The sequence below is a fragment of the Liolophura sinensis genome, chromosome 6, assembly GCF_032854445.1.
Source record: "Liolophura sinensis isolate JHLJ2023 chromosome 6, CUHK_Ljap_v2, whole genome shotgun sequence".
Taxonomy (NCBI): Eukaryota; Metazoa; Mollusca; class Polyplacophora; order Chitonida; family Chitonidae; genus Liolophura; species Liolophura sinensis.
In genome coordinates, this window is record NC_088300.1 from 25,581,139 (window position 1) to 25,799,745 (window position 218,607).

At 37.7% G+C, this 218,607-nt stretch overlaps 10 protein-coding genes across 11 annotated transcripts in view; 4 read left to right on the top strand and 6 right to left on the bottom strand.

Annotated features, from left to right (window-relative positions):
- LOC135467984 (uncharacterized) overlaps positions 1 to 1,785 on the top strand; it is an 8,931-nt gene extending 7,146 nt beyond the window's left edge. Inside the window, 2 exon segments of the mRNA XM_064745958.1 lie at positions 527 to 705; positions 1,172 to 1,785. Coding sequence (XP_064602028.1) covers positions 527 to 705; positions 1,172 to 1,308 — 316 coding nt within the window. The 3' untranslated portion in view covers positions 1,309 to 1,785.
- A 14,335-nt stretch (positions 1,786 to 16,120) lies between these two features.
- LOC135467040 (uncharacterized) lies at positions 16,121 to 50,899 on the top strand. The gene is made up of 32 exons (XM_064744801.1): positions 16,121 to 16,156; positions 18,367 to 18,561; positions 18,938 to 18,985; positions 20,900 to 20,966; positions 22,014 to 22,050; positions 22,454 to 22,512; positions 23,320 to 23,649; positions 24,641 to 24,721; positions 25,280 to 25,294; positions 26,810 to 26,988; positions 27,376 to 27,487; positions 28,103 to 28,255; positions 28,687 to 28,792; positions 28,988 to 29,088; positions 30,829 to 30,921; positions 31,301 to 31,374; positions 32,273 to 32,366; positions 32,870 to 32,958; positions 33,935 to 34,040; positions 35,186 to 35,347; positions 35,900 to 37,063; positions 37,630 to 37,728; positions 41,205 to 41,351; positions 41,906 to 42,068; positions 42,952 to 43,154; positions 43,921 to 44,106; positions 44,475 to 44,558; positions 45,159 to 45,224; positions 46,086 to 46,192; positions 46,875 to 47,074; positions 47,529 to 47,666; positions 48,815 to 50,899. Exons 2-32 carry the CDS (start codon positions 18,401 to 18,403, stop codon positions 49,855 to 49,857), a joined length of 5,667 nt encoding a protein of 1,888 aa, XP_064600871.1. The 5' UTR covers positions 16,121 to 16,156; positions 18,367 to 18,400; the 3' UTR covers positions 49,858 to 50,899.
- Positions 50,900 to 53,728: 2,829 nt separating this feature from the next.
- LOC135469399 (gamma-aminobutyric acid receptor subunit beta-like) lies at positions 53,729 to 61,201 on the bottom strand. The gene is made up of 9 exons (XM_064748035.1): positions 61,065 to 61,201; positions 60,032 to 60,315; positions 59,446 to 59,574; positions 58,766 to 58,972; positions 57,706 to 57,960; positions 56,881 to 57,033; positions 56,273 to 56,461; positions 55,615 to 55,662; positions 53,729 to 54,796 (listed from the first exon to the last, which is right to left on the bottom strand). Exons 2-9 carry the CDS (start codon positions 60,275 to 60,277, stop codon positions 54,707 to 54,709), a joined length of 1,317 nt encoding a protein of 438 aa, XP_064604105.1. The 5' UTR covers positions 60,278 to 60,315; positions 61,065 to 61,201; the 3' UTR covers positions 53,729 to 54,706.
- Positions 61,202 to 62,216: 1,015 nt separating this feature from the next.
- LOC135467041 (DNA nucleotidylexotransferase-like) lies at positions 62,217 to 71,598 on the top strand. Its single transcript, XM_064744802.1, has 9 exons — positions 62,217 to 62,371; positions 63,349 to 63,544; positions 64,369 to 64,470; positions 65,404 to 65,583; positions 65,806 to 65,877; positions 67,191 to 67,314; positions 68,518 to 68,650; positions 69,565 to 70,162; positions 70,543 to 71,598. Exons 1-9 carry the CDS (start codon positions 62,217 to 62,219, stop codon positions 70,627 to 70,629), a joined length of 1,647 nt encoding a protein of 548 aa, XP_064600872.1. The 3' UTR covers positions 70,630 to 71,598.
- Positions 71,599 to 73,065: 1,467 nt separating this feature from the next.
- Positions 73,066 to 104,563, bottom strand: LOC135466537 (C-terminal-binding protein-like). 2 transcript variants are annotated; one of them, XM_064744078.1, is made up of 11 exons: positions 104,355 to 104,563; positions 89,837 to 89,908; positions 85,034 to 85,179; positions 83,999 to 84,156; positions 83,596 to 83,740; positions 82,869 to 83,075; positions 81,885 to 81,983; positions 81,097 to 81,222; positions 80,579 to 80,686; positions 79,681 to 79,863; positions 73,066 to 78,891 (listed from the first exon to the last, which is right to left on the bottom strand). In XM_064744078.1, exons 3-11 carry the CDS (start codon positions 85,089 to 85,091, stop codon positions 78,650 to 78,652), a joined length of 1,326 nt encoding a protein of 441 aa, XP_064600148.1. In that variant the 5' UTR covers positions 85,092 to 85,179; positions 89,837 to 89,908; positions 104,355 to 104,563; the 3' UTR covers positions 73,066 to 78,649. The 2 variants fall into 2 exon arrangements, with proteins under 2 accessions (XP_064600148.1, XP_064600147.1); XM_064744077.1 differs by having other exon boundaries at positions 80,555 to 80,686.
- A 123-nt stretch (positions 104,564 to 104,686) lies between these two features.
- On the top strand, positions 104,687 to 120,555 carry LOC135466633 (E3 ubiquitin-protein transferase MAEA-like). The gene is made up of 9 exons (XM_064744225.1): positions 104,687 to 104,834; positions 106,237 to 106,422; positions 107,985 to 108,188; positions 109,040 to 109,162; positions 109,456 to 109,532; positions 109,811 to 109,919; positions 114,254 to 114,387; positions 115,282 to 115,477; positions 115,985 to 120,555. The coding sequence occupies exons 1-9, from the start codon at positions 104,796 to 104,798 to the stop codon at positions 116,084 to 116,086; spliced, it is 1,170 nt and encodes a 389-aa protein (XP_064600295.1). The 5' UTR covers positions 104,687 to 104,795; the 3' UTR covers positions 116,087 to 120,555.
- A 1,266-nt stretch (positions 120,556 to 121,821) lies between these two features.
- LOC135468780 (attractin-like protein 1) lies at positions 121,822 to 187,237 on the bottom strand. Its single transcript, XM_064747201.1, is given in 29 exon segments — positions 121,822 to 127,755; positions 128,376 to 128,529; positions 129,192 to 129,338; positions 130,195 to 130,273; positions 136,312 to 136,370; positions 138,372 to 138,523; positions 139,632 to 139,701; positions 140,419 to 140,513; positions 141,222 to 141,274; positions 141,599 to 141,692; positions 141,995 to 142,060; positions 143,333 to 143,407; positions 144,358 to 144,528; positions 145,123 to 145,329; positions 145,709 to 145,820; positions 146,317 to 146,420; positions 147,308 to 147,433; positions 147,908 to 147,972; positions 148,787 to 148,883; positions 149,619 to 149,770; positions 150,555 to 150,735; positions 151,926 to 152,175; positions 152,918 to 153,011; positions 153,594 to 153,756; positions 154,469 to 154,526; positions 154,528 to 154,642; positions 157,729 to 157,866; positions 164,509 to 164,709; positions 187,000 to 187,237. Coding segments are annotated over 29 exon segments (3,603 nt in total). The 5' UTR covers positions 187,236 to 187,237; the 3' UTR covers positions 121,822 to 127,666.
- A 7,939-nt stretch (positions 187,238 to 195,176) lies between these two features.
- LOC135467043 (ubiquinol-cytochrome-c reductase complex assembly factor 2-like) lies at positions 195,177 to 195,554 on the bottom strand. The gene has a single exon (XM_064744803.1). The coding sequence runs from the start codon at positions 195,552 to 195,554 to the stop codon at positions 195,177 to 195,179; it is 378 nt and encodes a 125-aa protein (XP_064600873.1).
- LOC135466320 (vesicular integral-membrane protein VIP36-like) lies at positions 195,551 to 210,069 on the bottom strand. Its single transcript, XM_064743744.1, has 9 exons — positions 209,941 to 210,069; positions 208,199 to 208,314; positions 207,743 to 207,857; positions 206,591 to 206,673; positions 205,791 to 205,952; positions 202,482 to 202,596; positions 200,206 to 200,261; positions 199,834 to 199,897; positions 195,551 to 198,727 (listed from the first exon to the last, which is right to left on the bottom strand). Exons 2-9 carry the CDS (start codon positions 208,304 to 208,306, stop codon positions 198,576 to 198,578), a joined length of 855 nt encoding a protein of 284 aa, XP_064599814.1. The 5' UTR covers positions 208,307 to 208,314; positions 209,941 to 210,069; the 3' UTR covers positions 195,551 to 198,575.
- A 7,826-nt stretch (positions 210,070 to 217,895) lies between these two features.
- Positions 217,896 to 218,607, bottom strand: part of LOC135467044 (transmembrane protein 230-like) — a 4,599-nt gene continuing 3,887 nt past the window's right edge. Inside the window, exon 5 of the mRNA XM_064744804.1 lies at positions 217,896 to 218,314. Within this exon, the coding sequence (XP_064600874.1) occupies positions 218,177 to 218,314 (138 nt within the window). The 3' untranslated portion in view covers positions 217,896 to 218,176. The remainder of the gene's footprint in view (positions 218,315 to 218,607) is intronic.

The window sequence follows — 218,607 nt, forward strand, 5'->3', positions numbered from 1 at the left end:
GCACTTTTTCAGAGAAATTTATGCATACAATGCTTATGAAAATAATTCAAAGATGATTTCTTTGTGTCACTAAAAATTCAATAAAACTATGCAAGCCATTTCGTTATACCCCATAGTCCGAATGTCTACAATAATTGGTCGCAGTGATAGTTGAAAAGGTTGAAGAATTAGGGTATGTGGTAGTCAAGGTCAAGGGTAGTTTATAAACATTAGTCAGTGTTTAATTAAAAGAATGAAGGCAACAAAAGAACGGAAAAACATGTTTGAAGGACAGCTTGTGTGTTGATACATCGGCACAGTTGAACATTATATCATATGACTTGATTGCTTTGTGTTAGCGTAAACCGTTTGAGGTAAATTATTAAAAAATACCTAACTCCATAAAATAACTTAAGAGCTAGGTTAGCGGACCGTCGATTGTTATGGAAATGCCTGCGACCCACAGGATGTACACGGTGGCTAAACAGTAGGACGTAAAACACAGGTCCGATACAAATAAGTAAATAAATTTAACTTTTATCTGTAGAAACGAACTGGAGAGTTACATGGAGCTCTTGGTGCGCAATTTTAACGTGGACACCGTTGATAAAGTGATGTGTTTGGATTACTTGTCTGTTAGTTGGGATGGCGTAATATATGACTGTGATTTTAACCAACAACTTGACATGCCCATCCTTCATGGCCGACCATTACAGAGTCAATCAGGTACATATATACACTCGCTAGAATACCCTTGTTAAATACTGCGTTCATTATTATTAAAAGTGAGACATTTGGGAAAAAAGCAACGGATTGTAACCGTTGTGTTTTGTGTGTGTTTTCCATGTGTTATATGTGTGAAAAAAACCTGCATACAACATTAAGTATGACATTAAGTACTCTATATTATAATGAAGAACAAAATGTTTTATTGTGTTTTGTGCTTTCCTCCACTCTTTTTCCACATTTTTGTTTTAGCATTTCAGTCGATTCATATGTATACGTTAACGTTTAACTGTTGGCTGAGTAGACGTTTTCAAAATATATGTCATCTGTCGTGATTCTTGACCTCATTCCTCCCATGGACTCACTGTGGATGAATATTGGGATACCACTTCCATATAGCTGAATTATTAGCAACTGTCTAAGTTCAAGCTTTTATATTATGTCTTTCGCTAATTTCACTTATCAGGTGAACCCGTTGATTCAGTCAGACAGAAGAAAGCGATGACGGTTTGGGACATCGAGTCGGCCGACGATCTCGTTACCTCGAGGATTGTAGTGGACAATCACTGTTTCGGTTGTACCGCTGGCATGGGGTCAAGCTGACAGGGAACAACCGTCTAAGGGTGAGAGTGTTACCTTCTTCGCCTGAACACACAGGTAGACAATCAGCAATTGCGATTCCGGAAAGAGAATCATTGCAATTTAAGATGGTATATATCTTTTGTGTTCACAAAAGGTTTCCTCTCCCTTTGGGCGTTTCCATATGTATATGGTGCGTTATATGATGGTCATATTGTGTAAAGTGCTCTGCTGTGTAACGATCTTAAACCTATCCATTTGATTTTTGCTGTGGGTGTCGTTCTTTATAGTTTTGTGCAACGTCCATTGGTTCGGTTGTGCAGGGGGTTGACAATTATGGCTGTGAAGAAAGTATAACTGGATATGTGATCTTGATCCCAGTGTTTTCAGATCTAGAATCTGTGCTCAGGTGAAATCCAGGACGAAGAAATTACTAACTTTGTCGTATTCAAACTTTATTGATGGAGACGGCAATGTATTTAACCCACTACTGTCTTCTACGTGCACCTGTAATCACGTAGAAATATATATAATATATATATATATATATATTAGCGTTTTGCAGGGTATTTTCTTAGCTTTTCAAATCGAACGAACTGACACTGATTCCGGTAACATAGGTTCAATATATACACTTAGAACAAGAATAAATGTATAAAGCTATATAAATGTAGTTTCTTATAACAAATAGCAGAGCAGCAGAGGTCTTCCTACAGTATGAATTCCCATTGTCTATGTTGCCTATACATTTACGTAAACACATGTCGTTTTGTAAGTCTAGTTACTAAGCCTATGACACCTTAACTCGCAAACTTGATGGTTGAGATCAGGTCGATATTTCTCTTAGTGACCAGCTCTGTATTTATACGAACGAGGAAAATTAAAGTGTTTGAATTGCTTCATGGATTGCTGTGTCTCATTTGGCATTTATTATATTGCTTTATTTATTTTTTATCTTTATATGACCGCGTCAGGGGCCTATTATGGTTAGAGCGTCCGCCCCAAAGTCGGAAGACTCGGGATGGCGCTCAGCATTGAGAGGTTTCAGCGAGGAAACAGGACTGGTTGATCCGGTGTCAGTATAATATGACTGGGTGAGGTGTCTTGCCGGCTTCATTGCGGCAACACTTTGACGGCATGGACTCACCCTGCCACAAGAGGTTATAATATATGTACACACACCTATAACGACTCCCCGTTGTCATAGGACTGAAAGGGGCCTCCGTGGCTCAGTTTAGTTAGCGTTCTAGCCTAGCGTAATGACTCAGGAGCCTCTCACCAATGCGGTGGCTGTGAGTTCAAGTCCAGGTGATGCTTGCTTCCTCTCTGGCCGCACGTGGGAAGGTCTACTTCTAAGCGGCTACTTGCTGATGGTTGTGGCTTTCTCCCGGGCTCTGCCCGGTTTCCTCCCATCATACGAACACTGAACATATGGTTTAAGAAAGCAATAAAGGTTCTTTGATGAACCTGTTTCAAAGAGATTTATAGGAATGGTTCTTCAAAGGTCCTTTAAAAGTTCTTCCTGACAGATTGATAACTGTTCTTCAAAGAATGTTCTTTCGCTTAATGTACCAGTCACAGTTATTTGTAGCACTTTAAATGATTACTTTTAAATATAAAAAAAATAGCAGTTAAATGAACTCCACCGTCTTACAAGGTGTTAAATCACTGCAAATATCTGTTGTAGTCAGTTTTGTTGGTAGAGGAAACCGGAGGTTCCGGATAAACAATAGACTCCATCTAAAACATTCCCCATGTGACACTATTTTAATCTGTTAAGCGAGATGAAGCGGTCACAAATTTTAGGAAGACAAATTGCTCTAATATCATTGAAGGCTACTTAAATGCTAAAACTAACATTATACATGACGTAATATTTTACGAGCACAAATTTTTCTTGCAGAATTTTTGTTTTTTATTATGTACATAATTGCATGTTCAGGATGTCGCCATAGAAGCAAATTTAACCACTGTACCCTAGGTTCGCTCTTGTAGGCAATAACAGCATTTCCTTTGACACAGGCCAGAATAGATCAGATGTAACAGATACTGAAATTTAAAAAAAAAAAAAAAAAAGACAAAAATTAAACCCCAATAAAGTACCATCTGCAACAATATAACTAGATGTATATATATAACCCCCAAATACACAGGGATACGTGTAAGTATACCCACTCCAAGAATATGTGTATGTATTTGTCACAACACACTGAGCTAATAGTATTCAAAGGACAAAAATCAGACTGAGAACAATACTGAATTAAAAATATGCCCAAGCTGGAGTGACTGCACCAGAATTTTGTCCACACTATGTTTAAATCACTGTAACAATTTTTATTACTGAAAAATCCTTTTTCTGAATTGTTGCCAAATTGCAGATAGTGAATGGCTATGGCTAAAGAGTGCATGCAGAAATAAAGGTTGTCGTTTAGACCATAACTAAGAATGCAACTGCTTTATACAGGATTCAGTTTTGATTTAAGTAATGTACTTATTTTAAGAAACAGCATTTGAGTTGTGATTCAAAAACACAAATGCAGGGGGACTTTGCAACATGCATATGCTGGAAATCAAGGTATGCAGATTTATTTGTAACTCATGGAAGATAGGGAAAATGTTTCACCTATTTCCATTTCAGGTTTTGAAACTTGTGCAATAGTTACAAATTATACAAGGCCTTGTGCTGTCAGGTACCTGAAAATATAGATTTAGGAATTAATATTGAAATACATTTATGTGACAAAATGCATTACCAGAATAATGTGTTTCTTTCAAATGTAATTTTAAAAATTTTGTGCCAGTTTTTAGTATTAAAAGAAGAGGCAATTTTTTTTCTTGGGTCAGGTGTTTATGGCAGATACAGGAAATTTTCCTGAAATGTTTACCTATTTCCGATTTGGTTTATTATATGGAACTCCTGACATTGTCATAAATTATATCAGTAAGGCCTCATCCTGCCTGTTCTGGTCGGTACCTGAATAAAAACCCAATAGATTAAGGAATGTGTGTTGAAATATATATACTTAAAATTACAGCTCCAAACCAAAGGCATTGTAATTCAATACCAACGCAACTGCTCAAAAACGAAAACTGGCCACTTGATGAGTCTTTGTTTACATGTTCAAACTCAAAAACTGAACATTCCCTCGACAAATCTGACCATATTTGTTGTGCTACTGTTCGTTTTGTTCAACGGCTGGCTCTGCATTAACTGCGTGAGCAATTTCCACACAACGGAGACAGTAAAGATACGATATAAGATATGTTGTGTTTCCCACACTATTGGCAAAGAGACTTGCCTGATATGTTGCTCAGGTAACTGTCTTAGTCCACACGAAATACGTAGTCCGTCAGGTAGCTTTGCAGTCTGGTCTAGAAGTGGCGCCACTGCTTGGTCAGCTGACCTGGGGTCGGGAGACTCCGGGCACTTTCGGAGCTCCCCAAAGATGTACCCTATAAATCACTACACTCTTCAACGTATTCTTAAAATGGGGGTTCCCCAGGGATGACAGATTCCAAAAATTTGCTGTGCCGATACACCACTCCCTCTCTCAATGAAAAAGGAGGCAGGTGAGTATGTGTGTGTGTGTGGCAGAGGGGGGGGGGGGGGGGGTAAGGAAGCAAGTGGGGAAGTAGAGGGGGGAAGGCGGGGAAATCGGGACCAATCTAAGGGGACACAAACCATATTGGAATAGAGTTATTACAAGCATTTAATATAGTTTGGCCAATATTACAAGAGTGATTAGAGATAGATTAGAGGTATGACCTATTTACAGGTTGTAAGTAACCCAATTCCGTGTTGGAATCCAGTTTTACCTGGTACAGGTATGGTGTAATCACCTGTATGACAATGCCCGGGCCTTTCCATGGGGTGCTTAATATGCGGCGCTTAATATGCGGCTTTGGCCCCTCACCACAGCTTCACCACGACGTCCTCCTCTTCATATTGACATGTGCGGGTCGTAAGATTGGGCGTTGGCGTGCAATTTCGTGGGCTAACTGCGAGTCTGTGGTTAGGTCCGGAACATAGCCATCTATAGGAGTAGAGATTTGCAATGGTACTCGAATCTGCTGATAAATTCGTTGACAATGGCCCTGGCTGTGACCTCGGCGGTTTGCGAAGAAAGGGCGATACACTCGACCCCTTTAGTGAACTGGTCTACCATCATAAGGACGTACAACCTGGAGAGTTTTGGGGAGGGGACCTAAAAGTCCAAGTGAACTCGTTCCATGGACGCTCCTGCTTAGTACGACACCAAGCTGTGAAGGGAATGGCGGTTTGCCTTTTTGTTTCTGCTGCATTCCTCGCACGAGGCTACATACGCCTTCGCATCCCTGGACAACACATGCAAAAAGTATCGCTCTCGCTCTCGTATTTCTGGCCTTCATCCTACATATACCCTGGTGACCTGTCAAGGGTATGCTATGGGATAACTGCAGCACCTGTTCTCGCTTGGAATGTGGGATAATCAGCAGCTGACGTTTATATTCTGTGGGTCCAGTTTTCCACAGTCTCCCGTCGTCGTCTAAAAGGAAGCGCGCACGGCTGATCCAATAGAACTTGGAGACGGGATTACCGAGAAACTATCAGTGGAGGACTTGCCTTCTCTTAAGTCATAAGAAGAGCGGCTGCAGGTCCGGGTCATGGTTCTGGGCTTGAGCCATGTCTTGAGACTTGAAATCAGACAAATCAATACCCTGGGGTGGGAGATCTGGTGGGTTGAGGTTTGGGATGAGTCCCGAAGTCATTGGTTTTGAGGGGGAAATGGTACTTGGGTGAGAACAGATGTCTGGCCATCAGTTACAGTGGGGTTTTGGCGACGGACTTTCTTTTTGGCCGTCACAATGTCGACTCGCACTGGCTGTGAATCTTGCTATGAGACTCCACGGAATGGATAGTTTGGTTAGGGGTACAGCGTCATCGACCTACGGGTGAAATGCGAGCCAATCTTTATGAGCTCGAGTACTGTAATGGCAGCCACCAATTGGTAGATCTTGGAGTCCATTCTGCATGAGTAAAGGTCGACATGAACTTGTGTCAGAGATAATCGACAAACAGTCTGCACTGACGCCCAAGCAAGTAATGGCGAAACTGTCGAGTGAATCTGACGACCGCCAGTAATTCCTTACTGTTAGTGCAATATCGTCATTACTCTGGGGTACGGGAATAACTCCCGTAGGTTATCACCCGTTCGTGTCCGTCTTGCACTTGGATAATCTCGGCACCAATCGCCAGGTTCGACACATCTATATCCAAGATGTAACGGTCAGTGTGAAAGCTGTTTGCTGACGAGAAAGACTTTTTACCTGTGACTTTCTACAGAGGGGCGGCAAACTTGGCGTAGATTTTGATCAATGCTCTGTGGTAAATCGCAAAGCCGAGGAATCGTGCGACATTTCGGGTCTTTCTTTTCCTGGGCGACGTCTTAGTACTCTGTAAGTAGGTTAGCCACGTCTTGGGATTCCTCTGTCCTCAAATTGACGGAAGAGCGCTTCCACAGACCCTATAGATAAGGGTGAATTGTTACACTCGATGGTATATTTATTTATTTATTTATTTGATTAGTGTTTTACGCCGTACTCAAGAATATTTCACTTATACGACGGCGGCCAGCATTATGGTGGGAGGAAAGCGGGCTGAACCCGGGGGAAACCCACGACCATCAGCAGGTTGCTGGCAGACCTTCCCATTTACGGCAGGAGAGGAAGCCAGCATGAGCTGGACTTGAACTCACAGCGACCGCATTGGTGAGAGGCTCCTGGATCATTAGGCTGCGCTAGCGTGCTAACCAACTGAGCCACGGAGCCCCCCTTGATGGTATCAAGTCTTTGGTTGGGAAGTGGGGTGGGGAGCAGAGATGGATTCTTCTGCCAAATGAGGACCAGGGATGGCATTTCTCACTAACTTGGAATCAGGGGAATACGGATGTAGGATCCAGGGAAGAGGCGGTGGGTGTAATCTCGTCCACGGTGCGTGCGTCGCCAATCACCGCCCGTCGTTTCAGGATGATTTCTTGGTCAGTGACGTTTACTAAGCATAACTTTTGGTTTGATTCCCCTACGGTGAACTGTACGAGGGATGATGACTCGTACACCCGATGTAGGCTCTACCACGTAGTCCGAGTCTTCGTGTACTTCACAGATCACGCGGACGACAGAGTTTGGAGGACCATAACCCGTGAGGTAAATGTAGCCCGGGATACCCTAGCGGGTGCTGACGAATTTTCCAGTAACAATGCCCTGTTTCAGGTCAAGCTGTGCCTCGTGTCTATTCAGGAAATCCAGGCCCAGTAAAATCTGATCTTTTACCGAGGCAACATACCAATTTTCCTATTGTCCTAAGGTCATACGTACTGGGTCAACTACGAAACCCTTGACGGTTATTTCACGACCAGCTGTATGCATTATCATTTCCTTGAGTGGGGGGGGGGGGGGGGGGGGGTAGGTTGTGCCAGTTTATGGTAAAAAGTGTCTGAGATGATACTGACCTCTGCTGCTGTATTTACAACGGCCTGTGCTCGTGTACTATCAATGAATACTGCTACTTGTAATGTCGATCCTGACCGTAGATGTCGGATGGTGATTTCGGAAGGGTTCTCTTCTGGGATCGCCTCTTTGTTGGAAATTGAATCTGCATTTGAGGACAAGTCCATGATAGTAATGGCCTGTGCCCGATGTGGGAGGCGGGGGGGGGGGGGGGAGTCGTACACGAACCAGGATTATATTTGGTTGTCCGGACGCGATTTGGTGTCTCGCTTCTCGCCGAGAGGGCATTCCCGCTTAAAATGGGAAGTAGAGCTATATGTGAAGCACTGAACTCTAGAGGAGGAGGGGGAGGGACTGTGTCGTCGGCGTTCCATGCGTGAAGACTGTCGCTCTCTGGACACTCTTATTCCCCGAGTGAGGTCGCCCAGCCTGTTATGAAGTCCCGTTTATTCACTTTCAAGGCTTGTCGATCGACTTTCCATGCTATAGGAATTGCCTCTGGAATCCCTATCTTTATCCCTGTTGTTATGGGTTCTTTTTGGTTTACCAGGTACTGGAGTTATGTCCCCTTCGGTATTCGCTGCGCGGGTTTCACGTCTCGATGTACTTTCATATAAGACTGTGTGCTGATGCCAGCGGATTTCATCTATAGCCTCTTCAATGGTGTTCAGGCGAAGATTAGAGGCTGTTTGTCCAGCTTCCTTGATAGAACCGCATCGCTGCCTGGCGGTATACGTGCGAGTCGGGCAAGTCTGTGTGCATCCGTCCGTCCATCTGGAGGCCTCTGCGTAGCGGGAGAATTTTCCATAAATGGCTTGCAGCTGGTTTTGCCGTTGTAGTTAAAGACCTTGGGTAGGGTAGGTGGTTTAGGTACACGCATATCGTGTTCCTCTGTGTGTGTGCTCCTGACTGGCCCCATGGGTGGGACTGAGTACAGCTACATGTACGCTGGCCTGAGTGGAGGTACTGAGTTCTATCATCACTAGTATGTGGTGGGGCTATCGTCAAAGCGTATTAACTCTGCAGGGTTGCTATACTCGTCTCTTGTGTGGTGGAATCCAGCTTGGCTGAATTGTACTAAAGGCTAAGTTACCTGGTGTATTGTGTGTGGGTGGATTGGGCTTAGGCGGTAATTATCACCCATATCTCCTGATGCTAAGGGAGGAGTCTGAGGTTTGGCATTGTCAAGCAAGTCCATGTGTTGTAGTATGGCTTGCTACTGTTGTTGTCGTTGCCTAATTACATTTAATAAGACCTGGGCTGAGTTGTCACTCTGGGTGGGGAACAAGGGGTTGCTAGTGTGTCCGGAGCGATCTTTGACATTGCGTGACATTGCGGTGTGACATTGCGTTGCAGTGTAGGTGTGCGTAATTCCCCGGATTGAACGGCCCTAATGTCAGTGACGTCATTGTGAATAGTGAGTGTTTCCATATTACGGCTGGCTAGATCGGGGCGTCTCGTGACTGAGCAGGTATAGGTGGGGTAAAATCTATCTGGTCCAGTAATTCTTGGGTGACCTTTAAATGAGGTATCGTGGCTAAAGTCTCCGAGGTTATGGGGCGAGAGTCACAGCGTATCAGTATGATGCGTCGGCAAGCTTAGGACCAATGCCGGGGAGGCTTAGCCTTATCGCCAGTGCTGTGTTTGCTACACTATTGGCAACAAGACTTACTTGATATGTTGCTCAGGTAATTGTATTAGTCCATACGAAACTCCGTAGCCCGTCTGGTAGCTTTGGAGTCTGGCCTAGAAATGTTGGCACTGCTTGGGCAACTCACCTGAGATCAGACACTTCCGAAGCTCCCCGAAGATGTACTTCATAAATCACTATAGATATCCAACCTCATTTGCTGTCATTCGGGCATTTATGACCGAAAATCCCATTTTATTTTTTAAGTAAGATAATCACGTCATCAACTCAGGATAAAAATTAGAATGCCACAACAAATGTTGTGGAATGATCCACTAAGGGCAAAGTTACAGGAAAACATGTACCTTTTGGTCCGAGGAAACGGTCGAAAAAAATATGTCAGCAAATGCGTGAAAAGTGTTTCATCCCATAAGGCATAGAGGGAGATAATAGCTCAGGGGAAGTAACTGAATTAAAGCATAAATTTTCAAAGTTACATGTACGTCCACACTGTGAAATAATTTTCTTCGCAGAATTATTTTTACACAATCAGTGCAAAATGCATCTGTTTATACGATGTGAACGCATCAAATTTAAGCAGGTCCGCTTCGGAAGCAGTAGATCCAGGGTCAATCCTGGGTCGAGTCTCACCTAAGACCTAAGGTTTAACTTCCTCGCTTGGCGTTCAGCATGAAGGGAATAGTGCAACGACTGGTTGATCCAGTCAGCGGGCACCTTACTTGCCTTCGGTAAGTCGTCTCAGTGAAGCAACACTAGATAAAAGAGCGATGGACAAAAGGAGGCACATTACATGCACTCTAAGGATTCCTTGGTCGTCAAATGACTGAAAAATTGTTAAGTACGACGTTAAACCCCAAGCACTCTCTCACTCAAATTTAAGCAAAATCACAGTATTTAATTCGCAAATTACTGCAATACACTACAGACAACCGGAAATGAGTATTTAGCAATAAAATTATCTTACCACATTTACTGAAGCAGTTAAAACAAAGATCAGCATGAGTTGTGTACAGATGTAATACAAATATATTACACCTACCGATCAGAAAGTAATCAGTGGCCACCGATGTATTCTAAAAAAGATCAGTCAGGCAAAAGCTACGTGGCGTTTCACATGTTTCGTTCGATAATGGCTGTTTTCAACAGAAATGGTAGGCTATGATGCAAACGATCATGCACAGTCACAAGACCAAATAAGACTCGTTTTCATTCATTCTGCAGAACCTTTTGCTACTACAGAGAATCTTTAGCTACGAGGAAGAACCTTTGAACTGGCCAACTGCGTTATTTCTTAAGAAAGTTCTTTGAAGAACCATACCTATCACAAAGAGCCTTGAAACACCCTCTTTTGTAAGCGTGTAGTGTAAAATAGTCAACGTGTGCTGTTGGAGGTTTATTGACTCCAGAGATCAAGGAACAGTGAAAGACAGGGTATGTAGAAATTCCATGTTGTCCACGCTCTTGACTGTACCTTTAACACGACAAACATAATATGGTCTGATCTATAGCCTGCTGGGCCAATCCAATTCTCCTCAGTATCCTGTCATCAGGTATGAATCGTCTAAGTATCGCCTGGGTATTGTATCATACACTGTATATATATGTGTACTCGTAAATCTCTTGAGTTGGCAAGAATGAACGCGCGGTACATTAACGGCATTAAACTGACGGACTATCACCTTGTGCCTTTAATTACCATAAAAGTCGAATCTTGTAGAAATTTACGTTGAAATAATCAAACATCACTGTGTACATACATTGTTGTGTACATAACATTTGCCATTCATTGTACAAGATGTACTAATTGTTCAGAAGAAAAACCCCCACAAAAAACATTACTTTGTTCTCCACATTCAGGACGACAATGCATGACTCAGTCTTTACCTTTTAGCGTACTATGTGAAGATTCTTTACAGTTATTCAGGCATGCATGGATTACACAAGTTCGCTTACAGGCCTATGTCCGGTTACATATATGTATATATAGCTGGACAAGCGAGTATATAATACTCATATATACTGAATATTGTGTCAAGTGGGCTGTTTTTTGACCACTATATATGGATGAGGTTGCATATATAAACAAAAGGAACAGGCCATAACCTCCGATGTCATTATCTGTTAAATATGCCCTGCCTGCATGTTTGTTCTATTCGATGGGAAACATTCCTTAGTTATATACTTTCATTTTTCTGACAGTAATTAATCCAGAGGTCTTAAATGTTGGCTCAGATGGCTAATGTCCTGCTTTTCTTGTCCGAAAAAAGATAATAGCACCACTGCATATTGAATCACTCAAATCTAACACTCGGCAGTTTGGATTGTCAACCGTTTATTCTGGGTGGGAAGCGGTAAAGGCTGAAAGCATCGAAAACAAACAATGAGGACGAAGTTCACAGCGGAATATAAACAAAGAGTCATACAAAGTGCATCACTTTACAAGCAAGGGACCATACTTTGAACAGAATAAAGCGTAGTTATCAAGAGTTAACTCCCTTGTATTGATTTATCGGGCGTGACCTCTGGACTATAAGTGTACTGGTGCTGTACAAAACCTGTGATCTGTATGCTAAAAGTCAGGGATTTGCCGTATATGTTGTTGTAAAGTTCGAATGTTTTCTCCTCAGCATTCTCTGATATCAAACACACACAATTCACAATCTCAATACGTAAACAAGAGATTGTCATGAAAGTTTCTATATACAATGGGGTTGTCCAGTGCATTAATCCGCTAGGGGGCGCAAGTGTCTATGAGTTGTTGACATCAACAATGGCGGACGCATTAGGCAGTAAACACGATGAGTGATAGCGAGTGAACTCGGTGATAATGCCACAGTATTGCTGTGTGCCTCAGTGTAAAAATGCATCTGCAGGCCATACTTTTCCGAGAAACAAGCTGTTAAGACAAAGGTGGAATGTGGCGATAAGAAGGGTCGATCCTGTTACTAAAAAGGTGTGGGAGCCAGGTCCGTGTGATCGTGTGTGCGGGGACCACTTCACTGATGACGACTACTTCGAGAGCTCATATCTAGATTTGTTTATTTGAAATATACAGCTTGTCCATAATCGAATCATATCCTGAAATATTGTTTTTACACTCCACAGCTGAATTCCGTTTTCTCATGGACAATAAAACAAATCTAATCTTGTCACAAGGCCAGTAATGTTGTTGTTGTTGTTTTAGTATACAAACTCTCGATCCATACGTCATACTGACAGCTTGTGAAATGCGATTTCCTTCCTCATTACTGTATTCTTTTTTACTGACAGTTGTAGATTGATTTTGTGCATGTGACTTTGTTATTTAGGTTCTGTGTGACTAAATGCAACATACAATTTCAACATGTGCATGTACATGTATACAACCAATCCACAATTCTTTATTACTGTTTGGTATTCTGTTTTATTTCAGGAAAAAGAAAGAAGTTAAAGCCAGATGCTGTGCCCTCCATCTTCAAATTTTCTGGTGCTCTGTCTGCATCGGCCTTGCGAAGGAAGTTAAGGCATGAGAAGAAGACAATTTCTCTTGACTGTGTTGGAAGGAGTGTCATAGCAGACATTGGAAATGAAGTTGAGCTTGAAACAGAATCTCCAGATCCAGACATTACAGCTGAAGAACCGATTGAACTCACACCAAAATCCTGTGATGCTGCAGTAGAATGTAGTCTTCTGTCAGATTTTGACTAAAGTCTGTTGTTCAACAAACTATGCCAAAAAGTTTTGCTAAACAGTTCGGTTCAACAAGAGTTGTGTTAGACGCTACAGAGGTACCTATTGCCAAACCAGCTCATGTGAATACTCAGAGTGTGACATTCTCCACTTACAAAAACAGGAACACTTTGAAGACCATGATTGGATGTACCCCTCGCGGGCTAGTTAGTTTTGTAAGTGAAAGCTAGGGAGGTTCTGCCAGTGATAGACAGATCATAGAAAGATCAGCTTTACTTAACGGAGATATGTTTAGTCCGAACGATAGCATCATGGCAGATAGAGGGATTTTAGTTCAAGATCTTTTTGCCAATCAGGATGTGTTTGTAAATACCCCAACAATGTTAAAGGGAAAATCACAGTTGGAGCCAACTGATGTCATACATGACCGACGTATTGCCTCAAAACGAATACACGTTGAGAGGGTTATAGGCTTGGGCAAAACCTTCAAAATTCTTCCAGCAAGCCTTTTCTTCCCTTTTTTTATAAAATAAAACTTAAAATTTAAATAATTTATTGAATTCTTTGGGGGTATTTTGGGTGTGTGTGGACAGTATCAAGATAATTTCAAGGTATTCACCCATACCACGATTTGTTTGATACTGCGGGATAAGGCCTGGCTGGAATGCAGCGAACTGGAACTTGTCTACAGAAAAGACTGGACCTCAAATTATCACAGATGTCAAAAATATAAAATTAACTCACGTTTTTCTTCATAGCAGCCTTAACAATGCCTGTGAAATACACGTCACATTTTGTAATGTGTGTGCTGCAGGCTGTAATACGCTGGCTTTCGACTAGTCTCTTTCCCTTCTCAAGAGCTTTCAAATCCTGCGTCATGTTGTTGTCCACTGCAATCCTATATTTGAAGTAACCTTCGACTTGTGTGGCAGTAACTTTTGGAAGCAAGACCTTATGTTCTGGAACAAGTTGCTTGAAACCTTCCTTAGGCCAGTTAGGCACGCACTGGTCGGGAAGAATAATGGTGTTTTCACTTTGAAAATTTCTGTTTCTGTCATACGCTTCCAGCCTATAATTAACAAGGGCAGAAAAAAAAGAATTATCTGAAAACTGGGGATAGGAACACAAGCAGAAGTGCTGATCAACAACCATGACTTTTATGGTTATATCCATTTTTTTTAAAACCATATTTTCTTTTACCACGTGTAAAACGTAGGCCTAGCTACATGTAAATTACAACAACAACACCGACGCTGACACGTATCTTTCATGCCAAAACAGTGTGATATTTGAAAAACAATTGCATAAAACATCAAACTAAAAGACTACAAACCTTTCAATCAGTGCTTCCTTCCGACCTGACAATGCTGCCCCTCTCTGCGATAACTCAACTTTTAATTTAGTCACTGTCCAGCCAGCATACGTGGAAGTAGCCATGTTGAACCACTACCACTCATGGACAGCGGCTCCCCCTGGCGGGAGAGTTTTGGCTGGCTAGCCTCATTGTCACTCACACTGTGGTGAGCTCCACCCTTACAGAATCTGTCAGAATACATCGCTTCGTGCGAAGAAGCCTCATGGAGTTCTCGCGGGGTTAATACAACTGCCCTCCGTCGACGGGCTAAGGCATGATGTGAATATTAAACAGTTACGTCAATGATTGACAGCACAGTTAAAGCGTTGTGATTATATAACAGGCTCTTAACCAATGACGTTTGAATATAGCTCCCGCTGTTTCGGCTGCGGCGGCAACAGGTCTGAGGCTTGCCAAATTAAATACCTGGCCAAAGTCGCTGGTTTACTCGATGCACTCGTGTTTCCTCCACCCTTGAAATACCTTACTGCTGTCATTATCAGCGAAACTTTCTTGAGCAACAAATTTAGTACATTTATAAAACATTAGAAAAATTTTTGTTGTAGGCTACATATGTAAAGTTTTTTACCCATATGCATACGCAAAATCTCTAAACTTATTTTATATGCGTACATGCTTATACACACGATTTTCCGCAGACAAAGACATAGTGATAAAAGCTTCGGAAATACATATAGGCCTATGACTTGTCAAGTCAAAACTACAAAACAGTCGTATTGTATATAGGCAATGGCAGCCATCTTTGAGGTAAGGGCATACAAAGGGCAATACAGGCCTACACAAACTTACCTCAAAGATGGCTGCCATTGCAAACCATCTATAGGACTTCAGATATGACTATATGTATATGCCTATTGCCTGTTGTACATACATCTCTACAGGCCTATATAAATAAAGAATATAGGCTTGTCATTCATATATTTATGTATCTGATTGGTGTTAAGATGTACTTAAGAGTAGTTTCTGCTTTCACTTTGGCCTATAATACACGACGGCGGTCAACATTATAGTTGTTGGAGGGAAACCGGGTAGAGCCCAGTGAAAACCCACGACCATTCGCGGTTCAAGTTATTGGCCAAAAGCCAGCACTCGACGCACAGATCGACTGTATGGGTGAATGCTAGAACGCTGTAGGCTCCCCACCTCTATTTAAACCCCATGATTTATCATCAACCCTGGTCCAGGAGAGGGCAACATAAGTACCGGGTAGCCTAGGTACACCTGGAGTGAGGCTACCATGCAAGCTTGAGCTCACATAGTCTGTAAGCATGAATTGTATGCGATTGGTGGCAACTGTTAGAGCTTCGGACTGGGATAAAATATTGGCAGACATCCCCGTTAACAGAGATGTGCTATCAGTGCATATTTGTGCACTTCTGCCGGCAGGTAGGGCTGTATGTATTGATCTGCAGTACACAAAAATTTAAATTACCCGCCTTTTCCGGAAATTCCCGAATGTATTGATATTTTATAATCAGTTCAGAATTGCATGGGGAAGTTATGCTGATGTCTCATTAATCACTGCAATGTGGTCAAAAAATTCTGCTCTTGAAAAAAGATACGTTTCCGTAATTTGCGCCTTCTTGCAAAAAAAAAGTAAAAAAATAAAAATCTTATGACTGATCATGTGACTTTTAAAGCGACCAAAATGGCGGCAAAACACTGACCATTCTGTTTGACATGTGACCATGGTAATTATGAATTGATGGACAATTTACCGTTTTGCCAATGTTGTTTGAGTTGTATTTCAGCGAGGCTGGAACTAAACTCGAGTGTAGTGGATAGAATTGTATGTGGAAGTTCGGCATACGTAGCTTTCTGAAAAACTAACACGAACAGGAGCGTATCTCAAAGCTCCTACCATAAGCTCAGCTTCGGTCACATTGACTTCCACTCGAATCCTACCTTGTTTCTGCTATCCCCCGATTCGCTAAAACGCCCGAAATGTAATATGTTAAAGCCAGCATTGGTAAGCCATCTTTCAACAGTAATTTAGCCATTTAAACATTCAAATCGGACAACGCAAATCAACGCCTGCCATGTTTGGTTTTTTTTTCCATCTTCGGGCAAGGTGAGGGCCGCGAAAATTTTATCCCACCCAGCATTCTGTTTACTGGGTATGCAATTCATAAAGAGAATATTGGTAGGATAAAATTTTAATGGCCCATCACCTTGCCTAAAGTTGAAAAAAAAGTGCTTTGTGGACAAACAGTTCAACCGACATCTGCTTTCTCAGCACTGCTAACCTCTGGCTGTACTTTAATTAATTTCCTTTACGTCTCTGTTATACAGTGTTATACTGCTATTGTATATAATTGTAGGCCTAACTATGATAATCGTGGGTTGCACCATTGGGGTAAGGTGTTGAGTAATTATAATACTGCAGCTGTCCTGTTTTATATGCTGATGGATGGAGAGATACAGAGGGAAAGCTCACGAAATTGGGTGGGTAATTTATTTGCTCAGACACGTATTCTTGGATAAACATTACAGGATTAAAGAAAGTCAGCCTGCCCGTAATTCAACAACATTACATGTGCTACCTCCAAATAAGGAGGGAGATCCTTCAGCTTGCATGATTAGCCTGCCCGCTACCATATAAAGGGCCTGAATTAACAGTTCAGTAAAAACACCTGCTTTCAATTAAGCTATGTCGCGTGTTGCTTTTCAGTGTATGGCTACTTACCACAGCTAACATAATGACATGCTACTAATATATATGCATCACGCAAGGTACCCTGTCTCATACTGAAACCTGTTGCCATATAGCCTTGTTTTGGATTGGTCTTGATCAGCCCAATGTCTGCAACTTTCACACTGTAGGCTACCTTCATTGATCTATCAGTGTATAGAGCAGGAGAGCTGCCATAACTGTTGAGAAGTGACTACTTGCTAAACACTAACAGTTGCCATTACGCATACCCTGAATGACCTAAAATTCATCCACAAAAGGGCATTTTCCAATAGAATATCATCCCATGTTCCAAGCAAACCTCAAAACACCTTTCTAAAACCAATAGAACACTCAGAATCAGAAAAAATGTGCAAGTTAGTCATGAGCGAAATTTATGGTAATTTAGAGTGATCCAAGGTCAGTAGACTTCTAGTTAACTATATTTACTCGGTGAGCTATTTTACAAATTTGATAATTATCATAATGATGTTTTTCTAGGTGGACTAAGCCCAATTTGTGCCACTTATGTAGTAATGATATATCCTTTTGGTCCAAATTTCTGTAGTCACCTATTATGAACTGATATGGGAAGATAAACCATCCTCTTTCCTTCCTTGTGTGCTTACATAAGTACCTGGTGAATGCTTATGCCAGCATGAGTTGGTATATAAGCATCAAAATAAATGATGATCAAGTATACAAAGGTCTGTACAATGTCCATCCCACTCCGATGCCTACCTGTCCGTGAAACTGTTACCCCGATCTTGCAGAATGTTTAGGACCATGCTAGGACTGCTTAGACTACATCACTTTCACAAAAGATTACTGGATAACTAGTCTTAATTTATGAAAACATAGCTCTGATCTTGTGCAGTAGAGTAGACTGGCTGGCTAACTGACTGGCTTTGGATCCTTATTTGGCCACAAGAAAGAGTTCATTGTTAACATGTCAGATAAAAATTGTACTTAGGCTTAATGATTTTTCCTCTTTATTGAAGAAGTCTTCATTTTGTTACACAAATTTGTTGGAAAACTTTTCTGAATTTAGCTTTGAAGTGCTTGGAATGACAAAATTATGAGGCAAATGAGGTCATCTTCTCTTCCTCCCACTATTCACCTTCTCTTTCTTCGTGAGCCTTTGAGCATATGGATGTTCACAGGATTTCCTCGAAGTATCATTTAAAATACTAATGAAATAAGTAAATAAAGCTGTTGTGTGTGTTTCAGGTGTAATATGACCAGCTTGAGGTATTAGGCTGAGATGTTTAAGACCGAGCCCAGCTCGCTGCATGTCAAGCCTCTGACAGTTTGCCAATACCTGGTGGCAGCTGAAGAGAAAGTGTGGGGCTATGGCATGGTGGAGACGGAAAACAGTTATTCCCAGGAATCACAAACCAGTGATGTCGGCAACCAAATACTCAGGTAACGTAGATTTGGGTGTATTATGGTGTACTGCATTAGACTCAGAACCGTGCGTGGGTTCAGTGATAATAATGAAGTCAAGACATTGTTTTGTAAACGTTAAAGGGTTTCTAAAGCTTTCAACCCACATGCCAGCATCTTTGTCAAGTATTATTACATTATGTCCGAAAGAATCACAGTATTTATGTTGACTTTACGAATTGATTTCTGTGGAGGGAAAAAATGTTATTCTGTATCTGTTTCTGACTTATAGTATTGCAATAATATTGAAAGGGAATTAAATTTCATTTGTAATTTTTACACTCAGTGATGACAGATTAAAGTTTCCAAATGCTGGTTTGTTTTTTAAGGTCTCTCTATGTTTAATATGTTACAGGCATGGGACAGCTGGAAGGAAAATTCACGACTACTTCAGTAACCTAGAGTAAGTGTCTTCTGTGGTGTTAAAAGTGCTTTTGTACCATTTCCTCCTGTGTAAAGTCTTGCGTGTATATAAGAAGGGAAGAAGTGCTGTAGCATAATGCTCAATCCGAGATGATGTAGTTTAGTTTCCCAAAGTATTAGTTTGAGTAAATAGGTTTTATTTAGTGCATAGAGATTATCAGTACACTGTGCAACGGCAGTGCAACCGCAGAGGTTAAGAGCAATACAATGGTGCAGATCAGCATTAGGTACTGATAATCTGTTTATCATATACTTCCTAGTAAAGCTATTTTGGAACATAAATATCCAGGTATGTACCTTGTACTTTGTTGATTTGCATAGAATCTGATAACACAATGGCCTGCAAGACTCTTCACAGCCATTATGTGCACGTGGAGTTCGTGCTAAATATAGCATATTTCAATAGTTCACAAACGCAGTTTTTAAGAAGAAAAAAAAGGAGAAAAAAAAACAACAACACAAAGTCGTGTAAAATATTAAAAATGTAATTTGTTAAACATTTTGTTTAACAGAGCTTTTAAAAACATTTTTCTATCAATATACTGTCAGTTTTAGAAAAACCAAAAATCTTAACTTCATCAGGACTTTGACTGGTCAGTGGCATCAAGTGGTATAATCCACATTTGTAGGTGCCAAAAACAAAAATAACCCTGAAGTGAACATGCAACTTCAATAATTTACAAGATTAGTGAGTTGCATGCCAGTGTGGATGATAGAATCTTTCAAAACTTCTGAAGTTTCTGCACAGGAAAGTTCGTTATCAAAGTTAGTGGCTATCAGTACTTTGGCAAAAATTCAAGTGGAATGTTCAGTTTGAGAAGGCTGCTCCCTAGAAATCTCTGCAACTGTACTTGTGCGAGTGTTATCGTTCACATTGTGTGTGAGATTTTGTGAAAAAAAAATGCATCCTTCTGCAATGGAGAAGTACTGGATGGGACACGAGTCCATTTCTTTCGATGTACTGGGTTGGTAGCAGGGCTATGCTTGAGGTAGAAGGATACGTGCAAGTGGTGCATTTGAAATGATGTGGCTCATTGTTTTCCTGCATATCAACACGATGAGAAGCTACAGCGTAGTTGTTGATGCTTGCATACAACATTTTTGTGACCAGTTGCCATACCAGCATGAGGAAGTCGTGTACACGCAGTTTTACTAGCATTAGGCTAAGTTTCGTTAAACGGCCAGGTAAGTTAGATTTTTTGGCCATAGTCTTCATTATGGATTTCAGAGTTATGGATTTTCTCATTGGCTGACATTTATTCCATACACTACTGGAATCTTTCCTCCTGTAGTTGATGCTGAGGTAAAATGGCGATAATCGCTATTGTGCAGATGGTTTACACGGTAAATCTGGACTGAAATGATAGCTGAATGCACCACGGAATGGAATCTGGTCCAAAAAAATCATCAAGCAGATGACACAAGAGGACGATGCCAATAATTATTATAAACAGTTTGCCTTTGATAATGGCCTGCAGACACTGTAGAAAAATTAACCTTTTTCCGTGGTTTTAAGGACAGTAAATTGCCTGTTCATGTAAGTAGGTCCACACTGTATGGAAATTTCCGTTTAGAAAGACAGGGTTTTCCCAGCCAGAGGTCACCCAGTGCAAAAGTTGTTCGTCATGTGCGAATCTTAAGAGGATGGTGATACGGAAAGATATCGCACGGCACTGTATCAGGCTGGTAACACACATAGGTATATGATAAATATAAATAGCATCCGAGAAGAGTAACCCACCTTTAATGCCATTTGCTCCTTGCACAATATACACTGTATTGAGAGAAAATGGCACAGAGGAGTTGAATTGCCAGATCTGAAGATGGTTATTATTTCAAGAGAACTACTTCTGTAGGTCTGTTTTATGGGGGAATATTCTTCTTATTTTTACAGAGCCAGAAAATGTTGTCTGAAGTTGAGACTGGAAGCAAGGAAGACCACCTTCACTAACATACGACTGGTAGGATGTCATATCTGTCTGTGTGGCTAAGCTTTATAATGTGGCAATTTCTAGTTGACTTGTGAAAAATGTTAGGCAACCATTGCTGACATTATTGTACTAATCACATGTCTCACCGTGTTCCAGAGGCACAAATGACCTTTAGAAAACTCTCAAGTTCACAAATGTTCAGCTCCTCAATTTTCTCAAGCTTTTGTCTACTCTGTCTAACTTTTGGTGAAACTTTATTCAGACACCCATGTTATAGTAAATAAGATCAGTATTAGTTGTCTAACAGTTTTGACAGATTACATGATATCGTAGGACTTTTTTTATTACCTTTAGCGATAAAAAAAGTTTTAACTCAAAACTTTGCAATTGATGAGATGTCTTAATATAAAAAAGACTTGAATGTATTATTCTTACATAAATGGCTGTTTTGGAAAATGTCATTCCAAGCTCCGAAGAATACATTGTAACAGACAACACAGCAATCTCGCTGTCATATCAAAGAAACTTCATCGCGCACTATTCTGTGGATTGTATTGACCTTTATGCTGGTTATCATCTCCAGTTGGAAAGTTGCTCTTCACAGTGTTATGACATGCATGGAGAATAATATTGTGAGCGTGACGTGAATCTTTACTACACTATACTAGAATTTGATATACATTGGTAAGATTAAGTATTAAAAATCATGTTCGCCGTCATCTAAGTGAAATATTCTTGAGTATGGCGTAAAACACCAATCGAATAAATAAATAAATAAAAATCATGTATAGTAATGTTAAATATCAGACTTTTGACAACTGTTACATTTGCTGTGTTGTTATAATTTTGTTTCGACTGCAGTCGCCGATTAGCTCTTTTCAAGAAGGTTGAGGAGTTCCTTTCATTATTATTGTCTTTAAAGTTAGTACATCGCCTGAATTTGCAAGTATTTCACTTCAAGTTTACATTTTATAGCCAGTAATTTAAAGTTCTGATAAGATTAACAATTAGAGATGGAGCATTAATTTTTTATTCGTGCTAATTTATCATGTATCACAATTCTGTGCTCATTTCCAGGTAAGACACGATGGCAGAGATTCAGGTATAGAGGAAGGTATGGCCAACATTTACATCTCATTTAAAAAACAGTATTTAGATACTGGTGTACAAATCTGTTACAATATAAATAATATTCTGATCAATTTCATGAAATGTTAATGTTAGTCCTGTATCAGCCATAATCATTGGTTTGCCATGGTAACCAATTTTGTTTTCTTCGCGTAAAAGCTTGTGTGCCATCATATTCATGTATGTTAATATTTTTAATTTGCAACTTTAAGGCTCATTCAAGTGAATAAATACAGCAGACCTGAAAAACTTGATGTTAAACTTCAAGTACAAGTTTTCTCCTGAAATGTGAGTCATTTTAAGCCAATATATGAGTCAACAACAAACTGTTTATTTATTTAAAATAAAATAAAAGGATTTTGTTTTTAGTGTTGTTTTACTGTTTTCAGGTGCTATGATGAAGACACCTGTTGAATATCGCGCCAATGTTTCCCAGCTGGATTCAAGTGTCAGTTATATCCCTTATATTTATACTTTTTACTATTATGCCATAATTACTGAATCCAAGGGGCAATTTTTTAAAAAAATATAATGTACCAAAAAAAAAAAAAAACTGAAATTGCCACATCTCAACTCCAAAGTCCAAAATGAGTGATAAAGGCATAGTTCAAATCTCCACCAGGCCCTGCTCGCTTTCCTCCCACCATAATGCTGGTCGCCGTTGTATGAGTGAAATCTTCTTGAGCACGGAGTAAAGCACCAATCAAATAAATAAATAAATAAAATGTTTCAAATCTTGACTTAAGTTTTTAAAAACCAGCTTTTTGGAATGGGCCTATGAGATGTGTTTTCAAAATCAGAAAGAGTGGTACAAAATTGTCCATGTATTTAATAGGTAAAGATTACACAGTTTTCTCTTTTTTTTTTCCTTGTATGGAATTTTATGCTGTTGTTTTTTTCATGGAGAACTCTAACTTCATACATTTTGTCTTTGTTTGATGCTTTGAACTGCCTTTGCATTTTGATGAAGCGTTGTTTTTTAACCAAACGATATCAAGTCCATAAACAACAAGAATTTAAAATTCATAAATACGAGGAAAATTAGCAATTTGCCATTCCATGGAAATAATCAGAGCTTTGCTCGGTACAGACTTGCTAGATTGATTTAAAACTGTCATGTGTTATCCACATTTCCACCCTTGTTGCCACCACAACATTTCTATTCCTAAATTCTTCCTTCTCACCCATTGTTATTAGTGTTGATTTAGTAAATTTGTCAAGAAATTCAGAATTATCTTTCTGGTCTCCTTTATAGAATTTCCGTGTGTTCAAGAGAGCGTATATGTGTGCAGCCTTCCCTGTCCTGGGTGCTCCTGACCCACCTTCAGCTTTTACCCCCTCTCCTGTCCAGACGCCCACCACTCAGCGCTTCAACTACAGTGGCATCCTGAGCATCAGCCGACCCATGACCCCGCACTCCATTCCTGACAGCGGATTGGAGGAGTTCGAAGAAGACACAACATCGCTGATCCCGTCTGAGACGTTATGCGAGCTACTGAAGCGTGCGTTCAGATTATCAGATGAGAAATTCACACACTACGAGCGGTCCATCAGTGAAAGTTATGGGAAGCTGACACAGCAAAAGGTATGACGTGAATTAGTATTAAACAACAGGGCCCAGTTGTTCAGAACTGTCTTAAGACTTAATACCAGATTTGACTACAAGCCAAACCGTCAGTATTGTACTTGCCTCAAAGTAATTATGTAACTGTAAAGTATATGAACTGTAAAGCATATGAACTGTAAAGTATATGAACTGTAAAGTATATGAACTATATATACTGCTGTTCCATTTGGTCTCTGCACAATTATATTGGCTTGTGGGTTTTGTTAAAATCATGAATATATAATGCGACTTAATACAGTATTAGCTAATACACTTTTAAACAACCGGTCCCTGAGAGATAGGAGATTCCTTTATACGATTTTATATCGTTTAGGATCAGTCTTTCAGTGTTAACTTGTGAAATGGAGAGCTAAACACAAAATGCAGAAAAATTCCAATAGATCAAAGTAAACTCATAATTTTCTGAAAAATCATTTGTACGATATTTTATGAATTTTTTTCATAAACTGAATGCCTTCTGTATGAACTACAGTATAGAAGAGTAATTAATAGGCATAAAATCCCATTATAGTTATGTGAAGTTATATGTGATTTTAATTAATAAGTCGATGAAAAATTCTGTAAAATTATACATGTAGTTTATTTCTTGTACCTTTCCTTTTTCTTTTTCTATCATTTTGATGTTTTTGAAAGATTTTTTTTCACCTGGTACTGTCAAAATTCTTAACAAATTGATTGTTGTTGTAACTCTGCTTGTGTTTTGTGATTTATATTCTTTACCCAACTAACTAAGATACCACTCTTAGCAGCTTTTGCCTCTTTGAGGTTGTAATTTATGACATTGACATGCAATTCAGAACTGACTGTGAGTGTTACATTTATGACATGTAATTGACAGTGTTAGATGTTTGGTCGTACTAAACATGTACTAAACGTTTGGTGTTGTATCATGTGGCTAATTTACCAAACCGGTTTCAGAAAGTTAATTCTGTAATGGTGTGTTTTCCAGGTGTTGGCTGAAGAGTTAGTCAACCAGCTTGCAGCTCTGGAGAACAACAGTAATCCATTCTATAATCCTCACAGTTTCAAGGTCAGTGTTCAAGGTTAAGTGGAAAGCCTGAATTTGAAATGGATTTTTTGTTTGTCAACAAATCCTGGTCCATTAAAAAAAAAATGTCAAATCCATTTGTTCTCTATTTGTGGAGAAATTTATTTATTTTATTTATTTGATTGGTGTTTTATGCCGTACGCAAGAATACTTCACTTATATGATGGCGGCCAGCATTATGGTGGGAGGAAAGCGAACAGAGCTCAGCGGAAACCCACGACCATCTGCAGGTTGCTGGCAGACCTTCCCACTTATGGCCGGAGAGGAAGCCAGTTCATGGAGAAAGTGTGGCATGTTGTATAAATGTAAAAATGTGTATCTACTCAATCAAATCAAAGGGAACAGTGAGCTACAGACATATCATTTGTGCAAAGGAATATTCAAATATCTTATGAACTGTTTGCTGGTAATTTTTAATTTTAAACTTTATTACAGCCTGTTTAAACTTAATAATTGCTTGTACACTAATCATATATTTGAACAAATTTGAAACAATAGATGAATTATCTTGCTTTTTCTTAAAAATTTTCTGCCACTCAGGATGAAGACTGGGAGGTTTGTATGAAGTTGGGATGTTTTGTCATGATTTTACTGGCCACTAATACTCTTAACTAACCCTCTTCTGTGGAAGTATTTTTGTAGCTGTATGTTTCTGTATGTGATACATGCTCATGAAGAAACATAGTCACAAATATAGGTCCTAGTCATGAATTGTCTGTTAAAAAAGATATAAATTTTAAAAATTTCAATTAATAAATATTTGCATAAAAAAACATTTTTTTCCTCTGAACAACCAAGAGTATATGTACAAATGTTCATATGAATGGGTGTTGGAATTTCAGTTTTTTACTTCATTCCGAAGGTGAAACATCTGAGCTACAACCTTTAATGGGGCAAAGGGTTTTTCATTTTCTGCAGTAGAACTCTTGAAATATTGTCTTTTCATTTTGAAATATTTATGGCAAGTCTGATAGTGAAGTATGAGACTAAAAGTGTTACATGAGAAAGGTTCAACAGAATAAGGGTTTTTCTTGGGCTGATTTTTTTGGTTAAAATTTCCTGTTCCCTCAAGAATGGATTTGTGGTGAAAAAGCATGTACATTTTGTGTGGAAATATGGTTTTATTGGAATGTGCATTTTGATTGAATCCTTGGGTGTTTGGACATTTTTTGACATGCTGAAAAGAATTTGAATAAAAGGTAGAATAAAAAAAGTCATTAAGTTATAGGTTTGAAACAGTTTTGTGATTTTTTGTGAATGTGTTCTGCCATGGGTAGCGTAAGTCTTGCTCAGAATTCACTACATCTGGTGGCAGGAGAATACTTCTCTCTGTCTCTGGATATTGTGAATTCTTGAGGAGAAACTTGAACTCTGTATTGGTTTAACTTTTTAACTTGCTCAGCAGACATGTTCACAAATGTTGAATTGTAGTTTCACGTTGTGAAAAAAAACACACCTCAAAACCCATTAGTATTATGATTTGAAATCACTTTACATTGATGTTTTGTTCTAAATAATTAATTTAATAATATCTGTGCACTCTCAGTGTGAAAACCGTTCATTTTTAACATATAATCCACTACATATTTAAAGTTGCATATGAGCTTTATTTGCAGCAGCCATGGATGATATTTCATTGCATAGGTGTAATCAAGGCTGTACAATATCTTGGTTTTGTCAACAGATTCATGTCACTTTGGCTTGTTTGTTGCTGTATGCTGTAGGCCTACGTGGATAAATTGTAGAAATTAAGATTACATCCATGTGTTACGTACGCTTTGTTTTTAATGTCACATCACAGCTGTGCACATCTGGTTGAATTCCATCAAATTTATCCTGAAACGGTGCCTTTTAACTATTGACTGACAGAGGAAAATAAAACGACGAGATCATTATTCAGAAAGCCTGTATCAAACTTAATCTCAACCCACGGCCCCCACTAAAACACCAGGCTCTTTTTCTATTTATTTGAATCATTGTACATGCATGAAATGTGATACTTGCAGCCATTTACTGGTTCTTTTATTTATGCATGAAATTATCTGAAAACTTGGTGGTGTTGGTTTTCAGTCACGTATGGAGTCCATTCGTAAAGGTTATGACCTCTGGCAGCACCAGGAACGTGCACATCTGACGCAGCTGATAAACAAGTTTTGGCACTTTTCGCTCCCCTCCCCTGGGGCAAACTTCAATGCGGAGCTCTTCGGGGTTCATGAAGACTACAGGAAACTTCTAGCAAAACTGATCAGGTAACAAGGACTTCAGTGGCTCTAACATTATTCACAGAAGGTGAAGAATCTAGAAAGGAAGGAATCTCTTATGTCCATGGATTGTCTCTAAACTGTTCAGCTGATCGACTTCACTTTCACGGGTCGTATTGCTGAGGACCTGAAGATGACCACCAGTGGGCAATGCACCGAATAATTTCAACATCTTTCAAAGTTTTGTAAGCTACACTGCTTTTTTTTTTTCCTTTTTTGAGGAAAGAAGTAAGGATTAAGAATGGACTTGGAAGTTAATATCCAGACTGTTTTCTATATTTCTTGGAAATTTTTTGGTGTGTGGACTGTATTCTCACTGTTTTGTCTGGCATGCATAGGGGATTGTGATAAGTTTTCTTTTATCGTCGTGTTTAGGTACGAGAACCCTTACAAGTCTGAGCGTGAGGAGTTAGGACCTACACCGGCCAGTTCACTGTCGTCAGCATCTGTCAGATTGCTCAGGGAGTTCGGCTTAAGATATGGTGTGGTATGTACTAATAATTTCACTTGGTAATCCACATATCGTCATCATTTCCCACTATCCTGCACTGAAATTTAAATTAATGTCATAGCAATGGATTGTTGTTGGAATTTATAATCAATCCGTGCATTGTTATTCTTAACCTTTTCCCATGGTGGCAAGATGTTTTGCAGAATTTTCATGTAGCATATTCAGAAGGCATTATTCTCTCTAGACTGGTAAAATCCTGAAACTGGCCAATCCAAAATTTTGTCTCCAAAATCAAATTAAAGATGTGCATAAATTGTGCTTAAAGTTTCTCTTTCATATGCAAAAGCGTTGAGGAATTAGGGTATATACATAATGGGAAGGTGGCATATTTTTTAATGTTGTGAGTTGACGTAGTGGGAAGCAGGACATTGAGTCGTTACATGGAAAGCCAATCGTGGCGATTGACAGGTATGATATGTGACAGGGAGGTTTTAATAATATCTCTTTACCAAGCTAATTTTTGTTTCCAATACAATTACAGAAAAGAAAAAAGTGAGTGTGAACTTGCAAGGGAAAGCAGTGTAGACTTCAAACAGTGGTGATCTACATTGTAATCAGCATGATATCATAGGGTTTCAATTGTGTCCTCAGGGGGAACAGTACAGGAAGTTTATCTATCTTCATTACCTGGCTCAGCATTTTGATGCCACAGTCTGGTACATACAACACGTCACCATGACACTCAAAAACATCATGGACTGGTTGCCTAGCAACAGAAATCATCTCTCTATTACACAACAAGAGGTCAGTATCATGATTTAAATTTGACTTTTATTTCATATTTCCTGCTCATAAATGAACTTCTGATATTTTCTGAATTGAGGGTTGTACTTATCCTGATGAAACTTCCATTTGCTAATACTTGGTTACAAATACTTTGTTAGGCGTCTTTCTCAGTTCCACAGTTCATCCTCTCTCTACCTTTATTGGAAAAAAATTAAGTTCCTAGCTATGAAAGAGACAAGAAAACCATATTTTGAAGAAGTTAACTGTACAGAAACCTTTGAATCATCATTTTTCATGTACTCAAACTTCAGGTAAATAATCATTCAAAATACAAAAGAATTCAGTATGATGTCTACTGTGCAAATTCTTACGTTCAAATCAGTTGTTCATGTGTAACATGTAGGTAATTATAATTGTATTATTGAAACATATTCTGAATGTTGTTACAGTTTGGAATCATCGAATCAAGCCTTCATCTGTTACTGGGTCAGGCTGGTAATGCCATTTCTAAAATGAAGAGACTATTTCCACATAACAGACCTACAGATGGTGTTGGTAAGAATGGCTGGAAGGCAATGTTTCTCTGCAGGTTCTGTGAGCATTTTTTCTGTTGGTTGTTATATGATGTAAAACCCCAATAGCTTGAGATATTCTTGCTAGAAAATTTAATTTCATGAGCGAAATAAGGCTTTTTGGCCAAAAATCTCTGGTATAACTTCTTTAAAGTGTATTTGGGTTTATGACTTTCAGCCAGCCTGATTGACCTTCTGGGTATGAGTTTATCTCTGAAGAGTTATCTGTCCATGAAACCCACTAAACCCCTGCAGGAGTGCCTGAGGAAGTATGTGCAGGTGAGATGAGTCGGATTTTACTCTCATCCCTAGTGGAGATAATGACAAAAGGGCTACAGCTGGCTGCATGTTGTGGAAACTGAGGGTCTTGCTGAAGACAACAAGCTCTTTATAGCCACAGGGGACGTTGTTCAAATCAAGCTACTGTAAATCTTCAACCACAAAACTTTTTTCAGTGAAATTTATGCAACAATTTATTATTATGAAAATGATCCCAAAAATTATTTGCTTGCGTCATTAAAGATACAAGCTTCATAAAACTGCGATTACTTTCTTGTACACCCCATAGTTCTCTCTGAATGTTTTAACATACTGGTTCAAAAGGTTGAAAATTTAGGGTTTTACTGGTTGGATCATGGCCTTGTGACATTATATTAAATTACAGAAGTTTTCTCGCAAAAAAGTGCATTTATAGAAGCAAATAAATATTATAAATATTATACATATTACTTTTTGTGCCAAATGCTATATTTTTGCAGTAAGATATCATCCTACCTTCCAAACAAGCCTTAAAACTCTTTTTGAAGATCAACAAAAATCTCTTAATCAGACAAAATGAGTAACTTAATCATGAACTATATTTCAGGTATAGGTGTATGTGTTTCAGGTACTGTAGGTGTACCAGGGATCGAGCTTCTACCACCCATAATCTTAATCGCTTTTGTATTAGTGCAATGTTTTCAAGTGTTAAACTCAGTTGGTTAGCGTGCTAGCGCAGCGTAATGACGCAGGAGCCTCTCACCAATGCGAGTTCAAGTCCAGTTCATGCTAGCTTCCTCTCGGGTTGTAAGTGGAATGGTCTTCCAGCAAGCTGCGGATGGTCGTGGGTTTCGCCCGGACTCTGCCCCGTTTCCTCCCACTATAATGCTGGCCGCCATCGTATAAGTGAAATATTCTTGAGTACGACATAAAACACCAATCAGATCAATAAACACCAAGTCTTAAGCCCATACATATTGTTATTAAGTAATAATGTCAACAGCATCTTCTGTCAAGTTGTCTTTATCTTTATTTATTTAATTCGGGTTTCATGCCATACTCCACATTATTCATTATACGATGGCGTAAAGTATTATAGTGGGAGGAAACCATTTTCTTTATGAACTGAAGTTTTACTCTTTCACTCTGTAGAGAAAATCTGTACAAACTGAAGTTTTCACTCTTTCACTGTGTTGAGAAAAGTCGCAGGTTATTACGTTCATTCTGTCATTTTTCACTCTGTAATTTATAATCTGTATAGGAAGTATTATCCCTCTATATCTATACTTCAAAAATATATCAGAGCATTTACCAGTTCATGTAGAAATTGAAAAGACAATTTCATATGTGGATGATTAAGCAATGCAGTTAGGCTCTTCAGGGTGTTCCCTGGTAATCATCAAAACACACCTGTACCATGCAGGTGTTTTGCATGAGAAGCATATGAATGTGGTTGTGGTGCATTGAAAAATTTCCATTGTTTACTTTATCAGATGTCTCGAATGCTGCAGTGTCATTGATACACTGTTTACGTACCTAAACACATTATTAATAGCAGTGGGTTTCCGCGAGGCACTGCCTGCCATAATGCTGGCCGCCCTCCTATAAGTGAAATATTCTTGAGTACGGCCTAAAACACCAATCAAATAAATAAATCAACCAATGAAATAGCAGTGGTTCAGTCATATAGAATATCCTGAATTTTTTTTTTCGATGGTATCTTTCAGTGTGTTAACTGTCTTGCGTGTTTTTTTCTCTCAGGAGTCTCTGGTGACAGCGTACGAGAGACACAAACTGTTAGCTATGGCGGAGCTCCAGCAGAGCAGCAGATTCATCCAGCTCTGCCCCAAGTTGGTAAGCTCTTTTTTTATGGAGCCTTTCAGGTAGTAAATTGACAGATATGGCCATAATTGACGTGCATTATTGTTTTGACGAAGAGCGAGCAGTTCATTCTGGGCAATGCAGTTTTCTCTACCCATAAAGAAGACCAGTTTCCTATATGCGAAAACATGTCACGTACATCCTGTGAGGCAGCTTTGAAAATATGTTGCCTAGTACTGGAGCCAACCCGTTGCAAGTGGATATTCTTAGGATAGGACTGAAGGACTGAAGTAATGCTGAAAACCACCTACAGCCCCTAGCAAAGATAAAAATACTGTACTAGTGAGGTGTGTCGTATAGATGCAAAACCCCTGAGCAGTTACAGGACAAAGATATTTTCTACTATTTGCAGCTGAATATTCTGATTGTGAACATAAGGGACGAAGTCAGCGACTACCGAACAAACTACCAGTCAACGTTTGAAAGGTAAGTTAATTCAGTATGGACAATTGTCCTTAATTTACATATTTAATTTAAGTACTGTCCTGTTGCATGTTTTTATGGCACTCACAGTTTCTTGGCAATACCTGAAAGTGTAAGATTTTGTGCAGAAAATAAATTGTTTGACGACCTCTTTAAAAATGAATGTGATCCCAGATGCAGTCCACTAATGCTGCTGCATGTTCAACAATAATATTCGCTCTTTACATCGTCGCTTTTTATGCTCTTGTGCTCAAAGTGTTAATACCACGAAAACCCATGACATTATGATACTGGCTCTTCCACTGTGAGAACATTGGAAATTGATATGGCAGTATATTTGCTTCTGTGTTGTTGAATCAGTCTTGAAATTGACATCGTGTTGATACGAATTCCCAGATTATTTAGGCCTGCTGGACTTAGGTTATCCATTTATGACGTCACCCACTGACTGGAGATCGCCTAGGGCAGTAAATGTATTGTTTTTGTTGAATTTAAAGTCATTACAAGGTTTCTCAGAAACCCTCCCGGTAACATACTGCTTGAACAGGTTATAATCTTTATAAATAGGACCAGTAGCTAAATCTGGACACTAATCCTTTAACATAGATCTACATGAGTCTTATTATACACAATACCGTTGGTGTATCTTGTATTTGCAAGGAATGAAGAAATCATATTAGTGTTATAATTTTGTATTAATTGTTTGGTCCTTCATAAGTGTAACATTTTTCCCCAAAATTTGATTATTGGCTTTTTCATATGTTTGAACATACCTAAATCATCTAGCCTAGTGTGGTTTTCTCCATGCATAATCCTGGCTGTCATCATATTAGTGGCATGTTTTGGGGCTTTGCATGAAACAGCAGCCATATAGATTCATGTAAATAAATGAAATTTTCAGATATTTCAACATCACAGAGTCTGCTGCTCAGGCATTCTACAGTTTTTTGATGGAGGATGTTCTTCATCTGTGTCGGTCTGTGATGGAGAGCATGGTGAGTGTTGGATCATTGTGCTGACGAGCATATGTTAATGAAAATATTTAGAAGATGTAATAGTGCTATGATTTATGTGAGATAAAGAGATTTACATGTGTAATTTAGAATAGATATCTTAATTTTGTAATTTTGGGGTGTAATTTTTCTTTGTAAAGTTTTAATCTTGTCTAAGCATCAGTCACTGAGATAAGCAGTCAGCAAGATGTAAGCTAAATGACCTAGAGATTTCACTGAAAAAGGTGCATTTTTATGCATAAAATGCCATAAAATATTACTTTTGGTGCTGAAACTTACATTTTTTCTTACCGTCCAAGCAAACATCAAATCACCTTTCTAGTATTAATAAAACTCGCAGAATTAGATAAAACATGCAACTTTATTTTTATAACTCCCAGAAGGAAATTCAGAAGTTTTTTTGTTCAGGCCACATCATATATTCCGTATTAAGAAACCAAGCTTGTCATTTACCTTTTTATTTTCTTCTTCTTTTTGTGCTTCAGATAACACCAGAGATTGATCTACTGATGCTGAGTTTGGGGTACCGACTGAACAGTTTAGATCATGACTGGGCTCGCTACATTCCGCCAGAGTAAGGGTTGTATTACTTGTACACGTAGTTTATTACTATGAAGGCTACTCTTGGGAAATTTCAGGCAAAACATTGTGGAATATCCTATTCCACACTCAACTTGATAAGCTAGAGCATATGAAAATGAATGAATGAATGAATGATTGAACGAATGCTTGGGATTTTACATCGTACTTAGCAATTTTTAAGTCATATGATGATGAAGAGTCATTAGGTGTGTGTACATATAATGTGTCTTGTGGCAGGGCAAGTCAGTGCCACCAAAGTGCTGCTGCCACTGAAGTATTATGTCAAAGACACCATACATGACACCCCACCCAGTTCTGTTTCCTTGGTCTAACTCTCAGTGCTGAGTGCCAAGTGAGGCAGCAACTGGTACCATTTTTTAAGTCTTTGGAATGACCCGACACCGGAAGATGAAAATGTGTCAAGCCATGGTATTCCTGCGTTCAGATGAAAATGAATCCAGACGGATGGGCCCTAGATAATAGGAAAATACAGAAAAATGAGGACATTAACACAAATGTTTGTTCTTATATCTTGATCCTGAAAAGTTTGTTTGTGCAGCATGTTACGTTGAGATTGTTATTATTAGGGTAAATGACCCAAAATTTCGTCCCCAACAGTTTCCTATGAGAGGCAAATAAATGTTATGAAATATTACTTTTGGTGCTGATTTCCAGCAGGATATCATCCTACCTGACAAACTACCCTCAAAAACATATCTAAGATCAGCAGAACTCTCAGAATCAGACAAAGTGAGCAATACTGTTATGGGCAAAATGTTAAGTGAGTTATGTGTGTATTACATACATGTGTGTGTGTGTTATATTCTAGGTTTTATATTATAGCTGATTGTAAATGTGAAAGGTTTTAATTAGTGGCTACATATACCCACTGATACGTACATTTGTACGTGAAGTGTTTGGATATAAATTGTAATATACACGACTTACAGCAATTGCTTTGTTTGTAGATCGCAAAGATGGAGAGAGTCTTTTGTGACTCTCGCTGTTCAGTGGACAATTGCCTTGCAGAGTCATGTCCCTTTGTTGGTGCTTGAGGGAGTAGGCGGAGATAAGGTAGTACATTTTCAGAAATTTCGAAATGTCACATATATGGCCGATGATTGTTTTGAACCTGAATGATACGTCACTTGCGTGAGGATTAGGGATGAAGGAATCTAATCCAGTGGAGACAAATCCCCAGGGCTGCTTGCACTTAGGGATTGTAGGTGATTGTAAATCATTAAGATCTCGATCGTAGCCAGAGCTCACAGTCTGCACCCTCTTGCACGCAGGGACTGTGAGCTACAATAGTTGTAACGTACAATCAGAAATTACAATGAGGTTTGCACCTGTTGTAAATATTTACAGTCTCCCCACAATTAATGATAATTACAAATACTTGCGCTACAGAAACTGTTACTTAGTACTTTTCAACACGGTTTGCAAAGATGTGCAATGTAATTGTGTTAAAAAGATGTTACAAACATTTTCTCACATGTAGTTGTTGCTAGCTGCTGAATCATTATGATGTAGAATGCTTTCGAAAAGGAAGGTTAATGATTTTTTTTTTTTTTTTTTTGATTGGTGTTTTACGCCGTACTCAAGAATATTTCACTTATACGACGGCGGCCAGCATTATGGTGGGTGGAAACCGGGCACAGCCCGTGGGAAACCCACGACCATCCACAGGTTGCTGCAGACCTTCCCACTTACTGCCGGAGAGAAAGCCAGGATGAGCTGGACTTGAACTCACAGTGACCGCATTGGTGAGAGGCTCCTGGGTCATTACGCTGCGCTAGCGCGCTAACCGACTGAGCCACAGAGGCCCCGAAGGCTAATGAAGGTACATTGTCCATGTACAAAGGTCACCTTTATGTACAAGCCAGATTTGGCCTACAATCGCGATTCTAACTTGAAAATTTACTATCGCCTTACAATTCCTTTGTGCAAGAGGCTAAATTATTTTTACAATCAATCGTAAACTCAATTGTAGGCTCTACAGTGGACTGTAGCTACAATCTCTTTGTGGAAGCAGACCCTGAGGTACTTGCCCAACTGAGTCAGCACAACATTCTTGAATACTGGTACTTAATATGATTACACTTGAAATTCAGTTTTTTTCTGCTGATCAAAACCAGTTTTTTTTTAAGTTCAAAAATATACAGATGTTTTCAAAGTTGAACTTTAGCTTTGCTTGATTTCATCTTGCTCTTTTTCAGTTCAAGTCCCTCTGTTTGCCAGATTGCTTGCAATCTCCAACCAACTCTAATTCCTGTCAGAGAGGACGCTCTACATCCTTGAGGTCACTTAGTGCATCAGTGCGATCTGCTTTCAGTAGCGTATCCTCAACTCGCTCAACTCCTGTGCAGGTGGGGAAGGAGGTTGGTTTTCATTTATATGGGATTCACTCTGTGCTATGTACAGCTTGAGTTAATACAATGTAATTTCACTTTTGGGACAATTTCTTAAGATATATCTTGAGGTAAAAAGGTATAATAATTTCCAAAAATGAAGGATATTTACATGTATCTTTGGTTTAGATTGGTGTTTAACTCCTTGCTCAAGAACATTTCATTTGTATGATGGTGGTAAAACTTATGGATGGGTGGAGAGAAATTGATAAAATTGATAAATGTGTGAAATGTTTTCATTAGAATTTCTTTGTCTCTATACTTGGCATTTGTGAAATTATGACACTCAGTTGTGAGTCAAAGAGAAAACAAAAAAAAAAGCACCTAGTGTAAAGCAGAGCAAAAACAGTCTGGGAACACCAGTGATGTTGCATTAGTGTTATGAAGTTGTATATGTAAAGGTGTTAGTATGACAAGAACCAAATAATCACCAGTCCTATAGAATTTGCCGGATTGAAAATTTGATGTGAGAGAAATATGAAATGGTACTCTTATTCAGTCATGTTTGTCTCATATTTATAGTCCCAAAATATCCCACATTGTGACGGTCCTGGACGTTTTGTGAACAAACAGCCTCCTATCATGGAGACAAGCTGTGAGACTGGAGCCCCAGGCCAAGTAGAGGGAGATGTCAGCAAGAGGCTTCCACACTCTCTGGGATTGCCGACCAATTGGGAGGCAGGGAAACCATCGCCAAGGAGGCCGTCCACTCACTCAGTGGATGCCACCATTTTCAGGCACAACCTTTTTATTTGTGAGTCACAGGATCTGGATGACGAAGTGGTGTCATTCACTCGACGGAATTTGCGCCCCAGCAACTCGATGCCAAATTTAATAGCCAATCATACAAGCTTCATGAACTTATTGCAGCCTTCTACAGAGGATCCCAAACTGAGTTCACAAAATTTTAGATATAACACGAATATTAGCAACCAGAATAGTGCTGTTGAAATGGGGAATGTGCATCTTGTTCCATCTATCAAAGTTGTTGGTAGCACTCCAGTAGAGGAGAGAAATTTTCCAATTTTGGAAAGAGACAATCAGGAAAGTTTCACAAGCGATGAAGAGGAATTGGCAGCTGCATATCCATCTGTTGTTGTTGTGAAGAGTCATTCAGCAGGGTTGGGATTTCAGTCTGTTACAGACAAACATATACCCCACATCGAGGCTGAGATTGGGGAACGTGTCGACGTGACTGCTCCCTACATCAAGCCAGGGACATCACAATCAAAAGGGTTGATTCGGGTTCCTTCAGCACCAGTCATGTCACCGTTGCCTGTGTCATTGATGGATCAGTCACATGTCACAAGACAGCATTCAGACGAAGTTGATGTGCACTCTCCATTTCTGGAAAGACAGAAAAGGGACAGCGAAAGTCATGAATTCATCGACTCTCTTAAATCAGATTTCACATCCATTTCCATGCCAACCCAGCGTTCTGTAGAGTTCCAAATGGTGATAGCTCCGATCTCTTCTTCCCTTGTTGACCTGCTGGTTATACTGCAGAGGGTGGTGGGAGTGGCACGAACTTTTTGTGACACTATCTGTCCAGTTACCAATGAGACAGGCCTACATCGTCATGGTTACTGGGATAGCATGTCATCCAGCAGTGAGGATCTGGAAGACATGGCGTACTGTCAGGACAATGCCAGTGCTCGTTGTCAACTTTTTCTGATTTTTACAAAGGTGAGTTAATAATGTTATCATTCTGTTGCCGTTAGTGATGGAATCCACGCTAGTACTTATTTTTGCATATTTATTAATACATATGCAAAGTTCGTGACTGTACTCATAACTGATTAGCCTGAGTTTTGTTGTTGGTGTCACACTGAAATAATCTGAGTACACTTCACTACATGAGACGTAAAATAGTTTAATCCAGAAATTAGAAAAAAGGACGTGTATATATCAATGCATTTTGCATGACAAACGTATTATCCTTGAAATATACGCACAAAGCAAAAAAAAAAAAAAAAGGTGTAGTTTGTGCACATCCTAAAATTGCAAGAATGCTGTTTGCTATGAAAGTTATTCAGAGGTAAATTAAGCTGTAGTAATATCTTGTGATATCAAATTGTGTACATTTCCGGGTTTCCTCCCACCATAATGCTGGCCACTGTTGTATAAGTGAAATATTCTTTAGTTTGGCGTAAAACACCCATCAACTAAGTAAATAAAAAACTGTGTACATTCAAATGGTCAGTTTTGTTTGACAAATAAGTGAATGATATCCCTTGTATTTGTGTTTTCAGATGGTCTGTGATAGCGTGGGAATGTTCACAGATAACATGCTGTGTATGGATCTTTGTGGTTTAAATCTGTCTGTGGCTAAACGTCTAGTCGGGCCCAAGGTAAGTCGTGACCTGCCATGCATGCCTAGCCTATTCCACTAGGAAAATATTCAGGCTATCAGCTGAAGTTTTTCTGTTTTAGATTTTGAAAGTTAGCCCGAAATTCTTGGTCACATTAGGAGGTGTCTAGGAGAAGGCAAAAAAGGAATAAATGAGCTTCTTTCAACTCAAGGAAGTCTTTGTAAGTGTGAGGACAGAGTGCAAGTAGCTGACAGGAAATGTTTGGAGACTATAAAGATATGAAATTTTGGTCTAAATACTGAGAAGGAATAAGTGGTGGTGTGTGTTGTTTTCTTCAACAATGATCTCCAGTCCAAAGCTGTGGTGTACGGTTTTGTAGTTACTTTTCTATGTGGCATCCTAAAGCCTGTCTCTTCCTTACGTGCATGTAAGGCCTAGAACTGAAAAGAAACTGGAATGTGGGATATTTCTGTAATGGTTGAATTCGGCCTACAGTCTATTTCTCTGTAAAATCAATCACTCGCTAGCAAAATTGCCTTCAGTCAGTGGCACGCAACAACACAGGCTCTACATATGGATATGTTTGAAGTTCATATTCTTGCTAGAAAAATGAAGTTAGAATGCTTTTTCTAATTCATAATGTTAATGTCCATAGGCTTGGTTTCAACGGCAAGAACCAGTTGTCTCGGGTGACGTTATAATTATTAAAAATCCAGTGCCTTTCTGGGCATTGGGTGGAGTTCAAAGTGTTTTGAAGGCGGGTGACACCAATTACCTGAACTGCTGTCGACTTTACCAGAAACGCTGTTTCTGACACTGTCATATTTGAAATCGTTTGCACGTTTTAATGTAACCTTTATAAATGAATTTTACTTTATCTCTTATAGTGTATGATCTCAGGGCAGTATAGTTTTAGAGATGGATATCAGGATTAAAGCGATGTAGTTATTCTCTCAGACAGTAGTGGAGGCTGTGTTGTCGCATGGAGTTTGTTCTAACCGCTTGTGAGTGTAGCCATTGTAAAAGAAATTACTCTTCACACCTATTCTCCAGCATGCAACTTGTTTTTGAATAATTATGCCGTCTAAAAAGAGACTCTCTTAAAGAAACAGACTATAATAAGAGTTACATTTCTTGGGCTCATCATGACTCAATATACATGAGTGGATAGAAATTTTTGGTTATATGGCCATGGCTTTGGACTTATATTGGTGATTACACGAGGGTATGGGAGAATGCTGTCGGGATTGATGAGAATTACCCATGATGCATTACTTTGCTTACGTGCAAACATGCAGCACATGTATAGTAATACACAGTTACCTCCAAAGTCTTTGTTAAATGCACAGGCTTACATTTCTGTTTCTGAATTAAGGTGGTGTCATTTAAACATTTCTTACAAGAAAACTATTGATTGTAGCTCAAATCACTAGGCACAAAGTCAAAAGAGCACGTCTTGTGCTACAATTTGGTGGAAGATTCACATTTCTAGCTATCATAGTTCTCGAGCTACATGCCATTGAAATCACCTAAGTGAAAAAAGTTTTTTGACCATACCTCAAAAATGTACAAAGATAGGCAAAATCCAAAAGCAGATTTGGAATTTGCGTTGCCAAGTACACCAGAATACATGAAAACATTATCAAAATTAGACACTTTTTATGATGTCAGAACTTCAACCAATTAGTGGCTTCCAAAGCTTTCAATGAATGTCCAAGATTTTTTTCAAACTTGCTCTTCCTGGGATCACACTACAAGTACATCAAATGTCAAAAGAATCCGTTCGTTAGTTCTTGAGTTGAAGATTTTTAACGGTTGTGATCAAAATCCAAGTTGGCTGACATGTCACATAACCAAAACATTAACATTGTAACATTGTTCCTAAAATCACCACATTTCACCAGCATCCAATGAATACCTTTTGCAGCTCCTTTTACAGCTCTTAAAGCTTTCAAAAAGCTTTCAAGAAAATGGAAGAAAAATAATAAAAATCCAAACAATTTCAATAGGTGCCCTGGCACAGAGTGCTTGGCCACCAAATAATGTGAACAATTTTAAGAGATGTCCCGCTAGGATACTGGCGTGAAGCACTAATTAAGCAGTCTTCCTCTGCTATTTGTACACAATAATTTAATTTATTTATATTTTCGAAGCTCATGTCAGAATTACCATTGATTGAAGTAATCATTTACTGTATCAACAGTTCAAGCAGTTAAAGAAATATTCTTCTAGTATGTCCAATTTCCTAGAGAACTGTATTTATCACTTGGACCTTCATCGCCAAAGTCCACAACTTTATCTGCCATTGCTAGGCTGCTGCTTAGACTTTAAAGGGAAAATACCTTTGATGTTAGAGAGGTAGAGTCAGTGTGACGTTACCTCACCCTTGATAATGGAGATGTGCTGAAGGTTTGTCACGACAAGGTTTCACTAAACTTTTACTGTGTTGAAACAAATCTAAAAACATACTTAATGCTGGTTTAAGGTACGTTGAATGGTACTCTTTCAGCTGACATAAACATTAGTCAGGTGCTGTCTTTCACTCTATGTTTAGTTATCTACAGTCTCTCACAGATTTTTTGTGACTTCTAACCCTAGTTTTCCCTGCCAGATTAAAATGCTACCTATAAGTCGAACACTTTTGCTGTGGAAATTTTGGTGGAAATTTTCTTCATCTTTTAATGATAAAATAGATACATGTGCGTAAAGTAATTTTCAGATTTTGAAGCTATGAAGGGGTATGTCTTTTTAATCGTTGGGCATTTACAAAAACTTTTTTTTTGTATATTTTTTTATTTATTCCATTAGTGTTTTATGCCGTACTCAAGTATATTTCACTTTTACAATGGTAACCAGCATTATGGTGGGAGGAATTTCAGATCTTTACAATGGAAAGTTTTTAAAAAGTAGCCTTCCCATTCCCTTGGTTATTCTTAAATGTCTTGGATGGGGTTGGAATTCTTGAGGCTTGCTCTCAATACTCTAAAGTATTGCTCTTGGTGCTGTCTTACTTTTAGCACAGGCACGTTTTTAGTTTGGAAAGTGCTGTAAGTGTTTCAAAGAACAGAAAAGTATGGATCTGTTTTTAAGGTGCTGATAGATACAGCATGACTACAGTTATGGCAAGGGTATGGTTTGCTTAGACAATCAGATCAGGCCTCTGATCTGTTCATGGTGCGGACATCTAGTGTAGCTTCATGGAGGTCTCAGCCAGTGTACGTTTAAGTTTGACCTTTAACCTTTACGAAGTCAGTATATTAGCTAACCGTGGTGTAAAATTATATTTAAATAAAAACAATAAGGCAGTAAAATTCACTTTGAATTCTGTAGGCACATGTAAGATTAAATTTTACTATAAAGCGAATTTCGTGTTTGGTAAGATTATTGTATTTATATAGAGTAAAGTAATATACTTCCTCAGTTTTGATAATTTTATTTTAATACATGCACAATGTATTTGTAAGCATTTAGTGACAACCTGACTTTATCTTGTGTGACCCATGTTTGTGTTACAGCTTGTGGAGTGTGTACAGGTTCAAAGAAACGGAGGACTGCTCTGGGGGTGTCGTCACGATGTGCCCGGGGCAGCTCATGACTGTTTCTATTTTGTGGGTCGTAAAGCATTCCTTCTCTGTGATAGACATGAACCTATTTCAGAAGAGGTACGATTGATTTGTTGTCTGATGGAAAATAATACTTTCATTAAATCAGGATTAAATTAGATGGAGAATTGTTTGACTGAGCTGTCAGAATACCTGTTCAAAGTACAGGTGTAGCTTATTTCATATCCCGAGCGAACAGGGAGAGTAATACTGAAGTACACGTTAGGGGTGGTGTCCTAAAAAGTACTGCATGTATGGAGCTCACGTTTTGCATACATATATTGTAGAGCACAGTAACATAAGGGGATGTTGATTATGTGCTGTGTGCATATTAATTACTTTAATATATAAAGTTAACAACTTCGTTTAAAGTTAAAAAAAAAAAATGAATGATGTACCTCAGGTACACCTTAGAAACTTTAAGAGTTTTTGAATAATTAAATGGTCATGTACCTTATATGCCCCACAAACTCACCCCTGTTATAATATTTGGAAAAAATCACTATTCAGTATTTTCAAAATTGCAGTCACAGACTTTGTGGAAATGTTTTTAGTGTTTTATGTAGAAATTTTTATCTTAGAAATTATTTGTTTTCTGCTTTTTGATCTTTCAGATGTGTACTCGAATAAACAATGTGGTAGCTTCACTAGAGTTCTTGAAAAAATATTTCGAGAATGTGTGTACAATATTTGGTATCCATGACAACAATGATGTCAGCAATTTTCTGAGTGACACAAATACAGAAGAAACAGGCTATGAAAGCTGTCTTGTTGGTGGTACGGTCGTTGCTCATTTATTACTATTACCCTAATTCCTCAACCTTTTCACGTATCAAAGAGCAGGGTTTTCACAAACAGTATGATTTTATCAGTCAACACAGGCAGGCTTTTGTGGCTCAGTTTGTTAGCACACTTGCGCAGCGTAATGACCCAGTGGGACTCGTGAGGGTCGCTGTGAGTTCAAGTCCAGCTCATGCTGGCTTCCTCTTTGGCTGTACGTGTGAAGGTCTGCCATCAACCTGTGGATGGTCGTGGGTTTCCCCAGGGCTTTGCTCGGTTTCCACCCACCATAATGCTGGCCGCTTTCGTATATGTGAAATATTCTTGAGTACGGCATAAAACACCAATCAAATAAATAAATCAGTCAACACAGAATAATGCCTTCAGAATATGCTTGAATGAACACCTTGCTGATATGCGAAAAGGTTGAGGAATTAGTGGGACTTAATTTTCAGTTTTTTTCTTGTACTAATTTGATCTTCACTGAGGCAACACCAGAACTTAAAACCAGAAATTAGAAAGCTGTAAAATTTAGATGTTAAAATGACATTTACCACGATGTCACTCCTCGTGTCATCTCATACTTGTTGTTATGACAACATGGTTCATGATTGATAACATGAATAGAATGAGAAATTTGGAATTTCCTGAAGTTTGTGAAATTTGGAATCTTGTAGTCAAGGGCAGTAAAGTTAGCCTATTATTATCAGGGTTCATCTATGACATCTTTATCAAAGCATCAGATGTGTAAAGCATCAGAGTTAGTAATTTCACTCTTACTTTTTGGTGGGTTATTTGTCTCAGTACTCTGATTAAAGCCAGTATTGTTTAACTGTTTTAAAATACAAATTCTGCATTTTATATGCCCTGCATATGATAGATCTGTCTTCAGATTTTGTGGTCATAGACAGCTACTATGACCTGGAGTATGACCAACTCCCCTACTTGGAAGCCTCCTCCCTGTTCAGCACACCACGAGCCACCCCTGTCCAGGGCATGAAGGTACCCATCTTCCCAGTAGTCCACTGCTGGAGGCACATCATGTCAGGGCTGAGTGGAATGTGCAGGATGTTGGCATACAGGGTCAGTGAGTGGCGCAATATGCGGTATTCTGTTATGATTCAGGAGACATGGGATCAAATCCGGGTCATGTCATCACAAAGAATTTAAAAATAATATTTGTTGCTGCCTTGCAGTGCTCTCAGCACTGATAGGTTAGAGCAAGGAAATAGGAAAATGTTTGCAGTGTGATACTTCAAAAGTGGCAGCACTTTGATGACACGGGCAAACCTTGCTACAAGAACAGAGAGCATATGTACATGCACCTAATGACTCCTCCTTATCACGACTGAAATATTATGAAGTACGATGGAAGACCCTGAGCTTTTATACATACTTTACTTTTATACATATTCATCATCCTTTGTGATCATCCTTTGATTTTGATTTGATCCTTAAATCATGCCATACTCTAGAATTTTTCACTTAGACATTGGTGATTATTTTTAGGAGTGGAGAAAACTGGAGTGCCGGGATACATTTGGCAAAATGTCTAACATTTTCCATGTCTGACTTAAAGCTAGGCATATAATATAGTTGGAAGATAAGTGGTTGTCAGTAGGTATTAGGTTTCACAAACGACCATATGAGCATCATTGACTGCCAATGCCCCGCAAGCAGTGAGAGTGGGAGGATACAGATCCCTTTGTAATGCTTTTGTAACAGCTTGATCTTGGTGTCGCATGTCAGTTACATGTATCTGAAAATTAAAAAAAAAAAAAAAATTTCAGTTTTCCCAAAACAAGAGTTGGGTACAAACACCTGTATTGATGTTATTATGTCTTCCCAGCTGAACCTGTTTGTACGTGACGCCCTGGCCCTGCTCCTCTCCCCAGACATGCCCCTCCATCAGCTGTCTGAGCGTCTGAAGCCCATCCTGGACTTTCTGTCTGACAACCTCTCTGCTCTCTCCAACTGGCTCTACAGAGACCCCTTCACACGCGTCCTCCATTATGTCTGGCTCTACATTGTCCAAGTAGGTGGCTGTACATGTAGTCAGTTTTCAGGATTTTTTTTCACCGTCAAATAGAAATGTAATTTGTTGGGAAATCACTATGTATGTACACATAACTATCATGGCATTGAAATTCCTACAGTACAGGTTACCATGGAAGTTACGTGTGTAATGCTACATGCACTTTCACAAAACCGGTTCCAGGTTAGCATGATTACTAAAAGTCGCATATCTTAAGACAATATCTTAAATGAAATTCAAATTTCATTCAGGAGATACTGGGGATTTCATTTATTTATTTATTTATTTGATTGGTGTTTTACACCGTGCTCAAGAATATTTCAGGATTTGACTTTTTATTTAAAACATAAATTATTTTGTGTCTTTAGGACTTTGAAGAAGAGGTATCCAAGCTGAAAACTGGTAATTTTAACACAGAGAAACAAGCGGAGCTGTTGACACATGCTATGTCTGTAAGTACAAGCTTAACACTGTTACCTGCTAAAGCCTTGGTCACACCTGTTTCCTGAGTTTAGTTCAGTATAGTTGCCAGCCTAGACAAGGTTCACATTGATCGCTAAAATTCACAGGAAAACCATATTAGTGATAACTTTACTTTTATTTATTTACTTATTTATTTATTCCATTGATGTTTTACACCGTATTAACGACTATTTCACTTATATGATGGCAGCCAGCATTATGGTGGGAGGAAACCGGTCAGACCCCATTTGAAACCCATTTGCTGGTTGGTGGCAGGCCTTTCCATGTACTGGAGAGGAAACCAGCATGAGATAGACTTGAACTCACAGCGATTGCATTGATGAGGGGCTCCTGGGTAATTGAACCGCACTGACACGCTTTACTTTTGTGTCAGATTATATGTACTATAACATCTTATTACTGTACTATTTTAGACGTCTACAGTGAAGTCTGACTATATGACACTGTCATGGTATTCACCTGTGTCCATTTGAATACTGAATTTAATGTTTATTTTGTCATTTCTCAATGACTGTGGTTTAATGTTGGCATGTATGTGTCCTGTAACACAGATCATGGTTACATTTCAGTATTTAATACGTTTTATGAACAACATGGGAAAAGGTGTGCATCTGGACCAGTTACTGGCCTACTCTGTAAGTGAACAAACAGTTTTGGGGTCCAATTTCACAATGCTAGTTTTGATTTGATTCCAAATTTAAAACTTAATTATGATGAAATATCAAATGCGATTCTGTCATTTGTCTCCAGATTGTTTACTTACAGTAAATGATCTAAATATAAATGACATAAAATATTATTTTTTGGGCCAAAACTTACAAAATTTCAGCAGGATATTATCCTGTCTTTCAAATGAACCGCAAAGTACCTCCACAGAAAACTTAGTCAAGGGCGGAATTTTAAGTCTTTTACCAATTTTAAATTTTAAAATGAAGAGTCCAAGATTATGTGTCATATCTCATTTCAAATTTTTACTGAAGTCAAGACTTGCTATATGGATTCTTCCTCAGATCTATAGGTGGAAACTAGAATTTTGTCTCCCATAACACAAGTAATCATAACTCTTCACAGCATGGCTAGGTAAATTTTGTATTGGTTAATACCTTACTGATTCATTTGATTGAATAAGCGCAAGTTAATAGTTGAAAGTACATGTAGTTATAGAGCCATGAACTGTTTGTTATTAAGTAATATATTGAATTTTGTCAAAGTTATATTTTTTCATAATTATGTGAAAATGACTGAAATTTGTTTGTTTTGCATATATCTTCTTTTGTATAGAGTTTGCTAATTGTGTGAAATTTTCAAGTCTCATAATTCTTAAAATTTCTTATGTTTTGAAAAAAAAAACAGATGTTGAAATGTTAAACCATATTTTATACTCTTACATGTATGTGAGAATGAAAAATTTAAAAAAAAAAAAAAAAAATCTTTTCAAAATGCAAAATATGGAGAAGAGAGCTTGCATTTGTGTAAATTTCTGATTTGTTTACCAGGAGGACGTGTCATTCAAGCTCCAGCTGTACACCCTGACTACAGCCCTGGTGTGTTTACTGTATGAGAACCTAGTACATTATGTGAGTGTGAGAATCTGGAACACTATGTTAGTACGAAAACCTGTTACACTATGTGAGTAAGAGACCCTAGTACCTTATGTGAGCTTGAGAAGCTGGTACACTATGTGAGCATGAAGACCTGGCACACTGTGTATGAGAACCTGGCACACTATGTGAGTATGAAAACCTGGTACACTATGTTAGTTTGTGACTGTGGTGCAGTGTGCGAGTATGAGAACCGGGTATATTTACACTATGTTAGTATGAGAACATAGTACAGTATGTGATTATGAGAACCTTGTACACTATGTATGAAAACCTGGTACACTATGTGGGTTTGAGAACCTGGTATACTGTGTGAGTATGAGAACCTGGTATACAGTGTGAGTATGAGAACCTGGTATACAGTGTGAGTATGAGAACCTGGTACACTGCGTGAGTATGAGAAAATCTGGCACACTGCATGGTACTCTATGTGAGTATGAGAACCTGGTACACTATGTGAATACACAAACTAGCAGATTATGTGAGTATTAGAACTAGTACACTGTATGAGAACCTGGTACACTTCGTGAGTATGAGAACCTGGTACACTTCGTGAGTATGAGAACTGGTACACTGGTACTCTACATGAGTATGACAACTGGTACACTGTGAATATAAGAACCTGGTACATTGAGTGAGCATAAAAACTAGTACACCTGTTTAAAATGAGCTTTTTAAATTAAGCTTTGGCCTACATCTTCTTTTTTCTTTGGTTCAACTTTTTCAGTATTCCATCTTCAGTGAGTGCAGCTCTAACAATGACGACATTCCCCATGGGATGCTGAGACAAATGAAGCTGGAGCTTCAGTCCCGGCGGAAATGTTTCTCAGGGAGGCAGCTAGTCAGCTGGCTATTGAGGAACCAGGAGAAGAGCTTTCTCACTGGTATGACAGATGAACATGTGAAAATCTATTGTCTCAGAGTTTTGTAAATGATTTCCTTGGAACGGTTTTTCCACAATTCCTCTATGATTTATTGCAGAGTGTTGTGGAACTATTTGGCTGGGGACTTATAGTCAGTGTTCAGCTGTGCACAAGTAGCTTGTTTGAATTTACATGTAGCTCTGGCTGGCTTTGCTGGCTGCTCAGCTGGGACGCTGCTGTAAGATATTGACGTCTATGTTCCTGGTGAGGTGTGGTCCTTCCCTCAGGGCTGGTGCCTGGTAGTACAGCGGTTATGTTGTGTTGTACATCACGTGTACATCTAGTTATAAATCCTCCCCTTTACTGCAATCTACACTAGTGAAAATACCACAGTGATCAGCTGGAATCTATTACAGTGCTGGGAACACCTTGTCATGCTTGTGAGTTGAGCTATATTTCCCTCCCCCTGTTGCAGGTCATGGTGAGTTTGGGAACACTGGAGACCCAGAGACAGGCCACCCCATGGTATCCCGGGACCTGGCTCGTCAGGTGGCTCAGAAGCTCTTTAAGCAGGGAATCATTGTGGATGTGGAGCAGGACTCTTCTGTCAGTGGTAAGAAACCCATGACAAATCTCTGAGTAGGCACATGTAGATGACAGGCTTGGGGTGTTCTGTGTGGGATATAATGACATCCTGCAAAAGAATTCTACTCAACTAATTTACCTACATATCAAAAACAACCTCCAATAAAATAATCAAAAAAATAAATTATTTTTTTTTAAAATTCAAAAAGAAAAAGTGAATGTCTGCGTCAATAACTTGAGTGAGTGCTTGGGTTTAATGTCATACTTAATAGTGGGATACCGGCAGGTTATCTTCTCACAACAGGTGCTGCTAGTTTGAATTAGGACTTGCATGTCTTTTGTTGCGCAACGTGAAATATGTTATGTGATGCAGTTTCATCTGTGATGTATTTGGTCTACTCAGTGTGACATTGCGCTGTTGACGCTGCAGTGGAATGTCCAGCGTCACTGAAATGACGTAATACGTTCCACTTCGGATTTCTGCCGGTATCACATTTTTCAATCATATGACGATGAAGGAATCCTTAGGGTGCATGTAATGTACCTCCTTGGTGGAGGATGGATTTCCACCGCTCTTTTATTTAGTGCTGCTTCACTGAGACAACTTACCGAAGGCAAGAAAGCCACCCCGCCTGAGCCATTATACTGATATGTATAACCAGCGTTCCTTCATGCTGAACGCCAAGCAAGGAAGTTACAACTTCCTCTTTTAAGGTCTTAGGTGTGACTCGACTCAGAATTGACCCTGGATCTACCGCTCCCGAAGCAGACTCTCTACCAACTGTGCTATAGCGGCCGGTTCAATAACTTAAACTAGCCTCATGATATAAATTTTTAGTTCTTGATGGATAGCAGCAAAATGTAGTTGGTTTATGTGGTTTTGAAAAAAAGGTTGATACATTTAAAGTCATAGTAGCAGGGTCATGATATTATAGCTGTGACAAAAATAAGTGCTATTAGGACCCTTCAGGGAGTTTGTTAGGGCTAAGTGGTGTCTGGGTGGATTGTGGAATACACAGATTGGACTATTTTGTTCATGTGTCATGTTGGATGGATGCCAGGAAAAACTGTGAAGTTGTGTGATTTGCTGGTCGGGCCTACTTAATACAAAATTCCAGTCTGACCTTACAAAACATGATTCTGGAACTGATAATTCGGGCTGACAATTTTTTCCAGGTCGGACACACACCTCGAGTATGATGTCTGATGAAACCCCTTACCCTGATATCAGCATACACAGTGACCTGCAGGATCTTTCTTTAGGTCGTGATACTCACTCACAGAGAACAAGAAACTCGGATTCCATGTCCACTAGAAGTCGTTCCTCTTCTACAACAACAATACAAGACACTTATTCTGTTGCCGAAGTGTCCAGTATCTCTGATGAGTTCAGAAACAAAGAGCTGTTTCAACCAGAAATGGCTGGCAATGGTAGCAGGGAGAGCGGTGAGACCCCTGGTGGCAGAGATGTCAAGGAAGATAACTGTTTTCCTAGTCAGGACAAGAATAAATGTGAGCATGATACAAGACTAAATCACTGTGATAACTGTAAAGAAAAGGATATGGACAAAGAAACTAAAGACAATTTGCCGAAGAGTACTCAGCTGTGTGCAGACAATGTGATAGTAGATGTAGATGGTACTGGTCATGCTGAAGAAACAAAGACGAGTGACAACATTCAAACAAGTGGTACCACAACTAATTCAGAAATAGGTCATTTGGACGATCAAGCCAGAAGTATCAAGGATGTGGGTGGTTCTAATACGAAAGAGGTTACAGACAAGATTTCAGGAGGTGAACAGTGTCAAAGTCATCCTGAGCAGCCAAAAACTGCGACCAACAGAACCCCACAATCTTCCATTTCCCAGGACACAGGATCCTGGGCAACTTCACACAGCTCCTGTGCAGTTTTTCAGGATACTCCAAAGAAATTTTACATGTTTAACCCAGAAGGTGAAGATTTTAAAAATCTTGGGTATGGCCCTAATGACATGACCACTGGGACTCAGGGTGTATCCAGGGTGCGGCGAGAGCTCCTTGGAATGGTGGAGACCTGTTTTCACAAGAAAATAACCCCCGACTATATACTCCTTATTCTCTTTGCTCGCAGAAAATACGACCCAACAGCCAAAACGTTCTTCAAGAATGTTCCCGAGGACACTTTAAATCGCCTGTTAAGTCAGGTCGATGCCCATTGTTGCCCATGCACAAGCAGCTAGTATGTGTACATTGTTTTTCACAAATAAGTTTTGTGTGTGTGGAAATATATTTTAAAGGGAAACACTGGTGATAAATGTTCTGCTAAGTTCTTGTCAAGCTGATGTATTTTAAGATTGCATGATTATCAAGTTGGATGAAATCATGTACCCTACCCATACATTTTGCTGATATTTCTTGCTACTGTCTTAATTTACAGACTTCTGCAATGAAAGATATTTTTCAAAATTTTACAAGCTTGTATATTCTGTATGATAGCCTAATGTAGAGCCAAGACAATAATGATGTGCAATATGTTTAATACAGGGTTGTAAAAACTGCTAAGTTAATTCAAAAGTAATTATGAACGTATATTGGTTTTAGAAAATGAGTAGACTCTATATGGAAGTGCATGGTAACTAACCTGTTTGTTTGACATGGAAATCGTCAGATCTTGAGAATGAAAGCCGGTGATAGCAGGGATGCGTCTATTTTGTGCCTGGAGGTGGGTGTGGGTTTGTTTGTGCTCTGTTACATGGTTCTATTAGTAGTTACTTTTCTGTTCAATCATATGTTCGACACTGGATAAAAGTGCTAGGATCCAAATTGGGCAGTATTATTATTACTGCGTGAAATTGATACTTGCATACCAAGTATTGCAACAGAAACTTTAAGCTGTGTGAAAAATTTTTCATTTGAATTAATTTTTCTTTAAAGTGAAAGAAAGTAAAATATGATGAATGCAAGAGGAGAAAGATCACTGAAAACCGTATCTGAACATGGTAAGATTTTAGTCTTTGTTCATAGAGTTGAATGCCAGTGATGTAACACCAACCTCTAGCCTAATTCTTCAACTTTTTTGACAGCCTCTGCAACCTATATTTCGAAACATGCTGAAAGAACTACGAAGTGTAGAGAACTAATTTGCGCAGTTTTATTAAGTTTACATCTTTAATGACAAAAATAAATCAGTTCAGCATTATTTTAATAATAATTGTGTGTGCAAATTTCACTGATAAAAGGGCATTGGAGGTCGAAAAATTTGAAGATTTACAGTACTTGTGTTTCCTTCGTAGTAATTGGCCTATTTGAACTCGTATGGTCAACGCATTACCTGGCAACAGCAATCAGGCTCTTGCTTTACTCGGGGGCACTTGATCCTTATCATTTAACCTTGCTTTTAAGATGTAAAAGTCTCGACACTAAAGTAGCTCTTTAAAATCTTGAGATATATATTTTAAATATTTTGTATATATGCTACCTGTGATACTATTAATCTGTGTAATATTCCATAGTGTTGTGTTATAATAGTGATAAGTGTTCTAATACTCATATTGTGATATGTGCTGTAAATTTAGTGATCTTGTGGTCACAGGTACTGTTTGATTTCATAACAATAGGGGAAATTGGAGATCAAAATCTTTTGAGATTAGGTAAAAATAGTGCTACTGTATCATGTGACTTGTCAGAATTGTTAGAAAACTTTAGTTGACATTAATTTACTGATCACCTGTTTCACCGTGTCCTGAAATGACGCCCTTTCCTTCAGGAACTTCTCGAGTTCACAAAGGCCGAGTTCCTCCTGACTTTTAACTTTTATCAGATGTCCTTCATTGATATAGTAAATATTATCAAATATACAATAGGTCACCAGCACTGTGGGACTTCTTTTACCTTTAGCAAGAATAGTTCGAACTTGAATCTTTCCAATTCTGTCTGAAAGCAGGGCGAGAGGAAAATTTCTCAAGCAGTTGTCTTATAAATTCAAAGATCTAAGCATAAACTTGATTTTTCAACGATTTTGTTTATTTCTTTTTATAGTTGTTTAGGTTGTACTGAAGAATATTTCCCTCACATGAAACCTGGCAGAGGGGAAATCATTGATTTTAATATATTGTAACTAGAGAAGTCCTATAAAGGAAACAAAAGTTATGTAAACCACTCTAGTCAAATATTTTGGTTTAAGGGATGTATTTCTTCAGTGGGTGGGAGTGGAATGTTTTAGACCAGTTGTACTCCAATATATGGGAATTGCTTGTGGCATACCAAGTATCAGAGGGCAGGTGGACCAATAGATTTTACTCTCTGACAGAACATGGGTCATTCTCATGTGGCTACGAGGTTATGTGTTGAGAAAACTTTCACCATCTAATGCCACTGTGTTAGCTACGGAGAACAGAAAATGTGTTTTTTATGTTTTTGAAATTTCTAGAAAACGACCAAAAAATCATTTTTTTACTTTGATGTACAGATTTTATACATGCATATATTCCTAAGTCATGTTGTTTGCTGTTTTAACATCAACATTGTTAACTTTATTTCTCCGCTGATATTTTTAACCACGTTGTTCAAAATCATATGTGAATCTTAAATCATGATTTGTTAAAGACTGTTATGATGTCTACATAAAATGTGTCACATACTGGTTATCGGACTGTTACAGAGTATTGTTACAGTATGTATGAATGTAATTTAATGTGATGTAACCGAAGAGAAAGCTTCATCTTATGTTTTGGCCTTTGTTTTGCCATCAATAGTATGGCCATGGTGAGTCTTCTCTCTCATCTTTATCTCATTCATTATGTACAGATCATATTGTTTGGAGTTGTCTGTCCATGAACATCTTGATGTTATCTCTGTCTTTGAAATTACTTCCGTTTATAATAATAAATCCTTTAAGCTTGAGGTGTTTATAGGTTATGTGTGCAATGCAGATATTTTACTTTGTTGATATACTATGAATTTCTGTACTGCTATTCAGCACCTAGTGAAAATATATCAGAATTTTGTCTGTTTTGGATAGAACTGAAATACTTCCGCTCAGTGTTACTACCCATCACCGTGGTTGTTACAAAGGTGAGCAAAAAATTATGGCTTCATTTCAGCAACCACAGTTTCCAAAAATGGTGGTCATTGCTAGGTTGATTTTTTGATGTCGTAGAGAAAAGAGCAAGCTGCATTTGGTGGTATGGCATGGTAACAGGCAAAAGGTAATGACATATATTTTTGAGGTTGAAGTTGAAAACTTTGCTACATAAATAGTGAGGAAAATCAATATGCTTGTATAGCATATACATGCATGCATCTGCACTGTATTTACCTTATGAACATGACTGTTCATTTTTCTGGCTTATTACATGTTTATACATGTATGATATGTATGACATGCTATTCATAATGCCTTCACACTATAATCATCGACCAAGATTTACAAATTGTGGACTTCTGTACTGTCAAGTACACTATGTTGCAAACACTGAATATGTATATAACTTGTGTGTTCATTTGTTAATGGTATGAAGTTGAATGATGAATAATTTATACTTGAGAATGGACTGTGATAAGTAGTGCAGCTTTTTGCGAATTAAATTTTTATATGTGTTCAGTCATGAACCAAATTTGTTTGTTTGCTTGGAGTAGTCCTTAAAAATGAAAAACCTTGTGTGGAAAGGCATTTGACTTACTGGTTAAAGAATGCTTTTAATGGAAACTGGTGTATGAGTAACGCAATATCCGAGAAATATACTCATATGAAGACTGCACAGTACTAACAGTCTTGTATGAGCCAAGTTTTGCTGTTTCAGCTTCGACTTTAATTTGGAAGATTCTACAGGTACCCTGTTAAGCATGGTGGTTTTAGTCTAGGCACTTTGGTTTCCTCAAGCGATAAGTCTGCCTGTAATCCAAGAAGTGGAAAATTTCTGAGTATGGCTTTAAAACACCAATAAATAAATAAGAAGTAATGTATTGAAGGTGAAAGCAACAAAATGTTAAAATATGGCCAAATCATTGGCAAAATTTGGTAAGGTTTCTATAAATTTCCAAGGCATCAGACTTCTCTAGTGAAGAAAAAAAATCCTAAAATCACAATAAATCCTGAAAACTTTTATCTGGAGTAGTGAGTTATCACAGTCAGTTGTAGATTGTGATCCCATATATACATATAAATATACATATAACAGCTTGGCTGTTTGCTCGATGCTATTAAACACCAAGGAGGAAGTCACGGTTGGTAACTGTGAATGGTCGTGAGGCAAGACCCTTAAATCAGGAATTCTCGAGTCAGGATTACAAGAGCCTGATTTCTCAGCAGTAGTTAACCTTGAATACAAGTAATGCTATTACAAGAAGCAGATACATGGAAATGTATACAATGAAAGCATATGAGCTTTCATCTACCCATACTCCTGTTTGGTCTCTTAGTCTATATGCATGTACGTGCTGATGGACCAAACTGAAGAGCTGGTAACAGGTGAAGAGAGCTTCAGTGAGTGACAGAGGCCTGGTGTATATTTCACTTTTTAGCATTTTTCATGTGACACATTTTGAATGATTCTGGTTGATTCATCCACCTTGTAGGACCACTGAAGAGTTTTCACCTAAAGTTCGGTGTGTAAAGAATGCACTTTCACAAGAATGTAAATGCTTAAAATGATAGTTCTGATGCTAGTGCAAGTTTTTCTAATAAGAAATTCATAAAACTTGACAAAAAACTCCCAAAATCTTGACCCTTTAAGGTTGATAAATCAATCAGAATCCAGCAAAACGTGTAACTTAAAAAAAAATGAACTTTAGGTGAAATACAGCACTAAAAAGTAAGTTCTTGGAACCTTCCAGGTAACAAAACAATGTTGTTTTCGTAAGAAAAGTGCATACAATGACATTACAAAGTATCACAGTCATTGGGCATTGGATAATTCTGTACATGTAAGTACAATGACGTCAAGAAAACAAAATCTCAGTATGTACAGAACATTTCAGTAATGAGTTTTTGTCTACCCTAATGATGCAGTGGGAATGAATGTGTTGCCATTTCTATCCCAGACAAATTCACTCTCAAAAGTCTTGTAGTTCTTGATTTATCCACTTGAATTAAATATTGATTTCATCAGAATGCTTTGGAGTAACAATCTCAGTTGGCTTTGGCAGGCGCCCATATTTCTCCAGGAATTTCATTTTGGCCTGAAATAATAAAACAACAGAATGGACCCACAAGACTCAGTTGTCAGTTTGTGTATTTTGTCAGTACCTCTTGTAATAACTTTCTTGTATATCCATATAAAATAAAACTTTTGCCATACCTTATATATGTATACATTTACCCTAATTCTTCTAAAATTTGGGACAGATATTAGTAGAGTTGAAAGTAGACTATTACATTTCTTTACCAGCCCTTTGGAAAAGTAAAGAATTGAGTATGATGTTCATTAGACGGTCTAACCATGTGAGAAAAAAAAAGAAACTCAATATTCCTGCTAGAATTACATATATGTTGGCTAAAATGAGCAGACCAGGTGTCTCAAATTTTAGAAGAAATAGGGTATTCAACATCTACAGTTGTAGAAAAATTATCCCTTGTATAATGAAGGATAAAAAAACGTTCATGCAGCTATAGTCCTGTACAGTCCTATGAACATATTCACAAAATACTGCTCATAAAAATAATACTGCAGTGTTTGTTTCTGTCATATCAAATGATTCCGTAAAATTAATATCAACTGTAAGATATGCCGATGTGAAAGTATACATTTCCTGTTCATGGACCACTAGTAATGTTCTCTACATGTGTTTGTACAATTTTAGCTAACAGAGGAGAAAACAAGAAATAATGTTAAAAGTTTCAAATCTATAGTTATTCGTGCTCAAAAACTGTTGACTGCTGGCAGCAGCTGCATAAAATGTCTTGAAAGAATTTGAACTAGGGGTAAAGAGGGAATAATAAATCTTGTTTTTACATGTTTAAAAGAGTCAACAGCGTTTAAATAACAAGTTAACATTACCTTATATCTCCTGTCTTTTCTTTTCATGAGACGCCTTCTAGTGGAAGTCTGAAACCAAAACCATTTATTAGCTTGAAAGGAAGTACAGTTAATATAACTGACAGCTGAGCTTAGAGTAGTTACTCTAATGTTACTTGCAACTGTCAACTACCTACTTTATCCAGTATGTGATATCTGCCTGCAAATTCAAAATTTTCCGTGCGTAACCAGTCGCCTGCCTGCCTTATATAAAGCCATAGTAAACTAAATTTAGGTGACAGCATAATATAGTTGAAACTATTACAATGAGTTCTTGTTATCCAAAGACACCTTCTCTTTTTTGGGGGTTTTTTTTTTTGGATAAATAGATTTTTTCTCAATCCTCCAAAAACTGTACCACTGATGTATCACTTGAGATGAAAATTACAGACATATCTGATAACATTTGAAGATTAGTTATGGGCACTTGGGTGTCTTCACAGAGATCATAAAATAGCCTGCTCAAATAACACACTGTCAATGTATATATATTATATAAATTATATATAATATATACTGATATGTCAATATGCTGACTTTGTTGAAGATACAGGGTAAGACTGAGCCCTAATTAAAACTGCTAGAAAGATCAAGATGGGTCTGGGGCTAATGAACAATCCTGGATAAAATTTTAACTTACATGTGTCAGAACATATGAGAAGAAGATGAGGTGGAAAAGAGCAGTGGATCCTGCCAGGCCTATGATAGTGTAGTTGTCCCACATCACTTTTTCTGCTGGGTCTGTTAGAACACTCACCATGTAGTTCATGAAGGAGTTCTGGGCAGCATGCAAGCTCAAAAATATTAAAGCTGCCAGAATATAGATGTCCTGAAACAATAATCCATCATTAAGGGCTGAATGAGTTCATGTAAGCAGCTTTAGTAGTGGTGCAGTTTCTATTACCGACATCCTTCACATTGCATACAAATTTAACAACGAATGCAGAATCAGGGAATCTGATTTACATACTTTCTTTCATATTCCGTCCCTGTTTCTTATCTTAATTTCATTGCAAAAGGGGATGGGGTGATGTCAAAGATGTACATGTACACGTACCTAATGCACATGTGATTTAATTGACATTGTTCATCCCGCTGTTAGTCTGAAAGCCACTGTGTGAGAGCAAGGTGTACTGAAACAAAATGTAACTTAAAGATGCTGTACTGGAGATTTTTGTACATACATGGTAGTGCATGTAACTATTACTGTTAATGAAGCCTGCTGTGAAACACTCTGTGAATACCTACCAAGTATGTCAGGTATGAGATGGTAGGTAAGATTTGCTGGACCACAAGTTTGAAGGCAATAGCTGTGAGGAGTAGTGTGATGGTAACCACAAGTCTGTCACTGCCTGCAGGGCTCAAGGTCACGCTGGTGAAGGGTAAGATCATGATCAGCATCTGTAGGGAAACAAGTATATTCAGAGAATTAATACCCCATTTGCTCAATATGCAAAACTTATTCACCAGGTCATAGGTCAAGAATGAATCAAGGAAATCATTTACTGGGCAAAACTTATTTACTGATCCAGCTAGTTTTCAAACTTCTTCTAAGGTTACACAAACTTAACCTGCACACAAAATCGTAAAATGTTTGGAGCAGTTATTTCATGCCAACTAAGTACCAATGAGTAACAATTTGATTGGGCTGGTTTTCATATTTGACCCTGAGGTTGCTCAAATTGACCCTGCACACACAGATCAAAAGTACTTGCTTCTAAGGAAAAAAATATACAGTGATGTACTTTTTTCTAAGCACCACAAAAGGATGTACATCTATAACATTTTACACTTGGCCTAGTTTGATTATTAACTGCTTCATAACCTATCCAGCATGGCCCCAATCAAATCTATAAATCCCAGATTGAGCAGTACTGTACATCAACATCAAGGCATTACAAGATATACCAGCTACCATGTTTTATATGGTTTTAAAGTGATGGACCAGTGATGCAAAAAAATTGTACTCTTTCAACTATTTACAAGAAATATAGAGCCAGCCCTATATATTGACAGCAATAATTTCTCACAACATAAGTCTATAATATGACAACAAGGCCCACATCAGCTTACTACAATAAACACAATATTCCATCCAAAGAATCCCACCCTCCTGGCGACTCTGCACTGGACCATGAGCACAGGGTGAGTGACTGAGCCCACATATTCTTGAGGGGTCTCTTCTCGGAATGCCTCCACGTGTTGGTAAATGGCCCATTCCTGGGCATCCATGAAAGCTTTGGTGTTCACCGTGCTCAGGGCATATTCATCCTCAACTAGTTCTATCTCCTCGCTTGTCCTGTCCGACGTTACTTGTAAAGTTAAATCCTGAAAATATTACAATTAAAATGTGTTCAGAATTTTTTTTGAATGGTATTGGTTGCTATTCAGCCAGCATTATGGGTGGGAGGAAAAGGGGTAGAGCCCAGGGGAAACCCATGACCTGGCATCCACAGGTTCCTAGCAGATCTTCCCACATACAGCCGAAGATGGAGCCAGCATAAGAAGCTCCTGAGTCATTGTACCAGGTTGGCATGCTAACAACCCATATTTTTAAAAAAATATTCTTGCTTCCATTCTTCCCCAACTCATGTACTTTAAGTTACATGTACACACGTGGCCACACTGACAAAGTTTATTCATAAGTTGTTTAGTAAAAACACTGCCATTTAGAGCTAAATTCTGCAAACTTATGGGTCAAGGGATGGTTTACTGTTACAAAAACAACTGACATTTTAGCCAAATGAATATTGTATTTTATAAACCAGACTTCCATATTCATAATACATGTTTACTTGGGTTCTATACTTTGATCATTGCAAAACCTGAATTGTGCAAGTTATGGACAATTGGTGACATTTTTCAATGTATTTCACTCAATGTTCAGTTGAAATACCTTAATTAATAAGGCAATCCTTAAAAAAATCATTGTTGGGCATATAGTCCAACCTTATCAGAAAAAATAGTGTAATTCTTTTTTTCAATTAAGTCTAATTAAAAAGATATTGATTTTAAAGAAATTGAGAGAAATACAAAAAACAAAACTCAATAAAAACTTCCTAGTAGGGCCCTTTTAGGGATGGTGTGTTGGGTTGTGCCCAACAAACAAATTTTTAATAACTGCCTAACTTACTTGAACATCAAGTGGAAAATGCTCCAATTCCAGACTTTCTCTGAAAGTTCCTTTAAACCTCCACATCATCATAATGATAGGGTTGTTATAACCAGTCACATTAAACCTGAGGCAGAACGCATGCTTCACCATCTCCAGGTCTTGTGACATGTTCAGCACATTCATTTTGGGTCTCCAGTACCCTATGCAACCAAAGTTATCTACATCCTTCACAAAAGAAAGAGCAACTTATTTCAACAGATGTTTCAAATACAGAAATTTATTATACAAATACAAACTATCAAATACTAAACACAACATGTTTAATAAAAATGACACTGGAAGATGAAATGATGGCATCATATGATTAATAAACTCTAAACCACTAAAGCGCTTGTTTTCAATGGAAGTTATGTATACAATTATTATAAAAATGATGCTAAAATTAAAGATACAAGCTTTATAAAACTGTGCAAATTATTGCTCTACACTCCATAGTTCTTCCGGAATATTAAAAAATATTGGTTGTAGAGGCAGATGAAAAAAAAAAAAAAGAATTAGGGTACTTCTTTTTTACTAGTATTCAGTTCAGATAATTTTTAATTTTTTTCTCTTTATTTCAGTTTGTCTAGTCCTTTACATTCCTCATAACCATGACCTTTTTCCTCAGAGTCATTTTGTCAGTAAGAACATTTTGTTACCTCTTTTGATGATCCCTTTAATGCAGGTTCCTCCCACTTTGCATGTACTACCACTTCAGCTGTAAAATCCTGACCGACTGTGTTGATGTCATAAATTTTCACAAAACTTGCACGAACCTCAACCCTTACCTAATTAAATATATTAATAATAATAATAATAATAAAGCAGTGACAAAAAGTGCAGAATTTATGTTAAATCATTCAACTGTAATGCCATCAACAGTAGTAGGCTGTAAAGTCTTATCTCTGTTTATCTGATAGTTATTTAATGCACAATGAAAAATGTCCAACATATACCATACCATGCAGGTCAGTTTTTTTTTTTGGGCGAAGGAAACCAGAGTTCCTGTAAAAAACCAACAAGATTCGGCAAATTACTTACAAACTTTCTGCATATCTGCACTGACTTTCTGATGTGTAGATATGCACAAATTCTGTCTTAGGCCAAGTAAATTCGTATTTAAGTTAACACAGTCACAAACATGACTAACAATGCACTTAACAAAATCATATTGACACCGTGTACATGCATTATAACAATAAGTTATCTTTCTGGGTATTTAACCACAGTATGTCATGCATGTACCTTGTCTGCTCTTGTAGCTTCAATATCATCAGATTTTGATACAGGCTCAGTCACTCGAGCACTGTTACCACCACTGCCACTTCCATCACTCTTCCCCTTTCTACCTTCAGCTCCCTGGTTCAAGGACTTGATTGTGTCCAAACTGGCCTTGATCAGTTGGTTGTTACGCTCTAAAGTGTTAATAAGGCTGTTGAAAACAGCAACCAAGTAACTCTCTTGTTGCTGACCTCTGTTGTTGTTAGCCATTCTTAGTTGTATGTGTCTGTTTCTCTGTCTATTTTCAACTATATAAACCATCAATAAAGATAACGATTACCTATTGAAAATAAAAGTTAGGTCTCATTTAATCAGCATTTGTGAATTTGTGACTGGAGATAAATAAGAAAGACAATTTATACAATCCATTGAAACAAAAACAGTGAATAGTTGGCATAAAACAATTTAAAACACTAGTAGGGTCTTATATATAACAGCATATTTTGGAATTTTGCTGAAAACAAAAAATTAAATGGCTATCTTAATTCCTACATGTCCCTAGTTTACTTCATTTTTTTCTCTGGCTGGTAGATAGCTACTTTTCCAGGGTAAACTTGTATTAAAAAAGATAATGAAAGCACTGTTACTCGGAGGAGGTATGGATAATAATATGTAAATGGATACGAGTAAATATTTGAAATCCGATTTTCTGCACAAACTTCAAGTTGCAGTTGAGTGAGTTGTGTAGACTAACGTTGTGTGACGTTAGTTGTTACTGTTACGTTTGTTAAACATTTATGCCGTCAAATGTTCAAGTGAATCGTCCCAAAGTTATAAAAAAAATATGGCCGGAATCTTTAAATTTTGAAGCCTTTGTGGTACCATGGTTTTAATTTGTTTTATGCCCTAGTCCTTGTCAGAAAAGAAGCTTTCTGTAGCGCAGTTCGGGATGACCCCACGATTTCAAAATTCGCAGTAAAGAAACTTTTTAATTATTTCTAAAAAATAACGACGACAGTTGAAAAGAAACTGTCACAAGAACTAAAAATAAGTTTACCATTTTCTTCTGTTGTTTTAGGTAAGTATCAGACCTGTTCGTTGTCGAGGAAATACTTTTTGTTGGAAAAGATGGTAAGATATATCCAGCGTCTGACTCGCTAACACACAAACAAGATCAATAGCGCGAAATCTGTGTTTAAACCCGTCACCGTGCGGTCTCGTGTTTTGTTTCTCTCCACGGAGTAGCGTCTTATTCGTAGCCACCTCTCTCTACAACAGATCCACGGGAATAAAACCTGTCAGATCATGAAAATGGGTAATACATTAATGGCGATCTCAAATTCTACAACTCTAATGGAATCTAAGTACAAGTAGATGATAGAGTTTGAACTATAGGTGGCTTGATTGACTTGACTGGCAGACCTGAAATGTTTACCCAGCTGAAAGAATGGGATGATGTGTCAAATGCCACTAACTTCAGAACGAACAAGCAGAAGTTAACCATGCAGTCTAACTTATGAACTCAAATGGAACACAGCTGGAAACTAAAAGTTTCTTAACATTAAAATTAGCTTAAATTAACTTAATTTGAGAGGAGTACCTGCATTTAAGATTTTTGACAGAAAATGGACCAGAAATGTTAAGTAATGTTTTTGTCTACCAGAATACAGATGTTAGTTGTATATATAAGAAAAGGTATTTAATTATAATCATTTTAAAAAGGGTAAATGCGTTGAATTGCATAAATGTCTAAAAGAAATAAGCTGGATTAACTGTTGTAAAGGATCAGTGAATTCAAGGAGCAAGAGCTCACTGTTAAAAGTGAGTTTAGCATTCATAGCTTTCTTCTAAATTACGCTGCGTAATCTGTTCTCCCATGCAGGTGAATCCATTAATTGTGAAAAGTTTAATGTTCCCCCTCCAAAAAGCCTTTCTATTTATTCCTCCATCTTCATTAGCACAGCTTTTTGGTCAAAAATGGGCTATAATTACTATATATTGAAGTGAAACTTGCGGTATCATTAACTTTCATCATTGTAGAATTTTCAATTTATGAACCTACAGTCATTTTCAGGGATCCACTACACTATATTGTATGCAGACAGTAACAGTTCTCCCCGTATGCCGAATACTGACGAACGCGAAAAGTAGGTCAAACTAACTAACTCCAACTGGATCTTTGAATGTATTGAAATTTGTAATGATAAACATGGCGGGAAACGTCAAAATTTCCGACACGAAAGATGGCATAGGAAACACTTCGCCCCTTCTGTACATTGTTCCTCAAAGAATTCAAAAGAGGCGATATCAAGACCTAAGGAACGCAGCATTGAAAAGAAAATTAAAACTTGCTGATACATACAGGTATTAAGACTGAAAAGTTTAAATTTTCTGCGCTTAAGAGGTTGTGTTTTTCGGTACATATTCATTACTGTAGAGCCAGTTTTCGTAGTTATGTACTTTTTGGGGAAATTGTAAAGTTAAGGCTCCACGCAGATGTTCAGTGTGAAAAGTCGCCGATTGCTGTTCAATGACCTGACGCCATGTCCTCTACCACGTGACCAAAACAGCAACCTAAACATTACAACTCCATAACAGAAAAGCGAACTAAGAAAACTGCATAGTGGAAATATCCACCAGTTTTAACGTTCTAAGGACATTAATCCTGACAGGTAGCTCTCAGAAGTATCTCTCAAAGAATTCTAAATGCTGACTCAATGAACTCAGTCAACACTTCATTGATCGTGGCACCTGATCTCGCTTGCAGAAGTTCTTTTTTATGTCTCTTTATTAAGCTGGATTGACTTTGAAGATTAGGTCCTTATTGGCAGATAAGATTGAAAGTATCAGAGTTTTCAGGTTGTCGGCAGAAAGTAGGTCACTTGGCTTTCAAAATGGCTATGAAGTAGTTTTGAAGTTCTCACCGTAATTGTGGGATACATTTCATGTGATGCTAAGAGTGAATTCTCCATGTGAATTTCCTTCAAAATGATTGGACTGACAGTAACCTGCAAATCTTGCTGTAATGTGTGATTTTGCCTTACATGACTGATACGCCGTAATTATGACCACGAAATTGCAAGTTTATTATTGGGATCGGTAAGGGTAATATATGTTAAGAACATAGTATATGAGATCAAAGTCAGAAATGTCAAATATTATAAGTTGAATGGCAGTGCTTCAAGAATTCTGATTTGAGATATTGTCATAAAAAAAACTTTGAAGCAGTTTTCATAATTAATGGCTGCACAATGTACATTTCACCCAGAATTTTTTTTCTGGGTAAGATAATTAAAATTTTGTAGTATCTTTCCTGTTGTCATGTCATTTTTTCTGCGCAGGCCAGAAGTGACGCACATTGTGACAGAGTTTAAAACTCAGGATCAGCTATTGCGCTGTTTAAAGCTGGAAAAAGATGATTTGAGTAAAAACTGTGAGATGTTGACAATGACCTGGTTCACTGACTCCATGAAAGCAGGACAGCCAGTGGAGATTAAGGACAGGCACAGGCTACAGGCAGATACAGCAGCAAAAATGGTATACAAGTGACATTGACATGATGTCTAGAATACGAACTCAACAGCTCTCTCAGCAACATAATATGACTAGCCACTACTTGGATGAATGACTGCCATTGTGTTAAGCCCAGGCCTTTTCCATGTTTTGGGCTACTTCCTTTTTCAAGGATATTTATTTCCCTTGAACGCAGGTGTCTGTCCTTTATTTCAGTATTGAAGCATATGGGACTATGGAAAGACATGAAAGTAAAAGTTGTTCAATTTGTCGTCGTGTTTTAAATTTCAAATGAACATCTAGTCTGTGTCACGTTGGTGGCTCTTTAAGAACTACCTATTTGGAAACAAAAAATAATTTTGACTGTGGTTCATGAATTTTGTTATCTAATCATTAAAATAAATGTGCATGTCCTAATGGTCTTGGTTCACAATTTGTAACATGCTTGATAATCGTATTATAAGTAAAACACATATGAGTTTTCAAAACAAAAAATATGTATTCTTCATGTATATGGAAGCGTTTTCTCAACATGTCTTGGTGTGCACCAGAGTATCACTTAAAAATTTAGATAACAAAGAGAACCGTTTTCGTAATAATTCTCTGTAATTATTGTGAAGCTGTAAATTAAAATCCTTCCCAGGCCAATTCAAGACTTTGTTTCATCAATTATAAGATGAATTTTATTTTAATTCTACTTCACACTCAGGGTTATCTTATCAACTGGAGCTGCAGTGAAGTGAACCAGTTGTGTTCTGTATGCAAATATACTGTATCTGCCTGACATCCTGTTGAATGCTACATCAACCTGACTGTCAAAATAAACTTTGTGATTCTTTGTTTTGCAGGAAGAGTCAGAGGAGAATACTGCTTATGTGAAAACTGATCACATAGCTGACTGGGCCTGTCAAAGGGTGACCTGTTTACAGCATCACAACTCTAGGTTTACAGTTAGTGTTTATTTGTTTGATATATATATATACATATATATATATATATATATTTATATATATATATATATATACTAAGGCATATAATTCATGTACTAACATAATATATGGTGTTGGTCAGGGGGATGGGTGAAGGCCATGGGGAAAACTTGAAGGAATCCCCTATCCAGAGCATCAACTAATCCAGCAGAAGTTGGCGAGTTTAAATACTCATCTGTTTGAGTTTATACAGACTGACACTGGATTTGCATCATCTGCTATGCAGCCTGAACAAGCATGTTTATATTGTAAGAGAAAAACTGTTCATGTTGTGCTCTGTTGTGGATAAAGAAAAGCAGAATTGTAGGAGTAGGAAAACTTCCATGTTTCAATCTAATCATGAAATTATGGTACTTGTAGTTCCAATTAAAAGAAAAGACACCAGAACAATTGCACGTATGCATTGAAAAAGTATCCCATTTAAAGTTTAAAAAGCATACGTTTTTATTTTTATGATGTTGCATAACCAAAATATCACAGTTCACAGTGAGCAAAATTGTGCACATTAAGTACTCTGGCCAATCAGGCATAAGTTATTTCTACAAGATGAGGATGCAGCTATTTCTGCTGATGTCCTGCAAACCCTGTTTTGCCTTATAGCCATATGAGTGTGGGGTATGTGTGAGGCGAAAAGGTATCTCAGGTTTCTCTAGCATCGTGTATCGCATGGCTTAGTAAGAATTTCAGATTAAAAGTCGACATAAAGAGTTACATAGTGCGTCAGAAGAAAAGCCCTCCTTTCTTCCTAAATGATTAAGGTTATATTATTTGTGGCTTTTCATTTAACCTTATTGAGTACTTCACGTAAGCTGTCATTTTGTGAGACTGGGTCACATATTTTAAGAATTTTTCTGTGAAAAACTCCAGTTAACAGAGCCGTTTCTCTTCACCCAGACAGCCTTGGAAGTGGTCCAGTGTCACGCAGAGCTGCGAGACAGTGAGCAGGATTACTCTCGAGCTCTCGCATTTCGCCGTGCCTCCTGTGTTCTCAAAAGCCTGCCGTTTACGGTGACCAATATGAACCAGATCATAGACCTGAAGGACTTGGGGGGACACAGCAAGAAAATTATCAAGGTACTGTGTGTGAGTGTATTTGCTCAGGCAGCTAAATGTGAACCTAAATGTTGGTAAGACTAATTTCTGATGAATGTTTGTTGAAATATTTCATTTCTTATGCGGCAGCATGAATAAGTTGACTAGAGTATTGCTTATTTATTAATTAATTTAGCCTAGGCAGCTGACTTTATGTTCACTTTCAGTATTAAAGAAATTTGGTAAATACATATTTATTGGCAGGATATTTTAGAAGAGGGAGCGTCAGAAGAAGTCGAGAAGATCAGAGAAGATGACTGGTTTCAGTTGATGAAGGTGAACATTTTTACCTGTATTGTGTGTATGAACTGTTACTCTCCACTTACTGTGGCCTGGATTCCAATTTTTACCTGTATTGTGTGTATGAACTGTTACTCTCCACTTACTGTGGCCTGGATTCCAATTTTTACCTGTATTGTGTGTATGAACTGTTACTCTCCACTTACTGTGGCCTGGATTCCAATTTTTACCTGTATTGTGTGTATGAACTGTTACTCTCCACTTACTGTGGCCTGGATTCCAATTTTTACCTGTATTGTGTGTATGAACTGTTACTCTCCACTTACTGTGGCCTGGATTCCAATTTTTACCTGTATTGTGTGTATGAACTGTTACTCTCCACTTACTGTGGCCTGGATTCCAATTTTTACCTGTATTGTGTGTATGAACTGTTACTCTCCACTTACTGTGGCCTGGATTCCAATTTTTACCTGTATTGTGTGTATGAACTGTTACTCTCCACTTACTGTGGCCTGGATTCCAATTTTTACCTGTATTGTGTGTATGAACTGTTACTCTCCACTTACTGTGGCCTGGATTCCAATTTTTACCTGTATTGTGTGTATGAACTGTTACTCTCCACTTACTGTGGCCTGGATTCCAATTTCATTCATCATCAAACTTGAAAGCCATTAAGTGAATAATTAATTTATTTGCTTGATTGTTTTTTTCCTGCTGTACAGCAGGGGCCTAGGCGAATAGGCAACCTGTACCTTCAAGTCTCAGTCAGTGCTCAGCAGTTGGCCTGTTTGAGCCAATGCTTTGACATGACATGCATTTTAGACACCCGGTTCTGGCTCCCTCCAACTAAGCCTTTCACAAATGAGCTGGTTCATTCTAATCGAACTCTTCCTGTTTTGGCTTTGGCTTATGAGGAGTTGTGTTCAGTACCTTGTGAAAGTCAAAGATTCTTGAGTATGGTATTAAACATTATTAAGTAAGTAAATTGTTTTATGTATTGATGAACAAACGAAATAGTATGTTGATTGTGTAAATTGTAGTACCAGAACAAGCCTGGCCAAGCCATAACCGCTTAAACTATTTTCTGGCTCTGTATTATGTTGTGTACAATTGAATTTTATGAATATTTATGTGTGAATACGAAAAAATAAGCAATACAGAAATACTTTTATGTCTCTATATACTTTTGTCATTACAAAAAAAGTGTCTTTTTATTCCAAGAATGGTTTAGAAATTGTCTCTCAGTACGTGTACTCTAAATGGAAAGTGAACACACATTTGTTATATTAATGTATAAATGCATTCATTGTGCTTTGATGTATTATGTGTTCATGTATATTTTTGTTCAGGAATTTACATCTGTATTTGGCATTGGACCATCCACGGCTAAAAGGTGGATTGAGAAAGGCTGGACAAGTGTGGAAGATGCTCGAAGAAACATTCACAACTTTTCTGATTGGAGGGTAGTTTGGGGTAAGATTTCTAATTATAGGGTAGTTCGGGAATGGTTTCTGATTGGAGGGTAGCTTGGGGTAGGATTTCTGATTAAAGGGTAGATTAGGGAAAGATTTCTGATTGGAGGTTAGTTTGGGTTAAGATTTCTGATTGGGGCTTAGTCACTCGCCCCACCCATCCAGCTACTGAGCAACAGGCCTGAAAGTCTATGTGTATATACCACTCCACCAAGCATGCCACAATAGCTTAACCATTTCCTTTATTATCAACAAGTACATGTAAGTTTAAACCTGGGAAATAACAAGAGTTTCCTCATTATACCATGTGTAGGCCGATAGGCTTAATTGCTCTGTGTATTCATGCCGGCCATCCCGGAGCTCTTATGCGCATGCAAGAGAGGACAACATTGCACAAGTAGCTCTTACATTACTTCCAAAACCTGGGAATTCATGCTTCCAACTCCCAAATAATGTGGTATGTATATACTTTTTCATTTTGGTTGGCGTAATCTTTTTAATGAAAGCTGATTGGAAAGTATATCAGTACTCTGTTCACACAAAATTTTATTTTTCTCAATTGATTGGAAAGTATTTCAAATTATGCAAAATCGTTTTACAGCACGGTCTTTTTCAGATCAGTGTAACAACCTAACTTAGTCTCGTACAGCTGTCATTAAACATATGCTCATAGATCATTTTATAAGCAATTTATAACCATTCTTGGTGACCGGCTTGTTACGATGTATGTACCGGGGAAAGTGCTACACAGAGGCAATTTATGTGTTCTTTGGTGAAAGCTCCTTTTCTGGGCGGGTCTGGCTGATCATGGGTAAAGTACGGCGTACATCAAAGCGGGACAAGACTGAATAAAGCCTTTCCATAACTCAATAGACCAGCATGCAGTCGGTCGGTCAGCCGTAACTAGGCCGAGTAGTGCCCCCTACTATTCTACCTCCATGCTTCATTTACATATTTGATTGTTATTTGATGGCACATTTCAAGAATTTTTCACTTATGTGCTGAGGACTGGTTTTAGGAGGAGCGAGACTGAAATGGCTGGAGTAAACAACCAAGCCTTGGAGAGTTAGTGGCAAATTCTCCCGTGCGAGACATACTGTTGGAAGACATATCGTCTTCGGTGAACTAAGATGACACAAGAAATCACTTTCGACCATGTGTTGTTTTTATTTTAACCAATGTCCTATCATATACATTGTGTCAGGACTGGCATTCCACACAGACCTGACAACAGAAGTGAGTCGTACTGAGGCTGATTTCATCCTTAGTTTAGTCACCAGAGAGGTACAAAGTCTGCTACCAGGAGCTATTGTGGAATTAACCGGAGGCTTCAGAAGGTGAGTTCTTCACAGAAAAAGCCACACAAGGTGCAGGTTCATTCCCAGCCTAAGACTTGTTGATTGTTGATTCCTTTGCGCTCACTGTTCATATAGATTTGGTGCTGATATGCCAGGATCAGCAGCGCTACAAGGGCTATGTGCATAGTCTTATTTTTGCTGACAATCACTTGTCTTTCACAAAAATGGCATGCAAGTCTGTATGTCACAGGTGGATATATTTCCTCCACTTATAAAACCGTCTGCCATCATGTGAGATAAAAAAATTTTTATCATGGGGTTAAAAATAAAGGCAACCAATGATATAACCTGAATTATTTAGAAAGTGGGGTGGAAATAGATCTAGACGGCCACCCTGAATTATTTAGGAAGAGGGGTGGAAATAGATCTAGACGGCCACCCTGAATTATTTAGGAAGAGGGGTGGAAATAGATCTAGACGGCCACGCTGAATTATTTAGGAAGTGGGGTGGAAATAGATCTAGACGGCCACCCTGAACTATTTAGAAAGTGGGGTGGAAATAGATCTAGACGGCCACCCTGAATTATTTAGAAAGTGGGGTGGAAATAGATCTAGACGGCCACCCTGAATTATTTAGAAAGTGGGGTGGAAATAGATCTAGACGGCCACGCTGAATTATTTAGAAAGTGGGGTGGAAATAGATCTAGACGGCCACCCTGAATTATTTAGAAAGTGGGGTGGAAATAGATCTAGACGGCCACCCTGAATTATTTAGAAAGTGGGGTGGAAATAGATCTAGACGGCCACGCTGAATTATTTAGGAAGAGGGGTGGAAATAGATCTAGACGGCCACCCTGAATTATTTAGGAAGAGGGGTGGAAATAGATCTAGACGGCCACAGATTTTTTTTGTAATATGCTTGGTAACTCAGTAAATCAATTTTTAATATTCAGGGGTAAGCCAAAAGGCCATGATGTTGATTTGCTGATAACACACCCTGTTGAAGGAGAAGAACAGGGACTTCTGGGAAATCTGCTGCAGCGACTGGAGAGCCGAGACGTTGTGCTCTGCGGAAATTTGGAACGCTCTACATATACAGACGCCGCTATGGAAAAAGATTTTAAAATCAGTGCGCGTGGCCAGTTAGATCACTTTGAAAAATGGCTGGGGATTATTAAAATATCTAAAAATCATAATACACTGCAGCCATTATCAGGCGATGCTTATGTGGATACGTCATTGGCAAAAGGAGATACCAGCGAGATCAAGGGTGATCTGCCGCTAAGTGGCAATCTGGACATAGATACCTACGCCTCAAAGCCAAAACGTCAGAAAGTTAACCCCGACGGTCAAACCTCTCTTGAACTTGCAGACTCGAAACGAGACTGGTTGGCTCGTCGTGTGGACCTGATTATCTGTCCTTATAGTCAGTTTTTTTATGCGTTGGTGGGCTGGACGGGCAGTAAACAGTTTAACAGGGATCTACGTCTGTATGCGGCAAAGAAGTTAGACATGAAACTTACAAGCCATGGATTATTTGACCATGCAAGGGTAAGTCTCTTTTAAGGATAGAGATGGAGGGCACTGCTTTTGTTCAGTTCATGGGTGCTGCAACTCACAGTGACATTTTGAGCAAAATGTATACCTAGAAATAATGTCAAGTATTGAAAAACTGCATGTCATATGTTTGAAACAAGAAGTAAAAAATGTTCATACTGGTGTATCATTTCATGAATGAACCAAGAAAAGTAAATGGCCAAAATTGAAGGATTGAGCCTTTGAATCAGCAATAACTGGATTTGAACCCATGACTTTGTTGACTGCAGCAAGCCAGTGAGTGCCCAGGTTTCAATTGGGTCATTTTTAATGTTTTGTTCTTCATGTCTATGTGCATAAGCTCCTGTGCTATGAGTACACAACTGTATTTTCAGAACACTTCCATACCAGCATCCAGTGAGAAGGAGGTGTTCGACCATCTGAAGTTAGAGTACAGGGAACCCTGGGAGAGAAACTGCTGAACTGTCCGTCCTTATGGCAGTATGTAAATCGTGTAGGATTTGTCCCCTTCCTTCTTCCTCTTCCAGAAGGCAGTTACTTTCTGTCTGCTGGATTTGAACTGCTATGGAAGAGCTTGCAAAAAAGACTTTCTTCCAATTCCAGAAGCTACAAATCAAGTTAACCTCAAGAACAGGGATTAATAACTATGTACAAAGGGAAGCAAATCTTGTAACTGATGTCATAGCCGTGCCCTCAACCAACCAGAATAACATACACAGTATCACCCATGGTTATTCATAATTACCTGTAATTTTTATCGAAATAGAATGGAAGGCCATCACTGAGTTCAAGTCCAGTTTATGCTGGCTTCCTCTTCGACTGTATGTGGGAAGGTCTGTCAGCCCGAGCTCTGCCTGGTTTCCTCCCAAAATAATGCTGGCTGCCTTCGTATAAGTGAAATATTCTTGAGTGCGGCGTAAAACGCCAGTCGAATAAATAAAAGAATGGAAGGCACTACTGTTCCATGAGATGAAAGTTTTGCTTCCCTTTGCGGAAGGCTTGCAATGTTCATTGCATTCAGATGTGTTAAGACATTCATCATTGTTATTTTGTCATATTGCTGCAGTATTAGCTAATATTTTACAGCTGTCCCACTCCAAACACGTTAGAATGTAATAATAACAGAAATGCATATGGAACTTTTTTAAAAGAAATTAAGCTATTATAATGGATGGTAGGAAAATAATAGAAATGTCAGGGGAAAAAAAAATTAATCATGCATTTTAATACCAAACTAAGAGAATAGTACATCATTTTTATGACTATAATTATACAAGTTATTAAACATCACAATTTATATAGTAAGTAGAATAGATGTGTATGTAAAGTTTGTATTCACATGAAAAATGCACTTTTATTCTGTTCCATCAGGTCATTGTCTTTTGTATATTTTATCTGTAACTAACTCTCCTGTTCACTTCTTTGTCAGAATATACCTCTATTGTTTTTATTTTGAGCCCTGTTTCATGTTTTTGATGTGATAGATGGCGGGCACATCCCAGGGGAAGCTTCACCACCTTGTGTGTGTGTATATATATATATATATACACACAGGACATTATAAACCTATAGACCACTGAAAGAAAAGTACACACATGCATATCCTAATACTCATCATATGTAACCAGAAGTGCCTCACATTGTTTCTTTATGTCACCAGAAGTGCCTCACATTGTTTCTTTATGTCACCAGAAGTGCCTCACATTGTTTCTTTATGTCACCAGAAGTGCCTCACATTGTTTCTTCATGTCACCAGAAGTGCCTCACATTGTTTCTTTCAGATTGCTTTTTTTTTTTTTTTTGGCTATTTTTTCTAGGCAATGAACGTATGTTAGTTCCTAATAAGAGGCTGTCTCCAGCATGTTGTACAAAGTGATCTTAGCAAAAGTTGACAATAACATATGACTTTAACATGCATGTCACTATGGTATTTACAATCAACTTATCCTACCATCCAACTGTATATCAGTATTTGACAACAGCTTGAAGATATATATGGAAGTAGCCATGGAAATCAAACAGCGCTGATGTACTAAATTAGGCGTACATTACTGTTGTGTACTACGCTGTAGCACACTCATCTGAACTGGAGAATGCGAGAAATCATCTCCAAACTATGGCTGCATCCAGTGAGATAAATGTAAGTGAACGTTATATCATTAAACAATGTGATTGAGTGAATGATTATGGCTTAATGCCTCTTTAGCAATCAAGGGAGGTGTACCTTCAATGCAAATTTGATAGGAGCAAAGCCAGATCTTTCAGGTGCCTCACTTTTTTATTTTTTTTTTTAAAACCTCACCATAGCTGGACATTTTGGCCATAAACACAGAACCTCTGTTGTTAAAGGCTCATGGTCTTTGAGGGACTTGCACAGCTGAGCCAAACAGGACTGTACACTATTCACTATAGTGACTTCTGTTCGAGGCTTAAACTACTACTTATTCAAGGGTAACACTATTCAGTGCCTTGTTTCAGGCTAACACACAAGCTTGAAAGTCTTCCATATCATCAGATTTCATTACTAAGGGAATGCAGAATCAAAGCTGATTGGCTGGCCAGGAGATAGGTTGGTCTTGCCAATCAGAATCACTTCTGCATCATTTTAACTTGATTGAGGTTTATGTGCACTTCCAGTATTATTCACTTTGTACATGACAGTGATCAGATTTATTGGAGTAAACCATCACACTTCTTAATAGGCATGGTGTGTCTCATTGTCTTTGAGACATCCTGTTTTAACAAGTTGCAAATGCAAAGTAGTGTTTGATTTTCAAGAATTTTTTTTATGAGAAACCTCTCCTTGTACTTACGAAGTTTTACAAAGCAGGCCCATCATAACACAAGATCCCTGATAACAGAAGGCCTCATAAAACTAGAAGAGAAAAGGAGTAAAGTTGTATGTCTGATCAAAGTCTTTATTTAAAATCATATGGAAGATCGTTTTACAATGTAATAAGATTATCTACAAATGTGGCTATACACTGATGCTACAATTCAATAGAGGTCAAGATACCACAGGCAGTCTGGGGGGAGGTCATGTAGGAGTGACCTCCCCCTAGATCACTAGGGGGATATCCAGGCTGGTTGCTAGAGCACTACACAAACAAGATATATAAGCACAAGGGAAACAAAATAAGGCTAAACGGGGCACAAAGACATGATACACATGATCTGGGATGGCTGCAAATAGTTAGGGCAAAAAAAGCTCAAAAGTGGTTAAAATGAAAATGGGTTTTGGTTTTGGGGAGCAGGGGGTGGGGGGTGGGTGAGGGTGAATTGTGTCCATGAACAATACAACACATGAGCATGAAGCTAGTTTTTCAGTCGGGAGGAGAGCTATGCTGTAGCTGAAGACTATTTACAAACACAAATAACTAAATGCTGGGCTCACAGAGAATCGGACATATGCAAAGCAGAGCTGATGTATACGTACACACAGTATCAAATTTACCTATCGAAACCATGAGCTACATGTACAAATGAAAAAAAAAACATGGGTTAGAGTCGATTTGACTAAAACCAAATCTTTTAACATCCCGTCCTGTTGTCCCAAGCACCAACTTCATCAATTAAGACTGCAAATTTTCTAATGCTTAAAATTAACTGTACAAAATTTGTGTTTTCATGTCTACGCTATGAGCATGACAAGCTGTCCAAACTGTGTACATCTTGTAATGAAAAACATTTTACAAAATGTAACTTGAGTCACCTTGTGTCTCATGTGGCGCAAATCTTCAGAGGACCTACTTCCCAATGACAGGATTGTGGGGTGTTAAAAGAGTTGGTTTTTAATCAAGCTTTCGACACCTGATGATAGATTTATAAGCCAAAGTGACATTACAAAAGCACTACTTTCACAGAAATTGTAACACCTTGGTTTTGTGTCCGGCTTCGGTCACTCAATATTCACTGATAAAGTCGTGTAAATTATAAAGTTGTTGTAAACCATCTCAAAATACTGTATGATAGTTCCTTCAAATAGTGTCTGCATAGAAGAATAAGCAGACCACCAACAACAGCAACATTTGAAGTACGCTTACACATGGGCACAGAAAGACAAAATAGAGCCCAAATTCACAATACAGAAAAATTGGTGGTATTGTATTTCACTTTACAACCGAGAAAAAAGGAAAAAAGAATACAAAATGGCCGCACAGTATAACTGTCTACATGATATATCCAAAAATGCTCAAAGACAGGTGTTGTAGGACGACAGCGGGCCCAAAAAATATAAGAAACTCATTTTCTCCTCAATAACAAATGTCACATGCAAACTTTGTTTTGTGAATAAGGAACACTGCAGTACCCCAAAATTCTTCAGACAATTATGTGCACGTAATTATTATCAAGAAACTATTGGTTGAGAGTCCCTTGCAAATGCTCTGGCCGGTTTGTTTTGTTTTTTTGTTTTTTCTTGAGGGGGAGAACTGGGATGAAATTATCAAAACATGGTATTAAGTGTATGGAAAATGTACACATGTTGATTATATATGTATATATCTATCAATATGAGATATGCAAGTTCACAAGTTGAGAATACAGAAGAGAGTGCAGCCATTTTGCCAATCTGTTTTTCATGCACAACACTCTCCCTCAAACAGGATTTATCATAAGAGTTACCTGCCCTTTTTTTAGCTGAGAAACAAAAAGAGAAGAGATCATCGTTTATCTCCTTTCTTTTTACTGCAACAACTGCCAATACAACAACTAAGCATGCTAATGGACATACATGTAGGCCTAATGATTAATTCTGAAAGCCATAGATATAATCATGTCATTGTGTTAAGTTAAAGACACATAACATGTTCTCCATGGCCTTTCAAAATGACAGCACAAAAGGTTGTGTGTGAAGACATCAATGATGGTGGACTCACAACCTGTAGATGGAGATGATACTGTACAATGGGACACTGTTAGTTCTCATTCTCGGTGGTGACCCTTAACACCACTGGTCAACCCGCCCCAACAACATTGTTAGGATACTGTAGATCTAATCGAAAACAAACATGTACAAGGTATAACTGAGATGTCGGTCATCAAGTTTCAGCGGACACAAAAGACCTAAGCTAGTGATAAATCGATGAAGGAGTTGTTTCCCTTTTAAAGCAGACAGACATCAGAAAATCAGACATCATTCAAATGCATTCGATAGAAGAAATGTTTATCAGTTGCAAACAGAAGTGCACCCAGAAGAAATGCCCTTTTTGCACCCTAGAGGCCAATTACACACTAAACTATATGTAATAAACATGAATGGTTGCCTAAGTGACTTAACAGCCCGATATGGATGTCAACTTCATGGAGGTATACATGTACTGATACATGTGTGTGCACATTACAGGCCTTCTAGTCTGGAGTCAAAACCCTCCCACAAGTGAACAAATATTCACCTCCAAAATTCAACTTGCCAATACATATATGAATCCACGTTTTGATGACAAAACAATTCCACTGGATCTTCATATATTAAATGCATAATTTCAGGATTAATCCACGATGCTTGCGTGGCTGTAAGAATGTGGTACACGTTTTCAGTCTAAAACATTATCACACTGTGCCTTAAGATGATCAATGTCTCAAATATATAGAACTGACAAATAAAGGATGCCGCAAAGTCAGTATGAAACAACAGGATGTCTATGAAACAGGAGGTCTTCATCAAACACAAGGATGTATGTATCAAACAACTTAAATGTCTGTTCTCAACAAGAGTGTCTGCACAATGTCTGCAACTGGGCCCAGTTTGCCTTCAGATGTTGGTTTTGTTCCAAGATCAACAATGATATTCATGTATGATATCTGTGCAAAAGCCTCAAAATGTGTAATGTTAAATGGATGTACTTCAGCCAGAATCCCTCAAACAAACCTAGTTTGTGTATCCTGACAATGGAAGAGGAGACCTAAACCATTTCATATAGGACATTGCCTACCTCATATCCCTATCCTATGACTGAACTATTGCAAGATCATTTTTTGGATTCTGGAGAGCGTGAAAGCACTGGCATTGTCTAGTCAAAGGATTCAGGGGCATGTGAAAACACTGACTAGCCAAAGGGTATGTCAAAACATTCCAATGGTCCAGCCAAAGGATTCAGGGGTATGTGAAAACACTGACTATGTCTGGCCAAAGGATTCAGGGGTATGTGAAAACAGACTTTGTCTAGCCAATGGACTTAAGGGTATGTGAAAATACTGGAACTGTCTAGCCAAAGGATTCAGTGGTATCTGAAAACACTTGCATTGTATGGCTAAATGATTCAGGGATATGTGAAAGCACTGACATCGTCTTGCCAAAGGATTTATGGGTAGGTGAAAATACTGGCACTGTCTAGCCAAAGGATTCAGGGGTATCTGAAAACACTTGCATTGTCTGGCTAAATGATTCAGGGATATGTGAAAGCACTGACATCGTCTTGCCAAAGGATTTATGGGTAGGTGAAAACACTGACATCATCTAGCCAAAGGATTCAGTGGTATCTGAAAACACTGGCATTGTATAACCAAAGGATTCAGGGATACGTGTTAAAGCATGCATCGTCTGACCAAAGGACTCAGTGGTATTTGAAAACACTTGAGTTATCTGACCAAAGAATTCAGGGATGTGTGCAAGCACTGGCACTGTCTGGCCAAATAACTAAGAGATATCTGCAAGCACTGGCACTGACTGGCCAAAAAATTCATGGGGTATGTGAAAACATTGGCATTGTCTGTTCGAAGGCTTCAGAGGCATTGTCTAGCCATTCTTCATTGTTCCTTGTTTACTGGGCCAAACTTGCAACACTGGTTTTGTAGATAATCCTAATCACTCTCAACATGAAATCAGTATTTAAATGTGACAAACACATAGTATCTGTATAAAGCGTAAAATATGAACAGATCCAGCACATCAGGGCAGAATATAACCTCAGATTTTAGTTGGTTTAACAACTCCCTGATCTTAGCTGTACTTTTAAATGCAAAAAATTACTAAAGTGATGTTTTTATAATGTAAAGTGAAGACTGAGCTATTCTTCATTCATAAATTTGAAAACACATTCATGAATCGGAATGGCGAATTTGTTGAGTTACCTCCAAAATCTTCAGTATCACTGTCTTGTTTCAACGTGCAAACCACAATTGCTGAGCAAGTGGGCTTTTTTTTTCTTTTTTTTTTTTAACAACCATGGACAAACCTCACAGCAATCCTTTATCACCTTTATATGTAACTGCATGATTTTTGGCGTCTTGAATTTTTTTTTTTTTTTTTTTGGCCACCTCTAATAATTACTGCATGATTGGCAGAAATTTCAAGATTATTATCAGATGTGTTCAATGTGAAAAATGAAAATGATGAAGATGTGTAATGAAGATATGACATTCTCCTACTTCAGAGATTTTTATGGACAAATAATTAATGAAACCTGGCTTTAAAAAAAAAAGAAACCTATTCTGCACAAACATTTCATCTACTAACAGCCCTCATCGTGTACAATGATACAGAAACGTCAGAATAATCCCTGGACAGTACGATATGACCTTGTCCATTCCCACCACATTTCCACACGTCTTCTACAGTAGTACACACAGATACACCTCAGCCAACAATGAAAACTGAGGCGCTGCCTTCACTATCTTACTGTACCCAGAATGTCAACTAATGTTTCTCACAAAACACTGTCCTTGGTAATGAAAACTTCCTGCAAAGATTTTCACTCCCAAACCCTTTCAAAATTGAAACTGTATTTAAGCCACATAATAATGAAAAGTCTTGGAATTATCAGATGGGCTTCAATTATCAAAACTGCTTCATCAGAAAAGAAGAGTGACGTGTTTCCTACCAAAAAGAACTCTTGTGATCCTTTGTTTCTGACTGCAGTCATTTTCCTTTTGGAGGTGTTGCACAAGTCTGGTGCAAACAGTTCTACCAAAACGAAAATGCCTCCATTAATTGTACTATAATATAGATGAGAACCATATCTGTTTATGAAGCAAGTGTAACCCAGTATCTGAATCAACAGAAGAGTACAGATCTGAGTCAACAGCTGATATATTGTACTGGCTCAAAAAATAGAAATAAGAGACGGATGATGCGAATACAGATAACATAATAACCTCTACAAGATGAAGTTGGTCAACAGGAAAAAAAACAAAAAAAACATGCAAGATCACTATTCTTTTTTGTTACATTTTTTGGAACAAATTCATGAAAAATTGAAAGAAAAATATATATTCTCCCATTTGAACCCTTCGCATTGACCACATTTAAAGTTTTTCAAATCTGGAAGGTTCTGAAAACAAAAGTATGAAAAAAAATTCACAAGATTAGGAGGAAAAAAATTTTCCTTTGAACTTTTCGTTTTTCTTCCTTTCGTAAAAAAAAAAAAAAATCCCAAACTTTTCCCACACTTTGCCCAGTTTGTGTAATACAAAGTTCTCACACTGGTGAAATGTGATCGCGCGGTTGTAAGTTTATGATCAGTGTCACAGTTCTGGCCAGTATTAATGCACCTCCGAGGTCTCAGATTTGATCAAGTGGTTGCCAGAGTCGGAGAGGGTGCTGTGCGGTGTACTGTGGGCGGTGCTGTGTGACACCGGCTGGTGTGCCTCTATGGTGGTTGAATGCACTCCCATGGCCACTGCTGCAGCTGCTGCCTGGTTGTAGCCTGCATAAGTCCCTGCTCCGTTCATGGAGTCCCCGGGAAACCCGGTCGGTGGAAACGCTGGGTATCTTACATTAGCTCCTGTAAGCAATAAAACAGAATATTTTATCTGTTAGTGGATGAAAAAAAATCTCAACACTTCTATAGCGTCTACAGGAAATTCCTATGCATCTGTCATAAATAAAGGGCGAATCTGCAAAACATTTTAGTTGTTAACATCCTGCAAGTACTTGCTGTTGTCTTGCAGTCTGGGTTTGGTTGTTCAAAACTATTTCAAGGCTTAATACCAGATCTGACCTTAAACCAAGTCTTCAACTTTGAACTTATTCCAAAAATAATTGCATTATAGTATATTAAATTTAGACTAAATACCCTGCAGTTATATTTTAATTTCGGACAACTGCATTGGCTGCTGAATTTGGTTCAAAACTTAAATATAAAATAGGACTTAATACCAATACTGGCTAATACATTTTCGAACAACTGGACCCTGGTCCCCTTGTATAAAGCGAATGCCCTGATTAAAGGGATACAGAACTGTCAAAACTCTGTGGGGAGAAGCGACTGAATGAGGGGCATTAAGCTTGTCCTGCATTTCCAGACAATTTATCCATGATATGATTTCTCAAAATTTTTCACATCAACGGAAAATATTCATAAAATATGCCTCAAAAATCAAAAAAAATCAAAAAAAAATTTCAATTTCTTTAGCCTAACTATCATTTTTATGTATCCTTTAACAAAAAAAAATTCCATGGTCTCCAGGAGTAAGTCTTTGAAAGGACCATGAAATTCCTTTGTTAGAGATCCAACATGGCTATGTGTAGAAGTAATTTACAGGTGACTGACTGCAGACGTCTCTTCTCTCACCTGGAATCACTCCTGGGGAGAAGTACTCCTTGTTGACACAGTTCCTGAGACTGTCGGGGATCCTGGCCATGATAGCCCGCCTCACCTCTCCAGCAGCCATCTCGCGCAGCTCCGTCACACTCTGCTCGCTGTAGAAGGACGAGTGAGGTGTGCAAATCAGGTTTGGACAGTCTTTTAAGGGACCTAGACAAACGAAAGAAACACAGGAAATAAGATGTGTACTATACAAATATAATTAGGTACATGTACATATCGGAATAGTAACTTTGCCGCCTACGATTTTGGCATTAGGAGATGTACAAATTGAGTGCCTGCTGGACATAAACAATTGTCCAGGGCATCTCAGAGGATTAAAGAAGGGCTTTGACCAGGAGGTTGATCTTATTACCTCCCCTTTGTGCAAACAGTCTTCATGTCACACAAGCTCTTCCTGCCATTCTTTGAATTTAGTGTACATTTGCAACAGAATCTTGCATTAAAAATGTCCACCTTGAATAGATAAGGATAACATGCATAAAGTACAATTCTGAAATGTATCCTGTTATTATTGGATATAACTTTCACTCTCATTTTGAGCCTTGACAACCAGACAAAAGAAACAAGATCTACAAAAGCAGCGACCACCTGTTCCTCTTTCTTACCAACAATATTAAGTAGAAAACCCATTAACCAGAGTGCATGCATGACCAGCTAGCGTGACGCCTAAAAATGCCTGCCGCCCCCACCCCGCCTCAGTGTGCAGCTTTTTCTATCCACAGATTCCCCGTTCCCAGGCTAGGAAGTGACCAAACCATTACCGGTGGGTGGACGGGCTGGTGGGCGGGGTCAGGTGTGTCCTGCGGCTTTCTACAAGCCCCTGTACAACGATACTCACTATTTGTGAGGGAGAATGGCTCACTTTCATGCACATCAAGTGCTGCAGCCCGGATACGTCCGTCCTTAAGCGCTGAGGCCAGAGCCAGTTCATCCACCAGACCTCCACGCGCTGTGTTGATGAGGAAGGCACCTACAGATGAACAACTTGATCAATTATTTATTTCCATCTGTCTTCATCCCAAAAAGAACAGTATTAAATCATTCAAAACTATTTTTTATCACAACCAAAAGACAATAAGAACAAGAAGTTACCACCACCAGACACAAAATGAATACTATATCAAAAAATATGATCGCTTAATTTTTATTAAAACTTTCTTGAATAGAATTTATCCATTAGTGTATTTATAAAATGCATCTGATTTATAAGGTGTCTGTACAGACCATCTTCATATTGGTTGGTGTCAATGAACTTTCCTCTATTCTACTAGTGACAAATTCTTCGGAAGAGGCAGCCAGCACTAACTGGACTTGAACTCCCAGCAAGCACCCTAACCACAAGATCCCACTGACAACACAAGTTAGAAATCTGACAAGTACCTGGCCTCATTTGTTTGATTGTGTAGTCGTTGATGAGATGGTGGTTATGTTCATTCAGGTTACAGTGCAGAGTTACGCAGTCACTCTGAAATAACAGGTCCTGCAGTGTGTACACCCGCGTTATGCCTACAACAAACAGTATAATCAATCTGTGATCTAAAAGCATGCAGACATCAGGATGCTGGAGCAATGAATTCCATGTTTGTTAACTGTGCAATTACAGCAGATATACCTGTAGTAGCATTTAGGTGTAGCCTGTGTTTGAATTTTTCCAAGTTAATAGATGTATGCAACTGTAAAGTAAGTATTTTAAGAACTTAGCCCCCCCCCCACCCTCTCAAAAAAACAACAACCAGGGATTCACAGAAGTTCAAATTTTACGGAATGAAACTAAAATATTGAGGGTTTTTTTTTGTCCAAATTGAGTTAAAAAAATTTACCTACACATTTGGAGTCCACATTGAGATAAAATTTAGCTGGGTTTGTAAAATATATTTCATGTTGTACTGTGCCATTATCTATAAATTTCTGTTAACGTTCATTTTACAGCTTGAAATATAGTACATGTACATGTAAATACAATTAATAAAGCAACATATTTTGAAAACTTCTTTGCTTTTAAAATATACTTTTTCTGCTTTATATGCCATGAGAAAAAAGGCAATTTGTTTAGCCCAGCCTTCTCAGTTCTGTTTTTATTTTTTGCCCTATCTGAGAGGGAGTCATATTACACCAACTAGATCAGACAGTGATTACATCTTGCCAAGAAACAGATTACCACAACTTACCTAATGACTTTTCAATTCCATCAGGGAGATATGGATCATAGAATATAACGTTGAAACCAAATACTTTAGCTCGGAGTGCCACAGCTGTACCCACACGACCTGAAAGACACATCCAAATACACTGTGCATTACAGCTTTATGTTCAGAGCATTAACAATTGGCAGTGTACAATATGTGGTGAGACGTGAGAAGCACCTACACAACCTATTCACTCAAGTGATACGGAAATCCTGCTAAAGAACGCTGCACTGCACCGTGGAAAGTTATTTATGGCCAAACCTTCGTAATGCATAAGTTACTTTCCTTTTCAAGGATTTACCTCCCTTGACAGCTGGTATTTGCCCTTTATTTCAGTATTAGAGCAGTATTCAGTATTATATTGCAGTTTACTAAAATGCAGTTTCTCAATTCACAGAAGCAAATTGGAATGACTCAAAAGTATCATTAACCTTACAAGAAATTTCACTGGTGGATTAGTCACAGTTAATCGCTGTTATTGCTTAAAGTGCATCACACTGATACTTCCAAATGCTAAAATCACTGGAGTGTTGAACCAATACCTACAGTCAAGGGGATGTAAATCCCTGAAGGAGAAATACCTTATGTATTACGAAATACATAATCACCACAATCACACTGAACTGCTGAAAACTTAAGCTTACCTAAATCCTCTTCAAATTCCACAAGTAGTAAAGTATTTATTGAGATAAAAATTAAGAGCATATTTGCAAAATAAGTCCACTGCTCAAGCAGGGTCACTTGGGGTATTCAAAGAAATCAGAAAATAACCTACTCAAATAACAGTGCAGCGTCAAAACTTGTACGACATGGTTGGTAGGTGGACAAATTTGTTGAGGATTCAAGGTAGTTAAGTATTTATCTTGTAGCCTTGTATTCCGAGAGTCCATGCGTAAAGTAACAAAATGAAGGCATTATTACCTTATCACATTGTTGAATTGAATTGATTAGACAATGAACCCTAACCTAAGCCCACAATTCCTAACGTGTCGCCTCGGATGCGTGCGGAGCCTTGAGCAGCGTCTCGTAAGTTTTCTGGCCCACTGATTTTCTTCCCTTCCCTGACCATGTTAGCCAGCCAGTAGGTTCTGCGGTACAGGTTCAGAATTAGACACATGGTCGAGTCAGCCACTTCCTCAACGCCGTAGCCGGGAACATTGCAGACTGCAATACCTAGAGACAAAACAGAACAGTCATTAAATACAAAAGTTACAGATATTTGCTTGATCTGGGTGTGACGCTTGATGGAGTTACTCTGAGTGGATTGATACAGGGTAAGTGAAGTAAACCACCATCCTTTGACAACTTACTGACATGTACAATGTCAAATTGGTGGATGGCAACTGGTATACCAAAAACTTGCTGCAAGACTGCCTACTTGCCAGCAAAGTTCTTTGAACACAGGAGACAGGGAAATCTTGACAAGTTTGTGGTCAACACTGAACAAACATCCTGTATGTCCTGGCAGTTAACAGACAACCATCTTTAGCACTTCAAGAAGCTACCCAAAAAGCCTTTATTTTTTCCTATATAAACTGAAATATACCAGGCTCCATCAGTGCTTTAATATTTAGAACACATACTTTCTATGCTTAAATCCCTCTTTACTTCAGTGTATGTACAATTGCAATCGTCACCTTTACAGAGTTCATTTATACCTTATATACTACAGGTACATGCAAAATCCACTCACCAAGCTCTCCGGCGGCCTTCACATCTACATTATCATAGCCACTGCCAATTCTGACGATCACCCGTAAACTTTTGAACTTGTCCAAGTCTTCTTTGGTCAGTGTGATTGTGTGCCACATCAGTGCACCAACTGCTTCATTTAAAACCTGAAGACACCCCAAAAATTGACAAGGCCTTTACTATTCATTCACTTATTTAACTGGAGTATGTGTTATGCATTTGAGAGGCAGCCAAGTTTTTAAGTAGTAGAGGAATGTCGCTTAAATATATGGAGAAGTCACAATCAACTGAACTAAAGGAACTTCTTAAGACTTCCTACTATCTCAAGTCAATGTATTTTAACAAAGTAGATTTGAATTTCCAAAATGGCAAAACAGGAACACCTACAACAGTAGTATTCTCACCTTTTCATGTATTTCTGAAGTTGACTGGGCATCGCAGAACGCGACTGTGGCGACATCTTTGAGTATGGGCATCTCCACCGAGCAGTCCCTACCGTCCAGCAGGGCAATGAGGGGGCGCGGATGCATAGGGCCATTAGGGATGGGACCACGAATAGACACTGTCAACAAATACATCCATACATACACATGAAATCTTATCTTCCAAGCAACATCAATAAACATCAGGATAAAGTGCTTAGGACCTTAGGACAAACTATGAGAAAGAAACAAGGGGTATGTCCAGATTTTCCAGGCCTGGGAGAGTCCTTTATGAATTTTTAAGGCATAAAAAGAAAAAAGAAAAGAAAAGGAAATGTACACAGAGAGTAGTTCATGCAGACAGCATTTACAATGTTGCCAAAGAAGATCAACTGTAAACTAACGCATGAATAGACTCTTAGAGAGAAAATTGTTTCAGGATGCCAAAAGCTGAAACTTCATTTGTTTCCATCTTATGTTTGTTTTTAATTTTTTAGATCTGTTTGGCGGACACAATGAAATGCTGTGAGGAACAATGTATATCTATATATATCTTTAGTTATTTCATTGGAGGAATACTGTAAGTCTTACCGTAATTTTTCAACTGTATTTCGAAAAAAATAAGAACACATACATTGTCCTTGTATATGTTTATGTATATGCTTCCTCTGTTCAGGTATGTTTACACTGTCAATGTATATGCCTCCTCTGTTCATGTGTATGTCTACACCGTCCATGTATATGTCTACACCATCCATGTATATGTCTACACTGTTCATGTATATGTCTACACTGTCAATGTATAGGTCTCCTCTGTCCATGTATATATCTACACTGTCAATGTATATGTCTACACTGTCCATGTATATGTCTACACTGTCCATGTATATGTCTACACTGTCCATGTACATGTCTACACTGTCCATGTATATGTCTCCTCTGTTCATGTATGTGTCTGCAAAATTCACGTATCTGTACGCATCTTCTTAAACCCAACAAAGTTATTGTGGGACTCACTTGTAGGTGGTTCAGTCCTGGGTCTTTTGTTTGGATGTACAGGATTCTTATAGTCCATGTGCTGGTTACAGCATGAGGGGTTCTTCTGGCGAGAACCTACTGGACTCCACTTCCTGGCAAAGTGGTACCAGACAGATACTCGTGCTCTGTAAACAGAAAACAGATACAGCACTGAGTTTACCAGTAAAAATACAGCCACTAGAGATTTTGCAGACAGATACATGTAAATATGTGTACCAGCTTCAGAAATACTACCATTCATATATGACTAGAAGCGTCTAAACATGCCTGAGATCCTGTAGAGAGATATGAATAGATACAAGTACTGGCAAGTAAACATATAACCACTCCCACAGATAAGGTGTATACCAGCTCGCGAAAACTACCATGGCTAGGAGCTTCTAAACAATCTACACATCTAATAAATATACTAGAAATTCACATACAGACATAACTTCCTTAAGCATTATTTTGATTGGTGTTTTACGCCGTACTCAAGAATATTTCACTTTTATGAGGCAGTCAGCATTATGGAGGGAGGAAACCAGGCACATCCCGGGGGAAACCCACCACCTTATTCTGACCTACTTTGGTGAGAAAGTAGGTCACCTTATGGACATAAAACATTTCAATGCCAATAGCGTTATCAAGATCGCTTGTAACAGAGAAGATAATAAAGAAGTTGTATCTCCATAAGGAACATCTTGTCTAGTACAATAAAGACATGTGTTTAGGATGCACATGTGTAAATCTACAAACACACAGTACCTCACATCTTGCAACCAGAGAGAGTGACAGATATGTGTAGTTGATGTAAAGAGTATACCAGCTAGGGATTTCATAAAGAAGATAATATATATCCCATACTACATGTATCACGGAGAAAAAGCCTGAGAAACAAAAAATCTTCCTTCATGACAATGTTGCCATTCATCGGATGTGCTTGTCTTGATGAATCAAACATACTGGTAATTCTCTTGTGGAATGGTCAAACAAGGTGTTTTTTAATTCGCTGTATTTACAGGTGCTGATTACAGAGGCAAAACCCACCCAAGACCCAATGTGACATTTTAAGATTTAATACTCAATCTGCGCACATTTTGTTGGTATACATACATTGTATATACATTTTCACAAAGTCTGGCATGAGAATTAACCATCCTTTTAAAAAAAGGCATAATTGACTTCAGAAAGTCTGATATGTAACAACTTCCCTCAGAGTTACATAAAATGTAACGGTGACTTTCTTTCAAAACTGCAGGGCAAAAGTGCTCAATTTTTCCTCTGGGAAAATTCTAACGAATAGGAATTAGCCAATTTGAGGAAATACTCGCATAGCTATCATGAAGATCATTCTGCTGAAGTTGTTTTCAATAACAGCAAGGAAAAATCATTTATTCACCTTGTACAAACCTCTCCATACATGAAAGTTTTACACGATAACGTACAACAAAATGTACATTAAGTATTATGAGACATCAATCCTAACCAAGTTCACCTGCACTGGGGGTGTTTGATTGTATCATGCCTACTATGACGTACACATACAGTGTACATGTAGGTCAAGTAAAACATTTACATTTACGAATGAATAAATCTGAACAAGTGACCCAGATAAACATTACATCAATGCCCAGAGTAAAGAGAAACATGTCAGGACAATAAGGCTTACTACCATCTAGCCCACTGCCTTCAGTGCTGAGGGATTGACCAGAAGTGCCACATTCCAATATGTACAGTACACCACCAGGCTGACATGTAATTTGAGGTGTTAAAGAAACCATCTTATCTGAACAAACTATTCTTGAAATAATTTCTGTTCTGTACAATGACACAGATCAATAAAGTGTTACAAAATGAACTCAAACTCTGTCTCACTAATTATTTGTTTCACCTAGATAGTTGTGTATGCACCTCACTATTATGTACCCCAACAGGCCATTTACAAGTTGGGAGGGGCAAATGGTGTCAAGTGAGTGCAGATCCTGGACCTACTGTACACCAAATAACAAGCGATGCTACCGACATTTAGGAGTGATGAGATAAAGCCGCTGGAGAATAAAATGTAATATGTCAACAACAACAAAAAAAAAATTCTGGCAAGACACTTTTGTAACAAAATTTCAATCTACATACATATCAATACATGTATAAATGCTTCTATACATACTGTACACCACATCAATGTAATCCACTGACTAGTAGAGATTCATCTTTAACCACAAAACCTGGAGGAAATGCACCAGTTTTAATGCATGCCATAAAAAGATGAAGTTCACTCAAAACTCCTCAAATTAATAAGAAAAAATAAAAATACTGAAACTATATATTGTCTTTCATTTCACCGAAATTATGTCTTGGAATTTAATTCCTCACCATCCTAGAACCACAATTCTAACACATCTGCCTAATGCGTACTACACAGAGAAAAGAGACGTTGACTGCATATATCAGACTGTATATGTAGTGAATTTTTTCATGCGCCCCAACACTGTCGTCGAAGAGTAACATTATTGTTTTCAGCAGGGTTGTTTCATCTGCAGGGAGAATAGGTTGGTACCACAATACAGTTTAAGTGTATGAAAAAAAACTATATGATGTCATCAATATGAAGCCGTGCAATCTATATGTAGGTCAACATGCCTCACTGCAAAACAATGGACACTTCTTTTCTCACTGCAGTTATCACAGAGTACACGCAGTGAATGAAGTCATTATTTCTTAAATGAATGTGGCCTTCTGTAAGTCAAAGAATAATGCACAAGTGTTTGTGGTTACTATTACTTGCCAATCCCATGAACAGGCTCCAAAAATATCTCAAATGATAAAATTCTATGATTGCAGAAAACTGGGTTATAAAAACCATGTTTTTCCCAATGTTAGCACTGCCATCAGAAAAATACTCCCCATGACACCTGATCCGATTACTACATTACAGTGCACATGAATACAACACATCCACAGGTCCACCACTTGTGCACTCAGTTAACTGTTAATATTGATCCACAGGCTACCCTACATATTGGAAAAAAAAAATAGTCCCAACAGAGAAATGATCCTTAAAAAGTATATAATCCAGTGTTTGTGAATACGTGTTCCGGATCAATACATCTTGTTCACTGCTACTACACTTAAAGGTTAAGCTTAATATTCATCACCCATATTCATCAGATTTTCAAATATCATATGCAAAGTACTTGTAAGAGGAAAAGTGGCAATGCAATTTTCAGAGATTTCATATAAAGAACGTATTTATAGAAAATGAAATAGATTGCCTAGGTTGACATGGGTACATAAGAAAAGGCACCAAAGCCTCTGTCTACCGTCTGGATTGAAGTATTCAAAACAAACAAAAACATAATACCGGTAAGTGAAGTTTGAAGAATTTGAGAAGAATACTTGCTTATAGATATAGTTAAATTAATTAATGTTTTTCAGGTTTGTTAACTAACACTATCTGTATTAAATAGCATATGTATAACACTTAAATCAACAGCTATTCTCCTGCTTGTAGGATGATGGTGAAAGTCAATGGACCAAACTAGAAGAAACATAACGGTTAAACATTTACACTAGCTCTTTCACACATTGCAAATGAACTGTGAAAAAAAAATCAGTATTTCACTTCTGTAAACAGCAACTTAATATTACAACACGATACATGTGTACACTGTGGCCTATATTAGGCAGATGAGCATGCAATATGCCTACATAATATGCAATATCACTTTGTTGCACAGAGTTGATGTAAACATACATATACCTACATGCCTGGGAGTTACATGTAAGCTATATCCTAAGCAAATGTGCTGGGATGCAATACATCAAACCACTTCAGCTCCAGACTGTTCAATCAGCCAGAGCATTAGCTCAGCACATGGACATTTTCCCATCATCAATCTGACACATTAACATCTGATAATCAGTGATAAATCTGCCAGTTCTGACAGTAGTGACACCGCCAAATACTTCACCAAATAAATGTTATGTACATGTACATAACATGTACACAACTAACCCCAGTATTTTAAAATTATCACATTCTGACACGTAATCTGATTATTGTATAATGCAAAGCAGGAGGACAAGCAAATATTTCTTTCCATATTACAGGCACAAGCATTATTCTCTTGTACATAAACAAAGTGATATCCAGACACCTGACACCAGCACATTATGTACTAATGAAAGGAACAAGAACATTTGCTTTGTTTGGGAGGGTAGAATGAAATCCCATTAAAACCGCATAAGTTTCAGCATCAAAAGTAATATTTTTTCTTTTTTACTTTTTTCTTTTTGCTTTCTAGTTGATCATCTTAACTACTTAGCTCTATTTATTTATCTGACTGGTGCTTTACACTGCGCTCAAGACTATTTCCCTTATACAATGGTGGCAAGCATTATGGTAGGAGGAAACCTAGCAGGTTGTTTGCAGGCTGACTTGGCTGAATCATTGATAAGTTAATGTCACAAAACAGGAAATGTTAGCTCATGTCATTCGGACCAAAAAATTATGGCTTGTCAAACCCAACCCTATCACAAAAAGCAGGGTTGGTCAATGCAGAATTTTTTTTTTCATGCTGGCTATTAAAAAAGATACGGATTTTTAAGACATTATCATGGAGAGGAGCAAACAAAAACTTCTATCAAGATCCCAATAAAAACGTTGGAGAACAGACTTTAGTAGGTTGGTACAGTCACTTAAAAAAATATTGTTTTCAAAATGCAATTTCTTGCACAAAACATAGTTTATTTTGAAATTGACAAAGACAAGCACATGTTCATGTGTTTTAGGCAACTTACCAAGATTGATGTGTCACTGGGCAATCAGTACACAGCTATGGGAAAGCAAACATGACTAGAGTACAGCCCCACCTGAAAAGATAAACAACAGTTGTTAACATTAAATCATCAATACATGTGCCTACTATAATTCTTCAAACCTTTTCGCATGTTTGCACGGTGTTTAGTGTACCACACCACGCTACATGTAAGTCAATATTTGACATACTCATGAGCTACACATTCTTGCATTTTTTTTTTTTTTTGCTTATTTTTATTTTCATTTAGGGTCAAGGTTATGCAGGTACTGTAATCCTCCTATAAATCTTTCCACATGTTTGCAAGGTGTTTATTCAAGCATACCCCCGGATCCATTATTCTGTGTTGACTGATAAAATTACACTTTTCGTGAAGCCCTGAAATTGGCCACCCCAACAAATGTAGTTTTGTCTCAAAAATCAAATTAAAATGTGCATGAATTCCACTGAAAGTTGGTGTTTCAAATGTGAAAAAGTTGAGGAATTAGAGTGTATACAGTTCTCCTTCACGCATGAGACTCTTCTTCCCAAGGACCTCAATCCGCTTGATATTTTTGCATGTGCCATGTATGATGATCAACTAAACATTAAATTAAACGCGTGTGCAATTAAACGCGTGTGCAATTAAACTCTGCCTTAATCTATAGATGTATGTTTCATAAAGTTCTCTGTATGAAAACAGATGTTACACAGATCTGCATGTACACATACCTGTTTTCAAAAAGTAGTAAAGCTTATTGCTTTTATACAGAGGTATACAACACATTCAAACAGCTAACGATATCCATGTACACAGATATGAGCACACCGAATGACAGAATAGGTTTATACATGTAATCAGTGGATCCACAATAATACAGTGTAAAGAGAGAGTAGTAAGGCTTCATTTGATATATGTATGTCTACTCCAATAAGAAGTTCTGTCTTCTACATCTACAACTTACAAAAAAAAGTCAAGACGTATTACAATTCTAAGGTTTAAATGATTCAATTTAACCCTATCGCATTATTTTGCACCCTTGTGCAATCATGAAACATCATAAGACAGTGCTAAACATTATAGTTTTTCATTGTGCATGAATGTGTTCTGTAAAATATAATCGCTGAGATTATTAAATACAGATTACAGGGCTCAGATACAAGTATGTTCAGATTGCTGCCAGGATGAGTGGCAATCAATATCAAGTAATTCTGAACTAAACTAGTTAATACATGTAAATGTAGCGATGCAATGCACAGATTTGGCCAAGGGGGTCTCTCCGTGTCTTTGTGGTGCCCTACTCTGACAAAATTAACATGGGAAAGATGGAGAAAATTGGAAATGAGACGGCCTGATTTTGAGTTCTGTCCAAATCTACATTTTAATGGAACATCAAATATGTCGGTGTGAACACCAATGCCTTTATTTAACGCAGTGGCTTTTTGTAATGCCATTTTAAAAAACAGTCCACAGTAACAGCTCAAAAAGTTATTTGCATGGCTGTACTAGATGGTGGACATGCATCTACATGTTCTGATCTACATACATGTAATGTTAAAACAGTCAGCTTACTACCTATTTTATCACACTGAAACTGTATTACAGCAAACAAAATCAACTACCCTAATTCCTTTCATAGGAATTTGTACATCTTTTTCATTTAATTATGGAGACAAAGCTACATTGGTTGAGTTGGCAAATTCCAGGGCTTCACAAAAAGTATACTTTTACCAGTCTACACAGAATAATGCACTCAAAATATGTTTAAATAAACACCTTGCAAACTTGTGAAAAGGTTGAAGAATTACAGTATGTACATGAATCCAGTCACTGTTATAAATTTATCCATTTGTGTTTTATGGGGCCGGAGGTGTCCTGCGCGGCAGGTGTGTACTGTACTTTACATCACCTCTACTGCAATTAAGCTAGGATTACTACATCATTTCTGGTTAATGACATGGAGTTCATAATGAGCTTATACACCAAGATTTATGGACAAATTGCACCACAAATCCAGCTTATTCTATTGCCTGCTATCGATTCCAATTAGTGTCAGCACTGACAATATCTGCATGTTGAACAGCCGCACTCGACCTGGATGTACTCTCCCATCCAATATGCAATGCTTATTTTGCATCCTTTTTTTTTTGCAAATTGCATGATTTCAAGTTCCGGCCAAATCTAAGCCATTCATCTACACCATTCTGCAGGAGAATATGTTTAACTTGCTTGTCAGCATATATGCTGTACATACATAAAGCAGTTTAACACAGTCTGATTGGCAAATAGACTAACATGTATACATGTACAGAAGCAAGCAAGAAACTTATTAGGTGAATATAATGAGCTGAGACAAGTAGAAGACACACATCCAAATATACTGCATCGGTATACATGATTAAACTTGACTTTACAGATAAAACCTTATGCCCTGTATTCATTATTCAACCTCAAGACAACACACATAGTATATTAATTTGCATACATAGATGATGAGAGATGCTATCACGTAAGTTACAAAAACTACTTTACTGTGTGCCAATTAAATCTGTGCTTAGATGAACCTTATTCCTATGAAATTAAAAAAATAAGAAAAAAAATCAAGGATTCATCCGGTGCAAAAGAACATGTGGATGACATAAATTTATGCGCATGATGTACATGTATGCAGAGCAAACAATACCATATTACATAAGATAGTTGATGCAACCGGTTATAAATGTATTCATACAGTCTCCTGACAAATACAGATTAAAAACCAGTTTTTACAATACACGCACCTTCGGTCACTCAGCGGCACAGGATTCACCACTACATTTGTGATATCACAATTTGAAATTTCATGAATATTTTAAATGCATACAGTTTACATTCTGTATTTTACCTACCAATTTGGTATGTAAAAAGGCATGATCAGAAGCACATAAAAGCCTTAAACTGTTACATTTGGTGTCCACACTTCCGTTTCTCTGGTAGGAAATTATTCTAAGTTCACAAAGTCTTATGTGGTCATATTAGCTGGATGAATCGATCAGCAAGATGTGTCACTTGAAAAATGCTAAGCTTTATGTGACATATGGTACACACAAAGAACTGATTTTTTTGAAGTCAAGTATGCTGTGATGAAGTGAATCCCTTTTTCGCCTTGTGTCAATCTACAGATTCTCATACAGGCTTGAACTGACATTTAACAAACCTAATGGAACCATTGGCATAAATAACTTCTTGAACATTAGAACCCTTAGCATTACATGCTCAAAATACGGACAAAACACTACACTCTCTTTACTCATTTTATAAAATATATTTTACAGATAAAACTGTTCATATCCGATGAATAGAATTAACTAGACACTAAATTACCAAAGGCCAGGTGTTGCATGGTTTTTATACTCTTTACAATGTTATTTATTACCTTAAGTAATTCCACAATAAGATAATTTCATACATAAATTTATGGCCAATGTTTTCCTCATTATATTATGGAAGCGTAACATCAAGTTGGGCACGTGCTATCAGTTTTTAATACATCACATGTAAGCTTTATATATATATATGCAATTCACAAAACAGCGCAAAAATCTATCAACAAGAACACTGTATGCACACATATCCTACTGTATCTAACACATCTACCCTAATTCTTCTAAGTTTTGGGGCACCTGGCCGGCTCTATCTAGCTAATAACCATGCAATCATAGCAGGAATATTTAGTGTTTTTTTTTCACATGGTTAGTCCATCTAATGAACATATTCATATCTTTAATTTTCCAAAAAAAACAACAAAAAACAAACAAACAAAAAAAAACCAAAAAAAAAAAAAACTGGGAGAGAAATGTAATTCTTTGCTTTCAGAACTACTACTGTCTGTCCTAAAAATTAAAAGAATTACGGGATGTTCTTTGGATTAAATAACATCACATACAGTACAAGCCACATGTACCATCTAGCACCTGCATCAGCAGAAACTGAAGCTAAAACGTGTACTAGAGTACAGTTACTATTATGTATATAGTGTAAATATCTGCACTGGCACTGATCAACGATGCTAAACACACAGGCGAAAGTGCAGGTCATGCAACTTGTTCCATTGCTTCATAGGTTGTACATTAACTTGCAATACACTACACTCGTTATCTTACAATAAATACTTGTACACGCCATATCTTACCATGACATAAACAGCATGCGTGCATTACTTACATTATCTGATATTAACCACATGTATATGTAACAGTATGTGCTGTGCATGCAGCACATTTGAAAATCCATACTGCAACAAGCTCATCAATATTCATAACTTTATACATCTGTACTGAGGCATGATCAGGTTGAGTCAGATTTAACCTAAAAAAACTATCCAATTAATAATACATCTTTTTTCACACACTATTTCATTTAAGGCACATGTACCTGTTCTTTTTTGTGGTTTTGTTTGGTTGTGTTCTTTTCACTCCCTTTTTTTTTTATTATTCAGGCCTGAAATGTGTTGAGTTAACAATCCCATGTGTATAAATAACTTCATCACTACAGTCCTGGATGCCAACAAGCATTGTGCCGCAAGATGTTTGCTGCAAATACCCAATTTGTCAAATGATATCTTTCCTGCTATTACATCTGCATTGTTGTGTTTTTTTAGTCGTGATTAGTTTGTGAACTCAAAAGCATTCTCCTTCTGGTACTCTGACATTTTATACATACATACATACATACATACATAGATGTTTCTCCAGCCAACTACATATATATTTAAAAAAATGCAGAAGTGTATGTGGAGAAATAAGTTTTATAGCCTATATATTTAAATATTTAAACATGGATTCACACCTGTGCCATACATGTACAGGCATGAAAGTACTCAACATATAAACCCTATCATAACATAATAAACAGCACAGTGTATAATTACTGCCTATTTTTTCACCTACATGTAGTGAAAAACAGATGCAAGAAGGCATTTCTCACATGCTTGCTCACACTGGTAGGAAGATCTTGTTAGCTAATATATATGTATGTATATATAGCAAAGAATGGTTAGTTTCCTTTTTCCTCTTGTGGGTATATAATGTGTATCAGTCCTGTAAAAACTGGCTTGCCTCTGGCAATAGTCAAGTATTAAATGTCAACAGCAATGACCCACTAACCCTCTTCTAACCTATTACTGAATATGGGCAACAATAAGGGAACCCTCGCTTGTTTGTCATTCTAACCCTAACCTCACAGCCACCTACAAACAGGAGAAAGAAATAAAACTGTAATAGGATCAAATAATTTCAAAAGCCATTCATATTGAGCCCTCTCAAACATTTGCCTTTCACGTCACATTTCGAGAAACCACAATTGTTAGGAATGTTTTTTAGCTTCCCCACCTCAAGCTGCCATTACAAGTATGTGTACACAAAATTGCTGTGAACACACCCATCTCAGGAAAGCACAAAAGTTCAACACAAAAAAATTTGAACTCGACAAAACAGTCACAAGCACACTTATAATTATTTACTATGAAACAACCAGTAACCACTTCATGTATATGGAGTTTATCAAGTTCTTACTGAGAATTTTTACAGTGCTACTAAGACCGAATTAATACCAAACATTTTGATTTATATCCCTCAAGGACTAAAGTTTTTCTGGCTTATTGTCACCAACCATACAACTGAAAGATCTCTGGAGTTTATGTATAAGTACATGACTCTCTTCACTTTGGGGTGTGGGATTCACACACACACACACACTTAACACAATGTGTTGGTAGATTAAGACATGGCTTTTCTCCCCCATCAAAATCTTTAGGGATAACATCGACAGAAAACAAGCATCCCTAAGTAAACCAAAAATTATGACCTCCCACCTGCTGTTTAATTTTTGATCTACTGTACTTACAATACATGCAGTTACACAATTATATGACGGCCGCCAGCATTATGGTGGCTGGAAACCAGGCAGAGCTTTTGGGTTTCCCCCGGGCTCTGCCCGGTTTTCACCCACTATAGTGCTGGCCGCCGTCGTATAAGTGAAATACTCTTGAGTACAGTGTAACGTACCAATCAAATAAATAAATAAATAACCCACACACATATTCAGGTCTTGAATACAAAATGCAGCAATTTCAGGCATTCCACGCTGTCTTTCTGCACTTTCATGTGCCACTGTGTTAGGCAGTTGATGTTAATGATCACAAAGTTATTATTCATCTGAGTACAACTACATGTAAAACGGTAATAACATGAGTTAACACTGCTTGGGCTTATCTGTGCTGTTCCAGAACACAAGTCAAAGAGGTAGAAGAAACAATCTGTTTCACAACAAATCAATAATGACATGATGTAGGGTAAGAGTGCCTGTCCAGATACATGTACATAATTATAAAGGTTTGGGGGACTCCCAAGACTGCAGCACCAAAAACAGCAGCTGGCCTAATTTACAGAGGCCTAGGTTTGCGTGTGTCCCCACCCCCCCACACATACACACAAAAACAAACATAAACATGTAGGTGTATTAGCTCTGTTACAAGAAAATGCAGCAGAAAGAAATTCAGCCTCTGGAATAAAATCAACAGGGCCTGGAAGGCCAGGCCTACATGTATCTGCTTTGGACAAGGAAATAGCCATTCTTGTCAAGGAGGACATGCGTGAAATGGCATTTAGCACACAATGGCATTGTGAGTGGAAGAGATTCTAGAGACTACACTAGCTCAATAACAGGTCCCCAACAACAGAATTGGCTGTTAGAAGCATACAGAGTTGTGGCTTTACAAACCAAGCCCTGAGCTATAGCCTGGCATTAAGGAATCAAGAACAAAGCCTTGGCCCACACTTTGTACCATCAATCATGACGGGTGATCTTTAGGGCAGTGGCAGTGGTTGGTGCCCTAAACCATGGAGGCAGGGTGGGGATGTGGGGATGTGGGGAGAGGAAGAGGGGCTTCAGGGAGTCATCAGGTTGATTACTTCAGACTTTACACAGACCCTCTTAACTGGTCACAAGAACAATGTAGCTGCTGTTCCCCAGACAGCGGAATGTGGGGCAAATTCCAAAATTAGGACCACCTCACTGCCTTACATGTAATTGGAGCTGGCTTTGAACTGTGTTACATGTACATGTACACCAGATCACAGCATCAGGGGTCGTGTGTGGCATTCTACCCACTCTGAGCAGAATTAATTATCCAAGGCGGCTTTATGCTAACAGAAACATCACTGATCACCCGTTAATACCTACCTGGTCATACTCAGGATCGATTACTAAAGGTTCAGCTATTTGTGCATCTTGCACCGGGGAACACACTAATAGCGCTTTCTAGAACAATTGATAATTCACAGCAAGTCTATCTTCAGCTGGTGCTTATCGATTCAGTTGCAGATAAAGCGTTGATTTCTACAGGCGTATTACAATATTGATTTCCACTCTTCCATATGGGTTTCTGACAGTGGCTAAATGTAGGTCTGCTTTAAAAATGAGCACATCGCGCAACTACGGCCACGAGGATGGGGGTAGCCACTAGAATAACGTACATGCTAAAAATCACCGGTATCTACCTATGGTGCTAATAGGTTGAACCATCATCACACTACTTTACATACCACTGAACAGCCACACAGGGCTGACGATAGAGTAGAGTGATAGGACAGTCCCAGTCACAAGCTGTGCATCTTCACTCCCTCATCAAATACCATCATAGGTATGCACACCTGTAAACCCTAAGCTGCCAAAAGCCCCCAGGCACTAAGCACTCTTCACAGAGTTCATTTTCTTTTCCATTTGAATTTCATGCTCGCATCAATTACCAGCTGAAGCTATGACATTTACAATCCAGTTACTTTTAATGAGATATTGTCTGCATTCATAATGGGGAAGACAAATTCTGCTTGACCTTATATACACTGATTAGAGCATATCGCAGATGTGCATAAACAATTATGAGGATTCCACTTCACAGCCCTGTAGTTAGTCAGCTCCATTGGGACGTGTGTTGAATAACCAGAAAGTTACACTGAGATGAACAAACTTTACATATAAAGATGAGGTCAATGCCCACCCATAACCTATTATCATTTATCTAATTGTACCTGCAAAGGTATGTCGTCATACATGAATAAATGTACTGGTTTCATAAACCCAAAATAATTTGAAGCAATGCTAGGCCCTTGATGAACCAAAGTACAACATGTACCCTAATTACTCAACCTTATTGCATATGAAAGAGCAACTTTCAGTGAAATTTACAGATTTTTTCATTTGATTATTTTATTTATTTATTTGATTGGTCTTTTATGCCAAACTCAATAATATTTCACTTCTACAACATGGGGGAAATGACCATCCGCAGGTTGCTGCAAGACCTTCCCACATATGTATGGAGAAGAAGCCAACAGGAGCTGGACTTGACTGGGCTTTCTGGGCTTCACAAAAGATATAATTTTATCAGCCTATACAGACTAATGCCCTTAAAATATGCTTAAATATACACCTTGCAAATATGCGAACTGGTTGAAGAGTTACAGTACATGTAAATACATATTTCAACTCGTTCACTGTGCAATATGTGCATTCTATGAACACATGTATTCACACTATGTTTGAAATAACCTCAAGATTTCCAGCAAACCACTTTTATGAGATACACAGTTGAAATTCAAAGAGAACTGTGACTCATAATTAAAAATCAGTAATTCTAAATTACTGAAAAATTTATGTGAAATAAAGTAATCTTGGATACAAATGCACATAACACAGGTCTAGCAAAGAGACTGGCAATCTGTAACTAGTAAATATATCTAGTCCTTGTCAGACTGCTTATCTGCAGGCTTGCTATATAGTCTCAAACTACACTACATGCACTACATCTGTCACTCTAACCCACTGTGCTTTTTGTTCATTTAAATACCTGTTTGTCAAGCTGTGATCCAGTAAATTTTTTCAAACATTACCAAAGATGAAAATTAATGATAAGAACCTTTATACAGTCTAACAGTAGTCACTCAAAGTAAGCATTCTAATTAAGTACATGTAGTTGTGTACAAAACTACTACACAATTAAAGGACTTATTAATGATGCTGGACTAACAATAAGAGACTTTTACCTAGATCGTCTAATAGAAAAGCAACAATAACATAACCACAGTTATTTAAAAAGAAAACAGACTTAAGTGGCCACAGCCATTATTTTTGGCTGAGGTGATTTATACATGTAATTCTATAAATCCACTGTTACTCTGGTATTTTTTGGAAACATGATATGTCACTCATACAATATGCACATAGGGCTGAAATGCAAATCAAAGTTTGAAGGATATCAGCAGAAATAGCTGTGTTCTCACCTTGCAGGAGTAAATCGTGCCTGATTGCCTAAAATTGCAAAGAAACATGACGACACTTTTGATTTTCTCCATGTGCAGGATTTTGGTAACTTTGACCTGTGGTCCCTCACTTTTATCTCAACTCAAGGATACAAAGTATTCTTTTTAAACTACACTTATCAATGCATCTATACGTACATTTGGTTTAGCGTCGTCTTACCTGTTAAGGATGCTTGTCCCCTCCTGAATTGATAAATTAGTGCTTTCTTGTTTACAATGGAGAGGACAAGCATGCTTTCTGACTTTAATACTATATGTATCAATCAATCAATTCAAATTTAGATTCGTTAAATCTAACTACATGTACATATGTATATTTGAACAGGAATATTTTTTCAGGTCACATTTTAGGTCAAATAAAGAATAGCATAAAAGATTTTCAAATTGCTTATACCAACGATATATATGATTTAAATGTAATAAACATCTGTGCGTGCTTGTGGATTAAAAAGGTGCACACAAGTACACTGATGCATGCACATGTAATCAAAAAGACAGTACATGTAATTGTATATGCAGTAGATCACCTCACATGCTAATTACTTGCATGTAAGAAAATATAATTATCCCTTTGTGTACATGTAGATGTCAGATTCGTTATGTTTCTCATTACCCTCCTTGTGGACCTTAAATTCAGCACTACTAAAACAGAAAAAAAATACACCCACAAAACACTGTGCAAACTCAGTTTCCCCTGGGGAAAATGTTTGTAAGCTTTTCCTCACAAAATCCCATTAATCTTGCCAGCTCAGCATCAGTTTAACAATGATAAACTGCCAAAAGAAAGCATCATATTTCACATCAGGGAAGAATACTCAACTCAACTGACTTCCATTGTAATTGATTGTTATTGATCCAACATGTCCAAGGAAAGGCCCTATTTATAACTCTGTTCCACAACATGCAGAGAATACAAGATCATTATTGTGCTGCTTAAGACCGGCCATCAAACGCTGGCAGAATACTGCATTCAGCTTCTCAACACATGATGACACACTTCACTAAAGCATCAAGATCTGTTTAAACCAATTCTATGTTGCCATATTGTCCATGTCGTTCATCTTTCTTGACATTTAAGTACTTAATCATATATAAGGGTACTATCTTGTAAAATTTAGCTGTGAAAAGTGTGCTTTGAATGTGTTTTAAAATCAAGCACCTCAAAAAAAGCACAATTAAATGTTATGCATTCTTTATACAATACAAGTTAACAAAAAAGAGGCTAGTTATTCAAGATATTTTAATAGCAGAATATTTACAACATGTCTACATGATCTTATTTTCCCATCTCAGCACATATGAATGCAAAATTATAGGTTTAAGATCACTTTTAACATTAATATATTAAAGACATTTTGGAACAGCATCTCCATGTAGCAGTGGCAGGTGGGACCAAATGCTGTCATTTATAGAATAGCTGGAATACCACGCATACTACACCGCACAGGATGTCTGGCAAGATTTATTTGGAATACAGATATAATCTCTAGTACACACTACCCTTGGAAGTAGCAGTCAAATTGGTGAGCACAAAATATAATGGTTTATCTCTACAGCTGAAGTGGACAGTTCATATCGTAAGTACTTGTATGGTTAATTGTTAAAAGAATGTCATTGAACATATTTTTTGAAATCATAAATGTAATTATTACACATGATACATACAGATACAAGTATGAATATTTTGAAATATATACATGCACACACACACATATATATATACATATACAAATCTGAAAAAACATGTCAACATCTTAAAATTCTTAATTCTGTGCACAAAGATCTCTGGTCTTCAAAAGTAATAAAATTCCTTCTTCCATAACATTTATTGATTTACCTGATTGGTGTTTACGTCCTACTTAAGAATTTTTTTTTATTTCACTTATACCACAACCGCTAGCATTATGATGGGAGAAAACCGGGCAGAGCATGGAGGAAACCCACAACCATCTGCAGGTTGCTGGAGGACCGTCCTTACATGTATTGCTTTGCTGAGTTAAATAACTACTTGTTGTTAAAAAAAATGCAAACCATTCTTTTGGAGAACTAAACATCATAAGTTCCTGTGAGATATGTACAATATACAAGCAATTAATACCGAGGGGAAATAACTCTTATGTTCATTATCCACCTTTTTGACAAAACCTACATGTAATAAAAATGCAAAAATTTATCACTTTCAGAATTTTACAAATATTAAGCAATTTATTCATGGAACAACATACAACAACAAGCAATACTTTACATAATTATACATGTATATAACCATCAACAAGAAATATTTACCATTTACAAGAACACAGTTATTTCAAATCCCTTTCGGTCGGCTCTGTGATTTATTATTTTTCATTTTTTGTGATGTATTCTATATTAATTATTAGGCAGAAACATAGTTTGAAAGTTACCAAATTCATAAAATGTATAATTGTGCAAACCAAGAAATTATACTATTTATAGCTACTATAGCACAATTATTACCACAACAATCGCCCTGAAAGCCATGCATATCTTCAGCAAAGGTTTTTTCTTGTTTTTATGGATGCACTTTAGGCATCAATGCTTTACTTTTAAAGAATTCATCTTTTTGTTAGCCTTTTTTTTCTTAAATATAAAATTTTGTACACTGCATACACTTTTGTTTAAACTCTTTTTTGTTCATTTTGTGAAAGCCTGGTGACTGAAGATAATGATTCACAGCCTTATTAAGTTAATACTCTGATTAAACTCTTAATTTCACAGCTGAGTGTTAATAGGTTCAAGATCTGGTTGATATCAAAACACAATTGTCATCCTCACCCAATCTTTTTGAAAGGTAGCTGTTATACCAATGGCCACTAAACAACAAATGGGGAGTAATAAGGCAAAGTTCAGAAATCCACTACCACCCACCGGGCCTAATCTGGCCTCAGAAGGGCAGGGTGTGGAACCACCGGTGAAGGGCACCTCATAGTTGAATATTTTGATTCTCATACATTTTTAAAGGCCTTGGTTCCTACGGTGTTCCACAACAGGTACCTAGCCCGAAAATTCAGTTTAAGGATGGCTTGTATTTACTGATATGTGGAGAACTCTGCCATCCCGGATGACGTGCATCTGATCACCACGCTGTACCCTACACATAGATACCCTAAGACCAAAAAGTTGTTTGTTGCGGGTAACAATCCCTGTTTTTTTAAGTCGGGTCAGTCGGCATTTTTTTTTTTTTTTTGAAAGTAAATGGGAACTAATCCCCGGCCCGGATATTCTGAACGCTAATTGAACTATGGCAGGTTCAATTATTGTCACCTGCTTCAGGCCATACATTTCCGATTTTAAATGCTCTTTAAAAACTTTGTTGTTTTCATTACCAAGTTCTTTCACACTGAAATCAAATATTCCTTCTTGATTCTGGATCCAACAATAAATTTGAGTAAATTTACCAACATTAAACCTATACAACTGAAGTTGAAAGACATCCACTGCTTTATCCACTGAGGCCAAGGGATGCCAATTTGTGTTTGCCACACAGAAATTATCTTCGCCAAAACTAATGTGGCGAATGGCCAGCCGAAGCCTAGACACTAAGTAGATAATCCGAGTCTTATAATAAATTCAGGCGGTTTCTGTTTTGTAAATTTTATCATTTTTTTTTTTGATGCAAAGGGTACTTGGTAATCAGATGCTGAGAAGGGCTGGATTAGGCCCTGACCCAGGTATCATTTAACATTTTGCCAACATGTATCACCTCACCTACTCCATCTTGAAGCTGAGCAACAACCAAGGCAGTTCATGTAAAGCATGAAAATTAAGTGTTGTAAAGACTTTCACTAAACAAACTGAAAGTGATAATCACATTGTCTATGACCTGAAATTTGACTCATTTCTTTCTCTGATTGGTGTTTTCTGCTGTACTCAAGAATATTTCACTTATATGACGGCGATCAGCATTATGGTGGGAGGAAACCCATGACCATCTACAGGTTGCTGGCCACACAACTACACAATCTAGAATCAAAAGAAAGATCAACCATGAATAAAAATAGAACTCTTTGTAACAAACTGTAAGGATGGAAAAAAAAATTGGTAATTTCCATAAATTTCCATTGGCTTTGATTCCAGCAATGTTATGAGCCTTTAACAAAAACGTTTTAAATGTCATCTCTTGTTGCAAGTGAGATATTTGTTAGACTCTGGCAAAGTATGGCTGAAAACACATTGCCTGTGTTGTTTTAGATGCAATAATATTACTATATGCCAGACGTTCACATTACCAAGTGCACTAATACTCCAGTGACTGACAGCTTTCTAAGTCAGTTATTATCAATGGCTGATGGTTTGAGTAAAATGCACGGTTTAAGAGAGTCAATAGATCCCTATGCATTCCTTTAGTCATAATTAAATTGTAATGGTGTTCACAATCCTTGTTGGTGAATGAATTATGTGCAGAATGAGTCAAACGTATCAACGTACTTAACATAAGAGACTACCACTTTTAGTAGATCTGGGATGAGTGTTAAGTCATGTTTACATTTATACCCAATTTACATTACTAATGTTGTTTTCACACTCAAGCCTGCAAATACCAGGTCTGAAATTACACTCTCACACTTTCACACTCATGAAACAATATTTAGTTGTGTTGGTAACACAGAACAGGTATATTCAAGAGTATGAAGAATATCGATTTAGGTGTCTCATCATTCCAAACATTACAAGTCCAACAGTTTACATCATGGCAAAGACTGAAATTCTTTGGATATGTACATCATTTAGCTTTATCATTTGGTGGTGTGGTGCAGTGGTGTGGCACCTTCAAATGTGATGCATTTTAAATATTAAGTTTTCAAATTGCCAGTCAATCCTATGCTGAAACCAAACGTACATAACACAACCAAGTAATATATGGAAGCTCGTATCTTAAAATATTAACATCATGGACACTACTTTACACACAACATGCGGCATGGTGTTGTTGTTGTATTGCTCAGCTCAATGCTTGCATGAATCTTCGTGGATTTAGAGTCTGCACACAGCTAATGTCACACAATTTACAATTTCAATCACATGCATTATGATAAAACAGTGAACAATACTTAAAGCAAGTTTACGTTCCCTTTCTTGTAACCTCTTCATCAAAAGGAGCATGACAAATCAAACACAGATAATCGAAATTTTATATTCACCTTTGGAAAATAGACAAAGACTGCCGGCGAGTTCAACTTGGACCGCTTAATTCTGCCCTTGCGCTAAATGAATTTCTGCTTGCTCCTTTTTTTCTGAATCGACAACCTTAAAATTACACTAATAAACCTTGTAGACTGCCGTTTGACAGATCATAAACAACTAATTTCCCAAATAAACTGGATTTGTTACTCTTCAGGCAAAGCAACTGTTAACCACACACTGCAGTTGCAGCGGATCTCCCATAATCTCGCGAAATCTCGCTGCACAAATTGTTTAATGCAAAGTGTTAGCTGAAGGTATTCAGTGGCTCTTTTTTAAAATTATATTTAAATTTCTGTCTACATAAGTGGACTGAAAGCAGTGAAAAGACTTTTACTCAGAATAATTATCTCAAACGAGAACGTCAGATTAGAGCAAGACCAACAACAACAACAACCAGAATGGCAGACGTCAAGTCGCTAGAACACCCAACTCTGAAGGTGATGAAAAAAAGACTGATATTGTCGAGATCTTGAAACTAACAGTATTGTAATACTTTGCGCTAATGTATCGGCAACTATTTACCAAACTATCAGGTAGCCGTATGTCCAATCAACCGTTAAAGTTGAAGGATAAAATGCTGGTAAAAATGGGACAGAAGTCGTAAAAAATAACTTATACTGTCCCACCCCCAGTAAGGAAATGTACGCAGTTTTTAACTAACGCATTGTTGTCAAAGAAAAAGTTTCCATTTAAGGCAGCATTGTTTTATATTAAGTTTTTTTTTAATGTAGTCAAATGTGTGAACTTTCATTTCCATGCTTACACATTTGTCAGTGCTAAACAAAACAGGGTTATAAGACAAAAGAAATTGGAGTAGGCATAAATACGAATCATCTGTTAGTCAAACCAAAGAATCAGTAGCTTACAGCGAGATGAGTGATGAAAACATAGAGAATTGTCAGGTGAAAAATTTTGAGAAGAAAGCTTCTTTAAATGCTGCCCATGCACTTGATCTACTATTATGGCCGAAGTCCCAAGAGCTGCTGAACCTCATCCTAAATAGAAAAGACCCAGAAAGTGAATGGCTCGTTTCACTTTATCATTGACCAGGCTGCAGTGTATGCAATCAGAAAGTATGTACTCATTTACAAAACTCATGTGCCCCAAAATGTGCGATACTAATCATTATGGCCGAAGTCTCAAGAGCTGCTGAACTTCATCCTAAATAGAAAAGACCCAGAAAGTGAATGGCTCGTTTCACTTTATCATTGACCAGGCTGCAGTGTATGCAATCAGAAAGTATGTACTCATTTACCAAAACTTATGTGCCCCATAATGTGAGCAGCAATCAGTAATTTGGGATTGAATTTGCCTCCTACTTTACCATATTTTGATGCATATTGCTCAGCCTCAAGATCGGATTTTGTTGAAAGGGTGGTCATATGTTACCAGTTTAAATATGACAGGAGTGAAACCCCATTTGAAAGATTGAACCCACTGTGGCTGTGCTGTTCTCACTCATGGAGGGGTTGGATGCAAATTTGTATTGTATATTCCAATGTTTTCCTAATTATATTATGGAAGTGTAACATAAAGTTGGGCACATGCAAACAGTTTTTAATACATGTAAGCTGTATATATATGCAATTCACAAAAGGTGTGTAGTGTTTAGATTGCTGAAATCGTAAGATCATTCTGATCTGAGCGGTTAGCTTTTAGTTCGATGTCCTTGCCACTTTTGCTCCTTAAAGTTATATTTTCAGCAACTTTATGCCCTTAACAGATTAAGAGATGCATCATCTGGTTTGAAGTATGTCAGGAATATCTGCTTCAAATACGAGTCAAAGAACTAAATTGCTTGAAGCTGCAGCACTTGACAAGTTCTCTTATGTTTTGCAGGTTCCATATGAAGTGTTGAATAAGAAGTTTCGAGCTGCACAAAAGAACATTGATCGTGAGATAGCTCATGTTCAAACAGCGGCCAATGACTTGGAGAAATGTTTTCACAGTGGCCGTGTGACAGTGGGAGAAGTTAGCACTGCACTGGATACAGTGGTTGAGAAGCTTTCATTACTGAAGCGCAAAGTATGTTAGTTGTGTTTGAAAGCCAGTGTTTGTCATATTATGTGCATGTTCACATGTGGGAGGTCTTATTTCATACAGTTAATTGGTTATAATGTGCCCCTTGAATGCTGAGGGGCCTCCATAGCCGAGTGGTTAGTGTGTTAGCGCAGCACAGTGGAGCCTCCCACCAATGCGGTTGCTGTGAGTTGCAACTGTGCTTATGCTAGTTTCTTCTCTGTTCGTACTTGAGAAAGTCTGTCTGCAGAGGTCTGCTCAGCTTGGTTTTCTCCACCATAATGCTTGCCACCATCTTATAAATGAAACATTCTTGAGTATAGTGAAAAACACAAATCAAATAAAATTTTTTATTTATTTCATTGGTGTTTTACGCCGTACTCAAGAATATTTCACTTATATGACGGCGGCCAGCATTATGGTGGGAGGAAAACAGGCAGAACCCGTGGGAAACCCAAAAATTGTTGGCAGACCTTCCCTCTTACCGAATCAAACAAATGATTAGATCAGTAATAAATAAATCTTGAATGTTGAGTCGAAGAAGACCTCACTTCGTAATTGTGTCATGAAAAAAGGTTTCTTTCAAAATTGTTTCTTATGTACTATACCTTTTCAATAATTACAGACACTCACTAACTGAGACACACTCAAACTAAGTGAGTAGATCACAGAAATCTCCTGCAAAGAGCTCACAGCGGGTGCTATCGGCCTGTCAGCTGGTTCAGCTGGAGTGTAGGGCTTCCCTGGATTGTAAAGCTAGCCTTTCCATACAACTTATACACGGCAACTCACAAAGTCATTATTCAGTACATTGATATGAGAACATCAACCTAGTGAAAATGTCTCCTTGCTATTTCCCTTCACGAAACGCTCACCATGCCCTTTTCCCAGCTCTACAAACTATGCTATCCACTATTTAAAGTCAATGATTGTGTGACATTATTTATAGGGGAACATTCAAAACCCCACAGCATTAGACATTATATCCACAGGATTGTCTTGAATCTACAGACCACTGATTGTACTAAAATTTTTGTCTAGCCAAAAGCAGCTGGTGAAAAGTTGCTGATTTTAGTTTTCAACATTAAAATCAATACCAGTTGATATAGTCTTATGATTGCAGAAGGCCGTTTGTAAATTCCTACAGGGAAAGTCTGAAGATTACTTCTGTGAGTTCAAGTCCAGCTCATGCTGGCTTCCTCTCCGGTCATAAGTGAGAAGGTCTGGCAGCAACCTGCGGATGGTCGTGGGTTTCTCCCGGGTTCTGCCCGGTTTCCTCCCACCTTAATGCTGGCCGCTGTCGTATAAGTGAAATATTCTTGAGTATGGCGTAAAACACCAATCAAATAAATAAATAAATAAATCTGATTGTGATCAGGTGGTTGAGATGCTTGTGTAACAATTGTTAGGATACAAGAGATGTTGATTCAATCAAACCCTTGGGCAGTGAACTATACTGTAATAATCAGGGGAGCCTCTCTGACCGAGGTGGTTGGTGTGTGAGCACTGCGCAATGGCCCACTCTCCTACATATAGCTTTCTCTAGAGGAATCTTTCCTTTATCACAGGCTGACGAGAGTATCCAGGATGAGTTGGAGGCAGCCAAGACGTGTAAAAGGCGGGTGGAGCACCTGAAGCTGGCTGACAGTGCCCAGGGGGGTGCCGTGACAGTGTGGAGGAAGAAGCGCCTGGACAGGATGCTGGTGGAATACTTCCTGAGGGCAGGCTATTATAACACTGCCTTAAAGTTGGCAAAACACTCAGAACTGGTGGTGAGTAGGCTACAGACCAAGCACTCATAACTGGTGGTGAGTAGGCTACAGGCCAAGCACTCATAACTGGTGGTGAGTAGGCTACAGGCCAAGCACTCAGAACTGGTGGTGAGTAGGTCACAGACCAAGTGCTCAGAACTGGTGGTGAGTAGGGCACAGGCCAAGCACTCAGAACTGGTGGTGAGTAGGGCACAGGCCAAGTGCTCAGAACTGGCGGTGAGTAGGCTACAAGCCATACACTCAGTACAGCTGGTTAGTAGGCTTCTCAGATCTGGTCGGCTACATGTCAGGCACTCAGAACTGGTGGCGAGTTGGCTACAGGCCAAGCATCCTAATTACAAAAGTGTGGAGTGGAATTGGTTGGTTTTGGATGTACATGTAGGTGTTATGGTAAGGCAATACATAAATCCATCTAATAAAGCAAATTGGAATTTGTTGATGTTAAAAAATATTTGTTTCATCACTTGCCAAATTATCAATTTGTTGATTTTGTGTTGACAGAGAATGCTAAGTGATTTTAAAGAGGTAACTTAAATTTCATTTTAGCATGATTTCCCCATCTCACTTTTTGGTGACAACAAGCAGTCAATGATGCTTTGTGCAGTCTAACACTCATTCCACTCAGTGCCTATTTATGTGTCATATGGGAAAGATCTTGAATAACTTGAAACAGGCCCATGCTTTCTCTTTGGCTCTCCAGTTTCCTCCGTGAGTGAGAACTTCTGGAGCCTGGCGTTGAGCAACAATCAAATAAACACTGTAAATATTAATGTAAGGCGGAAATATTACATTGTTATTATTATTTTTTTTTATGTCTTTATCTGAATCAGAAGTTTGGTCTTTTTCTGCAGGATTTGACAAACATAGATCTGTTCTTGACTTGTAAAGAAGTGGAGGAATCGTTGCTGCGACATGAGACTGCTGCTTGTTTGACCTGGTGTCATGATAACAGATCAAAGCTAAGGAAAATGAAGGTGGTTATCCAGTACACATGCACTCAACAAGCCAAGCTCAAAGTTTTTGTTATACCACATACAACCATTCAATTTGGCTTGTTTCATTAATTTCCGCTAACATGCCCAACAAACACCTAATCGACACTTGAATTTTACTGTAAAACATCCTGGAATTTTAGTAATGATGGAGTGGAAAATCGTGGATTATCATGGAATTTTAAAACCTAGTGGCTGTACATTTGCACACTTATCCATTCTACTCAGCTATGACAAGTGTTATTGTGTTTACTGAAATATTTTATGTATTTCAGAGTACGTTGGAGTTCAACTTACGGCAACAAGAATACATTGAGCTGATCCGAAATAACAAACGTCTGGAAGCTGTGAAGTACGATTTTCAATACCTTTTTCCAAGCCTAAAGAAGGAATGTCACTTTTGAAATATTAAATACTCACAGTCTAAACAGAATTTGTCTGCTGCCATCCTTAAAGCCAGTGTTGGTTGTGTCAAGTCAAAAAATCTTAAACATGGCATTAAATAGCAATTAAATAAATAAATTATTGATTTGTTTGATTGGTGATTTACATTTGTATTCAAATAAATAAAGTGTATATTTATTTTTATGATTATGATATGTAGTAGAGTATGTACATTCTCGTTTTTAGACATGCTAGGAAATATTTCACATCTCTGGAAGATGACCAGGTGAAGGACATCCAGAAAGTGATGGGCTTACTGGCTTTTCCTGTGGACACGGAGATCATTCCTTACAGGGTAAGCACAGCTTCTGGCAACAATATCATATTCTATGTCCCCTGCAAGGGAAAGCGTTTATCTTCATTTGCACTTGTCCATGAATGGGTATGACAAGATGTTCAAAAAATTACTGCAATTAAGCACATGTAAGAGTCTTCAAATTTGGTACACGTTGAATTCTGTATTACACTGTGAACAGGTGTGAATGTCGCGGTATATGCAGGGGCTCATTTTTTAAAGGGAATCTGTGAACCCAATTCCCAAAATATTCCTGTGATACAAAGTTAAAGGATTTGGATAAAGAAACAGAAAAAAAAAGAATATTTAAGCAAACAATAAGTTTCAGTCTGCATGAAGAATTCTGTAATTGTCTATGATTCAGCATGCATTTTATGATCTATTTGGTCTGAAACAAATCAATATACTGAAATTTAGAATTGGATTCCATTGTGACGAAGTAACAGGAAACCTTTTATGTCGTATTGGTTTTCAAAAGCACCCAGCACATCCTCATACTGAATTTGGGGGCTACTTAATACATTGAAATTTCAACTACCATACCTTCTCAATAATTGTAAACACTCGCTCATTGAGTTTCCTGCAAAGCGCTCATAGTGGGTGATATCGGCATGCCAACTGGCCCAGCTTGAGTATAGGCCTACCCTGGTCTATAAAGCCAGCCTTTCCTGACATCTTGTATGTAGCAACTCAAGATGTCATTTTTCAGTATACACGCTTGTTCACAAAAAAATAAAAGAAAAAAATATTGATACTGGGACATTAACATATTGAAAATATCTCTTACCCAAATTCCCTACCCACGACACTCACCATACCGTTTTCCCAGCTTTGTTTTATAAACTATGCTATCCGATATTTGAAGTTGATGGTTTTGTGGCATTTACAGGGGAACATTAAAGACCTTATCATGTTGGGCAGTATATCCTCACCATTGTCTTGAATCTACTGATCGCTTGTCTTCCTCCCCACTCATGTATAGGGCCATATAACATTGCTACAGATACTAATTTTTCAGAGAGAAGACGGTACTCCCGACTTCGAAAGAGAAGGAGTATGGTACTTTTGACTTTTCAAGTAGGCCCTACGTGGTACTGCAGAACACATTTTTTCAAACACTTAACTCTGCGCTATTTTGGATCACGAGTAATTAATATGTGTACCTGTAAAGTGTGAAGGCAATCAAATGAAGGGGGCTGGAGAAAAGACTTGGGTGTGCATATATGTGTACATGTACATAGGCCGATATGTACAGGGTTAATTCTTTCCTGTGGAGCTATCTAGGACTACACAAGTAGATGTAGGCCTACAGGTAAATTGTCCAAATCTTTGACTAATCATTACATTCTAGAATAAAGTAATTCTTTCAGCTCTTCTGTAAGAGGAATGAATTTACGTGAAATTAATACATTAATTTATTTCACATCAGCCTCTGTGGGGTTTATGTCAATAACTCACCCACTGCACTGACAATTTAATCTGTACTTTTCATTTGTTGTGCTTTGATAGCAGGGGTTACAGTATTATTTTTTCTATAGTAACCTGCCTGATGTAACAGGTAAATTTTCTTTTACCTATCTAAGCATTCTTGGTCCATACAAACTTGTTAACAACTGCCGTCTTTGGGTAAAACATGATAAAACGCTTGTTGATACAGGCTATATCCAAAGGTACATTTGAAGACAACAATTTATTATTTTGTGCTTGAATTATTGTCAGTATAAAGTATATATTTGAAGTGTTTTTGTGCATATGTTGCTAGCTGTTCTCATGATATTTTTTATTCCATTGCATTTTCTTTTCTCTTTACCAAATCATAAGTACATATACATGTCAAAACTCAACCCTCGATGATACTTTAACATTGCAGACTTTACTGACGATCCGTGAGGAATTGAAATCAGACATTTGGGAGCGATGTAAAGATAATTTTGTGCAGCACAGTAGCCAAAAAGGCCATTTATAACACTGCTTCATCTTATTCATAGTAAACTCTGGAGAATGTCACAAAGACAAATATCACGGTAGCCATTCTTCACGGCTGTGGGTGGTGGCATACAAGCTTTTTCTGTAGCCTACAGTGTTGGCTAATACTAACACATGGTGGAGAACATCGAGCACATGGTTTGCTGTGAAGATTTTCTTTGTTGATTTTGACAGGGCTATCTGCTATAAATCTCACACGTACGCTAGCTTTCGGGATCTTAGAAGTACACACAAATCTTCGGGCATATACAGAACGCTCTCTCTTAATTTTAGTACCGTATTATCTAATTTTGTAAGCGTATTCATGCCTTTAACACTGATTTAAGAATTGTAAAAGTTGCTGCAAAGCACCTTATAATTTCCCACACAAGCTAGGGTGAACGAAATCAAGAACAAGTTCAGTTGAAGTTCAAATATATATTGAAGGAAACATTAAATCTTTATACAAGGTGATATAGGTGCAGTGATACTAAGAGATGAATGGCTTAGTTAACCCACAGTTGAGCCATGGGGAGATAGCACACAGAGCTGTGATTCTTGGTAATTGAACACATCTGGAGGATTGTACATACCTTTGACAAAACCAATAAACATGCTCACTGAACATGTAACTGTTAACCGTAGTAGAATGGCTACACAGCTACTGGCCGAATGCACATCTCACGTATGAGGTGCTGAGTGAGTTGTGCCAAAACGCGTTAGTGAGCAACGATATGTCAGCACTAGTACCATCTGCATATCTTCTACCATAATGCATGTCTCATGTCTGATCTGCAAGAGTATGTCATGCCAAAACAGGCGGATTGAGGTTAGACGGTAGGCCAGTAATAAATAGACCAACATTGATAAGCAGGCAAGTCTTTCAGAACATCACCGAATGACGGATATATGTAAGTAAGTAAAAAAATACCCATATGCGTTTTAGAAGCTAATTTACAAATATAAATGCAACACTTTTATAACGCTTTACAGGTTTGTCATTGTTGGAGTAAGAAAATCTGTTTTCACGCAGTTTGCTAGAATTAGAACTCGTGATCACACCTTACCAGTGTAGGCCTTGATGATCTAACAATAGCGTTCATTATATGGAAATTTGGGCAGAGGAGATGCCAAACTATAACCTGTTGAGTATTCAGATATAAAGGGCTGAGCTGTATTGATATCACTGTTAATCCCAGCCTTTCCCACAGCTCTGTGTATAGTCTTTGAAGTTTCAACAGTTTAGGAGACCCGTCAATCACAGCAGAGACTTGATCTGACCACCTGGTATTTTGTCAGTTGTTTTTAATTCTACTTACTGAAATAAATGACTACATGGCTTCACTGAAATTGTTTAGTAACAAAGTCTATGGCGCTGTCACAAAAATTACTTACTAAATTTTTCGACGATGGATGGATCCATCCTTGATAACAAGTCAATGGCTTGTTACGCGTAACCAGCAATGTTTGATTGAGGGTCTAGATGGACGAGTGGGTGTGTAATCACCTGCTCTCAGTTCATGCCTGGGGGGTTTACCCATGTCGCAAGGGCCAGCAGCCAGACTGTCTCTGGGTATTACTGCACAGGTGAGGGCTAATCACTCTCCCCTGTCATTTCCTCTTGCAACTAAAATCAGCTAAACTTTATGGCCAGAAATTTTCGGCTGAACTCTACGGGATTTACGGTATATATGTGTTGCTTTGAAAGGCATCACGTATATGACAGAAAGCATATAAACAATGTTCGCCCAGAAAACAAAGTTCAAGTGCTTAGATCCAAGGGAGAAGATGAATGGGCTGATTTCCCAGAAGTAGGGCAGTAGGGCTTAATCAGCACAAACGTTTACCGGTAATCGTACTGTTTTTTTTTTTTTTTTTTTTTTGAATATGTTGACATTCATCACAATACTGAGTCCATCTAGGCCTCTTACAACCGTTCAATCTTTAAAAACCCAGCAGTGTAGTTGTCAAGCCATAGAGGTTCACTGAGGCATGACGGAGGTGTGGACTACTGTCACTGATCGACTATTGGTAATCCTGTACTCCCCCACAGAGAGTTTATTACTTAAGACAACAGCCCTCGCTAGACATCATGGTGTACATTTTCAGGAAATGTGTCTGTAATTATTGAGAATATTTCACTTATATGACAGTGGCCAGCATTATGGTGGGAGGAAACCGGGCAGAGCACAGGGGTAACCCACAACAATCCGCAGGTCGCTAACAGACCTTCCCACATATGAGCGAAGAGGAAGTCAGCTGGGGACCACTGTTGATATACACAAATCTCAACCCCATTGATACTCATTATGGTTAAGGCCTATTATTCATGGCAGTTTTTGGCATGTTCTTGGTATATTCTATTCCAGGCACTGCTGGACACAAACCGCTGGCAGGAGCTGGTGGAGCAGTTTAGAGAAGACAACTACAAGCTACACCAACTAAACAGCATGTCTATCTTCACAGTCACACTCCAGGCTGGACTCTCAGCCCTCAAAACACCGTATCCTTTTCTGGGCTTATTAGCATTCAGCTCTTAACTTGCCATTACTAGTACATATAAGGAATACATGAAAAGGAGCTCTAAAGCTAAAGATCATGGTTTGAAAGGAAATGAAGATAGGTATGCCAAAGAAAAATGGAAAAGTAAAAATTAATAGTGGACAAAAATGTTTGGAAATAACACCATCAAAGAAGATACCAGAAATGTGGGACCAGCTCAGCTCCATTTGAACTCTTCCTCCAGAGACTTGTTTTGGCAGCTGTCATTGCATTGACATTTGGCGCCTTAGGCAAACTGTAGTTTAAAGCCATTTTGTTGCCCCAGGAAGAAATCTGTGGGGCTTTTTTCGTACCTTAAGATGTTTAGGACACATCGTGAGTTGCATATTTTGCAATAAAAAAAAAAATAGAAGCATTTCATGTATCCTCCATGTAAAGTGAGAGATTACTGATGTGTTTGAAATGTGACCAGAGGCAAATGATGAACAGTAGCTGAAACCTTTTGCATTCATGTCTTGAAGCTCTCATCTGTGGCGTTTAAAGAGCCTGTCTGGTTTATGAGATGAAGGCATTATTTTCTTTCTGCCTGTAGCCAATGATGTTTGAATGAAGCGCTGGCTAGGACGTAGAGTCAGGAGGTTTGTCATGTACCTAGCATAAAGTATTGAGCTTGCTCTATGGGTCTCATATGGGAAAGTTCCTCAGTTACTTTCCAAGGGCTGGTGGTTTTCTTCACACTTTATTTACCACGTTTTAAAAAATCTCACCACCATCTCATATTAATGTAATATATTCTTGATTTCAGCATGGAACACTAATTAAATAAATAAATATATATTTTTAGACATGCAGATCTTTATCTGTTTCTAATAACACGTTCTTTGACTGTGGATAGTCACTGTTACAAGGAGAACTCTGACCACAGGAATCCTGACTGCCCTGTGTGCTCCCGTAACCTCAACCAACTGGCTCACCCGCTGCCCTACGCACACTGCTCCAATTCCAGGCTCATCTGCTCCATCAGTGGTCTCCCCTTGAATGAGCATAATCCCCCTATGATGCTTCCAAATGGCCATGTGTATGGCTTGAGTGTGAGTTCTCTCATTTAATTGTGCTTTCTTTATGTGTCTGATGAAGGTACTGCATTAATAGATGTAGTGTAGTTAAAATGACATAAATGCTGACGTATGGTCAGCAAACGTATCGTTAGCAGGCGCTTTTTTTCAACAAAGGCCTAGGACAGAACTCAAATTTGCCAAACCGAGCATGTGTATTCATGATTGTGATCCCAGTCTGTTGGATCAACCAGCTTTTCTCTAATGTGTTCTGGGAAAATGTTTGAAGTTGAATGTTATTTACCCCTATGCAAAATGATCAGACTACTTGCCTGCTTTCTGATTATAATTATTTTTAATTCCAACAATTTACCCTTTTGCTGTCAGCTGAAGGAAAATTTGCTTTCTTTCTGGTGTAACAATGTTTTGAGAAATATCCCAAAATTTCCAAGAAATCATGTGAATAAGGTAAAAGAAAAATACTGTATGTTAATTATCCTGGCAATAAGGATATTAACCTATCCTGAATTTTTGCCCATTCAGGCCCTGGCTTCCATGGCTGCTGACAACGAAGGTCGGGTTGTCTGTCCTCGAACGAAAACCATATTCAACCTTGAGGAGACGGAGAAAGTGTTTGTCATGTGATACATGATTATTTTAGAAGTGGTTTGTCTCTTTTTCTTTATGGTTTTGACTGTGGGTGTCACGTGGTGTTTGTCCTGGCATCTGTCTGGTAATGAATCTGACACCCTAAGCCAGATGATTAACACCATTCCGCTGTGCTCCCACTGAATGGATCACAATATAGAGAAAATATAGAGTATATCTGGACAAAATGTGGTTATCGCTAACTGTGTTACCAAGCCTTTGTCTTGAGAGTTTACATAATTCTAATGGCTGTGCCCAATGGTAATACATGTCTAAAGTATATCCTACTACAGTCCCGAGAATTTGTGCTTCAGTGCTCCATGAAATGGATCATTCCAGACAACGCAAGACTTAACCTGCTGCCAGATCTGTGAGGTAAAGCTCTGTCATAAGCTCCTGGCCATCTACTCTGAATCAGGGAGGAGATTGACTGCGAAACACATGTAGTTTGGCATAGTCAGAGAGAGAGAGGGTTGCTCTGAGCTTTCTAAGGGTGACCACTCGTGACATCCTCACCCAAAGCAGCCTGTTAGCATTAAAGCGGAGTGTGTAGAAATAATTTGTCAAGAGCAGTTACTGCAGTTACTTGATTCATCTGCAAGATCAAAGATATCAAATCATGAATATGTTGTAAAAGTACTTTTTTTTAGTTTCAAAATTTTAGATTTTAAACAGGAAACAGATCTCAGACAAATAAAATTTAGTGGGAATTTAGTGAAATAGTAGTAACTTGCAAAATAATGCAGACAGTAACAAGTATTCAGGGATTTCCCCACTGTTTCCTGTGTAAGTGGAGGCTACAATATGTTTGAGTGGCATTTAGAAGTTGGGAAGGAAGTACACTGGGGAAAGTCTTCTTATGGATATACATTTTTTAATAAGTATTTGGGAGCACAGAATTGTACTAGTTATTTAAAAATCTGCATGTACGATGTACGATCCTTCCCACTTTCCAGCACAAAAATGGAACTTTCTGTGAAAGGGAACACTCCTTCATTGTATGTTCCTTTTTCAAACGCTTGTGTTCTGTTGATTTCACGTGAGATGAATGTCACTTTATGATACACGGAGTTTCTTTGTGTACGCTATGTATGGATAAGAAGTCTGAAAACTAACCTAGCTCAGAAATAAGTTATGTGGATACTTATTGGCCCATAGTTTTGTGTTTCTTTAACACATGCTAAAAAAATATGTTTTTTTCACTTGCTGTTAATCATTTTAATGCCAGATTTTGATTAATGTACCTTTATCAGTTATGATGTACATGATGTAATTTTTTTATCCATGCTTTAAACTAACTTTAGGGTGGTAAATTGTTTTTTGTTTAGTGAATTAAGGTGTTTCAATACACCTTTTATACCATCTGAAATACGTCTGCAAAGGACTACTTGCATTCCTCTGTAGATGGCTGGTTATTTTTGAGTCATACATTTCCTGATATCTTGGAAGAGCATGCGATTTTTATAGGATTGCCTACATGTACAAATGTAAACTTGTTTAGTTGTGCTTATGGCAGTAAATTCTTGTCCTAGAAGGATATTCAAGACCTTGGATATCCAGACACTTCATTCATACGAGTCCTCGCCAAGTAGACGACGATGGTTAAGATAAAATAGTAAGATATAGGGAAATGAAAACATAGGGTGATACGGCTGATAGTAATGAGAAATTATACATGTAGTGTGTAAGACAACAGAACAATGTGCAATGCATAAATAATTTGCGAACGTCAATCAAACCTGGTTTTGTATTTATCAGACCCTAAAGCAGAGTTTTGTATTAACTGACATGTAATAATGTTTTCATTGCCATGTGGAAGCGAGTAAATGTATTGGCTCAAGTAAAACGGCAAAAGCCTGGATGTTCGCAGTCTCAGATACATGTATTTTATATTTGGGATATGATGGTCACGCAGGGTAGTTATTAGGTGTTAGCTAAATCAGTTGGCAATGTTCTCGGCTTCACTTTCGCACTACCAAGTAAAATGCATTCTGAAACCTCTGCTGGGAAGAATGAAAGCTTATCTTAGCGCTAGTGTTGACTGTAAATTAAGACGTTTGTCTGGCCTGGCAGTGTTGAAAATTGTATGGATTACATTCCAGAATTAAGACAACAATTTTGGAATTTGTAACACAAAGTACTGACATATTCTTCAAGTAATTTTGAAATGCGCTTTTTAGTAGCCAGTTTGAGTATTACAAGTAGCTGAACGTGAACATTTTACCATCTTGTATGTCTGTTGTTCTTGATTCCATGACATGATTTTCTTTATTTTAGTCATAATTGAATAATTTTTTTCTTTATGTGGCTAATTACATATACATACTTAACTCAGGATTATTATGGCTTTTTCGCAATTTTTGGTTAAAACATTCTACTAGATACATCTCTAATTGGCTTACAGTACAGATAGTAAATCTTCATACATTTAGGTTTAAACTATTCATTTTCTCAGTTGAATGCATCTGTTCATTTTTTTAAGAAAGCTGTAAACACTAGAGCTTTGGGAAGAGAATTACTCTGTGTGACTGATGTAAATCTACTGTATAATTTGGATAATGCTTAGCCTCAGATTTGATTTTAAACCCCCTATTTTATGTTGTATGGTTAACCAAGGCAAACAAGAATTTGACTTATTCCCTCGTATTTAAATGCTTGCTAATGAATTGTTGTGTATCTCCAATTTTTTTTTCATATAATAAGACACGTATATGTGAGTGCCAACTGAAAGTTTTGAATTCTTTAATTTGAACATGAATACATGTATAACAATAAAACTCACAGAAGTTAGCATGGTTTGTGACAATCTCTTTGCGTGCCTGGTACTGGTAACGGATGAAGTCATGCGTCAGAAATTCATGTCTTGCTTCTCATCCAAGTGTATAACTAGTCCCGTGTATATATCTTTGTAATACTTATGTTATTGTTATTATTACAGTACATACTCTTGACGGCTTAGAGGATGTTTAGACCAACAGTGAGGATCAAACATGTGGCTTTATATGTAACAAGTAACAATGTATATTCAGTACGTGTGACAGCGAATAACAGAGTTCAGAACTATTTTTTGGACCATTAATTTAATGGTCATAACTTTAGACAATAACATGTGAGTGTGCATGTATACTTTAAACAGTGAGTACAAAGTTACAGCATATTGTATTGGTTATCATGTTACAGTCAGTTGAAATAAGACAGGGTTATTTGGTTCCTACTAACCGGTAACCTGGTTGTCAATTCTGGCATTGTATGTTGAATTCTGGTGATCTGAATCAAGACGGTTGTACTTGTTGACCTACCTAACCTTTTGTCACTTAGCGAGATACATTAGAAATTGTAATCAGTCCTCATTCTGCATGTAATATGCATGGCCTATGCTACATATACAAAGTAATACGAAGCCTTGGTGTGTGCTGAATGTCTTTCATAACTAGGGTAATATTTGTACAAGAGACTGTTGTAATATTGTTATCAGACATCGCCTGCATATTACATTTTCATCCACATGGGGCCCTGTAAAAAATGCTTCTTATAGACTGTAGTGTAGTGTGAAGTGGAATTCTCCATGTTGAACCATTCCGATATTCTTCTGTCTCTTCTGCTTTTGGGGCAGATTGCCGTGTGTACAAACCGTGTGTATGTGGCATGATGTTTGTGTAAAGAACTTACAATTACAAACCCAGATTTACCACTTGTATGTTAACTTTTTGTACACGCTCTCGCTGTGATGATCCACACTGAACTCTGTGATTCAGCAAGTGTCTAGTAGAAACCAGTGTGAATTTTGTGGCAATAATTTATGTCTGGGGTTGTTGTGTGTGCTGCGTGAGTTTGTAGAGTCTATAATTGAAAAGTATCTTGTAACAAGAAGAAAAATAAAGAAGGAAAAAATGTTTCTGATTCTGCTTACATTGTCAGTGTATAAATCAAGGTTAAAATTTATATATATGCTAATAAAAACCTATAGGCCTAGACTTAATGTTACTGCTGAACCTCTGAGCAATGTTGTTGATAATGGAGTTAGATTGAATGTCATGTCCATTCCTGTGACGATTATAACCATTGTTGACATTGGTTTTCTGGAAGACATTTTTCGACCTCAAGTAGGACACCTTTTTGTTTGGCTGTATGTCATGTTTATCAACTGAATACATGTACTCAACATGAGCACCAAAGACTGCATACATGTATAACTTAACTGTAAAAAATTACATGGTTGAAGCCAAAACAGCTAGTTACAGGTTTTAGCTACAGGTAGCACACTTTGAAATAACAGCCTCTTGTTGTCTTGATAGAAGATGATTATGCATATGTCAGTGGTCTGATAGATGTGAACAAGGTAATGCACATGTGCTATGTGGGTTCTGAATAACATGTAAACAAAAGCTATTGTTTCATTGCTCTTTAGAAAATAGGCAGGAATGGCTCGGATCAATATGTCTGTACCTTGATTTTGCATTATAATAAAACACTTTAGTAAGTGTGTTTTTTTGTGTTGTGTTCTTATTTCATTAGAGAGTCCCTCCCTGGCTCAGTCAGTACGGGAACTTATACCCACAGTCCCTGGGGCTCTGCTCGGTTTTCTCCCAACATAATGCTGGCCACCGTCATATAAGTGAAATATTCTTGAGTGTGGTGTAAAACACCCGTCAAATAAATACGTAAATATAACTCACAGAAAAAAAATCGGTTCAAATAAATGTGGTGTTGAACTGTTTGGTTTGATTATGTAATCCGCAAGTATTTCTGTGTATAATTGTGCTTGTAAAACCAAAGAGGTTGTCAACAAGCGTAATAGTAGAGAATGATGTACACATCTTGAAACGTGTTAATGTGGGAAAGGCCTGCTATTAAAGGAAACCTGAAAGGCAACTCGAGAACAAACGTTATGATTTAAAGGAAATTATTCCACAAAAGAGCTAGGTATGCTGGATAAGCTTTGTGTCCTCCCCATTTGGACAGCTACCACTACTGACATCATGAGTTTGAAAAGGTGTTGGTTTCTAGAGTCCATACAGTATGTAGATAGATTCATTTAACAGTCTAGTTTTTGGAGTTTGCAGGACAAGTTTAATCCACCAACATTTGGCAAGTTACCAATGAACTTTTCCATGTTGATGAACTAATACAGGGACATATATACATGATGGGCCAGGAATATTTCTTCATGCAAGCATTCCTCACCCAGTATTGCCATACTTTCAATAAATACTCAAATTATGAAATGTATTCATCTGCAATTATTTAGGTAAACTATTGTGTAAATAAAATATAATAATTATTACCAGGAATTTTGGTCTAATGAGCGACAAGTCTTCACGTAGCTTAACAATGCGCAAGATGTACATGTAAGACAGGAAGATGAAATATGAGACAGTCATTAAAGATAGTTTGAAACATAATGAAATTTATCCCGAAATCCCATGATCTTCAATCTGCTAGGACAAGAAAATGCCAATGACAGTGGAATTGTCAATACTACAAAACGCCGTTTAGCAACCCTGTTGCAACTTTTTTTGTAGGAAATGAACAATCTCCCCTCTAGTCTAAGATTGTGTTTTGGAGTGTGGGATATGCAAATTATCTACACCAGACTACTGGACAGCTACGGGAGCCCCGTCCAAAGCCTATAAGGAACCTGTAAACAAGTGAGACAGGTAGAATCCCTGTAGAATGCTGCAGAACACATTGAGAATGATACAAAAAAACACTTGAATCACAAAACTGACATAGTAGTATCATTTATTTTTCAAAGATTTGGAGATACGACATAAAACAATCCATCTGAACACATGTTAATAAATTACTGTAGTTTGACGAATCACTAATGTACAACAAGTCTCCAATGGTTGATTGGGTAATTACACTATATACAGAAATGTACAGCAAAAAGTAAGCACCATAAGATATATACAAGTATCTACAGATATGCACTTGGTACAATGGGACCTTATAAGTGTTTTTCTTATTTCACAAGAATTCACTGTAGCTTATACTATCACAAACAGTACTGTTTACCTAACACACCATCAGAGAATGTTTACAACATTCTCAATATGTACAAAGTCAGTGTTTTTAAAACATAAGCACAATTTCACTTTTCCCAAACTATTGTAATTCTTCAACCTTTTTTCATGTTTGCAATTTGTTTATTCAAGCATATTCTGATGGCATTATTCTGCTTTCACTGATAAAATTGTACACTTTGTGAAGCCTGTACACTGGCCAATCCAACCAATGTAGTTTTGTATCCAAAATAAAATTTAAAAAATTGCACAAATTCCACTGAAAGTTGCTCTTTCATATGCGAAAAGGTTGGGGAGTTAGGGCACTTGCAGGGCGATCTGGTTACCAGTCCCTGTACTGCCTTTTCTCTAACTTGGACTGAAGAAACAGCTACTGTTAGCCCGCCTGCACTTTGTCCAATCTGGAACCTGCTTCTATATTCTTAGAGGTGAAATCTCTTTCCCTTGACGTTTGTATACTGAAACAATGATTCTGATTGGTACAAAGATATGACCTGTCCAGCCAATGAAGTTTCACCAGACAGGCTGGCTGGGACAAGGTGCGACTTCCAATCTGGATGGGGTGAAGTCAGGGAGTAGCTGCTAGATCTGACTTCAGTGAGTTCAGCTTTTTCCCTGACTGAATATTTGTAGCTTAGCAAACAGATCTATACTGCTGAGGCAGATCATCCTTGCTTGCATAACTTGATGAAAAATCTTGAATGTCTCTTGATTAATCAGATAGCTAGTTTGCCAGACTCTATTATATACAATAATAAAACAAATTATATATCAACTTTCATAATTCAACTGTGGTCAAACAGCAAGCTTGAAGTACCCAAGTAATTTAAAGACACACTGACTGCATCAAAATCAATTTCTGACCTACAATTTGGGACCCAATAAGTATATAATTCTAAGAGCCAACCAGTCTACAAAAGCTTCCAGCGTGTATAGTATTAGGTTTAAACCTTAAAACCAAAAACTTTATAACCCACATCCATACATGTTCCAAGTTAACAGCACGTTAACTAAATTGTAATCCAAAGCTTTTAGGGCCCTGCCCTGTGAAACAGTGCTTTTCATTAAATGAAAGTTTCAAGTTTTTGAATTAAGAAAAACAGTAAATTAATAATTAGCAGTATATATGTAGCTATCTAAAAAGTTTCTTTTTTATTATTGTGTTGAGACCTTCTACCACTTTGTAACAATGTATGAAGAGCCTGGTAGAAAATATAATATATATATATATATATTTAGCATATTATTTAGCGGACATGGAGATGGGCTATGATTCTAAATTTAAAGGCCTTACAGAGGGCGTAACACTAATGTATAGTTAATAATTTGTGACATACAATGGTCTTTTACAAACTATTGTAGTATGCATACAGTGTAATGAAAGAAAAAAAAAACATCTTTACCAGATACCTTATCAGAAGAGTACCACAGTAGATGTATTCAGTGTGGATCGAGAAAAGGGAATATGGGGTGGGGTGGGGGGTCTTTTGGTGTGAGTGGGGGAAGGGTGATATATCACAGAGAATCACTTATGTTACCAGTGATGTTGAAATCTTCAAATTGGTCTATAGTTTCCATTCCAAAAAAAGCTCATGCTCAAACACACCTAAATCAGATTATTTTAAGCTATCTCTCTTCTGCTCTAAATGCATGCAAAAATATTAGGCTACATTAAAGCTGGGACTAACATAACAGATAAGTCCAAGATTAAAGTACACACACACATTCTAATAACATATTTAGATTTGTTCTCGTATTGCATTAGGATATGGGTGACGTTACAAGAATGAATAAGCACCTGGACCATCAGGATTTGCAATACTTAAATGCCAATACTCTATTTGCCAATACTTGTGAGCCTATATCTAAGAGGTGTATGCCACATGGACATAAAGTGCAATATATCATATTACAAACATTGTTCCTAACCCAATGTAATAACTACAGTATTTTTGTGAGGTAAATGTATACACAAATATAGTAAACAGTGATATGAATACAATGAAATATACCTACGTGACAGATGAATGTGTGAATTCTGGCTAAATACATGATCATCATACAAACTAAAAATACAAAAATTAAGCATAAATTGAAAATATTTCCTTTCTGCTACAATATATACTATGTGGTATCCATAATGTGTGTCCTGGAAACAGGTGTATACTGTTGAAAGCAGATCTACACATTTGCTGAATACATTATACATGTAGTCTACAGTCAGCAGGCTATATATACACATGCAGAATGCATTTTTGAGCAGTTTCTAAGTGTTAAAATGATAATAAGTCAGAACAGAATCAGAGGTGCATTTTGTATTTCACGAAGACTGATGAATGTCGTTCAAATTATTTATTTATTTTACTGGTGTTTTTCGCCGTACACAAGAATATTTCATTTATACCACGGCAGAGAACATTATGGTGGGAGGAAACCCACAACCACCGTACCGCAAGTAAGGAAGCCAGCATGAGTTGGACTTGAACTCACAGGGACTGCACTGGTGAGAGGTTCCTGGGTCATAGCGCCACACTGGTGTGCTAGCCCCCTCGTTCAAATTAAAGATGACACCTTTGCTTTGCTGCATATTGTAAACTACAGATTTTAGGACAATGGTGATATGTATTTAACATTAATATTATACTTAACTGTTATTGATCATTTGGTGTTTTCAAACTTCAGCTGTGTTTCGCAAAAAATTACTGGTTTTATATCAAACATTCAACAGTAAGAACAGTCAAACTGGTCAAAGAAATAAGGCATGACTTGCCTTCCCTAACTTTTAGATCATCGAGCTGTTGTTACTCAATTATTTCATGGTAAAGGATCTCTTTCAGCCAACATGTTACCTTTCATACAGTCTTGCTAACTGGTGTAAATAAAAGGTCAAAAGACATTCTAAGAACAAACGGAGACAAGAGATGAAAGTTTTATACCCTTAAAATCTTTTCGCTAAATAATCATATGAGCAGAACATGATAGTTTCAACAATTTTATCAAGTTTAAGAAATTTTCTCCTGCATAAATCCTGTAGATACAGCAGTCAGATTTAGTTCATTATTACAAAAACAATAATTCTACTAAAGTTGTGCATGATTAGAACTATCAAAATAGACAGATTAAGTTGATGTACACAGCATGGCTTAAAAAACACAGGTGTATGGCATTGCACACATCAAAACCAAACATTTTAAAGGAAAAGTCCGGTGAAAAAAAAAAAACATTGCCTTATTGGTACAGCAGCTGAAACACCACATACATGCATACTGCAATGTATAGTGAGCGGATCTGGTTGTGCTACAAAGAGCTTAATACTGATTAATCAGTTTAATTATGAACAGGTAACAACTGCTACGCTGAACGATATAATACCAGTATATACAAATACAAGTAGTAACAACTCTTTACACTTGTGGTTTAACTGTGTGAACAAAAATCCAAATTCAACCAAAAACCTGTTTATCGGCTAATTGTAATGACTGATGTAACTTCAAAAGAAAGTCCTACAACTCTCTTAATTCCCAAATCTTGTGTGGACAATTTTTACACGAGGGTAAAGAACTATCTGTGTAATTGTTTAATTGTATATTCCTTACAGCGCATGCGTCGCTCACTAACTTTATATCACTGTCACCAATAGCAAATTTTGTAGAGAAATCTTGAACAGCACTGAGGTCACTGGGTTAAGGCGATCAGGCAGGACGCGTTGTCAGAAAACACAAACAATTCGTCTCAACACTTGTCTGTAATAATAATGTATAAACATGCATTCTCTTTATCTAGAGTATTCAACATGATTCTAACCAACACTTAAAACAATTTTATTGATGAATCCTGATTAAATAGTTCCATGGGAGGACACAAGTGAGGCTAAGTCTAAACCTGTGTCTCCCAGGCTCCAAAGGTCCAGCTTCTGTTGGTGGCAGTGACGTAAAGCAAAAGGTAGTGAACAATGTATGCACTGTAAGGAGTATGACAGTTGTGCTTAGAGCTCATGACTGGGGGATTACTTCCCTGCAGGAAAAAACCCAATCATACTTGCTATTAAACTTAGAAAGCATTGTAACCCTCAAAATTTAGAAAAAATTTTATGTGAATCTTGTACAACTTCACAGGAATTAGAGCACAGCTTTGAAATCTAGAAGTGAGCTGAATACTGGGAATAGACCTGAAGTAAAGCACAACATGGGACCATAATGTTGCAGAATTGGTAACTTTGCACTCCTGTATTTGTCGTGTCGGTACAATGAGCGACTGATACTAGTTTACAATCCCTGAGGGTGTTATTGCTGGTGACAGAGGGAATACCTGCCCCTGGGTAGAGATAACATACATGCTCTATGTATAAAAATAGCTCTTAAGATGAAACTGTAGTCATACAGGATTTTAGGTGTGAGTTTCAGAATTGACGGATCAGGAGCTGTTTCCCTTGGCAACCAGATTTCTCCACAATTTATTGGAAACAATTACATGATGTTAATATGGTATTGCATCAGTACATTCATAGACCGTGATTATTTTTGTCTCTCCTTCTCCCACCTGTTTAAAAAACAGTGGAGATATCTGGTCAACAGTGGCCAAATACTGAATCAAAAATTGTTCTGAGGCTTATGCAATGGTGTTCCAACGATGTCTTCTCAAAATAATAAGTGTTGATTCGAAATCCTAAGTTTGACAAATATACTGGACTCTCACTTTCTTCATAATTCACAATAAAGTATGTCTTTTCTTCTTTTAATTTCCTTTGACATTCAGTAAAATGCAGTCTCCAAGATTAATTTCTGTACAGAAATTGCACCTGAAGCAACCTTTTAAATTAAATCAGTCTAAAATGTACATGGATACAAACAACCAACTCTTCCACATTTTAAGCTGCTAAAAATCTTGTTTAGTTAGTTACCTGGGGAAAACGAGGTTAAAGTTCAGGGTCCACTCGCACAAAACCCTCTCAATGTTACATCTGAATACATGTAACTACCATTGCTACCAGGACTGTAGGCATTTACATGTGCATCACCATGGTAGTTACTTGCACATAACTATATGAGGGCTTCCAGTAAGTGGTTTCAAGCCACCTACATGTATATCTCATGTATGGCTCTCACATCTGTATTTCAGAACCATCTGAGTTTTGCATAGAATGATTGGTGAAAATTGATGGGGTGACTAAGCATCGTTGTCGTGATTGTGCAACATCCAGATAAGGGTATAATAAATATGCAGGCGTGGGTGTGTTTGGAAGTCTATACTGAAACATGTAGGGATCTATTACAACAAAATCAATAAGATATGATAACAAGCATTTCATTTCGTTTTTCATGATACAATGTGAGAGCTAAACTCCACGCTCTGGTTAGATAACAGCTGTTATGTCACATGTGTCGCATGAGAAAACCCACACAACCGGCAATCACACACATGGAATCAAAAAGCATTACCTGGACAACTCAGTGTTTCTTTGTTTCTTTGTTTCTTTCTCTCTCCTTCTCTCGCTCACTCTGTCTCCCTCTGATGACATATACTTATTTTACATTATATACAAGGGTTTGTGCTATATACAAGTGTCTGGATGACTGAGCTGTGTATGCTTCTTTAACTTGGATTTATCTCCTTTCTCCAAGCTGGGTTTACGTTGATTCCCTTAAAATACAAAAAGGAAGTACGGTAAATACTACATGGTCTATTTCAGTGTTTTCTTGATTAGATTCTTCTGTGTGTTTTTTAAATCAATTACCCATACATCAATCTGGTTTTCAAACTTGAACCAAAATATGAACCTGCACACAAACTTGACAATATTTGCAGCGGTTTTCATACAGAAAGTAAAGCATTACAGATGGAGAGTCAGACAGATGGATAGACAGACACAAGTATCCTTTGCTTTATTGCGTATTACGTAAAGAATAGAATAACAAAGATTTGATAGCATGGCTACTAAAGAGCTCAAAGATTATGAGAAACATCAATGCCAAATTTCAGCTCGATACATGAAGTACCAGTACATAAGACATATTTGAAGGTCATGACTTTTGCACTTTATGGTAGTTAATACGCACACAGAGCATCAGCAATGGAATATCCATTTTTTGTCTTTGGGATGTAAAGTTATGCCAAATCTTATTTTAATACATGTAGTACTTTTTAAGATGACTTAACAGTTGCTGACAATGACATTCAGGTATGACATGCACCCGTAAAGGCCAGTTAAAAACAAACACCAGCAGCTCTGCCTTATTCTGATTTCTCCTGTAATTACTTACCTAGTGTAATTAAGGCGCTGGCTATTGCCAGGCCACACTGCCCCGGAGGTGTAAAATCTTCGTCCCCGGTAGGTAACCTCACTAACATGGATATCACAGCTACCTTACTGCCACTTAATGGCTCATATGCTATTGGGAATGGCTTGTTTGGCGACTGAAATAGAATGACAGAAGTTTTTATGCCACTTTCAAGAAAGTCAGTATATATAATTTGCGAGTGCATTATTTATGAAACAGGCCCGTGAATAAGCTGGAAGTATATGTGCACACTGGCAAGCAAACATTTAACAGCTCATGTAACACTGCAGTATAAGAGCTGGCCAGTATAACAGAAAGAAATGGAAAGCTACTGTTCTCGCCACTTGCTAGGTTTTTTTAAATTTAAATTTTTTATGTAATACTATAGTGAAGTATTTTAATCTTACAAGTTGACTGCCAGTATATTATGTGTGAACAAAACCTGAAAGTGCTCAAAACAGACTAATGACCTTTAGACAGTTACGAGGCGAGGGTGAAAAGTTTTCTCCCTGAGCTAGTAGGAGTCATCCTTTCAACTCATTATGTACGTTACTAATTGAGCACCTCCTTATCGACAGGTAAAGGAACTTACAAGTCAATAAGCTCTCAATAACTAAAGGAGAAACAGCACGATGCAGAAGAATCTTCTTAAAAAGAACCAGTTTCTATGGCTGAGAATTGTTCAGCCTGCCCGTCAAACCTGGCATACTCCTTCAGGTGTGACATAGCTCACGCTGGAGGACAGCAAGTGGCCTCCATATAAATCGACAGCATATATACTTGTCACTTTGTACTCACTCGGATTTTTTTCCGTTTAACATCTGGGGGCTCCCTTTTCATGGCAAGGGCACCAGGTCCATTGTATGGATCTATTTTGGGTTCAATTTCGGCTGAGACTGATGCAAAAGGTCGACTGGCCATTTGCTCCAGTTCAACAACCATCCTCTAGAAAAGAAAATACAGGACAGTGAAATTTTAACGAGACAAATAAATAATTGGATTCTAACAAATGAGACCTTCCTATCTGGCTTGGTAGCTCAATATATTCAATGGTCTAAAGATAGTCATTTCAGCGTGAGACATTCAATGTGTATATCCATTTATTCCCTGAAAATAAATAGCTTTAGAAATTTCACATACACAAACGTAAAATGAGCATTTCTTTGCAAGCCAATTTGTTTATAATTAAAGGTACTCTACCAAAGATTTGGGGGGAAATCCTTATTCGCTTATGAAATCAAATTTTCTGAATTTACGAAGAATAGTTCAAATGACTGTCCTTCAGTAAATGTCAGCATTTATATTGTTAAAATAATTTTTAAGTTCGAAAAATTTATAACGTGACCTGTTTTATAAAATTTAGGAACTTAAGTAAAGATTGTGAACTGTAGGTTCTGCACATAAGAGGCTGGTACATGGTGAAAGGGAATTATTTGGGCTATCCTAAAATAATAGCAAAAATTAAATTGGATTTGCTCTTGATTTATTTATCTTTTTTAGGGAGGGTAAAAATCTCTGGTATATTTTCTTCAATAAAATAGACAAACAGACCCTGAATACTTTGTGTATTAAAGATATAATGTAATGAGTCAGAAAGACTGAATGACCAGGGTTATATTTTTGCAGGGTTTATAAAGAGCATATGCATGTGAACTCCTACACTGTAATATTAGACCCTGTAACCCGCTTGTTACCTTGAAGGCCCTGAGAAAACTGTCTTGATAATTCCCTGCCCGTAGCTGTGAACCCAAGCAACACTGACGACTGAAAGATGTGCATCTTAACGACCTGGAATTCTTACCTGTCTTCTACGATACATCTCATATTTCTGTTTGAACTTCCACAGAAGAGCGGCTAACAGCATCAATCCCAGGAAACAACTGAAAAATCAAGTTAACACATATTAAGGAATTTCAAATTTAAAATTACAAAAATAATGTTCTTTGCTGCAGGCAAAGAATTCCAATTTTGAGAATGTTGTTAACCTATGTGCTTAAGAGAACACAGTTTCATACTGATTCACGTTTTACAACTTTTTTCTGTGATCAGCATAATTTATTTCATGACCTGTGACTTAACTTTAAAACAACTGCTCATTACATTTTGGTGTACACTTGCTGAAAGTAATGTATTAAACAATACAGAAACAAAATGACTTAATGAATGATCATGGTTTAAAACCATGTACAAACAAAGAAAACAAAATACGAATACTGAGAAACATTGAATGCTTGTGGGTTTCCCTGAACTCAGTGCGGTTTCCTCCCACTCTAATCATATAATGAAATTTTCTTGACTATGGCATAAAAAGCCAATCAAATAAAACAAATAAATATATAGTACTGAGATCTATCTGGTAAATACCACCAGGATCCAGCTTAAGCATGCATGAAACAAAAATAACTCACAATGGGCAGATCAACATCAAATCTGGAACTTGTATCAGAACTGTCTGATGATCACAAGAACAGTTTGATAGGCAAGAGCTATAAGCTGATTGGCTGCTGATTAAATATCCTTTCCATGCAGAGAGTCAATTCCCTTCAACTGCTTGTTCCAGTAATTGAGTAAGTCTATCGACTGCAAGTTATATTTGACCACAACGACTGTTATGGAAGCTTGTCCTCTGACTACTACATTAGTTGATAACCTGATTGTTACAGTAACTTATCAAGTAATTAAGTAGTCAAGGTAGAATGTTCATGCCCTCTTGAGAAATTAAATTCACCCAAAACTGACATGTGTAATCAAGTCACTTACATCCTTAAAAAAAAACAAAAAACCAATTAAAAAAAAAATGCCCCTTATAGTACACGATCATCCCAAAATAGACTTACGTACTTTGAAAATGTACCACGTGAAATTGCCGCCTAATCAAATGGTGTACGGATATTGATTTCTGCTCAAAAACCAATAAGGGAGTTTCGAGTTCAAACTCTTTTATCTTCTGAAGTCCTACTGCAAGTTATACTGCATCATAACTGTTAGACAACTAATATTGATCAAATTCACTATAACATGGGCATCTAATAAAACTTTCACAAAAAGTTGAGAAGACATTGAGTATTTTTAAGTTTCTGAAGGGTAGAGGTGTCATTTTATCTCTGGAACACAGTGAAGCAGGTGATTGGTCGACTTATGTTAACAAAGGTTGCCAAACATTTTTCACAAATCATATGATACAGTAGGACAGTATTTACCTTCAACGACGAGTTCAAACTGGAAACTTCTTTATAACAGGACTAATAGCAAAGGATTCTCCGTTTGTACATGAGAAGATCTCCAGCAACCTGTGGATATCCGTCGGTTTCCTCTCACCACAATGCTGGACGCAGTCAGTACGAGTGAAATACTCTTGAGTATGGTGTGAAATATGGAGTATGGGCGGAACAAATTTTTAGGTCATTTAGGGTATTTCAATAAGGTGTAAATTAGATGATTAGCTACCCTCCATCACTGCTCTGTTATGCACCTGTGTTAACTGCAGACAAAAGAGTGGGTGGGGAAGGGGCCAACTCCCACTCATTTGGTCTGCAGTGTACACCTGTACAGTCACTATGACACAATTCACCTCAAACAATAACAACAGGATGTATTAAACCCATGTTAGAACTGAAATACTTCCATGCATTTAAATCTGTTCAAGAAGGTTTTACAGAACGTAAGTTTTCAGTTTTCAACAGTGTCACTGATGATGATGATGTTATTTTCGTTCTATTTTCCTTTAATAAACATTAACAGTTTTATTAAATTAATTATTTCTTATTTGTACTAAGTTTATTCTGCAGTACAACTGACACAGAGGGCTTACTTCCACGAAAAACAATGGACATCAGTATACGTATATTTTACATGTATATATAAACTTTCTGTTTCCTTACAGCATTACAACCTAAACAACTTCATTCTGACAAAAGAGAAGGCCAGGACTATCATCCAACGAAGACAGTATCAAGTCTGACCACCTCTGAATGGAATGCATGCAATGTATAGTCCATTGTATTGACCTAAGGGCTTCAAAAAAAAAAAAAGAGAAAAAAACTTTTATTGAGGTTTTGATACAATCTTTTTTTTTTAAATTTAAAATCTGATTATCATGAAGAATAAAGAGTAACTTACCTACCCACATAACCTTTTTTTTTACTTGGTTGTGTAACCCAAAACACAGGCCTTTTTTTCAAGAATGGACAAGCTGCATTTATGGGTGCTTAACACCACTTCATTTGCAGAGCAGGTTTAACCTGTTAAACATTACCTGCCTTTCGTTCATGTATTTGGGCTCTTGAAGATAATCCCACACATATACACATATTCAAATTTTGCTTTGATTTGTAAGATGTCCTGACAACTGAATGAGAACGTAACTTGAAAACACCATTAGTATGGCAATACAGAAGTTGACATTCAACCCTTTTCTGGTTGATCTGGTTGGTTCACGTCTTTGGGCTCTCGAAGATAATCCCACACATATAACTGCACTTTATTTTAAAAACCATATTTTTTTATTCACTTCCTTTATAATTTATGTTTTGTTCAAATTTTCTCATGATTTGTAAGATGTCCTGACAACTGAAAGGGAAAGTAACTTGAAAACAGGATTGGTAGGGCAATACAGAAGTTGACATTCAACCCTTTTATGGTTGATCTGGTTGGTTCACGTCTTTGGACTCTCAAAGATAATCCCACACATATAAATGCACTTTATTTTAAAAACCATATTTTTTTTATTCACTTCCTTTATAATTTATTTTTTTGTTCAAATTTTCTCATGATTTGTAAGATGTCCTGACAACTGAATGAGAAGGTAACTTGAAAACAAGATTGGTAGGGCAATACACAAGTCCACATTCAACCCTTTTATGGTTGTTTTGGTTGGTGGATGGTCTTCATGATATCTCCCATGCTGTCCTCTGTTGCAACAAATAAAGACAGGGGTAAAGGTTGACTTGAGGCACAGGGTCAATGGCTTTGAGAAAATTGTGAAGGTCAATGAAGATCAGTAGGGTCCAACACAAAATGACTAGGACCAGGTGTGGCAGATGTTTGATGAAAATTGCTTGAAGAGTTCAAGAGATGTTTTTTTGGAGACCTTGAGAAAATTTACAAAATTAAATCACAGCAAATAAACAGGGTTCTTCCCAATGTTCATGTGTGGTTTAAGTAAATCTAACAACAAAGTTTAACATTCAAGTGATTTATTTATTTATTTGATTGGTGTTTTACGCCGTACTCCGGAATATTTCACTTATATGACAACGGCCATCATTATGGTTGGTGAAAACCGAGCAAACCCTGGGGGAAACTCACGACAATCCGCAGGTTGCTGGCAGACCTTCCCACGTACGACCGGAGAGGAAGCCAGCATGCTTTCAAGTGATGGAATGTCCACAAAAAAAACCAACATACCGACAGACAGCATGATGGTTATCAGCCCCTATGACAATACTCGTAAGCATAGTCTGACTGCGGGGTACAAATTTCCTCTCAGCAAGGTTAGCCTCTCTGATGTCATCGTTCAGAAATAAATAATTTTTTATTCTAATTTTTTTTGCTTGGAACAATCATGGTCAATTTACTGAAGTACCCAACAAACCATGACTCATGGTTCGTACACTTTAAGGTTTAAATTTCCAGGAATTTCCTTACAAGCTTAAAGAACCAGACAGCACATGGCTAAAAGATATTTAAATCAAAAGCAGGATACTCAAGCTTTCTAAGAAGTATCATACTTCAATATTTTTATAAGATTTCACCGAATGACATGTAGAACAAAATGACAATACTGCACAACTGGCTGGTGTGAGTCGAGGCAGCCATATTAAGAATTTTATCCAATCAAACATGTTGCTATCAGATTGCGCGGCCTAAGCTGTGATGTAGCCTTTACCCATTCACTCCATGAAGTGACATATGGTAAGACAGAACCACTGCACAAGACAACATTTTGAGATCGTTCACATCAATTTAGTTACATGTAGCAGAATGGTCATTTCAGAAAGTGTTTGGCAGGTCTGTATCATTTACAGACCACCACAGACGTAAAATCAGTAGATTTACAAGCTGTGTAATATTAAATGACGATATCAAAAATGATGTTAGACAGTTGCATACTGTCTTGGCCCAAACCACATCCATCTCCCCAAATACATTTTTTGTTGTTCATTTTAGCGTTTACTCAACAGTCTCTAAATAACAAATGTCAGAGTCAGTGCAAAATTCATAAGGAATGCCAAAGGTTTAAGGGAATGCGAAGACGTCATCTCACCAAACAACGCTTAATATTAATTAATTCAAACAATTTAAATTTTGCTCCTTCGTCTTTCTCGAATGTAAAGAATGTTTTTTTTCTGTTTTCTTCTATAAAATACAGCAAAGTTATTTAACACCGTATTCAAGCCATGGTGCTTTCTCTCAGCACTTCTTTCATTTTAGAAGGCACTGAAAGATAAAATCCAGCGACAGTCGAATGCCTAGATTAGCCTCAGTACTGCTTAGATTTATTTCCATTTGAATCTAGCTGCACAAGAATCTGATTGTAATTTTGAAAACATTTAATAGAGGTCCAAATCACCAGCACAACCCCATCGGAGGCTACGACCTGAACTAGGAATACTCAGCCCTGCATCTGCAGCTGGGCTATTTAAACAAAGTTGTAAGAAATATTCTTCCAATATGTCCAATTTCCAAGAAAACTATATTTATCACCTGGGCCTTCATCGCCGAAGTCCACAACTTTTATCTGCTACAGTCTACTGCTAAGACTATTATACAGAAAATACCTAAGACATTAGAGGGCTAGAGTAAATGTGATGTCACCTCGCTCTGGATAATGTAGATGTGCTGAAACTGTGTCAAGATGAAGTTCACTAAACTTTCACTGGGTTGAAAAAAATCTAAAAAACTGTTTAATGCAGGTTTAAGATACTTTGAATGCTAGCCTTTCAGCGGACATAACATCAATTAGGTGCTGTCTTTCACTTTAAAACAATTACACATTTTCACATTTAAATAGTAGTGCATCTGTCAATTTCAAAAATACTGGACAGAAAATGTTTCCATGAGAATACAAGCTATGATATAGTAGATCAGGTTGATTCTGTAGTATCTTCATATATCAGCCCACCGTATGTATGCCAAACTAACTGTCATTTCAAGGCTTTCTAGGCCTAACTACAAAAATATCTGTTCTTTCAGGCGTGGAAAAGTTACTTTCAATTTCCAGGCTTTTCAAGGTGTTTAAGGCCCTGTACAAACCCTGCAGGCTAATTATAAAATCCGCAGCTGACCCACAACTGCTGCTGCGTTCCAGCTGCGCCATTGATTCAGCCAACTGAATTAGTCGGGGTCCTTGATGTCAATTTACATGAATTTATATATACTATATACATCTTAAGCCACCTCCCGCCCCACTCCCGCCTGCTTCTCTCCTTTATATGGATTTTCAGGGCTCCCAACAAAGGACAGGTATACAAAAAAAGAGGAATATATTTCTTTAAAAGGTATTTCAAATTGTGAAGTCAGACATCCAGATAACACAATGATGTGTTATCTCATATTTCTCATAAATCATGCGGAGCTTGAAGTTTGAATGGTCCTGTTGTCCACTGATCATTACAGGGAGCCCCAGTTCACAAGCATATAAAAAACTGACATATTTATTCATGTGAAGTTCCACTCACATTATTCCATTCTTGATCGGTCAATTCCAAAAGAGAGCATATCAAAACAATTGGAAGCACGTTACAATTCCAATACACTGTGCATTTGTTGTGATCTACATTCACATGAAATTCATGCACACTTGATCTGTTCAAAGACAGGAGGGCAAGTGGGAGGGTTAAACATGTACAAAGTGTACCACTTAACACAGGTGTTTTTCACAATACCACGACCAGTGATACTCTTTGTTTCAACTTACCTAAGGAAAGTCAGGAAAAAGTGAGCTAGATCTATTTGTGGCTGCTGTGAAATTGTCAGCTGTAAATGAGAAACATGATATTGATTGGATACCATATGTGTTGCCACGGCAACATGCCTTACGCATCCCTTGGACTAGGCCAATGCCCTGCGCATCTCTATTCCATATGAGTAGCGGCAGCAAGCTCACTAAAGCAGTTTTTAATTGAATCCATGTAGCATACTGACCCCTGTTTCTATCATGCTGTGTTTGCATTGATTGAGTGTGACATTGATTTTAGTTCAAAACTAAATTTTAGATACTCCCGAAGCATGACTGTCAGGGGTCAATTTATCACATGGACCAATGAGAACAGAGCGTCTAAGACATGCAGGAATGTTATACTAACCCAATGAAAATGGCAACAAACAGAAAAATATCGAATGAGGATATCATCACAAAGGAAATCTGCAAAGAAACAGAACATAGCAACCCAAGGTGAACGAAAGATCAAGGGGCATGCAGATTTTGATCAGAAAAAATCATCTACCAAAACAAATTGATCAAAATGAAGACACTGGGCTCAAAATTTCAAACAAACTCTGATTACGTGGACGACATACTGATTCATATCAGCGTTCTGTCTTCTACTCATTTTCATCTGGCACAGAAGTAAACAAGGAAAATCAATTATTTTTTCGATTCCATAATTATGGAGAGAAATAGTGTTGTGTGAATAAAGGATAGATAATATGTGTCAAGGTGACTGAAAAAGGATATCTCTCGACTTCAAGGATAAAGATTATGTCAAATAACAAATCTTCGAGTTAGAAAGTTGCGAGCTGAATGCAATTAAAATCTCAACAGCATTAAAGTCGACCAATATTACATGTACCTTCATATTATCGTTTTAGTATGACAAAAATAAATAAATAAATAAAATAGCCCTGACAAACGCAAATTTGTCTGGTGATAACAAATCTGGTTTAACTGATTTTTTTTTTACAGGTCATATATTAAAGGGAGACAATCTTAAATTTTACATTTCAGTCTGAGTCAGATAGAAAGTAATATTAGTTTGAACATTTCAAGAAATCAGCCAAGATTAAATATTGAGTATGGCACACGAATTTAGCAGAAGGCCATGAAAAGCCTTAAGATAAGGTATGGTGGGCAAGTTAAGGAAATGGATTAATCATCTTGCTGGTTTTCTTGGTTAAGTATCTTTATTACCGTGGATAACGCAAAAAAATAATAAAAAACGATATCTGAACATAAATATACACTGAAAACAATAACAAAAGAAGTTGTTCACAATATGAAGACACACTTGAATCAATTAACGGCCCAGTCACACCTGCACTTACGACAAGCTAAAGACAACCTGCAACCAAGAAATTGGGGGTAATCGTTGTAAATCTTGAGTTATCCTGGCAAATCTTAAGGAATCTGAAGTTATCAAAAACTGATCGCAAGACAGTTGTAGTGGTCATTAGTGATTTCTGTCCATGCACAAAACCCAGCTATGATAAAAAGATAATGTTCATTATTATGCATAATTTCTCAATAAATTTGATCATAACTAGCATTGCAAACAATCGTCATGAATCATATGCACATTTTGTCACAGAATGTGTTTGATTTCATGCTACTATGTGGCTACTAGCAAAAACACAAAAAACAGGAGTCTACAAGATTTAAAGAGTTAATCTAGGAATGAATGCAAACAAATTCTTGGGAATCAATCAAGGTAAATAGGCTGCGATGGTCCAAGCATCCATCACAGAGTTAGTCATAACTCAGGTGTGACTAGGCCTTCACCAGCCAATACAGACACATATATATACAATCATGTCCAGTTGTAAATTTATGTTCTGTAAGAATTAATTTTTCTTTTTTCTTGCAATACAAATTGCATACTCAACTGTACTTGAGGCAAAACATTAAAAACCCATCAGCTTCAAAGTGACTTTAATTTTACGGTTAACACAAAAATATTGGTAATCATCTCAACCAATTTTAATAATCTTCTTAATTTTAAGAAGTTAATTTTAATAAACTTTTTATGAACAGTCACTTACCTGGAGCCAAAATGGGGTTTTGAAATCATAGACATAAATCCTGAAGGTTGTGTTTTCCGAGCTAACAAAGTTGTATGATTTGTGTTCAAACTTCCTCTTGACGAATCCGCAGGCTACCGGTGACATGACTAGCTGTTCTTCTGGATAAGACCCTACCACCAAGTAGATTAGGGAACCGGTTGAGTGACATGTATACAAACGTCGATAATGTAAATCAGTCATGCCACTATTCTACTGTATATGTGGCATGAAACACAACTGTTAAATGATGATAATAAATCTAAAATGTATACATTAGTAATAAAGAAACGAAAAAAAAAATCACTAAAAACATGTTACTTTCATTTTTGCCAATTCTGGGTGCTAATAATTACACATTTACATTGATAAGACATTGTTGTTGGAATGTTTTATCTCAAAACAAGGTACCAGTACATTTAATTTAAAAATACAACTGTTCCTTGATCACAGATCAGGGTTTTTCTTGTCATGGTAACCACAATCAGAACTTTCTTTGGCTTCAAAAGCCACAGCCAAGGTGCTGGTGCCAAATGTCGCAATCATGAAATAGTGTGGAAAGACAGGCAGTTTTGACAGAAATTGGGACAGTCCTTTATCTGAATCCTAGTCCTACGCATGGTTTAATGTAAACATGTGCATATAGATACGATGTCTGGCAAAGAAAAAACTCAATAGTACAAATACCGCTTTTTTAGGATTATCGTCCCTGCATTCTGCACAGATGGGACACATCTGGCATAAGCTTTGATCTCTAGTGGTAAAACCACTCACAGACAAATGATTGCTGCCTCTGAGAGGTCCATGCAATTTGTCCATGTGTGGGTCAAATATGAATGCACAGGAACCACTGAGCAAGAAATGCATGGTACACTGCTACACAGTGAACGCTTGCCACTCGCTGCTTCAATGTAACTACAGCTTTACAATTTGTCACTCTATCCTACTATATGATGCAGGTCAACTCAATCCACAAGCACATCACAAACGTTTTATGGATATATGATATCTAGCCTTAAATAGAGAATCTTTCAAATATGTTCCAATGAAAATACAGCAGAAGTTTTCTTTGTTTTACAATAAACACATAAAGGATTAAGATTATATAGTTTAGTCTTGTGAAATACTATAAGGTGAAAAGAACACTGAGGTACTGTGCCATAGGCATGAGAAAAAATCACTTCTTTAAAATGAGGGTCTAAAAGAATATCGGCCAGAGAAAGCCCTGCACATCTAACTCACTCGAATTCCAGGTTATGTTGATCATTGCCCTGGAAGAGCAGTTGACAGTGAAGTCCACATCTCGGTCAGCCTGGAAAAAAAATAAATATCATTTTCTGTAAGCTTTTTAGGTCGACTGGTTACTCAGTCTAAGACTTGTTATTGTCAGTTATCTCTGAAAATGAACCTAACCTTTTTTTCTGATGGAAACAGGTTATGCGCCGCAAAGGAATTTTTTTGTAAGGATTCCTTATTACATGTTCAGATAGTTTTGACTTGACACCCACCAACACTCCTGAGCATCTGTAACCATACGAGGGTCTACAAGCTACCACTCCTCTTTTTTCACTGAATAAACTACCCAAAGTTTTATGCTAAAACGGCAAATTCAGCCTCAAGATATTTTTACATTCTTTTTTTTTTTTTTTTTGAATGTGTAAGTTAGTGCCTTGGAACTGTTATAGATACTCACACACATGTACCTGTAAAGTATAGGTAAGTACAGTTCCTGTAAACTATATAAGTTGACCTACTGTCATATTGCATAGGTCAACTTGATACCAACAGAAAAATTTGGCAGCACTCTCACAGGCCTTTGCAATTCATAATTCTTACAATTTCATTTTGCAACAAACGTTGTGTACATGTTTAAGTGCAACAAGGTGATGTGATTTGAGGAAAGTTGCCCAAAAAGTGGTTTACAAAGTATATTTGAAGTTAGCACAGGAAGACAAAGAAACATGTTAACACGTTAATAGTTGATCTTGGGCTTTGAGTTAATGATACAAGACATGGTCAATGTACTCACAGCTTCGGGTATGTTGACAAAGTTTATCTGCGTCAGATGGGTGTCTGATTTCTTGGACAAATCAAAGGTGTACTGGTAATCTGTAGCCAGGGTATCTGGAAAGAGTTTTTTTACATACACAAAAATCCAAAATCGAAGAAAGACAATGGGACAAAAAAAAAGGGTAAGCGTAAAACCATTATAACAGGTTTTTATTGTATTCTGAGTAGGCTTTAACCATCACTTTTAATGTTATTTTCTGTCTCACCATGCCAAGTCACAGACTGGTGTCAAAGGCTACATGTTACAGGTCGCAGAAGTAACAATGTACTCAATGACCTGTATTTGGTCACCAATCAATTTATTTACCTCAGCATCGCTTAACAAGATACTCTATAATTTGTCACTTGTACAGTAACAGTTTTATGGGTGAAGAAAACTGGATTGACTGGGAGAAAACCACTGCTCTTTGGCAAGCTAATGAGAAGCTTTCCCATATGGGTGGAAGACAAGTTATCTTCAACAAACAATTGACTGTGGCTAAGATCCACTCATTCACTACTTATTATCCTCAAGGCCCCTGGAATATTGACAGCAAGGGAATCCACAAATTCTCTGCCCCACCCTGGGATGTAACTTACACTTTATTTTCCCACGTGGCTCTGCCAAGTTTCCTCCCACTATAATGCTGGCTGCCGTCGTATAAGTGAAATATTCTTGAGTACGGCGTAAAACACCAATCAAATAAATAAATAAATCAAATAAATTTTTGCCAGTAATTTCATTAATTTGTTTAGGATACACAAAACAAAGCATGTACTCACAATAGCATGTTCCTGTTGTGGCATTTCCATGGTATTTATTTCCATCATCGCACCTGAAAGATAAAGATCATAAAACCTGTTTATGTAATTATACAGACAACATCTGGGTCATATGTTAAAACTTAGCTGTGCCCGTGGTAAAGATGATGTGACAAAAACAACCAACGGTATGTTCGATCAGTTAAAACTTGGTATCCATCTGTTCAGTAATCATATTTGATGGTGGTATGAGCCAATTTCACACTACTTCATAAGTCTGCTTTCTCATAACTGAAAAAATGCCGTACGAAGATTTGTGAATGCAGGCTTTGGGTTTTATAGGTGTAAAAAACAAAAAAGAAGACCAGGGTAGAGTGAGAGTGTGCTATGAGTTTTACCTCTCACAGCGTGTTCCAGTGATGCCTTTAGTCCTGCAGTAGCAGTCCCCTGTTTCTGTGTTACACATGTCAGTCTGGCCGTTACACGCACATGCTGGAAACAGAATCACATCATTCATAGAATCAGGCATAAATGTACTTGTAGCAGGTTGTAATGCAAGTCAGTGTTTAATAAAATTAATGGATTGTACATGTACCTGAAGTATTAAATTGATATTTAGCTGGATTTAGCTTAATTAATAAAACAAGTTTACGCTGAAAACAACTGATAATCATAATAGAGTGAGAAAACAAAGAACATCCAATCAGATTTGCTCTAGTTACACATAAGCCATAGATATAGAACTACCATTTTGATCAGATGGAACTCAAAAAGGCCCATGTGAAAATACTCACGTTTACAGTATCCTCCAAACTTAGCATCCCCAAAGTAACCAGACTTACACCTGCCACACTGAGGACCTGTAACATGCATAAATACATACGCTATACTCTCCATACACTTACGCCATACTCTCATATACATACGCCATACTCTCCATACACCATCCTCTACATACATCATTTTCTCCACACACATACACAACACTCTCCATAGATATACACCATACTCTCTGTACACCATACTCTCTGTACACATACACTATACCTTGCATACACTATACTCTCCATCCACATACTCTCCATACACCATACCCTTCGAACGCTATATTCTCATGCACCTATGGTATACTCTCTATACACATACACTATACTGTGTATACACATATGTTACACTCTCCATACACCTTACTCTCCAAAAGCTATACTCTCCATACACATACGCTACACCCGCCATACACATACGCTATATCCTCCATACACATACGCTATATCCTCCATACACATACGCTATACCCTCTATACACTTACACATACACTATACCCTCCATACACACACGCTATACCCTCCATACACATACGCTATATCCTCCATACACATACGCTATACCCTCCATACACATACACTATACCCTCCATACACATACACTTTACTCGCACTAAGCAGACAAGCTGCATGTGAGAAGAAATAAGGGACCCCCCGGAGGAAACTCACAACCAACCGCAGGTTGTAAACACATCTTCTCAAATATGACACCCCATAGGAAGCCAGTCTGAGATGGACTTTAACTCACTAAGACCGCATTGGTGAGAGGCTCCAGAGTCACTGTGCTCCGACAATTACTCCAATAAAACTGAAACTGAAACTGAACCATGCAGCAAAACAGTGAGACTTTCCTGAATTCAATGTCCATATTTCATTGTTTTTTTTTTAAAATTACATCTTCACTTCTACAATGATGGTTAGTTTTATCTAAAGAGGAAACCATGGAGCGCCTGGGTAAACCACAAACCTTTAGCATGTTACTTACAAAACTTTTCAATGTTGGACATACAAAATTTCCAACCCACACAGGACAGGCCAAGCGGTCTTCACGAAATTGAAAACTCTGCAAATAGCCACATGAGTGTTGTAGGCTGCTTATTGTCACCCAAGGCCCCATAAAACAGCAACCACGAGATAATCCACAACACCATGTCTAAGGCTGGGATTGAACCAGCATCTCATGAGTGATTGAAAGACAACTGTCTTAACCACTTGGCCATTAAGACTAGATACTAGATACTCATTAAGACACTTTGTAAGTCATTTTACATGCATAACTTACATGAAGAATAAACATTTGACCGTACCTGTTGTGTAGGACTGACACTCCACACAGTTGTTTGTGCCATTCTTACACTGACTGTGGCCATTACACTGACACACTGAAAACAGAATTACACAAAGATAACTTGATACTATTTAATGATAAGTTTATACCATTTTATACAGAATAATGGGTAAACAAGAAGGCATGGACTTACAAACACAAACAAAGTTTTTAACAAGAACAGACAGCTTTAAACAAACTAAACGCGCAAAGGCTATGACATCCCTCGTGTAGAATTTGTCTTTGTGCATTTAGGCCCCTTATTAAGTGAACGACCAATATTAAGATGTAAGAAGTACATTCTAAAGATGTAAGGATGCAAAATATATGCCTGATCAACAAGCAGACAAACAGATTACGTCCTGAAGTCCTTGTAGTTTAACTGAAATAAGTTGAACCACAGAACAAGCAGTCTTTAAATATGGCACCCTCCCATCCGCCACACAAAATTATCCACAAAACTGCAACATACAAATTTTGTATGAATGCCATCCAAAATAAAAATGTTAAAACTCTACAGCATTCAATGAATGGTCCTACCAGTGATGGCACCTACACTTTTAAGAACTGTTTTAAAAATCTTTCAAAATGAGGCCAAGAAATTCAACTTTAGAACACAAATAACCAAACTATAACAATGGGTTTTCATTCAGACTACTGTAGCACTGTGGTATTAAAACAAAACAAAACAAAAACCATAACAAAAAAAAAAACAAAATTAAACAACTGACTATTCATTTGGATGACAAATTGGCCAAACTCTGTATTACTGTAAATGACATAAAATTTTGTACATTACTTGTATGATTCCTATATGGAGAACAAGAAAAACATTCAGCACCAAAAGTAATATTTCATGACATGTATTCAACTCCAAAAATACCCTTTTTCAGGTGAATTTTCAGGTCACTTGCAGTAGGTCAAAGTCTGTCCACAGCTAAAGTTGCTCTATCATGTACACATGGGAAGCAACAGCTGAACATTAGCACTCTCCCTCATACTCACATGGACATGATGTGAAGAACCAGCGCTTGTCTGGACAGTTCTTCTCAAGGTCACCCGAGTCTCCGCCCTCCATACACATGCCCAAGCCAGTGTTGTTTGGGGAGTTACACCAGCCACAGCGTGGGTTGCTATGGCACTCATCACATGTCTTTAGCTCCCCACACATGGTTTCTGTGAGAACAAACACACAAATTTACTCCTACAGGTGGCTTAACAGAACATCTGGTAATTGGGCTAAGCTGACAACCATACATGGATGACAGCTCAGTCTGACCTGTTCGTCTTCACCCCGTTTAATGGTTTGATAAGGATTTAACAAGAAGCTTTTCTTATAAAAATCAAATACTACCTACAGGTATGGTAAAGATAAACACTTCCGACTGAGTGAAAAGACTGGGCCAAAATGTCACTGGGTCCAGTTAAATTTCAACAGTTTCACTAGCCGTTTCCATTCCAATGTGTTGTAAAAAAAAAAAACAATCAAAACAGATGGTCTTCAACAGGAAAAAGTAAAAAAATTTGAATTAATTATTTATGTGATTGCTGTTTAAGATCATCCTCATTTCTATGATTATAACCAATTTTACAGGAAACAAGAGTGCCTAGAGTTAAACACAAACCTTCGATGAGTTTGCTGGCAAACACCAGTGACGTGGTCAATTTGACCACACCTATGACAACTTTAGATAAATAAAAAAGGTGATTCTGAACAGAGTGGATTTTCCCATAAGATATTACCCCTGTACAGAGAGGGCAGATTCTTACTTGAACATTGATTAGAGCCAATGGACCACTCCTGACAGATGCCGTACGGAAAGGAGGCCGTGTAGGAGTTTGTCTCCACACACCTCTCCAAGTTCGTGCACCACATGCATTTGGCTTTAGTGCAGTTGTCACAGGAGATGTGACTGTCACAGGGGGCGCTGCACTTGGCAGAAGTGGAAGAGTGACTGGTGCTGTTCAATGGCGACACTGAAATGCAAAAATGCAGATGTGCATTTTCTGATCATGCAGCTGTATTTTGTAGAATATTTCCACTGTCCAGTAGAGAAATGAAATCACAGAATAAGTTTAATGAAATACAAATAAAGCTGCCGTTGTTTTTACTTTGTTGATTATCTGACAATATGTAGATGGTTTGAAGTGAAAGGCTGTTCTGTCATATCTTGGTTAAATATCTGCTACTATTTCAGTTAATAAAAATGATCCACCTAGAACATAGATTTTCTATATTATTCTCTTTTTTTTTTACTGTTATGGTGTTTTTACCCATGGCATAATGATAAAAAATTGAATGATAATATCTTGATGGTATAAAGAGAACTCCAGTCATAGCATGGATAACTCTTACCATAATTACAATTGCTGCCATTCCATTTACAGTTGTTCTCTGTTTTACACAGTTCACAGTTGAAGATCTGGTTACATCTATGACTGTATTCTGGTTTGCAGCTCTTCATCACCTACAAAATATATGTAGTGTGCTGATGAGAATAAATTTATTTGATTTAATGCCGTATTGAAGAATCTTCACATATGACAACAGTCACGTTTAGGCTGGCAGAACCCAGATTTCCCCAAGTAAACCACAACCTTGCACCAGATATCTGGTCAAGCCTTTAATAAGGCCTCAGTTGAAGCAGCGAGGAATGAATTCAAACACACAACCTCAGAAGTCAAGAAAGTGGGAGTTACAGTGACTAACCATCTGCGCCAGCAAAGGCCGTTTTATACATCTGCCAGAAATACATAGCATAAATAGCTTCATCTTATTACAGCATTTCTCCTCATTGTTCCGTAAAGCATCCTTCCTGAAACTTACTCACCTTGTGTTTAAGGTCTCATTGATGCATTTATATACAGGGGCTAATTCTACGAAACTTCTTTATACTTCTTCATCATTATTATCTTTTTTCTTCAACCTTTAAATTAAACAAACAGTATGAAGCATGTACATACTGGAGACTCCCCAGAACAGACTTTGTTTGAGCATTCGTTCTCACACCAGTGGCATTCTCTCAAGCTGGCGTGACAGTCAACACACAGCCTAAACTCTGAGCAATCTGAAACAGGAGCAATTAGCATTGGTGAAATAAAGGACAGTGACACCATCTGATATAAAATAGACACTAAACACAATTATTTGCCTTAGGTATACTGTTAGTTAGTACTTTTCAACTTGTTTTGCTGTGCAATACAACTGTCTCAAAAATATGTTATAAGCAAGTTTTCACATGTTGTGGTTATTAACTGCTGAATCATTATGACGTAGAACTCCTTTGAAAATAAGGGTAAAAAAAGTTATTGGCCGCAGCATTGTCCACTTACGCAGGCCACCTTTATGTACCATGCACAATTGGCTTACGATCGCACTTGTAAGATCAAAAATCCACAATTGCCTTACAATTCCTTTGTGCAAGTAGCGTAACTTATTTTTACAATCAATTGTAAACTTAATTTTAGGATCTACCATCAACTGTTGCTACAAGCGAACCCTGGACAATCACTAACTCAGCATTTTGTGAACCCTACTTAGGTACTCAATGTTACTCCCACGATAAATGTCTTGCATAACTTTAGATGTAAACCTGAACAACACAAAATTAAAAAAAAATACTCAACCAGATTTCATAACTACATTCACTGTTGACAATTAGTGTTGGAATCTCTCTGTTCCAATAGTTAGTTAATCAATTACAAAACAGTATGAACACATTGCCTTGCAGACCCTACCAAATCCCCCTTGTCAATAGATGTTTATTTTAGAAAAGAAACAACTGAAAATATGAAAAATAGAGGGGTAGAGCTGTACCTAATTTCAGATACGACTGCTCACTTTCAAGTGAAGGGCACATATATATGTCCATTGAAAGGTACAATAACTCTACAGTCTAAAGATCATAAAGTAACTGCCAGTCAAAAGCCTTAGGATGGCAGTTAGTCTACTCACTGTGTTTGCTTATGTCTGGGCAGGTTTTATTGATGTTCAGTACACACTGACCATCAGACCACTTGCACTGGACACCTGGATGGTCAGTCTCGCACTCAGTCTTGTCCTGGATCCTGGTACAGTTACCTGAGACAGAAACATTTAAAACAGGATTGAAATCTTCCAGGCTGTACTGTGTGGTTGTTAAAATAGTTTCGTCTCAGTATTTATTTACTTGTTAGGAGTTTCATGCTGCACTTGAGAATTTTCACTTAGGTTCAAGAGTAGTGGAAACAAGTGCGCAAAGTAGACAATCAATTTTGGAGAGGTACCTTACAAATGTCCTCACTAAAATCTGTAGCTGAAGCAGTGAGAACTGGATTTGAACACACAATCTCAGCAGTCTAGAGACTGACAGTCACAGCCTTGCGAGAACTTTAACCATCTGAGCCGGCAAGAGTTCTCCATTCCAGTATTAAATGTATTTTATAGCTTCTTAACGTCACACTGAAATATATGTTCCAGCTTGATCGTACAATGGAGGCTATGTTTACAAGGTACAGGAAACCTTGTGTAATCTGTAGAAGGAACAATGTATGTCTTAAATTCGTCTACACTTACCAGGTGTGTACTTATAAATGTCATTCATCATCACTCCTGAGAATCCCCCAAAGATATACACCTCACTGTAAATCCAAAATCAGCAGATATCTACACCAGCTCTATTACACAGTAATACCATTCTGTGAACTGGTAAGTCAATGACCTACGCAGCAGGAATAGGGGAAGAAAAACATAAAATGGCGCCAAAATCAGACAAAAGAGCACAAAAACTTATTTGCAAATATGGTCTTTAATGTTTTTTTAAATTTTTTCTTTCAATAGAAAAGGCTATATAAAAATCATTTTCAAGTGTCTTTTCTCTTTAAAGACAAATCACAAAAAATATCAGAGACCAGATTTACAACTAATTTTTTTCACTCTTTCATCTGAATGTAATTTTCATGTTTTCTCCACCTTTAAAAAAAAACCACTTCAAAATTAATAATGAAAAAGTCAAGGCATCACAATGTAAATGTAAAATGGGGTTAATGCTTTCATAAGCTTTCGTCCCTCTTGCTCAAATCTTTGTTGAGATCTTTGTGAAAACCTTTACATTAACATGGTGATATCCTGACTCTCTTTGACATTTTCAATGAACACATGTAGGATCATGAGTTTAAAACAGCAAAATTATATCCATAATCTAAGCAGTTACTAACTTAACACCAGCATTGTGTGCTTCACTGTCTAAAATCTGGCAATGCATAGTTTTATACTGTTTAATTCAATAATACAGTGACTCCAGCAAATAAGCCAAACTCAGCAAAAAAAAATAAAAGAAATAAATCAGGCATGCCTTTTGTCATTATTTTGCAATACCAAAGCAAAATGTAAATGTGATTTTGACAGGAAATTACTAGCTTTAAATTCAAAAGAAGTTTTCTACGCTCCACCTACCCTTTATACACCACAGAAGAATGGCCATATCTAGCCAGTTTCTCTACAGTGTCAGCAGAAGGTGGGGTCAGGAACTTCCAGTAATCACAGTCAAGGCCTGTAGGAAAACAATGTGATAAGAACTTATACGGTATGGAAGAGATTTCATAAGCTTAGCAAAAAAATTCTAGTACAGAGGTGCAAATAAAATTAACTGTTGTATTAGTTTATTTGATTAGGGTTTTACACCATACTCAAAAATATTTCACTTTTATGACAACAACCAGCAACAAATGTATGGCAGGAGGACATTGGGAAGAGCCTGGGGAAATAAACTATTGTAATTTGGAATAACAACAGAATGCATATGTATACTCTATCAAATGTTGCAAGCAAATAGTAACATAATTTGAGAGTTTACATGTTATCTGAATAGTTGTGACACGAATACTGTTAGGGAAATTACATGTGCTCCTGATAGGTTATGTCCCCCTGATCTCACCCTGTTTGTTCATAAAATGTCCGGTGACTGCCACTAAATTACATCCTTGTATTCTAATGGCGAAGAATCTGAACCAGAGCCACAAACATAAATGTATTACACCGCATTTTGACCTTGCTCTGTAGTACATCGTATTCAGCAGAGCATCCTGGCTAGAAGACAATGACATTATTAAAAAATGGGGAGAACAGGGGGAAATAATTTAGTTTCTAGAAAGGCCCACAGCAGTAACCAGGTGCAAACTGTCACAGGAAACAAAATTGGTGATCAACAATAGACTGGTTACCACTGCGAATGTAAGCAAGTGAATGATCAAAATGTGGAGAGTAAATAAGTAAAGCTGCCACTTACTCATGTCATATGCCAGCAGATCAGATGAATAACACTTTGTACTGTACTTCTCTGATGTGTCATGGGTGTTTCCGCCAAAGACTAACAATGTGTCATTTAGCAGAACTGCTGAGTGAAGGTATCGAGGTGAACCGCTTCCCTTTAACAGAGACCTGTCAAAAACACACCTCACTTTCAATTCTTTATTAGAATGGTGTTTTATGTGTTACTTTAATTGAACTGGATAGAGATAGAGAAAACCACCTGGACAGATACCTTATAAACCTCCTCATATATAAAACTACACTGGAGCCACATGTCCTAACACAAAACCTGATTGATCAAAGACTTGTTCTTTTCCACACATGATTTATTTATTTGATTGGTGTTTTACGTCGTATTCAAGAATATTTCACTTATACGACGGCGGTTAGCATTATGGTGGGAGGAATCCGGGCAGAGCCTGGGGGAAACCCACAACCATCTGCAGGTTGCTTTCCACACATAAACAATTCCAAATCTTGTCTCATCGCTGATTACCTCCCAGTATGGTTATTATAGGCATTATAAGTATGGAAGCAATACAGGACCACGCTTGAATCACATTCAGTTCTTTATATTTACTTAATTTACTGACTTAAATGAATGTCATACTCAAAAATAATTACACTTTACACACCACGTTTATGAGACCTGGGCTTACAAGTGAACTGAGGTGCAGTTTACAAAATGTGTGAAACGCTACGCCAAACGTAATAAATCATGGCCAAATACTTGTGCAATATGTGTTATGACAGAAATTACACATTCTTGGTAAAACCGACCTCTGATAGATGACAAAAGCTCCCAAACACTGCTGCAGAATCTTTGAGACCTGATCTAACCTATTAGACCACGATACATTTAAACAAATCTGTCCCAGATGTGGCAAAGTTAAATCTCCAGATGACAAAATACCAGTGTTTTTTGCGGGCATCATAAGCGATGAGCTGGTCTGACAGTTTGACATCTTTAGTCTCCCTGGAGCTGCCGCCGAACACATAGATCAGGCCTGACACCTCATCATACACACTGGAGTGACCGTATGTCCCTTTGACCAGCGCCCCTGTTGGGCTCACCATTTTCCATCCGCCAGATGCTGAAATTGGAGACAAGCACGTTTTGAACGACACTGTTATAACAGCTGACTTTCCCAAAGTGAAGTGATACTGTTCTTTAAAGCTAAATGAAAGTGTGTTTTGTTTAATACATGTGTGCTGACGTAATACTTATTACTCAAGAATGTTTCTCCCATAAAATAGGTGGATAAAACTAAACATTCCTGCTTCGGTGGTCTAATGTACAAACACTTAATGATTCCTCGTTGTCGCAGAACTGAAAATTTTTCAGTACCACGTTAAACCCCAAGCATTCATTCATCCACCCCCACCTTCCTTCACCAGACTTAAAACCACAGATGAATTTATCTATTTATTTGATTGGTGTTTTATGATTGATTGATTATACGATCCAGCATTATGGTGGGTGGAAACCGGGCACAGCCCGGGGGAAACCCACGACCATCTGCAGGTTGCTGGCAAACCTTCCCACGTACGGCCGGAGAGGAAGCCAGCATGAGCTGGACTTGAACTCACAGCGACCGCATTGGTGAGAGACTCCTGGGTCATTACGCGGCGCTAGCACGTTAACCAACTGAGCCGCGGAGGCCCCTCACAGATGAATAAGAGCTGGATTTGAGCCTGTAATCTCACATGCTGTGTTGAGGTGGAAGTGTAAGAAGAGAAGATTGACCAATTGTTTATTTGCTCTGTTTCACACCATACTTTGGTCATATCACGACAATTCACACATCTGTACAGCCATACTTTGCTGAAAGATCACAATGACACAAGACATTACAGATGACCCAGTTTCATCATGAACCCTGGGTTTCCAGCTTGGAGTGTGGTCTATGAAAGAATAAAGTTTATTACCAAATACTAGTAAAGTGTATAAACCAGAATAGTTGACACATCCAAGTCTTACGACAGAGAAACCAGACCATGTCTCCCTATTTTAAAGCATTTTATGTGAATCTCTGTGATACCAAGACTTCTACATGGACTCCAGCATAGTTTCAAAACTAAAACTTTCTTAAAACAAATGATAACTCAGCTTAATTCCCGGCTGTCCACGAAGCCTGCAATGTTGTATAATAGTCATGAATCACCATACCTGTACGTGTGCTTTTGTTTGTCTACTGTATGACTCGTTTGGGGTATGCGTATTGATGACCACTATAAACTGCCCTCTAACATGATCCTAACAGGAGTTAAAACCATATCATACCAAAGCTATACTCCTGCACATTGTGCATGTATCCATAGGTTGGGCTATGTCCGAAGATGACCACCATAATATCGTCCACAACGTGAGCCGTGTGTCCAGTGACCACTACAGGCAGGTTCCAGGGGTTGTCCGCAGACACGTGCACAGACGTCATGTCCAGGTGTGTCCAGCCCGCAGAGGTTGTGTTGAACAGGTACAGCTCATCGGTCACTGTCCCACCAATAACTCCTCCATACATGTACAAGTTATTCTGAAACACAATGTGATCTGATTAGTAAAGTTATTCTGAAACACAATGTGATCTAACTGGTAAAGTTATTCTGAAACACAATGTGATCTGACTGGTAAAGTTATTCTGAAACGCAGTGTGATCTAACTGGTAAAGTTATTCTGAAACACAATGTGATCTGATTAGTAAAGTTATTCTGAAACACAGTGTGATCTAACTGGTAAAGTTATTCTGAAACACAATGTGATCTGATTAGTAAAGTTATTCTGAAACACAATGTGATCTAACTGGTAAAGTTATTCTGAAACACAGTGTGATCTAACTGGTAAAGTTATTCTGAAACACAATGTGATCTGACTGGTAAAGTTATTCTGAAACACAGTGTGATCTAACTGGTAAAGTTATTCTGAAACACAATGTGATCTGATTAGTAAAGTTATTCTGAAACACAGTGTGATCTAACTGGTAAAGTTATTCTGAAACACAGTGCGATCTGATTGGTAAAGTTATTATGAAACACAGTGCGATCTGATTGGTAAAGTTATTCTGAAACACAGTGCGATCTGATTGGTAAAGTTATTCTGAAACACAGTGCGATCTGATTGGTAAAGTTATTCTGAAACACAGTGCGATCTGATTGGTAAAGTTATTCTGAAACACAGTGCGATCGGACTGGTAAAGTTATTCTGAAACGCAATGTGATCTGATTGGGCAGACTCTAAGACTAATTCATGGCAAATTTAAAATGACACATAACACCCACCTGGTAGCCTACAAGAGTGTGTCCAAATCTGTTAGCTGGTATGACCCCACCCAGGGGTTGTATGGACTCCCAGATATTCTTATCAAAGTCATACCTGAAAACAATACCAAAATACATGTTCATGTTCCCCCACTTACCAAAAAAAAAAAACCCCCGAAAGGGAACCTTCACAGGTAAACAAAGGTCATAAAATATTACTTTTGGTCTGAAATTACATATTTTTTAAAATTATGGTATCATTTCACTGTCTAAGACAACTTCAAAATGAGTAACCTATGATTAAATACAGTGTCATAGTCAATTTTAGAGGATCTCTCATTATCTTCTCTTGCTATCTGGTGTGCACCTCTCTTCACCTGAGTAATCCTTAACCAGATTAGCAGTCGCAGTGTTTAACGTTAAGAGTATGTCCCTTATATGTTGGCAGTCAGGTTTATAGTGAAGAAAACTTGAGTGCCTGCAGGAAACCACTTTAGACAAACCCCACAGTAAAAAGGTCTAGTAGATTGTATAAATTGTGAGACAACATTTCCACTGTTCATCAAAACCTACCAGAAAGTCAAGACGGGTGCATATCTAATAACAAAACATCTAGGGTTATGAAAATGATTCAGCCATACAGCCATACAGGTCATGCAATGTCTGAAGACGAGGTATTAAAATGTGCACAACTTACCTGATGATGGTTTGGAATGGGGTAAGGTTAAAGTTGTACCCTCCCACAACCCACATGAAATTGTCCAGCACCACAGAGCGATGAGATGTGCGGGGGTGGGGCGGATTTTCCACCCCTACTGGCTCCCAGTAACCTGCCCTCTGACGGACTACACAATCAGGCCCTGAATTAAACACGGTGAGAAATACTGTTTTATTTGTGGCTGAAAGAATGGTGAATGGGGATGTACAAACATACACTCATACTTTTTCCTCACTTGCAAATTCCAAAGCCTTAGTAAATAATGTCCTCATTCTTCATAATGTACCAATGTGTACATGAATTTACTCAATCCACCAGAATCCTTTAATACATTAATACAATAAAACTTTGGGAGATAACTCTGCATGAACTTCTTTACCAGTACCATAGACATGTATCATTTATGTCCCTTACGTATGTACATGTACAGCATTTTGTGTGGACATCAATACATTTTTCATCCATATTTTTTAATTTCATAAAGACACTGAATTTGACACGTTTTCCTGTTTCTATAAAGATGGATGCTTCCTTACATTCATTAAGAAAGGCAACACGTTACATTGCACAAAAAACTGAACCTTGAAACAATCAAGGTTTTCTTTTGGTCGATGTGAATGCAGGCATTTGAATAGCAACAACAGACTTAGTTCTTTGCTCAGTGCTTACATGTAAACCACGGTCCTCAAGCCTTAATATGGGTAATAGAAACTGGATTTCAACAGATAAAAACCTGGCCCTTTGACAAGTACCCGACAAACTTTCATACTAAAATTGTAGCTGAACTAGGCACTCAGAACCCATATAGTCGAAAATATGTTCACGCACAGAATAATACAAGAAAGAAGACGTACTGTCAGGATACTGCTCACACATACAGACTATGCTGCACGGGCTGGAGCTGTTGATACAAGTCCAGCTGGTCACATGCTGATCCTCCCCACCCTGGGGTACACACACATTCTTCCACAGTAGCATTAGTATGACACTTTCCATGCCCTGAGCAATTCTTTGGACACTCACCAAATCTGCAAGCAAATGCAAATTATATAAATATATGAATTTCCCACAAGTCTACTCCTTAACTTGATATTTTTGGAATGTTGTAGTAATTTTTGGTCTTATACATGCATATATGTATATATATATATATATATAATGTCTTCAAAAATGTAGAAATTCGTGTCCGGCACATTGGCATGCCAAACCGATACACGTTAAGTAACTCTTTATGTTTCAACAAATTCAATTTATAATTGTACTCTTTCTGAACTTCTACCCAATGCTACAAGCACGTTTATTTGTTTATTTATTTACTTAATTTACTTGAGCATAATTCACTTTTACAATGAAGCTGTGCATGGGATGTTGGGAGAAACGGCGAGAAACCGACGACCATTTTTGGGTTGCTAACAGACCTTCCTATGAACACACATTGTACATGAAGATCTACTTGCATAAACATTATGGTCATGCACAATGTTTCATTTATACACGTACATGAAGACATATAAGTCTAGTATTCATTTTACCATACAGGTATGTCTATTTAAAAGAAGCACACATGTAACGCTTATCTTAAAAGGGCATACTCCTTAGCTTCTTTGCTTTAGTATGTAGTATAAACGAAGTAGCTCAAATTTTATGGCACTGGATGGAGTACTTTATAAGGCTGAAGAATGAGGTTACATTTATAACAGTTCTGTGTCTATGAAGAGGCTTAAAGGTAAATGACGCAGTCCAGCATGATGCAGCAATCTTTAGAAATCAATACTCCGCCTATAAAAGCAGTATGGGGTGGGGACTGGAGATGCAGAGACATCAGCCATGCATCAATCACTTCTCATTACAAACAATATACATCACAGTTAACCCTTGAATGAGTCGTCCCACATGAAAAAGCTGAGCTGTGGGTAGCTATATAGCTACATCAGTGATAGCTTTGTTGTTGAACATGTTGTGTTAAGAGGCTATAAAAGCAAGACAAAATGTACCCTTCATGGACATTATCTACTTCACGTGTTGTAAGGTTATGCCAAGGTTTTCACAGCCTATAAATGTCCCCTCATCAAATCTGATCAGCACTGGAGAGAGATGTTGATAGATTCCAAGGGCTAACCAAAATGGAGTATCTCAGAGTAATAGTACCATGCATGACAAGTAAGTTGAATACGTAACTGCTGGTATGTAACTGACAATACTCTTGACTTAAAATCAATAGCCTAAGGATTGAGAGCTATGTCTGAGCATGAGATTTCAATAATCAATCCCTAAGCATCTTCCTGAGAAGCCTGCTCTCTAAGCCAGCGAGAGCTTCTCTCAACAAGTGTTCTCATTATTTTGATCTTTGATTTGCTTAGTCAACATAAATACAGATTTTCTAAGTGGCACATAAAATAAATTATGAGTGTATATTTTTACCACAAATATACAGGTTTCTAAAAAAACAGGTTCATTTTATATCTCTCCAAACATATGTTGTCATGATACACAAGTAGTTAAGGGCTTACTTAACTAAATCTGCTTCATGAAACCAACCTCAGGCCATATTTAACCTTGTTCAGCTGCACCGTGAATATTTTCGTTACTTCCATCATACGGCAAGAAACTGACCTGACCTACATGTATATAATTTGCACAATAGCCTCACACAAATCATCGCCAAGTTCGTAATTAATCCCCTGATCAGCTCTATTCTGAAGCCCGAAATTTACCTAGATGATAGTGCAGGCAAAGCCTGGTAGTTAGCAAAGTCCCTCTTGATCTAGTATCAAATTCAACTCTTTGTCAAAGCTTCCTTGAATCACCTGACCAACTGTGACAAGGATAGCAACAATAGGAAGTTTGAAAAGACTAAACATGCCATTATTGGTGCAAAGCTGACACATACTGTTCATTCTTGTCAGGCTATGCTACATCTGACCTCAATAATTGCTGACCGAAAAAATGATCAATTTGACAAAGGATACCAAAGGAGTGTACATAGAAAGTTACAGATAAGGACACACATGTTTGCGTGTTTTGGGGCAGATAATGTTTCCACATGAAAAGCAATACAAACAAAAGTAAATACCACATCATGTAATTAAAGAATCTTGGATTGATATACATGTTCTTGTTATTGTTAGTTTTTTGAAGTCCAGACAGGAATTAAGAATAATTAAGAGTCATTCCTAAAAATTAAAATTTTTAGAGACTGCATTCCCAAATTAGCACATACACTTTCAACATACACAAAGGAAAGTTTTTGACATTTGTTTTTTAATATTTTATTGTCAATTCAGTTTTGGCAATGTGCTTGTAGAACTGTATCACGATTTTCTATGAACAACATGGAATAAGCAAGGAATACATATATCTCATTGACCTATATTTCCAGGCAGGCCATCAGGAGAATACAGATTAGCAAAAGATGGCTCATGTTAAAGAATAATATTTACGAGCTACTGATAGTAGTTTTTTTGTTTTGTTTTTTTGTCTTCTCATGACAGTGCATGTCCACAGCCTTTAAAGATATGATATTACAAATGACTGGCTAATTCTAGCCACCATTCCACTTGAGATGCAGCACAGACAAAGCAGCTATAAAATACAGTGCATGTCAACACACAAATTAAGTCAAGCAGTATAGAGACACTGAATTAACATTCTGAAACATTGTGAGAGTGTCCATCTGCCAAGACAGGGCAAACTAACCTACATGTAAAATTTCATACAAACAGTAAACATGGCACTCCATGTTTATGTGATTCATTTATTTGCTTCTAGTTTATTACCATACTCAAGAATTTTGAAGTTCATACCCAAAGGCACTTTTCTAGGCGGAGAAAACCACTGCACCTTGGGCTGAGAGACAACGATGTTAACCACGCCATACATGTACCAACACAGCTTTTGGCACATGTATATACATGTACATTGAAAGTTTAAAAGAAAAAGCCATATTACAAATACTGTACATTGTACTGAATGTGTTAATGAACAATATATCCACACTAGAATCTGTGTACCCTACAAATACAATTTTGACAATGCAATATCACCAGCACATAAACAGACAAATCTGAGATTAAGGCTGAGTAAACATCCTTGAAACCTATCTAAGTGTACATACCTATAAGAGATGTTGAAGCCAGCAATGCTGTATGCTGCATCGCTGTAGAAATGGACATAGGCTTTCCCAGAGTACACGACCGTCTCACTTCTACTCTCCATGACAGAGTGTGAGGCATTAGTCACAACCATTCGACCACTGAAATGACAGAGAAATTGGACAGAAATGCAAACACTGACAACTACATTCACTGAGTAGGGATACATGTACATGTATATCCTACAAGGAATAGATGATGATGGGAATATCTCTAACACAATTTCAAAACAGACATGATCAATACTTGTAAATAAGCATATTGTGTAGGATACATTTACCAACAAGAAACACTATGTACATAATGGTGATGCTTTCATTGCACTTATTTCGGGTAGCGATGACTCGACCCGGAACATTAATTTTGGTTGAAGCTGTCCTGAGTGATGCACAGATTTTTAAGTTTTTGGAGAGAATACAATCTGTTCCAATTTCAAGATGATGACAAAAGATGCAAAGAAATATAAAAACAACCACTTAATACACACATATGAAGGAAAGCACACATGGCGTAGATGGCGATGCAGGATTATTGTCGGGTTACAAATTTAGGTATGCTCCAATTTCACATTTTCTAATGAACAGGACATGAGCAGCTGTTTCCTGTTTTTGACAGCACAGACAAAACTGATTTCTTCAACCTTGGGAAATAAACACTTGTAACTCAATGGTGAAATGTCTACTTCACATGTCTGGAACACCTGCACAAATCATCTCATTCCTGAAACTGCAAACAGTTTCTACTTTCCCAGTGGAAATCTTCTGATACACCGCACAGCTGCGACTACATGTAACATTTATTTAATTATTATTTAATTATTAATCCTCAATGATGAAGAATACTAAGTGAAAATGACAAGGATCTACATGTAGCATATTAAACTAATACTGCTGGAAATGTCTAGATTTGCCTTGTTTTAATGTAACAGAATGTTAAATGTGATGACAACACAGCATTCTGAGTAGTTCTAGACCAGTGATGTCTAATAAATAGCAATTAACATCACTGCATTTTTTTCTTTTACCTACATGTAATTCTGAGAAAGCCATGGTGCTTGGGGGCATGTAAATTGCCACTATTTAAACATTTACAAGAGCAGGTGGAATAAAACCATGACAGGTAAACTGACAAGTCTATGACACTCGTGGGGAATTTTGCTCAGATACAATGAAAACATGCATGTACATGTACATTTTGTTAAAGACCACTTGTCCTGGACCCATATGGCATGCAATTCAGTACACACGTGTAACATGTGGGAACCATTAACTGTGACTTCCAAAAGTTCAAATGTCTACCCTTAACACTCCAGTTTCCTCCCAACCCAATCATGTAACTGATCATGCAATCCCAGAGTATGGGATCAAACAACAATGAAATAAACAAATAAATAAATATTAAACTTGGACATATCAGTCCTTCTAAAAATGACTCGAACATGACTCAAGGCTACAAGAGGGAAGCTTGACACCCCATTTATAAATGGCTATCCTGTCATCTGTAGCATCTTTATTTATTTATTTGACTCATGTTTTATGCCATACTCAAGAATATTTCACTTATATGATGTGGTGGCCAGGATTATGGTGGGAGGAATGTTATCTTTAGGGTTGAAGGAGCAAATCTGACACAAAGTCTTTGATTCATGTAGATGCTGTTATGTTTAAATAACATGTGGGCATGTGAACACTGATATAACTGCATGTTATAAAACCATGCTTGCCATGCCCTGAGTCTGGTACCTCTGCCTATACAAGTCAGCAGTGGGTTTGCATTACGTAAATCTTTGCAATCTTGGTCATTGATCAACCAGCTACAGGAGACCATGGTCACCATATTAGCAGTTGGCTTCAATTAGCAGGTGAAGAATTTAAGGGTTCCATGATGTGGGGCGAAACACTGCGACCATGTAAACGCCCACAACTTATTCACACATTCACAAAAACAGGGCTACATGTGTGTTGTTACCGTAAACATCCCCAAGCTCTTTATGTTAGTTACACATAGGTGCTTGCACAGGACCTCTACATGTAGCTTATGCAAACTTCTGCTACGTGTCACAATGATCTAGCTGCGGCAGATACAGGGTCAATCCTGGGTCGATAGTGCAAAGACTGGTTGACCAGTATCAGTATAAAGGCCCTGGCAGGGCGGCTTACTTGCCTTTGGTAAGGCGTCTCAGTGAAGAAGCACTAGATAAAAGAGCGGTGGAAATCCGTCCTGCAACAAGGAGGCACATTACACGTACATGCACCCTAATGATTCCTTCGTCATCATATGACTGAAAAATTATTAAGTACAACATTAAATCCCAAGCAAGCACTCATTCACTCACTCATTCATTCACTCACAATGATCTAGCTCCATGCACAAGCCACTGACCAGACCTAACCTCTTTATTTGTGTACCTTATTAAAAGGTCACTTTTACAAAATGGGACTTCACTCAAATTCCCTCATCAGCAAATAATGCCACCTTAAGGTTTACGAAGCACAGACATTTTAACATGTACATGCTATTGTGTATCTCAAGAAGAAAATGTCTGCACGAAATCTGATGTAAATCCCTCCTGAAGCTCAACATGATTGGCCTTACTGAATGGACTTTTCTGAAGAGTATTGTGATGATGTTAAATATTTCAGTCACAACTATTTCATGCATCCAAACTGTGCAACTGATCACTTACTCAAGCTTAATGATAATTGAATATGCTCTTTAATTATAACTCTTTTTTTTTCTCTTTTTTTTTTCTTATTTATTACAGCCCTGTGTATCCTTACAGTGCACAGTTAAAGAGACTATACTGGAGGATTTTAGCAAAGAATTGGTCAGCGATTCTTACTGTTTTATAATATCAGCCTCGTCTGTACACATGCTACCATTCACAATCTGTAATTAAGTTTCCAAAATTTATAAAGAAGGTCGCATTACAATATTTTCAAACTTTAGAATCATTTTAACCCTTTAAAGACAACAGGTAAACCTTGATACCTACTGAAAGATAAGAGTTTTTTCTTTTTTACATGATTGACAATTATGGATTTTTTGCCAAAACATCTCCTTTTAACTGGCAAAGCTGTTCCAGACCTTACACTGTACAAAGTTTTCTGGAAATGTCCCCTAGCTGGCAAAGTGGACTAGACTGCCTCCGTTCATGACCTCATTGGTTAATTCTGGTGTGTACTCATAAACCTGGTTACTGTCAAACATGTATACATGCAGCTTTATAGAAAATGGCATAAAAATAACTACCTAGTAAATAAATAAATACATACACAGATCTATACATGTTGTTGCAAATAAATGTATTTAAACACGTACTAAAAATGTGCATGCCAGTAAGAACTTCTTTATTTACTGGTCCTGCTCTCACAACAGAACTTTCACAAAACAAACACACTCACCTGACAGATATACCTGTATATCCAGGTAACTGTATGATTATACATGCCTGTATTTGTAATCATAATCTACATCAACCTCTCCTTTTTTTTTTGTTTTGCTTCCTTTTTTTTCTGTTTCTTTTTCCTTCCAGGATCTGACCAGGTAGTTATGGATTCACTTCATACACCTACAAATTTACTATTACTGTAGCTTTCACTGTACAACTTATGGATTCACCACATACAACTACAAATTTACCATAAGTGTAGCTTTCACTGTACAACTTCCGGATTCACTACATACACCTACAAATTTACCATAAGTGTAGCTTTCACTGTACAACTTCCGGATTCACTACATACACCTACAAATTTACCATAAGTGTAGCTTTCACCGTACAACTTCCGGATTCACTACATACACCTACAAATTTACCATAGGTGTAGCTTTCACTGTACAACTTCCAGATTCACTACATACACCTACAAATTTACCATAAGTGTAGCTTTCACTGTACAACTTTCAGATTCACTACATACACCTACAAATTTACCATAAGTGTAGCTTTCACTGTACAACTTCCGGATTCACTACATACACCTACAAATTTACCATAAGTGTAGCTTTCACTGTACAACTTCCAAATTCACTACATTACAAATACATGCACAGCACACACATGTATGCAGAGAAGAGAATCTTTTCTATCAAAGTCATCTGAAATTTCTTCTACTACACACACCGTGCATGTAACCGACCCATATTAGTAAAACAATTAGTTCTGGTCATTTTGGTCAAAGATTAGATGCTCTGAAAATCCTGATTTCCCTTCAACTGAGTTAAAATCAGCCGATTCTCATGCCTGTGTAAATTCTCATGCTTGTGTATGTAACTGTACTTTAATACTGTAGCTGTAAGTTTCAGACCCACTTCAGCTTGTTTGTACATGTCTAGTAAAACCGGTTAGATGGGAGGCCACCACCTTTATTATTGAAAAATGCCACTTAATAACTGTTACATTTACCCATACATGAGGAAGAGATAACAAGAATTGAACATAGTGAAGACAGAAGTTGTTGTTGGGATTAGCCCACAGCAGGGCCTGGCCATACATCCTGGATGTCCTTATTAAAAACCTAAGGCAGTATTTCAGATACCAGACACTTTACTGGTTGACAGCAAGGATAGACAAATGTCATCTTAACTGCTTCCTTCTCCCATAGCATGTCTCGTGAACAGCTATTTATTTTTTTTTTATTTGCCATCCACTATGTATTGACTATTTTTCTACTTTCATCTCTAAATTTTTTTCATTTTTTTTTCTGTCGACGTCATATGTAGCTGACTGCAATTGCAATTTTTGACACACTTCACTACAATTAAAATCTTTCACCCAACAACTTTCAGAATCACTTCAAACTAACTCCATGTATATATAAATAGTTGTCTGCAACTGCAATGTTTGGACAAACTTCGGTACATGCAACCTGCTCAGTGGAATTATCACCAGTCCATACAATGTATGGATTCTTTTCATTCAATTACATGTAACTCAATGTGCAAGTAACTGACTTCAAATACAATTTTCTAACAATCCTCAACTTATTTGCACAGTAAAACTGTTGAGCATGGGTCAATGTCTAGATTATTAGAGAATTTCACTTGTTTGAGTGGTGTGATGTCCATATTATTAGTTAATCCAACTTGTTTGAGTGGTGTGATGTCCATATTATTAGTGAATTCAACTGGATTCTGCAGTTTGATGTCCATATTATTAGTTAATTCAACTTGTTTCAGTGGTGTGATGTCCATATTATTAGAGAATTCCATTTTTTTCAGTGGTGTGATGTCCATATTATTAGTGAATTCAACTTGTTTCAGTGGCGTGATGTCCATATTATTAGTGAATTCAACTAGTTTCAGTGGTGCTATGTCTAGATTATTAGAGAATTCCACTGGTTTGAGTGGTGTGATGTCCATATTATTTGTGAATTCAACTGGTTTCAGCAAAGTGATGTCCACATAAATAGTGAATTACACTTGTTTCAGTGGTGTGATGTCCATATTATTAGTGAATTCCACTTGTTTCAGTAGTGTTGATGTCCACATAAATAGTGAATTCCACCTTTTTGAGTGGCATGATGTCCATATCATTAGTGAACTCCACTTGTTTGAGTGGCGTGATGTCCATATAAATAATGAATTTCACTTGTTTCAGTGATGCAATGTCTACATTATTAGTGAATTCCACTTGTCTGAGTGGTGTGATGTCCATATTATTAGTGAATTCAACTGGATTCAGCAGTTTGATGTCCATATAAATAGTGAATTCCACTTGTTTCAGTGGCGTGATCTCCATACTATTAGTGAATTCCACTTGTTTCAGTGGTGTGATGTCCATATAAATAGTGAATTTCACTTGTTTGAGTGGTATTTTATGACACAATCACTATAAAAATCTGAACACTGGATAGGATGTTATACTTACGATTGTGGCCACTGAATTAAACCCAAGCCTTAAGACCCCACCCCCTACCTCCTACTGCCAACAATCACAAACACCCTGGATTTATATCTACCAGTTCCCTGTAAACTTTGTCATACATATAAACAATGGGTTTTTGGTGTTAACCTCTAGGATTCATTCATTTACAAAATCTCTCTACACACGTTTTTTTATTCTACAGTCTCTTTTATGAAATCACCCTCAGATAGCTACCTCTATTTGTATGAGCATATAGAGGCCTACATTTGGTGAACAAAATCAGATGGCTCCCCAAATGTTGGTTTTCTGGCACAAATACAAGAATGCACATTTGTGACAGTAGCAAAGTGACATGACAATAGATACCACAGTAAATGTAATAAAAGATTACAATACTTCACAGTACCTCGAGATCTTTTCACTTTTACATCCATCATACTGATTTTTAATGTCAATAATTTTGTATTTCAATGCACTCTTACTAAACATATATATTTTTATATATATATATATATGAATTTCTGTTATAAAACATCTGACAAAAAAGTGGAAACTGACAGATACATACAGCTGAACATTATAATTAACAAGTAAAAGTTAATAATCAAAGTGGAAGTCAATAAAGAAACCAAAAGTCAATGTTCCAAAGGTCGGGTGGTATTCCAAACACATAACTGGAACAATATTATTAAAGCTATATAATACTGAAAATAAAAGTGAAGAAATGTAAACAGAAACAGAAAATAATCTTAAATATGGAGAATAAAAGTAGATAATGTAATCTCATAAAACATAATTAATTTTCAGGATACAAAATATCAGGATATCTGAATTTTAATTGATATCTTTCCTAATTGTATTGTAACTACATTACCTGTATGCTGCTCTAAGGGGCGAGAAAGCAGAGTCGCCATCGTGTATAAATATATGGTCCCAGCCACATTCCGTAGCGAACTCTTCCAAATGAAAGCGTATTGTTTGGTTTCTTTCACCCGTGTCCACCAACCAGGCACATTTCGAGTCTACAGTATAGTTGCCAGTACCATCGGAAATAAAACCATGCTCTTTTGTTAACCTGCAGAAGAAAAAGAACGAGAAATCTGATGAGAACATGGACACAAAACATTTCAACAAAATGCCACTTCAAAGTAAAAACCATGATTTAATAGGTATATTTTGTCATACCCCATTTCTTCTAATTTTTGAGACACTTGGCCTGCTCATTTTAGCCAATATATATATGTATACACACACACACACACACATATATATATATATATATATATATATGTATATATATATATATATATGTAATTGCAGCAGGAATATTGAGTTTCTTTTCTATCCTGGTACAGGTATATGTACATGAACAATGTGTTTGTTTTTTTTATCTGGAGAGAGTTCTGTAAATTTCTGAGGGTACCAAGAGCTTAAATTAGCAAGCCTTCATGTACACGAACAAGGCAATAAAGGTTAATTAACACTCAGAAAAACATGATTAAATAAGTTTGTTCATGTTCAAATCATTTAGCACAACACAAATAGTTACAAATGCGTATTTATATAGCAGATAAATGTATTTGTCATGTCAGACAGCGGCTTCCTGCCTATGACGCGTACATTGTACTACATGTATGTAACATTAGGCAATGGCAAATAGCCACTAAAATTATTTCTAGAAACTTTCAGCATGTACACATTTACCTGTAATGGTACCTGCATTAAGTTTTATAAAATTTTTTAAAATGTACTCTGCATGTAGGGTATATGTTTAGTACATTAGCATACTTGTGAGAAGTCTCACCATTTCTGTTACAGGTTTAAGAGGAACTCTTTATCTTCAAGACAATATGTATTATATGTATGCGTGAATATGTACCTGTATTTAACCCTTAAAATTTCATCTTTGGATGACTATAAAGTTACTCATTTTTGCCTGATTCTGAGAGTCCTACTGATCTTAGAACAGTCCTTTCAGGTTAAATTGGAATGTAGGGTGCTATCCCACTGGGAACATGGATTAAAGTTTTAGAACATGTATGTTGCAAGCAATACATTTTGTGATCTTCATTGAATCGCCTCTAAAAATGAACTTTTTGGGGTGAGTTTTTAAGGTCAAATAGAGCATGGATACATAATGTGTCTTTTATGTATTAAAAGAAATGACAGTTATTTATGATCAATACACTTGGCCGCGATAGCACTGTCCATTAACACACACATGCAACGGAAAGGAAACTTGGAAATATGACGTAAATCAAGAGCTAGGAGCTCTGAAAAGGCCAGGATGTCTCCAACTGTGACAAGATGAACAATTAAATGTGTCATTTTGACAGATCACCAGCTGCTTAGCTGAAAAGTTACTGTTTCTTTCCCCATCCTAGGATCAATTAGTAATTCAAATTATTAAGAACTTGTGATAGGTGTTATCCCTCAGTGGAGCACTTAGGTTGTTTACTCATGGATTAATTCATACAGCTGGGGAGCAACACTTGCGGGGGGGGGGGGGGGGGGAATTTAGTGGGATGCTTCAGCCTTGAACACGCTGAACTTAACTGCTATTTACACAGTGTGTGCGTACAAGTGTAAATGTGATAATGTTCAACCTTGTGGTGTGTTCTGTGTACTCCGGCTGTATGCAATGTACGTACATCCTGTACAGGTGTTACATTATACACATGTAAATGTATGCTCTGACAAGTGTCGACATAAGAAAAAACCCATGAGTACAGAACATAATACCAGTTTGTTGTTGTGAGACAATAGAGGTGTCACATATATGAGTGTTTCAATTGCCAGAAAAATACTACCCTATATTTTAATGAACAAATACAGAGTACATGGACACATCGATCTCTACAAATCAGCCCACTCTTGAATGATCCAACAATAAGACTTTGGCTGCATGATCCAAGTCAGTTGATCTGTCATGGAGCTGGTGAGGAGAGGCGCTTATTTTGGACGCTCAGGGTGACATAACGATATTAAAAAACACCGGTGAAATAAATTATATTGGTCAATGGTTCCTGGTTTAAGTCCACTGAGTACACTGAGGTCATCCAAGACAGCTTGAACAGCAAGGGCCATGTCAGATCTGAGCTAATCATAAATACATGTACATGTTGATGAATAAACTGAAGTTTTTACCACCCGACCTTTGGCAAGTTAGTGACAAACAGGCACACGAGCGTGATCAACCACTTATTGTCACCAAAGGCCCCAACCTGTAAACAGGCTGACTGATCCAGTACCCCATGTGTAACTTGTACATGTCATTTAAAAAAACATGCATACATGTTATGATGTGTACAATACATGCATTTAAATATTTATTTGATTGGTGTTTTATGCCGAACTCAGCAATATTTCACTTATATATCGCCCAGCATTATGCTGGGAGGAAACAGAGCAGAGCCCACAAGTTGCTGGAAGAACTTCTCATGTACGGTTGGTGGGGAATCCAACAATGAACATGAGCTGGACTTGAACTCACAGCTACCGGCATGGTGAGAGACACCTGGATCGTCGCCCAATGCTGGCACGCTAATCACCTCTGCCACAGATGCCCCCCTACAATACATGTACATGTAGATTACATATGAGCTAACACACAATGTGTACCAGAATTTTCTACCAATTCTGGTGTCAAAGACCAATATCAAACAGAGAGTATACCTAAAATGCTTCTCAGATAGAGACATATTGCCCTGATCAAAGTGATCAAGGTTCTAGAACTGTCAACAAAGCACTGTCCTGGGATTCCCTGGGGCGGCCTAGCAATTTGTGTCACACATCAACTGATGAGCTATGGCATGCTAACAGTCAATCAATATATACATGTATTTACCTGCACAAAGATAATAATGTTTATATGCACACATCATACTGAAAATAAGGTATGTATGTACACATATGTCCCGTAATCATGTGCACGGTTGTATATACATGCATAAAATCCCTAATAGCAAAAGCAAGAACACTCTGAATAAAATGAGAAGGCAAACAGTTGATGACTGTAATTTCTCAATAATTACACACACTCGCTAATTGAGACGCACTGGAAGTAAGCCGGTAGACCATAGAAGTCTCCTGCAAAGGGGTCACATTGGGTGATATTTGCATGCCAGCTAGCCCAGCTGGAATATAGGCCTACCCTGGTCTATAAAGCCAGGCTTTCCTCAGGGTTTGTCCAAAGCAACTCATGATGTCATTTTTCAGTATTCTCAGTTGTCTTATTTGTCACCTTTCCACTACAATATACATGTATGCACGTATGTCAAACTGAAACGTCAAATATGCAAATTATTCGGAAAGCTACATATTTTAATTTTGAGTATGCTATATTTGTTTGTGTGCAAATCTATGAAGAAAGTATACACTTCTCCCTCTTTAGTATATGCTACTGCTAAGTTCAACATCTGCTTATTATAGCTTAGATTTGCTAGCAAGGCTACCAAAGATCTCACCTGTTGAAGACACATACATGCAAAATTAATATGCACACAGGGCATCAGCGATTGAACATCACCCTTGTTATTGTGCTGTATATGTATGTAAAACTTTGTTCCCAATACATGCTGTACTTTTTGGGATACCACCCCTAACATTTTGTTTAACTTTGGTTCCAATACACAATTCACAGTCAGGAATTTGTTAATATATGGTATTTAATAGGTACACACTGAATCAACGGTGGAACATTCCCCTTGTGCTGTTGTGCTCTACATATGTGCAAACCCGGAGCAAGGCCATGAAATTTGGGAGGTTGATGAGACCAAAAAATTGGTTAAAAAAAAAGCCTTCAATAACTGATCATTTGGTTTCACCATGATTAGAAAACTGATCAACTGTTTGCGCAAATTGGTTACGTGAATATGTGGGTAATACAGTCATCTACAGTACTTTCTAGCAGATTTTTTTTCCTTTCATTTTGTGTAACTTTGACGAAGCCTATGAATTTGCAGATGAAGTTGGCTGTATTGCAGTCTGACATCATACATGTCCACCGGAATCCACAGATATCACAATGGCTACGTCGGGGGGGGGGGGGGGCACGGCATGAACGGTGATCAGCCTACTTCAGGGTGGATCAGGAAGCCACTATAAAACACATTTGCTATACAAATGCTGAGAATCACATGGCTTCAAGGCCAGACCAGGATGTATCATATTCCTGAGTATTTTTATTTTCTTTTGATGTTTAATAATTACTTTTACAGTAAGTTACTTGTAGTGTGTGTAATATCCACCTGGCTTAGGAAGCCCCCACAATCCCTGTCTGATAAATTAGTTTCGCCCACAGGATGAAATGATGTAACCACTGGCACGATGGAATGTCAGCTATGACCAGCTCATGGAAAGTTGTTGACTAGTGAAAGTTTAAATTCAATTCAAACTTAATATCACCTTTCTATGTCTAACTCACCAGGAGCACATTGCATGACTGACGAATGCCACCAGCTAGGGCGTGTTGTGTACATAACAAAGGAAACATGTAGTGCGCATGCTCATGGTGAGAAAATGTTCCTGAAAGTCGAACAGTAATTTCTTAGCCAAAAGTTTCAATATTTGTTTCAATACTGAAGCCTTCTCAGGAGGTACATGTACTTATACACCATCACGAAGTTAATAGGTGCTTTGTAGACTGGACTTGATAGCACAAATGACAGGAGACAGTGCAGATGCACTGGCCCGATTAATAAACAGAATGCGGACCTCAGAGGAATTTGGTCAGAGATGAAAGCTGGTGACTGCATTTAGTGCATTATGGCATTGGGTTCAAGTTCAACAGAACACTTTGCAGCATCACGGCACCAAATGACGGCTTTCGTTCACAGTCATATTAGCACTTGTTTTTTGTTAGCAGACAAGTACTTAAACAACCTGGGAAGAGGTAGCTCTAACAACTGACAAGGCTTTTATTTTGTGTTAGCTGTAGTGATATCACACGCCAAAGATGGCCTCCAACCTTGTGTGGGTAACTCTAAAATACCCATTGAGCGCTACACGGTTTAAGCATTGCATTTGTATGAATGTTCCTAGGGACTCACTGGCATAACCAATTTATCAGTCTGCACAATTACAAATCCACGTAACTGACATGCGACTGATCGTTTCATTCACGCCAAATGTTTTCTGGCCTGCTCAGCCCAATACATGTACTACTTTTGGAGATACCACCTCAAACATTTTGTTTAACATTGTTTCTAATATACAATATACCATGTCAGGAATTCAGTAATTTACAGTACTTAACATGTTCACACCGAATCAACTACGGAATATCCTTCTCCAGTTACTGTGCTTTCCCGGTCACTGGACACTGACCCTCAGCGTATGACCTAAGTTATGCCTGCACAGTTTATATCATCAAAAAAGCATACGGTTTAAAGCTAAAAATTTAACTCTAGGAAAAAAGTGTTTTGACTACACACATGATTTATTTATTTCATTGGAGTTTTAGACCATTTACAGTACTATGGAGACAGAGCCTGGGGGCAATCCACGACCATCTTCAAGTTTTTCACCGACATCCCCTACATACAGCCAGAGAGGAAACCGGCATGAACTGGACTTGAACTCAAAGCAACCGCTTTGGTGTGAGGCTCCTTGTTCAATGCACTGCAATGGCACGCTAACCACCTTGACAAGGGAGGCCCTCAAACATGATGTACACCATTATGTTCAATTACAGTCTCTGTGTTGTACTGAAACATTTTTGTGTTGTAACACTAAGGAAGAGCTACATGCACATGTATATAGGTTCAGAGCAATACTGTACAGTAAATGTGTCTGAACTTTGACCTACTGAAAAAGTTGACACAATGCCACACCCTATATTTTAATACATGCATATAATATTAGGAGGACTAATAATACAGTAATGTGGCGACAAGTAAGACCCTTGTTGACACAATGTTACATGTAATACATAGACTTTTCAAATGTTTATGCATGGTCGCTGATATTACCACATATATGTGCACTGTAAATGTACCCTTCTGTCCAATATGATCAAACTGCACGGGGCTTTATTAAAGGTTTTGTAATAAATTCATGGGCCACTACTCACCAGCACAATCTTATCTTTATACAGGTAAACAAATAAACCAGCAAAGTCACATCACCTCAAGTAACATGAGATTTGTATGACTTTAGGTGTTATCACCATTGACTCATTGTTGAATTATCAGGTGAGAAACGTGCAAAGGAACAGCCTCACACCTTTGTAATCAGACCAGATTTTGTTACAGGAAGTATTTTAGTTTCTAGAAACTTTGAGATAATACCAGATTCAAAGTCCAACGGATTCAAATACTAGTGTTTGTGATCACTTCTTATTTCTTTTGATCCAAGTTATGCATGCACTTGTAGTTGTAAAGCATGCATTCTTAAACTGTTCAAACACTACATGTACACAATGCCACTGGTTAGATCACTAATGAAGTCACAAACAGTGTAACAAAAATATGGTCTGGTATTTGCTGGCCAAAGGCGTATAAAGTTTGAATCTGTATACAAAAATACCTCACTAGTAGCCATACATGTAGATAAACTACATGCTTGAGGGAAAGCCTTCAAAGTCAGGGCCCGGTTTCACGAATCACTCTTAACATTACGTTCTCTTAAGTACCACGGCAACCAGTACTGTAGGCATTACGACGTCTTGGTAGTTGCGAGCTCATAACAATAAGAGAACTTTGTGAAACTTGTCCCTGCACTTTTCGAGTACATGTATTATACACTGGTAATGGACTCCAGCTGTCTCAAAAATCAAATTGTGTATCAAGAATAATGATGTCCTTGAGTTGAACCACATGTACATGTAACTTAAACACAGAGCCCTTGTAAATCTGCATCAACAAAGATACCTTCACTGCTTTTTTTAGATTTTTGTGAAGTGAGTTAAAGGCGTTCAAACATGTGAATTTTAAGGTGGGCTCTATGGGCCATACTAGAAGAGTTTAGGAACTCTGACGTCACAGGAAATTATTCCAACTTTAATCACGACCATGAAGGTTGGAATAACTCTTTTTACCTATAAGCAAAGGATTCCTGAAATATTGCTCCCAAAAATTCCTTCCTTCTGGTGAACATCAGGAAAAAAAGGTGATGTGACATAAGAGTTCCTACATGTATATACACTCAATAAGGCTGATAAATACCACCATAGTATTCAATCATTTGAATGCCTTTCAACACTCTTCAAAAATATCTGAAAAAATAAATGAAAGTATTTTACGCAGTTTTCAGTTGTCAATATGGTGAAACTTACGTTATATTTTAGCTTTCTTTTACTTTAATGGCTTTGATCCGTCGTGCACTAAAATATAGACGTTCAGATCTTGAGCATAGCTAAGAGTAACGTGCACGGCACATGACACACTGCACGACATGCACATGCTACTCCAAACAGAAAACACTTTGCAATATACAAAAATTAGCTTGGAAATGTCTACTTTCATCTACTGTTATGTGTAAATCAGTAAATGTACATTACTAATGGTATGTATGTATGTATGTATGTATGTATGTTTAAGGTATTATGTCATACTTAACAATTTTTCAGTCAGATGATGAGGAGTCATTAGGCGTGTGTACACATTCTGTGCCTTCTTGTGGCAGTCCATGCTGCCAAACTGCTTTCACCACTGGCATATCATGCCAAAGACACCAGACAGGACATTTCATCCAGTCGCTTTATACTGACACCAGGCCTGCCAGTTCTGTTTCCTTGCTCTAGCTTCTCTGTTCTGAGTGCCACGTGAGACAATAACATTTTCATAGTCTTTGGTATGACTCAACCTGGGTTTGATCTCCGGTCTCCCTACTTTGAGATGAACGCTCTAACCATCAGTAGTCCACAGAAGTGGTCTATTATTAATGGGTACCAAAGACAAACTAAATGCAAAACAGTGTCTGAATTCATTATAAGCTCTGGGTTCTACATGGACCTTTGCTTTTACATCTTCAGTAAACAAAGGTTGCAGATGCACTGACATGTCAGACTATCATTAGAAGCAGCAGCATCAAAGAATTCTAATCTTGATGATCTCTCAGTTGTGTAGATGAATATCATTTTAAATATCCTACCCTTCAGGAGAAAATGCCATCAAGTCGCTAACACAATGTGCACGAACCCATAAGCCATGTTTCTCAAAACAAGTCCTGTGGGGAAAATCAGTTCTACACCAACCTCCACAAGATACACATACATGTAAACTACATGTATAACTTCAGGCTCCATTATTTAAATCTGAGAGATATGTGATGCCATTCCCTGATGTGCAATGTGATGAAGAGTGCATGATGCAAGGGGAAAAAAGAAATTTGCTTTAACAGTAATTTGTGAAGGTGGGGCCGGGCCAGACCGTATCTTTGAGAACTACTTTTCAGCTAAACTAAATTCAGCCAGTTGTCAATGGACATACATGTACTGCCTTTAGATTGAGCTCCATAATAAGTACAACTAGCACTGATCACTGATTAGGAGGGTCTTACTGTTATTCCACATACAATGGCACTTAAATGTTAAACAAGATGGAATGGTTGGTTGGACTTTAGATTTACTTTTTACACTGCCATGTATGCCAAGCTTATTAATTACAGGTATTTAAGAATGATGCAATGGCTGTTTAATAATTACAGCTGTCACAGGAACAGTAACATTCAAGCAGTGGTGCATTAATAGATCTTTGGGCTTTGTGAGTTATATTCCTGGGCCTACATTCACTTAAAGTAAAAAAAAATTTACTTGTCTTGTCGCTACATGTATAAGGTGTCTCAACCGAGATGAAGTCTTTTACGGAAAGCTTCAACACCAAGTCGCAAAAGTTAACACTAGAGCCCAAATGGGTCTCTGCTAAAAGCTGTTAAATAGGTCTATTGCTATTCTTCTATTTTTATTTTCCTTATAACTAATGACCAATTGTCTTCTAGTAGAATTCACTGGTCTTCTCCACCCAGAAAGAGCCTATCAGATATTCTGTGTGTAATGGAGGACCTGTCTCCCCCTTTATTATGACTTTAAAGAAAATGCATTACACCAGAACATCATATCATGATATACTGTAAGATTGTAGACATTTTCCCAGAATTTTTTTTTGCAACTAAGTCATTACCATTTCTGTTCATTTGTTTAGTGTGACCTTGAAAATCTTCATTATTTGTACCAATGATGCATGTGGTCAAGGTAACATATCCTGACACAATACATGTTTAGGTCCTTATATTGTATAGTTGTATCTTAATAGTACAAATATGGCACTTAGAATACATGTACAATCTGACAATATATATATTTTTTTTTGATCTTTTCAGGACTAAAAGCGTTCATCACATACAGCAAACGTAATTAACAGCTCTTTCCACAATTTAACAAATAACTTCTTCAAGAGACCATGAAAAACTTTTTACAATAAGTCTCTTGACATTCACACAATTAAGAAGATCAACTATTGGGCAGTAACCAAATGGGTCAAGCAGTGTGACAGAAAATTTTCAGAGGTAGTGCAGTTCTCAAAGATCACAGTAAACATTTTTTGAAAATGCTCAACACTTCAGTATTATGGGTCCCAAGCAATACACCTGGAAAGAGTGAAGTTGATTGATTGAAGGGGGTTGACAAAATCGAAAGACATACACGAGCATACATGTACGTGCCTACATACACCTAACGGTACAGAGATTCTTGTGGTTACATATCGGACCACAAGAACATGTATGTACATGTCGATTGCCCAGAATTATGACTTGTCATAACATTCTCGAATAAATTAATTATTTCAGCTCTATTTCACAAGGAATGAATCTGAATGGCGCTCATAGGCCTACATTTACTTATTACACCTCAACCAGTAGGCCCACTGGGTTTATTCCAATAACTCACTCACTGACAGCTTTACCTCTTCATTTTGTCTTGTTAACCGGGGTTGCGGTATTATTTCACTCTACAGTAACTTCCCTAAGGCGGCTGGTAATTTTTTTTTTTACCTATCGAAACATTTCGACATATACCAACAACTGCCATTTTGTTACGCTAAATCCAAATGTACGCCTACATTTGAGAACAAAATGCATTATTTGTGCTTTATTTATTGGCAATATATTGTATAAATCTAAAGTGTTTCTGAACACTAGCTGATCGTTGTATTTCATTGCATTAGCTTCTCTCCTCAGAAATCACTGATACATGTACACAATGGAAACTGGACCCTCGATTACAGTTTAACATAGCACAATTAACTGACGATATGTGAAGAATTCAAAAAAATGCATTTGGAGCGATATTTGGATTATTTACTGTGGTACAGCAGCAGAACTTGCTGTATAGTAACCCAAATGACTGTTTTTTTTTTTAACCCCTGCTACATCTTCTTCACGGCAAACACTAGAGGATGTCAAAAATACATCACAGTAGTCATTCTCCATGACTGTAAAAGGCCCCAATGAACAGTGAGAGTGAGGAAATATAGAAATTACGAGTTCCATGTCCAATGCTGGTTCAGAAACTGGAATTTGTGTGCTTCAAAAGTTAGAACAATTGCTCACCTTAAATAGTGATCCACATGTACATCCTGTTAATCCTACAGGTAGTAATTTAAATTTGGCAGCAAGGCTACCAAAGAGCTCACCTGTAGGAGACATTACATGAACGCAACTCTTCAGCTTAATATATAAAGTACTGAAGTTGTGAATTTAGTAATTTATAGTTTTAATATACACACACAGCGAATCAATGATGGAGCATCACACTCGTGTTATAGTACTTTACATATATGCCAAACCTGAGTTCAATACAAGCAGTACTTTTAGAATGCATCCTTATCATTTTGCGTGTCATTGGATGAGGACGCTGATGCTAATGCTCGGGTTAACACTCAGAGGCAAGCTAAAACCAAATCTTCCCACAAATATGTGCGTAATTAAACCTACTTTTATTATGGGACCAAGAAACTGACAAACAGGGCAGGGCTATACTGCGTCAGGATCTACGCTGGTAAGGAGAATTTTCATGATAACACTTCAAAACAGCATCAAACAATTGTGCATACAGTATTTTATGTGTTGTACAGACTGAGGCAAAGCATGAGGTGAATAACACAAGAGTACCCTGCCGCTGCATGTTGTCATGGTAATGCAGGATCAAATACCATCAACCACACAGTCGTACCTGTAGACTGATATACCTAGTGTACGTGTAAATGGATTTATTCCATATACTGAATGCTTTTCTCTACTCTTTTGAAGTACATGTATACTCAGTGTGATGTGCATAAACATCTGCTGGAATATGCATGTTATTTCATTAAAGGAGAAGAAAATTTAAATGTCAAATACTATCGAAAAGACTATGTATTTCCTCACAGGTGCATGCCATAAAAAAATTCTAATATGTACGTCAAGTTGATAAATTATAAATAAAGTCGGCGCCAAAATCCGCTGTGGGCAACCCCATTTTGGCTAAGAACTAGTCCTGAAGTCTCCTGTTAGGTGGAGAATTGCTGTCGGAAACTGCCAAAGTGCAGTTTTTACATTTCCAGTAGAACTCTTCTACCCAGAAGGTTGCGAACAGCACAGTTCGTTTTCCGCTTGATGATCAGAAAGCTGGAATGTTGGACATAGGCTATGAGTTCACGAGAACAAGCCGGCAATTTTAACAACTCTCACTGGCTGAGAGGCAACACACCCCCAGCATGAATTATAGGGTGTTAAAGATGGAGGACGTGATGGACTCAGCGATTTATGCCAGCTTCGCCGTTTTCAGGCTTTACATGTAGGGTGAGGAAAAATCGCAAACTTGTGCAGCAGGCACCACCAGATAGAAAAAATGTGCTCTTTTCAGCCTATAATGTCATGTTTTTTTAAGTCTTCTTCTCCTTTAGACATGTGTACCTCAATGTTCCTTGGGCCTTGGTGGGGATAAACGGTGGATGACACTCGAGGGTCTTGTCTTCCACCAATATGGTGTGCATACTTGTAAGTGAGTGAGTGAGTGCTTGGGGTTTAACGTCGTACTCAACAATTTTTCAGTCATATGACGACGATGCATACTTGTACATCATGTGCATAACACAACGAAAAATTTGCTAGTAACTTGCCAAAAGTCAGTGGTTTTAATTCCCCAGGCATTCCGTTACCTCCACCCAAAAATTTTTTTGAATATGGCATCCAACAATCAAACAAATATTTTATTATATATGTACATGTAATAGTAAACACCATAATGCTAGTGATTTGCACTTGCATTATACAGTAACACACATATTAAAAATACCCTACAAGTAACACACTACATAAATATGTAGCTGAGATGTCTTTGTCAACCACGTTCACACAACAATGTTACAAGTACATTAAGAGAGAGATGTAATAATGTGAACTTTTTAAGCTCTACAGGACACATCTGTAATGAGTTTGTCCACAGGTGTAAATCTGTGTCCTTCATCCCACAGCATGTATCAACTTTGCCAGCTTATACCTCAGCCACTTCTCACTATTCTGTCATTGATTATAGCCTACCTGTCCCCATCAAGCTAGGCCTTGTTTTTCTGTGGGTCATTACTCCCTGTTCAGTAAATAGACAATACATATGTACATCAGCTAAGGGGCTTTCAGTACAAGTCACATACATGTACAAGTGCACTGACCCTGGGAAAACTTTTAACTTACAGTGCATTAAACATCAAATACTAGTATGACTCAAGCTCCATGCACCTAAATTATTACAACTGTATTCATAATTAACAGGATTTTGAGCATACACATGTACATGTATTCTCTGCACTTCTACAGTTCAAATACACTGAAACATGATGCACATCCTTAAACTGTTTTAAGTTATTTTGTAAGATTAGATGCATGTTAGATTTATTCTGGGCCTCTGTGGCTGAAGGGGTTAGCACGCAAGCACCCTTGCGCAATGACCCAGGGGCCTCTCACCAAGGTCTTGTCTGGAATGTATCTGGGAATCATTTTCCTACCACTTTCAACAAACCTACGAGAAATTTAAGACTCTATACTGGTGAGTAGTTATCATGGTGCAGATTATGGGTGGATTTATTAAAAGTTTCAGCTAAAAAGTTACTTTGATTACACCTGAGCAAGATTATCACCAAATTGCATGTTAGATTTAATAATATTTTACAGTACTTTTTTTTACTGTTATGAATGTCTGGTATGAATAACACTGCTTTAAGGCATAAATTAAAAGGAAAGTAGATAGCAATGTACATATAATGTTTATATACTGACACACATGCAGAGTGGGTCTACATGTAAGGTGAGTCTTATTTTTTTTTTTTTGGATTATCTGATAACCAACATGTAATATGTACAATACTCGCTGAATAAAAACTCAAAACAAAACGGCTCTCAAAGCCTCTGATGCATGCATAATTACCACCCGCTGGGTATTTAAGACACACATGCAGGTGTTTACTCTATAAACATGTACAGATGACAATAATTACACATGTGTGCAGGTCAATCATGCTAATCATCCATTGATTTGTACATAGGTATGGTGCTCTGGATGATCCACTAATTTGTACACATATACAGTGCTCAGGATCTTTCAATGATTGTACACGTATACGGTGCTCAGGATCATCCACTGATTTACATGTACACATGTACGGTGCTCAGACTGGACTTCAAGCACTTACTGATAATGCCATCAAAGAGAACATACTGATCAAACAACATTAAAGAAATCCTACCAGGCATTTTCCCTGATAGTTATCTTCAGCTGTTTACAGGAACCTCAAGATGGGTTGACATGATATGCAATTTAAAGCATGTCATATAAATACTAAAAGGCGCTTGGAATTTGGTGTATGAAGAATATTATCCATGAAGATTTCTATAAACAACAAACAAGGTGATTACATGAATAGGTCTTCTCCAACTTGCCTCCCTTGTCACATAAAAGCAGGTATGATATAATGCAAGATTAGTTTTTGAGGCATGAAACTTGGTAGACTTCACCTAGGCAACAGAATGTACAGAAACATAAAATTAGCCACTGAGATTTTTCCAGAGATCTTAACTAAAGCCTTATAATGAGTTTGCAGCTTTGTAGGTAGAGTATACATGTAGATATTTGATAGAATTTGTTGTACAGGTAATGATGTTAACCTCCATGTATTGTATTGGGTTATTTTAAATTTACTCTGAATGGAGCAAACTTATGTAACGGTTATCCTTGCAATTCAAAATCAGTTTACACAATTAAAATCTTTCTTGAGTCTTTAACTAGATTATGTGGTTTAACTTTGAAACTCATCACCTAGCTGCAGCTTCATACTCCTAAAAACATACCATTTAAATGGTAGCCTGATCTCAAGAAAGATAATTCAGTGTAGACCTATGACAATATTAAAAAATAAAAATCACGAAGAAAACCACAAAAATCCAACATTATAAACCATAGGCTAATTTAGAAAAAGTTATACATTTAATTTCATGAGACAACCCATCCAACAAAAGGTATTCAAGATATTTAGTCTTTCTCTAAAATCTTGAATCTACAAAATTCTTATACATTTACTTTTTTAAAAATTATTTCACTGGAAATTTTAATGCGTGCATGCAAGTTAAAGACAGTGAAGATAAGAAAAACTAAGAGAAACCATCATCTTTGTGCGTAATACATGTGCAAGGCTGACCGCTCAGCAAGTACATGTATACTGGACATGTTCAAAATAGACTAGCAGCATAAAACTTGGAAGTCTACAGCAACAATGGAGAGTAAAACCAGAGCAGTGCTGACAGAGTGACGGTTGGAAAGTGGTCACAGGTAACAGGTGAAATCTGGAAAAGCTCAGCATTCAGCAAACAGATGTAAAAGTCTGGGTAAAATAAGAGCATGCTGTAACATGAATATACCTGTAAACGATCATACTAACATTATCTGGACAGAAGTGGAACAGCCACTACCCTGATTGCAGTAAGGAAATAGGTCAAGATCTATCATCAACAAACAACATGCCAGGTTAGACCAGTATGATTCTGTAAATGTGAGCATGGACAGGTGCTAATGCAGGTACATACATGTACTAAATAGTAAGCACACAGTGTAGAGTTAGTCACTTATAGCTAAAGATGTTTCAAATTGGTCACACCAGTGCATACATGTATGTTACTGTAGCGTATATAGTAATATGTATATCCATGTATTCTTATGGCAGCTGGCTTCCTCTCCGTGGGCAGGGCTGTCAGCAACCTGCTGATGGTCATATGTTTCCACGGGGATCTGCCATCTTTCCTCTCACCATAATTCTGGCCGCTGTTGTATAAATGAAATATTCTTGAGCACGGCATAAAACACCAATCAAATAAACAAATATAGTACTTTGAAACCTCTTGGAAATGCCAATAATCTATAAGTATAGTAGGTTATATGATAGGCTCCAGCCATGAGTTATAAGTCATTTACGTATCTATGGCCCACTTCAGGCTATTGTGCCTCATTCTGTAATGTCCATAAATCTATCATTTACCTTGCGAAAAAAACGTTCTTGGAGACATATAACCATGAGAATAAAGTAATTTATTAGAGGTTATACACATACTGTACAGTGTTCATCCGTTAACTGGAAACCTCCACAGTTACGATATACAGAACACAAAAATCGTGACAATGTTGCCTGTGAAAACCTCCTCTGCTTCTTTATTAACTCTAGAAGCTTATTTTTTTACTACATTTATTTACTTACTTATTTCTGTGATTTTTAATTAATACCATACTGAAAGGATTTTTCACTCATAGTACAATAGCAGTCTTTTTTATGGATGGAGGTAAGACGGAATGCCTGGGATGCCCAAGAAAAACCACTGACCTTTGGCAAGTTACTGGCAATCTTTTCAATACACATGCCATACACAGGTCACAGGTGGAAGACAAGTTGTCTTTAACAAATTTCAAACTGCGCAAATGGCCATATGAGCATGGTGGACTGAGGCCCCACAAGCTGTGAGAGCTGGGAATATCTTTAATTATAGACTGGAAATGGACACTACATCCACAAGGCCATTCAGTGTTAGGCTATTTATACAGCTTGAAAAACTTGTATGTTACTGTTTGTGTATAATAACAAGCCCATTTGTCATATTACCAGTAGTCTAAATATATACACGTAAATATCAAAAAACAGATCTATCTGAATGAGAAGACCTGACCACCAGGTTAGCAACCAAACAATTCTGTGGTCTGACCAGGAAACAGCTGATATGGGACATGAATGTATCGCACAGTTACCACCTCACCGTGAGTCGCTCGTCTACAATAAAGCTACGCTCCAGAGACACGATGGCCTACACAGGCTTTATAGTCAAGAGACCATTTATAGCAAATCATGACAGAGCAAAAACAAAAATAACAAAAAAAAATATACCTTACAATGTAAGCTACATGTACAAAACTATGCACCCTACACACTTGCTTGCTATGAAAGGTGACACACATTTTCACTGAACTGTTTTTCTGCTTTTTCGTTTCTTGTTTTTTTTCTTCAATGTACTGGCATCTTTTTCACTAAATGATCTAACACATCCCCACGACAAAGTTGCTCACTTTTCCTTATTTTGAGAGTTTTACTGATGTTAGAATGGTGTTTTAAGAGCTGTTTGGAAGGTAGGCTGATATCCTACAATATATATAAGTCACAGAACCATACAATAATATTTTAAGACCTTTAGTTTCCTCTAAACACGCACTTCTTTGGTCACAATTTAAAGGTTATTCCAGGTATACACAGAACATGTACCTGTAAGATAGTGAGAAAACATGATATGCTGGTTGTACACACATGAGTGTAACATTCACATCTGAACCAAATGATCAATCACATCATGATTATCATGAATTCCACATGATATGACCCTACTGTCCATTGAACGTCATGTTCATGTGTTTCACCAGAATAGTCATTTTTCTGACAGTCTTGTTTCCTCTGCAAGAGGGTCATGTATATATGTGAACTACACATATCCATATGATATCATTTTGTGATAAATATAATAAGTTTATTTTGAGATGATCCTGTTTTCATGTTCTTGAAGAGGTTTCCCTGAAAACATCGCAATTCTACTTCAACACAACTTCAAGCATGGCTCAGACTCAATATGTAGATTACAACTGTCACCGCACTGCAATGTGGAAAAAAAAATTTTGTTTGAAGACTACCTTTAATCACAACGTATTTATTGCCTGAGAGCTTTACATGAAAATTTGTAAGAATCAATACAAGTATACTTACTTACACAAGAAAATAAAATTCTGTTTATAGCTACATTTTGATTTAAACTTTATTTCTTACATATGTATATGAAATTTTGCATCAATTAATTTACTAAAAAAAATCAAGTACATGCAAGTGCATACTGTACATTCCAAGTGTTAGCATGTCTAATCTACACATTTAAATCAGACTACGAAGAAAAACTAGCCATGTGTTTCAATCTTTATTGCCATATTTTCTCCTCATAGGCAGTTATAAACTTATGAAAGAAGGAAACTGACACTCAAACAGCTTTATATCAATGCTTGAAAGGTTGAGCGAAAGGCTGAGCCAGCTCTATCATCAAGTAATGCATAAATCATGTCAATTTCAAAAGGGTGTGTTCCCCTCTACCCAGCACTATATGGAGCTATTGATATAGGTGTATGTGTCAGTCAGGTAAATAACTTAGGTTCTTGGGTCAATACAGCAGATGGAGTACAACGCCCAGCTGCCAACAAAGCCCTATGGAACTATACAATGTACCTATGCCTGTATTTATATATGTAATCGTATGCAATATTATGATCAACTGACAAAAATCATTCATATTCAAATACTTTGGGTTGCTGATAAATAAAGCCCTCGATCTACCATGAAGTATAAACTGCTTTACAAACTTCTTTATATGCGTACAGGGACAAAGAATTTGATCAGGAGTTCAGTAGCCACTTTTATGCACCTACACCTACACCTACATCTGTAACTTGCATAATTATGGTCCCACACTCGTATCAACCATGTCTACATACACTGTACATGTGTGGGTACAAGAAGGGATACACTTATTTATTTCATTACTGCTTAACACTATAATCAAGATATTTTAGCTTATATGAATAGTGATTTGCTCAGTTTTATAAACAGAGGAAACCAGAGTGCCTGGAGTAAACCACTGACCTTTGGCAACTTACTAATGAACATTCCCTTGTGTGACTTACACATGTGTGCACCATATTGGTGGAAGACAAATAGCATTCAACAGCCATTGACTTAACACACAGACACACAAGTGCTTATTAAGTGCACAAGGACCCACAAACAGTGAGACCAGGTAAAGACAAAATTTCCTGTCCAAGGCTGAGTTTGAACTAACAGATTGTGAGTTGAAAGGAGATACATAAATAAACAGTAGTAGTTAATGTACATAATGAGGTTGTATTAAGTAATAATTAACTGATCATGCTTGGTTTAAAGACAGAACAGAAATTGGTTCCTCATGAATATTCATAGAGCTGAGGGCACTACTGTTCACTGGCACAAAAACCCGTTTCTACACACATGTAGATCAGGATCTCATTCCACAGCAGTTTTAACTCTATGATCATCTGATCTGCAACCATAACCAATGTTATTGTTGTAGATTTAATTTTAAGATGAGCATCCATGCAGTGCTTGAATCAGTCTTGAGGATAAATGCCTCAGTCTAAGCTTGCGAGTTGCCGCAATGTTCACATACAAGTACTATCACTATTTTACCCTCATGTAAACAACTACAAGTAAATCTAAGTGTCTACTTAATATGTAGATGTACTACCCTCACTAGTAGGAATCTCAAAGCTGATGACAGACTGATAGCTTCATGGATTCATTCCTTAGTGGAGATTCAACCTTCCCAAATTAATGTATTTCCTTTTATACTGAATCAATACAATTTCACTCCTTGACTGCACAAATGTAATTCCTCCAACGGACATATGTATTCAACCATAGGATTCCTCCATCAGACATGTGATTCCTCTATTGGACAATCAGTGATTCCTCTATCACATAGATTAATCCTCATTCTCTTTCAATGTGAGGTACATGTACGTATGTGATTCCTCCATCAGATATATATGTGAATCAGCACTCCTCAGACATACATGTAGTCGTCCCTCGTTCAATCATGTCACTATTCATTCTCAATCAGATGTGATTCTTTAGTCAGACAATTGCTATTCCTGAATGAATAGTACAGTGTTTCTAGGATTCTTCCATTGTCAGACACACATATAAATATGCATATGTGATTCCTTCCCCAAACCTAGAAGTATGTGTACATGTATGTGATTCTTCATTCTATATCAGACATACACTTGATGTGAAACCGTGACACAAAGGTTTTGTATCTTGTCTGAACATTTTTGAGATACCTAAGGCCAAGATACTTGTACATGTACATTGTATTTGATGAACTGGGAGAAATCAGAGAAATGGAAGAAAAAAGTGATTAAGAAACCCTGATTTCATGAACTGGCTGAATCCATGCCAATCAGATACTGGATATAATAATTTTGATTTTGATTGGTGTTTTACGCTGTACTCAAGAATATTTCACTTATATGACGGCAACCAGCATTATGATGGGTGGAAACCGGGCACAGCCCAGGGGAAAGCCACGACCATCCGCAGGTTGCTGACAGACCTTCCCACGTACGGCCAGACAGGAAGCCAGCATGAGCTGGGCTTGAACTCACAGCGGCCCCAATGGTGAGAGGCTCCTGAGTGATTACGATGGCAGTGACAAGGTCACATGAAAAGGGTGTCTAAATCACATGAAAGTTAATAGAAAACTCGGCTTCACCAGGAAGTTAACAACTGACATATGCTGTACAGATTGTTCAAGTCTTGGTTTATTAGCACGACGTTTCGATGTAGTTACTAACATCGTTATCAAGTTATCACTTGGTTACTAACATCGCTATCAAGTTATCACTTGATAACCATGTTAGTAACTACATCGAAAGTCGTATTAATAAACCAAAAAACTGTACATCCACAAGAATGCCTTGTTCAGTGTACTTTTGCCCCAACTTCTAAATGCCACTCAAACAAGACTGTTCCGTTGTCTAACATACTATAATTTTCAGTTATTATCAGTCTTAGTTCTGAGAATATTATCCAACATTGTTCCTTTTCCGATACCATTCCATGTTACCATTCACGCGTACATGTATGCGAGTACATTTGTCATACAATATTTTGTACGTCACTATTACCGTACTGTTGTCCTATATGTGCGATATCGTACATGTAAGACATCTGTGTGAAAATGGCCCTAGATATGTGTGGTCTCAAATACAGATGTGTGATTTCTCTATGGACTTAAAAAAAAAGACTCCTTTAATACACTCAATATTCTTGTAAAATAGCTGTAATATTTCCCAATTTCTACTGTGGCCAATTTGCACATGGCCACAACACTGTGGCAGTGTGGGTGACAATAATCACTGTACAGAAACCTTTAGGAGAGCTTGACCACAGATCCCTAATACATGTACATTATCTTTGACCTCTTATTCACAACTTGGTTTATTTGTTCATGTTAAGAAGCTAATGGCCTACAAATGCCTGTGGTAAACAAGTTCAACATATCTGAACTATTTCACACACAGATCAAATACATATGACATGATGATGTATAAATTAACAGAAAAGCTATTGACCACTACTGTGTGTGACGGAAATGTAGAATTATTGCGAATATTCTGGGTGCATACCTGGCCATTATCCCTGCCATACTATTCCACAGGCCTTTATCCAAATCCAATTCAAATATGTCTGCTTCGTATATTCCTTTCTTTATCTTTTAATTTTTGTAACGATGTGCTTTATTAACATGTTAAGCATAGCAACAGCTTGAGTGTTTAGTATGTTGCCTGAGATGCAGAAGCTAGGAATATCCCTGATGTTATGGTTTTACACATGTAGTCTGTAGTATCTCAATCCCTGCTGGGGACAGTACATTATTCCTCATGTTGGATTTGTTCAAATACAAAGTCATGAACTGGCAAGTGGACTGCCTGACACTACAGCTGACCACATTGTCAGTATATGGAGACCAGTGTCATGTACAAGTATAATAAGTTTAATACCAGCATCACACAATGTATTTGTTTGTTTGTTGAACAATGAATGTACATCTATCATGCATGACAATAGTACACATTCTAATCTGAATATGGCCCTGCATATTCCTTTACAATATCTTTGACATAATGAGCTTACATTCAGTGGTGATCAACAAATTACAATGCATCTAGCAATACATGTAGCTCAAGTTAGCTGAGGTGCTTGGTCCAAACTATCCCCACTCAGAAAATTTCACTAACCTTAACAACTTGAGCTATTTTAAATAGTTTGAATGCAATGATTCCCTCAGTCTTTTAAAGTGTAGATACTGTTTGTCAAAGTCAGCATAGGTAATCCATCTTTTAACAGTAATCCAGCCAGCAGTCCTTTATCTTCTTTAAGCACAAGCACCAGAAGTTCAAATTCAAACCATAGTAAATGCTGGTTCGGCTGGTTCAATTCAAAAGTTTATATAAGGTTGGATTATTGTTTAAAGATGGTTTACTGATGCAAACTCTGGAATATCTACACTCTCAATGACTAGAAGAATCATTGCATACCAAATATAAGTAAAGTCGGTTCAAATTGTTTAGGTTGGCAAAATTTTCTGCATGGATATAGACTGAAGCTGAGAGCTACATTATGAGAGTCTCCACTAGACTTGCAAGCTTTTTTTAGTGTGTAATAAAAAGTCATGTGATGTACACTGAGTGTTAAGTTTACATTTACAGCCCTAGTAATTACCAACAACATGATGTCTTTAGGTCGACACTAAATCATTCTGTTGGGTGCTTTTGTTTTGATATTAAATACAGGGGCAAAGGTACAGGATATGGCACATAATAAAACCATATGCCGTGGCATAAGGTACCACACAGTAAAACTTTATGAGGCAATAAATTACCAAACTTTGTTCACAATAAGTAGTTCTTAAAATTTTACTTGTAATTATTACAGGTAAAATTGTTGCCAAAATAACCAAGTGCCGTCGCCTGTAAATTTTGGTCAGCATTTAAACGGCGTGGCAAATTTTCGTCATTAATAATAGGGCTGCTGTTACAATCATAGATAGTTTACCGTCAGAGACAGGTAGGTTAAACAGATGACAGCACCAATTCTGTCGATAGTGAAACAAAAAACACGTAAGACGTTGAAAACCATGTTTCCTGTAGATAAAGACATAACTTTTACACAGCTTAAATAAATGCAAAACCGAATGGAGACACTTAGAATTTGCAGCTGTAACTTACCTAACTCGACCAACACAGTGTCCGCAAGTCTGACCTGTCCAACCCGGCAAACATCTGCACGTTCCATTTGTACATACTCCAAAGTCACAAACTGACGATCCACATTTTGTAGACGCCTCGCAGCACATTGATATATAATACAGAACAAAAGCGACACCCAAGACTGTCTGTAACGCGTTCATTTTCCATCTGGACTTAAACTTCATGTCTAGCACAAACAATCTTGGGTTCGCCATTTTCTAACCGGAAGAGCGTCGTCAGTCCTTTGGACCCTCTTTTTTCCTTACCAACATCAAACTAAAAGACATCACAAAAAACATCACAAAGGTTGCTACATGTGCATGCATTACTCATGACAATATCATATTTTTAACTTGACTGTGTCAAGATAGAAAATCTTACAATCTGGGCTAGAAAATTCTTTTTGTGCCGAGTTTACCGTCGAGACCCTCTCAAAAGCACTCCCTGTGACGAGTAGCCTCCCTTGATTCTACTTTCGCTGGAGGATTTTTTGTTTTGAAGTAGGCCTATTGCATGTAGGCCTACATGTATTATAAATTCTATTGTTGTTTTTTCATTCACTTTGACTAGGCCATCCTAATTTGAAAATATTGGTTTTCGTTCATGATCATGGTACATATAACGATAATTTACGCCGCCACGACATTTTTCAAAGTGATTACCGCTCTGACCTATCAGTTATTTTGTGTTCTTGTTTTTGTCTTCTTTTTGTTTGTTTGTTTGTTTGTTTTTTATTTCATTTTTTTTCTTTCCTTTGGGGTTTTGGGGATTTTCGATTCTACGTGAATATCATATTTATGTAAAAAAAAAACGGAAAGCTTGCAATTTAACTCTTTTAACCCATAATGAAAATTTAACAATGAAGAAAGGACTACGGCATTTCAGTCAATGCTTTTCCGGCCATTTGTTTATTACTATAATTGTTTTTTTTGTTTTTTTTTTCTATCATATATACAGTGAAAACACATGTCGTTTATCGTTTGTAGAACCAGTAATATGTAATTCTTCTTTGGTTTGGCTTTTTGTGCAAGATACCACGCTTGTGATAGTTTTGTGACAAAATCATTTACACAGTGGAATTTACTATTACTTGGGTACTGGTGTACGATAAAGGTTACTTGCGACACGCAGAGTTAACTTATCAAGCTACTTAAATTACAATGTATAACCATTCTCTTTATTTGATAACTCATGTGTATACACGTTGACGAGAAACCATTAGAAAAACAAACCTTCGTCCCAGAAAAAAAAATGTGTATCTCCGCAAATGACGTATAACACGGACTTGATAATATATATATGTATGTGCGTGCAAATAATCAAAGAGCTATGCATTGTACATCTGGAAATAACTATTGTCAATTAAAAGATATATAAAGAAATATAAAAGACCGTGTCAAGAGACACTAAACTTGATTTGTTTTGTTATTTAAGTACATATTCCTTTTTGTTATTTTTAGATTTAAAAAAAAGAATAAGTTATGCATAACATAGGCCTGCAGATTGAACTTTTATACTCTTTGTACAAGTCCGAAAAAGACGGGATGGGCGTAAAACTATATGTTTACATGATGGTGTTGCGCAATAGCCAGTTGTGTATAGCATAGTATTTGCGTAGGCGGTGCCATGCTTTGAAATCATTCATTACTGGCTGACCTCTTTATCGCTATGTGTTTGGTCACGTTTCCGAACACGTTTTTCACGTTCCCACTCTACATGCAAATCTAAACCTCGTAATCTCACAATCAATCATCGCAAGCCTGTTTCTAGGCCTCCATGTGCAAAAAAGCTGGTGTGTAGCCAGGTCTATGTAATCCTGGATGAACTCCCCCACACTTTTTTGTCTTTATTAGTATATATATATATATAGTACAATATTAATCAGGTGCGAGACGTAAACCCGAAACCAATCGTATATACTAGTATACGTAGATATTGCCATACATGCAGTCGTCAGTCATTGTCAACATGATACTGACTCGCACGTGACAAGAACCGTGATACAGTTAGTCATGTGTCCTAAGCTTTTATACTTAAAGCGCCACTAAACAGACCACTTAAAACTATGCATAAATACTTTCCTTTTTTTTTTTTTTTTTTTTTTTTTTTTTTTTAGATTTTTGTGAAGAGAGTTAAAGGCGTTCAAACATTTGAATTCTGAGGCAGGTTTTGTGGACAATATCATCCGAGTTTAGAAACTCTGATCGTCACAGGAGGTTTTTCCAACTTTATTCACGACACTGAATGTTGGATCAACTATTTTCACCTACATGTATGAGTCAAGGATTACTGAAATAATGCTCCCCAAAATACCTTTCTTCTGGTTAACATCAGGAAAAAAAGGTGATGTGACATCAGAGTCCCTAGATACTTTCAATATGGCTCATAAAGCCCACTATAGTATTCAAATATTTGAATGCCCTTCAGCACCTTAAAAAAATCTGAAAAAATAACAGTATTTTTACGCATAGTTTTCAGTTGTCTGTATGATGAGCCTTACTTCACGTTTTAGCTTTCTTTTACTTTGAATTGTAGGCTGTTGTATATATCGTTTAACTAGTTAGTTATCTGTTGTTTAAATTAACGCCATACCCAATAATTGATTATTGCTCAGTTTTATCAATTATTGATGGCGGAAACTGGAGAGCCTGGCGTAAACCACAGACCTTTGACAAATTACTGACGAACTTTCCCACGTATAACGTATAAATATACACACCATACTGGTGGATGAACATTATACTGTAAACGGCCACACGAGCGTCGTCGGCCTCTTATCGTCACCAACACCCGATCGACAAGCAGACAGAGCGGTGGTATCAAGAATTTCCCTCCACGGCCAGATTTAAACCCGCGTCTGATAGGCACACAAGCGCCCCTATAACCACTAGACCACGACCAACCCCCGTCTTGGATTATAGGAAAGCCTCCTGCTGAATTCAGTGAGCCTAACTAATTTACAAATTGAATGTACAACCCATGTCATGCATTTCATAGTTCATCTAAGTTTCACGGACGCCATGCAGCAAGGCTTTGAGTAGCGTTAACTATACTGGACAATTCTTCAAAAACTTACGTCGACCGTTGTTTTCCTTTATATGCATTGTCTATTTGCTTTATGTTTGGTTTCATTTGTAATTGTTTACTGTCAAATGGGCAGATGTGCGAGTTAATGTTAGCCTTGAAAAGTATATATGTTTGATAAATAATGGAAATTTTGAAGATTTCAAGAAAAATGAACAAGAAGCAAGTCATTTGATGTTTTTCAATCTCCATTGTAAGTTAATGGATCCTGGATACATTGGTTCTCAGTTCAGATGTCGTGTGTGTTATAAACATGTCGATGTCATGCACATATGTTTCCGTAATTTGTGACCTGTAAAATGGAAGAGTCAGTAAAGATCAGCTTGTGAAAAAAGGTGTTCTCGCCATTACCGAAGACTGGAACACAGTAGCAACTTAGTGTCGCATGCGTGTTGTCGCAATGGCAGGACATTATCTTCCAAACCCGGTACATGTATTAGGCTAAAAGTGTTATATATGTATTTTTCTTTGTCTTCTACTCCTGTTCTCAATGTTTGTTGTATATGAAGCCTGAAATAAAAGAATTCTTATATTGGGATAACTGCACAATGAATGCTCCATGCATGGATGGCACGATATTTCCGTATACGTAATGTAAACAAGGGCGTTGCCAGCAATGAATGCCAATATATATACATATGCACAGAGTCGCGCATTGAGGAAATTAGCTGTCCTTGAGAAAAACAGTTGATATGGAAGGTGGATTCAGGGAGGAGGACTGCACGCATGCAGAGAAGCAAAAAGTTAGATCTTCAAGGCATTTGTGTACCTATATGCATCATACACACAAACATACACCGTGAGTAAGCTTTGTTTAGTGTTGTCCGCAAGACAATCAACCATAAAAATGTCAAGGCCTTTATGGGCTTCTGAAGTCTATTTCTACATACCAATCTTATAAGTGAAGTTTATATCATATTTTCAGTTCGGCTTAATTGCGTCCCACATATCTAACTGAAATCGATTTTTTTCTGATGTAATATGCGCCTATTTGTTTACTCTTCGTGATGACTAGGCTATTACGCTTGATAGATTTACATGGAGTTTTGGTCTACAAGCTGTTGTATTTCACTTGAAGTTTAACATTTTTCAAGTGGCGCATGAGTTTTGATCGAATTTTTGAATTCTTTGAATTTATCTTTGGTCTTTTCTGATATAATACGCGCCACGCCTTTAAGCTATATACAATCCTTCGGGTTAAAGACGCCGCACGCGCATGGCATTTGTTGACTGATCATCAATTTTTTTTATGCGTTTACCAGCTCACGAGTGTGGTGTATACGGCGTTTGCGTCTTCAAAGAAAACGTTGAAAAAATCACGAATGGCATATAGATGGGCTTAACTGAAGGTCAAACATGTCGAATCTGGTAAATGTGAAGGTCATATGAAGCCTGGAAAGTTGAAGGTCCTGTGGCAGAAGTTCCAGTGAAATCTGGACATGTTAACGGTCCTACATGCATGTGGCAAGCCCTTGAGAATCTGGAGAATTTGAAGGAACCTGGAAAACTAATTGTCAATAAAATTTAAGCTTTTGCATATGGCACATGGTCCTGTGGTATATGGAAAAATCTTGTGGATTTTGGAAAAGTCGAATGTCCTGAAGAGGCATAGAAATATAGCTGAGGGCAATCCAAAAACTTGAATGTAGGCATTCTATTGTGATCAGGCTTGGGTATTTTGGGTGGTTAATTGAGATAAAACATGTATGTTCCTGTAAGATAAATCAGAAAGATCTACAGGCGTTGTGTCATAGAGTCGAACAAACGGGAGCTCGGTTCAAATACGCGCAATTCTGTGATTTCTATATCAAGGAAACCACAGACTCTCCGAATGGTACGTCTGATCTGGATTTGTATGACGACAAATACACGGTTGTCCGTCTCGCAGACTGTACAAGAGGAACAGTTTCTATTTTTGACACTGAAAATTATCCTTGATTAATTGGATAGCAATTTACCGAAGGGCCATGTACATGGCGTGTACATATCTCGTTTTATAGCATTTGTTAGATCCTGTGCGCCATGTGACTGTCAAGTAACGTCACAAGTTTGCTTCAAAAACTGGTGTATCAATGTCATTCCATCAAACGCCTTCACTTTAAGTTTCTTTAGTTTTACAAGGAGTATGATTCTTTTGTAAGTAAATAGGAACAGAGCGTCCAGAATCTCTGGTACTTTACTTCATAATTACGGGTCCACGCAGATTAACTTGCGGGACACCTATTGTTTTCCTTCGGATTATTATTTTTATTTGTTCAATTTTGTGAACCCACGACAACCTAAACTGTTTGATCGATTGGCTTGAAAATTTTGCAGAAAAATTCCCCATACCTGAACTCTGGCGAACAGCAATTCCAGGTTTTCTAGGTCACGTGGTTTAGCCGCCATATTGGATTTTATAGCAAATCGGTTAGACATCATCTTCACAGGAACCAGTGAACGAATGGTTCTAAAATTTCATATGTAGGTCGACCGTTGCCAGCTACAATAGGCTTGTTAACATCATTCACTTGCGATAAAAACTCTGAAAGCTTGCCACTGATCGACGGTGTGGCGTCACAACTAGTTTCGAAATCTAAATAGGTTTAGACTGACTCAGACTGGTGTGTTTCGGGTCGGTGATTCCGAATCTGGCTATTGTCTTTATGTCTGTCTTCTTAACCTTTTGAGATATAAAAGCTAATTATAGTTGGGTAATTTCCATTATTAACTCCAAAACTATGGGAGGCAGCAATCTGAAACTTGTACCAATTTATAACCCACCAACATGCTCTTTCTGATCCGTGCCAACGAATTTGATTAATTGTTCTCTCGCCAGAATTGTTTAATTTATTTATTTATTTGATTGGTGTTTTACGCCGTAATCAAGAATATTTCACTTATCCGACAGCAGCCAGCATTATGGTAGGAGGAAAACGGGCAGAGCCCGGGGGAATCCACGATCATCCGTAGTTTGCTGGAAGACTTTCCCACAAGCGGCTGAAGCGTTCAAATGACACCACGTTTTTGCAGAATTAGATATTTAAGGCAATTACATTAAATTACATACAACATCTGCACAGATATGTGCTCTTTCAACTTTCTTAGTTCTCTGGTGGTTTGTGTTTAACCTCCTTTTGGGAATTTGCACTGTGATTATACCCTTTAAGAACTGCATGCCCTGTAAACACAATGTTGGGCGGGATAAAATTTTCATGGACCATCACCCTGACCGAAGATGAAAAAAAATTCCAAACCTGGCTGACATTGATATAAGCTGTCCCATTCGAAAGCTTAAATGGCTGGATTACTATTTAAGGATGGGTTTCCAATGCTGGCTTGGACATATTACATTTCGGGCATTTTAGGGAATCGGTGGAGAGCAAAAATAAGGTAGGGTTCAAGTCTTTTTTTTTTTTTTTGTTTTTTTTTTTTTGTGAAATTGTCCGTGTGGAAGTCCATATGATCGAAGGTGGGTGTTACGGTAGGAACATCAAGCTTAGATTTGGGCAGCATTGCTATATGTAATCGTACAACCCATTCAGAAAATTTATGGACAGAGCAGCAGAGTGCATTAGGTCTAATACTATAAACTTAGTCCAGCTGCCAACTCACTCCATGCTAAAGCAATAGGATTAACATCTATACCTTAAAAAAAAAAAAACGGTGTTGTCATTTAAACACTTCTAGCGAGAAAACTATTGATCGTAGCTGAAATCTATGGCAGGCTAAGGAAAAAGCATGTCTCTGGTTACAATTTGGTACAATTTTTACATTTATAGCTCCAATAGATTTTGAGTTACAGGTCATTTAAATTATGTAACTAAATTTCAGTTTTTTTCCATTATCTCAAACAGTTAGAAAGGTAGGCAAAAAATAAAAGCAGATTTGGAATCAGTGGCTCAAAATACAACAGAATATGTTAAAAACAAATTAAAATTTCAAAACTAGTTGTAACATCACAACTTCGACCAATGGCAAGCTTCCACCAGAAGTCAATGATTTCTTCAAACATACTGTAACTAACAATGGTCTCCTTGCACATCAAATTTCAGAACAATCGTTTCGTGATTCTGGAGAAGATGTTTATTTATTTGATTGGTGTTTTACATCGTAGTCAAGAACATTTCACTTATACGACAGCGGCCAGAATTATGGTTGGAGGAAACCAGGCAGAGCCCGGGGGAACCCACAACCATCTGCAGGTGACTGGCAGACCTTCCCACTTACTGTCGGAGAGGAAGCCAGCATGAACTAGATTTAAACTCACAGCGACTGTATAGGAAGATGTTTACACGATTTCATACAAAATGCAATATGACCACCAAACCACATGACATGAGAACAATCGGTGCACAACTTCAGGTTATTATGGAATAATACTGCAAAATTTCAAGTCTATTGGTCAGGCGGTCTAGGCTGTAGGTGGCACATAAAATTGAATAAATCATAATTATAATCTGAACGAAAACACTACGTATCCCACAGGACTACCTGCATGGACTCCTAATTAAGCCATTTAACATTTTAACATGGCTACCAAATATAAAGTCTTTGTCATTAAGGTATTATCCAGTCAAGTCAAGAAGAGCAAGACATTTATCACATTTATAAGTGCAACCAACATTGTCATTTAAATGTTGCAGGACATACATAACTTCACATGAGTTATTCTGATACATGTAACAAAGACATTTATCAACATATCACACAAATTAGATCTTGCCACAGCATGGAAGGGTTGTTTTCAGTTTCATGCTTTTTTCTCAATCCATCTGCAAACATGGAGAGTCCTGTAGCAAACTGAACTGCAAAAGCACACGGTTTACATCTTTGATTTCTCCAAGTGACAAGGTGCATACAATGTCATCTTTGGGGTTTAAGGAATGGCAAATTAAAAATGCTGAGCCCACTCTGGTTTTACCGCATCTGTTTCTTTTCAGCGATTACATCACTGCTCAACTGTTAGTTTAGTGGTTTACTTTTCAGTTCAAAATAGATCGTCTAACTTAACAGTTCACCGTTCACTAAAGGCTGAAACTAAATAAGAAAACAGAAAAGTCACACTCAAGGGTAAGTAACTCTTTATCGTTCTACTGCGAACTGCTCTCGTCTTTTGTTGCCAGTTTTTTCTTCAGTCTTCTGAAAAATCCCGTGTCTTCTTCTTGGGTGACTTTAAGTCCCTCTGTAGACACAATGAGACTACAATCCTTAACAGGGATACCGACAGCTCCAGTAGTTATCACCCCTGATCGTGAATACATTGTTTTGTAATAGTTCGTGTTAATTCGATGTAAACTTTCGTACATTCTGTCACATTCTTGAACGTTGACATTTGTCGCTTCGCCGTGCTTGAATGCCAGAACGACTTTCTCTCGCAAGACTACCCCAAGATCTCTTCCAATTTTGCTTTTATCCAGCGGCCAGTCTTCACACAGTCGTAAGAAATTACGATATCTTGACGCCGCCATTTTCGTGCCAAATCGTGCTTTAAACCCTCCGCACAAAGAAAACCCTATCTACTAAGGGAGGTTACTCCCTACTATGACACGCAGATTTGCCCACAAAGTATTGTTATAAATGCATTTTATTTTCTGATACAAGATTTACAAAGTTGGAACAATGTTAACCGAATGAAATTAGCAAAACTGAAGAAATATTGCCTCATTCACAACTTCAGCTTACATACAAGCGTATGTTGGTGTGATATAAAGTACAAAACTAACAAAAGCTCTGATAACAGTACCTGACCATTGTAAAGAAGATCAAACAAAACAAAGTTCCACAATTTAACAATTTTTAAATGTAACACTGTTTCGGTCAGCAATCAGAACTAAAATGCAACACACTACAGTTAGCTAAATTAGTAAGGATTTATAACACCATTCTGTATATACAATCAAGCACCAATCATTAATCATTTCATTCCTATAAACTTATTTCATAAGCCTAATGAATTAATTTATACTCTCTTTTAAATGAATACTGCAGCTTTTATTAATACACCATAGGAGGGCACAGGTGATATCAATTTTGGACCACAGGCAATATAAAAAATCATGAACTAAGTCTACACCGGCATACATATGCACTAAATAATGCGTTTTCAAAAGTGCATTTTTAATCCTTGTCTTAAACAAGGATTACATTTACAACACTAGCACTAACGTCTCTAATCCCACCACCAGGACCCATTTGAAGTTCATACAACAACAAAATTGTAAAGTCAACTAGCACACAAAACCCACACTAAGGTATCAGTAATGCTATATGCCAATTATTAACATTGGGTACTAGTGCTTAATTTATACACAGGTATACAGGACAGCTCATGAGTGACGGATTAAATAGCACGCTTACCTGTCAACTAATTGATATGATTGTAGCTAAAGTTCCTGAATGTCTTTTTGTGAAATTGAACATTCTTATACGTTACATGAGAATTTTGCACATAAAAACATACACATACTTGGAAACGCCTAAAAAGTTTAGTCATTGCAAAACAGCCACACAAAAAGTTTTTTCTGTCTGTTTTTGTAACGTTTTGTAATTGCAAGAAATTCATTTATGTGAATTCAAAAGTGCCATACTTCATCATTTTGTGTGTCAACAATTTGGCACAGGCCAACAGACTCAAGGTGCATGGAAATATAAATATCAACTTTTGTACAAAAATCTCAAAATGTCTTCTTCTAACAACATCATCAACTTGCTAAATTGCGCCTTTCAAAATCGAAAAAATATGCGAGAAACCACAGAAGCCATTTGTTTTGTACAATTTCATACAAGTTTAACGTAGACTTATTTCATTATAGGCACTATAGTAACTAAGATCTTCAGTTGTGTATTTACACAATAAACTAAAACTGTAAATCAGTTCAACTTTTACCTATTGAGATCACACTTTTTGAACTACTGGTACTGGTAATTTTTTAAAGTGTATTTCATCAAAATCTGGTGAAGATGACCTGTACTGTTTCTGTATAGAAAAAAAAAGAAACTAAAGACAAAATTTTTAAAAAAAATATTAGAAATAAAAAAATATAATAATACAGAATACAGATAGAGTGAGTGAGTGCTTGGGGTTTAACGTCATGCTTAACAATTTTTCAGTCATATGATGACGAGAATACAGAATTGTTATACATGTAAAATAATGCAGAGGAAGTCGTAAATGTAATGATGACATATTTCATATTAGTACATATTGTTTGTTTCATCCAGGCTTTCTTTGCAGCATACAATATGAACTGTACACGCCATCAAATATGAAAGCATACTGACACAGGGCATATGCTGGCTCACTGAGATTTGTACAAAATGTTTAGCTGATTTAGTGACGAAAATTTTAATTTTGAACACTGGTTCTGGATTACATAGATTTAGTACATCAGTATTAACATGTGTATACATGTAATTCTGGAACAATTTTCCTAATGACCTCCTACGCAAAGATTAAATATTATATAACACACAGTGTTGCTGATATTTATCCAACCTATGATTCAACCCATCCTGTAGAATATTTCACTCATATATGACAGTTGTCAGGTTTAATGGTAGGGTAGATAACTGTACCTAGCCATGTGCCTGACTATCCATCTAATATAGGAGTGCTACAGAGATTACCAGGCAATTTAAACGCTGACCACCATACATTAGAAAAGAATCAATGATACTGTAGAACTCCACTTTGGCAATATTTGATGGAGAGATACTGTACACAAGGAATACATACATGCAGCTACGGGTTTCACATCAGTTTCCTTGCTGCAGTACCTATGAATATATGATTGTTGTCATACAAAAAATAGCATGACTAATAGCACAATAAACACTTGGCTAATATCTACGCCAGAATTGAACAGACAAGATTACCAACACTAAAGTTTTCAAATGCACACAAGTGAAAATTCTGTGACATCAACATGAATACCTTAGGTAAATGTATTATGTGTGTACTAAATCAACTTTAATTTTATAGAATTTTTCACCCAAGAAAATCTAAGGTGATTTTATAAAATAGTACTTGTACCAAAGGTCTGACATTCTGCCAAGCAATATGGTGTACATACATACTTCATAAAAATGAATGTTCACCACCTCCAATTTTATCTACAGCACAATTATCATACACTGCTTTCATTGTCTGAACTCAGAAATCAACTGAAACACACCCTAACCATACTAAAACCATTTACAAAAATAGCGGAGGCTTATGATTTATTATCATGAAACAGTGTATCAAAGTCATTGACAAAACATGACTTCCTTTATTACAAAAAACAAACAGGTATTGTTGCCAAAAATCAGAACAAAACATACTATTACCTTAAAACAATATTTGGTATTTGATGTTTTCTACTCTCTCACATTTCTTGTGCAAACTTTTTCCTTTTTTATTTAATTTCAACATGATACTGTTATGAATGATTATGGCTGAATACCACATCGTTGTGATTAAAGAAGGGATGATTTAATGATCAATGTTATTAATAGAATCGTTTGCGATTGTGTTGTTGTTTGTTTTGATACAAGACAAATCCAACCATTCCACACACTCCAACTCCAATGATGATTAAAATAATAAGAAGTAGTAACTTCCACCCGGAGAAAGAACTTGTTTTTGTATCGTCCACCCGATCTGAAAAAAATTCGCAAACAATTAAGAAATCACTCATCTGATACCAGTTACATGAGTAGAGAGAGTTACATCTGTGTTATATTATGCATTAAAAAAAAGATCAATAGCATATCAATAGCATTATATCAATAGCATGCTTGTCATAATGTAACATGTAATATTCAGAAGCCATCATAAGACAATAATATCACTCCTGGCTGATCTAAACATATCTTTTCTACAGACAGACTTCCTGTTAGCTGTCAGCTGAAGAGTTAGGCTCTGTAAGCACGATTTTGAAGTCTTGCTTTACATATTTATTGGATTGTTGCTGAACACCACAGTCTAAAATATTTCACACATCCTCTCCGGTTGTATATGGGAAGGTCTGCCAGTTACCTGCGGCTGATTGTGGGTTTCCCCCGGGCTCTGCCCTGTTTCCTCCCACCATAATGCTGGACACCGTCGTATAAGTGAAATATTCTTGAGTACGGCATAAAACACCAATCAAATAAATAAATAAAATATTTCTCATATAATATGGTAGTTAATTTTATGGGTGGAACTGAAAAATCCACAAGCGCTTGAACCATGGCTTATAACCATGTCATATATACAGGCAAAGATACAATGTATCAAACATATACACAGGATTTTCATATCTCTGACATCATCTACTTTATCGATCAATAAAATTTCACTAAAACTTTCATCACCTTATTCAGTAATGATTAGGCTTTCCGTTGGTATAAAATACACAGCATGTTTCACTCTGTTTCCACCAGAATCACACGTTTTATACACAATGACAGCCACCACAGATGGCCCAGTCGAAAAGTTCCTATGGTGAGGCACACACTGGACCCATATACATTTACTTTGACAAGAAACATCTAGTGACCCTAAAGGAACCTACAACCCTGAGGGACCCTTAAAACCCTGCGTGCTTTATGTTTACTTTGCCCAATACTTTCATTTCTAGCTCAATATGGCTTTTTATACACAATATGTTAAGGAAATGGAATAAAATAACTTTAATCTTGAAAAAAAAGAACTAATTGTTTATTTTTCTTCTGAAATATCTTTAACAAGAACCACCATTTGCTGGCCAAAGTGAGGCAACTTACCCCTTGCAGGTTCAGTATTTTGAGCAGATGGTAAAATTTTGCTGTAATCTAATGGATCATCTTTCTGTAAAAATAAACACAAAGAGAGAGGGCTTAAAGTACCTGTATGTTCGACATTCCTTATTTCAATGAGTTGATTTATGGGATTATAAAATATAGCACCCATTTTGGTTTGTTTTTTTATTTTTTGTTTTTTTCACTCTTTCTTTGATACATGAAGAACAATTTCAGAGAAAGAATTTTCAGACAAGACCATCCCGCACATGACCAGAGAGGCAATCAGCATAGAAAGGCTTTAGGAGGTTTCTTTGGAAGGTAGGATGATATCCTACTGGAAAAGGTAAACAACGACTTGCTTCATGCAACACTTACTTGATTTTCTGGAGCCTCCAGTTCATAAAGCTTTACAGAAATGATGTCATGGTTATCTGGCGAGGAAAAAAATATATACTCTGGATTTGGTCATCAGCAAAGCCTTCATTATAAGTACCTTATTTAAAGACATCCCGTAGTGTCACAGGATGTATTAAAACTAATTCTGGTTCCTTCATGTATTCTTTTGATTAGTGATTTCCACGAGACTCGAGAATATTTCAATTACATGTCAGCAGGCAATGACAAACCTTCTGATGCCAGGCCGCACTCAAGTTCGCAGGCACATGACTGGCAGACAAATTGAATTGAATACGGCCATGAGACTTGAGAATGTTCCAATTATATGTCAGCAGGCAATGACAAACCTTCTGATGCAAGGCCGTACCCAAGTTCACAGGCACATGACTGGCAGACAATTTAACTTGGATACGTCCATGAGACTCAAGAATATTCAAATTACATGTCAGCAGGCAATGACAAACCTTCTGATGCATAGCCGTACCCAAGTTCGCAGGCACATGACTGGCAGGCAAATTGATTTGGATAGGGCCATGAGACTCGAGAATGTTCCAATTATATGTCAGCAGGCAATGACAAACGTTCTGGTGCCAGGCCGTACCCAAGTTCGCAGGCACATGACTGGCAGACAAATTGAATTGAATACCACCATGAGGCTTGAGAATGTTCCAATTACATGTCAGCAGGCAATGACAAACCTTCTGATGCCAGGCCGTACCCAAGTTCGCAGGCACATGACTGGCAGACAATTTGGCTTGGATACAGCCATGAGACTCGAGAATGTTCCAATTATATGTCAGCAGGCAATGACAAACCTTCTGATGCCAGGCCGTACCCAAGTTCGCAGGCACATGACTGGCAGACAAATTGAACTGAATACGGCCATGAGACTTGAGAATGTTCCAATTACATGTCAGCAGGCAATGACAAACCTTCTGATGCCAGGCCGTGCCCAAGTTCGCAGGCACATGACTGGCAGACAAATTGACTTGGATACGGCCATGAGACTCGAGAATGTTCCAATTATATGTCAGCAGGCAATGACAAACCTTCTGATGCAAGGCCGTACCCAAGTTCGCAGGCACATGACTGGCAGACAATTTGACTTGAATATGGCCATGAGAGTCGAGAATGTTCCAATTATATGTCAGCAGGCAATGACAAACCTTCTGATGCCAGGCCGTACCCAAGTTTGCAGGTACATGACTGGCAGACAATTTGGCTTGGATACGGCCATGAGACAAAGAGAATGTTCCAATTATATGTCAGCAGGCAATGACAAACCTTCTGATGCCAGGCCGTACCCAAGTTCGCAGGTACATGACTGGCAGACAAATTGACTTGGATACGGCCATGAGACAAAGAGAATATTCCAATTATATGTCAGCAGGCAATGACAAACCTTCTGATGCCAGGCCGTACCCAAGTTCGCAGGCACATGACTGGCAGACAATTTGACTTGGATACGGCCATGAGACAAAGAGAATATTCCAATTATATGTCAGCAGGCAATGACAAACCTTCTGATGCATAGCCGTACCCAAGTTCGCAGACACATGACTGGCAGACAATTTGACTTGGATACGGCCACGAGACAAAGAGAATATTCCAATTATATGTCAGCAGGCAATGACAAACCTTCTGATGCCAGGCCGTACCCAAGTTCGCAGGCACATGACTGGCAGACAAATTGACTTGAATACCACCATGAGACAAAGAGAATATTCCAACTATATGTCAGCAGGCAATGACAAACCTTCTGATGCCAGGCCGTACCCAAGTTCGCAGGCACATGACTGGCAGACAATTTGACTTGGATACGGCCATGAGACAAAGAGAATATTCCAATTACATGTCAGCAGGTAATGACAAACCTTCTGATTGACGTCACTGCCTGCTGACGTATAATTGAAAAATTCTTGTTGAAGTGTTAGTGGTCTGTAGACAGGGAACCTTGATCATTTACAGATATATATATATATTTGAATGTACATATGGTAGTGCATTCTCAGAATATGGTAGCATGTTTATTAAATATTTTCAAAACAGTAATTATTTACAGATATACACCTAGGCCTGTACATATGGTATTATGTTCTCAGAATATTTTCAAAACACTTACTGGAAGATTATTTACAGATAAACACACCATACATGTACATGTACACATAGTGTTATGTTCTTAGAATTTGGTAACATGTTTGTTTTCAAAACAGTTACTGGAACAGGGCAATTTAAGCTTTATTTTAAATTACCTGCCAATTCTCCTGTTGCAGCTGATATTCCAAAAAAATATCCTGTTGGTAGTTTTACCCCAGTTGACGTGAAACACTCTTTCCATTCACCATTCCCCTCAATATCTGTTGAAACCTACATGAGGGTAAAAACCACATACATTTTGAAGAAATGCACTGATTATTTTTCAATATGCAATTGCCTAAAAAAATTCAAGTTGAACAGTTGTTTCTCTGAATTGTCACTTCCAACATTATTTCAGCAATTCAGCTGGCTGGAACATTATTGGCCATTTTTTTGTGATGCTGCTTGACTGAACATCATGCTAAAGATACCAGACAATCCAACCTGTCAAGCTATTTGACTCCACGGGCCATTTTCTCAAGCAACTTAAGACTTAAATCATAAATATCAAATCCCTAAAAAACCCAAACTCAGAACAGGAAAGAAATCAAACAGTGGATAGTACATTGTTTTTTTTTTGCAGTAAAGAATCAATGTACAAATTTTTAGCCTTCTAAAGCAAAACATTTTATTTGTAGACGTTTGAATTTTTGACTTTAAGACGTTTGATAAATATGGGCACTAAATACCAACTCCTCGGAGGGGATGATGGTCTTTGCTGTAAATCTTGAGTTACTGTATGATGTTTGGATTTAACATTATAAGATGGCTGCAGAGGGACAGTATAAACCAGCTTGTCTTTGATGAATGTATACATGTATGTATGTCTGCTTGGGGTTTAATGTCGTACCAAACAATTTTTAGTCATATGGCGACGCAGAGCCATTAGGTGTGTGTGCATAGCCTGTGGTCTTCTTGTGGCAGGGACCGGCCTGGATAGCACAGTTGGTAGAGCGTCCGTTTCGGGACCGGTAGATCCAGGATCAATCCTTGGTCGAGTCACACCTAAGACTTTAAAAGAGGAAGTTGTAACTTCCTCGCTTGGCGTTCAGCATGAAGGGGATAGTGCAACGACTGGTTGACCCGTATCAGTATAATGGCTCGGGCAGGGCGGCTTACTTGCCTTCGGTAAGTCGTCTCAGTGATGCAGCACTAAATAAAAGAGCGGTGGAAATCCGTCCTGCAACAAGGAGGCACAATTACACGTGCATGCACCCTAATGATTCCTTCGTCGTCATATGACTGAAAAATTGTTGAGTACGACGTTAAACCCCAAGCACTCACTCACTCACTCTTGTGGCAGGACGCCTCCATGTCGCCAAAATGATCAGTATCATGTGGGAGATACCAGTAATAACACTCTGCTTCCTTGCTTTAAATTCTCAGTGCTGAGGGCCAAAAAGGGCAGTGACAAGTACCATTTTTAAAGTCTTTCGTGTGACTCGACCTAGGTTTAATCCTGCGTCTCGTGACTTCAAGACCGACGCTCTAACCAAAAGGCCACAGAAGCAGTCTGCTGTCAGCAGTCTACTTGATACATGGACAGTTTCCAGTCTACCATTACTACATTGTGATATCAGATGGCTATATACATTATGCTTTTAGGATAGAGACAGCAGCCAGCTTACGGTAAATGACCTAGAGTTTCGCTTGTGCTAGCACTGTGTGCGAGCCCGGCATATCGGGAGTCAGACAGGTGTTGCTGATGTATCAGAAGTTCACACAACACCGACTGGCTATATATCAAAACAAAGAGCATGTTTTATGATTACCAGTATGCAAATATGCCCAGGTGTCACCAGCCAGATGGTAAGATTATTTTTTTGCCTTTGGTCGGCAAAAATCATGCCATCAACGAGTATAGCAGACACGTAGAGATTTTGAGACAGGTGACTGTAAGTTTAAACATTGTTTGTGTCATCATCTGCTGGTAATTGGCAAGTAAGGATTTGCCCAGTGCTAAGTCCTGTAATAGCTTTGTATGTGAAGAGCTCTGCATGCATATTAATGGATATCTGACATGCCACTCCACATGTGCAAAGGTACTGGGTGGTCAAGCTCAGCAATCTCCCAGGAGTTTTCTCCTGGATTCCCTTTCATCATAAAACGGCGATCATACAATAATCAAGGTGCACCTTTTGTGAAATAAACCTTTATGTACTAAATCCATCACAATTAAAACTGAGGAAAATGAACTGTTGGTGGCAGGAGCATAGACTAACAGCTCAATGAAGCGTGAGCTTGTGAATTTTATTCGAGGATTGTCCATATAATCCCCTGACCACCACCGATGCCCTCCCAAGGTACCCGGTCAGAAATAAGAACAATCAACGCAACAAATCCTGGGATACCAGATGGCTGGAGAGGACCAGTAACAGGCTTACATTAGTGTGTTATCATGGTACCAGATTGCTAGAGAGGACCAGCAACAGGCTTACATTAGTGTGTTATCATGGTACCAGATGGCTAGAGAGGGTCAGGGACAGACTCACCTTTAGTGTCTTATCATGGTACCAGATGGCTGGAGAGGACCAGTAACAGGCTTACAGTAGTGTGTTATCATAGAACCAGATGGCTAGAGAGGGTCAGGGACAGGCCCACCTTTAGTGTATTATCATGGTACCAGATTGCTAGAGAGGACCAGCAACAGGCTTACATTAGTGTGTTATCATGGTACCAGATTGCTAGAGAGGACCAGCAACAGGCTTACCTTTAGTGTATTATCATGGTACAATATGGCTAGAGAGGTCCAGCGACAGGCTTACTTTTAGTGTATTATCATGGTACAAGATGGCTAGAGAGGTCCAGCGACAGGCTTACCTTTAGTGTATTATCATGGTACCAGATTGCTAGAGAGGACCAGCGACAGGCTTACCTTTAGTGTATTATCATGGTACCAGACTGCTAGAGAGGACCAGCAACAGGCTTACCTTCAGTGTATTATCATGGTACTAGATGGCTAGAGAGAACCAGCAACAGGCCCACCTTTAGTGTATTATCATGGTAGAAGATTGCTAGAGAGGACTTGTGGCAGGCTTACCTTTAGTGTATTATCAAGGTACCAGATGACTAGAGAGGACCAGCAACAGGCTTACCTTTAGGGTATTATCATGGTACCAGATGGCTAGAGAGGACCAGCGACAGGCTTACCTTTAGTGTATTATCATGGTACAAGATGGCTAGAGAGGTCCAGCAACAGGCTTACCTTTAGTGTATTATCATGGTACAAGATGGCCAGAGGGGTCCAGCGACAGGCTTACCTTTAGTGTATTATCATGGTACCAGATTGCTAGAGAGGACCAGCGACAGGCTCACCTTTAGTGTATTATCATGGTACAAGATGGCTAGAGAGGTCCAGCGACAGGCTCACCTTTAGTGTATTATCATGGTACAAGATGGCTAGAGAGGTCCAGCGACAGGCTTACCTTTAGTGTATTATCATGGTACCGGACGGCTATAAACGTCTCCACATCTTTGTTCCTGAATGAAGATTCACAGCCATTGAGTTGGGTAAGGGTGCCATCCTGGTCATGATCATAGTGCACGGTACCATTACTCACCATAGCTGATATATAGGGGTGAGTGTGCTGTCAAGGAAACGCAATGGTCAGTAGCAGTAAGAAAGGTATGCCATGACGTAGTAAACAATATAAAAAGTCACTTGAAAATTTTGTGCTGTTTGAATGATCAACTTCTGTCGTCTTGATCGCAGGATATCTCTGGACTTCGCTTGAACAAACACAGAGTGGAACTGATGGCATTTTTTTTCGCTGGTCAAAGCTAGATGTTACAAAAACTATGACCACTGTACTTTACGAATGATCTACAATCAAGGAGAGACAAATGACTGTTTCAATACACCACCAATAATCATACAGTTTTAAAGTGAATGAGAGCAAAAATGTTTAACCAATGTACATTATGTAACAGAATACCTTTTAAGAGCCAGATCAAAATCTTGAAGTACTATCGTTGATTTTATAACCGAGATTTTCAAGGAGATCATACAACCATAAATTTCATCCACGACTAACCTACCCAGTTTTCCTGATTCTGAGAGTTCTATTGATTTTAGAAAAGTGTTTTGAGGTTTACTTGGAAGATGGGATGATACTCTACTGGGAAATTTAATGTTTAGGCACTAAAAATAGTATTTTGTGACATTTACTTGCCTCTAAAAATGCACTTTTGTGGGCGAAATTTTAGGTCGTTTAGGGGAACTCACCTGATGTGGTCCATTGTGATTGCTATAGGTATCCATGAATATAGCCAACCCACTGAAAAAGTCTTTGCTGCCAAATACTGGACCTGATTTATGAACAGAGAAAGGACAGCCACTGTAGACTTAGAAACAGTGATAATGACTATCTTAACACTACATGTATTTGGTAAAGCAAAGTGATCCAATAGCATGAAAAACAAAGTCACATAAATCATGTTCAATGGGTCCGGATTGAATCTACATAAAAGAAAGTCACATAAATCATGTTCAACAGGTTCGGATTGAATCTACATAAAACAAAGTCACATAAATCATGTTCAACAGGTCCGGATTGAATCTACATAAAACAAAGTCACATAAATCATGTTCAACAGGTTCGGATTGAATCTACATAAAACAAAGTCACATAAATCATGTTCAACAGGTTCGGATTGAATCTACATAAAACAAAGTCACATAAATCATGTTCAACAGGTTCGGATTGAATCTACGTAAAACAAAGTCACATAAATGATGATCAACAGGTCCGGATTGAATCTACAAAAAAGAAAGTCACATATACCATGTTCAACAGGTGCGGATTGAATCTACATAAAAGAAAGTCACACATATCATGTTCAACAAGTCCGGATTGAATCTACAAAAAAGAAAGTCACAATCATTTTCAATGGGTGCTGGATTGAATCTACAGACAATGAACAAACAACATCAGTATCTACTATAGCACAATTTTGAGTTTTAAATTCATAACAAAAAATTCATCACTAATAGACATTCTCTCTGTATGCTTTTTAACTGACACAAGGTTTTTTAAAGAATTTTAAATACTGGGCCGTGATACAGATGTAAACTTGAGCTTGAAACTTGAAGTTGCTCTAATGGTATCAATGCATATAAAAATAAACAGATTTGGGTAATTCCCATGTTCATAACTTTAACAATGTGAAACAGTGTACATTTAAATGTAATATATATATACATATATATATACTATACTATACTATACTATACTATACTAGATATACATATATATATAAGGGAGTCATCATGAGAATCATATTCTCAGATTCGCGTTGAAGGTAAAGTCCAGCAATTGCTGTTGGTCAACTAGAGAACCCCTCATTACATTAAATATGCATAAGCTCAAATGATTACCTGGCTGCATTCTGTCTCTTGTGTACCATATCGCAAACCCATCCCCAAACAGACTTTTCCCAGATCCATGAACCTTGAAATGGACATGAAGCTCCCAATTCCTGATGAAACAAGGCTGTAAAACAGAATTATAGATCCACCATATCATAACTAAATATCACAAATTAATGTTTGGGGTAAAATTAATTAACACTTCACTCATACTGCAATAACACTTTTGGGGCAATTCTGATGTTCGGCAGAATGCAGGAAATTACAAAACCGAAAATCTGTACTAAATCATTCAGCAACAATTTTACAGTGAAAATGTACAGTGCCCTTGATAATCTCTCAGTTTTACACTACATGATACTATTTGCATAAGTATAACAGTATATGGTAATTTGTAACTCAAATTAGCTGTTTTTTTTCAAAATCCCCAGCATCCACAGGAAACATAAAATCACTTAAACTCACCAAACTATTCCAAATACTTCCTTGTTGACTTTGTCTGTCAGACGTCAACCGTATAAAGTTATTTGTCACCATTGTACTGCCATAGAAATCCCACAATGGCACATTCATCCCAGACCCTGAAAACAAATAGGGGCACAAATGTACTCTTCTCCCTAGAAGTATGCATGTAAAACCATCAGCTCTGTTTGAAAGTGAAACAAAACCAACATCAGCAAAATGACCACTGAAAACAATAAGCAATACTACAAATTAACATACTATTTATTTAAATTTTTTTCTTGACATGATTTTTATTCTCCTAATTTCCTGAAGTTTGATATGTAAATGGCTTTTATAGATCAAACTGACATTGTTGGATTCAAATGAAAGTGATGTAACTCTTAATCAATTACTTTCAACCTGAAAAGTTTATTTGTGCTATGTGTACCTATATGCCCATAAACAAGCTCCCTTAATATTAAATACCATGTTTGGAGTAAAAACAAGGTTTGTGATGTACATGAAACCAAACGTATGTTGTAGATCTTAAACTTCAAACAATGAACTGCACATTTGTATTCTGTTTTTTATCATTTTAATCCTGCCCCTATTTCTATGTCAGCGTAATCCTTTACGAAAACATGGAAAGTTTACTTCAGCTACATTCAAAACTATTTATTTATTTATTTATTTATTTGATTGGTGTTTTACGCCGTACTCAAGAATATTTCACTTATACGACGGCGGCCAGCATTATGGTGGGAGGAAACGGGGCAGAACCTGGGGGAAACTCACGACCATCCGCAGGTTGCTGTAGGACCTTCCCACATACTGCCGGAGAGGAAGCCAGCATGAGCTGGACTTGAACTCATAGCGACCTCATTTGTGAGATACTCCTGGGTCATTGAGCAGCGCTAGCGCACTAACCAACTGGGCCACGGAGGCCCCCCATTCAAAGCTACACACAATCTTGATTTCATTATAAGCAGAATCGGCACTTTAGGAGTTCATGCAGATATTGACGAGACAGGGTGGGGATATCTACAGTATTTGCTAGACTGAATATTCATCTCGCATACCCAGGCCTGCTGGCTCAACAGCACCTGTAGTTAGTTCACAAGAGCCTCCACCCTGTTTTTTAACACTTGGGTTAACTCCTGAAATGCCGACTCATTAAAGGTTTATTAATAATTACTGATAACAATTAGTGTGGATTTTGCCAAAAGGTCTCACATACACATGAAGGCACACTATTGGCTTTTCTCAGCTAGACAGACCGCGTGACTCGCAATTTCCCGTTTACATCAAAGCTCCCATATTACAAACGATTGAAAAGCAGATAGTGCACCTAGCTCCACATACAGCACTGAAATTTAGGCCACAGCAAAATAGTTATTTTCACTGTATCAACAAATACCGTAAGTCAACAAGTTTTAATGTCCTTTGTACTTGTTACTCTGACGTTAAAGATTTAAAACGACTGATGGCCTGAACACGCCCTCTTGAACTTGTACCAAACGAAGTATATTAATAAAAAATGCTTCAATTTATGTATTACCCATCTATTTTTTACCATTGAGACAGATCAACGCAGAAAATATACAATAAATATTGCTGAAAGATTATCCTGCCGCACTGTTTTCTAACAATAGCCATGATCAGTTCAAAAACCGGTACATCAAAGCAAGGTTATCACTGGGTGCTCAGTTTTCGTGAAAGACACATCAGCATCCTTGTGGGTATAAACCAGGTATAAAGCTTACCCTGGTACGGTTTCACCAAAGAGTGTTCTCTCTTCAAATAATCATTGGTGTCGAACCCAGTTAACGCTGGACAAAAGTTGATCAAAACCAACACGAGAATCGCCAAAAACTTCGACAGAAAATTCTCCATGTTGCCACCCGTCATCTCTGCAATAGTCAAATCGGTATCTTCTTAGAGTTACCTGCCCTTGGGTGAAACCTTTCCTTTCAAGAAACAAGATTTTTAACGCCTCCAATTGAAAAAGCACCTTTTAGAGCAATCTTTTGTACTGTATCTGGAGAATCAATAAGTGCATCTTAACTTACCAACATCCTTAAACCGTTTGTGTCTTCTTGTAACTGATCGCATGTTTCTAGTGGTATGAGTTCGAATCCGACTTATGCCATGGTATACATTGTAAAAAGAGAGGCATGTGATCTTGTGAGATTTTAGGTGCTAATATCCATACATGCTTAAATCAAAGAGATCGAATAATGGATACTTGAATGGAAATATTGGATGAAATCTTTCCTTTCAAGAAACAAGATTTTTAACGGCTCCAACAGAAAAAGCACCTTTTAGAACAACCTTTTGTATTGTATATGGAGAATCAATAAATGCATCTTAACTTACCAACATCCTTAAACTGTTTGTATCTCCTTGTAACTGATCGCATGTTTCTAGTGGTATGAGTTTGAATCCGACTTATGCCATAGTACAAATTTTAAAAAGAGGCATGTGAGTGGGTGAGTGAGTGAAAGTTTTAACATTGCTTTCAACTATATTTCAGTTTTATCGCGACAATAAAACGTCAAGCAGTCAATCTACTACAGATAAGTCATTTACTAGTCAGTCAAAAGGGCATCAGAAGTTACATAACAAACACAGATGGTAGTTTAAAATCACACCTTTCCTACCACACCAATGACAGAGAGAAAATCAAAAATAGTATCACTTTCTACAGAATTGAAAAGTTCTGCAAGAGGGTTCACGGGATAAAAAGAAGCTCGCGCAGGAACAAAATCGCCACAGTCAAGCAATATGTGCTTGACTGTGAAACGTTGATCTCAAGCAAAACAATGAGAAGCATCTTCTCCTTTCAACAAATACCCATGCGTAGCACGTGTGTGACCAATACGACACCGCCTCAAAAGAGCGGAGATGATGCCGTGAAAGGGAAGGTGATGAACGAACAAACCGACGAATATCATGCAGTTTGTTGGTTGTCCGGTTGAGCCTGAAACAAACGCTTGATATAGGAGCAAATAAGTGAATGCAAGTCCGAATATGGAACGTCAGTTTGGGTAGTAACGGAATGCAGAGCCGCCTTAGCGACTTCATCTGCAGCAGTATTCCCTGGGATACCCATATGCCCGGGCTACCAACAAAAGACAATGATAAAATCTCCATTAAGTCGTTTGTGCATCTCCCCGATAGATAGAATATCTGGATGTACAGGCCAACCAGCCCGAATTGCCTGGGGGCAGGAAAGGGAGTCAAAGCAGATGAGAAATATGCTACCTCTGAGCTCTGGGATGGACCGGAGTGCGCACAAAATCGCCTTGGCTTCCGCAGTAAATACAGATCAGGAATTTGGTAACCGAGTTGAAATGGTTCTGGGCCCAAGGCGAGCGGAATATATGTTGATAAAAAGGATACTTTGAACACATATTACTAAACTCCTGTCGGTATACTAGAGGGTTGGTGGAAGATTTCTTCAGGGAGGAGAGTGAGGTATCAATCTGAGGCTCAGGACATAACCACGTGGGTCTTCCTGGATGCGTACGTGGGCGATAGGATCCAGCCCAAGTCCAGCTACTTGCACATGCTCCTGGATGTGGATACCTAGTGGAAGACCAATGGATGGCCTCCGAGTATATGTCTTCAAACTCCGGATGGAAGACACAATCGAAGGCGGGGTTGGATGGATTGGCTCTAAGCTTGGCGATATACTGTAAGGGTAGTTTAGTTCTTCAAAGCTCCAGGGGAGGTTCGTTTGCCTCAACATACAGACTCTCCACAGGAGAGGTGCGGAAAGCACCTCAGCACAACCGTAGGGCCTGGTGGTGATCCTGTGAGATTTTAGGGGCTAAAATCCACACCTGCTTAAATCAGATTGATCGAATAATGGATGCTTGAATGAAAATATTATTATTTATGTTTATTTGTTTATTATTAATGAATTTCAGTGTCATGACTGTTTTCCCATGGCTTGGAATAAATGAAAATGGGTGAATTGCCTGCATAAAGTTGGGAATGAACCTGCGCCTTGAATGCCTCATTGTTAGGAGTTGCGCATCTTACTCACCAACCACACCCCCTTCCTCAAAGGATGATATAATTCTGTTATTGGTTTTTAACTAAATGCCCAAGAATGTTTCACATATATGATGGCGATCAGATTGATAGCTCGAGGAACTTACCACTGGCCTGACTTGAAGCCGAGTAGGGCAAAAAATTCATTTGAAATCACTGGTCAAGGGCCTGATTGTAACAGAAAGCCAGTGCTTTAATCATCTGAGCCAAATAGGCCCCTCTGCCTCGTATCCCTCAGATTAGTGGTAGATAAGTTACTGACAGAATTACCCGACATGCACATCTTAAACCCACCTTGCTGGACCTGGATTCTCATGTGACTATATCACAGCTATCCTATTTCTTCCAATTTTGGGACACCTGGTCTACTCATTTTAGCCAATATATTTGTAATTGTAGAAAGAATATTGAGTTTCTTTTTTCTTACATGGTTAGACCATTTAAGTAACAACATACTCATATCTTTACTTTTTATATACTATTCTACATGTACTTTCAACACAACTATGTCCCAAAAAAGTACAACAATTAGGGTATAAAGGCCTATGCTATAAATGGATCCATGCTTGACCAAACATGAATTGAAAGCAGTGAGCATAAAATTTACTGTACAGCTATGCCCAGCTCCAAAAGGAGTGCCTCTGAAGTATCTGCGAAGCATTTCTGAAGTCCCCATGTGAAGCACTAATCAAGTACCTATGAAGTACCCACTTCAAAAGCGCTTCAGTAGAAGCGCCTTTGAAGCCCCCAAACCTGACCTCACTGAGGCAGAGGGAAGCACCCCAGAAGTGCATGCAAAAAATGCAAATGGTGCTTCTAGGGCGCTTCATGAAGTGCCTTTGGAGCACTATCAAGCTACTGTTAAATGCTACGCATGGGGAACCCCTCAGGAGCACCCTGGAAGCCTCTCTGGAGCACACAAGAAGCCCCTCTGGAGCTCCCTGGAAGTCTCTCTGGAGCGCACAACACCCCTGTCGAACGTACATGAATCACCTCTGGGGTTGCATGTACTTTTTGAATTTCCATTTCTTTCTTTTCCACTTTTGTCTTCAAGCTCTGGAACTTTTTTGTTCAGATTTCTTTAAAACATGGTGGAAGTCACCATCATGAAAGGTGTATGACAAGTTTTAATTCCATGTAGAGCAACTGTTTGTTTGCAGAGAAGTTGAACCCTGACGTTATACTATCACTTTCATGTTCACACTATCACTTTCATGCCCAAACATTTTAAGGGAGTACGGCTTTCTTCATTTTAAAATTATTAGATTTGTTCACATTTTATGGACAAGTGATGCAGTGAAATGTTATAGTACTGTTTTTAGTATAATTGTTGGAATCATTTTGTCATGAAAATAGTTATTATCAAGTTTGTGAAGTGCCTCTGAAGTACTGCTCTAAGGTGCTTTAAATGAAGCGCTGAGAAGCGCTTTCTAAGCGCCGGGGCTTCAGAGGAGCTCTTTAAACCTGTTTAGAAGCGCCTCTGAAGCTCCTGTAGAGTGCATTTGAAGCAAGGGGCTTCAGCTGGAGTGGGTGCTCTTTTTCCGGTTGAGTGAGAGTTGAGGTTGAGTGCTCATCTGTATTGGTGAAATAGACTGATCTACCAATGGCTTGATACAGATTGTGAAATCAGTTCTGGCAGACGCCATCATGCAAAATCATTTACCTGTACATGTAATAATAAACACCAACAGATCAATTTAATTGAGATATATACAATAACTAATATCATCCTTAACTGATGACTTTTTTTTCTTAAATACATGTATTTATTTTAGAAGACTTGGAAGGATAAGTTAGAAAATTAAAGTCATTTGCTGTGGATGATTTTCATCATAGTATATACCAGTTCATGTTAAAAGCCACACACAGCCCCACCACGGCATGAAGTGATGAAGTCACAGCAAACTGGGGTTAATTAGTTAATTTCAACTATCAGATCATCAAACTTCTCTACAATCGATATTTAATTTAAAGGAAAAGACCTCTAAAAATTGAAGTAGTTATCACTAAGTAGACCACTTAAAACTATGCATAAATACACTTTCATTATTTTCTTAGATTTTTGTGAAAAGGATTAAGGGCACTCAAACATCTGACTTCTAAGGTGGGCTTTATGGACCATTCTATCAGAGGTTAGGAACTTGAACTCAAAGTCACAGAAAGTATATCCAACTCTAATCCCAACACTGAACGTTGGAATAACTCTTTTTACCCATCAGTGAATGATAACTGAAATGACATTCCCCAAAATTCCTTCCTTCTGGTGAACATCAGGAAAAAAGGTGACGTGACATCAACAGTTCCTAGATACCGTCAGTATGGCTCATGAAGCCCACCTTAGAATTTAAATATTTGAATGCTCTCACACTCTCTCAACAAACATAAGTTCAGGTGAACACAACATATGCCCCAGCATTTGTTTGAAATGTATAAAAGAATACCAGCAGCACTGTGGTGAGTATAACCCCTGAGGGGAATCTTCATGGGTGTTAATAATGGGTATGTGGATACCATGACAACTACTCAAGGGGACAAATGTGTACACCACAAATGAAAACAATATGTGGAACACAGTTGGAGTTGTAGCCCGGACACGAAATCATTTCTATTTATATGGTATATATCAGGAAAACTGCTACCCGCTTACCATGACAACCGCAAAAATGGACAAATGTAATGTATGACACATTGTCCTCTGTGTATCTATGTATCCACCAAAAATTAGAACTCTGCGTGTATATCAGGAAAACTGCAATCTGCTAGCAATAGCAACCGCACAAATGGACAAATGTGAGTCCTGTCACATCATCATCTGTGTATGTATGTATCCACCAAAAATTAAAACTCTGTGCAGAAAACAGCTGGAGTTATAGCCCAGACATGAAATCATATCTGTTTATATAGTATATATTTACCATGACAACCATGAATGTGGACAAATGTGAGTCGCGACACATCTTCATTTGTGTATCTATGCATCCACCAAAACTTGAAGCTCCATGTTAAAAACTGTCGGAGTCGTAGTCTGGACACGAGTACAAAGAGACGGATGGATAAAATCACTATAATATAATACACTTCGCCTGTGGGTGGGGGTGCATAAAAAATAAATTAAAGTATTTTCACGCATAACTTTCAGTTGTCTTTATGATGAACCTTACTTCATATTTTAGCATTCTTTTACTTTAACTGAACTCATACGGATGTCTCTATGATAAAATGTGAAATTTAGAAACTCCCAGACAGGAGTCCCTCTCACATATGGTTATAGTTATACCAGAAGAGATGCCTTCCACTATCATTTGGAATAAAACTCTTATTTTGAACATATATTTACATAAACAAATACACAATTTCATATATATAGTGTATATATCTCTTCTGTAGAACAACAATACCTTTATTTACTAATTTATATACAACACAGCCCACCAGATAAAAGATATGCAGAGAGTAGACCTCTAGTGGCAATAAATTAGAAGATGGTCTCATTCAGCTGGAGCCGGTCATGACTCCAACTACGTACATACGATTAAAACAATAAAATAAACAAAAGCTGTGGTTTTCCTCTAGATCGACATGGTTTCCTTGAACCATAAAAACTCACCACCACAAGTATACAGGATAATCAGCGATAGTTAATGTAACACAAAACATCAAATACATATACAACAATTCTCTTTTCAGCAAGTAGCAAGGGAAATAAACTATGGCATCTTCGTGATACAACTATTTTGCAATCAACCACAGAAAAATGACACATTGGGATTCCCAAAATGGGTACTAGGAGGGGCATACTAGGGTTCGATGCACGTCCACCTTAAGCGACATGCAAAATGCTGGCGGCTATTCTGGACATTCAGCATTCTGCCCTGCTACTGGCCCTGGTCAACCATGCCCACCCCAATTTAGTACCTGTATTGTATATTAGGTCATTTCATATTCTAATTGTTTAATTCTTAATGTAGGCGAGTCAGTTGTGTACTAGGTTAGCATGGTGTCCCATTTACGACTGTTTTAATTGTATACATGTATACATGTTTATTGATAAAGTAGTATGTGGTTTTGGCACAGGTACTTAGATGTTCCTGACAACTTGATTCTCAAATGCCTCAATCAGTTCATCTAGCAACACATGAGTGAGTGAGTGCGTGCTTGGGGTTTAACGTCGTACTCAACAATTTTTCAGTCATATGACGACGAAGGAATCCATGTACGTGTAATGTGCCTCCTTGTAGCAGGACAGCTTTCCACCGCTCTTTTATCTAGTGCTGCTTCACTGAGATGACTTACCGAAGGCAAATAAGCCGCCCCGCCCGAGCCATTATACTGATACGGGTCAACCAGTCGTTGCACTATCCCCTTCATGCTGAACACCAAGCGAGGAAGTTACAACTTCCTCTTTTATAGTCTTAGGTGTAGCTACACATGAACTCTTAACTTTTAATCAATGATTTGTACATATATACATATATATTTTATATCACCATGCTTGCTAATTGCAGACTGTTAAGTGGTTTAGATATATCCACTGCAAGTTATTAGAGATGTATATATCTAGTCTGACTGAAGACACCCACAAGGCACATAAGGTCATTCACAGACAAATAAGTTACACTTATCGTGCCTAAATATAAAAAGAAAGCCTGCTAAAGACAGCATTGGGTAATCAAGTGCTTACAATACACAATATAATGTTGCTATTGATTTATTTATTTATTTATTTGATTGGTGTTTTACACCGTACTCAAGAATATTTCACTTATATGATGGCAGCCAGCAATATGGTGGGAGGAAACCAGGCAGAGCCCAGTGGAAACCCACGACCATTATAATGTTGCCAAGTTGAGGACCCTAATTACTCAACCTTTTCGCATATGAAAGAGAAACTTAAAGTGCAATTTATGTACATTTGAAAGTTGATTTTGGAGAACTACATTGATCGGATCCTCCAATTTCAGGGCTTCCCAAAAAGCGTAATTTTATCAGTCTACACAGAATATGCTTGAATAAACACTTTGCAAACATGCCCACAGGTTGAAAAATTACAGTAGTAGTATTAATAAACTGGATTTTCAGGTTGACAAAAACATGACTTCTACAAAAGTTACAATTGCACATTAGCACTCTAGCCATATATAAGTATGTACAGTGTGAAATAATTAGCTAACCAATATGAAATAAGTAGAGAACACTGAATAATTTTTAACATCTAAATCTGTCTCCATGCTTGTGGTATAAAGAGTACAAAAACATGATGACAGTAAAATCTTGAATAGGGGCAGAGGATATCTTCCTGATAATCAAAAACTCCATTACAAAATTTAAACATTTTTTTTTTAAATACACTGTATATATAAACTCCTGATCACATGCCTAAAGTCTAGTGCATGAGCTGTATCATATAAGTGGCCAGGATAATGCCAAATACACATTATCTTGATCAACTACAGAAAGGAATATTTCAATCTCCTTTATACATCTAATTGCATACTGGGTACATTTACCTTTGATCTCTAATAAATGCAATGGATCACTTCTCAAAGACCTCTTCAGTGTATCAAAGTTAGGATACATACAGATGAAAAAAAAAAGTCCACATGATACTTTAAGCCCAAAAAGTAATTAAAGTAAAATGTAATTATGACTGGAGATAATAATAAAACTCCATAGCTAATTGGTAAAGACATACTACATAATAACTTACATCAACATTTTACAGATCTTTAAGGAAAAAAAAACAAAGTGAGCTGCAAAGTTGCCAGTGCTGTATCAACATGTAAGATGTGATGTTATTTCACTGAAGATTTAGCTTCTAGCAAACACCTGACAAAACTGGTCAGCACAGTCAACTTTACAACTACCCAAAAAATATTTAGACCATATATATCAGTTTGTCAAAATAATTTAAGATGCATTTGCAGAATTGGCATGGTGAGTTCAATCAAACTCTGGAATGTCTTCATATGAATATCCAGTGTAGCCCTTATAAGCGTAACAGGCAAGTCTGACATGGTAGGCCCCAGGAATAAACATGATAGACCCCAGTATCAGCAGGGGCCAGGTTCTGTCCGAATACTGTCAAAGAAGGTAAATGAAAGGCTTATAATCATCCTTGAATAAATAGGAAATAAATTCAAATAAGTATTGGTACAATTATTGTGTACCTATACATATGTACATAATACAATTTATGTAAATATGTGGGAAGAACCATAAATAATAAGATGAACATACTTTTTGGTGTAATGACTGATGTATTAAATCAAATGTTAGCTTCACCCGTGGAGCTAGTGCAAAGAAAGGAATATTATGGTAAACTGGGTCTGATGGTGGGAGAAAAAGGGAGATAATAAAAATGGAGATATCCA

What these genes read in the sequence shown, in the direction of transcription:
- LOC135467040 (XM_064744801.1), top strand. Translation starts at nt 18,401, where the DNA reads ATGTTTAAGACCGAGCCCAGCTCGCTGCATGTCAAGCCTCTGACAGTT. An exon ending in AGATTCAGGTATAGAGGAAG is followed by an intron (nt 22,051 to 22,453) that starts GTATGGCCAACA and finishes TACTGTTTTCAG; the next exon opens with GTGCTATGATGAAGACACCT. An exon ending in AACGTCTAGTCGGGCCCAAG is followed by an intron (nt 37,729 to 41,204) that starts GTAAGTCGTGAC and finishes TTTGTGTTACAG; the next exon opens with CTTGTGGAGTGTGTACAGGT.
- LOC135469399 (XM_064748035.1), bottom strand. Translation starts at nt 60,277, where the DNA reads ATGGCTAACAACAACAGAGGTCAGCAACAAGAGAGTTACTTGGTTGCT. An exon ending in AAGCTACAAGAGCAGACAAG is followed by an intron (nt 59,575 to 60,031) that starts GTACATGCATGA and finishes ATATTTAATTAG; the next exon opens with GTAAGGGTTGAGGTTCGTGC. An exon ending in GGAATATTGTGTTTATTGTA is followed by an intron (nt 57,034 to 57,705) that starts GTAAGCTGATGT and finishes GTTTCCCTACAG; the next exon opens with ATGCTGATCATGATCTTACC.
- LOC135467041 (XM_064744802.1), top strand. Translation starts at nt 62,217, where the DNA reads ATGGCGGGAAACGTCAAAATTTCCGACACGAAAGATGGCATAGGAAAC. An exon ending in ACTGGTTTCAGTTGATGAAG is followed by an intron (nt 65,878 to 67,190) that starts GTGAACATTTTT and finishes ATTTTTGTTCAG; the next exon opens with GAATTTACATCTGTATTTGG. An exon ending in TGATTGGAGGGTAGTTTGGG is followed by an intron (nt 67,315 to 68,517) that starts GTAAGATTTCTA and finishes ACATTGTGTCAG; the next exon opens with GACTGGCATTCCACACAGAC.
- LOC135466537 (XM_064744077.1), bottom strand. Translation starts at nt 85,091, where the DNA reads ATGGACTATAAGAATCCTGTACATCCAAACAAAAGACCCAGGACTGAA. An exon ending in GAAGGCCGCCGGAGAGCTTG is followed by an intron (nt 83,076 to 83,595) that starts GTGAGTGGATTT and finishes TTTTGTCTCTAG; the next exon opens with GTATTGCAGTCTGCAATGTT. An exon ending in AATCAAACAAATGAGGCCAG is followed by an intron (nt 80,687 to 81,096) that starts GTACTTGTCAGA and finishes GTTCATCTGTAG; the next exon opens with GTGCCTTCCTCATCAACACA.
- LOC135466633 (XM_064744225.1), top strand. Translation starts at nt 104,796, where the DNA reads ATGGCAGACGTCAAGTCGCTAGAACACCCAACTCTGAAG. An exon ending in CAAAACACTCAGAACTGGTG is followed by an intron (nt 108,189 to 109,039) that starts GTGAGTAGGCTA and finishes CTTTTTCTGCAG; the next exon opens with GATTTGACAAACATAGATCT. An exon ending in GCCATGTGTATGGCTTGAGT is followed by an intron (nt 115,478 to 115,984) that starts GTGAGTTCTCTC and finishes TTGCCCATTCAG; the next exon opens with GCCCTGGCTTCCATGGCTGC.
- LOC135467043 (XM_064744803.1), bottom strand. Translation starts at nt 195,554, where the DNA reads ATGGCGGCGTCAAGATATCGTAATTTCTTACGACTGTGTGAAGACTGG.
- LOC135466320 (XM_064743744.1), bottom strand. Translation starts at nt 208,306, where the DNA reads ATGAATGTGCCATTGTGGGATTTCTATGGCAGTACAATGGTGACAAAT. An exon ending in GAAGTATTTGGAATAGTTTG is followed by an intron (nt 207,858 to 208,198) that starts GTGAGTTTAAGT and finishes TCTGTTTTACAG; the next exon opens with CCTTGTTTCATCAGGAATTG. An exon ending in AAATACTGAACCTGCAAGGG is followed by an intron (nt 198,728 to 199,833) that starts GTAAGTTGCCTC and finishes AATTTTTTTCAG; the next exon opens with ATCGGGTGGACGATACAAAA.